The sequence below is a fragment of the Toxotes jaculatrix genome, chromosome 7, assembly GCF_017976425.1.
Source record: "Toxotes jaculatrix isolate fToxJac2 chromosome 7, fToxJac2.pri, whole genome shotgun sequence".
NCBI lineage: Eukaryota > Metazoa > Chordata > Actinopteri > Toxotidae > Toxotes > Toxotes jaculatrix.
Window position 1 is genome coordinate 28,138,691 of NC_054400.1, and position 288,358 is coordinate 28,427,048.

A 288,358-nucleotide genomic window follows, 5' to 3' on the forward strand; every position below is an offset into this window, starting at 1 on the left:
TCATGCACTGACTGAAGACCCGGGCCTTAATCCTCCCTGCTGGAGAGTCCATCAGCAACAATGAATCCTGAGCCTGTCAACCTCAGCTTTGCTGCTCTGAAGAAAAAAAAAAAGATCAGATCATCATATTCTACATATTACATCCTTATCAGTGTATGCAGGTATTATTGTTTGGCTTTCTGCTTTTGTTTGGCCATACAATACCTAAGATTTCAACAACAGTGTCAAAAACAAACAAAACAAAACAAAAAAAAAACTGGATGGACGGACAGAAGGGGTGAGATTTTGATTTCCAGACTGTCACACCCTATTTCCATAATAAAGAATGTATTATTGTATGTGTTATGAAATGAAATGAAATAAAGTCGGTCTGTTTCTGTGTAAAATCATTTATTTACATGTGAATGAGTAAATTCTGCCACCTTTTAAAATACGGAAGCATCTTCCAATTCACTTTTTGACTTTTGTCTCTTTTTAACAGTAACTGCCTATATTGAAATCATGTGTCGCACATACAGATATGGTAAAGGAAATTCAGAGTTTGATAAATACACTGTCTCCAAAGCACAAAGCAGGGATCACTCACCCAGATCAATCAGATGTTCTATTTTATTCAGTTTAAATGGTCCAATATGAGCGCAGGGGGAAAAACACACAGTCCTCTCATCAATGTCTCCTTCAGTGTGGAAGTGAGATTTGTAGTGCATGCACCCTGAAGAAGGCATAGAAGAACCACCCCCACCCCCTAGTGCCCATATTTGTCTGGTTAAACTGAATGAAAGAAAACATGTAATTGATTTGGGTGTGCCAACCCTTTCCTGTGCTTTGGACTTTGGATAAATGGATCACAGCCCCCCCTTCCCTTTTCTTTTTCTTTCTTTTTCTTTTTTTTTTTTTTTTACAGTCTTTTAAACATATGAGGATTTGGAGATAGCTGAGGAAATTGTTTCATTCATTTTATTTGCTATTAAATGTTCATTTCTGATCAACAAAGCAATGTTGGACAATTATGAAAGTGTTTTTTTTAAACGCATTTTCTCCCTGTCCAGTTATTTACAGTATCAAACAGGAGGTTTGATCTACATCGATGTAAACTATGAAAAATACGGTGGCATGAATTTATAGCTGTTTCCCATGTCACACACACACACACACACACACACACACACGGTAACACCTTGCGGGGAGCTTAAGGGAAGTGGATGTGCATATTAATAAGCCACTATAAACTCATAAATCATTTTGACTGTGGACACGCCCCCCTCCTCTCCTATTGGCTGCTGCACGCTTCATGTCGGCTGCGTCCCCTCTCGGTAATTTAAATAACCCCTTGCGCAATTTGATGAATAGTGTCGCTGTCAAAAGCGGTAGAGAAGCAGAAGAAGGTGTGTTGATAGACAGACAGCTGTGACAGAGAGGAGAGGAGGAGGAGGAGAAGCTGCGTCATGTCTCCTCTCCGCGGCTCCTTGTAGTTACCCCTGAGCGGAGCTGGATGTCGGGGAGAGTTTGCTCAACTGTTACCGTCTCCGTGTCCGTCCCGGGCTTCATGTTGTGTTGCTTTGCCTTCTTCTTCTCTTTTTTTTATTTTTGGATTTTTTTTTCTGGAGAGCCATGGAAAGCAGACCATGTCAAGTCTAAGAGCTGTTTCATAACTCTATTCGTGTCGAGGTTCTCGTGAATATTCTTCCATCTTATCAAACTTCAGCGCAGGAGGAAAACCTTTGGCTCGACAAGGTAACATGTCTCTTCTCTTTCCTCTTTTTCTTTTCCCTCCGCGCGCGCCTTTCTGAATAAAGCTTTTCCTTTAGCTTAGCATCACCTGGTGGTAAACAGCGTGTTAGTTAAGCTAAAAGAACGTATTGAGCTAAACATAGCAAATGCAGCGTATAAATACTTTTATTATGCTTCTTGTATTACATTTAGTATCATTACTGGCACTCTTCCAAAAGTCCCATTTGGTGACTTTGTAGCCCCCCTACCCCCCCCCCCACCCCCACATGCACGCGCTGGCGCATACACACACACGCGCACACACACACACACACACCAAAATACAGTAGTGACATAATGAATGTTAATGCTTGTTAGTCCATTCCCCCCATTATTTGTCAAACCAACAAGATTTCTTATGATGGAGGTAGAGAGAAGAAGATTCTTCTTTTTCCTGTACTTAGACATAGAGACATATTTTTGGAAATATTTCAGTTATTCTTTCTTGTATTGATCGTCCTGTGAGTGTGTAGGTCATCCTATCACAGATCTTAAAGTAAACATGTTTTCAATCAGTTGCAGTCATGCTGAAGCCCTGTTTGTTAGAGCAAGTCCAAAAAGGGCTGATGTGTGTGTGTGTGGTCGTTTTTTTTTTTTTTTTTTACAATTTATATGTGTCTGTACACACACCAGCTGTACTATAAATAAATAAATACCCAGCAATAGATTCAAATGAATATATTCTACCCAGAAATGATTCTTTTAAGGCTCATATATCGGGGGAGGAATGGTTGTTTGAGAAGTACACGAGTAGTTCTGCGATCTTGAAAAGGTGGTAAAGAGAATAGCTGGGTCTAGCCCTTACACCTCAGTCTCTATTCTGTATGTCCAGGAGCCTCTAAGGGCCCACATCACAACATGGTGAACAGCCAAGCGTCAGGCGTACCGCCGGCCCCCAGGTCATGTGCAGGATGTGGAGGGAAGATCGCCGACCGCTTCCTGCTCTTCTCCATGGAGCGCTACTGGCACACTCGCTGCCTCAAGTGCTCTTGCTGCCAAGCCCAGCTGGGGGACATTGGCACCACCTGCTACAGCAAAGGGGGCATGATTCTGTGTCGGAGCGACTACATCAGGTGAGAGGAAGGAAAAGGTGGTGCTGGAGGTGGAGGACGGAGAGAGGAAGCTGCTGGTTTTAGATTTTGGAGGCTGTACAGACTGAGCAGTCTGTGTTTTTGTGTTCGCAGACTGTTCGGGCACAGCGGGGCGTGCAGCGCCTGCGGCCAGTCGATTCCAGCCAACGAAATGGTAATGAGGGCACAGGGAAATGTTTACCACCTCAAGGTAAATCCCAAGCTCTCACATCAACGTGCTTTGTCTCCTGCTGCTTGTTTGACAGAAACATCTGAGATTTGGAGGGGGGAGACAGCGAGAGGGGAAATCTGTTCCCTTAGTACCAGCAGAGAAAGAAATTGTGCCCTCCATCTTTTTTTTTGTCTCACGCAGTCACTTTTAAACTTTGTCAGACACATATTTAAAGAGCTTTAAAGTGTTTTACAATACATTAGTGTGCAGTGTTTCATATTTTATTTAATATTTATCCACCCAGTTTCAGTTTCTCGTGGCACTCGCTAAATTTAGTTTCAGTTTTGGAGAAAAGAATGAGGTTGATTTAAGCTGATACGATGCCTGTATTGCATGAATTTGATCTCCTTTCATTTCTGCTCCTCTGCAGTGTTTCAGCTGTGCCACCTGTAGAAACAGACTGATGCCTGGCGATCGCTTCCATTACATCAACGGTACAATCTTCTGTGAGCACGACAGACCTGGCGCTGCCTTGCTCAACAGCCACCTGCCTCCACTTCAGAGCAACTCTGTGCTGACAGACCAGAAGGTAAATAAAAGGCTTGCTGACGTGACATTACAGAGCCATCTGTATTTACAGCAGAGTGTAAATTCACCTTACATGACTATCACTGTGCTCTAATGTGAATAATAAAAATCTGTTGATTCCCCTTGGGGAAAATGGCTGCCACAGCAGGACATGCTATTAATATGAAGAAAACGACAATGCGGGTAAAAGCAATGTGGGTAACAATGAGACTACAGAAAAATCAGAGGTGCTATTTTTAAAACATACAACCAACAGTGTTTACACCACAGCGTGTTAGTGCAGGAATGGAAAAAAATATATAGTAAGTGTTGGAAAAATAACAGTAGAAAGAAGAATAGAAAATACTCAAGACAGAAAAGGTACTTCACTTCAGAAGTGTAACAAGTCATTTACAGCACTGTAGCATCGTGTAATTTTACTGGTGTATTTACTGCACTACATTTATCTGAAGGCTGAGTCAGTAGTTGCTCTAGTATATATATATTTTTTTCTTAAAACCAAATCGTCAGCCTATAAAATACATTGTTCCAGACTGAACTACTGGACAGGAGGATGTCAGATAGTTTTAAATGAGCTCCATTTCACCCAGATACAACATTAAAATATGGCATACATGTTAATGCCTCAGTAATGCAGTATTTTGACATATTATAACATAAGCTGACAGACACTATTCTGCTGCATAATGAGCGCATTCACTTTGTTGTTAATTCTTGTTTACTTTTAGGTTAGTACCATTTTGAATGAAGGCTTTTTCATTGTAGTGGATTGTTTTTTTTTTTTAAATTCATTTCATGTGTTACTGAAACACTTCATCCACTACTGAAAAGTACAAGATTTTTGAAGAACTGAAATGCTGTTGACCTGAAAATATCTTTCATATTTGCTTTCATAAGCTGCTGACATTACACTGCTTTATAATTGAAAATTGTTTTCTGTCATGTTGTATTCTGTTTTTAGAGTTATTAATCCTTAAATAGCTTTTCACCAAATAGATTCCATTTGATTAGGTTACGAGGTTGACTCTGTAAGCTAAAATTAATTTGAATTTAAAATTCAAGAGAGCACTTCACTAAGAAGGAAACAGACAAACAAAAAAAAAAAAAACAGCCGTGGAGTTTTGTAGTCACACAGCCAGAGGGCCATACAGATGAATGTGTGTTGAGGGCAGCAACCCTAACCCTTGTCGTCCTCTCTGGTCTGCAGGTTTGCTGAGAGGCTGGAGCGCCGCGCGCTGCCCTCGCCTTTTTCTCCCGAGCTTCACGTCTCCTCGTTGCACCCTTCTTCTCCTGCTACTGTCACCGTTGTTGTGGATTCTCATCACCGCCTCGCCTCTCTTCCCCAGAGAGGACGCAGTTCTTCACCCGTCCGTCGCTGTATCAGAGACTTGATATACCGCATACAAAAAGTCACGTTTATGTTGTGTTCAATGTTAAAGTGGTCTGTGCGTCATGCAGAGACTTACAGTCTGTGTGGACTGCACTGGCTTTCAGGACTTAGAGAGAAAGCTCGAGGAAAAAAAAAAATTGACGATGAAAGCCAGCGCCAACTGGAAGAGGGAACAAAAGATGCTTGAATGAATGTTTGATGGACTGCTGTAAAATGGCTGTCAGAGCTTTGCTTATGCCATGTGGCATTATTTCCCCTGAGCGTCAGTGTTTTTAATGAACTCTTGATCTCTCTCTCTCTTGTATATGTTAATCTGAGATCTTACACGCTGAGGATTGAATGTAAAAATTGTGGGGTGTCAGACAAAATCCAGAGAATCTGAAAAAAAAAAAAAGTCCAGTCATAGGGAAACCTTCAGCCACAAACTTTTTTCAAGCACTCAAGGAAAACAGAAATCTAATATTCCTGTTATCTGTGACTGCTGAGATTTCAGAGGCCCTGCACAAAGAACAACTCAAATGATCCAGTGAACGTTTTGCTTTTTTTTTTTTTTTTTTTTTTCTGTGGAGTTTTATTTCTTTATCAGATTCCTGTTCAGTGTGTGGAGTTAACAAAAATCCTATTAAAATGATTTTCCTGTAACATGTCGCAGAGTGAGCTGAGGTCATTTTGAAGCCCCTTAGCAGCATTAGAGTGACACTGTATTCCATGGTACCTAGCATGGTGGATGTGGCTAACTCTCTCACTCTCCTTTGCCCTGTATGGCGAAAACATGCCTGATTACCCCGAGGAATGGAATTAGGAGGCTTGAGCTCTGACCATTTACAGAAGCAATTAAACATGAGCCCTGTATCTGTGCTCCTGGAGCTCCTGGGGGGCTGAACTTGGGGCATATCCCGTGGCTGACTGGCTCAGTGGCTGCCTGCCTGCCTGTCTCTAATAAAGCCTAATCTGAAAGCAGGCTAATTAAAGGGGAGTGGCCCCCTCTACATCCAGGGCATTTGAAACAATCTGATGTATTTACTGTTTACCATGTTCCAATTAAAGCTCCCACACAGCCTGGTTTGTTTCCCATCACAGCTCTTTGTTCTCTGCCACTCTGCGTGGCTTCTGAAAATTATTTTCCTGAGCTGCATCTAATTCGCTCTTACTCCGTGTGCCTTTTTAATGCTACGTAAAAGTCTCAACATACCATCAGAGCTTGGGAGTTAATCTTAGTGTGATAGCAGTGGTGGAGTATGCAGCGTGCAGGAAGCAGAAGATAGCATCTGCTCTACTTTCACACCTTGCCTGGGAGCATGGCAGCCATCAAACTTGCACCTTAATGCGCTTAGCTATTTCAAAACGTCCCACTTGTCATGGTAGGTGCTGATACTGCATCAATTATTTATTCCACGTCTGATCAAGAAGCGTCACGCAAATTCATTAACGTATGCAAATGATCACAATTACAATTATCTTTGTATCGTGATGGTGAAGAAATAAAACCTCGGCACATTCCGAGTCCCACTGCACCACAAGTTACACTTTGCATTCAAACTAATCAAGCCTCATCTGCCTTTTCCTAATTAGCCGGAACGTTTTCAGATGCCAATTAGCAGGTCTCATGAAAAGGCTCTTTGCCATGAGGCGATGTCTTTTATCAGAGCTTCTGCAGGTGTGTGGCTCACCATGTAGCCTGTGTCATAGGAAAGTGTTTATTCCTGCTAATTAATCATATTAACACATGCAGATGAGTGTAATTGCCTGAGCTCCTCCACCTCACACTGCGTGAAGACACAAGATGATGCCAGGATATTTTTACATGTTCATGATGAAGAGGAAGAGGACCGCCGAAGCCTCCCTCTTGCCCAGACGCTTCTGTGATATAGATCCAAGATGGCTGCCTTCCTTTAGCCCAGTTCCATTCTGATGCTGATCCGGTGGACTGTCTGCCAGAAGCTCTTCCTAACAACGGGGCCTCTCTGTGTGTGGAGATGCCAGACCAAGTGTTTGGAACCGGACAATGTGCTGGCGTCAGCTTACAAATCTCCACGACGGTCCAGTCTGCTTTGTGACGCCAGATGTGAACTAAAGTCTGAACTGCAGGAGAACACAGAGGCTCAGGTCCCATTTTGGTTGACGACCATTGTTAGGGATGTTTTAAAGATTGTCACTGTCACGTTATTGTGACTCCATCTTTAATGCTAAATGATCATGACTTTTTTTGAGCTGCACGTCCATGAAATTACTTGTCCACTGATACAAGCAACATACACTTACATCTTAGCTTGTACAGGCTAATCCAGCATCAGCAGTCATTTCACACTATAATCAAGCCTTTATTCTTGTTTTCTATATAATGTGGGATTCAGGAAACCACTCATAGCTCATGTATGTAATGTGCAAACTGTAAACTGTTCACCACAAATACCACACAATTAGCAAGCATTTGCCGCTTGGCCTCATCGCCGTCGTGAGAAATGTCACTGCTGCTGCCTCGTCCAAGTTCTCTGTTACATTTTTTTTCATTATGTCGCGCTGATACACGACGAGTAAATCAGAGCACATGAGGAAGTATTTTGGAGGACTCTGACGTGGGACATTAGGTATGTGACGCCCTCGCAGTTTGTGGCAGTGTACAATTAAAACCTTACAAATCTAAAATAGTTCTGTGTGCATTACATGGTCTGTTTAGACAAATGACAATCTCATTGCTTTTGAAATTTAACTTTAAATGTCATTTTTAAAATCTATTAGCAACAAAATTCCATCCACCTACTCCGTATGAGGGTAGAACCATAAAGAATAGAGCCATAGATCTAGACACAGATGTCTCAAAACCTAGGTAACTAAAAGTGGTAAATTTGGGTAAACTGATCCTTTAAGTAACTTTTGATGTGCAGTTTTCTGCACTCATCAGTTCAGCTGTGCTCTGTGCAGAGATTTGTGACCAGAGCAATCATCCTTATGGACTAAATTTGTCCGGGCTCTGTAGAACGCTGATGAAGTTTGACTTTCTGCCTGTCCAGCGTGATACATTTTATTGCTTGTGCTCTGTATATTCTAAACAATCTGGAAATGTAAAGTACATTACTTCCTGTATGAGGATTTTTCCATAAAAAGGCTCACACTGGGTGGTTAGAACAGCAGTGTAAACACTTTCTTGTACTCCATGCTGTACATTGTTTGCATCCATCATCAAATAAAGAATGTAAAAACAGATGTGCGCTCATATGAATATGTCACGGATCATTACTTTGAGTCAAGACTTTTGTATTTTAACTTGGATCCAATCACTTCAAAATGAGGTCCTAGTTTTTAAATAGATTTAAACACAGTCAACTGAAAACGTAGGCAGATGAGTTGAGAATGAAGGATGCCAGTGAGTTTGTACTACAGATGAATGCTGATAGACAGGTCTTGTCCACCCTTAGGCACTAAGCTCAGCGTAAGTACGTTTGCTGTAAAACCGCCATCTGGTTGTCAACATTTTCAAAATCCAAGCATGTAAACGCAATGGTGGTGTGTTGAAAGATGTCTGTGCTGACAATCCTTCTGAAAGCTGCCTGGGCTGCGAAAGCTATTTATGGTAGCCTCCAATCCCTGAGCACCAGATGATTGTCAAGAAGTAGCTACTACAGCTACCAACACGCACCTAATTTGTCATAACCATATTGTGTTAAATGTTCCGATGATTCCTGAGTCCTCTTTGAACTCGCTGAGGTCTCCGGTGCTGTGCTGCGTTCCCTGCATTGTATGGAGGGTGGGGGTTGAAACATGAGACACTGCTGGAACATGTAGGAAGTGAGGCATGTTGCAGCCATAACTCACTGCCTTCAGCATGGGAGTAGAGGAGCATAATGACAAAGAGAGTGACTTTACAACTCCAAGCCTCATGCAGGAATGTCAGGGAGGGGAGATGGAGAAAAGTTCTCCTGGCCAATCGGAACGCTTTGAATAATTAAAGTGATCGGCTTAATTAGCTCAATTACGTTAATTTGACCACGGAACACGGCCATATGGTGAAAGGAAACAAAAGAGGGGGGAACTAATTAAAAGTAAAATAATGAGGATTTTAATTAACTGGCTCCCCAGACAGCGGAGCGCAGGGATCAGGAGCCTGCTACCATAATTAAAGTGCTGTAACGCTGGCAACATCTCTCCTCTCTTTCTTATATCTGTGAGGGCTCTATCCATCTAATTAAATCTGTAAATAAATTAGCAACATTGAGGGTTCCTGCTTGACTTAACACCACCTGCAATCCACCCCACCCCCCCACCTTCCCAATAACACGCTCACCTTACTTTCAGCACACTGCGCCACCCATATGTAGGCAAAGGTTGAGCTAAGGTCTGTCATTAACAGAGGGATGTGAGTAGACGATTGTGTGTGTGTGTGTCTGTGTGTGTGCCTCTGTGCGTGTCTGTGTGTTTCACTCTATCATGTTTGTGCAGGCTGATGTTTGCTCCCTTTCATAACCCCAGATTCTGTTTTCAGGCTCTATCTGCTGGGAACACTGGCTGACACAGATCACAGGAGGCCAAAGCGGAGGTGACAGAGGCATCACCTCCATGTGTTGCACATGTTCAGGCTTCAACCAGCCGCCATGCATGTTCAATACGTGCCATCTGGGCTTCTGCGCTCCGTCCCCGATTCATTGTACCTCTCTGCTTTCTTCAGCCACACCTCTCGTGTGCTCTTTTCCCCTGGCCTTTTCCTCTCTCCCCCCCCCTCCCCCCCGTCACATACACAGCCACAGTCAACCTGCACAACCCCCCCCCACACACACCCCCCGCCCTGTGGAAGCAGGAGCTTTTTCATTAAAATGCACTCAGATTGACAAGAGACTTATTTGCATATTAAATTAACAAGCACTTAAGAGTTCTGAGCGAACTGTTACACTGCCAGCTCTGAGTAAATGAGGAGCGAGCAAGCGTTCGACTGTCATTACCCACGGCTGTCACTGTTGGACACGGTTGAGGAATGGTGTGTTCAGAGATAGAGAGACACGCAGAGACAGATAAATGTGACAGAGTCAACAAATGTATCGCCTCTTCCACCTCTGCTGTCCCAACTATAGTTAGAATGATGCATTGGTTTGATGATAATAAATGGTTTTTCATTACAATCAGTCACTTTAATCCATATGATGGAGTTATTACAGAACTGATCAGTTATACACTGGTAGTCTTTGGAAAAGACCCTAACCTGATAATAATGAGCCATTTAGATCAAACTTCACACATGTATGGAGCAGTGGGAGTGATGGCAGTATTGTCACGGCAGTAGCAGCAGTACTTTAAGTAAATCAATGAGTAAAAAAACCAGTCCTCTATGATTTCATCTATAACTAGGTCACAAAAGCTTTGATGCTGCTGTTCTAAACACCTGAGCCCCGATCTGCAAAGACAGTTTCACGTGTTCATGTTCAAGTCCAAGAAATTTTGGATTAAATAAAAGTATTGCTTCATGCACAAATGTTGTAAATGAAAAAAAAAAGTGCCACACCTGCATTACCTGAATTTTTTGACCACTTGGGGGGGGAGCACAAAAAGCTTGTTTACACAACACTGACACTATAAAGTTTTCATGGCGTTAGCAAACAGTTGCTTATTACACATCCAGCAGGCACGGAGCAACATTAGCACTCATTTGATGTTGCGTTTCTAACCAGCTAATCGATGTATGGCCAGTGTTCCTTCTCTTTTTGCTCTGTGTTTGGTCTCCACCAACTGATAAAATGACAATCAGAGAGATCATAGCAATCAATCAAACTCAAAAACAACAGTGCTGCTGGAAATAACACTGATGAGAGTGGAGTTCCCCTCAGCAACTCCTTTCACATTACATGTAGTTATTTGATCAACCGACACAAAAGTGTTTAATGCAGCTTTAAATACTATTTTACTTTAAATCAGAAGTACCTTCAAATAACTCACTGTTGTACAAATCCTGTTCCTGTGTTTTAGAATTTATGAAGGCATTTTATAATCCTTCCAGGCAGCCAGCGATTTCCATCCATTTCGATTTGGGATGAAAATCAATTAGCAGACTCTTCAAACTTGCTGGAGCTGTGGAATCAGTAAACATCAGATCATTCATATGGCATTAATATTTGTCAGTGTTACTCAATCACTGCACGATAGCACAGTGCAGACCTTTCAAATCAATCTATGATTAAACTGCATTATCACATCATAATAATGTGTCACTGACGAGCTAATGTGGACTCCATGTTCACGTTGATGGATTACGCAACTGAAGCCAACCTTCAACAGTCTTACTGATGCTATTGATTTTCATACCACATGGAAATGGAAACAGAAGGATTTCTGAAACAGTGGGAAATATGCGTATGAAGAAGTATAGAGGGCTTGTAGTTAAGGAGATAAAACCTGCAGACACAATGGAAATACTCCCAGTACAGACCCTAAGAACCCAAAGCAAAACCTTTTTCAGAAGCAGAGATGAATCAAAATCTGCCTTTTTGAACTTTTCAGGCAGTGTTGATCGATGTTGATCGAGCAGCAATCTCAACATTTTACCACTTAACCAACACTCGCTCCACTTATCAGCTATCAGTAGCATCAAAATATAAATCTTCATCTGTCCTCACAAAGCACTGTCACTCTTTAATCTGAGCACATTAAAAAGGTTGCACCTCCACTCTGTGTGATAGCGATGACAACGTTTCCCAACAGTGCTCTTTGTCGGGCGAGCACACAGGGGTGTTGTATCAATACCAACCTTAGCAAGCTGTGGGAGAAACTCGAGGGAGGGCTTCTCACCGCAGAGACTCGCAGACAGCTGCAGAGCAACAGCATAAGGCTGTTTGTAAAGTGATTCAAGCACCAGCTTACACCCCTTTTCCCTAAAGTGTTGGGGGGGGGGGGGGCGGGGGGGGACACAGCGCCACCTCAATATCAGACTGCAAAACATAAGGAGGGTTGATTGTGAGACTGTGAGTTTGCAGTGCTGGTACTGAACCGTTCAGACAGGAGTTTAACCTATCTCATGGAATATGGTAATGGTTTTCAGTGCAATGTCATCTGTTTTAAGAAACTTGGTTTACGATGGAAACAAGTGCTTAACAGAGCGGGCCCTCCTCAGCAGGGCTCCGGCTCTGTGAGAGAAGCTGCCAAACATCTTCAGTCACTTCCTGCAAATCACTAAGAAACTTTCACAAACTTGTCTCCGCTTTGTTTTTGAGTTTGATTGATTGCTATGATCTCTCTGACTGTCATTTTATTATGTGTCCATTTTATTACTGTTCTTTATCACTAGATCATTTTATCATTGCACTTTTATCACTCTTTCATTTTGGTTTATTGCTTTTACTTGTATGGAATTCAGCAACTTTGTCTCAAAATAAAGTTTTATAAATAAAGATATTTTCAGTATAATGTGGTGGAAAACAAGGGGAATTATCTGAAGCTGCAGAACATATTTCCACTGTAATTCACTGTTTATTGCCATATACTGATGGTTTGAATTGCATTTGTAGCCTTAATGAAAGTTATTTGTTCTCATGTATATAGTGTCTCTTGATGCAATAGAGAAATCTAACCTTTATTTAGAGTTGTGAACGATCAAGGTAAAAGGGGAGAAATGAAATGCAGGACTTGTTTATACTCTTCATTTTTATTTGATTCATTATTCTTCAGGAGGAAGGAGACAGGAAGTGCACTGATTTATCAGACTGATACTGAAACATGCTATGAGATTACAATCAAATGAGGTTAGGAGACCAATGTCAGACCTATAAGAGAACTCTGGGTAGCATTTAGGGTCACTACCTCACACCATAAAAAACAAAACAAACAAAAAAAACCCTGATGGCATCTGTTAGTTCAAACTTCATATTAAGGTTGTATTGGTGCAGAGGGGGCATCAACAAAGAGTGTGACTTTGACACGTGAGGCTGCTGTTTGATGCCCATTTCATTTCCACAGTCACTGTTCGTTTCTCTCAACCATGTCCGTGACTATCGCCTGCTGAAATGACACTCCCAGGACAGTGTGTTTTCTTCGTTTAAAGGGTTAGTTTAGAGCTCATGAGGGTGGATATAATTTTTTTGTGTGTGTTGTTCAAAGCACTGAAAAACACACATTTAAAATATTTATTGGGGAAATGTCTTTCCAGAAACAGTGTTCCAGTTACTCCCATACTGTTTCAGATACTCCACAGGACTCGCTGTCAACAGCTTTCGTGGGAGAGTCAGTTTCTTCCAGCGTGAGAACAGTTTGAGAGCAACAAGCCCCATTGTTCTGTGGTGGAGCCAGAAATTTCAAAGAATTTCAAAGTAATTTGCAGGAACTGACCCTTTAAAAATCAGACGCTTCAGTAGAAGATGCATCGTGGCTCAGGCCTTCTGAGCCTCAGAGGAATCCGTTTAACTGAGGACTGAATCACAGATCCTGAACTCATTTGTAAACTGGCACATTCTGTCCAAAATCATTAGTATCAGTGCTCAAATGCTCATATTCTAGTAGAAGCCTGATAGAAACTGCAAAGTGTAATTCCCGTAGACATTTCCCTGACTCTTCTCAGGTCCTCCTCTGTAATAGGAGTTCTTTTTTTTTTTTTTTTCCAGGTGGAGTCACAGTCTTGCCCAGCAGTGCCGCCGCTGAGCATCACCTTCATCATTAGAGGAGGAACCGCCAAACTGTTGTCAGATGAGCGTCTGGGGATCAAGCTCCCCTGCTTGTCTTGAGACAGTTTTTACGATAGGAGAGCTGGGAAAGGCCAGGCCCTCATCAACCCCCCACTCCACCAAACCAGGTGGAACACACGTGCGTTCATTAGCGCCCTTTAATGAGGAGCAGATGCAACAATGCCGCCTCTCACTCTCTTGCTCTCACACACACAAAGAGCTGCGCGTGAAGGCAGATACACACACACACACATTCTGAAAATACACAGATACTCCTGCTAATGTTATGGAAGGTCATGGATGTAATGTTAATGTGTATTTATATTCATGTACACACACACACACACACACACACACACACACACACACAAACTGGCAGGCATTCACACAGACAGACGTTCTGACTTTAAAATAAATAGATCCTCACACATGAAAATATGCACTGAATGTGTGTGTGTGTGCATGTACTCCTACACACACCCCTTCCCACACATTGGCCTATTCATTCAGTCCTATTGAGGGACGGGGGACGGGGGGGGGGTCGTTCACAGCTCAGACGTGTGGGCCTCATTTGTCCAATTTAGATGAATGACTGAGATCATATATCATTCCCCTTATGTCAGACTATTTTTATCTTGGAGGAAGTCAATGCGAGCGAGCCGAAGCCAGAAAAATGTCCCATCTGTGGATTTTGGGTTGAGCTGTTACTGGTGTAAAAGCCTGAACTTCTAATCTTTGACAACAAAAGCAGAAAGGAGGTTCAGTGTCTTGCTGGAGGGAACATGCACAAACTGCTGATGGGCATATTGCCCGTTCCTGTTATCACTTAATGTCAGAGCAGCCTCTTTAAGCCTGGGGTTAAATTCACTTAATCCCATTCTGGAAAAGTCCATGCTTTGAATATTTGCTAAAGCCAATAAAGCTAAAATTTTTGAGACGAAAAAGCATTAGCTGCAAAGTATTAGCTGTACATACACAATCTGATCAGCTATTATATGGCTCACTTAAATTTACTTAGTTTAATGAAATAGTTTAATATTTTCAGATTTCAGAGAGTGCTGGCCTTTAAGGGTCAAAGCTGGGGTCCAGCTGGGAGTACATCACCGTTGGTGTTAACCAGTGGCGAAGTCTGTTAGAGGGCGGAGTACATATGAAATAGAAATAGTAATTACTGGACATAACTCCAGTTCTATGAGTACCCAGCTGGCCTTTTTTTTTATTCTAGCTGCTGAGTTCCAAAGGGAGACGAGCAGCATATGTGTTGGGGTTTTATAGGGGACCACAGTGTGTGGTCAATACCCCCTGATTGAGCAGTGAGTGCAAAGATCTGTCTCCGAGGCGAAGCCCCGAAGGGGTGAACCAATAACCTGTTAGAGGGCAACGAACGCACTCATAGAACTGGGGTTATGTATAGTAACTATTGTGTTCTACGTGAACAACATCCAGGCCCAGTGACTGTCCTGTTGTCACAGTGAGGTTGTTAGGTTTGGTACCATGTTTGCTGCACAGAGACCAAAGCCTATGCTCACCAAGCTCCGCTAAAGCTGGAGACGCTTGGAGGTACTACAGAGGCAGTTCCAGCAACTCAGCAACATATTTTCAATTTTACTGTTCTGTTTGCTTTAAACAAATGAGATGCATGTTAATTAGTGAGGTTTTAGAGAGAGCCAGGCTGTTTCCAGTGTTTACACTAAGCTAGGCTAACCATGTCCTGACTCCAGCTCTGTGCTTAACACACAGCCATTAGATTGATAATGATCTTCTCATTTCACTCTTGGAAAGAAAGCAAATAATCACATTTCCCAAAATGCTGAAATATGTCTTTAAAGGTAACACTGCTCCTGAGTTTTAGATTTGTCTTCTGAAGACAAACAACTACAAGGTGACATCTCATTAGCTACATTTCGTTATTTCGATATTCAACCAGCATTTGAAAGAGTTTCATGTCAGACAGTTATCTCATCCTATAGACCAGCTTGCATCTGGAACATGGAAATCATTATTAATACACAGCAAATGCAGTGACCACACTGTTACAGGCATAAGCCTTCTCTTAACACATCTGCCTTCTAAACAAGTTGGTTGTTTTGTCTAGAATTCCTCGCCACGTGAGTTTTCCAACCCCGACTGCTTTCTACTAGAGGGCCAGGCTTTAAAGCCACTATCCCCTTATTGCCCATTAAAGTTAACTCACAACATCCCAGCCTTCTTCACTAATTGAGGCCTCTGAACTGGGGGAGCAGGTGGGGTTTCCAACTGCCACGTTGAGTTTAGACTCAGCATGGGGCTGCAGACACCCTGGACTAAGCTAGCTGAAGAATTCGTAAAATGTTGTAGGAGAAGTAATATATAAGACGCATACATTAGAGATGTTAATACATGCAGAGCCAATGTTAGCAGACCCCGTTGTGACATCAGCAGAAATAATGTGTCAGAGGTTTTAGTGTCTGCATTGCTTGTTCAAGCAAATGTGTTCCAGGGTAGGTCATTTCAAATAAAATGACCTTCTGCTGCAAACAGAATGGATCTTGATAACATATTACAGACATCCTTGTCCGCCTAAAAGCATTCCTAGCTAGAAATTACTTCCTTGTTATGTTTACATTGCCATCATTTTGATATCTGGCCACAAATTCTCAAACACCAGGCACGTTAATGAAGGTATAACCTTAGCAGCTTTCAAGTTCACAGTGAATTTCATAACTTAACACCATTTTGTCAACTGGGGACCAGTTAGTAAGCTGACACTCACTTGGTGTTTTATGATTGCCAAGCAGGAAATCACATTTAGAAATGTGTTTCATTATATAACAAAGCAGTGTGATAGTGTATAGGCTGAAAATAGAAGCGTGATGAGGGGAATCAGCAGACAGTGTTGAGCAGCAGTGATAGCCCAAAGCCAACGTACTGTAAGTGGGTTTTTGACGCCTGTGTTGCCTGTTACAGTCACCGTCTTAGTCTAGACAGTTTGTATCAACATTTTTGAAGCCAAGTATAAGTCAGCACATCTTTCCTGAACCGCCAGTGGCGGAGGGAACTCTCAAAGATGGCGAGCGGCAACGGGGATTCTGGTGGAAGAACTAAGAAACATATGGATGGACACTGGATCTGCTCTGACTGAAATCAACAATATAAAAAAAACCCAAAAGAAAACAAAAAACAAAAGCAAATAAAAAAGAAAGGGCATACTGAGGATGTTGTGGTGGTGGAGGCAGTGTCAGGTTATGACGGCCATGCTGTACACCTGTATGAGTATGATTGGACATTACTCGTCAGATGATCGCCACACAGCTGTGAAGGAGCCTGTAATGCATGAACGAGCAGCTGCTAATACAAGAGTGATTTCAGTGCTATGCCTGAGCTAACACTCGACTTTCTTCTGTTGTTTTCTCCCACTTTCTCTTTCCTCTGTCTGTTCATGAAGCACAGATATGTGAACATTATCTACTGATGTTGAAACATTTTCAACTCGCTCGCACACATCTTTGCCTCACTTGTTGCCACCTCGGGCAAATTTGCATCTACATGTAATTGCGGCCACTCAGGTCTTTCAGTTGAAATTGTATGAGGTTGCACCACCTTTAAAAATCCCCTCTGTGTTATATGAACACAGTCGGATGTAGTTCATTTCACTAATCAACACACACCTTACATATGACAGAAGCAGACCACTTATCAGACACACTGATGGCGGGTCGAGTGCCACAGGCATTTTGCCCTTTGTAAAATAAATATCACTTAAAAGTGTCCTTTGGTTGATGAGTCTGACCTCATTCGTTTGATTACACATCTGATGCAGGATAACTTAGCGCTCTACCTACAACCTAAAACCCCTCAACCACAATCTATACAGTACTGAAGAGCCAAGTGCAAGCAGAGGAATATGCTGATCAGAAGAGGTGCAGCAGAAATGTCAGTGTGTGGTCTGTCCGTGTGTGTGTGAGGTTTGGCATTTCAGACAGAAATATCATTGCAGAGCAGGGTGAGAGGTGTGCAGCACTGATTCAGAGACGGTGGTTGTGTGTGTGTGTGTGTGTGTGTGTGTGTTTTCATTCTCACCCTGACAGTGGTGGACTGTGGCTTTCCAGACTCAAGCAGGGCCCTGCTGCCAGACAATAATGGGTGAGATGCTGGGATGCAGGCTAGGGGTTCAAGTCCCCGTGGCTCTGTTGGGTGCCTGGTTCTCGGTCCCCGGCTTGATAAGCGGCGTCGCTTCTGCCCTTCTCGGTAGAACCTCCCCTGGTTGGAAATGCCAGCGCAGGGCCGAGGGCACCGCTCGCCCAACGCAGCCTCACCTCGATGAACCACAGGGCACCTATGCTTCTTATCAGCACCCATACACCTGCACAGCCTCTACAATAGGAGGCCACGGATGTGTGTCTGTGTGGTGGTAGTTGGGGTGGGGGAGGGGCAAACAGATGGACAGACAGAAGAAGGGCTGGTAGACTAGGTGGCCCCTCTCTGGTTTGGTGAACCTGGGTGCATGAAGGAGCGCATCATTTGTGCAAAAAGAAAAAAAAGAACTAAAAAACCAAACAGAGCTGACAGTTTGAGGTTTGTCGAGTCAGTGTGCCTCTGACTGTATCTGCTGTTGAACTGAACTTTTCTATTCACAGTGGAGGTTAGCAAAGGTGCTGCTAGATAAGAGATCAGGCCAACAGCCCTCCACCAATCTCTGGCTCCATCTTTTGCTCTGTTTGCTTATTCTGCTGGTCGTGACCTCAGAAATAGGAGGGAGCTGAAACAGAGCACCGTTTCTGGGATGGTGGGTGAAAGCTATGATGGATTTTTGTAATAAAGCAAGCGTGTAGTTGTCGCTGTCTGTTAGGCCTGGAAGATTTACACTGTAATGGTCTGTGCAACCACTCTGTTGCCTCGAGGAGGTTAAGTTGATCTATTTTGGATTTAAGTGGGCAGCTAAATGCCTCTTTGCATCTGTGTGTATGTATGCACACAAGCATGGCTTTGAGTGTATACTGGGCTACACAATTTTGTGTGTGTTTTATATAATTGCGTAAGCCAATGAGGAACTGATAAGCTGAGTGGAGCCAGACAGCAGACACTTAAAGATGTCTGCATTGATAATAAAGGCAGAGTTTAGTATAGCAACCTTTCCTCCAATCCTCCAAACACACACACACACGAAACACTCATTGTACTACAGTGTCTCCTACAGTGAACTGTATACACAGTTGCATGTTTCTGAATAAACATTCCTTCAAGGCAGCAGGTAAACAGTTTAATCTCATCACTGCTGGGATGGCAGGTAAAGCTCAGGTTGAGTCCCGGTGCGTGTGATATTATCAGGACACCATTTTGTTGTCATAACCATCCGAGAGCCGGTGCTGCATTCTTGCGCTCTGGCGACCACAGACTGAAGAGGAAAATTTATCTCTTCCTTCCAGTTTAATGTAAATCTCCATATTGGGAGAGGAAATCTAAACACATGAATGTCTGTGGAGCCTCTGCTCTGGTTGTGGGAGATCAAAGCGCAGGACAGACAGTGTGGAAGAGGGCTTATCTAACCACCGGGGCAAGAGGTCAGTAAGCTTAAAACAGCTATGATCTCAGTGCTCGTTGAAATGAATCCTCCATGGCCGCGCTCTGTGCGACTACGGCCTTGAAAGAAACTGGCTTCAGAGAGGAGGTTAAAAGCTAATTGATTTCATGTTGTCATGAATGCACGAATCGTGTCTCCGTCTGTGCATGCGAACGTGTGTATCTGAGCACAAGGACGTTACTAGTGCCTGTGAGTGTGCGTGCAGCGCGTCTCTCGTCTCTCGCCCCCCCACCCCATCCCTCCTGTCTGTGTTTTTGAACTTGGAGATGAAGCCATCTGCACTGCTCTCTGGAGACACCGGGCTCCCTCGTCTCCTCATCTCTCCTCCATTTTCTGCTCCCGCTGTAATGGGAAAATTGCTCTGTCTTTCCGCTCTAGTTGGGATTGGCAGCCTTGATAAGCATTGCAGGGACAATTAGAGGTAGGAGTTTTCATTGAGAGGCTTTCAAACGACGCTGGGCTGTCATTGGTTGCTGATACCCCTTGGGACATACCATTGCGCTGAACATGACTCCCTCCTCAGTGAGAAAACACCCCGCTCAGAGGTAAAGTCCAGCCAGTGTTTGGGTGCAGCAACATCTTCCCCTAAGAAACACAGTTTTTCCATAGTTGTAATTGCATTGATCTGAACAGCCTTCACTTTCAGCATGTGCTCAGACAATAGATGTGTGCTGCAGCTGGTCTTATTCCTTTTTGTGGCTTTTCATGTAGTCGTGTTGTAATGCCAGTTGCACACAATACAGACAACAAAAAGACTTTTTTTTTTTCACTGAGTCTTGGCTTTGTTTGGATGTATATGATGAGCCTGTCGTTATCTCAGCAGGCTCCAACCAACACAGCTTTACCTTACCTTTCCCTTCTCCCAGAGATGTGGATGAATTAGGGAAATATCTCGCTGTGCTGCAGTCCCTCAACTAATTACTGTTAAAAGGTCTGATATGACTTGGAGGCAGGCAGGCAGTGAGAAGCTGAAGCTCATGGGCAGGCAGAAATATGAAGGTGTGGAAGGGGCTGGGGGCATTGTTTATGAGCTAAGTGAAGTGGACCATCACAGAGGGAGTCAAGCAAAGGCCAAGTAAGTGATGGAGGGAACGATTAGAGGAGAGTGAGGGTGGGATGAAAGAGGGGGGAGGCAAGAGCAACATTCCTGCGTAGGACTCAACCCCCCCCTTTCAGTAACAGGACACTCTCAGTGAGGGCGTCACATGACAAAAGCCCAGAGCCTGTTAGAAACAGCCCTGCTACCATTGCTTTTTGTGTTTTCCTTCCTGTTCGGTGTTAAAGCTGGAAGTGCCAAGTATTCACATCTGCTACTAGTGTGCGTAGTTTTCAGCCCTTTTCCAAATCTGAGCAATGATTCAGTCACACAGCGCAGCACAGATAATCGTCAGCATTCCCAAGAGCTATTCATCACGCTCTGCCACCGTTCCAGTTCTCAGGACCGGGTCTCCAATTTCCTCACGCATCTGGGGTCAAACAAACATCAAAACCCCAACTTAGTAGCCGCCAGGTTTCTCTTGAGCTCAGATAAAAGCTGTAATAATAACAACGCTAGGTGAGTCAGTGGTGCTCCATTCACAGCACACTGCTAATTGGCCATAAATGAGCCCATCTGGTTTGATTTGCTGTTCGGTGAGGCAGCAGGATAGCAGCTCCCTCCCAGCTAAGCTCCCTTAGCTGCCTGCTCAGCCCACGGCCCTGCTATCACCCAGGACCACCTAAGCTGAACTCATAACATGAAACCTAAACTACACCTCTCTACTCCAGCACATAAAAAAAAAAAACTGTAAGTGCAGCTTATTCCTAAGCCAGCCCTTAATGGCTGCATTATAAATAAACCCTTGGCTAAGGCCTTCATTTGAGCAGCTGCATGCAACATTCATGCCTATGATTAGGAAAATTAAATGCTGAAGTGAAACTTCAGACGCAACCTGAGGACAGATAGAGTGCTGCAGTCAGGAAGGTGCAACGTGATGGAGCAGGGATGACAGTGTTGCTGAATGGAAGCATGACTGTTCAGCCAGGTGCTGATATTTGTCTTCTAGCTGAATGTTGTGGGTGGAGGCGGCTGGTGTGTGTGTGGGGTGAGAAGGCATGGGCTGAGTCAGAGACTTCACCCAAATTAAAAAAAGAAGAAAAAAAAAACCCATCCTTGCACAGGGGTGCTGATTCTAAGATCTGTGATTGATAAGGGGCCCTAAAAAATTATTTCAACATTAGGTTTATTTTTTTTTAAATATACAATTAATTTGTCAGCCTTGAATGTTTTCTGTATAATATACTAATAAAGCTAATGGTATCTTTTCTTGTTTTTGTCAAAAAGTAAACATCCAGAGAGCCTCTGTGCACACTGGACTATGTTTCATACAGAGCTTCTTATGGAGGGTATCAGTCTTGGATTAAATAGTGAATTCCACTGTTTACACAAAGCTGCATGCATGTCTGCACAATCTTATATTTTTCGGGCAGCATGGCCTATCTATGGTGTGTTGGGGCCTGATGTGATATCTTTTCATGGGGCCCAAAATCCCAGGCAGCACCCCTGGCCTGTTTTTGTGATATGATAGTAAGATGAATCTAAGTCCAAACTTCGGTTGCTTTTTAACTTTGGTTTGAGCTTCACTAAAGGGAAATATCTGGTTCTTTAGCTGCTAAATGCTCCACTTTTTTCACTAGGTGTGCAGAAAACAGCTGCAGCTGTTGGAATTCCTGTGTGTAGTGTGAAATATATATATATGTTGAGAGATTTTGATGTGTCACAGCAGGAAACGTTCAGGTGTAAATATTAAAGGGAACAATGAGTGCTTCAGGTTCAGGTTCAGTATGTTTGCTGGGGGGTGGGGGGAGCCTATGGAATAAAGCGTTCCCTGGCATGTACATGAGCATGACTTTTCACTAACAATCCCACAATACACAGACAACAACGCACAACATTGGCACTGCATGTGTCAGTGATGATGCAAAGTGGATGATTCACTCACTACTGTGGAAACTATTGTCTCTACACTGCCTTATAGGGTGAGTCTGGACACAGTTTAGGACTAATAATAAAATAAAACAGTACATGTTGTCTCAGACTTTTCTTCAGAAAGAGACTCTCATTGTATGACTGGTGATATTTGCAAATGCTGAAGTGGACTAACTTAGTTGGTGGTTTTGTAATAAATGACTTGCTGTATGTCATATGGGATTATAAGACTGTGCATAGTGAATGCAACAACAACAACAACAACAACAACAGGCAAAACATAAAGCCATGTCTTAACAACAGCTGCAGTATGGACAAAGAACAGCAGTTTCTTTTGAAAAGTGTATTTCCACCAATACATTCTCCCTTCAGCATCTAACATCACAGCAATAAAGTTACATTCCCAAAGTCACAAACTCCATTAACCTTTGCTTAGTTTAAACTCAAATAATGGCAAATTTGACTGGTTCCACTCTGTGGGGTCCAGGCCTATTGGCACCACTTCCCCACCTTTAGCCTCAGATCAATCCCGGCACATCCTGTCGGCTGTGTTTGCACAGCTTGCCGGCCAACATACTAATACAGTACATTACCTCAAAGCAGAACAAACGATCACAACCTGTCATAATGTGAAGTGGCTGCCGCTGGATCATCAAATAGGTGAACCTGCCAGCTCTGTGGTGCTCAGGAAGAGGATTTCAAGTCGGCTTTAAAGTCTGGATCAGTTAGTCTCTGATTTGTAAAGTGGCTGGATGGCAGGACACCTACAGTACAGTAGTGTCTCCGATATCATCATATTATCAGCACTTCAAAGATTTATATGGTTTCTATTGATAACGGTCTGTTGAGCATGGCCAAATTGCCTTTCTAGTGATAGCCCTGGGGCAAACACAACCCCCATTAACCTCTTGTTGCTCCCAGTCTCTGTGCAGTGTGTACAGTTTTCCTGTGTTGGAATACTATGGACACACGGTCGTGTGTGATAAATATTACTGAAGACAAAATTCATTTAGGAAGATTGTAAATGTTAGCACAAAACAGTCATGTAAACATTAAACTGGTTCTCATCCCAGTTAATGTAAGTGATTACATTACAGTTAGTGATCCAGTAACACTGGTCTGGAATGTGTTAGCTTGGTGCAGTCTTTGGATGAGTCCAGGGTTGTCTTATTTACATGTAGTGTCTTTTCAGACAGCCCGCTGACAACTGGTACATCAGGAATCAGTTTTGTTTAGTTCAGACTAAACAAAACTCTAACTACATTTAACTACTTTTTCAATGACACTGCTGTTTAGTTACATGAATACAGTTACATGAATACAGTTACATGAATACAGGATACTTTAAATGAATGAAATCCTTATATTATTAAGCCCCTTATCAGAAATTAAATGAGAGACTTTCAAAGTAAAGGTCCCCACACCACACTGGAATGAAATGGCTTAATGTGAATAAAACACATTCACTGGCTGTAGTCGTGTTAACCTTCATTATATCCGTTGCAGACGACTGTGACTCACTGATGGCTGATTTTGCTACAATAGGTCACTTTGTAAGTTGTTCAGTTCCCAAACAAACAAAAATCATACATGTCATACATGAGCTGGATCACTGTGACTGACTGATCCAGACTGTGCGTCCCCAGTCACAGTCAGTACAGATGTTCTCACCATGTTTTGGTTGAAAGCTGTGTGTCGTGTGAGGTTTGCTTGTATACCTGGACACTGTTTTCAAATATGCAGCACGGTGTGGACTTTGCTTCATTTCATGTACTTTGCTTTAGTTTTGCTACGTGAAAACACTGCATCACAAATGGTGCAGGGCGTTATTTCTAAGTATAAAATATGAAACTGGAGCACACATCGTGAATCAGTTGAGCTCGGGTTATGGACTGAATTAGGTGCTTGGTGGTAAAAGATCTGATCTGTTTGCACCATCACAAACCACTCAGCCCACAGTTTATGTGTTAAAATGCTACCTTAATAATTGCACTTCTGATTTGGGAACAGTTCCAAATCATGAACATGTCACCAGCAGCTCATTGGAAAGATCTTCTAGGACTGTTTGTATGGACATCTCTGGACTGATGAGGTGAAATGTTTTCTTTGAATGATTCAATTGAATCTTTTTTAAATAGTTTAAATTGTATATGAGGCATTTGGTGGTCTAGTGGTGAAGACACATACCATATACCTGTCTTTATCTCTACTGTGACCAGATGACTCTGTAAGTTTTGTTCTTCAGCTCTATTTTTGATGTCCCTGTGTGCTGGACCCCTTTTATGCATGTGCGTGACGTAATAAATAACATAACCGGAGATATCTGAGAAATACAGTCTGTATATCATTAAGATATACTGTCACGTTGCCTGTTGCGGTTATGTAAACACAGATTTTCAGCCCAGCTAATGTTGTGTTTGAAGAATAAAAGATGGTCAGATTTGGTTCAGTAACAATCTTTTAAATATTTTGGATGCATTTCTGTAAGGATCAGACCAGTGTGTACCTCAGCGCAGTGTGTTTTTCCCCACCCACTCCACCCTCTTTATTTCTAAATATGCACTTACATGAATTTTGCAATGTTGTAGTGTTACAGCGCTTCTAAATTATGTAATTGCAGCCGTGAGTGACACATCGCTGCCCTCAGAGTCGCTGAGGTTGAGGCTCGCGCTGCAATAATGTAAAAACAAATAAGGCCAGGTAAGTGAGATAAGCCTCTGCTAACAACTCTGTGAGTGTGACAGCTGTTAAAGTGGGAAAATAGGAAAAGCAATTTCATTCCCATTCATTTTCGGTAATAACCGTAGTGTTGCAGAATGTTTCCACTAATGCATCACTTGCAGGTAACGGACAAAAATAGATTTTTAATCTCATTATCTCTAAAACAGCTATGCAGGAGGAGAGAGAGAGAGAAAGAGTGTGTGAGAAACAGAACCAGAGAGAGAGAGAGAGTGCGTGTGTGTGTGTTCCTGTGTATGTGTGACTCTTCATAAATGAGTGTGTTTCAGAGGGAGAGAAGAGAGAAAAGGGAGGGAGAGGGAGCAGGAGGGGGTATGGGTGTACAGATATGCACTCTCGCTTTCCACCCACCCCCGGGTGCTCTAATTGAGAGGAGGCTTTTGTTATATAAACAAGAGGTACACCTCAAGTTGAAAATTAAATATTTGGAGAGCAGGTTTTGAAAGTGATATATATTCCAGTGGGTGAACGCTGGTGTCAAAGGGGTGCCGATGAAGAGGTGGTTATTGGCATGGAGAGCCTGCTCTCTGCACCGGAGAGTCAATTCTCACCTCGCCTCTCCTTCACAACAATGAACACAACAGCCTCTAAAGCTCTATTTCTGTACGCTCCAATTGGATCACGCTGCTGCCGATTGTTCCACATCTCAATAGGCTGTTAAAGTGGTAATCTGCAAGTTCCTTGTTATTTTCCTTTTTTTTTTTCTTTTACTTTGTCTCCATGTTTGGTGCTAAGCGCTCATTACTGCGGTTTTTGCTCTGCACATCCCAGAGATCAGTCGGTGTGTCTGGTACCCTGACGTCTTTTTCCTTGACTTTTTGAAGTCTGACTTTCTGTAAGTGGCAAGCTTTTGTGTTTTCAGCTGTGTGGCTATTGCTGCTCATGCTAATTTTTGTTTCAAGAAAGTTGGAAAGTCTGACTTCCTGCGAGGAAAAATGTAAAGGAGCAGAAAGTCAGGATTCAAAGTAGTGAGGACAGATGATGTTTCCTCAGTGGTTAAATTCCACCCAGAAAAATCTAATTAAACAGATGTTGCATAGATACAGTGATAAGATCTCGCAGATATGATGCTGAAAACTTTAGGCATTTAAGCAATTTAAAAAATAATCAATCGTTACAGTACCACACCATGAGATTTGAGCATGAAGGTTCACGTTACACCAAAGCAGCAGATTGTGCTGCAACAAAACCTCAGCTCAGAGGTCCACCTGCCCGCTTTCTCCGAGTTTTCAACCTCACCTCAGGTCTTATAATTATACCTGAGCCTGTTCAATTAGGTGATGAAGAGCGGACCTTGTTGACTGCCTGCAGAAATGGCTTTGCCAGGTCATTTCACCTGTAAGTGATACTGGTTGTTGAAGCTTCAACAGCCAAAAGCTGCATTAGTGTTAACTTTGGTTGTAAGAAAAACCAGTCCAAGCTCAGAGTGCACACAGCAGAGCATGGCTCTGGCTGTTTGCACTGTGTAACATGAAGTAATGCACACTGCTCGACCTTACACTGTAAAGTGCTACGGATGACGCCGGTTGTCGATGTGTTTCCTCCTATGTTTACCTCATGACACCACAGTCTGACGCGCCTCGAAAATTAATATCGTACAGTCTGACACAGAATGTGACCAAGATTTTACTGCTTTGAAGTGTGACATCCAGCAAACCTGCCAGTTCGCTGTTATTGCACAACATGTAAAGGGTCTTTAGGACAGACTGAAATCTCATCTGCCAGTGAGATGAAAGAGAAGTGTCTGCCATTGATCAGCAACACTTACAAGCCCATCTGATTTGTATTATGATCAATATGAGAAAAAAACAAAAAGTGTTTTTCAGTTTTATTTTTAGTGTCCACCACAGAATTTCTGCGGGGGACATAAAAACTCAAAATATACAAACAGATCGGTGAATTAATTTAATGAAATCAACATTTTACATTTTCTAGCTGGATTTCAGAGACAGAATTACAAAGTGTTCATCATTGCCGTTGTTTTCTTGGTGTCCCTTAAAATGTCCCTGTAGGCTAACTGCTGAAAGTGTTACAGAGAAAGATGGAGGTTGTTTATTTCTTGTTATAACAGACGCTGCGGTTAATGGGAAGCATTTGAAAGTTGAGCAGCTTTAGCTCGAGATGCAGAAACATCGCATTTCCCTCTGTCTGCATTGATCAGCCACACATGAGAAAAAAAAAAAAAAAGCTGTGCTTATGCATCGGTAGAACAGAATAATACCACTTAACAATAGCTGCCTCTGCAGATACGGCTTCTATCTAAAAAGCTTGTACGGCGTAGCAGAGGGTAAATGGGAGCTCGAGAGTTTGGTTGGAATCGATAAAAGCCATCAAACACCTGAGGGGTCCCCCAATTTTCCCACAAACCACTCCACCCCCTGGGCAGGGGGGAAACAATGGCGGGGCATCAATACCTGCAATTGGGGGAAGGTGGGGCAGGAGACAGTGAGCAAACCACACAAGTGGGTCACCTCTCCTCCAGACAGCAAATGGGCGCACAATCGTTTGCATCAATTCAGTGCAGTGGGAGATGGAGGACAGGATGGGGAAGGGGTGCCATTAGGAGTGTATTGGTATAGAAGGTGGGCGCCGGGGAAGAAGAAGGGGTGTGGAGGTTTTTAAAGCAGGTAGTGATGGAGACACAGGGGGATATAGGTGTTTTCAATTACCCACAAATTCAGAGCAATTTCCTCCTCTTTCTGACCACACCTCCCACTGTGAGGCTGATGGGAGTCCTGAACAAAGAGGCGTGGAGATTGCGATTGTTTGACTGCAGGTTGGTGGGGAGGAGCAGGAGGAGGTCGGTTTTCATCTGTCTGCCTCGTTCAACCTTTCTCTGTCACCTTGCAGCTTTTTATTGGAGCCTCCGTTTTTTTTTTTTTTTTTTTTTTTTTGGAGGCTTTTTTTTTTTGCAATGGGTAGGAACTTCAAAGTGCATTTCAACTTCTGTGTAGATGTTGATAAGCTACTTCCTGAGAGCGAAAGATACTCTTATGCTGCTTAAAGATAACAGGCAAACACACACGCGCGCCCACACACACACACACAGGCTGCATTGTTCCATTCAGCAGAACAAGACTGCGCTGTTTCTGCTTTGCAAAGTGGTTAAATTTTGCTCTGTGGCAATGCACGCTTCATCTCACTGATCACTGTCACCTTCAGTTAAAAACTCCTCTTCCATTTGCATTGTGTTCCTCTATTAGCAGAGAGGGAAGGTTCGTGATGCTGTGGATTAAATTGTAGCAGATATTTTGTGTGTGAGATGTGTTGTGTCATGGAGCAGATATGCAGCGACAAAAACACCTCAGCAGGGATGCAAAAAGACAGAAATGGAACTATTGTGTTCATTAGAGGAGGGTTGTGTGATCCATGATAGCAGTATCCAGCCATTCAGGGGCCTTTCTGGACCTTATCAACACATTTCTTTTTTTTTTTTTTTTTGTTGGGAGAAACTCTCTTATCCCCTGATCCAAGGTTAGAACTGTGCAGCTGAATTACTGTTGATAATACACTGATTAATGAACTTTTCCTCTGGTTTATTTAAATGAAGCAACAGGAGGAGAGGATTAACAGCTGAAACTAAAAACAAAGCAAGCAAGTACATAACCTACAACACCTGTCAGGTGAGCTGGATGACCAACCAGCTCACAAGAGGACCCTAGACCTGCACAGATCCCAGTAACCCCCAGTTCACTCAATTTGAGTTTTTGATTAATTGTAGAAGGGTTCAGCAATTTGCTGAGACCAGCTCATGTTGTTCCAGCATGGCAGTACTGCAGGGGCTGCATCTAATGATGATATTCATTACAGATTCATCTGCTGGTTATTTTCCTTATTAATTGATTAATCATTTAGTATATTAAATGTCAGATATAAAAATAGTGCTCATCAAAATTCCACAAAGCCCAATTTTACATATTCAAACAGCTTGTTTTCTCAGTCCAAAGATACTGAATTTAGTAGAAGATGAATAAAAATTTCATATTTTAAAAGATTGAAACTGAGAATTTTCACTTCAAAAGTTTTTAAGCAATTAATTATCATAATTGTTACTGCTTCATTTTCTGTCACTCAGCTATCTGTTGTCCTTAGAAATGATGAAGTTGCTATGCACTGTGGGGGTAAATAAGGGGCATGACGATAAATGATTGCCCTCAGGTCCCCCAGAAGGTTAATATGTCTGTAATGTCGGGGCCAGTGATGGTGACATGAGTGGGTCAGTGGGTCCAACACTTTGGTCTAGACTGAAAAGTGTCAACAACCATTGGATGGATTGGTTGATATTTGGTACACACACACACACAAACATACACGCCCCCCTGATCTTGCACCAGTGACATTCCCATCAGCCTCACCTGTGCTGTGTGTTTAGTGCTTTATATAAACTTGGTAAACATTATAACCTCTAAACATCAGCATGTTAGCACTGTGAGCTCACATTAGCCTCACAACGCCTCGAGAAAAATGTTCCATGGAGCCAAGCAGCAACAGTGAGTTACAGCATGTTTCCTGTTCATCTCGCACCTTCCTTACCAATGCAACTGTGTACACATGAAAATCCTCTCCACAGGAGACAGGAAGTTTCCCCTGCTTGCAGATGTTGCCACATGAACATATGAGAGGCCTGATAGCAGCCTTTATCAACCATGTCACTTCCCCTTGCTCGGTGGCTCAGCAATGGGGAACAACTAGGTAGCCATTTTACACACTCGCCCTAATAGTACATCTGAAGCAGTGTGTATGTGTGTATGTGTGTGTGTGTGTCTTTGTGAAGGGGGTAGGTTAGGGTTCTTTCTGGATGGTTAGCCTTATCTTCCCTCCCATGCACATTCACAATGTACGCAGCGCCAGATGGCCAGAGAACACAGAGCCACTAATGGTACCACTTGATCATGTCTTTGCTCTGCTATAAATCAGTATATTAACAACGAATATAAATGCAATACACAGAGCATCCGATTGATCCCCATGTGACACATAAGCCTTATCATAAAAGGAGTGGTATCTCTTAAAGGACAGTGTAGATTTAGACTTGTGCCTGAGTGTTGGTCCATGGGAGAGCTCTTATAGGCATTATCCATAATTTGAATACATTTGCTTGAATGGAATTAGAGTGGCTCTTCACACCTGCATTTACATATATTCTTAGTTTATAGATAGAGATAAGATTAAATTACTGGTGAACATGTGGGAAGATTTAATTTGCCATATATGACTAAATGCGTACCACTCAATCCCTCCCTCCCCAAAATATTCACACACACACACACACCCACACACACAATGGTAAATGAGAGCTGAGAGACAGTGTGTATCTAGTAATACATTACTGCTCCCATGTGGTGAAACCCAAGTCTGACTGCACTCACTAACTCGTGGTGGTATTTCTCCACGCAGATAGTTTGGGTTTTATTTGTGCAGGTTTCGAAATATTTGTCTCCAGACAGACAGATCGAGAGATAGATATTACTGATCCCATGAGGTAAACTGGGGGTAACAATAGAATTAAAAATTAAAAACCACATCGGCAGGATTGCAATACCTGCAGAGTCAGATATTGAATACAATGGACACGTCAAAAAACAGCAATCAATAAAAATAAAAATATAAGAACATATAAAAATATAAGAGCAATAAGAACTGTGTAAAATGGCAGTGTATAGTCGAAGCAGTATGATACAGACAGTTTGTACAGATGGTAGTGCAGCAGTGTGTTCAGCTGTCACACAGGGGTGAGCTGTTGTACAGTATCATGGCGAATGGTAGGAAGGATTATCTGAAACATTCTTTGTGACAGCAGAGGTGAATGAGAAAACAAGCTCCTCTGTCTCTGCAGTGTGTCATGGAGGGGATGGGATGGACTGTCCATGACGAAAAGCAGCGACCTCCTGCTGCTCATCGACTCATGCGTCCCCAGGTTTCCGACCAACGGACCGACTGATTGGTCCCGGCCTTGTGGGTGAGCGGCACAGATGCTGCCCCACGGCCAAGTAGATGACACGCTCTGCCACAGACTGGTAGAAGATCTCCAGCATGCTACTCTGACTCCTGCTTTTCACTAATACACCCCACCACTGGGGTGATCCCTGATTCAGGGTTCTGCTTGAGATTCTGATCGAGATATGTGTCATTGAAGGATCTGCACCAATCAGTGGAGTGGAAAAAGGCAGAATGTACCTAAAATAAAGGCATGTTGTACTTTAACACTGGCTCTGTTGACAGTGGGTCAGCCTGTATTAAACCAGGACCATTAAAATGAAGCAGCTACATGGAACTCAGTCATTATCCATCTGATTATTTACACCTGTGCTCTTCCTGCTGTGACGTGTCAAAATGGCTTCAGTGAAAAAGGCCTTTAGCCTTGTTAGCAACTTCTTAGCCTCACTGGCTAATATCCCATGTACAGTGGTCCTGCATTCAAAATCTTACTCATGTACAGAAGAATCATCCACAAACGTGTTGAAACGTGTGAGTAGAGTTCTACTGTTGGTCAAGGTAGAGCTAATTTTAACTACTTCAATATACTGTTAGGTTGTTCAGTCTATAGCATCTTTTATTTTATATAATTATATTATCAGAGGCTTTTTTATGTAATTAATTATTGTCAAATAATTGATTTTCCCTCTCAAATGCAGAGTAGCAGATGTATAGAGCATAAAAACAGTGAAGCACAAGTTGAAGTACAAGTACCTCTAAACTGTTCTTATGCAGTACTTGAGTAAAATGTTTAAAGTTACTTTCCACTGCTGGTCATTGTGATAAAATGATCATTTCATATAAATGCAAAGCAAGAATAAATAAAATAGTCACCACAGTGGTCACAGTATGTCAAGTGAAAAAAGGTTTCACATTCTCCTGTAAGACGTTCTGATTATATGCACACTGTTAAACCTCCCTCCGTCCCTCTGTCCCTCCTGCCTCATCTCCACTCATCTGCTGTAACTCACCCAAACGCTCTTCCACTGTAAAGCTATAACCTGGTCCTCCTCAGGCTTGCAGGTCCTCTGTGCTCTTTATTTAGCTCCACTGCTTGTGTTGGAATGGGGATGTGTGTCAGGAACAGCTATGATTGTGCACATGAGGTTGGAGATCAGTGTCAGTTTCCAACAAGGGCTCTATATTTAGCCAGTAAGGGGACTGGGTGACCCAGTCTGACTGCAACACATACAGACAGACTCCTCTGGACCCCGACACTCGTTCACCTGCTGGCTGTTCCCTTAGAGCTGCCGTGTGTTTGTCTTAAAGAAGAGAAGGTGAGTTGTACATACTGTGTTTCCTTATCAGACATGGCAGTGCAGTGTGCATGTTTATTCCCCTCTTCACTAATGTCATTTTTTACATTTCACATTAACAGAGTTCCTGCACCACCATGGCAGACTGGTGTGACTTAAAGAATGGCTGTGCTGCTTGGAAATGAGCTGTCAGCTATCGCCTAATGAGAGTACAGCTTGGTGATTAGTGAAGTGGCAGTTAGAGGCAATCATGTGTCAGTCGGAGGAACCAGAGGCCAGACTGGGCCTGAACAGTCCTGATCCGCTGGTGAGAGAGGCTTTTCTGATGGCCCATGACTACATAGACTATGTAACCACAGGGGGGGCAGATGGGACCATGGGTCCTGCCCCGACAGCCTGCACCGCAGCCCTGCGCCACGCCGGTGACGAGCTCCTCACCCGTTTCCCCATCTTCTTCAGGCGCTGGCCTCGTGTCTTCCAGGATGTGACGGAGAACACGGCCTGCCCTATGCTCATGAGCATCCTTGATGAGCACTTCTTTCCCCCTGCCCCTGGTGGGCGCCGCAGGGACCTGGCCTGGAGCGCAGTGCTGTCGGTGTATGTGCTGGCTGGCCAGATGGCCCTGCACTGCCATGAGAGGGGCATGACTGGGGTCCTGCCCCAGCTGAAGGAGTGTGTGGGGGCTTACGTAGAGAGGGTCATCTGCCCTGAGATACAAGGCAAGGGAGGATGGGTAAGTGTTGACAAGTGAAAATCTACATGTACAGAGAAGATGAGAGAAGCTGATTCTCATTAACATAGCATCCACGTACTTTAAAAATATGCAACATGGCCCTAATTTTTAACTCAGACTACAAATTTATATTTTCCACATTGAAGCAGAGTGCTGGCCCAGGTGATGCCACTTTAGTAAATAATTAAATTTTAGCTGTGTTTGTATCTTTTGTAAGGGACATCCTATTATCACTACATATTGTACTGAAACTCTCATCTATTTACTTGTTCCTCACAGAGTGGCTTTGTGTCTCGCTTTGGAGAGAAGCAGGACTTGGAGGGCCAGGTGAAGAGGGTGTGCTGTTGGACACTGCTGGCATTGGCCGTGAGCATCCTCGCCTACGTGTTGTGGAAAAGAATAGCTTAGCCAGCACTGCCACCTAGTGACCACAACCAGAAACTCTCCAAGAACATACTACCACACTGGAGTCTGCAGAGGCATTTTATGGTTTTAATTCTATGGAAACTTGTAAGTCAGTTAAGAACTCATACATATAGTCACAGTAATTCACATGTCATTTACTGCACATATAATGTTGTGATAACAATGTACAAACCTGTGATGTAAGGAACATTTAAGCCATTCCAAGTATCACGTGGCAAAAACTGTGAGCTAACAATGTTTGCACAGGAGCATATGGACTTTGATCTGGTATTATAAATATATCCGCTCTGAGCTTCATGTCAGCTGTGCACAAAGTCTACATGTAGTCAGTCAGGATTACAGAGCAGACTGACCAGGCTCATGGACTGGATTTATGGTTCAGTTATGCTGCAAGAGCCTTGAAAACTCATCAGCTGCATTCGTATTTTCACCATATGGCTAATTAAGTTTTGTCTAACTACTCAAAGGAAATAAACATCAAGCTGTTAAACTGCTGAGTAAATTCAAAACTTATATGAGGACAGCACAATACAAGCTACTGTTCTGTGAACATCAACTCAGACTTATTAGCAATTATTCAAATAGTTGCTAAGCCACCAACTTTATTAAACTTTTGCTCAAATAAAAAGCTCCTGATCTACCATTACCTTAAACCTGTACATGATGTCAATTAAGGATTTTATAATAAACCAAGTCATTAAAAACCAGGAAGGCAAATATGCAGGAGAACTTTTTATTAACATGAACAGCAGACAGAACACTGAAGACTGGAAAAGACTTGGAACGTTACATTTCACTGAAAAGATACAACAGCAGAGCTTTGTAAAAATCTTAGATTTAGGCCAGCTCCTCCTCACCCTCCTCCTCAAACTCTCCCTCCTCCTCAGCAGTGGCATCCTGGTACTGTTGGTACTCAGAGACCAGGTCGTTCATGTTGCTCTCTGCCTCGGTGAACTCCATCTCATCCATACCCTCACCTGTGTACCAATGGAGGAAAGCTTTGCGCCTGAACATAGCTGTGAACTGCTCAGAAATGCGCTTGAACAGCTCCTGGATGGCTGTGCTGTTGCCAATGAAGGTGGCAGCCATCTTGAGGCCACGGGGAGGAATGTCGCAGACGGCGGTCTTCACGTTGTTGGGGATCCATTCGACGAAGTAGCTGCTGTTCTTGTTCTGCACATTCAGCATCTGCTCATCCACCTCCTTCATGGACATGCGGCCACGGAAGATGGCAGCCACTGTCAGGTAGCGGCCGTGACGTGGGTCGCAGGCAGCCATCATGTTCTTGGCGTCGAACATCTGCTGGGTGAGCTCTGGCACAGTGAGTGATCTGTACTGCTGGCTGCCTCTGCTTGTGAGGGGAGCAAAACCGGGCATGAAGAAGTGCAGACGGGGGAATGGCACCATGTTTACAGCCAACTTGCGCAGGTCAGCGTTGAGCTGTCCAGGGAACCTGAGGCAGGTGGTGACACCGCTCATGGTGGCGGAGACCAAGTGGTTGAGGTCACCGTATGAAGGGGTTGTGAGTTTGAGGGTGCGGAAACAGATGTCGTATAGGGCCTCATTGTCGATGCAGTAGGTCTCATCTGTGTTTTCTACAAGCTGGTGGACTGATAGTGTGGCATTGTAGGGCTCAACAACTGTGTCTGATACTTTTGGAGAAGGCACCACACTGAAGGTGTTCATGATACGGTCAGGGTACTCTTCACGGATCTTGCTGATGAGCAGGGTTCCCATACCGGAGCCTGTACCACCACCCAGGGAGTGTGTGAGCTGGAAGCCCTGCAGGCAGTCACAGCTTTCTGCCTCCTTCCTCACCACATCCAGGACAGAGTCCACCAGCTCTGCACCCTCAGTGTAGTGACCCTTAGCCCAGTTGTTGCCAGCACCACTCTGGCCTGTAAAGCAAGAAGTAAAATTAGGATTCACAGAGCTCAGGGTGCATCATGAGATGTGGATGAAAAACTCCAAATTCACTATACATATTATTTATATATCCACACACACACAAAAAAAACTTACCAAAAACAAAGTTGTCTGGTCTGAAGACCTGGCCAAAAGGTCCAGACCTCACAGAGTCCATGGTGCCTGGCTCCAAGTCCACCAGGACAGCACGGGGGACATATTTACCACCTGCAAAAATCAGAAGAGGTTAGAGACAATGTAAAGTTTAAGTGAAACATGCAATTAAAAACTAAAATTAAGGCTGCACTTGACTAACCTGAGGCCTCATTGTAGTAAACATTGATCCTGTCAAGCTGCAGGTCACTGTCACCATGGTATGTTCCTGTTGGGTCAATACCATGCTCATCACTGATGACCTCCCAAAACTGTAAAGAAACAAAGTTTACAAAGCTTTATTAGCACCAGAGAAAAAACAACAACGAAAAAAATTCGTTTGACAAGACAACATACATCCATTAAGCATCAGTCTGACACATGTACTATTTAATGGTTTATTTTATAGTATGTTTTAATTAATATTTACAGATTAAATTAATTTTTAAAATTAATTTCCCGCCATGCCGATTTCGGCGCGCGCGGCCTGACCCCCTATTGGCTGCGACTCATGGTGGTTATGAATTTGAAAATTCCTTGCTGCTACGTCACTAACCGCCAACACCGCCTACTCCAGGCAAAAGCCGGGCGCAGTTCAAAAGGCACTGCCAAGTAGGCCTCAATCAGCCGGGAACTGCTCTATCATACAAAGACAACTTACAAATACATTGACAAAAGGGTGAAAATATACTTTATTAACATACATAGTACCATACCGATCAGGCGACGTTATAGGATAAAGCGCTTTGATTTTTTTTAATCGATAATTCTCACTTCCTTTTTTTCGCACTGCACCCAGGGTTGCTTAAGAACAATGGTTTTGTCAAGCCAAAATACTTCAATATAAATACCGTCAGAAACGTTGGATCCGATTTCTAATGGCTTCTAAAATGCTCATTATCTTTCTAAACTATATCGATTGAAATTTTACAACATGTCAAAATTAATTTTAATGTTTTTTTTAAGTCTATACTTCGACGCATTCCGGTCCTAACGACATCCCCAAAACGGATTAAGATTAGATTTAACGTTAAAGGGAATATTTGATAAGTAGGACACATTGATATTCCCAGGGTGTGGTTTCTGGGACGCGTATGGGCACAAAGCACCGGCTCCTAGAGCAAAGAATACAGCGTTTCTACGTAAAATAACTCAATTTAGTGGTCAAAATATAAATATAATTTTCAAACCTTGGCACCAATCTGGTTTCCGCACTGGCCGGCCTGCAGATGCACGATTTCCCTCATTTTTCTTTCCGGAGGTAGACTAGACCTTCACACAAACGACTTTAGCTTTCTTAATGTGCGTGCACAGTGACTCAACTGTCTCTTTTATACGAAAATCTAACCCACCCTTTATGCCTCAGCTCGAATGTCTATTGGCTGATACGCACCAGCACTATTTACAGACACAAATTTCGGCCAGTCAAATGTTCAAATACTCAACCGCCATTGGTCCAATTCGACTGTCAGTCACATTCATCTAAAACGTGTGTCTAAGGTCTAATCTGTAGACGTTGGCCTACTTCCCTCATGATGGCGGAGGAGATATGCGACACTGATGTCAGACTTTATTCTGCATTTCACTGCCGTACCTTAACTTGTATTGAAGACAGTGATTCTTTTTTTTTTTTTTACGGCACTCAACAGGAAATACGTTTATGTGATCAATTATAAGACAGCAAACTTAGCTGACTGCTAATTAGCCACAGGCTACGTGGCTGCCTAAGAGAATACAGTGAACCAGTTTCACTAGCGGAAACTGTAGCAATAAGACTGACCATGACTCAGTTTTAGCTACAACAGTGATTTTCAGTCATGTGCCTTTTGGGCCTAGTAGTCTACAGTTTTTCATCCCAGCTTAGCACAACAGAAGCTTATTTCACAGATTAGTTCCCCTCTCTATGGTTCACTTTGTGGTCATGTGTGAGTTGGTGTGCGGTTTTTTAAACTTGCTTTCTTTTCCCAGTCTGAATGTAGGCTTTTAACTCAGCTTTTTTTCCCATGTCAGACAGAGAATCTTACAGATTCACGGTTGATCCTGAAGATAAAGTATGAATATACTTATCAGAATGAAACAGAAGCTGCTCAGACACAATCTATGGACAAAATAGAAGTATGTGCATGTCTGTGAATTTAGTTATAGATGCCAGAGCTCCTCCATCGTGCAGTTGCCAGGAAGCTCATCATTCCCAGGTAGCTGTCGCCATGACGATTAGGATTTCCCAGTCGGCATTGCAGATTTTTGTGCATTAGCACAGGGCTTTATATAAGCTTTCCATGGAGCTACCGAGCCTTTAGGACAGTATTTGTACATACCGTACATTTTTATGTAGATTAGTTCTTGTGCTGACAAGTAAAGGCTTTCTGGGGGTGTATGAATAGAAATGGATGGATATGAATTATGAATTCATGTTCTCTCAGCCTGGGCTTGGGTGTTTTTACATGATCACCACTCCTGTCATATCGTACAGAATGTAGGTCATGCTCGTAGTCTCTGTGTGCATTGTAACCTGACACACAAAGGCCTTCTCTGTTTGCTCCATGAGATACATGTCACAGACAGGATGAGTCAGGATACAAGCAAATATGACCAGTTAACTTGTATTGCAGCACTATTCCCTTCTCTTCATTGGGCCTTGTTGCTTTTCAGTGTGCTTGCTGAAATTGTTGGCCAAAATTTGACAAGTTGACATGGAGACATTTGGGCTGACTGACCCACAGTGTTTAGCTCAGGTACATTGCACTGTAAACTCATGACTTAAGGCTATTTAGCAAAAGTATTCTGCAATGGGAAGGTGACGTGTAACTACCATTATTGCTGTCTGTAGCTGGGAGACATAGCAGGTCTGAGGATCCTCCAGTAAAGGACCAGGGTTCACAGTAACACTGAATTCCCACCAGCTCTTGAGGTGGTGCTGCTGTTGTTGGAGCCAGAGAATGGATGTGCTCTATTCTTCCGTATGTCCACATATCTCAGCAGCTATTGAATAGATTGTCATGGCATGTTTGTACATGTTTGTGGTGCTCAGAGGATGATTCCTAATGATTCGGGCTGACTTTTCCTGGTGTGTATTTTGAGGATGACATTTGTGTTTTTTAGTTAAATGTCTCAACAACTCTAGGATGCATTTCCATAACTTTGGGTACACACATTCATGTCTTCCTTAGGATGAATTGTAATCACTGTGGTGATCCAGTGATGCTCCAAACTAACAACACACTAAACTGAAAATGTAGAGCGTTATACCTGCTAAAGGGTGGCACGGTGCAAGTGCCTCACAGCAAGAGGGTTCCAGGTTCGAACCCCGGTCTGGGCTCTTCTGTGTGGCGTTTGCTCCAGGTACTCCAGCTTCCTCCCACAATCCTCTCTACTCCACATTGCCCCTAGGTGTGAGTGTGTGTGGTGGTCTGTGTTGTGATCTGTGTGTCAGCCCTGCGCTTGACTGGCGAACAGTGCAGGGTGTACCCCGCCTCTCGCCCGTAGTCAGCTGGGATAGGCTCCAGCTCCCACGCTGTATAGAGAATGGATGGATTATACCCGCTAAATATTAGGTCTGGCTACCAGATCATCATGTGTGAAAATAAAAATGACAGACAAACATAATTAAACAGTTAAATGTATAAATGAAAGAATTTTGTGACTTGAGATTTTACAGAATTCAATTGGTTGCTAGTCAAAACATTTTTTGGATGGGTGGGGTTCTGCTGTGGGAATCTGAACCTACAAGCTCAGTATTTCTAAAGTCCTGGTTACAGCCCCGCTAACACCGACTAGATTCATTGCACTGTCTAACATATGAGTATATTCCAGTAGGCTACGTGAGTGGGACAGTACTGCAGGCAGCCTGAGGACTCAGTGGATATTCTCTTTGATCTAAATCAGTTTTGTTTCTCTGCAGTCTGCTGCCTTTGTGCTATAACTGATCAATTATTCATTGACCTCTTTCTTTGGGAGGATGAAGAGTGTGCATTGAGTGGTTTGTGGTGACAGCTTGAGCCAGCCAGGAAAAGCTTTCAGTGCACTGGGAGGAGATTTTGCTGTTTGATGCTTTTTTTATGAGCAGGTACAGTACATCAGGACGAGGCACTTCCCACAGTGTGCTTACAGCACAGTAACACGCAGTGTGTCTCTGTGAAGCCCCGCTGAACCAGTGCTGCTTCCCATGACTCAGCATTTTTCAAGACACTGCAGCACTCAGCCTCCAGCAGCAGCCCGATCAATACTACAAAAAGGAAACAGATGCTGCTGGGAAAGACATACTCACATCAGTCCTGCTCAGAGATTATGATGCTTTAACAAGATTTCCTGTGATGTCATTGATGTAATTTGATCATAAAAACATCCGCTTAGGAAAACTATAACTTACACTGTCTGTCTAACAGGGAGGGAATCTGGGAGAAAAGAACATAGTCATAGAATCTGAATATTTCCATCATGTAATTTCTGAAATGTAAAGATTTTTTTTTTTTTAGAGACAAATGACTCAAGCATCACCTGCTGGATAGTAACAAAGAAGAGAAAGATGCTTTTTCATATTTTGAATCTGACTGATGTGTTTACTTGTTGTTTGCTATCTGTACAATTCGAATTGGTTTTTGTTCCTAAATGAGTTGTTTTGTACCATATTAAATGTGATATTCTCACTGCAGCTTGTACAGAATCATTATGCAGGCACAGACAAACATCTCCAGTTTAAATTGAGACTTAAATACATTTTGAGGACAATAATGCCCCAGCTGGGGTGGGGGGGGGGCTGTTCCTCTGCTGTGTGAGTGGTCCTGGTATAGATATTGTGGGGAACTGGTTATTGGGATGGACAGGTGTTAGACAGGAACAGCTGGGCTCGTGTACAGTATGTCTGCCGAGAGAACCAGTGATTTACTCTAATATCAGGTTACTCACTTCCCACTGCAGCAGCATTCAGCCAGTGTCACTGGTTCTGCTGCAAACCGCAGCCCTTTCAGCCGACACAAACACATCAGACAAGATCAAAGTGTGTCAGGACAAACTGTGTTTGTTTGACAGCAGGTTACGCCCTGAGGTGGCTTTGTAAAAGATGCTCGAAAATACAATGGCTGAGCTGGGAAAGAAGCAGAATGAATAGGCTTTTTACAGAGCTGTATGGTTGTAGCCTGACACTGATGCTCTTGGATTTAGGCCACTGATAGATGGTTTTTGAAATACTATTAAGATGCATGTGAAATACTCATACACTCCATAATAACCAGTACTGCCCACCAGCTCCAACAAAAGACATGCCTGTTTGGTCAGACCTGAAGTAATACTACAATTGAATGAATTAGGTTAGCATAATGCAGTAAGAGCCATCTCAGCTCTGAGACTGTGTCTGAAATCACCCCCTCACCTCCTCACTCTCTCACTCACTCCTCCCTGTATAATAGAAAGTCAGTTTGTACCTATGTACTCAGTTTGCTCAGTACATAGGTACATGTTTATGACCATCAGTTTGAACTGTTTTAACTTTGTTTCAGAGAAGTCGTGATTTCTTTCATTCAGCACTTTGGCATGGGTCTAAATACCACAATACCCAGGAGCCTTGGACGCTGTTGCTATGGAGAAGTAGCCAGATGTGAAGAAGTGCTACAGAACTGATCTGAAGCTGTCACTGTTGTTAACAAATCATGGCGCCATTTGCTGCTGAATAAATGACACAGGATTGAACTGATGATGGCTGAACTGATTCCAGGTTCCAGTTTTGTCATCACTGTAATCTCTAGCTCTAGCTCTAGCTCTCGCCATCAGCGGCTCGTGGGACAGAATTTCAAGGGAGTCTTATATCTCCTACCTCTTATATCTCCCCTGAAAATTTTATGTACACATGCTTGTACCGTTCCCTTTTCATATAGCTGAGTCATAGGTTAGTTGAGTTCATTGAGTGTCAACAGAGTTAATGATCCAGTTAAACATAAGAGGCCTTATGTAAGCCTTCACCATTAATCAGTTCTGGATCATCGTAGACCAAAATAGGACGTTTGTTTGAGTTAATGTCTGTGTACCTAAATGAGAAGACATACAATTAATGTTGTTTCTACCCCAAATCTAAACTCCCACATGCATGTATGTGGGGGAGATTTTAATACCGCAATATCTCGAGTCCTCGATAGATCCTCTAATTAACCAGATACACCACTCCCCCCACCCATCCACCACAAATCATCTGTTCTACTTCAGTCCTTCCTGAATGATTATGCTCTCTGCAATGCATGGCACTTCCTTCCTCCTTGTGATAGGCCTCTCTCTCTCTCTCTCTCTCTCTCTCTCTCTGTCTCTCTCTCTCTCTGTGTGTCTATATATATATAGATATAGATATAGATGTGTGTGTGTGTGTCTAAACAATATGGATATATAGGGAGAGGGAGAAATACATCCCTCCACTTATTTTTCCCTATCATTTAGATTTAGTATGCATTATGTGCATACATCAGAGTGTGTGTTTGGCTGCTCTCCAGAGATTGGAGTGAAGACCATTTGATGCTAACATAGCCAGACAGTCACCAACGGGCTATGCACAGCCACAGCCCCACAGTATAACAGACATAATGGTCAGCATGGTCCAGGGGAAGTCCAGGATGCATCGGCCCACCCTGCTGCCACAGGATATCATGTTACAGAAATACACCAACTGTGCTGTAATGTCGGGGCGTTGCTGCAGGGCCAGCTGGATGCACCGGGGGAGGGTCTAGTTCTGCTGTACCATCTACGTTAGTCTTCATCTCTGTGGATTCTGTGAGCTTTGGTACCAGCTGAGTGTATTAACATTCATTTCATTTGCTTATGTAGCATTGTATTCATCACCAAACTGCTCTCAGCAAAAAGACTGGCTGCCTCTAATGGCTTCAGGACCACACTGCAGAGTTCCTGGCAACATGAGGCTCACAGGAAAATCACTTCCACAAGACGCCAGCAAAGGGGAGGGATCAGGAAGCAACAGGGTTTATGGGAAATGTGGTTTTGATCAGTCAGGAAATTCAAAGACAGGAAATGTATTCATTCATATTCGAGTTACTGTCTCTACATAATAACAATACTGTGAGTGTCAGATTTGAACTTTGAACTCTGAACTCTTAAAGTCACATCAGCAACGTAGAGCAGGTTTTAATGGCTTGAAAAAAAAGTATCTGGATCAAACAAATTTTGATCAGTTGTGATCTGTCATGTCCACGTTTAAAGCAAACTAAAAGGCTTGTCACTATGTTTGTCTGTGTGTGTCTGTATGTTTGTGTTTGTGGTTTGCGTTTGTATGGGAAATGTGGGATTTGTCTGTGTTTTTTGGTTGTTAGTCATGCTAATGGTGTGGTTCTAAGGACGGCAACGTTGATCCAACTTTTCTTTATTTTGTTTTATCAAAACCCTTTTACCATGTTCTTTTGTACTTGTAGAAAATATGCACATTTTCTATGCTTCATTTAGGAAACACAAGTTACACATGATACAGCTGGTGTGTGATGTAGTACAGGTCGGCCTTTATCTCAGCCTTCCAACCATTTGTTTAACCAAATGGTGACTGAGCTTTTTCTGTCCTGCTGTCAGGTCAGTTAACTCTGTTCAGTGCTTCAAACATTATCCACCTTTTCTCAGATGCATTTAATTGATGCTTCTTGCCCTGATTGATTTGTTTCTCCATGTTTTTGTTATTTGACTTGATAACGTTTTTTTTACTGAATCCATAGGCTTTTGTCACTGTGTTTTCATTTGTATGTTATGAAGCACTTTGTTATCTGGGATCTGAAAAAAAAAAAGTTCAGTTCAGTCAGTGGCATACATGTGCACAGAGACATACAGTAATGACTTATTGTTGTGTGCAAAAAAAATCAAAGAGTGCTCTACACAGTTAGGACTCACTGAACTTAATAATGCTGCCAGGAAGAATGAATGCACATCCAGAATCCTGAGCAGGTGCTGATTGAAAAGGCAAAACCACAACACAGAGGAATGAGGCCTGCACATTGTTAATTCACTCAACTCACTTCATTCTTTTAGTGCTTTGTTCACTAACAGACAATTGGACTGCGGAACAACACGACACAAAGGAAGCAAGAAACAATCAGGTTTCCTCATAGTTTGGATTTATGACAGTGTTGTTAGTGAGAGCTTTCTGAGAACCTACAGCCACAAGGGGGCACTCTGTGTCAGACAGAGACACGGTTGATGGGGGATCAGGCAGATGTTTTTATTCCTTGCAGTTTATTTCATGGTCATATACACATTTAGGACTGATGATCCCATCCATACGTGACTATAAACTCACAAGGTTGCATGTTCATTGTCAGGACTTTAATCCCAACAGGACATCTGTTTGATGTATACTGTCCTCCTCCTCCTCGTAGCTGGACAGAGGACATTAGGCAAAGCAGACAGACACAGAGTACACACACATTCTTATTTTAGCTTGTACAACTTCCTCCTGATACACTGGACCTTTGGTTTCCATCATACAGTAGATCCAGTTATCCCTCATAATAGATTGGAGATTTAGTGATGATGATGATGGGCTCTGTTTTCTGTCTGATAGCATCAGCAACAATAATAATGATGGTACTGCTACTACTACTACTACTACTACTACTACTAATAATAATAATATTGATACATTAGCTGAAGCTGAATAATCAAGAATAGAAAAGATTTTATATGTTCACTAAGTCAATGCTTACACACCAGAGCTCTGTTCATTTAAGCTGTGACATAATTCTAAACATGAGTACAGTATTTAATAATGAAAATAAAACACATAATTTATTCATATTCCAATATGAAATCAATCACTAATCCTGAAAAGTGTACAGCATCAGGTGTAAGGTCACTGTTCCCTTGGTTATGAATCCTAAGTTGGTGCCGTTTCCAATGCTGTAAAGAGACAGTGCTAACCACTGTACCACAGTGCCGCCCATCTTCATGTAACCTTGTGAGAGAAGTGTTTTTGGGGAAATGTAGTCACTGAGCTACAGTTAATAACACTTACAGTCATACTGAACAATAGTTAGTGAGAGAATCTCAAAATTTTCTGAAAGCAGCAGCAGATTTCCTGTTTCTGTGCACTTTTCTGTGTGTTGCTGCCACCTAGTTGTACCTTCTAGAACATCACATGGACTGGTAACATCTAGGACTTCTTTTTTTTTTAAATAAAGTTTATGGGCTTGTTTATGTAGGTATTACAATTATTCATTGCAGACTCATTGTGAATCAGTGTCTTAACCTAAAATGCCACACTGTAAAAGCAGTGCAGAGTGCAAAGTATCATTCTTGATAAATGATGATCGATTGATCAATTGATGATAAATGATTAATTAAAACAAAGTCAGTCATTATCACACTTTGCCATATTCTGTATTAAGTGTGTGATATAATGATGGAAACACTTTCTTCAGAAATTCAGCAGAAATCCTATATTGTTATTATAATCATAGACATATTATGAGTAGTATTTTTTCGTATTCGATTTGCATTTACATTGTTTATTATTCCCAGAGATTTAAAAAATCTGAAAATCACGTGATCCCTGGAGAGCTGCTCTTAAAAGTTGTGCACTTCACTGTAAGTCACCTTATACGTGCCTCATTGCTACTTCTCCTAAGCTGGTAAAGAAACTGTAAAAAGCAGAAAGTACAGATGATATTCAGCTCTAGTTATGCTGATCTGTACATTATCAAGTTTGCTTCCAGTTGTGTGAGTGTGTGTATTTGAACAGAACTTGTGTCATAACATATTGCCAAAATACGGAAATTGTGAAGCTGCTGCTTCTGCTGATTGCTCGTACCTGACTGAGGAGAACTTTGGAACCCTGAGACCAAAACTTAGCACTTAGAAACATTTATCAGTGACATTTGTTCTTGGTTCTGGGAATAAAATCAAAATGATTCACATCATGATCATCAAACTAATCAGTGAGTCCTCATGCATCTCACTTATTTCTTTTTTTCAAGTGAATTTATGAGCCATGGTAACATCAGAGTTTTGACATATTTTATAATATATACTGCATAAAAACTGGAAGCACCAATTCCGTATTGATTTATAGAAACAAGCATTCTGAACCAAAACTGTTTTATAAGATTGGCTGTTTTATTCGATTTTTTTAAACTTATACATCATGAAGTATTAAGAGGTGGTGCGCTGAGCATTGCAGGGATGGTCCAGGTCATCAGCAGAGTGCAGGTTTTCCTTGGCCTCACTCCAGCTCCCCCACTGGAGGTTTTGTCTGTACCTCCCACCCCACTGCCAGCTGTAAAATTCACAGCCTTTATGCTGGAAAGTGACAGTAAATATCAGTGAGGCATGCAAGAAGAAAGATGAAGCTAAAGCCTGAGAAACACACAGGAAAAATGTCCATTTTCTTTAAGATGAGAATAAGTTAAATATGCCAGAGGACTGAAAAGTGGCTGCATGAGAAGAAACATCCGCCCCAATGACTCTGTCCCCACTGACTGAGACAACTGCATCTATATATAGACTCTACTTTACATACAGTGAGCTGAAGATGTTCATATAATTCAGCGGTTCTCAAACTGAGGGATGGGTACCTATGAGGGGACACAGATCTGCGGAGGACCAGGGTGTGGAAGACCAGGGGAAAACTATGGAGTGAAACTAAAAACCTTTATAAATCCAGCAGCATTCTTCTTGCTGAAACATTCTTCTTTCCAAAACAACCAAAGACTGTGATCTACGGGTGCAGACTGTGTCAGTAGCCTGTTATATTGTGGTCAGCTGTTACCTGTTGGAAGCACGTTTTTCTCAAAGCATCCCGGCATGTCCATGTTGCCAGCTGGCCGGTACTGTCCCACCACAAAGGCCGTTTTGCCATTGGTGGCAAAGCCCACGCCCAGTTCAGTGCTCTCTTTCCACACCACCTGAGTGAAATGACCTGCAGGAAGAGACACAGCATGTCAGAGTTTGGGGCTGTTTGATCTTTCAGTTTTATGTTAAATGCATTATATTACATCTAAAACGAATTCAAACTAAATTCTTAGAGAGGGTTAGAAAGATAATGACAAATTAGCAACTTCATTCATTCTTATGGTTTAATCTTTAAGTTATTTTAGGTACACATTCTTTATTGGTGGACTTTCTATGGAGGTCATCAGATGGGATGTGTTTTACCAGTACTTTCGCTGTCTCCAGGGTTGTTCCAGTCGTAATCCTCGATCTCACTGTACCACGAATCAACAGCTTCTTTCCCTTATACATGAAAGAGAAAAAAGGGAAAAGAAAAAAAAGGGAATTCTTGTTAAAAAAACAAAAATCATAGAAATGGAAAAACATTTTCTTTGAAGCAAACCAACAAAGTGCTGAAACATGGTGTAAGACTGGAGTAAGCAGAGAAGAGTCATAAAGTTTGCTAACATCAGCCACGATAGGCTGCTGGTCATACTGGAACATGTAAGGCTGTAGCAGCAAAACCCCTGAGTGTGCTGAATAAACCCAGAGTATGTCTGATGACTTATTGATTTGGAATTTCAAATGTTTCACTTTAATCAATCACCATGATCATGTGTAAATGAATTACCAAACAGCTTGAAATAAAGAAATGATTTGGAAAATTTGAATGAATTAAAAAAGGACTTGATAAAAGGATGATAAAGAGTGAGGGTTGTGTGTGTAATCCACCTGTTAGCTTGAAATCTGCTGAGCTGGACATAGTGAAGACATTCTCTCCATCCTTTGTGTCGCTGTGGTCCAGGGAGTCGATTTCCAGCAAGTGATCGGCCCATTCCTGACATGCAGCACTCAGCTCACTGTTGAGTTTCAGTGGTGGTGTGCTGTGCTTTGCCCTGTAGGAGTTGTGGGTTGCCAGGAACTCCTGCTGAAAGCTTGAATCTGCAGATGGAAAAAAAAAACTTTATCAGTTGATGAGCTTTTAGTGCTGAGACAAAACATACCCTTTACACAAAAGGCTGGCTGTTCACACACAGAAGAGTCTGAATCGTGGCCTGTGTTAATACAGATTTCCTCAGTCATGATGCCCTTTGTGTTCTTGATAATAATTTGAGAGCAAACAGTGCACTGACCTGCCATTGTACAGTGTGGTGATGAAGGCTGGAATGGAATAAACACAGTTAAAAATAAAACTGATATCAATGATATAATAAATGACAACAAATTCACATATAACAAATAAACATTCACCAGGTGCTCAGGCACAGTACAGTGATGGTGAAAAGGAACAATATCACACAGTCAGAGGCTACAGTCACTACCCTCCCTATGGCAGGATGCTGAGGGAGATACTCTGCGGCACTCACCTGAGTCAGGGTGCTCTCGTAAGGTCCTGTCCTGTAAAGACACAGTTCCTTCTGCTGTCTTGAAGCTGGTATTTATTTACATGAGCCTTCCCTTTCCTTCCTCATCTCTAGACGTAGGAGGAGACATACACCCAGCCCCTGCTTGTGGTTACTTCACTGTGCTCATAGTGGGACATCCCACATTCTGCACATGCAGACTTAAATTCAGATTTTGATGAAGAGTGGATTCTGCAGATGATCTTTGTCTCTCTAATCAAAACCTCCACAGACACATTAAGGCAAATCAGGCTGCTTGTTAACATGTTGTGGAAGGAATTGTACTTAAGTGCTGATCTGGGGTCAGGCTCTGGGTCTCTGTAAAGCACTTTGAGACAATTTTGATTGTGGAAGGAGCTATATAAATAAAACTGAATTGAACTGAATTGAATTAATAATAGTCCTTAATGCATGCCTGTGTTTGCCATAAATACAGCAAATACTGTTGATGTGAATTGCTCGCCCCAGAGCTTCACAGTCAACTGTGAACTCTGAATATTCACAACGGTTTAAGGCTCACAAAAATAAAGTTGTTCCATACTTGTGATTTTATATTGTAGGTGGACATTGACCAGCCTGTGGGTCCACCATCTGCAGGGACAGGAATCATGTTAGGCTGGGTGGCAGGGAACGGGACATGGGATGTCACCTCTCTGGTTGGGAAGGAGCTGGAGTTGGTACGGGAGGTGGAGAGGCACCAGCTAGATATAGTGGAGCTCACCTCCATGCACAGTAGTAACTTTGGCACCACAAGAGGGACACCTCTGCTGCAAGAAACTGCACCTGTGCTCCTGCACCAAATAGCAGGTTTGCCTGGTTGCTGCAGGTTGTATTTAATTCAATTCAATTCAATTCAATTTTATTTATATTGCTCCTTCCACAATCAAAATGATCTCAAAGCGCTTTACAGAGACCCAGAGCCAGAGCCCTTAAGGAGACAGTGACGAGAAAAAACTCCCTTTTAACAGGAAGAAACCTTGAGCAGAACCTGGCTCAGATGGGGGACCCTCCTGCTGATGGCCAGGCTGGGTGAAAGGAGGAAAAGGAGGAAGATAGGACAGCTAGGAATGGAGGAGAGGAGGAGAAGGAATGTCCAGAATTTAAAACATTATACAAACAGGGTTGGCAGTGAACAATGTTAGAGGGCCAGCATTCAGATTACAGAACAGTTAGTGGATATTGTGTGCTCAGCAGATTATAGTTATGATAGAAAACAGAAGCAAAAAGCTGTCATGATTGGTAATTATTTATATTACAGTTGGTATAGAACATTAATTCAAAATCTATCTGTAGCAGAGTTGAACATTAAGCACATAATGTGTTAGAAAGGGATAATTGTAGACAATAAACAGCAGCAGGTCAGTGGAGCCAGGACCACAGACAGAGAACATGCAGCTCCGGAGCCAGAGATACCTGCAGAAATGTACAGAGACAGAGAGACGAGAGAGAGACAAGCACAGGACTACGGGAGAGAGAGGACACAGAGTTAATGACATGTAATAAAGGTTAATAAATGTGAGAGTGGGTCTGAGGAGAGAAGGAGAGAAGAGGAGAGGATCATGGGAAGTCCCCCAGCAGCCTAGGCCTAGGTGTCTGCTTCCTGAACCCAAACCGGCAGTTAGTTCCCCAGGAGAGGGGCCTGATAGCTAAAGGCTCGGCCTCCCATTCTACTTTTAGAGATTCTGGGAACCATAAGCAAACCTGCATTCTGGTAACGAAGAAATCTGTTGGGATAATATGGTACTATCAGCTCTTTGAGATATGAAGGAGCCTGGCCATTGAGGGCTTTGTATGTCTGATATGCCTTATATGTCTAACTTGATGTTCAGCAGTCTTATCTTATTTAATCCAGGAGGCAGAGGCAGAAAACCAGAACAGTCCTGGAATTAATGAGAAGCCATGTTATGAATCATTCATTAATCTTTATTCTCTGTAGTATCCAGCCTTCTTGGAGTCTTTGGGTGGGGTCCTGGAAAGGCTATCACATAGGGACTCTGTAGTCCTCTTGGGGGAGTTCAGTGCTCATGTGGGTAATGATGGAGAAACCTGGAAAGTGGTGGCTGGGAGGAATGACCTGCCTGATATGAACCCAAGTGGATTGTCATTGGACTTCTGTTCTCATCATGGATTGGCCATAACAAACACCATGTTCGAGGATATGGTGGTTCGTTTAGTGAGGGTGAACTGGGAACACCTGGCTGAGGCCTCTGTCAGCAAGGTCTTCAACTCTCACTTATGTAAGAAGTTCTCATGTATCTCAGGCTGAGGACATAAAATCCGACTGAGCACCATTGTGACGGTGGATACTTGGTTTAGAAGGTTTTAGGTGCCAAAAACCTGCAAGGGAAAAGCAGGGCTCAGCCCAGGCTGCTCCCATCTTCTCAATAGGAGTGAAGGTGGGGAATCTGATTTGCATGTTGACTGAGACTGACAGAAACCTGTTTTGACGGGTCTCAGAGCCACTGCTTTAAATGCCACATATAATTATACAATGCACACATTTCTCTGTTTTGTGCAAAGATGTACCTTGTCACTATGAACAACAATGAAGGGATGTAAAGATCTGTCAGCTTTAAGGCAGCTTTAAACTTCGCAGTCCACTCCTGGTCTGTCTGTAAAGTGACAAGACACACAAGGGCCATTCATTTCAAAATAAAACAGGAACTACCAACTGAACTTAATAAACTAAACAAGAATCCGAAAAGGTCCAAATGTCCACAAAAGAGTTCATAACAAAACAAAAGGGTTCAGAAAACAGATAAAACACAGATAAAACACAGGCTGATTTTCTGAAAGATACACACATAAGAACGCACAAACACACGCACATATATTCATTATTTATAACTGATCAAACAAAATGTGTCATTTGTGTTGTTTGTGTTTTGTGCGGGAGGCGGGGGCAGCAAACCGAAACAGTCCTGGAATGAATAAGAAGCCATGTTCTGAATCACTCATTAATCTTTATTCTGTCTCATTAGCAGCAATGCTGTTATCAGAATAAAGCTCTTTTATACCTTGTGTGATCATGCCAGCTGGTTGAAATACACACATCAAAAGTGGAAAGATGAACACAATGGGACACAAAGTTAGAGCCCTAATAGTCCACAGCCATGTGACTGGCTCTGGGAGGCTATAAGGACATCAGTGCTTTGAGCCATTTGCTAGCAGCAGCATGCTAACATTTTCACAATGATCTCACTAACATGCTGATGTTGACCAGGTATGATGCTCATACCATGTTCATCATCTTAGTGTATAATGTGAGCCTGTTAGCATTTTCTGACTAAATACAAAGTACAGCTGAGGCTGATGGGAACGTCATTAGTTTGACAAGTATTTGGTCATAAACCAAAGTATGAGACCAACTGGAAATGTTGATGGTGACAGATGAAGAGTCATTGGATCACCAGAGTTTAATGAATGTAAACAACATAAATGTTTGCAGAAATCTGCATGTGCAACAGTTGTTGAGTTATTTCAGTCAGCACCAAAGCGATGAACCCAGCCGACCGTACATTTTTATTTGTGACACTTTGAGGTAGGTGAATATTTTTTCTGGAAAAGACTGACCAGAGGAAAAAAAAACTACAGCAGACCACAGACTGTGGTGAAATCTGACACGTGGAGTCTGAAATTCAGACAGAATATTGTAAAATTAACAGATACCAATAATTTTTAGAGTGATATTGGGGTGATGCACACCTAAATGTATCCATATACAGTTAAAAGGAGACCACTCTTGGACGCTGTATAGCTCACTCAATAGAGCAGGCACCCCATGAACTGAGACTATAGTCCTCCCTGCTGCAGCCTGGGGTTTGATTCTACCCTCCAGCCCTTTGCTGCATGTCATTCCCCCCTTTCTCTCTCTCTCTCTCTCTCTCTCTCTCTCTCTCTCTCTCCCCATTTCCTGTCTCTCTCCAACTGTCCTAACAGAATAAAAGCAAAAAAAAAAGAAGAGAGACCACTCATTCACCAGAAAACTGTTAATTCAACTTAGAATCAAACTACATCCTATTTATGACTTCATACAGATCAGTGTGTAGCAGAATGAGATGTGCCATCTTTCCTCCCAGTGCGAGTGTGCGCAGTCTTGTTCACCTCAGTCCTTGTTAGCCTATCACCACATGAGGGCACTCTATAAAAGGGTGCTGTGGCCAACTTGACCCTCTCTTGCTCCTGGCTCCGAGGCCCTCCACTTCCTGGTCGCCTGCTTCCTTGCTCTGGTGCTGGGGCAGAGCAAGGGGGGAGTTGTAGGGTTTCAGCAGTGAGGATCACTTCCGCGTTCAAAAAGCTGCAGTTCCTCGCCTGCCGCTGGGGGCTGGCTCCAGAAGTGAGCAATTCTCCATTGACCCCCATGTTAAAATAGCCAAATTTACAGCCTAAAAAAAACACATTTACAGTCTGTTGATTTTTTTTCTACCACAACCGTTTTAGTGTTATTTAGGCCCTATGATTTCCACGATCACCGAATCACGGAATCGGCCGACCAAAACGGAATCACTCTTTAACGCAGGACATTGCGGAATTTGACATAATTTGTCAAGTTGTGTCAGGTTCCGCGATGTTCCGCGTTCAAGAGTGGATTCCGTTTTGGTACCATGGCTCTATTCCGTTGTATAACAAACCTGAGTGTCTTGGAGTTGGCACGGTTGCTTATAACGATTTCCTTGGGCGAAATTCCCAAGGTGGCGTTCTCTGGCTTCTTAGGTTGTTCTTAGTTGGGTGTTGTAGTGCCACACACCATCCGCTATCCGCTACCACCCCCCAATCTCGCCACAAGTGAAATACAGAAACCACAAGTTTGTTTTGGTAACTGACTCAGAAAAAATCTGCCATTAAATTGATGAATGCTGACTTTATGCAAATCTCAAATCTCTGCTGTACCTGGCTGAGTATGAAAGGTATTAGCAATCATACCTGTTGTTTGTGCTAGATTTTTGGCTGCTGAGGTTGGACGCAGCTTTACAGAGCAATGCTCTGGGCAATCAAATACGCAAAGTGGTCTTATTCTGAAGAAATATCGATATGTACTTTATTTTCCACAGTGTTTACCTCGAGGGAGGGAGGTGAAGCTTGAGGTTGCAGATGACACTCCTAAAACAAACAGTGAAAATATGTGTTTTTATTGCCTCTGAAGAGATTTACATCCTGATAGCACGCAGATCATTCCAAGGATGAAGAAATAAATCATACAATACCACATGTGAGGAACAACACCTCACTATCATCACATTGCTTTGTGAATTAACTGATTGAACAGGTAGATAAAACTAAGTTTAATGTGGCTTCACAATCTTGTATTAAATTCAGAATATAATTCAACAGTTTATTGCTGTTTAAGCATAGCACCACCGCTTGTGTCACCTCAGCCTGTCACCTACAGGCTGTGGATTTGGTCATTACTTCCCTTCTCTACAGGGAGTATGCTTTAGTTCACAGACAGCATGTTTTTTGACCTGTGCTTTGCTTGTCTCACAGATCCACACCTGTCCCATTTGTGTCATTGAATGTCTACAAAGTGTCACGCAAGTCGCAACCGAGGCAACCAGGAACACGAGAGAACAGAGGACCCAAATGCAAAACATCCCCCAAGACAGGCAGATGAATTAACTAAAAGTCTTTTAATAAACCAAAATCACTGGAAGAGTCCAGGGCCAGGAAACAAAACTTAAACAACTAAAAATCATCCACAAAGGAGAAAAAAAAAGCTGGAAACAGGAAACACAAAAATAAACTCCAGAGGTCCTTACTTGACAACAAAGGAAACCAAGGTCCAAGTCCATGAGGGGGAAAACACATGAAAAGCACAAGAGAAAAACATGGGGACTTGACGTGGCACACACACACTGGCAGACTTAGGTATGAACAAACACACAGACTAACTGACAAGGACACAGGAAAACAAGTCTTTAATACACAAGGCAATGGGCAACAATTGAAATCAATTAGGGCGGGGCAGAAAATCACAAATGGCAAAAAAATAGACAAAGACAGGAAGTAAACTATGACAAGAAACACAAGGGTTGTGATTTCAAAATAAAACAGGAACTATTAACAAAACTTAAGAAACTGAACAAGAGTCCGAAAAGGTCCAAATGTCCACAAAAGAGTTCAAAACATAACGAAAGGGTTGAGAAAACAGCCCCCTTAGGGCCTAGTCATGACACAGAGTTAATGATTCAGTTAAACATAAGAGGATCCTGAGGTGCTGCCATTTCAATAAGCCTTCACCATTAATCAGTTCTGGATTATCATAGACCAAAATAGGATGTTTGTTTGATCTTAGTAAATGTACCCACAGTCACTGACTGAACTCCTCAGTTCAGTCAGTGGCATTGAGACATACAGTAATGACTTATTGTTGTGTGCAAATAAAATCAAAGAGTGCTCTACGCAGTTAGGACTCACTGAACTTAATAATGCTGCCAGGAAGAATGAATGCACATCCAGAATCCTGAGCAGGTGCTGATTGAAAAGGCAAAACCACAACACAGAGGAATGGTGCCTGCACATTGTTAATTCGCTCAACTCACTTCATTCTTTTAGTGCTTTGTTCACTAACAGACAATTGGACTGCGGAACAACACGACACAAAGGAAGCATGAAACAATCAGGTTTCCTCATCTGGATTTATGACAGTGTTGTTAGTGAGAGCTTTCTGAGAACCTACAGCCACAAGGGGGCACTCTGTGTCAGACAGAGACATTTTTTTGTTTTTTGTTTTTATTCCTTGCAGTTTATTTCATGGTCATATACACATTTAGGACTGATGATCCCATCCATACATGACTATAAACTCACAAGGTTGGATGTTGATTGTCAGGACTTTAATCCCAACAGGACATCTGTTGGAAAGGTTGCAAGTATACTGTCCTTCTCCTCCTCCTCGTAGCTGGACAGAGGACATTAGGCAAAGCAGACAGACACAGAGTACACACACATTCTTATTTTAGCTTGTACAACTTCCTCCTGATACACTGGACCTTTGGTTTCCATCATACAGTAGATCCAGTTATCCCTCATAATAGATCAGAGATTTAGTGATGATGATGATGGGCTCTGTTTTCTGTCTGATAGCATCAGCAACAATAATAATGATGGTAATACTACTACTACTACTACTACTACTACTACTAATAATAATAATAATAATAACAATAATATTAATATTAATATTATTGATACATTATCTGAAGCTGAATACACACCAGAGCTCTGTTCTTTTAAGCTGTGACATAATTCTAAACATGAGTACAGTATTTAATAACGAAAATAAAACACATAATTTATTCATATTCCAATGTGAAATCAATCACTAATCCTGAAAAGTGGTGTAAGGTCACCGTTCCCTTTGTTTTGAATCCTAAGTTGGTGCCGTTTCCAATGCTGTAAGGAGACAGTGCTAACCACTGTACCACAGTGCCGCCCATCTTCATGTAGCCTTGTGAGAGAAGTGTTTTTGAGGAAATGTAGTCACTGAGTTACAGTTAATAACACTTACAATCATACTGAACAATAGTTAGTGAGAGAATCTCAAAATTTTCTGAAAGCAGCAGCAGATTTCCTGTTTCTGTGCACTTTTCTGTGTGTTGCTGCCACCTAGTACCTTCTGGAAGGTCACATGGACTGGTAATGTGGATGGTAGCTTTGCTCAATCTGGAGATAAAGAGATATATATTTTTTACACATTGTTGAAAATACTTTTTTAACCCATCCAAGACGTTTTTATTTTTTTAAATAAAGTTTATTGTGCTTGTTTATGTCGGTATTAAATTAATTATTCATTGCAGACTCATTGTGAATCAGTGTCTTAACCTAAAATGCCACACTGTAAAAGAAGTGCAGAGTGCAAAGTATCATTCTTGATAAATGATGATTGATTGAGCAATTGGTGATAAATAATTAATTAAAACAAATTCAGTGTTCAGTTCAGTTCAGTGAGGACCACCTGTGAAGGTCCTCAGATGCATGTTTTATTATTTCAGTTTTTTCCAGCTCAGGTGTTGATCTGAACCATAAGTTTATATATAACATTAATACATTTCCATAATGTGTAGATATTTAAAATCAGTTTATTTTGTCATTTCTGTGTCGTTATTCATTGTCTTTCATGGCAGAACATATTTTTGAATATTCATACAGATGTGGTTGATGTAAACCAGAAGAAGAATCACAGTAACATGAACATTTGATTGTATTCATGTTGAATCCATCACTTCATGGTTTCATGTTCCCAGTTGTGTGAGAGTGAGTACCGGTATTTGAATAGACCTTGTGTCATAATATATTGCCAACATATTCCACATTGATTTATAATCACAAGCATTCTGAATCAAAAGAGTTTTATAAGATTGGCTGGCTTATTAGATTAAAAAAAAAAAAAACGTATTTACAACATGAAGTATTAAGAGGTGGTGCGCTGAGCGTTGCAGGGATGGTCCAGGTCATCTACAGCAGAGTGCAGGTTTTCCTTGGCCTCACTCCAGCTCCCCCACTGGAGGTTTTGTCTGTACCTCCCACCCCACTGCCAGCTGTAAAATTCACAGCCTTTATGCTGGAAAGTGACAGTAAATATCAGTGAGGCATGCAAGAAGAAAGATGAAGCTAAAGCCTGAGAAACACACAGGAAAAATGTCCATTTTCTTTAAGATGAGAATAAGTTAAATATGCCAGAGGACTGAAAAGTGGCTGCATGAGAAGAAACATCCGCCCCAATGACTCATTCCCCACTGACTGAGACAACTGCATCTATATATAGACTCTACTTTACATACAGTGAGCAGAAGATGTTCATATAATTCAGCGGTTCTCAAACTGAGGGATGGGTACCTATGTGGGGACATAGGGCTGCTGCGGTGGACCAGGGTGTGGAAGACCGGGGTAAAACTATGGAGTGAAACTTAGTTGAATGACTTTGATTTACAGCATGTAGTGAAAATAAACAAACCAGAGTTTGCTGATGCTGACCACAGTGATCTTTCTTTATTAGTTTCTTCCCCTGTCATAGTTAATGAGTGATAAAAAAAAAAAAAAACATTGTGGGGTGGTGATGGGGTTACTGAAGGGAGGGTGTGACAGGATGAAGTTTGAGAACCACTGATCTAACTGCACCAACATCAAGTTCATTAAAAAAAAAAAAAAAAGCTAAGAGTTTCCCCTCAGCAGTCACTGCATGCACCCCATAGGATAAAGTCAAAGTTTAGATCCCACACAAACTGGTTAGTTATGACATTAACCACATTTTTTTTTAATAAATCCAACAGCATTCTTCTTGCTGCAACATTCTTCTTTCCAAAACAACCAAAGACTGTGATCTACGGGTGCAGACTGTGTCAGTAGCCTGTCAGTAGCAAGTTACTGCATTTAAAGCCTTATTAAAAGATTCAAAAGTTTCTGCACACAGTGTTGTGCTGACGCTGTAGCTGTATTTTAATATTGGGCAGAGCTTACTTGAACTGTTTCGGATATTATTGAGATTGAGAGAAATGTAGTGAAGTAAAAGTAAAATGGAAGTAATAAAGTACAAGTACCTCAAAACTGTACTCGACCACAGTAGATGAGTAAATATGCTTTACAGTTGCATCTTACAGAGTTGCTAAGAACAGAACTTCTCATTTCCCTTTGGAGCTACGAACGTGTAAAGTTGCGTTCTGCAGCATTAATCTGCAACTTCAACAACAAAATATGTTAAATTGTGGTCAGCTGTTACCTTTTGGCAGCACGTTTTTCTCAAAGTATCCCGGCATGGCCATGTTGCCAGCTGGCCGGTACTGTCCCACCACAAAGGCCCTTTTGCCATTGGTGGCCAAGCCCACGCCCAGTTCAGTGCTCTCTTTCCACACCACCTGAGTGAAATGACCTGCAGGAAGAGACACAGCATGTCAGAGTTTGGGGCTGTTTGATCTTTCAGTGTTATGTTAAATGCATTATATTGTATACCTACATCTAAAACGAATTCAAACTGAATTCTTAGAGAGGGTTAGAAAGATAATGACCAATTAGCAACTTCATTCATTCTTATGGTTTAATCTTTAAGTTATTTTAGGTACACATTCTTTATTGACAGACTTTCTATAGAGACCGTCAGATGGGATGTGTTTTACCAGTAGTGCCGGTGAATCCAGGGTTCTTCCAGTCGTAATCCTTGATCTCACTGTACCACGCATCAACAGCTTCTTTTCCTAATACATAAAAGAGGAAAAAAGGAAAAGAAAAATGAGTTTTTGTTAAAACAAACAAACAAAAATCATAGAAATGGCAAAACATTTGTGCTGAAACATAGTGTAGCACTGGAGTAAGTAGAGAAGAGTCATAAAGTTACAGAACTGGCTCAGGAATGTCTTGAAGTTTGCTAACATCAGCCACGATAGGCTGCTGGTCATACTGGAACATGTAAGGCTGTAGCAGCAAAACCCCTGAGTGTGCTGAGTAAACCCAGAGTATATCTGATGACTTATTGATTTGGAATTTCAAATGTTACTTTAATCAATCACCATGATCATGTGTAAATGAATTACCAAACAGCTTGAAATAAAGAAATGATTTGGAAAATCTGAATGAATTAAAAAAGAAGGACTTGATAAAAGGATGATAAAGTGTGAGGGTTGTGTGCGTAATCCACCTGTTAGCTTGAGACCTGCTGAGCTGGACATAGTGAAGACATTCTCTCCATCCTTTGTGTCGCTGTGGCCCAGGGAGTTTCTTTCCAGCAAGTGATCGGCCCATTTCTGACATGCAGCACTCAGCTCACTGTTGAATTTCAGTGGTGGTGTGCTGTGCTTTGCCCTGTAGGAGTTGTGGGTTGCCAGGAACTCCTGCTGAAAGCTTGAATCTGCAGATGGAAAAAAAAACTTTATCAATTGATGAGCTTTTAGTGCTGAGACAAAACATACCCTTTACACAAAAGACTGGCTGTTAATACAGATTTCCTCAGTCATGATGCCTTTTGTGTTCTTCATAATAATTTGAGAGCAAACAGTGCACTGACCTGCCATTGTACAGTGTGGTGATGAAGGCTGGAATGGAATAAACACAGTTAAAAATAAAAATGATATCAATGATATAATAAATGACAACAAATTCACATGTAACAAATAAATAAACATTCACCAGGTGCTCAGGCACAGTACAGTGATGGTGAAAAGGAACAATATCACACAGTCAGTGGCTACAGTCACTACCCTCCCTATGGCAGGATGCTGAAGGAGATTACTGCAGTATTACTGCAGTACTCTGCGGCACTCACCTGAGTCAGGGTGCTCTCGTAAGGTCCTGTCCTGTAAAGACACAGTTACTTCTGCTGTCTTGAAGCTGGTATTTATTTACATGAGCCTTCCCTTTCCTTCCTCATCTCTATACGTAGGAGGAGACATACACCCAGCCCCTGCTTGTGGTTATTTCACTGTGCCACTTATGCTTCTTCATGACTCATAGTGGGACATCCCACATTCTGCACATGCAGACTTAAATTCAGATTTTGATGAAGAGTGGATTCTGCAGTGGATCTTTGTCTCTCTAATCAAAACCTCCACAGACACATTAAGGCAAATCAGGCTGCTTGTTAACATGTTGTGGAAGGTAATTGAACATGTGATAATAAGTTTACATTGGCTGGTTCCTTGATACTTTCTTCATGCAGGGTTTGGTGATACGACTGTTACTTCACAGATAATAGTGCTCAGTCTGGGTTACCGCCCTGGCTCTGGGGAAGCACCTCTCAAGTACAAGTGATTAATAAAGTAATTAAGCAGCTGCAGACATACTCTTTTGACAAAGGAAAGATGTAAACACTGAACAGATGAGTGAAGGCATGTTGAGGTGCCACCAAACAGGTTGTGTTAAACCCTCCTCCAGTACGGTTCAGATTCCTTCCTGCCATCTGGCAGCAATCGTCTGCAGTTGCTGGTGGTTTTAACAAGCCGAGGCCTGAATTAAACATGAACAGAAAACTTCAAAAGCACATGGAGCCCATCAGCTCACTGTACTCCTTAGTCCTTAATGCATGCCTGTGTTTACCACAAATCCAGCAAATGTTGTTGGTGTGAATTGCTCGCCCCAGAGCTTCACAGTCAACTGTGAACTCTGAATATTCACAACTGTCTAAGGCTCACAAAAATAAAGTTGTTCCATACTTGTGATTTTATATTGTAGGTGGACATTGACCAGCCTGTGGGTCCACCATCTGCAGGGACAGGAATCATGTTAGGCTGGGTGGCAGGGGACGGGACATGGGATGTCACCTCTCTGGTTGGGAAGGAGCTGGAGTTGGTACGGGAGGTGGAGAGGCACCAGCGAGATATAGTGGAGCTCACCTCCATGCACAGTAGTGGCTCTGGGACCACAAGAGGGTCATCTCTGCTGCAAGCAACTGCACCTGTGCTCCTGCACCAAATAGAAGGTTTGCCTGGTTACTCTAGGTTGTAGTATCCAGCCTTCTTGGAGTCTGTGGGTGGGGTCCTGGAAAGGCTATCACCCAGGGACTCTGTAGTCCTCCTGGGGGAGTTCAGTGCTCATGTGGGTAATATGAAGCCAAGTGGATTGTCATCGGACTTCTGTTCTCATCATGGATTGGCCATAACAAACACCATGTTCGAGGATATGGTGGTTCGTTTAGTGAGGGTGAACTGGGAACACCTACCATTGTGATGGCAGTTGCCTGAAGTTGTGGTTAGAAGGTTTTAGGTGCCAAAAACCTGCAAGGGAAAAGCAGGGCTCAGCCCAGGCTGCTCCCATCTTCTCAATAGGAGTGAAGGTGGGGAATCTGATTTGCATGTTGACTGAGACTGACAGAAACCTGTTTTGACGGGTCTCAGAGCCACTGCTTTAAATGTCACATATAATTATACAATGCACACATTTCTCTGTTTTGTGCAAAGATGTACCTTGTCATTATGAACAACAAGGGGACGTAAAGATGGGATGTAAAGATCTGTCAGCTGGTGAAGGTAGCTTTAAACTCAGACAGAGACCTCGGGGGAACTCACTCCTGGTCTGTCTGCAAAGTGATGGTTGTGTGAGTGGTATTGCGCAATACTGTCCTCACTGTCTGTAATTTGACAGAGCTTTTTTTTTTTTAACAGATTTTTCTCCTTCAAATGCCTTTAACCTTTTTCATTTATCATTCATTCTCTGTCATTTAGCCTTTAACCCTTACCTGTCCTGAACTGCAGTCGTGAACAACAGTACTCCTCCGTGTAAAGGTAAAACACAGGCTGATTCTCTGAAAGATACACACATCTACACACATAAGACCGCACAAACACACACATACTTATTTTTATAACTGACCAAACAAAATGTCTCATTTGTGTGGTTTGCGTTTTGTGTGCAGATTCAAATTTTATGGATATTAAATGGCATGTGAAGTAAATCAGACAAACAACTTGACGTTCAGCAGTTTTATCTTATCTAATCCAGGAAGCAGGGGCAGCAAACCAAAACAGTCCTGGAATGAATAAGAAGCCATGTTCTGAATCACTCATTAATCTTTATTCTGTCTCATTAGCAGTAATGTTGTTAAGAGAATAAAACTTTTTTTATTCCTTGTGTGATCATGCCAGCTGCTTGAAAAACACGCTTCAAAATGGAAAGATCAACAAATCATGAATAGGGGGTTTGTGTGGTTTGAATGTGCCCTCACCAAACGTAAAAAAAAAAAAAAACACACCCATTCTTTGCATCAAGATTATAATGCTCTGCAGTTCATACTGCCTGGTCACAAAGTTAGAGCCCTAATAGTCCACAGCCATGTGACTGGCTCTGTGAGGCTATAAGGACATCAGCGCTTTCAACCATTTGCTAGCAGCTGCATGCTGAGATTTTTAATACAATATATTTAATACAGATTTTAAATACAAAGTACAGCTGAGGCTGATGGGAACGTCATTAGTTTGACAAGTTTTTGGTCATAAAAAAAAGCATGGGACAAACTGTAAATGACCTGATGATGCTGACAGATGAAAAGTCATTGGATCACCAAAGTTTAATCAGTGTAAACAACATGAATATTTTGTAGAAGTTCAAACTTTCGTTATATCTGCTTTAACTAAAGTGTTTTCACTGCCTAAACATAAGCACCTCAACCTCAATCACTGTGCAAACAAAGAGTATTATGTGAGCAGAATTTCTTGGGAACAGGGCTGTTCCTGGTGGGTTGTATGGGAGTGAAAGGAGACTCTCTGTTGCCAGAAGTCTCCACAGTTCAGCAGGAATGTTGTTGTGGAAGCTCAAGCACTGATATGCCTCAGGAAGTGCATTTTGACTGTAACCTGAAATGACAACATGGAACAGTTTCTTTGGGGTTATCGCAGAATCACAGTGTGTGTTTCTACAGAACACTTGACGATTTTTCATGATTTTTCAGCACAGCTCCTATACGCTTCTGTACATAATCAAACTCTATAATCACAGTGTTTACAATGCATTTAAATTTTTATCTATGTTTCCATCAAGCAGGCATCCACTGCCACCATGGGAGAACAAACACATCCAAATGACGTTACCCCCACCACCACCACCACCACCACACGGAATCAAAGAAAACCAGTTTGGTCCTCATTCCATGGAAAATGTATTTTCCTATTGTGAACCAGTCGACATTTGATCTACACCGAAAACTGTCCTAGCCACTACACCCACGAATATCCCGTTTCTAAGACCGTACATTTTTATTTGTGATGCTTTGAGGTAGGGGAATATTTTTTCTGGAAAAGACTGACCAGAGGAAAAAAAAAAAAAAAAACTACAGCAGACCACAGACCATGGTGAAATCTGGCACATATGGAGTCTGAAATTCAGATTCTGAATATTATACAATTACTATACCAATATTTTGTAGAGTGATATTGGGGTGATGCACACCTAAATGTATCCATATACAGTTAAAAGGAGACCACTCTTTGGGTGTTGTATTGCTCACTCAATAGAGCAGGCACCCCATGAACTGAGACTATAGTCCTCCCTGCTGCAGCCTGGGGTTTGATTCTACCCTCCAGCCCTTTGCTGCATGTCATTCCCCCCTCTCTCTCTCTCTTTCTCTCTCTCTCTCTCTCTCTCTCCATTTCCTGTCTCTCTCCAACTGTCCTAACAGAATAAAAGCAAAAAAAAAAACAACTAAAAAATACCTGCCCGGTTAGCTCAGTTGGTAGAGCATGAGACTTAATTTCTTAAGGTCGTGGGTTTGAACCCCACACCGGGTGGCACCACCTCCCATGCGCTCACCACCTGTGGGAGGTGCCATAGGACTTTTATGGCACCTTTTATGCAGGGCTCATAAATTAAGTGATTAATGAACTCTCTGGTGTACCTGGCTGAGTGTGAAATGTATCAGTTATCGCACCTGTTGTTAGGTTTGTTGTTATGCTTAGGTTTGGAGGGGGAGGGAGTGGTCTAATTCTGAGGAAATGTGGATACGTGCTTTGTGTGTTTTCCACAGAAGACAAATGAAACTTGTGAGCAGCGTTGTTTACCTCTGAAGGAGATGATGGTTGCGGTTGCAGACGAAATTGTGAAAACGATACTGAAAATGCATGTTTTTATTGCTCCTAAAGTGACTGACGTTCTGATAGCAGGCCGATCATTCCAAGGATAAAGAAATAAATGATGCAATTCCACACGTGAGGAACAAGACCTCACTATCATCACATCGCTTTGTGAATTAAACGATTGAACAGATAGATAAAACAAACATCAACGTGACTTCACAATCTTGTGTGACATAAAAAAAAGGAAAAAAAAGAGAAATTCAGAATATAATTCAACATTTCATTACTTTTTAGGCATAGTACAACCACTGACCTTGTGTCCTACTATATTTCCTATAGGTGAGGACTGAACTTTACACTTTATGTGTAAAAAATGTATTTCAGTGTAACTCAGGGTGAGGCTATTCTGGCTTTGAAAGGCGGATTTGAAAAAAGGATGCCGCAGCCAATGAACTGTGATCTTGTCTCAGTTTCAGTTAAGCCTGCCAGTTAGTTTTAATTGAGCTGTAAAACAGGATAGAGATTCCATGCCGGAGAGCATGAAGGTACAACAGTCCAGTGACAACAACCAGGTCAGAATGAAATTATACTAATGATGAGGCCGTTTGATTATCTCGAACTGGCCAAAGCAGGGAACCGCTCAGGAGTTTCTACAGTGGTATAGCACAAAGAATCTGGACCCTGTACTTATGGAACCTATGTCACATGTCCACCATTTTTACCCATCGTTGAGGCTGGTACTGGCAGAAGGGCCCTACTGTTAGAATCTAGTTTAAGCATCTTTGTGTTGTAATATGGTTGATTTTGCAACACCTGTGATTACTGGTGGTAACAGCAAGTGCAGCTGTAAGACCACAGCAAACAGTCCTGGAGCTGTAGCTTTGTCAGAAACACAACAGAAGAGCAACCAAAAAAAACTTGTGTTGTTTTAATACAGAAGCCAGTGATTTTCCAGTTGGAGACGCTGCTGAGGAGTTGGCGGTGAGCAGCCTGTCACCTACAGGTCTTCATCTAACAGCCTCACTGAGGCTGCTCCTGACTGATCCACTACTCCCTGCAGTGTTCAAACCGGATCCCCACATGACTCAAGTCTTGTTTTTAACACTTAAAGATGAAGCTGAGGAGCAAAAGACCTGTGTGTCGGCTCTTTCTAATTTAGTAAGCACTGGAGATGATGGCCCCTTGGTTACAAAGGGTAACCTTTCCTGAGCCACACAGGCTGACTTGGTTTGCCTCTGTGCAGCACTCTAAACTGAAGACTCCAGTTAAACCTGCTGCTACAGCCACATTAAAGACTCTGGCAGGGTTTCGGGGTATACCACATGCTGGTGTTTGGGGGCCACTTTCCATCTCAACAACTCACAAGACTTTTGTGAGACCTCTGGGCAAAATGTGGGATTCACACTGTATGAGACAGGGTTTAGCCTTCTTTATTTTTTATGAATTCAATCTCTAATTAACCTGAAAGAATTTACAGAATTCTTAAAGTACGCTAACAGCTGATGAGCAGCTCATAAATGTGTTTTATTGCAAAAGTACAAACCATAGGCCCTCAGCAATTATGCTCATTATGATTCCTTTTTTCCCAGCCAGGGCCTCAAATTAATGGTGCAGCAACTATAGAAAGCAAGAATAATAGATCCTGTATCATTAAAGGAGGAAGCTGCCTTCATTAAAATTTTGTTATGTAATTAGCACACATTTGGAGATTTGGCAATTAAAGCTCTTACAACAATTAAGACTGATGAAAGTCAAAAGAAAAACAAAAACTATTTTCTGTCCAACAATGTGTTAGTGCATCCACATTTTGGTTGTTTGTCCAATTTTCAGTCTTAAATATGAGACACAAGTCCCTGCGTCTCATTATAGGGACTGTTTAGGTGTCAGTAAAACTCTTTCCGTTGCCCTGGAGGAAAGCAGTGGCCTCATATCTGGAGTTGGTTTGTGCACACTTCACTGTCACACTTTATATATGTGTGCTTAAATGGGTCACAGGCAGATTCATTTTCCTATTGACCTTAATATAATATAATATAACTTACCTGATAATGCATCTGCATTAGACACAGTAGAAAGCAGCCTGACCTGGACTTGTTGCATGTCACCTGCTTTACATGTGAGGAAAACGCCTTCAGCACAAACTACTAGTTTGCAGCTTTTGGCAGTTAAAGTGCCTGAGCTCTAGGCTGAAGCACTTAAAAATTTCAAAAGCATTTTCAGGCTGCAGTAAAAAAAAACACCCCGCTATTTACAACATATACTGTATAATTTAGTTGTTTGTCATGTTTAGGCGGTGCTTCAAATTTTCTATAGTATCAACACACACATATGGTTCAGCTGGTACTCTTTATCTTCTGCTTTCAGTCATTCAGCTGGGTTGAAAACTGACTTCTGACTTCTGATGCTGGTATTTATCATCAGTAAGTCTAAATAAGCTAATAAGCTAAATAAGCTGGGGAGTGATAAACAGACTACATGAAACTAAGCTTACAAATATTCACAAATATTTGAGGGCCTTTGCACCAGGTAAAGCTCGGTCATGGGGCCCTTGTTCCATTGTCTATGTGATAGTGAAAGAGTGAGGAGCAGCCAACATCTGGATGGATTCAGATGAAACTGGAGTTGCAGTGGTGGAAGATGACCACAATGGTCTTAAACTAATGTAACTGCCAATAGCATCAAGCGTTCAGTGAACAGGTGTAAAGGTTCACTACAAACTGCAATCCCTGGCAGTTCATGGTATGATAGCATACTGTAGATGGCATACAGTTGGCAGTTTCTCGGCCACCCTGTCACCTAAAAATGACTTAATTGCAACAGCAAATATGTTTCGTGGGAAACCTTCTTGCGACTGGCAAATGAATGTAAAGAGGAAGTGTTACTGTTTTGGCAGGTCACACAAATCATATCTTATCTTATCATATCATATCTGGAAAATGTTTACAGCCAACATCTTTGTTTTTTTTTCTTTCTTTTTTCAACATCCACTTGTAGTGACTCCAGCATTATTAAGTAATAGTTTTATGGTTTCTTGGTTCTGTTCCGACTTGGTTCAGGTTAGAGACAGTTGCCAATAAACATGATCCAGCCAGCAGTTATGATATACTGAGATATTGTCAATCTGAAACCTGTCACAGTGTGTGATCACAGAGAAGAGACTATCTACCATATACATGAATATATATAGAAAACATGTTTGATGCTAAATTTAAGCAGGTTTGAATTAGTAAAAGCTTTGATCACTGCAGGTAAACACACGTCAGTTCTAAAGCTTGAAAGCAGAACTACCTGCTGCTTGTATCCACTATATTTCTGGTTGACAACTAACTAGATATTACTTGTTAAATCTTATAAATTAAAGCCAAGCTAAAAAAAAAAAAAAAAAAATCTGCAGAAAGGCTGGTCCAACCAGGCTGAGGCTTCATGATCTCAGTCTGTCTACACACACGTCTAACTTCACCACGTTAAATCTCACCACGTTCTCTGGATCTGAGCCTGAACTAACAAAGAGGCTGAACTCTTCCTGCTAAATGTGTTTCTTCTTTCTCATCACAAACGTCTCTAAAACCCACAAGTCAAACGATTGTTTACTCTGTTGATAGCATCAGTCATACCTTCTTCACATGTTAACAAGTGAGATAAGCAATAATAGGCCTTTGATCATCAGCTTGCACATCCACATTTTAATGTATGAAAATGAAAACAGTAAAATCTATTGTATTGATCTACTGTATTGTTTTTTTTTTTTTTGTATGTGCGTTAGATTTTGTTTGCCAATGTGAAACAAAATGCAACAAAATTTGTTTGAACTTTGAAAAAAAAAAAGATGTTGCTGAGGTCAGCGAGGATGAGGTAACGCTGCACTTTTACACAATTACACTTTTACCCGTATTTATTTATTTATACAGACATTTACAGTAAAATCCAGCTGCGTGCATGTGTGTATGTGTGTGCATGTGACATGAGGCTCTGTTCAGGTCAGTGACCACTGTCTCCAAAAATCTATACATTTTCTCTGAGTCAGCCAAAGTAAACCAATCACCAAAGACAGACCTGCAAATCAATCTGTGCTCAAGCTCATCTACCTCATCTACTGACAGCCAAGCTGATCCAGGACCAGCAGAGACAAACTCATGATGGATTATGAGGTAAGAAGTTTGTGAATACTTTACTCACTTTTTTTTTTGACAAGAAATGCAAAATTATTATTCATTGTGAAAAAGTGTTCAGTTTCTTTAATGAAATGATGAACTTGTCGGTGGCGGCCCTCTGTCTCTATCAGTGTGTCTCTTCTCTGGCGGCGTGCTTTATGCTTTATGAGGCTGTTTAACTGGCAGAAATCTTGTGCAAACAGCCGCCCCACAGAGCAAAAAAAAAAAAAAAAACAGGCATAAACCTGATCACACCAGTCTGATATTTCTCATGCTCAGTCCACGAGAGTTTGTTACTGACTCTTTCATGCATAAAGTTTATTTACTTGTGTGTAAATGAACATTTCTGTAGTTTTCAGAAGCTTTCATGGTTGTTATGTAGTAGCGAAAGGCTGTTTATTTACTGATAAGGCTTTACTAGCATGGTGGGTCAAACTACTGTCGTGAACAGGACCAAAACCTTTCAAGTGAGTACTATTAACCTGTGTATTTACATATAAATTTCTTTCTTTATATGTCCATTGATAGGTGAGATGTGAATGAACAGGTTACTTTTCTTTCTTTACTTTTCTAAGCTTTGATTGTGGCTGAATTGTAGTGTGAATGTATCCACTGTGTGTGTGTCTATGTGACTGTGTGTGTGTGTGTGTTATCAGGGAGCTGTGTGTGTCCTGAACAGCCTGCATAGTAGTGTTTCAGTGTTGGACAGGCTGGATGGACGTAGGGATAATCCAGGCCAGCAGCTCCAGGCCATGCACGGATTCCTCCATCGCACTGGCATCACTGTACGTACCAACGTGACAATGGCAATTATTCCATCATTCAGCAGTGTCTGAATTGTTTCCATTGTTTTAATTGTGTGACAGACACTGGAGACAGACGTGGACACACCCTGTTTTCTATCATTATTGTTTCTAGAGTGGGAATCTTGCTTGTTTAGGCAAACCTTGGTATGCAGAGCCAGCCACATTATCTGAGTGACTCTATCCTTAATGGCTCACTGTGAAGATTACAAAAGAGCTCAGTTAATGCAAATTAAAAGTTAATCACTTGTTTTAGCGAGTCTGAATCTTGAAGATTAGCTGACAGCTTGCCATTCCAGTTTAGTTCTTCCCATAAATACTCTGCTCCATAACAGTGATGGAAGAAGTTTTCAGAGCTGTGAGAGTGATGAAACAAAAAGAACAGCATTTCAATCTGAAAAGCAGAAAATGGAAACGTGTCAGTGAAGCACAAGTCACATGTAAATGTTCTTTTCTTTCCATCACTGCTTCACGGTCACAGCTTCTGTTCTTGCCTCTTGGCCTCAGAGTAAAGGAGACTGTGAGGTGATGGAGTTATGTTGTCAGAGCAGCTCTGTGTGTGTGATGTTAACCTTCAGGTGTCCAACAGAGAGTCCCACACAGAAAACATCATGTACATTTACATTTCCAAAGATACAATTTTATTGTATTTTGTCATTAACCAGCAGTCACCTAAATGTATAGTTTGGGACAGAACTTAAAGGATGCTTTACAACACATCTAAACTACATACTCATAGTCAGGACCTGTGTTCACCACTGTGTCTGGACCTGTAACCTCCCTAACTGTTAGAAGTTTCTTTAGGTGGGTGAACTGGACAAACTCAACATCATCCACGTCAGTGGGACTAAAGGAAAGGTATGAAACTGTCCATCCAGTCTGCTGCTGAACTCAGATATAACAGTCTAACTCAACTGTGATTGATAAAAAGCTGATTTCTATTTTCCAGGGATCAACATGTGCTTTTACTGAAAGAATACTCAGGAATTATGGCTTTCGGACGGGATTCTACAGGTATGATAATGTTTTGTTTTGTTTTTAAAAATTGTTAAGAAATTCTTTCAGAATGAAATTGGAACGGTTTGAGGTATCCGAGCGAAAATGCCATGAGTTAATGCAAATACCAGTACACATATTATAGAATTGCTGCATTAAAATAACTGTAGTTGGAAGCAAATATAAAATAATATATTGTCATGAGTTCTCACTGATGTACTTTAAGCCTCCAAATAACTTTCCTGAAGCATTAAGACTGACACCATTTCAACAGATCTGGATGTTGTTGAGCAGTCTGGAGTCTGGACTTTGGCTGGTTTACTCTCCAACTAATCAATGGTTAACAGACACAGAGGAGATAGTAAGAGTTTACCTCAAGTTTGTTTTGGGTGGGAACACTAATGTCCATAGTGTTTCAACTTCTTCAAAGACTCCACATGTAATCGGTTGTGGAAAATGGTATTTGTGTGTGACTGAATCATGATTCAGAGGAGGGACTCAAACCAGGGAGGAGAATCGTTTGAGCGTATTTGTTCGTAGATTCACACAAATCGGCCTCATCCTGTACAGTCTTAGGACAACAGCTGGCAATGATGTTGTTCTAGTTGTTCACTGTAAGATACTACCAGGATTTCACAACATTTAACTGTGATGTTTCACAATAAATTACTGTATTTTCACATTACAAGATTTTATTGTAATATTTGCAATATATTACTGTAATTTAGTATTGTACTATGAAATTGATGTTTGCGCAGTAAATTGCTGTGAACATCGTTTTTCCCCGAATTTCACAAAATATTACTGTATGTTTGCACAGTAAAATACTGTATTGTCACCATCATTTGTGATAACACATCACATTACGGTAAAATTTGACTCGCGCTTGAGCCGCCTTGCATTGTGGGACCAAGGCAGAGTAGCAGTGAACCAGATGCACTTGGCGTACACACGCGAAGAAGAGAGCGAAAATGTAAGGTGAGCATCATTTAAAATATTACACAGTTTATTATGACTTGCTAGTATGTGTGTGAGTTAGTACGTGAACGAATGAATTCATTTTTTATGGTCTCCGCATGGTGACAGGAGGGATAGAGTTATTCGGCTGAGAAACTGCGGTGAATTAGCCGCGAATTAGCTTAAACGCTAAGTAGCCCATATTAGCAGCAGCAGCAGCAACCAGACAACATTTCAAAACCGTTTTTCTCAGCGAAGCTTTGCCACACAGGCAAGTAACTCATACCATCGGAAAGCTTAAATTTTGCTCTTTAATATTAGGGTTCCTAGGTGTCGCTGGTTTGTGAATTATTTGACTGCGGAGATGTAGTTAACTAGCCGCGAATTAGCGCGAACGTTTAAGTTAAACTCAGTAGCCCAGTCATTTGCAGCATTCCACTTCTTTACAATAGTGCAAGATGGTATCTGTTCGTTTCAGTTCGCCCAGTTCTTGGATGCTGTCCATTGAAGGAGAGGTGATGATGGGGCCACAGGAGGGTTTCATCAATGGGATAGCCGCGGTTTTTGCAAGCTACTACAACAGAGGTGTCAAACCTGTTCCACAAAGGGCCGTGTGGCCGCAGGTTTTTGTTCCAACCAATCAAGAGCACACAGTTTGACCAATCAACTGTCTGAAGACTGAGATCAGTTGATTAAATGAGTCAAGTCTGGTGTGCTGCTGCTTGGTTGGAACAAAAACCTGCAGCCACACGGCCTTTTGTGGAACAGGTTTGACACATATGTACTACAACCTCAATCTGCAGTGTCCTGAGGATAGTTCACGCACTTTGGAGTGTATCCAAAGGTATTGTAATACTTAAATTACCATTGTATCGGACTGCTTGCTTGACCCTCTTGCTTGATAACCCACCTAGCTCTCTTATCTTCTTAGCATTTGTTGTTTATTTGACACTTTTTCCTGCCTCCAGTGCTTTATTAATTTTTTTCATTTAATCAGTGCTACATTCTTATTGCTTTCAGTCAGTGTCTGATATTTCCAAACTGAAAAAATCCTTCATGTGATTCTCTTGGAACAGAAATCTAAATACAGTGGGAGTGAGTGCTATGATTAAGTATTCTCTCAATTGAGTTGAATCAACTTCAGCAGCCTAACACACCCCAACTTTCTCCTTTTTGATAGCATGGCAAAGAGTACACAACCTGTGAGCAGCTGACATGTGCTCCTTTTTGGTAAATTGATTTGGTATCATACATTTTAGTGTATTATTGTCTTTCTTAACTAAACATAACGCACATGCTTGCTTAGGTCACAGGTTTGTTGTTCAATGTTTGCATGTCTGTCTCCATCTCTACGCACCTGATATGCTTGCCTGTAATCAATCTTACATGGCTTTCAGTACTAATTTCTTTCTTTGGTGTTGGATTTGCTTACAGGGAAAGGGGCTCTACAGCATGTGCTTTGGATAAACAATGCAATAATACATTTGTGTAAAACTGAAAGTTGTTGTCTTTGCTTATTGTTTACAGATATTTCCTGGGCATTAACCCTGAACCTGCGTCAAAGTCCAGGAAAAAGCGCATCAACCCACATGTGAGCACACTGGTGTGAAAACTTATCGACTTTGACTGGATGGTAATGTAGACATGTATAACCCTTGTCCCCTCCTTGGACATTTTTGTCTTTTTTTCCCATGTCTATGCCCTAAAAACTGCTATGAAATTATTTTTATGAAATATTTTTTTGAAATATGAAAACTGAGTTTGATTGGATGGCAAAGATTATTGTTGCAATTTTCTACTTGTTCTACTCATCTACTTGTATTAAAAGATAAAACGAGTATGGGCTTTGTTTTCTTTGTTTATTGTGGAGCAAATTCAAAGCACGTTTGTGTAGTTGTGTTAAAACCACAGTGGAAAAGTCAAATGTACAATATTTTAAATTGTAAATTTATAGAAAATTACTGGCTAATGAGTTGCATTACTTTTACAGTAACAGTGTAAACGTACTGCAACCTACAGCTAGCTGTGAAGTTACTCAACAAAATATATAGCTGTAATTTTAGTGGAAATTACTGTGAAATATTCACAATAACTTACTGTGAAATATTTACAGTAAAATACTGATATATTGCCTGTACAATTACTGTGAAGTTACTGTGATGACGGTGAAATGTAACACTGTAGTAGATTGACTGGTCCTGTACACCGTGCGCTGGGCCACATTTTGTGGCAAATTGTTTATAGTGAAACTTGATGCAAATTAACAGTGAGTCAGAATATGATGGGGGATGAGGACATGTCAGTAAAATAACAGAACAATCTTAGTCATGTCTTTATTATTGTTACCATGACAACAAAGGCCTTGTCCACCTGCCAACAATAGATCTTTTTCACAGTAGTAGGGAATGCACAGGTGGAATTAATAATTACTGCTGGATTCATCATGTGATTAATCACCTGCCTTTTTCCTGCTATGACAGGTAAACATGTTAAACACCATTTTAAAGCAAACACAGTAACCACTGCAAATTCATTCATTTGTAAATAATGAATCTAATTAAAGAAATCGGCATGAACCTGCTGTGCTGGGCTCAAACCCGCCGTTCAGGTAGTTCCAGTTTTCTCCTCATCATTTGATCCTCTGTGATTTTCATGTGTCAGTGTCAGTGTGATCCACATGATGTGGGGTTTTGGTGCTTAAACTTTCCAAAGTCCATGTGCATGAACTGAAGAGTGTTGTTGGAGGTTCACTGTCTCAGCAGTAAAAAATAACCACAGTCTTTCTGCCCGTAGCTCTCCACACTTGGTGCACGTCAGAGAGAGAATACGCATCAATGGATGGCCAATCAGCAAGCAGCTTTTCACTAAGTACTTTTGGGAGGCATATGAGCGACTAGAGGACACAAAGGTAGGCTCTGTGGAACTCTGAAAGGTGGATGCAGGATGGGTTTGTTTGCAGTCTTCTCTGGTTTTGATGCCAAATAAAAACACATCAAGAAATAATATAATAATATGAGCATCAGTCAAGGTTCGATACCATCCATTGTCATTTCCTGTACACAGTAGGGTTTTTGGAGTGTTATCGTCCTGATAATTCACGCTGCATTTTCTCTGGGAAAAGCATTAAGGGTTACTGCAGACCCAGGTCACAGATCAGAGTTCACAGTTCGTTTGGTTAGTGTGGACACTGCGTATCTTACCAGGCGGTGGTATAACCCAGTGAGCTCCTCCAACACATAACAGTTTGACTTCCTTGGGTCCACAGGAAGACCATGGAGGCACCATGCCCTTCTATTTCCAGTTCCTGACTCTTCTGGCTTTCCATGTCTTCTTGCAGGAGAGGGTAAGATATACATACGCACAAAGAGTGCCAGACACACACATACACACACACACACACATCCACAAACTAAAGTCCTGAAACTGTTCTCTGTGTCATTTCTGTGAACACAGGTGGATTTAGCAGTGATTGAAGTTGGGATTGGAGGGCAGTATGACTGCACCAACATCATCAGGTGATATGCTGGATTATGTAATCATCACATATTTTTGGATGCAGTACCGATATTAATCATCTGTCTCGATTAATAAAATACACATTTTTAAAAGTTCAGGCTGCAGTCGTGGAACATTGTGTTTGGTCCACAGGAAGCCGTGGGTGTGTGGCATCACATCTCTTGGCTTTGATCACTGCAGTTTGCTTGGTGACACCATAGAGAAGATTGCTTGGCAGAAGGCTGGAATATTCAAGGTTAAACAAAGTCCCTTCACCAGGCGTTCCAAAGAAATCATCTGGCTATCAGACAAAATAACAGTGTTATACAACCTTTGTTTCATTAGCTAATCTCAGTGAGCTCAAGATCTCCTCTGAGGGTAAAGGATATCTCCACTGTCAAACACGGACTCGGATGGTTTTCAGTAAAGATCAGTGTTGTCACGCAAATGCACCGATAAGCCACCACCTTAAAACCATCTCATCTAACATACAGATTTTGTCACAATTCTAAAATGATTTGTTTTATAGTTTAATTTTCCCAACAGTCTGTTAAAAAAAACATGCAGATTAGCTCCACACTGACCAGCTGCAACTTTTAATTGCTGCTTACTTGTTGATGCATCAGTCATTAAAAATCAAATCAGTGAGAAAGAATTTAAATTTACTGCTGTAACCATGTCGACACACTGACGGACTCTTGTGTGTTGTTGTGTGATGTATGTGTTCTGATGGCCGCTTCTGTCCTCCAGCCAGGTGTTCCAGCGTTCACCGTCGGACAAGCACCCAGCCCTCTGAGAGTCCTGCAGCACAGGGCTGAAGACATCGGAGTGAGAAGACAGAGACTCAGTGTGGTCTTTAGCTCTTACTCAGCCCCACAGTCCCTAAATATGTGACTTAAATAACTCAGTAATGTGGAAACACATTTCGGGGACCAATAGTTAAACATGAATATTAAACATTTTGTTGTTGTTGTGTAGCTGCAGGTTAATAGTGATTCACTGTGATTCTCATTTTCAAAGCTGAGATGCTTAAATTCTAACATTCTTAGCAGCAGGCTAATCAGTAAAGGCAGCTTGGTCTAAATAAATAAATGAATCTTTACTGTTTATCATGCTGTGTCCTTCAGCTGGAGGATTGATTTGATATTCATTTGAATTATCTCTGTGACAGCCTCTGAATATATTCTGTGTCTGGTTTACCTCTGTCCTCTGCAGTGTCCTCTGTGGGTCTCACCCGAGCTGGATCAGTATGAAGCTGTGGTCGGGCCTGTGAGTCTGGGACTGGAGGGGAAACACCAGCGCTCGAACGCATCACTCGCCCTGCAGCTCAGTCACGGCTGGCTGCAACGCCACAAAGCTGAGCAGAGAAGAGGTAGGTACATTTCCTGAGCACACCCGCTGGATTCAGGCAAGTTGGACAATACAGAAATGCTACATTGAATTTTTCATGCAAACACAAGGCAAGATTTTTTAATTTACCATGATGTGCATCTCACACACATCCGCACAGAATCAACAGTGAAGAACTTGTCAAGTGCAGAACGTGACCAAATGTGGGCCGTGCTCCAGGTGTGACAGGACAAGTCAGAACAGCATCAGTCATTTGAAAAGCTTGAACACAGAGACGTCCATTTTTGATTGGCAGCTCTGGCATCAAACATGACACATAGTCCAGTAAAGATGGGCCGGCTGTGGCTCGCCCAGCAATCAGAAGGTTGGCGGTTCGATCCTCGGCTCCTTCGGTCTGCATGTCGAAGTGAACCTTGATTTGCCCATCGGTGTGTGAATTTATGTATGTGTTAGTCAGAAAGCGCTGTATGAATTTGTGTATTACAAAAAATAATCTATGGGATGAAACCAGAAAACACACACACACACACACACATTCATCCATATCAAAATTACACCCATGACAAAACTATCATCTTAATCTAATCACTTAACCTGATCAGAATTCAAATACTCCTGTTAACTGGCTTTTATTCTGTAGAAAGGAAGCTGTAGAGTCATACTCTGATACTGATAGTTGTTGATGTGTGGCCTTCTCCCTCTTCCTTGATGTGTCCCTGTGAGGTGTGGAGTTTCGTGCAAACATTGCTGGAGCACTGATAAAGATAGCGTGGACTGAAACCTCACACGTGTCACTCGTTGCAGACTCGAGCCTCGGTTTAGCGCCAGCAGTCGGTGGACTGAGCTCCCGAGCTGTTGCTTTCCAGCCCAGCACGGCCATGCTGAAAGGCAAGTGTAAACCAAAAAACAAAACAGAAAAAAAAAAAAAATTGAGATGCATCAGTAAAAACAATAAATTTGCCACAGTATGATTAAAGTTAATTCCCTCCTCCACATCATCATAATCTATGAAATGTCTTCAGATATATTGTTTCTTCTTCTGGTTCATCTTATGTTGATCTTCTATTTTTTTTTGACACTTTTCAAACATCCTGGTTACATCTATGTTTTTCTGCCTTGTGTTTCCTGTTGTGTTTCCTGTTGTTTCCTGTCTTAATGTCTTTATCTCCAGGTCTACAGGAAACGGAGTGGTTAGGCCGAAACCAGAAGCTCAAGTGTGGTTCTGTCACATATTACCTCGATGGAGCTCACACCACAGAGAGCATGCAGGCCTGTGTCTGCTGGTTCAGGCAGGAGATGCTGCAGAGAGACCAGACCCAGTATGAAAACACTAACAACACAGCACCCGCCAGGGTTTAAACATGGAAACCCCATCACACAAGTGTATGAAGCACAAATACAAGCTCTCTGTGGACCTTTAAGGTTCAGGCACTAACCCTAAAATCCAAACTCAAGGCTCAACAGACAAAATATGACCGTCTGGGTGTGTATTGATCTGGGTTGTAACCAGGATTTTAGTCTTGTGTTGAAAAACCTCCTTCATGTTGCATTTACTGTATTATACAGTGTTATACATTTCCTGACATGACCGTGGAGTCCTCAGTGTAGCTGCTGTTCTCACTGAGACCATGTCTTTACCCTCTGAAGCAATGGTTTAGCTCAGCGTGTTCACTTTAAAGGAAGTTTGAAGAGTTAATGAATGAGACATCCTTTAAAAGACATCCCTCATTTACACTGTAAAACATGGGGAAGATGATTTAATTGCTGGATCTATCTTATCTACCTAATTCTAAAAAGGCTTTTTAGGGAACGTGTGTGTTTTGACACAACACTTAAACATTTAGTTCAACCAACTGTAAAATACGTAAGGGTGCAGCCACATGTGTATTTTTGGTTTCATGTGTCCAGTCACTAAAGCAAGAGTCCTTCAGATGTCCTTCTGTCTCACAGGGGCCCTGCACTGACAATCCTGCTCTTTAACACAACAGGAGAGAGGGACTCTACAGCTTTACTCAGACTGCTGCAGGTGAGTAAAACAGAAACTACACTGCTCCAACAAAAACAAACAAAATCAACGGCCTTACGTGTGTATGTGCCATCAAACTATGTAACTGTGTGTGACTTGCAGCCCTGCCAGTTTGACTACGTACTGTTCTGCCCCAACATTACTGTAACCCCTATCAACAATACAGGTGAGATGATATGGCAGTAATGATGTGTTGACAGAGCAGATGTTGATGTCTGATTTCATGCTGCTATCATTTTGAATGAATGCAACCGACAGCGTTTTCAGTGATGTGCCAGAGATTCGGTGCTGCTCAGGGACACTCAGGTAGACTCAATGATCTGATGGATGCTGAAACCTAAACTTCAGCTTGGAAAGAAAATGTACGGGAAAATGAAATTTGGGAAATTTGCAACTCCAGACTGACATTTTGATGTGCAATCTGGCACGGTCTCTGTGTTTTACCCAGAGATTTGTTGTCTGATTTAGAACTCGTGCACTTGATTGTGGCTGGTTTATCCTGTATCACCTCTTTACAGAACACTAACTCTTACGTCTGTGACAAATTCAGTTTAGCACATTTCCTTTTTCCCCAGGAAGTTGTTTTTGTCACTACACCCTGTGATCTGTAATTTTGAACAGTACAGTTACATGTCCTACATGTTTGAAAACAGATTCTAATTCTCCTATTATGCAACATAAGAGGAAAGTCTTTCATGTGTGTGCTTTCCCTGTGCTGTGGTCCTTTGCAGCTCACCACAGTGTCAGTGTGTGTGTGCAGCACCTGATGGCTCGCTGCACAGAAAACCACAGCAGTTGGCAGCGCCTAAACGCAACACAATCAATATATCCCCGCCTGGTGGCCAGATCTGCGAGTCACAGCCTGTTGTTCCCCTGCATCCTGAACGCCCTCCAGTGGATCAGCGAGGTAGAACAGCCGGTACTGACCCCTGCTGGATCAGGGGGCGTCACTCAGCTCCCTGTCGGGCTGAAAGAGGTGGGTCACGTCTGTGTGCTGGTGACTGGCAGTCTGCACCTGGTGGGAGGAGTGCTGAAACATCTGGAACCTTCACTGGATTCATAGAAGGTCAGAAATGATTGATCTGAACTGACACTGTAACTGATCACTGTAATTGTTACTGTTACTACTCCTCTCATAGTGATGATATTTCATACTTGATATTGTGGGTGTGGTTTTCCTTTTGTCATGGTGTCAGTATGACATTAATGATCTAATGATTATTGCATCATATAACCCAAAGTAAATGGACCCACTCATCTGTCTTCAGGCTTTCCACCAGTCTCTGGAGCCTGGCTGCAGGGATTTGCTCCCATTCAGACAAAAGAGCATCAGTGAGGTCAGACAGTGATGTTGGGTGATCAGGCCTGCTTTGCAGTTAATGTTCTACTTAATCCCAAAGCTGCTGCGTGGAGCTGAGGTCGGGGCTCTATAAAGGCCAGTCGAGTTCTTCCACACAACTAAGAAATGTATTTCTTCATGGAACAATTTTTCTTCACTGTATAGTTGACTCAATAAAATGCAGCCTGGACACTCGTCCGGTTACTATTGGCCATGGATGTGCTTATAATGTCGCTTACTAACAGCAGTATATCAGACCATTAAATTACCGACTACCTTTATAATATTTTTTGGTGGGTTTCATTGGTCTCAGTAGTGAATATACATTGAATGCACTGTATACTGTATATTTTATTTTCTTTCTCAAGCTTTGCACATGTAATTCCAAACATGATTTAGGTTGATTTATGAATGTATGAGAATTTGCAAAAAGATTCTTCCTACTCATTTGAGCTGCAGTGCAGGATGTTGTACTGTCAGTCCACAAGTGTGTATCCAACTCTGTTCTGTTTAGTTCTACAGAAATGTACATGGATTATGTTCAGGGGCATGGTATTTTCTGAATGAATGAAGTGCTACAGTTGGCCCAAGCACTGTCAACAAACAACAAAAGATATGTTCATATCTTTTATTGTTGTCAACAACAATAAAAGATATGAACATATATATATGTTTCTAATGTAAATAAACAGGTCACTGTGTGAACAGTTTCTGTATTAAACCAGACCAGGATCCTTCTCTAACCTTAACTGAGTGGTGAGAGAGTCTAAACAGAACCATACAACAGTGTAATAATGCTGGACTTATTTATTTCTGTGTTCAGTATCAGTGTATTTGTGACGTATCAAATTCATCATTAATATCATATCCTCACTGTTCACAGAAAACATTAAGGCAATTTCTAGCTGTCAGAGTTTGTATGTGAACGTTGTCTCATGATTACATCATGTACATAACATGTCCACTAACAGTTTTACAAGCCAAAACTTCTTAATACCAAGGGGGGAGTTGTAGGGTTTTCAGCAGTGAGGATCACTTCCGCGTTCAAAAAGCTGCAGTTCCTCGCCTGCCGCTGGGGGCTGGCTCCAGAAGTGAGCAATTCTCCATTGACCCCCATGTTAAAATAGCCAAATTTACAGCCTTAAAAAAACACATTTACAGCCTGGTACATTTTTTGTTTTTGGTCTCTATTGATAGTTTCCACCTCCGTAAAATTCTTAAATAAATTAGAGCGTGGTTACGTTGAGTGACAGCCCCATAGACAGGCACTGGCAGTTAGCTCTTTGCTAAAGCATTGGCTGGGCTAGGCGGCTACATCCAGAGGCCTCCGGCTCCCTCCAGCGGTTGACAGGGGCTGCAGTGTCCGTGTTTGTTTGCGAATGTTCGGCTATAATATGTATATAATATGGCTTGTTGTAGTGTGGACTGTACTAACCCGTGGACTATACTAACCGACCGTCGAAGGAGTCTGTGTTGCAGTTTTTTCGGTAAGTAAATTTCTCACTATTTTACCTGGATGTTTGCACTAATTAGCATGTATTAGCATATTTTGCCTCTGGCTTATGACTTAATTGCCGATTTATGGTCGCTGCTGATACAGATAGAGGACCGAATGACAACAACAACAATAATACTGGACTGGCATGTGGTGGATGTAGCTGCGTGTAGCTGCCGCTTAGCTTGTTAGCCTAGCTGATTAGCCTTAGGCTAGCTGGGTTGCTCCGAGCTAAGTGGCCGGCTTCTCGGCCGGCTGACCCCGGCTAACTCGTAGAGTAACCGCCTCTTCGCCAAATGTGGAAAGTACACTCCCACTAAAATCCAAGATGGCGCAGCTCAAATGCCCATGGTTTGGTCACAAAACCGACCCCCCCGAAACCAATGGGTGACGTTACGGGTGCTACGTCCATGTCTTATACAGTCTATGCTGATGACCAATGCTAAGCCTGGATTACCAGTCCGGCTAAGCTAACAACTGCTCCGGGGCTACTAACCATCAGGAGCTCTTCAGTATCTCAGCTCAGTGTGAATCAACTAGCATGTGGTGACTGGATTAATGAGAAATATGTTTGGGGCAGGTCCTGCACTTTTATCTCATCTTCAGGCACCGCCTTTTAGAGGGGCAAAGTAAACCAGCCTTTATGTTGAAAATCAGCTCCTTTAAGCTAAGCTTTACAAACCTTGTGTTTCTAAATGTATGTGATTGTGTAACACTGCACAGAACAGAAATCCATGTCTGTCTGGCCCATCCTGTCTCCCCTGCTGTGAATTCCTGGTAGTAATGTCAGAGCTAAGCTGACAGACAGACACAATCTTAAAAGCTATATGGAATGCAGTGTTTTACTATTATATTTACTTTCCAAATATTACTGGAGGAAGTTTGCTTTGATCCCTCCTGGCTTTGTACAAATCCCTTTCATTACTTGAGCATTTGCCTGGGCATACTTCAGACCAGGTTTGGGTGCTGAAGGGTTAATGGGGGGATGTTTTTGGAAGGTAGTGGGGCCCACTGGGGGGGCCTCTACTGGGAGCCGCAGTCTCTTTTGCTTATTAGCCCCTCATCAAGATTACTGCAGACAGGAGGCCAGTGGACAGGACAACAGATTGAGGCCTGACAATCTGTTTATACCATACAGAGAAAATATCATTAGAGCGGAGGTCAGCTGCTTTTCTGAGCTGCAGACATTCTCATGTCGAGCTTGGAGATTTACCCATACATCCGCTTGGTTTATTGGAAATAAGATATATTGTAGAGTATGTTGTGGACTCCAGGTGATCATGGATGACATCTTAATAAGATCCAGAGGAGAACACAGACCCTCACACAGACAGGTAGTGAGAACGGCCCCAGTTGGCATTTAAACCACTTTATTGTGCTAATCAGGTATTAGAGACAATGGGAGCAATTAGTGAAGCCACAACAGAGATTTGTTTTTGGTGAGCCACTTCTCCCTCAGTGAGAAACCTTGGGGATTTGGTATATTGGTGTATCCAGTGCCGCTGCTCTCTAAGATGCTTGAACGGACCAGAATCCTCTTACTGGGAACTCCCACTATCCGCACTAATTCTCCTGAGGAGGAGGTGAACCACAGTGTTGTAGTTATCACAGGCTCTTGTTGTGGCTTCAGCTGTCAAGCTGCTGCAGTAAAACTCGTTAGGAACTCAGAGGACGGGTCCTAATGACTCTGGTGAACCTCTGGCTTTTCCTGTGGTGCCATGCTTACATCAGAAATTTCCCTTGATCAACACTTTTCCATGACACAGTGTTCCCAAATCCTACCGTCACATTTCAGTTTCATTTGCAGCAGGCATTCCTTGTCCAAAGTGGATGAATTCTTATGTTTCTGTGATCCCAGGACCTTTATTCTAGTTACAGCAGGTTTTGTTTATTTTATGTAATTCATTTAAAAGATAAAATGATTATGAAACTGTTTTGGAATCAGCAAATATAATATATGGCAGCAAATATAATTCCCATTGGTAAGTGAGGGCTGACAGCGTCACAGCTGATTGTGTTATTTCTCACATGGCAAGGAATCATTGTGAAAGATGAGATTAGACTAGAGATGTGAACTGTGATTCACTCACAGCTGAGTCACATCTGAGGGACTTCAACTTTTGTTAACCAACCTCATAGTCATGCTATTTCTCATAGGGAAATAGGCAGTTGAAAGTCAACATTGAAGCAGCAGAGATTAGGATTATTGGTCCACTGTATGGATCAAGTTACAAAAATGGGGGATCCTGCATTTCCCATAATGCAATACAGTAGGATCTTTTTTAATACTCCCTGCTTAGTAAATATTCTTGTCTTTCAGTTCCACATGTCTCATAATCATTTGCGTCTCCAAGCTCAAGCCAAAATGTCCCTGATGATATCACCAGGGTTATTTTCTCAGACATGAAAAGGCTCCTCCAGAGCCACAGAAGACATTAAACAACTGTTTTCCCAGAATTCATATTGTTAAGCACAAAGAGTAAACTAATGGTTAGATGGAAAAGTGCACCTTTCATTTCCTGAACTTCAGCCAGTTGCCATCCTGTATTGAAGAAATAAATTTCAGCCTCTAGGGGCTGCCATCAGACATTTTAGAGTTTGAGTCTTGGTATAGTCATCCTTAATACTATGTGCTGTTGCCTAAGTTTTCCTGTTTTTGTCTGCTTTGTGTTAAATGGAGTTTGAATGCCTCCCCATCGGAGCTCTGGCAGCTTTCTTTGTTGCCAGAGTTTTTTTTTTAAAAGAGCGTGGGGGGGAGAGGGGGTGAAGTTAAGGGTCACAAGGCAATTGGAGCCCTTTTGAGATGCCATTGTTGTGGAGGGTCAGACAGGAATGGATGTTCAGATGTAGAGGGGAGGGAATGTGTGCGGGGGAGAGACACACACACACACACGTACCCACAGCAAATCTCCTGTCTGGGACTTTTTAAGGAGACATATAAATTATAAACAGCTCTGTCCCTCCTCTATCAGGAGAAGGTGGGAATTTTTCCGGAGGACTGTTACTCACTTGCTCCAAAAACCACTGCTTGCTGTTTGAACCAGTTGAAACATGCAGGACACTGATCATCTTTCATTCCAGGTGCTTTAATCTTGTCCATGTCTGACATTACATAAAAACTCCATAAATTAAGTTTGCCAGAATTTGTTGTTCTGACTGTTGTGGTCAGCGTGTTAATAGATGCACCTCAGCGGCCAGTTATTGACAGCTGTAAACCTCACTTACTATTCAATAGCAGACATAGTGTTGGCTGCCCATTAGCGGCCAGCTGCTGCTCTTCCCACAGCTTGTAAAATGCCACCAACAGTGTTTCTTCTTCTGCTGCTTTTTACCAGTGGAAACTTGAGCAGACGTACACACACAGCAGCAAGTGAATTGTGCATTTGAGTGATTAGAAGCAGTTTAATAGAATGTGATCATCTTTTATTATTATAATTCAAAACACACACGACCTGTTCTGTACTCTGACGTAATTGAGTCAAAGAACATTGTGTATGTCTTTAAAAAAAAACACAATTTGTGCACTATGCCACATGCAAGGTTATTTCAGTCAAGTTTTGAGTGAGTATTTGGGATGGCAGGACAGTTTGTGTGGGACTGAGACAAACTGTACCACAGTGTGTGTGTGTTTATGGTAATGAAAGAACATGTCACCCAGTGCAACAGTGTGGCTCAATGAAATGTTGTTAATATTGTTAATGACAATGGAGCTCTACGGCCAAGAGGAATAATACATATCAAACTTTGGATACTGTCCTACTATACCATACAATAATTAGGTTGTAATTCATCTTTTCATGGGATTTGTAGACAAAACTGAAAAATATAGAATGTTTGCAGACTTAAGACCTGTTGAATGTGATGCTGCTCTCACATGCTCTATATCATTTATCAGCATTTTCCAAAATATACACAGCAGTCACAAAGACGGTCATTGGAGTGTTTTCTGATCGGTCTCCTCTGTCTTCAAAGTTTGGTTTCTTCACAAAAACTGGTTGGTTGTTTGTGTCCATGGCTCATAGAAAACTGCTGACTGCTGCTGACACCCTGACCTCCTCCTTAGGGGAGGTTTTATGATGTTGTGTTTCATTCTCCCCCATGTGGGTTGAGGAAACTTATATTTAATAAGGTAACTACTATCCTGATGGAAAGTAATGATTTAAAGAATCAATCAGAGTAGTTCTTCCTTTAACAGCCAGAATGTATCAGTTCACGTTCCTGTTCTTCAACACAGTAATACCACACAGTGAAGGTTTAAAGGAGGGTCAGGGTCCTGTTCATAGCTGTTCATAGCTGAAAAGTCTAAAATTGCTTGTGAGTGTATTGTGTATTGTGTGTTGTAAGCATGTTGTGTATACCACAGATCACTGCCCCATATGGGACCGTGTCTAAGCTGCAAAGACTGACTCAGAGGGACAGATTGTCTTGTTGTCCGTTAATCTGGACAGTATCTGTTTTATAGGGACGACGACCCCCCGTCATGGTTTGTCTGTGCCCTGGATGAGACTGGATTGAAGGAATACACTGAAGTTTGCAGGGTTGTGCGACGGGTCGAGTGATGAGAACACACACACGTAGACACCTAATTTATCCTCATGTCACCTGTAGATCAGTGACTTATCAAAATGAGTGTGGTTCCTCACAATAAATCACCTCTGCCAAACAGAGAGCTGGGCCAGTTTTCACCTCCATAAACTGTACAGCAATGTTGGTCTGCAGGATGAAAGGCGAGGAAGACCTAAACGGCCATTTCTTTATGCATGCAGTCTGACATCATGGTCATAGAGGTAACTAACATTTAAAGGGCTGTTATTTCTGTTAGTCACTAACAGCTTTTTGTGGTCGTGCTTCTCTCACGTTTTAAATTTTGTAGTGAAATGGCCGTACAGGACGATGGCCACATTCTTAATACCCTCAACTATAACTGTTCACTTGTTTATCCTGCAGGAGTCATGACACCAGACCTATTTAAACAGCTGAACTGAACTGTCTCTCCAGCTAATTTTCTCTAGCTGTGATAGGCTCTCTTCTTGTGCTGTAAGAAGAAGCAGTCTCAATACAGAATTTCCCCTCTGATTCTTTTTTTTTTTTTTTTTTTTTTTTAGTTCAGAAGGATAAGAAACTTGATTTTGAAATATTCATTCCTACTGAAATATGTCTGTTGTAAAATAAATATCATGCAAGTAACATCGTCTTGTCCACGGCCAGTACTGGCAGATTAGCAGTGCTAACAGTAGTGCTACATTGACTACACCTGTCGGTCACATGACCCTCACCTTGCTGATGACAGTGGTCTGGTCCAGGCCACCCCCTCAGTTTACTATGAACAGTGTCACTTACGGCTGATTAGTGGGAGTCACAAATCTAACACTACAGTGTATATTAAACAAATCTGAGCATCCATATTCCCGGACAGAGAGACTGTGGGCATTAAGCTCTTTGTGTGGCCGACCTGGCTGAGATTCCATGTGGGCCTGCTGTCTATTTCTCCATTGTGTGGCAGCTTTAATGAAAGCAGCAGCCAGTCACTGAGGAATGTGAAGCTGTGGAGCTGCTGTGAATCACCACTTTACACATTTGCATGTCGCTTGTTCAAGGCGCTGAAGGCCTGCCTCTCCTGAACACCGCCCCCCCCTCCCTCCGTCCTCCCCACCAAGTGTTTGATTAAACTTTTTTTGTTGTTGTGATCGCAGCAGGTTGGAGTTAAGCCTTATGCTGGGCTCAGGACATGGGGTTTGGGGTTTGGGCTGGAGTTTGGGGTTGGGGGTGGGGAGCAGGAGGGGAGTTGGGGGGGGAGTAAGGCATTAGTCTAGCTGCCACAGAGGCCTCCGCCAACCAGATAGGGCTGGATAAGCTCCCACCATCTCTGCTCCCAAAGGTGGGGGTGGAAGTTGAAGAGACTGGGGAGCAACAATCCATTGATCCAAGACCTGCACTCGTACTAATCCTAGACTGGATTCCGGGACTGGGTCACACATTTTCAACTGAACGTGAACGTTCTTCACATAAATGTAATAAACATGTAAATTAATTAGTCTGTATTAAGTTAATAAATCAGAAGTCTGATTCTGGTCCTAGTTAATTTAATTTAATCTGATTTTAGTCTAAACATATATAAGTCACTATATAAATACAGGTCCCTGATTTGGTGACCTATATTATAAACTCATAACATTTTTTGTACTTCTGTTTTTTAGCAGACATACAGTACATCCATCGATACAGCTATTAAAAAACGAACCTGCCACAGTGTTTTGATTTTTTGAAATAGAGAGCCTTAGGGTTAGGGTTGAGTAAGATTGAATCCCAGCATCACTGTGATTGACTGGAGTCACTCTAGATTAAAGTGCATATGCAGAGAAATTCCTGAAAAACCTGTAAATATAGAAATCATGGCTGTGAACAGCGAGTCCAGTTCTGGTTCAGAGTGAGACAAAGATGCTATCAATGAACCAGTGGCTGAATGAGTCAAATCCAGTTATCCATCCCATGTTTTCCTCCCCTCACTCTCTGCTGGGGTGATTACTCTGCTTTACTCCAGCTCAGCTTGGTCCCCAGAGAGGCTCACTCACACTCCAAAACACACTTCCCACCACTCACACACGGAGTCCCAGTGGTGTGGCATGGAGGTGCAGCCGATCCTTCTCGGCAGCTAACTGGGAGCAGCGTGGATGGAGCGCTGCAGTGTACCGGATGGAGAACCTGTGGACTGACCTCTGATCGTTCTGCACTGACTGGAGACCTCAGCAGACCGCTTCGCCATGGAGTTTGGAAGAGTTTGGTCCAGATATCAGAGGACGGTGCTGATCACCATGATGATGTTCAAACTGGGTAAGTCATCAGCTTCAGTTGAGCACTTTACTGCTACTGTCAGGATGTAAGAGTGGGAACTTTAGACTGTTTCAAAGGAAAAAAAAAACAACAATTCACTATTTCATCCACCTGTTGCTGTAACCTTTGCTTGTGTGTGTGTGTGTGTGTGTGTGTGTGTGTGCTGTACGAATAAATGATAGACTGGTAATAATTAATTTTACAAGCCCATACTTAATATAATAATAATTTACTGTTCATTTCCAAGAAGCTGAAGTACTGTAGTCAATTGATAGATTTCCAATCAATATACTCCACGTAATTGTCATGATCAGTGCACAGCAGGTTAGAAATCTGTCTACAGACAACCACACAGATACACAAATGGAGAATAATGCATAAATAAATCAAGTAACCAGTCGTAAATAAACATCAATGTAAATATTTCCCCCGGTAATCAGTGCTGAATTACAAAGTTCTTTCCATGAAAAATCCCAGGGACTGATCAGAAATTTTAGACCCACAACAGGTTTGTTTGGTTTTGTTTTTTTTGTTTTTTTTGTTGTTTTTTTAATTTACTAGCATCAAAGGTTGCTGTTAATTGCAAAGTAAGAAATCCATCTTTAAACAGCAGCTCCATCCAGCAGCATCATTGTTTCATGAGTACATGGATCATTTGTCCAGATGTATAGAGCACGTTTCTAAATTTGTCTTCAGTGTTTACAAGTCTAATACTGTAACAGACAAAGAACTAATTTAAGAGGATTTAACTAGATGAGTTTCCTCATGTGATGAATGTGCAGCTGGTGCAGCACAGTCTTGGGGTGTGTCTGATTTGGGGTGGGGGTGTGGTGTGGGGGGTCGACCCCAGCACCTTATGAAACTCTGTTGACCCATTTTTCCCGCGACCTTCATTTACGTAAAGCGTCTGAAGCTCATTTAAAAGGTGGCGGGCCGGCAGCAGGGATTGGCTGTGGGTGGCATTGTTAAAGATCACCATGGTAACGAGCTGAGTGCCCGGCTGCACTGCTGCACAGCTTTTTTTTTTTTTTTTTGTCTCATCTTTGAAAGGAGGGAGTGATTAAGGAGCGTGGCAAGAGACCTGGCACTCTGAGCTCTTCAGGATTTAAAGAAAAACACAGCAGCAAAAAAAAAAAACACAGGGAGCAGAAAACATGTGATGATGAAGATGAAAATGACAGGGAATCTAAGCTCTAATACTGTTAAGTCACAAATACAAATAAATCACAAATACAGCTTTTTTTTTTTTTTTTTAGCTTTAATGAAATCAGCAGAAGTTTTATGAAAGAGTAAAGAAAAAAAACAGAAGAACCATCCTCCCTCTCCTTCATGAGACTCTGAAGTGCTGCCACCTCCAGATGATACACACAGAGGAGACAAGTGCATTTAAGGCTTTCAGTGTAAAACTGTGACTAATTCAAGGAGAATTTGTTCTAATAGGTGCTGGATAATGACCCATAAGCTGAGAAATGTGGAGTTGAAATGGTCGACAGTGAGTCACAACACAGTGACGTGGAGCTCACTGTAACTGTAAAAGCTGGTCTTATAATTCTAATATGTACAAAAAAGTGGCTTTACCTTAAAAACACATTTGTCATTTGTTTGCCCCAAACTAAACATTGTGTTAGAGGTGACGCAGCCTTTGCAGCAGCTCAACCAGGAGACAAAAGGATGTGTGTCTCAGACTCAGTGTGTAACTGTGACTGATTCAAGGAGCACTTTTTTTTTTCTTGTATAAAGCAAAGCAGCCAACTGCTGTGGAGCCTTTGGCGCACAAAGCTGAAACCAGGCAGAGCTGCCAGTCTCTTGTGGTGAATCAATAAAATTCCTCTGAGCTCAACTTGTGCATTAGCCAGGGGCTTCCCTTTCTCTGTGATTCACAGTGTTGCTGCTTCCTCTGCCCTGCAGCGTGACTCTCTGCTTACTTTGTGTTACCGTTGCCGTGACTCGGGGTAAACAATTTCTCCCCCCTCCATTCGAATGGCTGTAAAAAAGATCACAAATATATATTTTAATTTTTCAGTAATTTTCAGCCGCTGATTCATTCACATTTGTTGCTTTAGTGACAATTTGGGGCAGCATGTAAGAATGAAGGGCGTGTGAGTCAAAGTAAACTACAGTGAGTGAGTTCATGCTAAAAGAAAATTACTGGATTAGGAATGAGCAGCTCTGATTGATGTACAGTATATACAGACTGTACTTTATTCCATAATGTTTGATGTTTTGCCAACAAAGTGCCTTCTTCACTAAACCATGAGGAGTAAACAAACATGTTGGATGCTCAGGTGAAGCCTGTTAATGATGAGCTTGTCATACTGTGATTCTGCTCCATGTTGACATGATTCATCACATTATTCAAGCTGCCAGTCTCCTGTTCTACCACATCCCAAAGGTGGTCTGCTGGAGACTGGAGACTGCGAAGCTCGCTGAACTCACTGTCATGTTCATGAAACCAGTCTGAGACGACTTTATCTTTGTGACATGGAGCATTATCCTGCTGGAAGTAGCCATTAGAAGATGGTGAACTGTGGCCATGAAGGGATGAACATGGTCAGCAACAATACTCAGACACACTGTGACATTCAGACCATGACTGATTGGTATTAAGGCCCAAAGTGAACCAAGAAAACTTTCCCCACACCATCACACCACCACCACCACCACCACCAGCAGCCTGGACTGTTGACACAAGGCAGGTTGGCTCCATGGATTCATGCTGTTGACTCCAAACTCTGACCCTACCATCTGCAGCCTCAGCAGAAATCCAGATCCATCGGACCAGGCTACATTTTTCAGTTTTGGTGAGCCTGTGTCCACTGCAGCCTCAGGTCTCTGTTCTTGGCTGACAGGACTGGAACCTGATGTGGTCTCTGCTGTTGTAGACCATCCACCTCATGGTTGGACGTGTTGTTCATTCTGAGAAGCTTCTCCGTTCACCACAGTTGTGCAGACTGGTTATCTGAGTTAGCGTAGCCTTTCTGTCAGCTCCAACCAGTCTGACCTCTGACCTCTCTCATCAACAAACTGTTTCTGTTCACTGTTGGCTCCATTCTGGAGTTCTGAGAACGAGCAGGTGTTCCTAATAAAGGAACATGTTCATCTACACTGGGTGTAGATGAACGGTTTTCATTTTGGAAGGTTTTCCTGTTTCACATTTTTATTGTCTTTAAACTTGGTCTAAAGATTGATGTTAGTTTTTGGAAATCAGACTTCTCATCAGAGGAAGTGGTCCCCCCTTGAAGACACGTGCTGAGGTCTCTGGACAGCATCAGTGGTTAGATCACTCAGCAGTTCTGCTCTTTGTTATTGTTGGTTTGAGATACTGGTACCAGTCAGTGCCAGGGATCAGCTCTGTCTGGCAATAACCATGATCTATGAAGTGCTCTGAGAGGTGTGTGTGTGTGTGGTGGGGGTGGGAGGGAGTGAGCTGTGTGTAGGAGGAGCAGTTATCTCCCTGGAATGTGCAAGGGGTTGATGGGGTTTGAATGGAGGGGTGAAGAGTGAGGAGACCCCCGCTGTCCCTGTCAGGCCTCAGGATTGAGATGAGATTACAGGTAGTGGAGGTCAAAGTGCATGATTCTGATGGAGTTCAGCTTTATAGGTCAGTCCTGAGGGGGGCGGGGGGGGGGGGGGGGGGGGGGGGGGGGTCTTGGCTGTCTTTGACAAGGGAGGTGTAAGAAAAGAAGAATGAAAAGGAAAAAAAAAAAAGTAAAACTGATTTCAATACAATTGAGAGCCAGCAGAGGGGGGTAAAAGAAGGAGATGATGCAAGACAGAGGCAATGACACCTCTGAAACAGACATCACAGCTTGGGTTAAGATAAGGAGGAAGACACATGCAAAGCACACCACCTTCCCCATCAAACTAACACATTCTGTAGCATTTGGTTTACCTGGGAAACAAGGCAAGCTGACGGACCGACTGCATTTACATCCCTCACAGAAAAAATCTTCCTACCCTTATATCAAATTCATGGATCTTCATTATCAGGTCACAATTTCAGTTTGTCCAATATTTTGGTTTATGATCAGAAACCTGCAAAATTAATGAGATTCTCATCAGCCTCAAATGTACTCTGTGTTTTAGTGCTGATTACAAAATGTTAGCATGCTAACACACTAAACTGAGATGGTGAACATGATGAAATTTGATGATTGAATTCATTCTTCTCTTGAAATAATATATTATTTTGTTCAATTAATTTATTAACAGATTTTAATTCACTTAAAAACTCGCCTTCATTACGAAACAAATCCCACAAGAATTCACACAAAGGCTAAAAAGCAGAAGTACTTCTTTCTTCCCCCTCTTAGTACTTCTTTCTTCCTTCTCTTATTTTAGTATTAAAAACTTTTTTTTTTTTTCTTGTTCAACTTTGTGTGTTATGGGACTTGTCAGTCCAATTCATCTGTCTGTTTTTGCACCAACAACACCACGTCAAATTCCTTGTATGTGTAACATACCTGGCAATAAAAGTTTTCTGATTCTGATTTTCTCTGAAAATATTTCCCGTCATTGTAAATTCATTCACCTGGGTCTGGTTGCACTTCACTGCACCTCATTCTAACAGTGTAAATATCAGCTTAGGTTATAAACACTATTCTGGTGCCTGTTATCAGTATTCAAATTAAAGCAGAGGAAGCGCAAAGAACACAAACAACTTGACAGGATTTATCAGGTATGGAAAGTAAGGTGGTGGAGGGAGGAGAAGTGAGACACTGATGTGAAGAGGAAGGCACAGCATTGGAGCAGATAAAGGGAGTGACAGCAGATGCATGTGAAAGGAAGTGGGAATGTTAAAGTGGATGCAGCAGGAAATGAGGAATGTAGGTGTTGCGGGGAAAATATAAACACATTGTTACAGAAGTGTTGTTGTTGATGAGCAGAGGAGCAGATTGTCTGCCCTTCCGTTGGAGCCAAATCACCCTACAGTTCAGTGATGCCAGACAGAGTGTTGGTGTTTGTGGTAAAAGTCAAGCACCTTGTTTGGAGACACAGGAGGGAAAAAAAGAGTCAAATATCTTGTTTGGCAACAACAGTTTGGCAGCTCAGGAAGAACATTCACAGAGTTTCCAGGAAGAAGAATGGTTGAAGAGGGTCATCAAAATTAGGAATCATCCTCCTTTAAGCATGAAGAGCCACAACAATTGTATAGTCATTAGGTCTAGAGCTGTTAAGCTTTATTTCTCCTCGGACTGAGTGTCAGAGCAATGGACTTTCTTTAAGCTCTGCTCCAGCTCTGCCACAGCACAGAAAGCATAGCATTGCTTAGCATAAAAAGACAACTGCATTCATGAAGTGTTTGATGCTATTACCACTCTACTTGTTACAGCCTTTACAACAGTAGTGAGTGAAACGTTCATAGACAACACTGACAGCTGCTAGCTCAGTCATGTGATAAGTTTACTTGTAACATCATCTGGCAAGTCCAGAGGAAAGAGGGGCCTGTTACTCTTCATCATCTGACTGGTTTCTAAGCACCTATTAAGTGTTACAGTCATAGGCAGCCCACTGCATAGATAAATCTTTGTCATTGCACAGTCATACTTGTGTGTCTGTGTGCATCTGTCTGTGTCTGTGTGTCTGTGTCAGTAGTGTGCGATGCGGTAGCTCTTCCCCATTCTCCATTTCTTGTGCACACATGCACACTGACACACACACTCTAGGACACACATGTACATACAACAACAGTGACATAAGAAAACAATGCTAGACAGGGCATGGCTATAAACAGAGCACTGGTAGACAGCAGTTATGGTTGTTTATTAAAAAGTATATATTTGATATATTAGCAGCAAGAAAAAGTGCAGAGTGCTAGTTTGCATTATACGTTGCCAAAAAAGTTAATATTACAGGTTTATTATATTGCACTATAGGTTGTTTAACAGTCTGACTGCCTGGGGAAAGAAGCTCTTCCCCATTCTGGAGGTGGGGGCAGTGATACTGCAGAACCTTCTGCCTGATGGTAGTAAGGTGAAGAGTCCATGGGAGGGATGGGTAATGCCCTTGGCAATGTTCTTGGCTTTGCGCAGGCAGCGGTGTTGTAGATGTCTGAGAGGGGGGCAGAGAGGCTCCCGTGATCTTTTCAGCAGTCCTCACAATCTGCTGCAGGGCCTTACAGTCTGCAGCAGTGCAATTACCAAACCATGCTGTGATGGTCTGTAGAATGTTGTCAGGATGGAGGTTGGGAAGTGGGCTTCTCGCAGCCTCCTCAGAAAGTACAGATGCTGCTGGGCTTTCTTTGCAATGTGTTTGGTGTTTTGTGTCCATGTGAGGTCGTCTGTTACGTGCACGTCCAGAAACTTTGTACTCTGGACAATCTCCACTGGCAGGTTGTTGATGCACAGTGGACTGTGTCTGTGTGGGGTCCGTCTGAAGTCAATGACCAGTTCTTTAGTTTTGCCCATGTTGAGGGACAGGTTGTTGTCGCTGAGCGGTGTCACCTCCTCTCTGTACAGGGCCTCGTTGCCTCCGCTGATCAAATCCACCATGCTTGTGTCATCAGCAAACTTGATGATGAGGTTTGAGCTGTGCGTTGCCACACAGTCATGTGTGAGGAGAGTGAACAGCAGCGGACCGGCTGTTTAACTACCAAGTTATTTAACTTTACCTTTTACCTCTCTGTTTAGACTGGGACCAAATGTTATCTTTTTTTTTTTTCAGAGTAAAATTTTCCAGTCACCTCTCTCATCACCTGTACCTTACCACCCGGCTTCTGTACCTGAGCCTTAATGTCCCCTGGGTTCACTGGCATGATAACAAACCATTACTGCCACCCTGTGGTCTAATGTGTAATACCACCTGATCATTGCAGCGCTCACTTCTTTAAAGTAAAAACTGCAAAACTGAATCAAGGATGTGAGTTATCTTAACTATTTCACTCTGTTCAGCATGATGCTGTAACACATGCATTTTCAAAATATGCCTTGTATGAACTAACCAGTAGATCTGCTAAAAAAAAAGAAAATAACAACTCATCCAAACAAACTGGTGCACACAAAGTCTGTGTGTGCACTAATTGTACCCAGTCTCTTAATGACAGATCGAGCCTGTCAGGTTTTCTAATCTTACGTGTAGATCTTGATCACCTGATCATTACAGTCCTCACAAGGACTGTCAGTCCATTGTAATTCCTGAGCGTCCTGAGTGAATAAAAGATGTTTGGCTCGTTGATGTTGACCTGACAGCCCTGGCTGTCACGTTTGATCTAATCTGTCCAAGACTTGTACACATTCGCGCGCACAGGCACAGGCGCGCGAATGTGCACACTGTACACATTCGGGCGCACAGGCACAGGCGCGCGAATGTGTACAGTGTGCGCATGTCCCTTCTTACGTCACAACGTAAGAAGGGACATCAAAGCCCTTCTTACGTTGTGACGTCAAAATGTGGCATCAAAGGTTGTGGGAAGTTACAAATAGACCTTAAAACCTGCATTTAGCCACTCAGAGCGACATCAAGACAAAAGAAAAGTAAAAGACAGAAGCAAAAGCAGAATCGTTAAAGGCTAGACGACCGCACTGAAAACCACAATCATAGCCACAATGTCAGAATCTACGCAAACTCAATCCCGACTTACCAGGGCGGTGATCACACTAGAGGATCTTCAGCCGCTGGTAAAGAAATATATTCAGCAATTTTATAACAGTGAGCGCAAATTTACAGCCATTGGGCTAACACAAGAGCACTCACTAGCTGTCATGACTGAAATGCTAACCAATCTGGTGCAAAGCTGTTGCAAATCTTTATTGACAAAACTAGTGGCTTTGTCTAATGAAGGGTTTGCCACACTTACTCCAGATTGTGTTGGAAACGCGTTGAAAAACTCACATCTTGCAGACTCCCTCGCTGTGAGTTTTGCTGAGGCTTTCCAAATCCCACATACACTTTGTGAGAAGCCTGAAATTCTAGCAGAACTTATTGAGTCAGAAGTGTCAAAGACATTGAGCTATCTTGTAGACATTATTTCCAAAACCCAGAATTTACCACCAGATCCTGGGATTTTTGTGAGCGGCAGTATACCCTCTCCACACCTACATGAAATGGTTACTGAAGCCTTCCGATATCTGAAACAATGTTTTGTTTCGTCTCAATGTTTTGCTCTGCAAAAATGCTGGGACTCTGTGCAGTCTGCCAGAAAAACACACTCTGTTTCCCCTGAAGCTGTGGCTGCTATTCTTATGAACTGGTCCTATGGAATGTCAGACATGGCAGAGGCCCGTGATGCTGCTTTTAGCATCACAAACCTCATTCAGGAGTTACAAATTTCGTTGCCTGAAAGAGAGAGACTTCCAAGACTTTCTTTTAATGCAATGTTAATTGTTAACCACTTGGAAAAGTATTTCTCTCAATTTTCCATGTCTACAAAAACCCTCACCACTGCCCAAAAGAAAGAACATTTTATCAAGTTTGTCACAGAACAATTTGATGAAATGATGGCAAAGCTGGAGAGTGAGTTTTCAAAAAAAGACCCAGAGTTCCTGGTGAGTCTGACACAGGATTCAGGGTCAAATATACGTGCACCTGACACTGCCACTTCAACAGCGATTACAACAAGGAACACTCCGGTGAGGTCGGTTACTACCAACATCACAACTGAGTTTGATTACTTGTTTAAATTATTGCTCAATCAGTTGGAGAATCCTCTGGAATACAGTAGAATAGCGTACAGAATGTATTCACAGGGGCTCGTCAGAAGCATATACGATCATATGATGGTTGCTTTCAAATATCCGATGCCCCATATTCCATTCAACAAATGTCTATTACACGCTGTCATCTCGGCACACACGGGGAAGGTGGATGGCACTGACCAACACTTTTCTCATGAAGTACTGTATGCCATGATAGGGGATGCAGTAGCAAAGTTCATGAATCAGGGGAGAATCTGGATGGAAGCAGAGCTATCATTAACAGCAAGACAAAGTGAGCAAGTCTTTGGTGCACTAGTTGACATCACAAACTTGATCATGGAGACGCTGACCAGACCAGAGAAAAAAACCACAAGGTCTTCTGATGCCAGCTGCAGTCAGCAAAGTCAGCAAAATGAATCTGTGCCACTTAATCCGTCCTCTTCTCCATCAGAGGACAGGGCCGACACCCTCATCACTACTCTTATCATGAAGATTTTCCTCAAATCCCTGGAGAATAGCAAAGGGTTTTTTCACAAAATACATTTCAATAACATCAATCAACTGTCAAAGGATGTACTGGACGAGATTAACATCTGTGACTTTAAGATCAGAAAAATCAAGAAGAACATGAAGAAAATTACCAAGGCTGTGATGAAAGACCTTGACAAGGAGTTTCGCTCTCTAGAGAAACCACTAGAGGGTGCAATGGCATCAAAAGACACAGCTTTAGAAGATGCTGTTGTGAAGTATCTAAAAATCCATCTGAGTGCCCTTCTTGACCCAAAGAAGAAGTCCGCCGCTGCCAGGTTTTTCTTAGCTTTAACAAAACCCTTCCGGTGCTGCATCGAGAACTGCTGTGAAGAATAATTACCCCTCCATTAGCCCCAACCCTAAAACCATGTCTCGGGCTTCAAATTGACATTTAAAGACATGAACCACCCTGCCCCAAACACACCCCATACCCCAAACACACCCCATACCCCATACCCCACCCTAACACTCCCTCCCCCATCACCATGGGTTCACTCCGGTTTCCCCACACCCCCCCCCCAAAAAAAAACACACCCCATACCCCACCCCAACACTCCCTTCCCCATTACTGTGGGTTTACTCCGGGTGCTCCGGTTCCCCCCCCCCAAAAAAAAAAAAAAAACACACCCCATACCCCACCCCAACACTCCCTTCCCCATTACTGTGGGTTTACTCCGGGTGCTCCGGTTTCCCCACATTTCCCCTTCAATAAAAATTTCAAAATATATATATATATTTTAGTTATGTTTTTTTCCTCTAAACTCAGGTTGATTGTGATTATAAGAAGTGCATGTTTAATTTTCAACATAGTACAAGATGATGGACAACACACACTGTGTTCCAATAAAGCTTCTGAAAAACTGTTGAGAAAGTGTTAATGGATAAAATCACCAGGCAAATATGTGTTTTTGGTTAATCTTGTGAGTTACACATGACAATGATAAATAACATAATTAGAACTGAGAGATGGGCTGTGAACTGCAGCACAGAGGCCTAATTGTCATGAGATGACCTCCCACAACTGTGCACAGTGTGGAGTGGAGACCACCTTCTACTCTGAGTCTGTCAATCAGCAGTAAAACGCCACTAAATGAACACAGTGAGGTTTACAATGCAAGCAATCACTCATTCAGTCAGTGAGTTCATCCCGACTTCATAATCTGATGACATTAAGGTTGAAGAAACACGGTTGATGCTTCATCTCCCCTGATAGGATTAATATACTGATTCCTTTAGAACAATTATTTATTTCATTTCAGATCTGAGCACTTTAGGAAATGTGTTCTTCACTATTTGTTGCTTTTTATTTGTCCATTGCAGCTAACACCCGACATCTGTGACGACTGTACTTAATGCTTGTGTGAGTCTGTGTGAAACACAAGCAGTTTTAATAATATTCTCCAGAGGATAGTCTGTAAAAGAATATGATTTGACCCAAAGGCTGTCTCAGGATGGTGTGTGGTGTCTATGGTCTTTTCCTTCACACTGAGGTGTGAAGTTCTATTGCAGGGAATCATGCTGAGGTGAAGGCTGATTAGCTTTTAGCATAACGTTAGCCCACCAGTCCTCTTTCTCCTCCTCTGGCTCTAGACGCTCAGCAGACTGCAGCAATGGGGAGAATGTGTGCAGAGGTGGGTAGAGTAGCCAAAAATTGTACTCAAGTAAAAGTACTGTTACTTCAGAATAATATTACCTGAATAATATTACCTGAGTAAGAGTACAAAAGTACTTGGTGAAAAAACTACTCAAGTACTCAAGTAGATGTTACTATTGAGTAACATCTGATTTATTTATTGAGCATTCAATCAGACAAAATGACAGAGAGTAGAGAGAGTTTATCTCATCAATAAAATAAGAAAATAAATTAATTAAATTCATAAATAATAAAATAATACCTTAAAATAAAATAATCTTTAGGTAAATGCAAGTACCTCAATAAAAATAAAATCAATGAAATAATAAGAGTACATAAAAAAAATTTACAAAAATATTTACAAAATAACTTAAATTACAGCACAAGTAACACAAATTTCCAAACCTAAATCTACTTTTTCACCGGGCTCAGCAGGCAGAACTAGAACAAGACAGCCCATAAACTCTGTGCATGTGGCTCAGCATAAGGCAGAACAAGGCCATAAACTCTCAGAAACTGTGCGTTTGTGACAAAAAATGCAGAAAGAAACATTTTCACCAAAGAATCACTCAGTGATGTGACTATTAAGCTTCAACAGCAGTTGGCTCTCAGGGTTCCTGCCGTGAAGCTGTGATCGTTTAGCCGTGAACAGGAGTCCTGCATGACTGAAAAGTCTCTCACAGGCTGCAGATGCAGGAAGACCCGTGTTGACTTTGAGCGACAGCTTCTTGATGTGAGGAAAGGTGTGGAGTAGATCCATACCTGCAGTGGACAGACATGAAAGGTACCTCTCCAGCTCTCCTACTTGAGATTTTCCTGACTCCATGGATGCAAAGAAGTCATCTTCATCAGACTGGTTGCTGTTTGTACTGGTGACATCACCCAAGTCGGTGTCGAGGGGATTTCTGATGTAGTCGAGGCCTGTGGCAAGATAAATCATTTTCAAAATAATTACAGTGGGTCTGCACATTATTCTTTCTACTGTATAGGCTGTCAAATTGCTGATGCTTGACATTAAAAGCTACCTGAGCTATTGCCACCCTGTGGTTTGTCACTGACACACTAGTCCTAAATGACAGTAACATTATACAGATTTATATGTTAATTACACAAGTATATTTACCAGCATTTAAGATGTACTCCTCTGTGGTCCAGGATGTTCTGAATCTTGGTAGGAGTATTGCTGCTGCAATCAGCTCAGGGTCTTTCATGATGTCTCCAAAACGTTTCTGGATCCCTCTCTGCAGGGCGTGAACAAGAGGTGTACACATTTTGCAAGATGACTCTAGCCTCTTCAGCTTGTCCCGCAACTGGTACAGTGTTGGCAGCAGGAGGCCCACATGCACAGATGATTCCCCTTGGAGGATATTAAGGGCCATGGCAACAGGCTTCATCACAGCAGCATACTCGACCAAAAATCCCATTTCAGCTGGATTGAACCTATAAAAGATGTAATGACAAAAAATGACTTAAAGATATTTCTGGTGCAATGTATTTATTGTGCATTGTCAATGTTAAATACACAAATAAATAAAAATAAAATAAATTTGTTAAACTATTTCATTCAAATAATCCACAATTATTACATTATCATGCAAAGAAAACTAAGTTACTTGAGACAGTTAGATTCACCCATTAATCAGCAGGGCTCATTTATTTTTATTATTCTTTAGAAATAAAATAGAAGTTTTGTCAACTTACATCTTTATCTTTAATGCTGTGCAGACATTGCGAGTTGCTTGTTCTCCTTGCTCTCGGTGAATGCGCACAATCCTTTCAACAGAGAGGAACAGGGAGCTCCAACGTGTCTGATTGGGTCGGAGAAGCTGCAGCTTGCATTCACGTTCCATTGTTTCATGAGCCATGGTGGACCTGCCAGTTTTATTCCAAAGAGCGTGACATTTTGCAAAAGCAGACCTGGACAGCTTCTTGTACGTTTCGTTGGCAGCTCCTCCTGCAGCAGTGGCATCAACTGTGGATATAAGATTGAGGAGATGGCATGCACACTTTTGTTGCCTTGGAAGTTGGTACTCAAGGCCTGTGTTGTCATCCAGAATAGCAGACACATCTTGATACTCCACCTCTGCTACAAGCCAATGCAGCAAAGTGCCTCTCCAGTGAGGTATTGTCTATCCAGTGATAGGTGACACCTAAGTAGCTACGTTGTCTGGCAGACCAGCAGTCTGTTGTGGTTGCACCATAGTTCACAGCACTCAGCTTTTTGATGATTATACTCTTCTTGTGTTTTGCAGCTTCCTGTATTCTTTTGCATAACGTTTTCCTTGTCATTACTGTAAGAGGTTGCAAGGTTTCTATCATAGTCTTGAACGATGGCGTCTCAACCACAGAAAATGGTTGGTTAGCCTCACACACAAAATTTAGCACTAGCTTGTCAAGCGTTGCTTGTGTTACCCGCCGTGGGGCAGTGAAGGCTGTTAGTTTTGCATTTTTCACAGGAGTATCACTGAAAGAGGAGGACTTGCGTTTTCTGTGGGCCTCTAGTAATTCTGTGTACTTGGAGAGTTTGTTGGGGTGAATCCTCTGTGGATAAAAACATATCTCTGAGGCTACAGGCAGATCAAGCTCAGCACAGAGTAGACTCATGTAACCTAACAAGACCGAATTTAGGTCAAACTTACCGCAACATGTTTCCTCAATTTAGACGTTGAGTTTTTGAATGCTGAAATATCAGTTTGTTTTGGGAGACACAGAAGACAACGCATAATGTAACTGCAGTTTCTCACTGTTCGTAAACTAAACATACTTTCAATATGAGGCCAGGGGTGTTTCTCCTTGTCCTCGTCTGCATTGCCGACTGTTGATTGTGCCATTTTTTAGCTATCAAAAACACTCGACCGCAGTAGCCGCAAAACTAACCCGTTCCGCCGCTGAGATTGACTACGGTCACGTGACGAGGCTGCACAATGGCCTAGGGTTACGTTTCATTGGTTAAACACAGTCACGCGGTAGATCCTTGGGCGGAAGTCTCTCTCTGACAAAATAAAAGTAGAGATAGCTTAAAGCTTTATCCAGTACCTTTGATAAAAGTAACGAGCTCAGTGTAGCCTAATGTAGCGGAGTAAGAGTACTGTTTCTTCTTTATAGATCTACGCAAGTAAAAGTAAAAACTACATTGTTTTAAAACTACTCCTAGAAGTATTTTATTTTCAAAAACTTACTCAAGTAAATGTAACGGAGTAAATGTAACTCGTTACTACCCACCTCTGAATGTGTGTTATGGTTTTCAATTCAATACAATTCAATTCAGTTTCGATTTTTTCAGTTTATTTCGGTTACATACATCTTGTAAAATAAACAAAACTCATTTCACACAAATGTCACAGTCAATAACCGAAAAAGGAATAGGCTGACGCACAAAGCCTATTATTGCCTATCCTATACCATCCAAAGAATAACCCAGAATATCAACAGCAAAACAAAGAAAAAAAATAAGAAAAAAAAATACAAGAATTACATTACACCTACCACATTACACCTAAATTCTCCTTAACTGTTTTGCATTTTATTGACTCTCATTATAGGAATTAATTACTTTGCATTTTAAAGTTTTCTTAAACCTCAACAGGGAACTACATCATTTCAATTCATCTTTAAGTCCATTCCACAATTTGACACCCAAAACTGAAACACATCTATATTTTATTTTTAAACAGTCCTCTTAAATGATAATTTCCTTCTCTCAATTTAAATAAAGTCTGAATGGAAATAGGAACACTATTTTTCACCACCCGAAAAAGCACTTCAAGTGTCTGTAAATACACTAAATCCATAATTTTCAAAATAGAGGATCCTATAAACAATTGATTAGTTGGTTGTCGGTATCCAACTTTGTTTATTATTCTAATGGCTCTTTTCTGGAGTTTAATAATTGGGTCTATATTTGTTTTATACCAATTTCCCCATACTAAAGCACAATATGACATGTAAAGCAGAACAAGTGAAGAATACAGTACATGCAGACATTTCTTATTTAACAAATCTCTTACTTTATAAAGAACAGCAACTGATTTAGATAATTTATGTTTGATATAATCTATATGTGGCTTCCAACAGTTTATGATCTGTAATCACTCCCAGAAACTTAGTTTCATTTACCCTTTCAATTTCAACACCACAGGTTACTCCTTTCATCTGTGATTCAATATCATTAATTTTTACATGTTGAAATCTGTTGCTTAAATAACTTTTTAACCAACATTGTGCAACACCTCTTATACCATATTGTTCACATTTCTGCAGAAGTAGGGAGTGATCGATAGTATCAAATGCTTTACTTAAATCAATAAACACACCCACAGCATGCTCTTTCTTATCTACTGCTGTAGATATATGTTCTACAAATTCCATCAATGCTAGAGATGTAGATCGATTACTCCTAAAACCGTACTGATGGTCATTTAGTAGCTGATATTTGTCAATAAATAAGAGTTTTTCCAGTATTTTAGAAAATTGAGGTAGCAATGAAACAGGTCTGTAATTTGATACAGTGTGCTTATCACCATTTTTATAAATTGGAATCACTTTAGCTATTTTCATTTTATCGGGAAAAGTACCTGTTAAAAAGGATTTGTTACATATGAAGGTAAATGGTTCAATGACACAATTAATTATTTCTTTTATGAGTGGCATATCAATCGTATTACAATCAGTAGATGTTTTATTCTTAAACTTTTGAACTATTTCTAACACGTCACTTGAACAAACCCCTCCAAGAAACATAGAGTTATAATTATTAATTACTAACAAATTACTCTTTGTTAGCCATGGTTTCCCCTTTTTCATGTCATAGTTTCATGGATTGTCCTATTTCTTTAAGGGGACAGTGTCGATCATAGAATGTCAAAAATGTATCTAAAAATGCATTATATGAGTCATTTATGTCCTCTACATAAACTTCCTTCCAATGATGATTTATAAGTTCTTCTTTCAAAGCTTTAATTGCTTCTGGCGATTTTAATCCAACTAAATTACAAATCTGCCTTTTCGTTCTTGTCTTTAGCTTATTCATTTCTAATACTGCGAAAACTGGTAAATGATCACTTACATCAGTCACAAAGAGTCCACTTTTTATCTTCCCATTAGTTATATTTACAAAAATATTATCAATTAATGTTGCACTGTCCGTGGTTATTCTGCTAGGCTTTAAAATGAATGGATAGAAACTCAAACTGAACATAGTATAAACAAATTCTGCAGTTTTCATATGATCACTTGATTTCAACAAGTCAATATTAAAGTCAGCACAAACCAACATCACCTTGTTATTATGTTTTTCGTATAACTCAGAAATCTTCTCATTAAAAATTGATCAGTACAGGATCCAGCAGTTCTATAAATACAACTAATTAATATTTTCTTAAATCTTTCCACCTTAATTTCAATGGTTAGACATTCCATCAAATACCAGCTGTCATATTACCAATAACCTTACATTTAAAATCAGACATCACAAACAGGGCAACAACCCCTCCCCTTTTGTTGGCCCTGTTCTGTACAAACATTTCATAGCCCTCTAATCCATTCTGCAATTCTTTATCATCACTCAGCCAAGTCTCTGAAACTGCTACTACACACAATTTTTGCTGAAGCTGCTGAAGATAATCTTTTATTTTGAAGAAGTTACTATAAAGACTCCTACTATTAAAGTGGATCAGTGAAAAACACTTAAATTCAAAACTAAACTTATCTTCAGAATAATACTCACAGTTCATATTTATATTCTGGTAGAAGTGGGTTTCTGGATCAATGTCATTTTCTAACTCATATGATTTGTGCTCTTGAAAATCAAAAGCAGAAAATTCTGTGTATTCACACATTCGCTTATAACAAAATTATCACCTACTGAAAATATTTGTTCTCATTTATCTCAACAACAAAAACAAAACAACAAAAGAAAAACCCAACAATAACAACATTATGTTTTCTACTCACAAAGCGAATGACAATGTTTGTTCTTTTGCTTTGGTTTTTTGATATGGTGTAACAACCAGCTATATTTTTACTTGCTAAAGAGATGTTTTTGTTTTTAAAAATCTTCTTGTCTTTTTCTTTGATCACAGCGTTCCGTTGTCACACTTCCTCAATTAAATCCAGTAGACCCATCTGTTGTTACACCACCTTGCTTAGTTCCTCTGACATAAAGCTCAGAGACTTTTTCACTTCCTCCATATCTTCTGCCAGTTTCTTAGTTGCCATTTCTTTAAATAATTATAGAAAAATGAGGGAAAAAAGAAGAAGAAGAAAAAAAGATCTTGCTGAGATTCCAGGTAATCCAGTAATGCTGGTTGCCAAGCACATGTCATGAAAAGTGCTCAATACTTCAAAATAGCGGAAAATGCTGCTTCAAGTTTAAACTTCACTTTCTTGTTAAAAAACTTCACAGAGAGCTTAGATGTCAGACTCTTTTCATGATAATTGAGGGATTGTTCAAGCTGACTAGCACAGTGTGTCTAACCAGCAGTCATCTTGATTCCCATGGTAGAGAATAGTGTGTGTTTGTGTGGAAGCCACGTGAGAAACTCTTCAACTCACGACTACTAACGTTACTGTGAGGCCCAATACGTTAGCGGCAGCTGTCTGTTCCTGTGATAAACATTGGTTATTAAAGTGAAGATGCTATAGCCTGTTTAGTGTTTTTAACGGTTTAATAACTTGAAACAAGGTCGCTGATAATATTGATGGGGAACTAGTCAGTGATAATAGTGTGAAAAGTGTGTGTGTGTGTGTGAGAGTGAGAGAGAGAGAGAGAGTAAAATTCTGGGGGTAAAATTCTGTAGAGTAAAATTCTTGAGGGGATGGCTAGAGAATAGGGTGTGTGTAGGCCACATGAGAAGCTGCAGAAAATGACAGCAAAGCACCGTCTGAGAGAAAACTGTTTGGGCAGTAATGGTCAAGTCAAGTAGGTTTATTGTTTCAGCCATATACAGTGAGACGAAACAGTGTTTCACCAGGAATAATTGGTGAGATACACAACTGTTAAAACACATTAGAGACAAGACAGATACAGTATAGTGCACACACACTATTTCGAACCACATACACACACATTGCGCACACACACACAATCATTGGGATCACACATTTCTTGCGCACACATGCACACTGACACACACACACACACACACTCTAGGACACACATGTACATACACATTTACATAATGTGCAGAAACAACCGTGACATAAAGCAAACAACAACAGTGACATAAGAAAACAATGCTAGACACAGAGCACTGGCAGACAGCAGTTATGGTTGTTTATTAAAAAGTATATATTTGATATATTAGCAGCAAGAAAAAGTGCAGAGTGCTAGTTTGCATTATACGTTGCCAAAAAAGTTAATATTACAGGTTTATTATATTGCACTATAGGTTGTTTAACAGTCTGACTGCCTGGGGAAAGAAGCTCTTCACCATTCTGGAGGTGGGGGCAGTGATACTGCAGAACCTTCTGCCTGATGGTAGTAAGGTGAAGAGTCCATGGGAGGGATGGGTAATGCCCTTGACATTGTTCTTGGCTTTGTGCAGGCAGCGGTGTTGTAGATGTCTGAGAGGGGGGCAGAGAGGCTCCCGTGATCTTTTCGGCCGTCCTCACAATCTGCTGCAGGGCCTTACAGTCTGCAGCAGTGCAATTACCAAACCATGCTGTGATGGTCTGTAGAATGTTGTCAGGATGGAGGTTGGGAAGTGGGCTTCTCGCAGCCTCCTCAGAAAGTACAGACGCTGCTGGGCTTTCTTTGCAATGTGTTTGGTGTTTTGTGTCCATGTGAGGTCGTCTGTTACGTGCACGTCCAGAAACTTTGTACTCTGGACAATCTCCACTGGCAGGTTGTTGATGCACAGTGGACCGTGTCTGTGTGGGGTCCGTCCGTCTGAAGTCAATGACCAGTTCTTTAGTTTTGCCCATGTTGAGGGACAGGTTGTTGTCGCTGAGCGGTGTCACCTCCTCTCTGTACAGGGCCTCATTGCCTCCGCTGATCAAACCCACCATGCTTGTGTCATCAGCAAACTTGATGATGAGGTTGGAGCTGTGCGTTGCCACACAGTCATGTGTGAGGAGAGTGAACAGCAGCGGACCAGCTGTTTAACTACCAAGTTATTTAACTTTACCTTTTACCTCTCTGTTTAGACTGGGACCAAATGTTATCTTTTTTTTTTTCAGAGTAAAATTTTCCAGTCACCTCTCTCATCACCTGTACCTTACCACCCGGCTTCTGTACCTAAGCCTTAATGTCCCCTGGCATGATAACAAACCATTACTGCCACCCTGTGGTCTAATGTGTAATACCACCTGATCATTGCAGCGCTCACAAAGACTGTCAGTCCATTATAATTCCTGAGCGTCCTGAGCGCGCAGACTGTGCGGGCTATTTCACTCTCTGTTCAGCATGATGCTGCAACACATGCATTTAAACTCATCCGAACAAACTGGTGCACACAAAGTCTGTGTGTGCACTCATTGTACCCAGTCTCTTAATGACAGATCGAGCCTGTCAGGTTTTCTAATCTTACGTGTAGATCTTCTCAATACAGATTCACTTGGAGTGTGTGTCTCTGGACCTGTGGGAGGTGTTTAGTCTTGTCTTGCCTTATGCTGCGTCCCGCAGTGTTTGCAGCTGAACATTCCTCCGTCCGTCCGCTGCACCGTCCTCATCTGTGCGCCGGCCGCGATCTGGCTGAACGTCCTCACACCCATCTGGAACAGATCACTCGCCTGGCAAATCTTAATAGCACCTTCCAGAGTCAACTCCGTTTCTCTCAGTAGTGTTTCTCTGACCTTTTTAATCCTCCACGCCTATAAGTACATCATTAACTTGCAATTTTAATTCTTTCAGGTTCGTACCACCAATCTCATTGCCCGTACCCCACCAACCCGGCTTCCGTACCTGAACCTTAATGTCCACTGGCATGATAACAAGCCATTACTGCCACCCTGTAGTCTAATGTGTAATACCACCTTATCATTACAGTCCATTGTAATTCCTGAGCGTCCTGAGCGCGCAGACTGTGCGGGCTTCCATTAAGCTCCGGACATGAATAAAAGATGTTTGGCTCGTTGATGTTGACCTGACAACCCTGGCTGTCACGTTCGATCTAATCTGTCCAAGACTTGTACACATTGTAATGTTTCTAATACACTGAAGAAACTGGGTCTCCATTAACATCCATATTTATTATTGACTGCAGCAGAGGTAGGTAAAACATTAACATACAGCGGCAGTTATCTTCTGCTTCTACCCGTGAACCCGACTGTGTAACCAAAACAATAAGTGCAGCTTACAGGCAGTAACACTACTCACCACTGCCCTCTTGTGGGTGGGAGTATTAACAGCTCTTATCACAACACACGTGTGTCGTTGTGACGTCACAAAGTTTAATTTATTGCCTTTGATGTCCCTTCTTAGGTTGTGACGTCACAACGTTATGACGGCATCGTGTGGCATCAAAGGTTGTTGTAAATCGTTACAAATACACCTTAAAACCTGCATTTAGCCACTTAGAGTGACATCAAGACAACAGAAAAGCAAGCCAGAAGAATCGACTAGCAGAATCGTTAAACGCTAGACTACCGTACTCAAAACCACAATCAGAGCCACAATGTCACAATCTATACAAACTCAATCCGAACTTATCAGGGCGGTGATCACACTAGAGGATCTTCAGCCTCTGGTAAAGAAATATATTCAGCAATTTGGTAACAGTGAGCGCGACATGATAGCCATTGGGTTAATACAAGAGCACTCACTAGCTGTCATGGCTGAAATGCTAACTAATCTGGTGCACAGCTGTGTCAAATGTTTATTGACAAAACTCATGGCTTTGTCTAAAGAAGAGTTTTTCACACTTACTCCAGATTGTGTTAGAAACGCATTGGTAAACTCACATCTTGCAGACTCCCTCTCTGTAAGTTTTGCTGGTGCTTTTAAAATCTCACATAGACATTTTGAGAAGCCTGAAAATCTAGCAAAACTTATTGAGTCAGAAGTGTCAAGGAAACTGAGCTGTCTTCTATACATTGTTTCCACAACCCAGGATTTACCACCAGATCCTGTGATTTTTGTGAGCGGCAGTATATCCACTCCACACCTCCGTGAAATGGTTACTGAAGCTTTCAGATATCTGAAACAATTTTTTGGTTGGAATAATTTTTTTTATCTGCAAACGTGCTTAACCTCTGTGCAGTCTGCCAGAAAAACACACTCTGTTTCCCCTGAAGCTGTGGCTGCTGTTCTCATGAAATGGTCCCATGGAACATCAGACATGGCAGAGGCCCATGCTGCTGCATTTAACATCACAGGCCTCATTCAGGAGTTACAAATTTCGTTGCCTGAAAGAGAGAGACTTCCAAGACTTTCTTTTAATGCAATGTTATTTGTTAACCACTTGGAAAAGTATTTCTCTCAATTTTCCATGTCTACAAAAACCCTCACCACTGCCCAAAAGAAAGAACATTTTATCAGGTTTGTCACAGAAAAATTTGATGAAATGATGGCAAAGCTGGAGAGTGAGTTTTCAAAAAAAGACTCAGAGTTCCTGGTGAGTCTGGCACAGGATTCAGGGTCAAATATACGTGCACCTGACACTGCCACTCCGAAAACGTTTATAACAAAGATCACTCAGAAAGTACTGGTGAGGTCGTTTACTACCAACATCACAACTGAGTTCAATTCCTTTATTAATATATTGCTTGAACAGTTGGAGAATCCTCTGGAATACACTGGTATAGATCACAAGCTCAAACAGTATTCACAGAGACTTGTCAGAAGCATATACGATCATATGAGGGCTACTTCCAAATATCAGATGCCCCAGGTTCCATTGTACACATGTCTCTCTGACTCTATCATCTCGGCACACGTGAGGATGGTGGATGGCACTGACCAACACTTTTCTCATGAAGTACTGTATGTCATGATAGAGGATGCAGTGGCAAAGTTCATGACACTGGGGAGTCTGTGGATGAAAGAAAAGCTATCATTAACAGCAGGTCAAAGTGAGCAAGTCTTTGGTGCACTAGTTGACATCACAGACTTGATCATAGAGACGCTGACCGGACCAGAGAAAAACCCCACAGTGGTGGGTGCTTCAGGTGACAAAACTTCCAACAATCCGTCCTCTTCTCCATCAGAGGACGGGGCCGACAACCTCATCACTACTCTTATCATGAAGATTTTCCTCAAATCCCTGGAGAATAGCAAAGGGTTTTTTCACAAAATACATCTCAGTAGAATCAATCAACTGTCAAAGGATGTACTGGACGAGATTAACATCTATGACTTTAAGGTCAGAAAAATCAAGAAGAACATGAAGAAAATTATCAAGGCTGTGATGAAAGACCTTGACAAGGAGTTTGGCTCTCTAGAGAAACCACTAGAGGGTGCAATGGCATCAAAATACACAGCTTTAGAAGATGCTGTTGTGAAGTATCTAAAAATCCATCTGAGTGCCCTTCTTGCCCCAAAGAAGAAGTCCCCCGCTGCCAGGTTTTTCTTAGCTTTAACAAAACCCTTCCGGTGCTGCATCGAGAGCTGCTGTGAAGAATAATTACCCCTCCATTAGCTCCAACCCTTAAACCATGTCTCGGGCTTCAAATTGGCATTTAAAGACATGAACCACCCTGCCCCAAACACACCCCATACCCCATACCCCACCCTAACACTCCCTCCCCCATCACCATGGGTTTACTCCGGGTGCTCCGGCCCCCCCCCCAAAAAAAGACACACCCCATACCCCACCCCAACACTCCCTTCCCCATTACTGTGGGTTTACTCCGGGTGCTCCGGTTTCCCCACATTTCCCCTTCAATAAAAACTTAAAAATATATATATATATTTTAGTTATGTTTTTTTCCTCTAAACTCAGGTTGATTGTGATTAAAAGAAGTGCATGTTTAATTTTCAACATAGTACAAGATGATGGACAACACACACTGTGTTCCAATAAAGCTTCTGAAAAACTGTTGAGAAAGTGTTAATGGATAAAATCACCAGGCAAATATGTGTTTTTGGTTAATCTTGTGAGTTACACATGACAATGATAAATAACATAATTAGAACTGAGAGATGGGCTGTGAACTGCAGCACAGAGGCCTAATTGTCATGAGACGACCTCCCACAACTGTGCACAGTGTGGAGTGGAGACCACCTTCTACTCTGAGTCTGTCAATCAGCAGTAAAACGCCACTAAATGAACACAGTGAGGTTTACAATGCAAGCAATCACTCATTCAGTCAGTGAGTTCATCCCGACTTCATAATCTGATGACATTAAGGTTGAAGAAACACGGTTGATGCTTCATCTCCCCTGATAGGATTAATATACTGATTCCTTTAGAACAATTATTTATTTCATTTCAGATCTGAGCACTTTAGGAAATGTGTTCTTCACTATTTGTTGCTTTTTATTTGTCCATTGCAGCTAACACCCAACATCTGTGACGACTGTACTTAATGCTTGTGTGAGTCTGTGTGAAACACAAGCAGTTTTAATAATATTCTCCAGAGGATAGTCTGTAAAAGAATATGATTTGACCCAAAGGCTGTCTCAGGATGGTGTGTGGTGTCTATGGTCTTTTCCTTCACACTGAGGTGTGAAGTTCTATTGCAGGGAATCATGCTGAGGTGAAGGCTGATTAGCTTTTAGCATAACGTTAGCCCACCAGTCCTCTTTCTCCTCCTCTGGCTCTAGACGCTCAGCAGACTGCAGCAATGGGGAGAATGTGTGCAGAGGTGGGTAGAGTAGCCAAAAATTGTACTCAAGTAAAAGTACTGTTACTTCAGAATAATATTACCTGAATAATATTACCTGAGTAAGAGTACAAAAGTACTTGGTGAAAAAACTACTCAAGTACTCAAGTAGATGTTACTATTGAGTAACATCTGATTTATTTATTGAGCATTCAATCAGACAAAATGACAGAGAGTAGAGAGAGTTTATCTCATCAATAAAATAAGAAAATAAATTAATTAAATTCATAAATAATAAAATAATACCTTAAAATAAAATAATCTTTAGGTAAATGCAAGTACCTCAATAAAAATAAAATCAATGAAATAATAAGAGTACATAAAAAAAATTTACAAAAACATTTACAAAATAACTTAAATTACAGCACAAGTAACACAAATTTCCAAACCTAAATCTACTTTTTCACCGGGCTCAGCAGGCAGAACTAGAACAAGACAGCCCATAAACTCTGTGCATGTGGCTCAGCATAAGGCAGAACAAGGCCATAAACTCTCAGAAACTGTGCGTTTGTGACAAAAAATGCAGAAAGAAACATTTTCACCAAAGAATCACTCAGTGATGTGACTATTAAGCTTCAACAGCAGTTGGCTCTCAGGGTTCCTGCCATGAAGCTGTGATCGTTTAGCCGTGAACAGGAGTCCTTGCATGACTGAAAAGTCTCTCACAGGCTGCAGATGCAGGAAGACCCGTGTTGACTTTGAGTGACAGCTTCTTGATGTGAGGAAAGGTGTGGAGTAGATCCATACCTGCAGTGGACAGACATGAAAGGTACCTCTCCAGCTCTCCTACTTGAGATTTTCCTGACTCCATGGATGCAAAGAAGTCATCTTCATCAGACTGGTTGCTGTTTGTACTGGTGACATCACCCAAGTCGGTGTCGAGGGGATTTCTGATGTAGTCGAGGCCTGTGGCAAGATAAATCATTTTCAAAATAATTACAGTGGGTCTGCACATTATTCTTTCTACTGTATAGGCTGTCAAATTGCTGATGCTTGACATTAAAAGCTACCTGAGTTATTGCCACCCTGTGGTTTGTCACTGACACACTAGTCCTAAATGACAGTAACATTATACAGATTTATATGTTAATTACACAAGTATATTTACCAGCATTTAAGATGTACTCCTCTGTGGTCCAGGATGTTCTGAATCTTGGTAGGAGTATTGCTGCTGCAATCAGCTCAGGGTCTTTCATGATGTCTCCAAAACGTTTCAGGATCCCTCTCTGCAGGGCGTGAACAAGAGGTGTACACATTTTGCAAGATGACTCTAGCCTCTTCAGCTTGTCCTGCAACTGGTACAGTGTTGGCAGCAGGAGGCCCACATGCACAGATGATTCCCCTTGGAGGATATTAAGGGCCATGGCAACAGGCTTCATCACAGCAGCATACTCGACCAAAAATCCCATTTCAGCTGGATTGAACCTATAAAAGATGTAATGACAAAAAATGACTTAAAGATATTTCTGGTGCAATGTATTTATTGTGCATTGTCAATGTTAAATACACAAATAAATAAAAATAAAATAAATTTGTTAAACTATTTCATTCAAATAATCCACAATTATTACATTATCATGCAAAGAAAACTAAGTTACTTGAGACAGTTAGATTCACCCATTAATCAGCAGGGCTCATTTATTTTTATTATTCTTTAGAAATAAAATAGAAGTTTTGTCAACTTACATCTTTATCTTTAATGCTGTGCAGACATTGCGAGTTGCTTGTTCTCCTTGCTCTCGGTGAATGCGCACAATCCTTTCAACAGAGAGGAACAGGGAGCTCCAACGTGTCTGATTGGGTCGGAGAAGCTGCAGCTTGCATTCACGTTCCATTGTTTCATGAGCCATGGTGGACCTGCCAGTTTTATTCCAAAGAGCGTGACATTTTGCAAAAGCAGACCTGGACAGCTTCTTGTACGTTTCGTTGGCAGCTCCTCCTGCAGCAGTGGCATCAACTGTGGATATAAGATTGAGGAGATGGCATGCACACTTTTGTTGCCTTGGAAGTTGGTACTCAAGGCCTGTGTTGTCATCCAGAATAGCAGACACATCTTGATACTCCACCTCTGCTACAAGCCAATGCAGCAAAGTGCCTCTCAAGTGAGGTATTGTCTATCCAGTGATAGGTGACACCTAAGTAGCTACGTTGTCTGGCAGACCAGCAGTCTGTTGTGGTTGCACCATAGTTCACAGCACTCAGCTTTTTGATGATTATACTCTTCTTGTGTTTTGCAGCTTCCTGTATTCTTTTGCATAACGTTTTCCTTGTCATTACTGTAAGAGGTTGCAAGGTTTCTATCATAGTCTTGAACGATGGCGTCTCAACCACAGAAAATGGTTGGTTAGCCTCACACACAAAATTTAGCACTAGCTTGTCAAGCGTTGCTTGTGTTACCCGCCGTGGGGCAGTGATGGCTGTTAGTTTTGCATTTTTCACAGGAGTATCACTGAAAGAGGAGGACTTGCGTTTTCTGTGGGCCTCTAGTAATTCTGTGTACTTGGAGAGTTTGTTGGGGTGAATCCTCTGTGGATAAAAACATATCTCTGAGGCTACAGGCAGATCAAGCTCAGCACAGAGTAGACTCATGTAACCTAACAAGACCGAATTTAGGTCAAACTTACCGCAACATGTTTCCTCAATTTAGACGTTGAGTTTTTGAACGCTGAAATATCAGTTTGTTTTGGGAGACACAGAAGACAACGCATAATGTAACTGCAGTTTCTCACTGTTCGTAAACTAAACATACTTTCAATATGAGGCCAGGGGTGTTTCTCCTTGTCCTCGTCTGCATTGCCGACTGTTGATTGTGCCATTTTTTAGCTATCAAAAACACTCGACCGCAGTAGCCGCAAAACTAACCCGTTCCGCCGCTGAGATTGACTACGGTCACGTGACGAGGCTGCACAATGGCCTAGGGTTACGTTTCATTGGTTAAACACAGTCACGCGGTAGATCCTTGGGCGGAAGTCTCTCTCTGACAAAATAAAAGTAGAGATAGCTTAAAGCTTTATCCAGTACCTTTGATAAAAGTAACGAGCTCAGTGTAGCCTAATGTAGCGGAGTAAGAGTACTGTTTCTTCTTTATAGATCTACGCAAGTAAAAGTAAAAACTACATTGTTTTAAAACTACTCCTAGAAGTATTTTATTTTCAAAAACTTACTCAAGTAAATGTAACGGAGTAAATGTAACTCGTTACTACCCACCTCTGAATGTGTGTTATGGTTTTCAATTCAATACAATTCAATTCAGTTTCGATTTTTTCAGTTTATTTCGGTTACATACATCTTGTAAAATAAACAAAACTCATTTCACACAAATGTCACAGTCAATAACCGAAAAAGGAATAGGCTGACGCACAAAGCCTATTATTGCCTATCCTATACCATCCAAAGAATAACCCAGAATATCAACAGCAAAACAAAGAAAAAAAATAAGAAAAAAAAAATACAAGAATTACATTACACCTACCACATTACACCTAAATTCTCCTTAACTGTTTTGCATTTTATTGACTCTCATTATAGGAATTAATTACTTTGCATTTTAAAGTTTTCTTAAACCTCAACAGGGAACTACATCATTTCAATTCATCTTTAAGTCCATTCCACAATTTGACACCCAAAACTGAAACACATCTATATTTTATTTTTAAACAGTCCTCTTAAATGATAATTTCCTACTCTCAATTTAAATAAAGTCTGAATGGAAATAGGAACACTATTTTTCACCACCCGAAAAAGCACTTCAAGTGTCTGTAAATACACTAAATCCATAATTTTCAAAATAGAGGATCCTATAAACAATTGATTAGTTGGTTGTCGGTATCCAACTTTGTTTATTATTCTAATGGCTCTTTTCTGGAGTTTAATAATTGGGTCTATATTTGTTTTATACCAATTTCCCCATACTAAAGCACAATATGACATGTAAAGCAGAACAAGTGAAGAATACAGTACATGCAGACATTTCTTATTTAACAAATCTCTTACTTTATAAAGAACAGCAACTGATTTAGATAATTTATGTTTGATATAATCTATATGTGGCTTCCAACAGTTTATGATCTATAATCACTCCCAGAAACTTAGTTTCATTTACCCTTTCAATTTCAACACCACAGGTTACTCCTTTCATCTGTGATTCAATATCATTAATTTTTACATGTTGAAATCTGTTGCTTAAATAACTTTTTAACCAACATTGTGCAACACCTCTTATACCATATTGTTCACATTTCTGCAGAAGTAGGGAGTGATCGATAGTATCAAATGCTTTACTTAAATCAATAAACACACCCACAGCATGCTCTTTCTTATCTACTGCTGTAGATATATGTTCTACAAATTCCATCAATGCTAGAGATGTAGATCGATTACTCCTAAAACCGTACTGATGGTCATTTAGTAGCTGATATTTGTCAATAAATAAGAGTTTTTCCAGTATTTTAGAAAATTGAGGTAGCAATGAAACAGGTCTGTAATTTGATACAGTGTGCTTATCACCATTTTTATAAATTGGAATCACTTTAGCTATTTTCATTTTATCGGGAAAAGTACCTGTTAAAAAGGATTTGTTACATATGAAGGTAAATGGTTCAATGACACAATTAATTATTTCTTTTATGAGTGGCATATCAATCGTATTACAATCAGTAGATGTTTTATTCTTAAACTTTTGAACTATTTCTAACACGTCACTTGAACAAACCCCTCCAAGAAACATAGAGTTATAATTATTAATTACTAACAAATTACTCTTTGTTAGCCATGGTTTCCCCTTTTTCATGTCATAGTTTCATGGATTGTCCTATTTCTTTAAGGGGACAGTGTCGATCATAGAATGTCAAAAATGTATCTAAAAATGCATTATATGAGTCATTTATGTCCTCTACATAAACTTCCTTCCAATGATGATTTATAAGTTCTTCTTTCAAAGCTTTAATTGCTTCTGGCGATTTTAATCCAACTAAATTACAAATCTGCCTTTTCGTTCTTGTCTTTAGCTTATTCATTTCTAATACTGCGAAAACTGGTAAATGATCACTTACATCAGTCACAAAGAGTCCACTTTTTATCTTCCCATTAGTTATATTTACAAAAATATTATCAATTAATGTTGCACTGTCCGTGGTTATTCTGCTAGGCTTTAAAATGAATGGATAGAAACTCAAACTGAACATAGTATAAACAAATTCTGCAGTTTTCATATGATCACTTGATTTCAACAAGTCAATATTAAAGTCAGCACAAACCAACATCACCTTGTTATTATGTTTTTCGTATAACTCAGAAATCTTCTCATTAAAAATTGATCAGTACAGGATCCAGCAGTTCTATAAATACAACTAATTAATATTTTCTTAAATCTTTCCACCTTAATTTCAATGGTTAGACATTCCATCAAATACCAGCTGTCATATTACCAATAACCTTACATTTAAAATCAGACATCACAAACAGGGCAACAACCCCTCCCCTTTTGTTGGCCCTGTTCTGTACAAACATTTCATAGCCCTCTAATCCATTCTGCAATTCTTTATCATCACTCAGCCAAGTCTCTGAAACTGCTACTACACACAATTTTTGCTGAAGCTGCTGAAGATAATCTTTTATTTTGAAGAAGTTACTATAAAGACTCCTACTATTAAAGTGGATCAGTGAAAAACACTTAAATTCAAAACTAAACTTATCTTCAGAATAATACTCACAGTTCATATTTATATTCTGGTAGAAGTGGGTTTCTGGATCAATGTCATTTTCTAACTCATATGATTTGTGCTCTTGAAAATCAAAAGCAGAAAATTCTGTGTATTCACACATTCGCTTATAACAAAATTATCACCTACTGAAAATATTTGTTCTCATTTATCTCAACAACAAAAACAAAACAACAAAAGAAAAACCCAACAATAACAACATTATGTTTTCTACTCACAAAGCGAATGACAATGTTTGTTCTTTTGCTTTGGTTTTTTGATATGGTGTAACAACCAGCTATATTTTTACTTGCTAAAGAGATGTTTTTGTTTTTAAAAATCTTCTTGTCTTTTTCTTTGATCACAGCGTTCCGTTGTCACACTTCCTCAATTAAATCCAGTAGGCCCATCTGTTGTTACACCACCTTGCTTAGTTCCTCTGACATAAAGCTCAGAGACTTTTTCACTTCCTCCATATCTTCTGCCAGTTCCTTAGTTGCCATTTCTTTAAATAATTATAGAAAAATGAGGGAAAAAAGAAGAAGAAGAAAAAAAGATCTTGCTGAGATTCCAGGTAATCCAGTAATGCTGGTTGCCAAGCACATGTCATGAAAAGTGCTCAATACTTCAAAATAGCGGAAAATGCTGCTTCAAGTTTAAACTTCACTTTCTTGTAAAGTTAAAAAACTTCACAGAGAGCTTAGATGTCAGACTCTTTTCATGATAATTGAGGGATTGTTCAAGCTGACTAGCACAGTGTGTCTAACCAGCAGTCATCTTGATTCCCATGGTAGAGAATAGTGTGTGTTTGTGTGGAAGCCACGTGAGAAACTCTTCAACTCACGACTACTAACGTTACTGTGAGGCCCAATACGTTAGCGGCAGCTGTCTGTTCCTGTGATAAACATTGGTTATTAAAGTGAAGATGCTATAGCCTGTTTAGTGTTTTTAACGGTTTAATAACTTGAAACAAGGTCGCTGATAATATTGATGGGGAACTAGTCAGTGATAATAGTGTGAAAAGTGTGTGTGTGTGTGTGAGAGTGAGAGAGAGAGAGAGAGTAAAATTCTGGGGGTAAAATTCTGTAGAGTAAAATTCTTGAGGGGATGGCTAGAGAATAGGGTGTGTGTAGGCCACATGAGAAGCTGCAGAAAATGACAGCAAAGCACCGTCTGAGAGAAAACTGTTTGGGCAGTAATGGTCAAGTCAAGTAGGTTTATTGTTTTAGCCATATACAGTGAGACGAAACAATGTTTGACCTTGAACAATTGGTGAGATACACAACTGTTAAAACACATTAGAGACAAGACAGATACAGTATAGTGCACACACACTATTTCGAACCACATACACACACATTGCGCACACACACACAATCATTGGGATCACACATTTCTTGCGCACACATGCACACTGACACACACACACACACTCTAGGACACACATGTACATACACATTTACATAATGTGCAGAAACAACCGTGACATAAAGCAAACAACAACAGTGACATAAGAAAACAATGCTAGACACAGAGCACTGGCAGACAGCAGTTATGGTTGTTTATTAAAAAGTATATATTTGATATATTAGCAGCAAGAAAAAGTGCAGAGTGCTAGTTTGCATTATACGTTGCCAAAAAAGTTAATATTACAGGTTTATTATATTGCACTTTAGGTTGTTTAACAGTCTGACTGCCTGGGGAAAGAAGCTCTTCACCATTCTGGAGGTGGGGGCAGTGATACTGCAGAACCTCCTGCCTGATGGTAGTAAGGTGAAGAGTCCATGGGAGGGAGGGGTAATGCCCTTGACATTGTTCTTGGCTTTGCACAGGCAGCTGTGTTGTAGATGTCTGAGAGGGGGGCAGAGAGGCTCCCGTGATCTTTTCGGCCGTCCTCACAATCTGCTGCAGGGCCTTACAGTCTGCAGCAGTGCAATTACCAAACCATGCTGTGATGGTCTGTAGAATGTTGTCAGGATGGAGGTTGGGAAGTGGGCTTCTCGCAGCCTCCTCAGAAAGTACAGACGCTGCTGGGCTTTCTTTGCAATGTGTTTGGTGTTTTGTGTCCATGTGAGGTCGTCTGTTACGTGCACGTCCAGAAACTTTGTACTCTGGACAATCTCCACTGGCAGGTTGTTGATGCACAGTGGACTGTGTCTGTGTGGGGTCCGTCTGAAGTCAATGACCAGTTCTTTAGTTTTGCCCATGTTGAGGGACAGGTTGTTGTCGCTGAGCGATGTCACCTCCTCTCTGTACAGGGCCTCATTGCCTCCGCTGATCAAACCCACCATGCTTGTGTCATCAGCAAACTTGATGATGAGGTTGGAGCTGTGCGTTGCCACACAGTCATGTGTGAGGAGAGTGAACAGCAGCGGACCGGCTGTTTAACTACCAAGTTATTTAACTTTACCTTTTACCTCTCTGTTTAGACTGGGACCAAATGTTATCTTTTTTTTTTTTCAGAGTAAAATTTTCCAGTCACCTCTCTCATCGCCTGTACCTTATCACCCGGCTTCTGTACCTAAGCCTTAATGTCCCCTGGGTTCACTGGCATGATAACAAACCATTACTGCCACCCTGTGGTCTAATGTGTAATACCACCTGATCATTGCAGCGCTCACTTCTTTAAAGTAAAAACTGCAAAACTGAATCAAGGATGTGAGTTATCTTAACTATTTCACTCTCTGTTCAGCATGATGCTGTAACACATGCATTTTCAAAATATGCCTTGTATGAACTAACCAGTAGATCTGCTAAAAAAAAAGAAAATAACAACTCATCCAAACAAACTGGTGCACACAAAGTCTGTGTGTGCACTCACCCAGTCTCTTAATGACAGATCGAGCCTGTCAGGTTTTCTAATCTTACGTGTAGATCTTGATCACCTGATCATTACAGTCCTCACAAGGACTGTCAGTCCATTTTAATTCCTGAGCGTCCTGAGTGAATAAAAGATGTTTGGCTCGTTGATGTTGACCTGACAGCCCTGGCTGTCACGTTTGATCTAATCTGTCCAAGACTTGTACACATTCGCGCGCACAGGCACAGGCGCGCGAATGTGCACACTGTACACATTCGCGCGCACAGGCACAGGCGCGCGAATGTGTACAGTGTGCGCATGTCTCTGATGATGGCTTTGATGTCCCTCATCAGAGACATGTGTACAGTGTGCGCATGTCCCTTCTTACGTCACAACGTAAGAAGGGCTTTGATGTCCCTTCTTACGTCACAACGTAAGAAGGGCTTTGATGTCCCTTCTTACGTTGTGACGTCAAAATGTGGCATCAAAGGTTGTGGGAAGTTACAAATAGACCTTAAAACCTGCATTTAGCCACTCAGAGCGACATCAAGACAAAAGAAAAGTAAAAGACAGAAGCAAAAGCAGAATCGTTAAAGGCTAGACGACCGCACTGAAAACCACAATCATAGCCACAATGTCACAATCTACGCAAACTCAATCCCGATTTACCAGGGCGGTGATCACACTAGAGGATCTTCAGCCTCTGGTAAAGAAATATATTCCGAAATTTGATATGGACGAATGCAGCATGATCGCCATTGGGCTAATACAAGAGCACTCACTAGCTGTCATGACTGAAATGCTAACCAATCTGGTGCAAAGCTGTTGCAAACTTTTATTGACAAAACTCATGGCTTTGTCTAATGAAGGGTTTGCCACACTAACTCCAGATTGTGTTAGAAACGCGTTGAAAAACTCACATCTTGCGGACTCCCTCTCTGTGAGTTTTGCTGAGGCTTTCCAAATCCCACATACACTTTGTGAGAAGCCTGAAATTCTAGCAGAACGTATTGAGTCAGAAGTGTCAAAGAAATTGAGCTGCCTTGTAGACATTATTTCCAAAACCCAGAATTTACCACCAGATCCTGGGATTTTTTTGAGCGGCAGTATACCCTCTCCACACCTACATGAAATGGTTACTGAAGCGTTCAGATATCTGAAACAATTTTTTGGTTCGTATAAATGTTTTTGTCTGCAGACGTGCTGGGGCTCAACCTCTGTGCAGTCTGCCAGAAAAACACACTCTGTTTCCCCTGAAGCTGTGGCTGCTATTCTTATGAACTGGTCCTATGGAATGTCAGACATGGCAGAGGCCCGTGATGCTGCTTTTAGCATCACAAACCTCATTCAGGAGTTACAAATTTCGTTGCCTGAAAGAGAGAGACTTCCAAGACTTTCTTTTAATGCAATGTTAATTGTTAACCACTTGGAAAAGTATTTCTCTCAATTTTCCATGTCTACAAAAACCCTCACCACTGCCCAAAAGAAAGAACATTTTATCAAGTTTGTCACAGAACAATTTGATGAAATGATGGCAAAGCTGGAGAGTGAGTTTTCAAAAAAAGACCCAGAGTTCCTGGTGAGTCTGACACAGGATTCAGGGTCAAATATGCATGCACCTGACACTGCCACTCCAACAGCGAGTGGCAGTGTTCAAACCAGGTCGGTTACTACCACCATCAAAACAGAGTTTGATTACTTGTATACTATATTGCTCGACCAGTTGGAGAATCCTCTGAAATACACTGAAATAGAGCACAAACAGTATTCACGGAGGCTCGTCAGAAGCATATACGAGCATATAATAGTTACTTCCGAATATCCGATGCCCCAGGTTCCATGTTTCTCTGACCGTGTCATCTCGGCACACGTGGGGATGGTGGATGGCTCTGACCAACACGTTTCTCATGAAGTGCTGTATGCCATGATCAGGGATGCGGTGGCAAAGTTCATGTCACTGGGGAGTCTGTGGATGAAAGAAAAGCTATCATTAACAGCAAGTCAAAGTGAGCAAGTCTTTGGTGCACTAAATGACATCACAAACTTGATCATAGAGACGCTGACCGGACCAGAGAAAAACACCACAAGGTCTTCTGATGCCAGCTGCAGTGAGACTTCATCATGCTCAGTTTGTTCATCACTTGATGCTGCACAAACAGACATGCACAGACAGACCAGACCAAAGGAAAAAACCACCAAGACAAAGACCTCTGAAGCCAGCTGCAGTCAGGCTGCATCACCTAATGATGCTGCTCAAATACCCAAGGCAGCTAATGATTGTGATATAGACTTAGAATGCCGCTTTGTCTTAGTTGACACCTATTTACGTCTGCGTGCAACTTTCAGGAGGCTCTACTCAGCTTTAAGATCACTACTGTGCAGCTGTACAGGATCAGATTGCGTTATTGACCCCGAACCCTAAAACCATGTCTTATGCTTCAAATTAACATTTAAAAACATGAACCCCCCCCCCCCCCCCCCCCCCCCCCAACACTCCCTCCCCCATCACTATGGGTTTACTCCGGGTGCTCCGGTTCCCACCCCCCCCCCCCCACCCCCCCAAAAAAAACACACCCCATACCCCACCCCAACACTCCCTTCCCCATTACTGTGGGTTTACTCCGGGTGCTCCGGTTTCCCCACATCCCCCCCACAAAAAACACACCCCATACCCCACCCCAACACTCCCTTCCCCTTTACTGTGGGTTTACTCCGGGTGCTCCGGTTTCCCCACATTTCCCCTTCAATAAAAATTTCAAAATATATATATATATTTTAGTTATGTTTTTTTCCTCTAGACTCAGGTTGATTGTGATTAAAAGAAGTGCATGTTTAATTTTCAACATAGTACAAGATGATGGACAACACACACTGTGTTCCAATAAAGCTTCTGAAAAACTGTTGAGAAAGTGTTAATGGATAAAATCACCAGGCAAATATGTGTTTTTGGTTAATCTTGTGAGTTACACATGACAATGATAAATAACATAATTAGAACTGAGAGATGGGCTGTGAACTGCAGCACAGAGGCCTAATTGTCATGAGACGACCTCCCACAACTGTGCGCAGTGTGGAGTGGAGACCACCTTCTACTCTGAGTCTGTCAATCAGCAGTAAAACGCCACTAAATGAACACAGTGAGGTTTACAATGCAAGCAATCACTCATTCAGTCAGTGAGTTCATCCCGACTTCATAATCTGATGACATTAAGGTTGAAGAAACACGGTTGATGCTTCATCTCCCCTGATAGGATTAATATACTGATTCCTTTAGAACAATTATTTATTTCATTTCAGATCTGAGCACTTTAGGAAATGTGTTCTTCACTATTTGTTGCTTTTTATTTGTCCATTGCAGCTAACACCCGACATCTGTGACGACTGTACTTAATGCTTGTGTGAGTCTGTGTGAAACACAAGCAGTTTTAATAATATTCTCCAGAGGATAGTCTGTAAAAGAATATGATTTGACCCATCTCTAAAATCAGTGCATCTTGTACCTGGCAGTCCTGTCTGGCTCTTCATGCCTTCTGCCCTTCATTCCCCTGCCCACTGCTTTCACTTCTTGTGTCAATGGATTGTTCTCATTGTTGAAGCAGTGTGTTTGGGACTGTAATAAGTCCCTCTCTTTATTGAATTTAGGAAAATTTACATTCAAGCAGCCCCAGCAAATTCAAAGACATCAGTTAGTTCTCATCCTAAAAGCCATATACATAGTATAAAGTGAGATGAAATGTTTCACCAGGAACTGTATCTTTCCTCTCGCAGATCTGAACACTTTAGGAAACGTTCACTAAACCTTTGAAATTTAGCCTAATCTGTCTTTTCAATTAACACACAATAAAAATGTAGGTAAAATCTTCTGAGTATAATGATTACAGTCTGTCCTTTTTATAGATCAGTGCTGTTTTGTCTATCAAAACTTTAATTTTCTGTTTGTAGTTTGCCATGTAGTGCAGAAAATCTGACTCCTACTCCAGGATGATCTTCCTTTGTTTTTTCATCTGGCTCTTGAATTCATCAGGAAGATGTCACCAGTGGACACTTGGACCACTTATCATGGTGGAGAAGATTTCCAGGGCATTCGAACCAAAATCCATTTATTGACAACTTATTAACATTTACAGCTCTTGACGTAAATGCTCAGCAGCTGTAAGGACTGTGGGAAATAGAATACAGTATAAATTTGCTAATGTGGCTCAGTCTTTCACGTCTATGAATTAAAGAACAATTCCACAATTTATTGCTTCTTCCCTGGTTTACTGCTTTACATCACCAGGTAATAGGGGTGTGCCCCCCTACACTAAAACAGAATCTATTTTTAACGCGGAATATCGCGGAATTTGACATAATTTGAGTGCAATGTTGTTTTCGTGTGGAATAGGAACGTGTGTCTGGGGAAAACTGCACAGAGGGAAGCAAATCTGGGTGGCACAACAAGCCCCTTCCACAGACTAAGCCCCTTCAAAACAATGTAAACATGGCGAAGCGGCTGCCTACGGCTCTGTGTTCGTCGGCGAAAAAACTGCGAAACTCGACGCGAACTGCTCGGCTCTGTACTGAGGGGTTAGCGCCGAGTGTTGCATATTCTGTCAACACTCCGTTGACTGGAAACGGAAGAATACGCGCAGTGACCATATAGTGTCCAAAATCCATATGAGAAACAATCTGGCTGACATGCACATACAGTAAGATTTAAAAGGATTACTTTCTGGACATGTAAATAAAGATATCAGATTGTAATAGAAGTGGAAATATTGTCAATTTCCTTTCCCTATTTTTTCTTTTCTTTTTTAACATGTTTTTTTCATGTACATGTTCATAATAAAATAAATCTGAATCATGTCAGTACAGCCACACAATATATATTTTTAGTATTATTATTGTTTTTAATCTACATCAATTAATGAAACAGGCATTACATGTGCGAGCTAATGCATTTTTCTTCTTTTATCAGAGGAGTTAGAAAAGAAAAGAGATAAACGTGTTTTACTTCAATGAATGGATATGTAAAAATATACATTATTTTACAAGTAACTGAGAAAAGAAACATTCTATGTGGGGAAAAAAAGATTAATCGAGATGCATCGATAATCGGGGAATAATCGAATCGTAGCACTGTGAATCGTAATCGAATCGAATCGTGAGGTAACTTAGATGGCACACCCCTACCAGGTAACATTTGTGCTTTTAAAGCACCAGTTCAACAGAGAAATGCAGTATTAGTCCTTATTCTCTTTATTTCTGAGAGTGTTGGTTGGTTTAACACTTCAGTTTTCAAACAGATTAACACACACACACACACACATATGTATATACTAATTTCACAACTTCATATTTCAGACAACTTATAAACGTAGTCAGACCCACATCACTCCCCCAGAGTTTTGCCTTTTTCAGTTGAGAACAGCTGTTTGCTTTGACTGGAAATCACATAAAATAATAATGAATGAATCGATGACAGCAGTGACAGTGAACCAAACAGTAAATGGTCTGAAAGAAGCCAGTCATCAAAAAATGGTCTTCTTTGGTCAAACTCAACCATCATGTGACTGTTGGAGCTCAAGCTGCTACACATTACAGAATGAGGTTTTAAATGTAACATTCAACAACAGTTTCAGCATTAGATTTTTTTTTTTAATGCATGTAAACAAAACCACATGCAAATATTAGACACAAGATCTTTTAAATGGTCAGTATGCTGTACGTAGATACTTGAAGTTTTACTTGCGTACTTGCACTTTTTTGGTCATAAGGAAAAAACACATAGTAGAACTTAATCACCTAGAAATCCTCTGAGGTAACATCAACAAACCAAACTTCTGGAAGGCGATGAATATCACAGGTACCAAAGAAACAAGAGGATGCAACATTAGTCAGACCAGAGACTTTGTTCTCTGGACAAGCTCACTTTAAGATGTTTAAGAGACATAATTTGTATTTAAATACATTAGCTTGTCACCTCCCGAGGGGCAGATAAGTGTACAGTATATGTGTACCTTTGACAAAGAATTTTATATGTAAAAACAACCGGAATTTACAGTGTCTGAGTTAGTGGTGATGAACTATATGCTTTCCATCCTGGTTTTGGGATTTAGGCTTTTAAGAAAGACAGTTTTATAGACACATGTTGCTTATTGTATCTTTAATAGCATTTTACCCTCCCATTCCAGGTGTTCTGTGCACAGTGGCAGCAGACAAGTGTCTCTCATCTCCCTGCAACAATGGTGGCACATGTCTTGACCACCTGGGCGACTACGTGTGCTTGTGCCCCAAAGGACCAGTGTGGTACATGGGCAAAAACTGCGATGAGCTGTATGATGCCTGTATCACGGCAACTTGTGCCAACTGTACCAGTGAACCTGGGACTAATGAGTTCACCTGCCACTGCCCAGACGGCTTCACAGGACTCAACTGTACCCAGGATGTAGATGAATGTCACAGCAACCCCTGCAATGATGTCAAGTCCTACTGTGTCAACGGGATCAATGGATATTCCTGCCACTGTCCCATTGGATTAGGAGGGGGCGACTGCCAGGAGAATGTGACCACTTGTTCAGAGGAAACATGCCAGAATGGCGGCACCTGTATGGACATCCCGGACTCTGGGCACCAGTGCCAGTGTGCTGCTGGGTACCAGGGGACGAACTGTGAGGAGAACATCGATGAGTGCCGGTCTGAGCCCTGTCAGAATGGAGCCATCTGTAAAGACGGGGTCAACGCCTACCAGTGTTTCTGTGTGCCTGGATTTCAAGGCTACCACTGTGATTTGGATATCAATGAGTGTGCGTCCCGACCCTGTCAAAACAACGGCACATGTCTGGACGAAGTGGATCATTATAAATGTGAATGTGCGCCAGGCTTCAAAGGTAAGACGCTGTGGAGAGTATGTCAGGGTTACAACTGGATGGGTTTTTGATGGAGAAATTTATGGGAATTTATCACATATTCTTTGCTAATAAGCTGACATTTGATATGAACACATTTGTCCATTTTCAGTTTCAAGTACCATGAACTTCCCCTATTTTGTTCATTTCAAGGTGAAAAAACAACTAAAACAGTAAGGAAAATACTAATTCTAACTGACTAATTACCTCCACTAAGAGGGTTTCATTTTCCTTTGTGTCTGATTGTTTATTGGTAAGATTATGCAAAAACTAATGAGCCGATTAGCACCAAACCCATTCAGTTCTGGGGCAAATCTTTATTTGCCCCAGAACTGATTATTAGCCATGATTTTTAAAATTTCTTGTGCCTGAGCTCTGGTGTTTTCCAGGCAGTTCTAGTTTTGTTAATTTGATCTAGTTTTAAAACCTCTATTTGGTGCATTCTCCTTGATAAATGTATCTTAAGTATGATTAAATAAGGGTGTGGGAGTCAAGGTGGTGGATAAGTGTGTGGTGCATTGGACTTTCATGCTGGAGACCAGAGTCTGTGTCCTGTTGCAGATCTGATTTTATATTAGGATCCTGTAACATCTCTTGACCCCCCAGAATAACCTTATGACCTCTTGCAATTTCCTGGGAACTAGGAGTGTAGTTACCACTTACTGATATTGTAGAAAAAATTGCAGAAAAGATTTTGAAATGCTAATAGCAGATGTAAAAAGAAAGCAAAGCAAAACAAACAACAAACAAACAACAAACAAAATTAGTTCAAGAGTCAATCTGGTTCCTGTGTAAAACTTAATTTTCTTTGTGGTGTGTTTGGAGTAAGATTTGATTAATATGGTCAGATCACTTTATGCTATTATCTGGTATATTTGTGATTCTGGAATGAGAATCTACATTTGGTGGATTATAGATTAGCACAGCCAGTACAGACTTAGATCATTTCCGTCAGTAGTCCCTAGAACCATTCAATGTCTCTCAATGTCTTTGTCTGCTGACGAGGTTGGCCCACAGCTCAGTTTTGCTCCAAGGCCCACTAGAGCAAAGGTTTTCAAACTGTGAGGCTCCCCTCCACACACATGGCAAGAGACTGAATGGCTCAGTTTTAGCAGCATCGGTATTGCTGTTGTCTGTCTTCAGCTGAGCTCTTGGCAGCTACAGTGTTACTGTGCTGTATCTGTCCGTGTGCTAAGATAATTAAGTGTGTTGCCAATCTCATGCCTTGGCCCACTGCCATCCCTCCTCTGTTCCCACCAGGGATTAACTGCGAGGTGGAGATCGATGAGTGCGAGGCACAGCCCTGCCAGAACGGCGCCACCTGCCGAGATTACGTTACCGCATACAGGTGTGAGTGCATGGCCGGCTTCCAGGGCCGAGACTGCGAGGTCAACATTGATGAATGTGCCAGCGTGCCCTGTCTGAATGAGGGCAAGTGCATAGATGGGGTCAACAGGTAGGATTACACATCTGCATGTTCATACTGTCAGCATTTACACACAGACAACTTTAGTATCGTTAGAATGATTTGAGTGTTTGAAAGACAGTGCAGCCTCATGAATGAACAGTTACACGTGCCGATACATACAGTGGGTGAATGTAGTACATCTGAAATACGATGATTATGTACATATAAACGAGGTCTGACAAACAGACCATGGGTATTTGAGTTTTAGAAGTAACAACATGTAGACCTGCACCACTGAGGCTGACAGATTTGTCAGCTGATGAGATGTTGATCACCTGAAACTTAATATTAGTAAGACAGAAGAGATGCTGAACTCTGAAAAAATAAATCAGCTGATTTCTATATCCTTTTTTTTAATCTTAAAAACTTATGGATATTAGTTCTTTTCGGAGTTATACATTTGTGTAATATATGAGATATTTTTAAAAAATCTCTTCATATGCATTACCTGTTTTGTTCATCTTGTTTTTAGGTGCTTTAGGTAGCCTCAGTTAGTTATCACATGTATAACATAGAATAGGTGCTAACTGCTCTATGCTTGTCTGTAATTCTGGCAGTGTTTACACTTCCCTCTCACGTTGAGCCTTGTAAAGCCGATGTGTCATCCAGCAGTGTGTTGTGTCAGCGTGAGGCTGCATGGCAGACATTAAAGTTGACCAGGGATTAGAATTAATCCACTTACTGTCAGTCATTGTTATGAGTCATTAAATGGCTGGAGTTGCTGGGAATACCTGGTACAGCTGTGGAATCGATTGGAACAGCAGGGTGTGAGGGGCATGGAGGAATGAAGGATGTTATTTTTTATCATGCTTCGAGGCAAACAACAGATGAAAAATGGTCCAGGTGACAGCAGATAGATAGATACATAGAGTAAGTCTGGACAGGAAGATTAAGATGTTAGATGCCCCTCAGATCAGCTCCTCATCAGCTGGCCTCTTCATAAAATATGTTTCTAAACATTATATCATCATTGAATATTTAAAATGAGACCATGTACCTTCTGAAAGAAGACAATACACATTACTTTTCTTACAAATGAAAAGATGAATTGACAGACAGTAAAATACACTTGTTTAATTCGGTACTCTCAGGGGGTTTGTTCCTGATTGGTCTGATATGACCCGTAGCTTATGGTTCATAATGTTTGCTAAGTTTAGGTAGATGCTGTTTTGTAACTGATACTATGTTATGGGTCTTCACTCCTTGTGCTACTGTTACAGTATATTTTAGGATGTCACAGATAAACAGTTTACAAGATTAAAACCACTAAACACTGGCCGTCCTGTCTCTGTCTGTCTAACTCTGGGTTTTCCTCTCTCATCTGATTGGTCAGCAGTTGGGCTGTGGTCAGGTTTTGATCTGACCATCTGAAGTTAACCCGCTCTGTAGCAGGTTAGCCCTGCATCATAAGTTACCATGGCGATGTAACCCTGAAAACCCAGAGTTAAACATGAAGTTACCTCACAAACCACAAGTCCTGCTTCGTAGTACAGGCCTCTGGTTACCAAATGAATTTTTTTAAAAACAACTAACTTCAGAACATCTTGAATCATGAAGACGATGTGTCATTATTCTGTAATTGCCATTTATTGCCACCGTGGCCACTGAGAAAGTTACACACTGTAAGTTTGCTTTCAATCTTAACTATACATGATTTTTCTTTCTTCTTCTTTCCTTGAATTTAATTCAGCTTGAATTTAAAATGTGCCCTTTGCCTTAAAATATCGCTCTCGTTTGACAGTTTGTTGATAATCACAGCAGGCTCATGTGCATCTCTGCTTTTTCCCCAGCTATGAATGTGACTGTGAGGGGACAGGCTTCGTAGGCGACCACTGTGAAGATGATATTCCTGAATGTGCTTCTGACCCCTGTCAGCATGGGGCTACGTGCTTGGAGGGAGTCAACCAGTACACGTGTGTTTGCTGGCCAGGTACGCTGTGGTTCAACACTAAACCTGATACAAAGCAACTCTTAAACACTGCAGCAGTCACACATAAACCCACCTACCATCATAAAATGTTGAAGACAGATTTCAATGAATTCCTGGAGAGTCATTAGATGAGAGTCACCCTGGCTCAAGGATTCTGCTTGATCACTGAAGTGAAATGCGTGTTCAGATGTTTAAAGAATACAACCTGCAAGAAGACCTTGTATTTGTGGCGAGAGATAGATGATAAGGGGGGTGGTAGCGGATAGCGGATGGTGTAGGTCACTACAACACCTAACTAAGAGCAACCTAAGAAGACAGACAACGGCACCTTGGGAAGTTCACCCAAGGAAATAGTTATGACCAACTGTACCAACTCCAAGGCACCCAGGTTTGGCTTACAACGGGCAGAGACGCGGTCCCAAAGCAATAATCAACATATACTTTATTTCAAAATTGCATTAGAACACTATAAAACATCATTCATACACAGGGGACGTGAGGGAAAAGGGGGCCTTATCAGGGCTGAGGCTTACCGGGGGACCAGCTCGAGAACGGGGGTGAGGGATCCCAAATAATATACAATAAAAAATATCACCCCAGCCACACGTGACAGCCACACACCCACGCGCACATAGTGAAAGGAACCCAGGACCAGGGGAGGCACAGCACACAGGAAGGAGGGGGATACCACCACCCAGCACCACGACCGCCACCACCTTCGGCTCTCAGCCACTGAAAAGGGGACAAGGAAATAAAATTAGGAGGGTCACTCCCAACACAGGAAAATAAATAACCAATACTAAAAAACAAAACAAAAAAACCCCCAATAAACCAATGCTTAAAAATTAACCAACACAACTAAGAATATCAATAACTAAACATAACGTAGAATTGTTGTCACAGTCAAAAGAAACAAAGTCATGGAACCAAAAAAAAAAAAAAAAAAAAGAATGCCGGGGCTAATTGAATAACAGAATATCAAAAAAATTAAACAAGAAAAGAAAAGAAAAAATAAATAAATAAATAAAATAATAAATAAACCAGCACATAACCTGGTTAAACAGAATATTTAATAAATCAAATAACCTAATCGAATAGAAACAAAAGCTTTAAAGAAAACAAAATAATCAAAAGAACAACCCAAAACTAAATGCAACTAAATGCAACAAGGGAAATTGGGGTATTAAATAAAGTGCAAGGTAAAGCAGCAGTATTTCTTGCTCCATACTGGACAGAGCAACCAGAAAATAGTCGTCTGTATTTAACAAGAAAAAAGAAACAAAATTAACCAAGCTCTATGTACATGGCGCATGCCGGTTACATGCATCAAACGCACTGAGGTGTACATACCAATCAGGCTACGTGTGATCACCTGAGGAAGAGAAACAGCAAGCGCGTGTCCACTCGGCAGCAGTGGAGGCCAGCAGCAACCTGCGACTAACTTGAACCCACGAGCCGCGCACGTCGGTGGAGGGCCTGCAGTTCGGCGTCTGCACCAGTGACGACAGGGCAGAAGGAAGCGGGCGACCAGGAAGTGGGCCTCGGAGCCAGGAGCAAGAGAGGGTCAAGATGGCCACATCAAACTCCACAAAAGAGTTCGTCTGAGCCTTGAGTATAGAGGACAAGTGGGGGGCCACAGAACAAGGCTCTGCCCCATCCGTCATTTACGCCAGAGCTAAGCAGAAGCAGCAGTGTGGCGCTCTTTAAATCCTCCAGGGGTGTGATGAATTATGAAAAGTGATGCATTGCAGTCCTCCGGTGATTTTTGCTGCCATAATTATGTTGTGTTATGACGTGTGTATGTCCTAAAAGAACCCTGTTCAAATTTCACAGGTGGATTTAAAGACTTAAAGGATGGGTTCAGAGTTTTTTTCAAGTACAATATATCTTAATACAACAGTCATTTATCACATGTGTTTGTGTGCTGGAGGAGATGTTAGTCACTCGTCGTCGTCAAACACCTGCCAATCGAGCTTCAGTGGTCGGAGTTCTCCAAATCAAGTGGCCAAATTCCCAAGTTACATCCTTTTTGCTATGAAATTCCCTCTGTGTGTGTGTCTGCCAACAGATGTGTCTGGGTGGTCACGTGTAGACAGAACCAGCTTACTGATGATAGTTACTGAAAATGGGAATTTTCAGCTTGCTTTCCTGAGACACATTTGACAGCTGAAGTAGTTTTGCAGTCTATGAATATTTGATACCTACTGACAATTCTGTCAACAGTACAGACGTTAGCTCTAGCTAGTCAACGATACTGTGTGTGAGTGTGTGTGTGTGTGGCATGCGTTGGTGTATCTGTGTGAAGTCAGCAATGTATCACAGCCTCTGCAGACAGAAGGAGTGATTGCAGTGACTGATAACTCTTTTAGCATACTTACTGCCATGTGAGTGTTGTATTAAGACAGACTCACAATAAAACACTATCTTTTTATTTGTGTGTGTGTGTGTGTGTCCAGGTTACGTGGGTGACAACTGCCAGGTGGATATAAACGAGTGTGATCAGCATCCCTGTGAGAATGGTGGCGAGTGTTTCCAGCGATCAGATTCCAAGAACTACGGGACACTGCCTGAACTCAGCACGGCCAATTTCACATATGAAGGGGCAGCAGGCTTCATCTGCCACTGTCTGCCAGGGTTCACCGGTAAGCCACTTCACAGCAGAGGCCCTTCAGTGTCTTGGTATGTTGCTTCATCAACTTACCACAGAGTGATGAGGACATAGATGTGAATCTGATCAGTTTCTTGCTCTTGCAGGAGACAACTGCTCAGTCAACGTGGACGAGTGTGAGTCTGCTCCGTGTCAGAATGAAGGACGTTGCCAGGATCTGGTCAACTCTTATCAATGTGTGTGTCCTGACGGCTTCACAGGTAGGAATGACCTCTTATCTGCTCTGCCACTCTTATCTCCAAACAAAACACCTCTGCTGAGCCGCTCTTCCTCCACTGCCAGCCCACAGGAAAAAAAAAAAAAAAAAAACTAAATGAAGTTGATTTGCTCTCACTTGGTTCTCACTCCCATTGTGTAGTGGAAAGTGGACCATGGTATATTGATGAGACATTGTGCCTCAAATACTGAGGCACAATGTCATGTAAGAAACAGCAACAAAGTCTAGACCAGGGATGTCCAAACTGTTCCACAAAGGGCCGTGTGGCTGCAGGTTTTTGTTCCAACCAAGCAGCAGCACACCAGACTTGACAAATTTAATCAACTGATCTCAGTCCTCAGACAGTTGATTGGTCAAACTGTGTGCTCTTCAGCCGCCACATGGCCCTTTGTGGATCAGTTTGGACACCCCTGGTCTAGAAAGTATGTATTCACTGTTAACTCTGAGTTTGTTCAAGAGTTAGTCTGATTTTCTTATTGATTTGCTGGTACAGCACTGACCGGGTAACATGGCAACAGCTGGCTATAAACTGATTGATGGGATTGTTGTTTAGAATGTAAGATACATGAAGGCTTTACCTTTGCTTTATCATGTTAAATCTGGTACAAGTTAAATCTTTTGCACATACACAGAAAAAACCCTACAGAAATAATAATAATAAATGCTATATTAATATTTGGACTCAACCGTTAGCTTTTGTTGTGTTTGGTGTTATATTTTCCTTTCTGCAAAAAGATCTTCCCTCTGTGGGATGATGAAGATCTGAGCTGAACTGAACTGAGTGTCCTCAGTGTAGACAGATAACCTTCACCCCACGTCTCAGAATCTCCTTGGCCAAACAATAAAGGGTTAATCTTCCTCCTGTTGATCGTTCCTCACGGCCAGCCACGGTATTAATTCCTCATTAAAAGAGATTTATTTGTGCATCACCCAAAACAGGAAGAACTCTTCCAAAGGCTGACCTTGAAATGCAAGATCTGGAACTCAACCAAAAGCCAACAAAACTAGAGGAGAATTTGCTAATGGTATTATGGCCACGCTTTGTTTAGGCCACAGCAGAGCATAGGATGAGAGGGGATGAGAGGGCATATGGTATGGAAGAGCATAGCAGAAAACAACAAAGCCAATAAAAGGTGCCATATGTCAGGCGTCCATCTTGGGCATTAAACGGGGGGTCTCTTAGGAAATTTTTGTCAAGGGGAGGGGAGATTACAGCAAAGCTGCTTAGGAGACTAATTAAAGCCCTATGAACAAAGACAATACAAAACACTGTGAGCAACACAAGGTCCTTTTTTCCAAATGATCTGCATTTCATTCCTCTGGTATTGTACACTATAAACACATCACTGTCAGCAACAGCGAGCAAAAACAGAGGAAATCTCCATATGGCTGAAAAATAGGATCCTATTTACTTTGTCAGACACTTGTGCAACAGGTTGACTGCCCTCATGTATGAGGTGGTCGACACTGGTAATCCACTGGAGATGAAGCCCTCCTGTGCCCTTTTCATTGCACTCGGAGCTAGAAAGTGATTGAGCTGCAGGACATTTTGCATTAAAAATGTCAGGGTCAGGGTGACAGTTATATATCATCTACAGATCTATAAGCAAACAACATATTCCTCACCTTAGCTTCCTGAGGTTTGCTAATCTCATCATCAGCAATAGGTGCGTGCATTCAAAGCTCATTGTAGTAGCTGATTTAGTCAATTACAGATCACGTGATGAAAATATTTGCATTATTCATATACTGTATGTCCTTATTTTTTGTTTCTTAACCCTTTTTTTTCTCTGTAATTGCTGATGCATTTGCTCGGCATTATATTTGAAAAATATTCTCTCAAAACTCAAGTGACAAAATCTAGAAACAACACTGATGCCACCAGATACTGTGAGGGAATATTGTATAAAGTATTGTCTTTATGGAAGAAGGATGTCTGAGATGAATCTCTCATTATGCGAATAATATGAGCATGTAACAAAACAGATTTTTGATGATAATGTTGGATTTCATAAAAATGTAAACAATACTTAAAGTCAGAAATCTGATGGCAAGGTCAAAATGAAAAAGCAGGAATTCCATTAGACTTTAATGTCACAATATCCTAAAATAGCCCTTTATGATTAAATCTGAATTTTAGTGACTTTAGTAACTGAGAAGTCTGTGAAAAAGTTAGGATTGCGAGGTTAAAATCATGATTCTGAGAACATTTGAAGTCAGAATTTAAACACTGACTATTTTGATTCAAATTCAAACATAGAATCTTTGACTCAGTGAACCAAGGTCAACTAAGGTTGTCAGAAGTCAGAATTCTGTCTCCCCCCCCTCATTATTTCAAGAGTAATTTTAAAACTCAAATTTCAGACTATGATCGTCTTTCTTTGTCTCTACTAGTAACACTTTATCTAGTAGAGACAAAGCATTTAATCCAGGACAGTAGTCCTGGATTTCATTAAATTGTCTTACAATCAGTTCAGTCTTGCTATAGGCAATAAATCAAATGTGCTGTAATCAAACACAGTGCTGGATGAGACTGTCTTGCAGATATTCAAACATTAATCAAAGATCAATATTGACTCCATGTATCAGGCCAGCCGTGCTTAGGCCCGGCCCACCTGCAGCACCTCCTCTTTCCAGCAGCTCCTGCCGCTAGTGGGCATCCACAGGCCAGCACATGGAGCACAGAGGGGACTGCAGCACTGCATTCCTCTTGTCAAACGCTGACAGGAGCCAGCTGGAGGCTGGAAGCTTACCACTCTGCTTGGGCTGGGCTGCAGACAGGAGAGGAGAAGTGGGTGGGGGGGGTATGGGGGAGGGAGGGATTCAAGGAGGGATGGAGGAGGGAGAAAGAGAGGGAGGAAAAGAAAAACTGGGTAGGGCTGTCTTTTAATCACTCCTGCCTGTCTGCCTGGTACAGAGTGGAGGAGTGACAGCACTCAGCTTAGAAGCACTGCTTTGTAAGAGGAGAGAGAGAGAGAGAGAGAGAGAGAGAGAGAGAGAGAGGACCGGATTGTGTCATTTCTGCCATCCAGCAGTGTGAAGAGTGTGTTGGCTGTTGAGTCAGTGGATTATGTGTGAAAGGAGGTTGATGTTGCTGCTGCTGCTGCTGTGCTGCTGCTGCTGCGGGCCCTGGTGGCTGACAGGTACAGTATGGTACAGCACTTTTTTTTTTTATACTACATTAACAAAGAAGAAAGTTGCGTGCTTGTGCATTTAGGGTGGAGTCTTGGCACAGAGAGGACGAACAGCTTTAGGGCTGCTTGGGTGTGGAGTATTTTAAAGGACTATGTTAATGCAAGTTGACTGCTGCTGCCAGGGCTTAATGTTGAATGCGGTTTGATGAGGCGGCTCTGACCACAGAAACCACGCAAGACAGACTGTGTTTCTGTGTGGCAAGCTGACAACCATGTGTCATTTTTTTTCTTTTTTTTTTCTTTATCTAGCTGATACAGTCAGTTTGACATGTACGGGTTTAATTGTATTAAGGAAGATTGCAAATCCAATTCACCTCTAATTGTTCAAATTAAAGGCTATTTCCTCCAGTCATTTCCTCATTTGTAAATGACACTGATGGAAGGTTCATGTCTTGCCTCAACCAAATCCATTTGTCTGTACGTGTGCACGCCTGGCTCTGTATCGAATTAAGTGATTTACTTTGGTTTGACTTTCCAGGCTCCCGGTGCCGTCTCCTTGTTGTTTGATTGATTTGCTAGATTTATGTGACTAAATAATTATATTAAATATGACTTCCTAACCGATGTGAAGGGTGTGTTGTGGCTGATAGGGAAAAGGAAAAGGTGAACTACTGTTGTTGAAATACACTGTAGAGCTAAATGTGAGCGTCTCCCCATGCAGGTGTACACTGTGAGGTGGACATCAACGAGTGTGACAGCTATCCCTGTCAGAATGGCGCCACGTGCGAAGATGCTGCCAACTCCTATAGGTGTCACTGTCCAGTGCCAGAGCCTGGCCAGGAGCCATGGGGTGGGCGAGACTGTGACGTCCGCCTGGTCGGCTGCCAACAGCACCGGTGTCAACATGAAGCAGACTGCGTCCCCATGCTGACTGGTGATGGAGAGCACAGCTACACCTGCCTGTGTCCACCTGGCTGGACCGGAGAGCGCTGCAACACCTCAACCACCTTTTCCTTTAACTCCGAGGGCTACATCCGCATGCAGCTTCCTATTTACAAAAACAGGACTAGGCGAGAGAGTGATGCCCATAACCACGGGCTCCACATGCAGCTCCGATTCAAGAGCACCCTGTCTGACATGATGCTGTACTACCGGGGAACCATGGAGCGCTTTGTCACCTTGGAGCTTGTCGGTGGCTACCTCCAGGCCAGGGTGGATTCAGGGAAGGTGCTGCAGGTCATTTACCCTCACCTGGTTAATGATGGAGAATGGCACCAGGTGACTGTGACCATGGATGAGTGGCTGGTTCTGACTGTAAAAGGACTTGGCTGTAAAGAAGGCTGCCAGGTGAAGAATGAGGTTCACAACCATCTGATTTTCCTCCAGGCCAGCTCCTTTCAACAGCTGTATGTAGGAGGGGCGCCGAAGGAATATTTAAACAATACATCCAGCGGTAAAGGGTTCATTGGCTGTATGGAAGACCTTCATGTTGACCATAAGCTGCTTCTGCCTCAGGACCTCATGAGAGAAGAAAACCAGGGCTTGATCCAGGGATGCATCAAAGAGGAGTGGTGTCAGGAGGACCCGTGCATGCAACGCGGACAGTGTGTGGACATGTGGGTTCGTGCCAGTTGTCAGTGTCACCGGCCCTACTATGGAGAAAGCTGTGAGAAAGGTGAGAGTACTTACAGTAAACACAACACTGACATAATCACCTTAGAACGCTGTTGAAGCTAATGTGTTATATTTACACATACAGCAGACACAGAGCAATGTTGAGATTAATTTGGATCTGCGCTTCTGTCTACCTGATGAAAAGAAGTTCAATTTTCTATCTTCTTTTGTCTCTGGTTCTCCATCAACTCCTGAGAAAAATATTTGTCTCTTTAGCTGCTAAATACACCACTATATTCTCCAGCTAGTTGCTAGTTCTGTATTTGTCTGCCATTTGGTGCTGTGCAGGTAGTGTACATCAGGGTATATCAGAGCTTTTTCCAGCTCAACACTAATAAAATATTGCTGATTCATGTGTAGCATATACCAGTGAGTTGCGATAAGATACTAACAACTCTGTGCTTCCCACTCCCTCTTTAGAGTACCCATCTTGGACCTTCGGCCATGAGAACACCACCAGCTACTCTGCCTTCAGTATCTCGGAAACCCACGGAGACAAGTTCACCATTTCTTTTTTAATGCGCTCCCTCAAACACAACGGCCTGCTTCTGCAGCTCAGTCGAGAAGAACAGCCCTACCTGACAATCTATCTGAAGGAAGGCACTGTAGCTATTTACAGCCCTCACACCACACTGCTGTCAGAGGCTAAGTTTGTCACTGATGGCAATAATAATTTGGTGACTATTAAGTTGCACTATGGCCATGTGGTCTTCCCTAAAGCGGGTAACCATCGTGCCTTAGGGAATGTGAGTGTAGAGGCAGGGGATGTGGTGTATGTTGGAGGGCTCCCTGTAGGCAAGAGCATGAGCGCCTGGGGTGGGAACTTCAAGGGCTGCCTGCAGGACATTCGACTGGACCACAAGCATCTGACCAATGAGGATCATCCAGAGCAGGTGGAGGTTTACCAGGCAAGCACAGAGGAGAACGTGCTGCCAGGATGCCAAAGTGACGACACATGCAAGGTAAAAGCGAAATATATAGTCTGCTGTATGATCATCTCTTTAACCACAGAATAGACAATGAAATGCATTCCTAACTCTTTGGTGGATTTTGTAGTGTTAGTGAGTTCCATTTTTACCACAAGTAGGAAGTAGGAAATACTGTACAGTAAGGTCTGGTGCCCCTCCATTTTTTTGCCATGTTGTCATTTGATCAACTTTCCCCAGTTAGAGCTACGTATCTCCAGCCTCAGCTGAACTCTCTTGATCTTTGAAATAACATAAAATGGTCAGCAATTTAATGTACAACTACTGGACTTTAACATGCTGTTAGTGCAAAAGCACGGCTCAGGCTAATAGGAATTTGATCCTTAGTTTTCCTGTTATAAACTGATTATAGCTGTTGGTGGCGCTAAATGTAAATGTAGGGGATTACCGTTAGAATTCATCCCCTGGGGTCCACGCCAAACTTCATAACAATCCATCAAACAGCTTTTGAGAAATTTAAGTCTTGTTCTGAAGAAGTGGACTGACACACAAACCAAGCAATATTACTATCGCCAGAGCCACTGTGGCATGGCTACGTTATGTTATGCAGACATAACATCCACTCTCTCAGAAACTGACAAAACTGTCTGGCTAATACTCAGTCTTAACTCAAAGCCCCATGTTTAGCCAGTGTGTGGCTCTAACACTGAACTCAGGCTAATTGTGTTAGCATTTGCAGTGCTGTCTGATAGCTGGACTGGACTGTATTGCCTCAAGCCTATTAAAATTGATCTGGTTTTGAATCCCTTTGATCTGCAAGTTACCACTCAGTCCTCTCTGAAGCTTTTACCCCTGCGGTCGCATCAGGTGACAGATTTTACAAGCGACCATGTAATCCATCCATCTGTGTTTGTCTGTGCACAGGATGAGCCCTGTTTCAATGGGGGACAGTGTCAGGTCACCTGGAATGACTTCAAGTGTGACTGCTCCAGTAACTACTCAGGCCGGCTGTGTGAGACACGTCTGTGGTGCGTCGACAGCCCTTGTTTTGATGGAGTGCGCTGTGTGGACCTACAGGATGGCTATGAGTGTGAGTAATCCTTTGGTACCAAGGCAGGGCAAGTCAGCTCAGGTCAGGTCAAGTTTATTTGTTTAGCTCTTAATTTCTTAATTAGACTAATAGTCTTGAAAGGTTTCTGAAAGGCCAAATAACATTAAATGGTACAGACAACCTGTCAACCGTAGACCCTCACTTACATCAAAGGAAAGACTTCTTAGTACAAGAGACGTACCAAACTCCATGACCTCGAGAGTCCTGGAAGGAGAGCTGAGAAGAAAGACTGTAGGAAGATAGAGTCAATGCTGAGAAGCTACAACCGTGAATTGGATTTGAGCAGTTGTTTGAGTTTGATTTGATGGATTTTAAATTCTTGGAAAGTGTGAGAGAGAAATCAACTGTACAACACCAAGGCAGTAGTTCAGGAAGACATTTTTTTCAAGGCAGCAGCTCTGTGTGTGGCTCTCCAATCAATGCACTGATCATGTAACATCCAGTCTACCTGTCACTCATTAATGTAGCTACATTTGAACAGGCATGTAACACTCAATGGTTAGTTTCAACTTTCTAAAACTGCTCACATGATCTTCTCCTCCCACAGGTTTAACTGAAGCCATTTTTCAGGACAACTCTCTCCAATACGTTGCTAACAGCTCTCTACTGAGCCCAGTAACCAACATCTCCATGGACATACGGACGCGAGACGAGAATGGAGTCTTGTTGCGGGCCGAAAGCAGAGCCGAAGTCTTCTGCCTGGGTCTGCTCAACTCCTCCCTGCTGGTCAAGCTGAACAGCGGTGCGAGTACACAGCTACTGGCCTTCACAAGTGACAGGACCATCGCAGACGGAGTGTGGCACCACGTCCAGCTGACTATGGTCGACCCCACAGAGTCAGTGTCCCGCTGGCGCCTTACAGTGGATGGACAGAGAGTGGGTAGCAGCTTAGGTGTTGGGGGCAACCTCAACTTCCTCAATGAGACTAAAATCTGGCTGGCTGAGAAATACACTGGATGTTTAGGGGAGGTGAGAGTGGGTGGAGTCTACCTGCCACTCATTAATGTACCAGATGCCCCCCAGGTGAGCCGGTTCTCCAGACTGGGTGGGCACGAGCCAATCATAGGATGCCAAGGTGCACCAATTTGTGATTCCCAGCCCTGCCTCAACCAGGGTGTGTGTCAGGACCAGTTTTATGAGTTTAACTGCAGCTGCAGCTCAGGATGGGAGGGAAAGCTGTGTGACATAGAGATAAACGAGTGTTCTTCAGCTCCCTGTGTCTACGGTACGTGTAAAGACCTCCTGGCAGACTATCAGTGTGACTGTGAGCCTGGATACACAGGGAGGAGCTGTCAGGAGGAGCTGGATAACTGTCTGGAGTTCAGCTGTGTGAATGGAGGGACTTGCATGGAAACGGTGGGAACGCACACATGTTCGTGTCCTCCAGGCTACATCGGCAAGCGCTGCCAGTAAGTACAGACCTGTCCACCTCTCTGCAGCACCTGGGTTGGGTTTGGCAAAAAGCTGATTTTCTAGTATTTTCCATTGAATTTTCTAATGAATCATCTTTTTCTTTCATGAGTGAACGTTACATCGTTTTCTTCTAGTTAATTCATTTGCAAGATTTATTCTCCAGCCACAGAAGAAGAGTTCAAACAAAACTACAATTTACAACTGGTAGCATGCTTTTGTTAGGCTGCTAACAACACTAGCTCCTGAAATATCTGCATAAAACTCGTAAAACTACTGAGCTTCAGAATGTAATAAATTCTGCCTCATAAAGGTTATAGTGTTCCGTTTGTGCTGAAACTATTTTAGAGAGGTGCTGATTCAACTGTGTAATCATTTTGGAGGCTGTAGTTGTGCTGTTGAGCAGTACTGCATTATACAGAGAGGTTTATTATTCAGCCTACTCTCATAGATATAAATGGGGTACAATACAATTCAACAGCATCAGAGACTACGTCTGTCGAAATGATCATGAAGGAGGATTTGTTGCAGGATTGTTGTGTCAGACTGCATTAGCTAGGTGTTCCTAATAAACTGACAACTGAGTAACAGAGAGTATGTTTGTGTGTCCAATAGGTGGCGTTACCCTCCAGTGGCATGCGATGCAAAAACAGAGTGTCTAAATGGAGGGGTTTGTATCGGAGGAGACGCTGGAGGAAACTGCACCTGTAAGCCTGGATACACTGGTGCCAGGTGAGAGCAGCACACTGCACACTCTTAACCGCACACCTGCGGCTGAGGAGAAAGTGTGTCTGAACCACATCCAAGTGTAAAGGTCAGGAGAGAGAGTGTGTGTGTGTGTGTGTGTGAGCTGCTGCTCTTGTCAGTCAGCGTTGTGTTAAAACCCTGCTGATGTGTTTCAGGTGCGAGACAGAAATAGACGAGTGTGAGTCCAGCCCTTGTCTCAACGGTGCCACCTGTCTGGACAGACTCAACCACTTCCAGTGTGTGTGTGTGCCGGGCTTCAGCGGCACACAGTGTGAGAGAAACGTAAGTGACAGACAGATCTTTTCACTGACACTGGCTCTGAGTTAATTCACTTTCACAGCCCATGTGCTCTATTAGAACCCGAGCCTGAGAAAGGGGTTTAAATCTCACGGCTTAGACTCAGGTTCCGTGAAGCTGCCACAGAAGTCATGATGCAGATCTAATCAACAGCACAGACATACATGAAAAAAAAAAAGTGGTTTAAAACACAAGGGACAACATTAATATATGTTATTTTTACCTTAATTTACTGAGACAAAGATAAAACAAATAAACTTACAGTGTCCATGGTATACAAGCAAAAAATATTTCTTACATTCAGTATGATTTATGTGAAAAATCTAAACAATCACAGACAAGATATAATGAAGAAAATGAAACTGAAATGCTTTGAATTTACAGCTGGCTGTATGTCCTTGAGGTGTAGTGTGCTGAGCTGAATAAAGTTGGTATTTACTTTATATTTATATACTTTATATTGGCTCTTTTTTTCCCCTTCTTAAATACTAAGACTATATTTTATAAATGTCCAGGAAACAACTGAATACCACTTTCTGAGAAGGGACCCTTTATAACAGGTTAACAAGTTGTAACTAATGGCTTTGTTAATGTTAGTAAACATTGTTTAAAGATTCCTAGATCACTTATAAAACATTAGAAAGAATAATGCAACTAAAAGCTAGAAAATGTTTGTGGATTTTATATTTTATATATGTAATTAAAATCAAAATATTAACAACTTTGATTGATTGTTTTCTTGCAGAGAGAGGAGCATAAGGAGGGAGTTCCCTGGCTCGCAGTGACCATCCCTCTGACCACCCTGTGCGTGCTGCTGGCCATCCTGGTGGTGTTTTTCCTCATCATGACGGCCCGGAAGAAGCGTCAGTCGGAGGGCACGTACAGCCCCAGCTCACAGGAGGTAGCTGGCGCCAGGCTGGAGATGGGCAGCGTCCTCAAAGTGCCCCCAGAGGAGAGGCTGATCTGAGTCCTGCAGCCCCTTCTCACAGCCTCACATCCAGGGGATGTATCTATAGGGCCTAGAGAACATATGCTCTGCAGTGTCGCACTGCTGGGCTCTCCTGCCCCACAGTGAAATAATGGAGGGTAAGTCAATGACTGATCCTCCGCCTGGGAAAACTACTGACGTTGAAGCCTCAGAGGTGAACAGGTAAAGACCAGAGCCCTGACAGGGGCAGTCTCCTGACTACTCAAGCTGTCCTATTAGGGTGGAGTGTGGTCAAAGGATGCTCTGATCCTGGACGTCCCTTTGTAAGGTTAAGTGTTGAGGACAATCTTGAGCTCGATTCGTATGGGACCAAAATTCAATGAGGAGCACATGTATTATAGAAAAGCCCCAAACCTGTGGATACTAAGAAACATACTGACACAGCTTGAAAATCACTGAAACTGAATTTCTCTCATTCCCTCCATACAGTCACGTGAGGGCGAGTAATTCATCATTTATGGTTTAGCAAAGCAAAACCGGATTTGAACTCAAAACCGTCCTCTGCAGATTCCACATCTGAGTCTGTTTTAGAGTCAGATGTGGGGAGAGGAATGTGTAGAGAGATGAATACCTTTGAAACCAATTCTGTCAAACTGCATTTTAATTTTCATCTGAATAAAGTACATGATATTATCAGGGGAGCCTTTTCTTCACCAGCATAGTCCTTGTAGTAGCGTTACTTACAGCTACAAAGGTTGTCTGGTTAAGTGTAATATATTTTGCTGAAACTACTTTCAGTTCTGGTTTTATCTTGTCTGAGGTCCCTTGGTAAAGCTAATCCTGTAGCTCCTCTGACATAATGGGTTTTGCCTCCTGATTTTTATCTCCTTCCATCTCAAATCTGCGATTTTAAGTATTTTGTCTGAAGGAATGTACTTTTGATCAAAACATAATTTCATGCTGAATCCGAATTTAGCATGAATACTGTGTCAAGCACTGGTTCCAATTAACAATACTTAGTCTGAGGAAGAGAGCAGTCTTGCGTTGAAGGCAGCACTGTTCCATCAGGTGCCTGCAGGTTTTCATTCATCCAAAGACTCCACCAGCTTCTGTCTCCGAGCAGACGCTCCTTATCTGAGCTGCTGCAGTCTTCGCTGTGAATGAAAACCTAGCAAACAGTCCAGGTGATGGAACAGATCTGTCCAGAACCCTCCTGAGCAAGCAGGACATCGCTCCACATTCTGCAGACATCAAAAACTGTTGAGAATTGTTGTATTATATTGTCATTGTGCACTGTATGGCTCACAGGCTAACTATTTTACCCATGTTTTTGTTACTGTGAAAGTATGTCACGCTATGAGTGTTTTATCCATGTCTTTGTGTTGTGTATAATGTGCTGCAAATGTTCAAGTCACTGGATTTGTGTTTTTGTATTATCTTTAAGGGAAACAGTATTTAACTGTAGTTGTGGTCAAATGTGGTCACATCAGTATTTGTGGATCAGAAATATAAGACAGCATCATTTTACTAACACTGCTTGAATTGTAGCTAATCTAAAGTAATCATTCAACATGAGATAAGATGATTCAAACCCATCTGTGTGTGTGTGTGTGTTAAATACAGAGCTGAAGGCAGATGTAGTTAGCCTTGCTTAGCACAAATAGAAATGTAAAAATGACTATTTGTGTTTATATGGGGATTTTTTTTTTTTTTTTTTTTTTTGGCAGAGCAGCTGGCTGCAGTGACTGTGCACGGTACACAGCGAGGTTGCCAGGTTTGGTACAATCATGCCAGTACAGAGACTGAAACTAAAACCTGTCTTCACAGAAGACAAGTTCCTGGCAACCCCCACGATAGGCCTAAACATTAGTCATACAGATAAAGTGTTTGTGAGTCTCCCTAAAACCACAAGTTGTCATTTTTACATTTCCCTTACAGCCCTGTACTTAAACACGCACACAAGACTGATATCCATGTCCTCAACCAAGTGTTGGAAAACAAATGTTTCACAAATACTTATCAGACTAAGGGCTGATACTTAAACTGAGAATCAGCCCTTAAAGTCTTATGCAGCTGTGCTCACATCTGTACTCCAGGAAGTCCCACCGCTCACTTGCCTTTCACTCTGTACTCACCAGAGCTGCGAACTTTACTAAACCCAGTTAACCAGGATGCTTTCACAGTGAACTCACAGTGCTGCTGTGATATAAATTCAGACGGACACACTGCACTAGTTTCCTGTTAATGGAAAAAAAGAAAAAAAGAATAGGCACAGCTGAATATGAATGAGTAAAACACTGGTCGATACTGTTGAATGTAGTATAACATGATTTTAAAGGGGTGAAAAGTGGGATTTTTGATCATGATCTGTTGTTTAATCTGACCCAGTGCAACTGATCCAGTGTTGCTCTCATGTGGCACAGATCACGTATGCTGTATGGCCAAAAGCATGTGGACACCACTACCTACATACACCACTACATATTTAAGTGTATTTTCAGGCGCTGCTTATTTTGCTAAGCCTCTTAGTTCTTCTGAGGTGAAATCTCAGCGCTACAACATTTCATTTGTCCTTTTCATTTTTCAGTATGGCAGTGTGCGCAAAGCCAGATACAGAAAGAACTGGTCTTCTCATTTTGTTGTAGAGGAAGTTGAGTGGCCTGCACAGAGTCCTGACCTCTTGTGGCTAAACGAGAGAAAATCCCTGCAGCCAGGCTCAACATTTGGTACAAAGCCTGACACCAGAAGAGTCGGGGCTGTTACAATCGCACGTAATTGTCCATGGTTTTGGAATGAGATATTAAGGAGTTAGATATGGGTGCAATGTTTGTCTGCATACTTCTGGCCATAAAGTTTCTCTTTTATGAACATGTAAAGAGTTTAAAAACTTAAAAAAAAAAAATTATATATTTCATCTTTTTGGGCCACATTTGGGAGACAACACTACAACACTACAACACATCTATGGATTCACTCCCAGACCCAGCTTCGTTTCTGTCTGTTGCTGGAAGACAGTATCCATCAAAGCATGTAGTGTAAATGTACCCTTGTAAAAAACTGGCTTCTTTATCATTCACTGATAATTGTCAAATAGTGCATGTGAACTTTATTGACATTGGTGGCAGAGAGAACCAGGCCTTCATTTGGGACAAGTTTATATTAGCAATAGGCTAATTCCCCCTGCATAACGTCCATTTCCACAGCACTAACTCCATCAGTCATATCAGGCGTTCCACTTTGCCTTTTTCTCTGAAAGCTGTTCAGCTTCCGTGAATGAAACTCAACACATTCTCCATAATTTCAAAATAAAAGTAGCCTTCTTTTACAAGATGGCATCTCAACATCAATTAGGAGGACAACAAATAAACAACTGGAATTAGTATGAGTATGAAAATCCAGATTCAGTCTGACAAGACTTGTACTGTAGGAATTAGTGCTATAGAAATGAACATTTTACTATAGTTTGCCACATGAGCTGATGTAGTAAGTTACCGGTAATTCTTTTCTTTTTTTTTTTGCCAGGACTGGCCTTTATTTGTTCATTTGTTCAGGGCTCTGTTGGGTTACATAAAGAAATCACTTAATGCTCCTTTAAAATGACTGCAGGGAATGTACAGGTATGTGCATGTGGAGAGAGTAGGTGCCTTCATGTTCTCCTGCGTCCACGAAAAACCCAAGCATCCTGTCACTGTTTGACTGTCAGACAGACTGAAGCCTACTCTGTAGACTGTACTTCAGTCAAAGCAGATGTCTCTGACAGGAAGTGCATCTCTGCTGAAGTATTCAAATGTTGTTCAGCACATTATGGTATTACACCGAACATACAGTGTTATATAACTTATAGAACAGATCATACATGCGGGACAGATACATATCATAGCTATGTACAGAATGATAGTGATTTTACACTGGAGTTGTTTTTACTAAAGCTGTACCATGTACAGCCCACAGTAGATCAGTACATGATGAGTTCTATTCCAAAACATTCCACTGGGTCAATACAGGACTTGTACTGTAATTCACTCACTAACACTCACATTGTAAAACAAAACATCTTAGAATTTGCTACTATTTTGAGCTGTAAATCATTTGGATGTCCATATTTCTAATTTTGGAATATAACTCTTCATTTGTACTGGGACGTCTTGTGAGGATTTTATGATTTGTCTATAAAGTAAGATGTATACTTTCAATCAAAGTGGGTAGTTACACTGTAATTATGTGTATATAGTGGGAGATGGCGCTTTAATTGGTAGATATGAAATGTGTCTTAAGGAAAAATAAAACACAAAGGAGATAAATAACCAGGATGGATGTTTTCACTTTGTAAAAACTCACTGTTTTATAAAATATGTATTGTAGTTTGAGTTTCACGATTTCAAACGGTAAAATAAAAAGAACATGTACGCAATTAAAAGAGGTTAAAACAAAGGGGGTAAAGTAATGTAATAAAACAATAATAAAGTTATTAAATGGATGAAATTTAATTGACACAAATATCTTAAAATGAGTTCAGTCAGGGTTAGTTGCTCAAACATCCCTGACCCTTCAGCTTATTCACACCTCTGATACAGGTAGATAGATTTTACTTGTTTCACTTTGATCATGCAAAACACTATACCCTCATAATGAGGGGGTGCTATATTAAACATAATGTCCAGTATGCAAATAACAAGAATGTGACTGACAAAGATTATATTTGGTTTTAAGTTGATTGAATTGATTGAAAAAGAAGAAATTTTGATTTAAATAAAGATCAAAGATTGTCCACTCTCAAGAAAACCTCCACACAGGGAGGAAGGAGGAAATGAAAAGCGCTGTTTAGGGTTTAGCGGAACATATAACTGAAATATATTGTTTCACCAATGAAAAAAAGAGAAAAAAGAAAGAAAAAATATGATATAAAAAGAAAGTAAAGAAAAAAACAAAACAAAACAAAACAGATCAGTTGAACTGTTGATCCCCCCCCACACCGACCCCCTCTCCGCCCCTCCTTCCTTCCGTCCTCCCTCTCTTTGAAGTTATAATGGTGCATTCCTTTGTGTCTCTGAGCGACTCCGACCCACGGAGGCTGCCGGCTTGGTCAGTGCTTTTTTTCCTAATGATGGCAGGCAAAACAGGACAAGCATCCTCCTCCTCCTTCTCCTCCTCCTCCTCCTCCCTGGGGGTGGAGAAGCCAGGAATGCTGGCATGAAAACGCTGAGATTGTTGCTACTACAAGGCACGTTAGAAAAGGACTTGTTTTTAAAAAACCAAAGAAACACATGCAGTCACCTCAGACAGACTCAACAGGAACTGGACAAGTTCTGCTATCATGACAATCACAATGTGAAAGCTGTTTCTGAAAAGACACAATGCTGAATTGATTTAAATGCAATTTTCCAGTGCACCACAAGCTAATTTACATTCACCTCCATATGGACAAAACCAAACCATTTGGTCCAGACCAAGCTATCTGTATGGCTGGACACCATTAGAGGTATGTGAGAATCAATCTGTCAGTGCTCCACCTTCACCATCATACTGAATTATAATGAAAGAAGCCAGAAGTCTCCTGTAGAGCAGTAGAGAGCTCCACCTAGTTGTCCTTTCCTTTTTGTTATAAGCTGAGTTAAATGGCTTTGAACCTCAGCTCTCTGAACTCTTTATGTTAAATGTGATGCAAACCTTCAGAGCACTGATGGACACAGACAGTCTGTGACAAAGACTGACAGCAGTAACAGACTGTGGTCAACATTATCAAATGCTTTTTATAAATCTCTTAAATTCATTCCATACTTTCCCTGCATCCATCTCTCCTCTTAGTGCTACTCTGTTAGGCAGAGTAGGTTTGTATCTGTCATATAAGATATAAGACATATAAGACTTTTTGTCCTCAGCGCTTTCGAAGTAACACTTGAGACAGATATATGTCTATAATGACCAGAACCTGCCCTATATTTATCCATATATATACATATATATATACCCCTGGCAAATTTTGACTTAAAGTTACTTTTAAATGTAAATAAAAGCTGAGAAATTTTTTTTTCACAATGATGCCTCTTGTACATCGTCTTATTATCTTCTGGGAGACGCCTGTGCCTGTTTCCGATAAAGAAAACACTTGCTTGTTGAATAAAAGTAACTTTGAGTCAAAATTTGGTATGAATAATTTGACTGTGTGTGTGTGGGTGGGTGTGTATATATATATATATATATTATATTTATATATTTTCGTCTCTTAGTTTTATCCCTTATTGTTGTATTCAAATGTATTTTTTGCTGTTTTACTTCTCATCCTTTACATCTACATTTTAAATTTGGGATCTTTCTTGTGACATTTTTGTTTTTGATTACCTCTGATTGTGAATGCACAGTGTAACCAGGTTTTTAAAATCAGGTTTAAAATCATTACTAGAACAACTTACAATTTGCTGTCACCGCACTAAAATGTCAACCCTGGGCCACATGTCCCTCAGACACTGTGACATGTATTGACATTGTGCTATACAAATAAACTTCATTATAGTCTCTCCCTCCCTGGCCCTCAGAGTAGGGTGCATGGTGCACCCTCCCACCCACCCTTTGCGCATCTCCTCCTCCTCCACCCATCTGCCCCTCGCTCTCCCTGACTGGATGGCTGGCTGGCAAGTGACAGGACTGACAGACGAGGCCTGTTCCCGGGTTAGTATCATGTCGGTGGGGAGCGAAGCCTCCCAGCGTTGTCAGCCATCATGGTGCCAGCTCCAGGTCTAATGAGGGGGACTGCCGCCTCGGCATTGCCTCCCCAGTGTCAGGAATCGGCCGACAAATCAGCAGTGCATCACGGGCCCACCACAAATGATATGTTGACAAATGCAGATATTTCACTTTTAATTGACACTAAGAGACGGAGATGATCCGGCTGCCAGGGCTTCTGAGGAGACAAGGACAAGACAAGATGGGAGAGAGATATGGAGAGAAAGGGAGAAAGCAGGGAAGGGGGAGGGGGGTAAAACAGTGTTAGAGAAAAGAAGATGTTGGAATAGCCTTGGAAGATGTTTAATATTTGCGCAGGGTGTCATTTTTTTCTGTGCGTTATGGTTGAGGGGGAGCAGAGAGGGGGGGTTGAGATTAGAGGTGTGTGTTTCTGAGACTTGTCAGCGCTGACAGACGCTGTATTATACGGCAGCCTCACAGCCGACTGACTCCTCTAAACCCTGACAACATTGCCTATTCATTTAGCCAGGTGGGCTTTCTCTGTAAAGTCCCCTGTCTCAACTCTGCCTGACAAAGGCTGAATTAGGGAACACTTGATATTCTGCTGGCTGTTATTGCTCTTATTGTCTGTTTGCTTATTCATTTTTTTGGGGGGGGGGGCTGGAAAGACCTTTCTTTACTGCTGCAGATATGTGAGTAAAGAAAATAAATAAAAAAGACAATCAGAGGCACAAAGTTATGTTTAGTGTTAATGAGATTCAAGATAGCTCAAATAGCTTGCTGTGTGTGGCAGCAGCTGTTTCTGAGTTAACTGTATAATGATTCTAACTAATAAGCTATTAACAGTATTTACATTTTTTCTTAAACTATCACTAAACATGGAAACGTGGAAAACTGAACTGTGTAACTAAATATAAATGAGTTTCTGCTGTGCCTCTGTGTCTTTGATGAAGAAATATTACATTAACACATTTTGAATGTCCACAATCAGCCAACTCATTCTGTCATGACATCATTTTGTAATAAACACAATAATAAAACACAAATACCAACAAAATGACCAGTCACCATGACTACTTTAACAGTAATGACAGTAAGATGACCAGCTGATCCCTGATCTAGTCAATGTTTTTCAGGCTACTGTTGAATAAAGTCTCATTGTCTCCCAGCTCTGTCAGTACTTGGGGTGATCACAAGCAGCAGATGTCATTGACACAACGCAACACATCCCCACTTCTGGTGTAGACAGGAAGCTAAAAGATAAAATAACTGTTGGCACCTTCTGTGCTGGAATGTATAAGGTCAATAGAGGTGAAACCTCCAGCCCCTGAACCAAGACCAGTCTCTGCTCCTCTGATTACAACCCACCATCAAACTCCCAGTAATACAGCTAACATACCAACACTCACATCATCAACATTTTATCCCCAAGCCATGCATTATGTGAACACATTAAGATACAGATGTTAACTGTGTGTTCCTGGTTAGAAAACAGCACGGACATTAAAAGGATTTCTTCAAACTGCGGCTTGTTTTCATAGCACTGTTCATCATTCATGGCTTCTGATTACACTGCACTTACCACAAAGCTCCAGTCTGTTGAAATGACCAGGATAAGGCTCACATTCATGACTCTGATGATGTGTTTGAGTACCTGTAGGTAGAATCTCTGCAGCAAAGCAGCAGAGTAACAACCAATGATAAACAACGGCATGAAAACAAGACCCAGGCTGATAATCAATAAAATAAAATTCTAGTAATAATTAATAAAATTAACCCACGGACAAGCACCTTCTGTGTTTGTGAACAATCCTTAAAATGCCATACTCAAAATAAAATGGTGTCTTTTCTCAAGGTGAGTCTTTGCAGTGGCCTGTCAGAAAGCCAATGCAATCAAATTCAAAGAGGCACAAACACTGTTCCTGTTTTCTGATCACGAAATAAGCAAACGCAGCTGTGGGACCTTAAAATCTTTTACACAGCTGGAAACTCATATTTAGGCCGCTGTTTGTTCATTTGGTGAGTTAGAATTGCACTTCTGTGAAGGTGGGGGACTCACAAGTGACAAATAATAATAATAATAATAATGATAATTAAAAAAAAGATTGTCCCATATCATTTCCTATGACATGGGACTATTCTGGGGGTTATGATACCTTTATGGAATATTTAGTTGCTGTTCAGCTGAATTCTTCACTTGTTCAGTATGTGCCTTTCAACAGTGAAAGCTGGTGAGCTAAAACCAGATATGGTTACAGATATAAAATAAACTGATCTCTGTCTGCTGTTTCTTCCTGACAGAAAGCACCTATATCAGTTCTGAGAAAAAGAGCAGTGCTTTTGGGCTTCAGCTCACAACTTCCTGTCCCCTGTGTTGCAGTTCCGTATTTTGACCACCAGAGGGCAGACACAAGCTGCAGCTCTGGTGGTGGCTGAAGCAGACTGACAAGCAGAGGGAGCCCATCCAAGTTTCAGCGTGTTTATTTCACATCCTTGGGCTTTGCTCATCAGATCAGTTTAAAATACTAACCCTCCCATCTTACACTCCTCTCTCATGAATAAAGCTCTGGCCCTTAGTGGTGCCTGCACTGTCTCTTGGCAACGCTAGACTGCTCTCTGAAGCTTAATACACAGTCACTCACGCAGACACACACATGAAAACCCACGGAGACACACAGGTAATAGTTGCGGGTCACAACAGAAACATCATTAGATATCCAGCTGTCAGCCACTTTCTTGGATTCTAAATTGGATTGGAGCGGGTGAGAGTGATACAGCACAGCTGAATAATGACTCAATTGCATATTGTCTGATCTGTTAAAAAAAAAAAAAAAAAAAAAACCCTGGCGTCTTCTCACCTTTAAGCGTCTACTGGAAACGAAGGCAGACAGACTCCAGGAATCAAGTCGAGCGCCTGGGCTGAATCGCTAGAGTGGAGGTGGGTGGGGGGCAAGGAGAGGGCCTGCTTTCTCACGGAAGTGAGAGTTTAAGAGAGGAGTAAGTTTCACACGGAGGCAAGAAAGAGTATTTACTCTGCTGATGAATTTGTGGTTAATTGTGAGTGTTGGTATGTATGACTATGTGGGGGGAATGTTAATGTGCACCCTTGGGTAGGGCTGATAGAGAGGGAGACATCCCTCATTAAAGTAATTAGACCTGCAGGAGAGGATCCCCTGGCCCAGGAATAGATATGCACACCACACACACACACACACACACACACACACACACACACACACACACACACACACACACACACACACACACAACCTAATCCTTCTAAATTTAAGCATTTAGCTTTGCTTCACACTCTTACACATTCGCCCTCTGATGTGCCTGAAAACAATACAACCAGGTTTTTTGGATGGATCGTTCAGGACATTGTATGAATACTGTATGTGTTAAGCCCAGTCTCCCAGAACAGCTGGGCTTACTGGGTCTGAGCGTCTGACTGCTTGAGTTTCTTGACTCATTGGACTTTGTGTTGTGTTGATGTTGACATGTTGTCAGACTTCAGTAATTCATTTGGTGAATGCATCAGTAATGTAACTCACGGAAATGATAGAAACGGAAATGATGAAAAAAGAAGAAACAGACAGTAACAAAACAGTAACAAAAGAGTTGGCACACAGGCCCTTTTTTATAATATGAATCATATTAAGAAAAAAAAAAGATGCTGCCTGTCTATTTATATCTGTGCTTTTCTGACTATGGAAGAAAAGAATTAGCACAGAGATGGAGATATTGCTTTATTTACGGATTTGAAGCAGCTGAGGGGAAATATTTCTATCCTAAGGCTCACAGTTGTAAAATTACATTCATCACTTTTAGCTAAAAAACATCTGCAAGTGTATCTTATTGTAGCATCGCAATGCTACCAGATAGTAAATACAGCCATCTGGCCATGAATTCACACAAGAGAAATGCCTGTAATATATATCTCTATCTATCTATCTATCTATCTATCTATCTATCTATCTATCTATCTATCTATCTATCTACAAATGACTATTCATAAAAAATGTGGTGGTTGTGTGATTACTATTCATGATATATACTGTTAAGCATTCAACCCTCAAACTGAACCTTTGGTTTTTCTGTATATTAGTTCAGACAGTGTGACAGATACAGACAGAAACTCTCCCAACCATGGCCAGTGTTACAATATGACATAATGTCCCTAAAAACTTCTCCCTTAAACGTAAAAAAAAATAATAATAAAAATGTCATTTTGCCATCAATGTACACTCAGTAACCCATAATGACAAAGGGAAAACACAGTTTTATAAATTTTACCAAATTTATTGAGAATTAAAAACTGAAATTTCTCATTGTTGGGGGTTTTCCGGTAAACTCAGTACAGTTTCATTACAGTCAAAATCAGAATCAGATTACAACCCTGATTCTTCGTGGTAAAGTCTCTACACCAAACATAACTGTGGCAGGCACGCAGGAAACACCAAGGAACAGAAACGAGGACATGAACAGGAACAAAAACAAACTGACAAAGGACTAGTTACACAGGCAGGAATTTATACAGACTGGGTGATGAGAAAACTGAGTAAAGTCCATTTAATGTCCAGTCCAACTGACTGGGACGTTTGTGTTCACACACAGCTCAGCAGAGTAATTTTGAATGATTTTAACAAATAATTCCAGAGGTTGTCGTTCTTAATTAACCACCTGGATTAATTAAGACAACAGGATAGAAAATGAGAAAAAGAAGTGTTTTTGTAAACATCTGTCTACAGATACAAAACTCAGTGTTCAAAGTTCCCACTGTGTTTGATGCTGAAGTTACTGGTATGAATTTTGACCAGGTCTTCACACCAGTCCAATCAAAGGGCAGTTGTTTCCGTTACCTTCATCTCCAGTGTTGTACATTTTCAAGATGGATGACGGTGGGTTGAGTCTGTGTCCTCATATGTGATGATGCTGTAGAAAATAATGGTAAACATTTAATGTGCTGTGTGTGTGTCCAAATCCACCTGGGTCGACCCTGTTGACAGGTTATCTGTAACTTCAGTCACACACAGTTTTGAGTGCTGAGTTTAACGGCAATTCTAGGGGCACAGATTATTCTAACTATCAAATCATGAAAAAGCAGGATTCAGTGGTTTGAAATAAACGATTTACGACAAGTGGGGGCAGTAGTTTGGTGAATGCAACACTAGTACGAACAAGCCTCACAGAAAAAAACTCCAGACAATTCGAAAATGTTTTTGCATGAGTCTCAGTGACCTCAAAAATGTCTCCTTTACAGGAGGATTTATTTTGATAGAATATGTAGATAATTTACTTTTGGCCTCTGCCCCTGCCTCTGCTTGTGAGCTTGACAACACCCTAACCCTAATTACTTGAGAGGCACACAAGCATGTGACAAGGACTAGAGGCAAAACACACATAACACTCAGACGATGCTCCGTTCCAAACTCACAGAGGACGATCGTGAATCCCAACGACTGCATGAAAGTCAGCTCATGTTCGTCTTAAACAGGAAACTCCTCTCTCTGACTGTCCTTCTTTTGTACATTGAGGAACCTGCCTATGGAGAAAATGCAGTGTTATAATATGCAACTTGTAACAACTTTTCAATTACTGACAGTGTCGCACAAGTAGCTGAAAATACAGTATTCAGTGCTGAAAAACTGCCAACTAACATAAGGCAAAAACGGTTACAGGTTGGTTACTCTATGGGCAAACCAAGGATTTATCACGTCCTTGGTGACACCCATTAAACATGCTATTTAGATTAATTAACTGTTAGATGCATATCAACTACACACATTTACTTCTGTTTGTTGAATGTAAAACCCTGATGATACAGTTTCTGAGGCAATGCTTGGACTGATGATGGAGCCAAACATTAGCGCTCGTGTCCATGGAAACCTCTGTTCTTCCATACCTGCTAACCACCATGTGAGCACAGGCTATGGCTTTATCGTGGATGTAAATATATAAATGATGGTCAGCGGTTCCAGAGTGACCCTAAGTACCCGTGGTGAACTCTTAAGTCTCTTGATCTGTACCTGTAAGCTAAGCTCAGCTGATCAGCTAACCCCTTAGCCATCCTGTCTCCTCTAAGTGACAAACCATAACACACAAAATCCAACCAGAAGACCAGGTCTGCATAAGAACTCTGCCAGAAAGCAACTTGAGCTGATTATATCCCAAACCATAAAATCTGTTACGGTTTGTGTGGCTTCATCTACACAGTTCAAAGGAAGGACTATCACTGATGGTTTTGCCTATAACACCCCGTGACACATGCTGCCCACTACATTTCAGCTCTACGTGTGAGCACTGTGACAATCCGGATTGCTCCACCTGATTCTCTTTTAAGTGTTTGTGTACAATGCTGTCATTTTTTTTTTTTTTTTGCGAGGACAGTCTCTATCTTGTGAAAAAATTATATCTGTTCAACAACAGTTTCGCGTACACAATTTGTCAAATGTAAAAATTTGCAAAACTGTTTTCCGTTTCAGCATTTCCAGGGAAGGGAGAGTCAGTGTAAAACAGTAAGAAGTGAGAAATGAAAGCTTGTTTAATGAAGCTGAAGATGAAAGAGTCACTGTAGGCCTGCCTGTCAAATCAACGTGCCTTTCACTGTCTCACACTCTTCCAGTTATTATACATAGCAGCTCTGGCTAAAGCCAGAACGGCTTTATGTTAACAGGATCATCATGTTGTGTGTGATATTTCAGTCTGGACCAAAGTGGCATTTAGCACTCAGTTACACTGTCTCAAGCCAACAAGGTCATTACAGCAAAGTCTTTGATAGTTCAAGATTAGATCCGTCCATCCGTCCAACCATTTGCTACCACTTATCTGGGATTGAGACGAGGTGGCAGCAGGTTAAGCAAGGCAGCCCAGAAGTCCCTCTGTCCAGCAGCATTTTCCAGTGCCTCCTGGGGGGACCCCAAGGAGTTCCCAGGCCAGATGAGATATATAATCTCTCCAGTATGTTCTGGAACTACCCAGGATACTCCTACCAGCTCAACATGCCTGGAAGATCTCTAATGGAGAGCACCCAGGAGTCAACCTGATTAGATGTGCAAACCACCCCAACTGGTTCCTTTCAGTGTGAAGAAGCAGCGGCTCTTAGACTTTCATATTTGGAGGAACTTGTTACTGCTAACTCTGTTTGATAGATAGATAGATAGATAGATAGATATTAGACATTCTCTGCTGGCATGGGCAGGGTGTAGACAGCCATGTGTTTCCTCTGATGCTCTACACATTGGGTCGCCAGCCACTTGTTTTCACCTGTCAACAAGGGGCTTTGCTTGCAGGGTGTAACACATGCAGAGTATGATGCTGTGCCCCTGGTCCCACAGGTGCCGTGACCAACCATATGAGCTGCAGTGACAAGGGCATGATCCCTCATAGGCAAAAACTGTATTTAATGAAGCACCTAGCTAAGCCAGACGCACCGATACTGGAAATTAAACCCAAGTGTTTGTGATGGTTTGCTGAGTGCTTTGCTTTCACATGGCATCACATTTGCCAACAGACAACACTGAGCATCAACTCTATTTTGTCAGCTGGACATTACAGAGAGATCTTGATGCTGATTTCAGAAGAAACAGAGGATAGATGCCAACTGTGGTGTATAAGAAAACGAATTTTATGCCTGATTATATAGTGGTGAGCTACAGAAATGTCAACTAAAAACATGACTTCTCAAATGAGTAAGAGTAATAAAGAATATATTATATTTTTTCAGCCCAGCACAGGGCCAAAAATCCTAGCCCATGTGGTTGCTTTTCACCAGTGTCAGAAGTGCTGCCTGATCCTCACCTGCTGTGGCAGATAAAGGAGTGGGGTTGGTGCATATGAAAAGATTCATACATATTGAAACCACAGCAGGTCTGATCCTGCCCTCATTCATAATCCATATTCCTTAAGAGCCCCAAGAACAAAATACCTCTTAGTGCTCAGCTTTGGCATTCATTACAATACATTCTCCCACTGCCGCTTAGACTGGACCTCAGTGAATGTAGAATAGGGTTCGAGAAATAAAGCTATGTGGCCCAGATGTGATTAGACACGCAAGGCATAATGCATTTGGTACCAGGGAGGCTTTTTTTCCAGTGGACAAATAGATAAGGTGAGATGACAAAGGAAAGGGATTGCAGATTGTGAACAGAGGCACCGCAGGATACCCGGCTCTGTTATAACATGCAAAACATGGCTAATGTTCAGGAAGCGGGAAAGGGGTTGTCCCACTTGGTGTTAATGGAATGATATTTCATTAAGACCAATAAATATGTCCATGTTTTACATTTCATCCCACAAAAAAACATGATGTACAGCAAGCGAGAACGTTTGTAACTACTGAAAAATGCTGTTGTGAAATCATAAAGGCGCAATGATTCAAACTCAGCAATAGTACAAATAATTCACATTTCACTGAGTGACTGATTTACTGTGTTAGTTATTTGACTCAGCACAAAACACAACACAAAATATAGATGTAAACATAGGCAACATAAATATAAAAATATAAGCCTTAATAAAAATGTAGAAACTGTATCAATTAATCACCCAACATACACCTAACTTACTACACAGCAACAAAAAAACCTCACACCCCGCACAGTAATTAACTCTATGCCTTGGAGAACAGGAACGTTTTGAGTTTGCTTGTGAAAGTAGAAACAGTTGTGACAGACCTCAGATCAGCAGGTAGTTTGTCTCAGTAAACAGGACCACAGTAACTAAAGGCAGCCTCACCACACTTGGATCCTATTCTGCTTACAGCTAGAAGACCTCTGTCTGACGACCTGAGACGGCTGATTGGTTTATAATTAGTGAGCATGTCAGGGATGTACTGAGGAGCCAAACTATTAAGTGCTTTATCAACTGTTCGAAGGATTGTGAAGGTGATTCTGTACTGTAGCCACTGAACTGACTTCAGAACCTGAGTAATATTATTCAAAAGACTTGTACAGGTGAATGAGCTGCAGCCGTCCTACAGACCGTTTGGATAATCCTGCACATCGAGCATTACCGTAGTCTAACCTCCATGTGACGAATGCATGAACAGTTTCTGAGAGTCTGTTTTTCAGTTGAAGACAACAGGAATGAGGCATCATTACGATTAAATGTAGGACTGTCTGGCAGATGACATTTCTTTGTTATAACAGTGGAGTGGATTAATTAGTGATCTGAGACATGAGACATGAGAGAAATTGTCCACCATGGTATCAGACGATGACAAGATGGGTAACACATTCAAAAATACAAAATTACCATTGAACGAATGAATAACTTTATCAGTGATCTGTTTTCAGATGAGGCATGGTGAGCTATTATGGTACAGCCCAGACTGGCTCCTGCTGATGGAGGGGACTATTTAAGCAGTTACTTTGGCCTGTCAGTGGCTACGGAGCTAAGTTAACTGTTGTTTGTTTGTATATATATTTTTTTGGTTTCACGTGTAGCAAGGTGCCATTCTTGTAAATAAACCACCTTTTGTAATATTTGGACACAGAAAGAATAACTAGGTGTAAATATTCAAAACTCAGGTAACAATTAGGTCCTTATTACCTGTTTGATCAAACCAGGTTTCTGTTGGTAGAATATAGTCCAATTTGTGAGCAGCAGTGGTGTTATTAACAATGAAAGTCTTAGCAAGAGATCTAACATTAAGGAAAGGTATTAGCAGGGTCAGACAGAGAAGGCGTGATATGTGCAAGACAGCTGGTAAATCTCTGAGATTTTCGTACGTGCTTGTTACTAGAGTTTAGTCTATTGTTAATTAGTATTTTTATATTGCTATTTAAAATGAACCAAATTTGAATTGCTGTAACTCTTCTCCTCTTTCCACTGACCGAAGGCTTTTGTGGCCATTCAGAGCTGCTGTAAAGCACTGTTTTTTGACCACAAGGGGCCTGAGGAAGTCCAAAATAAGCAGGTAGAAACGCAGCTCTGAAACATCCCTCTGGTACACGTAAGCCCTGTCTGTCAGACCAGCAGAAAGCTGAAAGGGACTGACGTGGTTGTAGTGCACTACATAGACCACCTGCAGAGATTGGATGTAATTAGCAGCAAAGTTTTCCTCTGTGTCTCGGTATTCACTCACTTGTTGAGTGGACTACAACAACGGAGGTGTTGCTGTAGAAGGTGGAGGCCTCTGATACAGATTTGGACCAACAGGCACATTCAGAGGCTTCTCTGAAAACAGTCCTAATAAAAGCAGCTGATTCTGGTTGCATGTCTGTCCATCCGCCATTTTTAAACATCTCAACAGCTATTTAATGGATTCAGTTTTACATTCATGTTCCCCAGAGGATGAATCCCACTGACTTTGTAATCCTCGAGCTTTTCACCTGGCGACTCCATCAGCTCAAAAGGTCTCTTTGTCTAATTGTTTGTTTTGTACGTGAAAAACTAATGACATTCCCCTCAGCCCCAGCTATAGTATGTGTTTATTGATAATTAGCAGAGTAAACTAAGATGGTAAACGTAATACCTGCCAAACATGTTAGCATTGTTACTGTGAGCATGCTGACATGGCTGTAGACTCTTAGAATTAGAATTAAATAGGGACAGAATCAGTTTTCTGTATATTATCTAAATGTTCCAGTCTGTATCTTCTCCTTCAACTGTCTCTTTTTCTTCAAGTTACTCTCAGGATGGGGAGTAACGGCTATCCCAACAGTTGCCTTAAGCTGTATGTACAGTATTTGAGTGTGTGTGTGCGTGTGCTTGTGAGCATTTCCTCACGTGAGTGATGGAGAGCTGATTAACAGAGTGGTGAGCAGCCGGGAAAAAAAAAAAAAAGAAAGCACATTCTGAAAAACTCACCGCATGCAAATGTGTTTGTCACTCTGACAGAATGTCTCAATTAAGGCCCGAAAAGCCGAGCAGAGCTGGTCTGAGCTGCCAGCTTCACTGACCCCCCCCCCCCACCCCCCCTAACACATACACACACACACACACACACACATTATGTACACACACTTCCTTAAAGCATAGCAAAGAACTGAAAAGAACAAAGAAAAAAGAGGGAAAACTGAAGGGGGGGGGGGGGGGCCTTCAGCAGCCTGACAGCGGGGGAAATTCTTGAGAGGAGCCTGTACGGTAAATTGACAACCGCAGAACTACGGTGAGGCGGGATGGTAATGATAAGACCGGCTGGAGCGCACACACGCCACTGATGCCAACGCTAGCCGTAATGACAACAATAATGGCAAACAATAAACACTCAGATCCGACATCCCACCGCAGCCACCCCCCACCTTCCCACCCCCACCTGCCACATAACCACCCCACAATCATCACCGACGCTGCCAGGTTTGACGGCTACTGTGGCACAACTCTCTACTGGAGCGTGGTTTATCCAGCACAGAACACACACACACACACACACACACACAGAAAACACACCAAAATACATGCACCATGTACACATACAGTATGTGGGCAAACAGTGGACACACGTATTTACACCAACAGCTGAGCACATAGTCACACGTACTGTACAGCTGCACACACACACACACACACACACAATTAATTTCCTGCTCACAAACACATACCCGCGTACACATGTGCTCTCAGTTACACAGACAGAACATGCATTGATGAACACACTTGAAGAATGTCGCTGCATGCAGCTTTGTACAGCTCACACATTAAAATACACACCAAATAGGACACACACACACACACACAAAACACAGATAAACAGATAAATTTATCTGTGGAGTATGTGTGGCTGCACGTGCACGAACGGACGTGCATGCGCTCCGGGTCCTGGAGAGCGTGCAGAGAGCTGATGGCGAGGAGAGGCTGATGATGGCTGATGTGGCGCTGGCTGGCTGGGTAGCCGTTTAATTAATCTCCAGACAGACAGTGGCATCAGAGAGAGAGGGAGAGACTGAGAGAGAGAGAGTTAGTGGAAGGGAGAGAGTGCAGAAGGGAAATAAAGATAGAGACAGAAGCAGCGACAGCCACAAAGAGGCTCTGTCTGTCTTTCTGTCAGCCCTCAGGACACATGAGAAGACACACGGCAGGAGTCTCCAAAAATTTATGACACGCTGAATCTCAGAGGCTCGTCTCTGGCTCAGTGGAACCATCCCAAGTCTCGGTTTATAAAATACGGAGATACTGAGGGATGGGTTGAAGTTTGAAGGGTGGCTGGATGACTGTACACTTTAAGTTGGGGAGGAGTGGGGGGGTGGGGGGGGGGTTGCTCAAGAAGAGACACAATTTCAACAACTTAGTTTTTTTATTAGTTTGTTTTTCAGTCTGTCAAATGTGATGCAAATCTAGGGCTGGAAATCAATATCATGATTATTTGCTACATATAGCGGTTGATCATGATAACATCTTGTGTAATGCACATCATGTTTTGTACTGAACTATAAACAGAAAAGCATAAATTACTTCAGCCATCAGACTGTTATCAGGAACAACATGGGAGATTCCCTTGATGGTCCATGTTCTGTGTTGCTAACTTCAACGCTGACCTCCGTCATTCCACTCAGCTGCTGGTAAACAAAACTGGAGAACCCTGTTTGCTTCTCGAGGAGCTGCAGAATTTATCTTTCTGTCAAATGAGAAACTCATAATGCACGTTCACTGTTATATTCCCAGCTTGCTAACCTGATAACCTAGCACTGCCGCACCATCTCTCTCCTCAGCACATGTAGCACACATGCCTTGACCTGGAGAACTGGAGCACTCAGAATTTTATGATGTTGATTTCAGTAGATTTTTGATTAATTACGCAGCCTATTAATCAAAACAATTTCATAGCTGAATAAAAATCTGCACTATAATGCTGAAACAGTGTCTCCATGTACCTAAATACACTGTCTATAATGATCTCACCTCCATATTAGCTCTGCTCAGTTTTAGCAGCCAAAATGTTTCCATTGATGATGAAGGCTGTAAGTGATGAAATGTCTCAGTCACATGGAGGAAGGAGGATGGAGGAAGTGTTAATTAATTCCCCCAGATGCAACCACAAATGATTTCTCCAGTCCTCCCTGTGCTGTAACAATAGTAACAGATGACGAGATGAGAGAAGATCTGAGGTGATGAAAATATAGATATACTCACCTGAGTCTTTCGGTTTTTACTGTGGCTTGAAAAACAATAAGCTGAGGTACACCGGCAGGTGATGCAGGAAGTGCTCTTCCTGCTTTTTGATGCCCTTGGTTTTTGCTTTCCAGGCTACAAGCCTTAGAGGTGAAGGTTGGTGGGGCTGTATGCAGCCTGAGAATAATACCTGCAGACGCTGCTCAGACTGAAAAAACTGCTACTGCCAGCTACATTTATCAGGTTAATATTCTCCTAATTCTCCTGAACATCAGTTAAGACAAGACATACAGAGGTCTTTGTAGTAGAGGCGTAAATAAAATATGATTTATCAGAATGTTTTAAGCTCTCAGGTTTTTATTCTTATTAATTCTTCTTATTCTTATTCTTATTATTTATTTATTATTGTAAGTTAAGCTACTATTATTATGGAAAGCACAATAACTTCTTAGCTGTATGGGATTTTTTTCTTCTGCTTCCTCAGAAACAGTCTTTACACCACCGTGGGACAATTAAATTGCTGAGTGAAACTATAAGAACAATGATGATGAACTTGCAGGTTTGATGTTTTCCTTATCAGAATCCTTTCAGATTAAATACACAGCCAGTGTAGTATTGGTCAGTTTATACTGTGTGTCAATCAAACTTCTTCACATCCATCATATCAGAGTTTGACCTCACTGACTGGTTCTACAGAAATATAGGTGTAGTTTCAATTACATGTGACCTGTTTGTGATTGTACTGTACACTCTGTGTGTGTGTGTGTGTGTGTGTGTGTGTGTGTGTATTATGTTACATGTACAGGCCTGCACATGAGTGAGGTTGTGCTTACCTGTACACGGTGGGTGTGTCTGTGGTCCCCTGGCATGAAGGGCCTGGTAACAGGGCTAATTGGGTGTAAAGGGAGGGGTGGGTATATAGTATGTGGTGGGGTTGGGCATATGTGTGTGTGTGTGTGTGTTGCGACTCTACAGCATCAGCTGCACCTGATCTGGCTGCCTGATTAAGCTGTGTAATCTCCTGCATGAAACAACAGCTGACCAGATCCCTGGGGTGGTGGCCACACACGTACACACTCACACACACTGGTGGCTGGTGGCTATGACAGCAGGCACCTTGCACTCCCAGAGGAGGGTACTTTCTACCACACACCTGGTAGCTACAGCTCCCCTGACTCAAAGGTGAAATCTCACAACACAAAAACAGTTGAACAGACCAGCAGTGTGTGTGTGTGTGTGTGCTTGTGTGTGTGTGTTTCATGTAAAGGTTTTGGAATCACAGCTGTGATGGTGGGAAAATGAAAACTGATCCTTAAATTGTTCTGGAGACATTTGATCTATTTATTTGAGTTAACATTTTTGCAGCATCTGCTAATCTTTACATTAATCCCCAGAAATAATACAATAATCTATCTATACAATAATCTATCTATCAATCAATCAATCTATGAATCTATCTATATCTATATACATGTATATATATATCTAGAAAATGACTATTGTTCTGTATTGAAGTGTGAAATACATCAATGCTTATAACTGAGGTCAATAAAAAATGAACTATTGGGCAAAGTTAACATTCATATGAATAATCTATAATCATATCAAAGTATTTCTCTCTGACCTAAACATGACTATCTCCAATAAGCTCCACTGTAATTTACTGTACAACATTTTATAAGCTCTTTGTTCTGTGATGGAAAGGAATGAAGTACATTTACTCAATAACCAAATACATTCGAAAATGCTTGTTCGTTAACTATTTCTATTTCCTGTGTTGTACTTCTACACTAACACATTTCAGAAGGTAGTTTCAGAATACACAGTAATTAAAATTCATAACAGTAAAATGCTGCTCAGAAGTGAATCCTGACAGTATCTCACACACACACACACACACACACTGAGTTCATGTCTGTTGAGGCTGAAGTTTTGCCTTTAAATAAGTGTCATTTATTAACCAATTATTAAATCATTGTTTACTCATTAATCTCTTTAGAAGGGACCATTTAAAATCTAATTACATCGCAGATTTATTTTAGATGTTTTCTGCTGCACAGCAAGAATTTTTTTTTTACAGTTCTTTTAAATTATTTTGAACACCACTTGATGCACAATATGTTGGTGAATTTTTTTTTGCTACTTGGCATCTTAGATTTAATGACTTTTCACGTCAGGGTTAAAAGTGTAGGTTTATTGCCACCCTTTACCTCTAGGGACCTTCATCCAGCTGATATGTGTGATGTACATCACATTAGTTGTTTCTGCTTAAAGTTTTGGGGTTTTTTTTCCTACACTACAGCCCCTCAGTGTCCCTAACAAACTGAACTGCTGGATTTTATCATTATGCTGGTTTCTTCATGGTAAAATTTTTTAAAGCATATTTAGCAAAACTAACTCACCTTAAAGTGAAGAGTTACATCAAATTGTAATGAATAACTCAAGTGAAATTATGAACTGATTTCGATGAATTTACATCCATATATTAGAAATAGGGCTCCTAAAAAATAATGATTAGCTCTGCTGGTATTTTTTGTATAATAAGGATGTTTACATTCATCAAAATAAATGTAAGCAAAATACATGTTTTATTTTATTGTCTGAAGCTTTAGCTTTCTGCAGATTATTTGCAGATTATGCAAACATCACTGCACGTACAACCCCACTGGAGGTATCTGATGCAGACACACACACACACACCCACACACACACACGACTCCAATAACTTCCCTCCTCCGGCAGCGTGCTGTGGGAGCTGGTCAGCGGCGTCAGTCAATTGATTGAGTGCAGAGGAGGAGCTGGAGAAGGAGGAAGGAGCCGCAGGCCATGAGCAGCAGAGGTGGTGAAGACCTATCGGAAATCAGTGCACCATGAGCATTTCTGCCCCATATGGGCAAAACACGCGCTCAGACAGCTGCCACAGCCCTCTGCAGCCGGGCCCACTGCACACCGAGGAGAGAGAGAATGTTAACCTTGCAGCGTCCACGCTGTCAGGAGCCTATTTCTGTTCACTTCCATCAATTAGGCTGCTTCAGATGAAGACCATTCTGCAGGGAAAACAAAACGATACTTTCATAAAGATGACACAGGAAATACACTGTGATTCAAGTCAGGATGAAGAGAACATCATAATCCATACCATTGCCTTTACCACAGACAATTTTCCAAACCATAGCATGTTATATCAGATTTTTGAATGCAGTGATTGTGGACTGAAATCTGTGCCATTCAAAAGTTAAATAGGAGAGCAATGTGGAAAAAGATGAAGTCATGATAGAAAATCAGACCTGACATTGGAGTCATGTGCAGAAAAAAATAAAAATAAATTTAAAACTGAGGCATTTCAGACAAACTGTAAATGTAATCAGTATGAATGTATATGTGTGATCTGTAGGATGTAATATATTAAAAATGCAAAAACAGAATCATGGACCTTTAAGAGAAATCAGTCCCTTTTGCTGGTGCCATGATCTGACGATTGAAGAGTAGAATTGTACCAAACAGGATTATTATTATAATTCTATGAGAAAATTAGTCTCAATAAATAAATACAGATATTTTTGGAGTAAAATCAGATGATTGCTGATGTTTAAATGTAACAGTTAAACCGTTTCCCCATTAAATATGTTCTTCTCAGGGAGGATTTGCTTGCGTTGTTGGTGTGTTTTATATTATGTTAGTTGGTTTTAATGTTCCTTCAATCAGGCAGGTTACACTGCAGGGTTTAAAAACTGACGAGTAAAATCTTCCAACACTGGCACAGGAATCTGGCCTTAAAAGATGAAAAAACAATTCTCGTGGCCTGAAAGGAACTTCCATCACACCAGAGGTGTTTTCATTTCAAGTCCAAAATCAGAATCATGCATGAGTCTGACCCTGGTTCGTCCATGGCTTCACTTATGCAGCTTCAGCTTCATGTCATTTTCACATGCTGGCTGAACACCAGTTTACAATCTTGTGAGACCTTCAGTCTTCCTCCAGTCCCAGAGAGGAGCGACTTCTATAGATACAAGACAACAAACACACTCTCCCACTCCAAACAACATCTCCAAAGGTGCAGTACTGTGGTTAATTAGAGCCTATTTATAGACTCAGTGGTGGTGGGGTTGTGTGTGTGTGTGTGTGGGGGGGGGGGGGGGGGGAGTAACACCGTGAGAGGCTGCAGTACCCGACAGGGCCTCTGGATGCCAGTGTGGTGTCAGTAACAATGTGCCCGGACAAGAGAGGAGAGACAGAGGGAATGGGTGATGAAAGCGATGGACGAGCTGGTTGAAGGCGAGGAGGAGCTGATGTTCAGAAGCAAGAAAGCAACTGGAATCTCTTCTTTTCTTCATTTCTCTGTTGTCGGGGTCCAGTGGCACCTCCCAGTTTCGTCGAATTGTGCGGCGTGTGTGTTGAATCGTGCTTTTCGTTCTCTCTGCCTGTTTTCCAGCATGTGATGGAGGTAGACCGTGGTGTGGCAGACTCGTAGGTTGCCTAATTAATGCTCCAGAGCCTGGGAGGTGTGTATGTGAGTGTGCGTATTTGCACTTCCAGTCGTATGTACTCTGTGTGTGCACAAGCAGGGGTGAGTGTATGTGTTTATGTGTATCTGTGTGTGTGTGTTACCGCCCCACACTCCACCCCCCTAGGGCGTGAAGCAGACTGCAGGGGCTGGTGCAGGAACAGAGCTGGGATCATGGAGGCAGCACTGCAGGCATCTGCCCCCAGGAAGCAGCACCAGTCCCGCGCAGCTGGCACTGAGGCCTTCATGAGCCAGGAAATGGCACACCTCCCCGACAACACCCCCACCCCCCCAACCACCCCCACTACAACCTCCCTCCCTTCACAAACACACACACACCCACACACACATACATACACCCTCTTCACACTGTTCATCAAACAAGCAAACATCATTGATTCCTTTTGGAAAAAAATAAAAAATAATAATAATGGTGGGAGGAAACCAGTACACTGATGAGTGGGAGGGGTTTCTTTGCTGTTTGTCTGTCACGTGTTGGATATTCATGGAGACAGCTTACATGACAAAAGTTTGTGTTACGAGAGGAATTTTGATTCTTGTGACATTAATTCGTGCTCATTTATCATATACAAGAGCCGCGAAACAAAACATAGGAATTGTTTAAGAATTGCGTTCAACATATTTACATACATAAGTTCTTTGGGGAATTCAAAGATGGACAATTTGACAATTACAACCTACCCCCTCCCCCATTCCCCCCTTACACTGAAAGCCTTGGATTCCCTAAAGAATACAGCATGCATGACATAAATGCATGTGTATCTATCCACCTCTCCCTGGATTTCATGTAAATGTAGTTTGATTTATTGTTTGCATGTGTTGTGACTGGGTGTTGGTGTATGTTATTTGCACGTGTATGCTTGTTGTGCGTGGCACCATGTGCAGACGGCGGGCTCAGAATACATATCGGCGTGTGCAGGGCGGCATGTCCATCATCCTCTGCAGCTGCTAGACAACCAGCTGACAGAGCGACAGGCCCTCACCTTGGATTACTCCCATGCTGAGGAGGCTGCTCTGGGCCTGGCCGCCAGGGCAAGCAGGGCGCTAACAGGCCCGGGCCTCAGCCATCCTCTCTGCACCCACACACAGGCAGGACTGCGGGGTACAATTAGGCGGACAGGACGCCATACCACCGCTCACCTGTCAGCTAGACTGGCGACGTGCGTGGGGTGCAAATTGACACGAGTGCCACAACCAGGCCGACAGGAGATCCGCAGCAGGGACAAATCTCCCTAACAAACCCTTGTGTCCTGTCAGTCAGCACAGGGGCCACCTCATATTGACCCCCCGGACCAGGCGTTGGGATCTGCCTGTTCCTCCATGCTCCCCTGGCAGACGCTGGCCACCGCAGGCCCTGTCACTGAGCTGAGATGACATGGTCACATGCAGGCACAGCCAGCACCACCATCAGCCTCTCAGTCATTACCTTCCATCAGCCGACCAGAAAATAGACTGGTAGAATCTGTAGGGGAAAATGACCTAAAGGCCTGACCTGAAAATGGCACAAAAAGCTGAGAGATGGTGCTGTTCACTCCCAAAATAATAGTCTGTGTCAGCGCACCTGGCCACTAGCCACTGGCCATATCAGTGCCTCCCAAACAAGACAGAGGAGCACAAAATGGACAGAGATCCTGTCCGAAATTGCCTCTGCCCTCAGTACTGTGGCTTAAAAGACAGAACACAGAAAATCCCCAATAGTTTTGTTTGGCTTTACAAACAAAGTTGATCATTAGAGACGGAAATAAAAGAAAACTTATTTGCGTGGTCAGAGGAAGAACAGAGAGAGAGAGAGAGAAAACATGATTCCTGACAAAAGATTACGGCGGGCAGGGAGCAGGAACTCAGCTAATCCAGTTGTCTGACTGCGATCTGCCATTTGGAATGTTGCAAGGGTAATGCACCGCTAAATTTACTGACGTTTGCACTAATCCATTTAATTCTCTTTTAAGGGGGAAAGTGTTCACATGAGTGAACGGCATGTTTTAATGTTGATGATTTAAAGATGGACGGAGTTATGGAAGCGGACAGATCCATGCACGCAGCCGGCCGGCTGGCCTGGGCAAGGGGATGGAGGATGCTGTGGGTTGGAGGGTAGCAATGGGGATGGGTGGGGAGGGGTGCTGTAGGTGGAGAGGCGTGTGTGGGGAGGGGTGGGGAGGGGGGGCACTTCAGGTTGCCAGGAAGGCCATTTTTCCTATCTCTCTCTAATTCTTTCTGTTTCTGTCTCAAAATAGAGTTGGGAGCTGAGGAGGAAGGTAGCACTCAATTAGGCCTTCCATATCCTTTAACACAAGTAATGGTTCTCCATACTGGGGACTATATGGGAGCCAAATACTGGGGCTGTATGCAGGGCCGGTCCCCCTGGCGAGGCGGGCTCATCCCAGCCCATTGTTCTCTATCAGTGGACAAGGCTGATTCCTGTAATTAGCTGTCAGCGCAGAGCCCTCAGCAGCTTAGTGCTGTCCGCTCAAATCAAACTAATGAAATGCAATCCGCTCAAATGTCCTGGATGCATATCTGTAACAGGCCTGCGCACACGAGAGGGGAGGCAGGGGGAGCCTGCGCCACGGCAGGGAAACATCGCCCCTTTGCCAAACTTAGGATTCAAATCCACGCTCATTAATCCGTTAATTCAGCACATTTTTGACAGCCAATTAATGCGGATGAGGAGTGGGTGATCTGGGCAGGACAGGAGGTGCCTGAGCACGGTAAGAGGACCAGGCGTGAGGGGGTGAAGGGCTAGCAGACCCCAGCATCACTCAACCATTTCTTTCTCCATAGTGATCCTGGCAACCACCAAGCCTCGGTGTAGTAATAATTCCCTGCACAACGGTAGCACACATATTTATTCTCTTAATCCGTGTACGAGACAGCAGCAAGATATTTTGGATTTTTCTTCAAGAGAGTGCTGAGATAAAGCAGACAGCAGCGAAGCCAAGATCTTTCATGCTAAATTTGACAATTTAACGTTAGACTTGTCTTACGGTTAAAAACCTCCAGAAAACAGGGAGGTAATGTCTGTCTGTTCTGTGTAAATTCTCACACCAGATGAACAGCTTTTCCACCTCTCTGGCTGTATTTGCTGTGTTTGCTTGCACACAACAATGCAATTATTGGTGAAGGTCTAAGATACTGGAAAGGGAATGCTTCTCCCAGTGAGAAACTTGGTATCGCAAGTGATTAAAATGACATACCCCCCTCCCAAAAAAAAAAAAACAAAAAAAAAAAAAACAGCATGAGCACTTTTACATAAATATAATACTTACAATACGTGCAAAGAGACAAATCATATAATTCACTGCCAATAAAAAAATAGACATAAAAACTCAAGTCAAGCCAGCATCAAGCACCAGTGAACATTCATAGACTACATTTAGTTGTCTATTGTTCCTTTATGTTCCTTTAATGTTCTGTTTTATGCTTTTTAAAAATTGTAAATTTCAGTTATCATGTTTTTCCAGTTAAAGACAGACTTCTGTTGCATATTTATCTGAAAACTGTTGGACTGTGGATATTTTGTTTAACGGTTTCAATCATGTGCTGACAGAACTGTATTATATTAGGCCTCTCTAACAGCATTTGAACCTGAAGTTTTGATTCTTTCTTTTTTCCCTTAGTTTTATTTTCTATTTTTGCAAGGACATCATTTTGGCTGGAGGTGGGGGTGGGGGTTGGGTTTGAACAGGTTTTCTTCTTGTTTCAATCTTTCCCAGTTTTTTTCCCCTCTGGACTTTTACAGTCTCTCTAACTAATGTCCTCCTACTGCCCAACCGTCATAATCAGGACGAGAGACGAGAGGAGCTGATAAAAATGCCTTCAAGTGTTACTGTTTTCCTGTCTTATTATTACATTGCTGTTGCATTCAAAGCAATATTAAACTCTGAGAGCAGTGGGAAGCACTCTTCCCTGTGGTTGGCCTCAGAGGCCGTGCCAGTTGCCCAGAACCTCTGACGGGGGGGAGGGGAGGAGTTTGTTGGGGCCGTGCGCAGTCTGACAGGAAGATTTGCAGACACTCCTCTGGACCAACAGCACCATTTCAAAGTCCTCCGCAAAAGAAAAAAAAAAAATATATATATATATATATATTTTGATTTACAGACCACAATGTGTAATATTATTCTAATAAAAAGGCCCTACAGCAAAGCACCATGCTCCTGGGATGAATAACTGAGTTTGGTCTTTGTGTTTTTAAATGTTATACTTACTCTGTTATTTTTTGTGATTTTTTGGGGTTAAAGATATAAGTAAAGTCCAAGTCTCATGTCTACACTTTATCATTAAACTAAATGTCAGTAAGGGGATGCATTAATAATCATAAAAATAGGCAGCAATTCTAATTCTTCTGTCAGACCATAACTCTTTTGTCATTAAAGGCCCAATGGTCAATGTCACTATTCTGTGTTATTATCTAGATTCATTTAAATATAAATGTATAACACACCCTTGTATTATTGATTTATTTGTAACTTCATCGTTTGACATGCTTGACTCTAATGTACTTGTGCTGATTCATGTTCATGAATGCCAGTGAAATGAGTGTACTCTGCATGTTACTGCTGTTACACTCTGTACGCTGACTGAAGCAAAATCCCTCTTAGCATATTCAGTTTGTGTTTACATCTCACTGACATTGTTGAAATCCCATTTGTTGTGCATGTTAATGTGTTTGCTGTTTCAAATTATGCTGTCACTCACTTCATTCATCTCTTCCCTCCACCTCTCTTATGTCTTCTCTCCTTCTGTCCTCCCTTATTCTTCCCTTCTCTCCCTTCCCCTCCTGTGCCGTGTGGGCCTGTGTGTGTGTGTGTCTGTGTGTGTGTGAGTGTGCAGTGTGATGTGGATGTGATGGAAGCCTGGGGGCATTAAAAGAAGCCAGGGTTTTGCCGTAGTGTTGGTGGGCTCGTGGTCTCCACTGAGCCATGATCAGATGGGTCTGGGCCGCTTGGGGACTCGGCCTCAGGCGCTCGACAACACCGCCAGCCCCGCCATGTGTGAACACTTGTTCTCTTCAATTAAAACAGTCATCTGAATATTCAAATCACATTGCTTAATGACAGCTCTCCACCACGCATGCATGAAATTGAAGTAGAGGTCAATCAGCCCCGACGACGAGCCTGGATGGGTGGAAGGGCTGACCCAGACGCGAGGCCCGCGTTCAAAACTGCTCTCAAACATCTAATTCGTTTTCAACCAGGGTAGAGAAGCATTGAAATCTACTGTAATATTCATATGGTAGTTAGGGCTAAGTGTAGAACCACGTTACGTCACAGAACATACTAATCATGGTTAGAGAGTCGTACAGCCAACACTGACACAGTGCAGTGGCACTTATGGATGAGTCGAACTGGATTTGACTCCAGCTTGTGTTGTAGTCTGTTTTGAAGGAGATAAAAACATACCTGATTGGAAATTATGACATATTTTAAATTTATATTAATTTTGTTAATAATACAGCAGTAATACATAAGTCTACTATGACTCCAGCTGTATATCGTTTTCTTTTGCTTTTTTCTTATATCTCAGATTTGAATCCAGATTTAATTGTTTTTGTTCAAACAAACAAACAAACAAACAGTAGCACATGCAGGAATGAAATGAACAGACAGAGAGAGAGAGAGAGAGAGATCAGGTAGATGCATGTGTTTAAAAAAAACATACAGCTGAATGAATGAATACAAATGGCTCAAGCTCTAGAATAAGTGTAATATCATAAGTATCAATACATGAGTCGTGTCAAAAGTAACATCTGAGTGTTGAGTGAGACATGTTCTGGACTCACTGGGGTCTGGTTGTGGGTCTGTATTACTCCTGTTGGGGGGACAACTTGAATAAGTTTACACAGTCACGTTGTGGGGACTCAACAAAAACACAAGTCATTAAATTTTAAGGTTGCAGTTAGACATGTTATGGTTATGGTTAGTGTAAGTCTCCAGGAAGTGAGTGTAAGTCAGTGTAATTTCCTCTGAAGTGATGGAAACACAACTGCGTGTGTGTGTGTGTGTGTCTGTATGTGTCTGTGGTAAATGAATATGATGTGACATGGCAGGCTTCATCTATTCACCCCACACTGTCACACACACTGATTAAAGTGTGATCAGCCGTCACTGGCCACCACTCACTGCAGGATCATTGTGCGTGCATGTGTGTGTGTGTGCATTTCTGATTGAGTATGTACACACTAAAGCAGTGGGTACTCACTGAGCATAATGTCTGTATGAGTTTGTGGATGCTCACCAGTGTTAGATACCAGCTAACTCTCTTGTGGCAACTCTCCAGTTTTTCTGTCCCTGTGATCTTTGTAATTACTCTTGACTTTTAACTTAGATATATTTTATTTTTGTGTTCCTGTTCATGATATTGTGTACGACAGTTACATTTCCCCACACAGTTAGTTAATTGATGAGGTGGACTACTGCTGGGTGGGAAACCACGGAAAATATAAATGAATAACTAATATTTCAAACAAAAACTTACATTAAATACACACGTTTACCCTTTACATTAAAAACACACACACATGCTTTTATTAGCATTTTGCTAACAACATGCTAACCATGTATTCTGACAGAATTTAAGGTTAAACAATGTTTAACAATTAGTGAATTAATTTTAAAGCCATTACTTTAAAAGTACCATACCCCTGACGGCACGTGTTTGTGTTCTTATGGAAATGTGCACACACTTTTTCAGTTTCTGCTAAATTCAGTCAAAAAATACTTTTATAGTTTCAGTGGAACATTGATTAGTTTCAGCTTTTGCGCTCATGTGTTCAAGTTACTGTGTTCCTGTCTTCATGAAGACACTGCTCCCCACAGTTTACAGTAAACAAGCACAGCTTCCCTCACAGAAAGTACAGAGGCAAAATAAGGACAGATGAGCAGCTGATAATGTGCTTGAATTTCTCAAAGTAAAAGGGAAAAAAAATGCAGTGAATGGCTCATTACAAATGATTCTTTAATCTGATTTTCTCTCACTTTTTAAAGAAATTCTTTATTTATTTTCCTGTTTATTTGAATTTTATTTGAATTTTCAAACTCAAACTGAAAATAATGAACCTTACAATAATATATACATCTAGAAAATAAGCTGCACTGGTCTTAAATTTGATGCTTTTTTTTCTCTGCATAATAACAAATGCAGGTTTAACTGGGTGACCTTTTCTGTACACCTCATAATACTATTTCAGAGTCTTGTTAACTCAAGAGCTAAGAGTTTCTTGTAGAGAACATGAACATGGGCATGACACAAAATCTAGGGCATGAGAAACAGAAAGTAGAATTATAGGATTAAAATGAATTTAATATGTTCGACACAGTTTTGCTCAGGTCACTTTAATGCAAAAGTTTCAACAACAATCTTACATGGTTTGACCTGTAACAAATGTATTTCAAACGGGTGACAACTTCACAGAGTCACAGTGTGCTGGCTTAGTGGCATCACATTGACTCAGGGATAGCGGAAATGTTTGCACTTGCACTCCACTGGAAAGCACAAGGCAGGAACTCTCAGAAACCTTCATTAAAGGGCAGACGCACAATTTTAGTGTCTTTTAGTGTAAAATTCCCAGTTTCAGTTTCTGTCCCTCGACCACAGCTCAGCATAGAAACACTGTCCAGGTAAACTTCATCTGTTTTCATTTCCTTTATTGAATAATAACTAAAAAGTCTAAAATGCAGGATGTTCACACACTCCTGACTGGAGGTGTGAGTATGGGATTGTGTATTTTAGCTCAGGTGTTTCTTAGCATGTGTGTGTGTGTGTGTGTGTGTAGCGACACTGTGCACAGTGTAGGCTGAGCTCATCTGAGCATCTGGGGAATTGAAATAGCAGTCAAGTTGTTCATTTGAACCTGGCCATATTGAGGCCTGGCCAAGCGGGCACAGGTATGGCAGCTTTTAAATACAGCTCATTACTCATTACTGCCGAGCCCGGGCCCTTTAATATGTGGAGCTTGGCAGCTGGACCACCTGGCCACACATTAAACACTAAAGGCTGTTCTCCCTAATGGCCGCAGATTAGATCATTACCTTAACAAATCAGAGAGGAGTCTGCCTGGGCCGACCTGGCAGCCAGGAGGAACGCTGAGAGAGGAAGTGGAAGAGACCACCACAGTTTCCATGAAGGGACACACATGGAAACTGGTTGGATGAATGTACCTGACCAGACTCATTCACTGAGTGAGAAACCGGATTAAAGGAGCGGCCAGGTTTATTACAGCATTCCTTTCAGGAAGAGTGAGACAGAAGTTAAAGTGAACGGGGATTATTCTTGATGATTTCTGGCTTATTCCATTTTATAAACATTACTGTAGAACGTGAGCATCCATGTTCTCACTGTGTGTTTCTGCATGTCCTACACTTGCAAAGCATTATTGGTACATTTCGATGACACCGTGATAGGAGGTCTGACTGACACCCCAAAACCAACAAACTGATGTGAGGGTTTAAGGTTTCAGGAAACTCACATGGTCTGTGTCTAACATCTGCTCACTGACCACTGGAAAAATACAAAATCAATAAGGATGTTGAACTTTCTGTAGTTTATCCTCAGTCTAAAAGCTTTTGCATTTTTTTTTTTGTATGATGTTCACCTCTCACTCGTCAGTTATATAAAAAACAGTGCTGATACATAAAAGTCACATGGACTTTTGCAAAATTTTAATCCCTCAAGGTTTGATGTTCTGATCAAAACAAATCTGACTCCGGGCCCTCGAGAGGGTCCACCCTTCAACATGTTCACCTAGATTTATATAAAGGTTGTCATTCAAGACACAGCCTGTCTTTCAGGAAGCACCTGAACTGAAAACTTCTGAGTTGAGATAGACGTGGATGGTGAAAACAGAATATGGGACAACAGAGGGACAGATCCAGAGATGTACAAATGGAAGTGATGCTCCACGTGCAAGCCAGCCCTAGAGTGTATGTGTGTCAGCGTGAGGTTTCATACTCGTGTATGTATATGCGTGTGTGTGTGTGTGTGTCCATCTGAATCTCCTGTGAATGGAGCGATGCCCATCCCTGATCTACAGACTATTCCTTCTGGGTCAAAACTAATTGGTGCGGCAACGTTGAGACTTTGCTCTGATAATGACCACAAGCACTCCGGCTAATCTCGCATGACCGACCTAGCGCTGCTGACCCACTCCCTTCTGCCATTCACTCATCCACCCCCCCCCCCCAAGAGGGGGGTTGTTGAGTGGGGCAGATGGGAGGAAACGCAGGAATGCTAAGAAAGTATGGTTATCCTTTGTACCTGAAACCCACAGCAGGATTCTAAAATCACAGGAGCTAATAAGATGATTTGTGTTGGTAAATAATATGTTTGCATTTGATCATGGGACACATCAGCAAGACACTATGACCAGTTGCCGAGGGGATAAAAAAAAATATGCAGAAAACTAGTAGGTGCATGTGATAAAAAAAATTAACATACAACTGTCACATTTTTGGATTGTGGACTGTTTGTTGCAAAGTTAGCTACAGTCAGACACTTGCAAAAAAAAAAAACACTTGGTTACAAATTTTACACCTTGAGTGAATTTGTGTCTGCATGCATCTTATTTAAATGTTCTCAGAATAATAATACAGCTGTTCTTTACACTGTGGTGTAAACAATGGTTGTGTAATATAAGCAGTGCATCAATGCTGCAGCAGCAGCTCCGTCCTCTGTGTCTGTGACTGCACAGGATGTGTTTGTTCAGGCACAGTCGGTCACACTTGTGTTTCAGCCGTGCTGAGAAAATAGATTTGAAGTGGAGAAATATGCTTCAGGTCATGTAAGGTGAAAGTGAAACACACTCGATGGTGTGTGTGGACAGGATCTGCTTCGACTAAAAGGACAAACCATGATACTACAAATCTGCTTTCACACAGGCGCTGCAGCCCTGAACTTTTCTAGAAATCACCCAGAGGAGCTGCATGTGTGAACGCAAATATTCAGACATCAAATGGACTTTCCTCTGCCAGCTCAGTGAAACACTGAATCTGAATATGTTTTTCTTTTGGATTACATCTTGCATTCAGGTTGGACCGTGTGTTTCGAATGCACACCTGATTTTGTGAAAATAAACCCGACCTTGTACATGTTTTCTCTCATACTCAAGCTGGAATTATAATTATACGACCCCTGTGTATCATCTATGAAGAACCCCCCCCCCCCCACCACTGATATAGTTATCCCATAGATCAGCTGCTACCCCCACCCCACCGCTGCACTTGCCTGACATTAAGTCCTCTCCCCTCCCAGTGCCCAGTGCCGCCTGGCTCACTGCTGTTTAACACGAAAACAGCCCAGTAAGTAAACAGGGACATTATTCCACACCACTACACAGCGCACAGTCCCTCTTTAGCCCAGCAGCCTCCTCCTCCTCCTCTCCCTCTTCTTGCCCCTCCTCCTCCTCTCCCCCCTTGTTGTTTTCTCCATCTTCTTTCACTCATGCATGTACTGTGGCTAAAACGTGCAAGCAGGGCTCAGGGTGTAATCCAGTCAGATCCCACGAATGCCTGCCAGGGGGGAGATCACAGTAACTGTGCTCCCATGAGGAAGGGGAGCAAATACAAATATGCACGCATATACATTCTCTCTCACTCTTTCACCACATGCCCTCTTTTCCTCAAGACCAGTCAGGCAACACTGGCTAAGTGTGTGCACCTGGCAGAGAATGTATTTCTCAACCTGCTGATTTACATGGGAGTTAAGCTGCTGTGAGGCATGGGGCTGAAATGTATGGGAGCGAGGAGGCATGTGAGACATGCTGGAGTTCAAAGCTGCTCAGCAAAGATAGGAGGAGGAGGGTTTTAGGGCCCAGAGAGGAAGCTGGGAATGGTGCGTCTGCAGGAAGTGGGGATCTGCTTTAAGATGGGGGGGGTAGATGGATGGACTGAATCCAATAGTTTGGAAGTCCCTGACCTGGAGGAATCGTGGACTTCACAGGCGCGTAGCTGTAAGGTCCAGAGTGCCTCACGTTACTGAAATACACAAGCCTGCAAGGAGTCTCATCAAGACTTCCTGTGGACTTTCTAGGAGCTTCAAGACTGAAGTCTGCAAGAAGTCTGACCTCTGGAAGTGTGGCAGGAGTGTGGACCTGACTCTTAAATTGCCCCCTGGGAACAAAAAAGTTTTCTGAATTTGGATCTGGGCTGAAGTCAGACTCAGGCCATTAATCTGGTCTCTTTAGACTCAACTTTATGAAAACAAAAGACTTGCAGCACAACTTTGAGGCAACAGCAGCCACAACACATCACTGGCAGACAGAGAGAATGGTGTAAATGGTTGAGGCATCAGCAGACAGACAAACACTGACTTGTTTAACTTTAAACATTACATTTAGGGCTCAGACTTGGGACTAACCTGTCTTGACTCGGGACTTCACAACACTTGTTCAGCCTCTGTAAACTGCCAGTCTTGGCCCAGAGCCCACAAAGACTGGACAGGACTATGCTGACGTCACACACTTCACTGTCTGTAGGACCAAAGTCCATGAGGATTCACCCTGCAGGTCTAGCTGAGGAACATTTGGACTCAGCAATGGACTAAACTGGTGGAAGCAGAACGGCAGAGATAGTGTGTCGAGACTGTCTATGTGGCAACTTTACACCAGCAGGCCTCTGAAGTGTCAGTCTCACAGTTGACCACAGGAACGGTTTCTTTATCAGTTCCATATGTGGCTGGTGCTTCTCCACACTTCCATATGCTGGGCTCCATCACAGCTATCACATTCACTTCTCTTATCAAATGACTCTGACTGCGGTTCCTCCAGGGAACATCTCACACTTCATCTGCCTAATAATAACTTACTGCTCCCATCCTGCGTCACCTCAGCCAAGTGAAGGAGACACCTCAGCAGCCACCTGAAAACACGACAACAAATGAAAACCAATCAATCAGCGGACGGGACAGTGGAGTTAAAGGGGAAGCGGAAGTGAATAATGAAAGGGAAGGGGTGGTGGTGGTGGGGGTGGACTCTTTTAAAGCTTTATGACATTCCTGTGTAGATGGAGGTGGGGGTCTGGTGGGTCGGAGTGGCTTCTGATGTTCCACAGTGGTCCCAGAACCCCACTTTCATTAGTGGACTGCCCCATAAAAAGGCACCCAGAGCACCTGACTGCCGGCCCAGCCAGCGCTGGCCCCCCTCTGCCTCCTTGCTTACTGCCTGCCTCCGCCATGCGGCCTGCCCTATAAAACATCTGGTGACACAAGACCTCGACTGTTTCAACTAAGTCTGCCCGCCGCACTCGTAAACAGTCTCTGCTCTAATGCAAGACAGAGGTGGCATGACACTCCAGGGCAAGGCCAGACCAGATCCAGCACTCACGTACAGGAGACAGTGTTCAGTGTCTGCAGCCCAGGAAGCCTGAGGTCTGGTGTTTACTCTAACATCAGATAAATCAGCACGCAAATAATACATCAAACAGACCGGGTGAAATACATTCACCACAGTCTTATTATAGGCGACACTGAACAGCCCCCTTGATTGGTCCAGAGAGAGTCGAGACCTTACCCGGTAACTCAGCAGGAGGCTCTGGTCCTCGATTAGCCAGCCACTCCTTCTTAAGCACACTGCCGTCCATTGTCAGGCTAAGCAGTCACTCACATCAAACAGAATGCAATGGACAAAAAAATGCAACAGCTTATGAGGGAAAAGGGGCTGAGAGATGTCTGTCCATATTTAATTTAAGTCAGCTTGCTGTCAGGGAGGCTGGGCCAGAGCGGATCAAAGGCCAGTAGCGTGCTGCTGCAGCTCCTAACCACTTAGCACCTTTTCACTGCCTTTGATCTGATAATTAAGAGGCTACTCCAAGAGCAGGTGGCACTGATAAGTGTACAGCTAAACCAACAGCAGAGTGCATACACTGCCAAAGTCCTGTTGTATAACCGCAGATACACAACAGCACTCAGATAAATAAAGAGTCCAGCTCTTCCATTCGAAGTAAACCTAAAACACTAGCTAGCTATGTGTAAATAGCACAAGCCACTCCAGTAAATGACAAGGCAAAGATGAAAGTCATAATAGTCTGAGCCTGATGGAGGATGTTGACTGCTGAGAGCATGGAGAGGAAACAGAAAATAGGGTGAGACAGAGGGGATGGTGGAAGAATGGGAGGGCGGGGGGGATCTGGGGCACACTGAGGTGCCTTGTCCATTACTGGATCTACTGGACAATGAGGGCTCCAGAGACGGATGTGAAAAGAAAGATCGGTGTTGGTTAGCTGGCCATGGAAGATCAGGAAACAGAGGTGTGCACACCGTGTCATTACACCGGCTTTAAAGATGTCCCCGATCGAGAGAAGAGGCTCCACATTAAACCACAGCTCAGCAGAGCGTTCCAGACTTCCTACAGTATGGACACACACAAAGGAACGTACAGCATGCTGTGAATGAATCTGTAACACAACCTGTTTATTAGACCATCCACGGATTATGTCCAGTGCCAGCGGTTTTAAAATTTTACCTTTGCACGGTAACTATACAGTATAGAAGAGGTTAGTGCAGGTGGCAGGTTAGGAAACGGTTGAGCTTATGGCAAATGAGCTCTGTGTGAGTTATGGTTAGAGTTAGGCAACTAAGTCACTTGGTGATGGTTATGTTAATATCACTAAAGAGCTGAATGCTGTTTGCAGGTGATTGATGAGACAGGAGCACCGGTCTTCTGCATGAAGGACAGAGGCACAACATTTCCTTCACCGCTCCGACCTCAACACATTCTGGCTCACTACATAAAGTGCACACTACTTCCTGTAATGGCCCTAAAAAAGTAAACATGGTATTGGACCTAAATAGTGAAGTGTGAAATTGGACAGTATGGATGCAATCTTTGCGATTCTGGGCTGAAAAAAAAAAAAAAAAAAAAAATTAAAATACAATCACATCTCCACTTAGATGAGTAAAAACTGAAATAGTATTTTATGTCACAGCGATTATAATTTTGTGTAAAAAAAAAGCTATTTAAAAAGAGCTGCAGCCAATGATTATTTTCATTATCAGTTAATCTGTTGATTATTTTCAGATGATGTCTTTAAATGTCTTCTTTTGTCAGACCAACACCCAAAGACATTCAGTTTAATATGATGTGAAACAGAGAAAAGCAGGAGATCTCCATGTTTGACAGGCTGAAAACAGCATTTCCTGTCATTTTTATTATTTTTATATTATTTGATTACTGCCAAATAACTTCTGGCTTAAACTGGTCACATGTCCTGTGTTTACTCAGAGGAATACATGATGAAACATTTTGTTTAAACAATAACAGTAAGTAAAACAAAGAGCTAAACCTTTTTTTTTTTTTAAATCTACATATTAAATATCCTGACAATAATCATCATTATTTTTTTTTTTACATTGTGAAGATCTAATTAAATGGAGTCTAAATTACAGTGAAATCATAATGTGTGTATGTTTGTGGGTATGTGTGTGCGTGTGTGTCACAAAGGATTGCACCCCCACCACATGGAACGAACCCCTTCATGGATGAATTATGAAAACCCAAGTCAAGATTTTCTACCTCTGCCATGCAGACCATGTTGGTTTGTTTGTTTATTTGTTAGCAGGGTTACACCAAAAGTACACCAAATGTGGTGGAGAGATGGTCCATGAAAATAAAATAATCAAAAAATAATGAAATAATTAAATAGATAGCTAGATAAATAGCTAGCTAGCCAGATAGATAGATTGCAGTTTCTCAGATGTGACAATGATGATACTTATCTTCATTGTGTCTGATAGTAAACTGAATATCTCAGAGTGGTGTTTCAGTAAAAACTGGCCACCTTCACCTGAGAAAAGATATTATCAGCATTTTGAGCTAATTTCTGATCATTAATAGATTAATTATCAAACTTATTTGCAGATTAATTGACAGTGGAATGAATTGTTGATTGCAGTCGGTGATCTGAATCACCTGCTTGGAAGTATTTAAAGCAACACGAGTCACATAACCTGCATGTTTCTGACCCCTCGCTACCTCTCTCGCTCTCTCAAAGGGCTCTGACTTCACCTACAGTTTATTACTAGTGTGTTAATTTAGAAGGGGACGAACCTTCCAACCAATCAGAATCCACTATTTTCAGCGGCCAAGGAAATGAATGTAAATATCAGACTATGATATTACTTGGACGCCTCTGCCGAAGCAAAAACCCTCTTTTAAAGTCAACACACACTTTCTTTATTAAGTTATCCTTCTGGTAATGCTTTACTGTGTTGACTTTTACAACCAAAATACATGGTCCTGTGTCTACAGTGAGCCAGTCCTGTGGAGATCAATGGCTCAGTGTCATTGGGATTATGGCTGCTGTCTGAGTCCATCACAGGAAAGCAGAGGGAGGAACTCGATCCGCCTAGCACCCTTTTGAAGTGAGTTTATGGGGGACGGTGTTGCGATGCGTCACGCCATGACAAATGAGGTAACGAGAGGCGAGATAGAGGAGAAGATATCAGCCACAGGTAGTGGACCTGCATCCTCAGATGGCTTCCATAAATCACTGCTGTGGCCTTTCCCCTCTCAACAGGAAAGCACCCAAACTGGGGAGAGGTGCCAAAGCTCTCTCTTCTCTGTGGTCAACAAAACTGTCCCAGGAAATATGAGACAGACAGTAGCATGCAGCCTAGAAACATCCTCCTCCTCCTGTAAGAAAAGAGTCACTGTGAACATTAAAGCTGCAGCAGCGTTTCCACAGACATGCTGATAAATACAAAGGGGGGATTTGCTCAACGGCAATGAATAAAGACGGATTTCACACACTCTGCTTTAAAAAAAAAAACCCAAAAAAAACAACCAAACAAAAAAAAAAAACAAACAAAAAAAACCAAACAGTTACCAATCGATAATCTGGTAACAGATTTGGCTAAATACTACAGGTCCCACAATTCTGGAGGTACCAATCACTCTTGAACAGCTTATTTTTCAGAAATACAACAGAAAAGCTTGTTTTCAACACAACAGCAGGACAGAGTTCAGTTTGTTAGCTTGCTAAGGATTTGCTGCTCCTTGTTGTTCCATTACTCCCTGCAATCAATATAAAACTGGTATGCTGTCAAAAATGCCCAAAACGACAAGCATCATGTTTTGTAGATACAGTTTTGACGTACGGTTGTGGTAAGTGATGACCATGAGAGTACAATGAAACTGCTTCACAATAAAAGCCACCCTTTGCTTTGCCAGTACAATGCTTTTAATGTGAAGCACCAGGAGTAGGATATGTTGGGTTAGGATTAGCAATAACTTCATTCAGCTCTAACACAGACTAAGAGAACAGAGATAAAACCACACTGGGTTACATGTTGCATTGTTTGAATCCCTTGAATCTGGTGCCAGAAAGATAGTGGTGAAAACTATTGTGTAAAGAATTACTGAATCCAAAACTGCATAAAAACTATGCTGACTATGAATAGTATCAAAAATTAGGTTTGATTTTATGAAAATATGAAGGATCATAATCTCACACTGTCTGGAGCTGTGAAACTACTCCCATCTACCATCAGGTTTCATGTGTCTGAAGAGAGACTGTCCTAAACTGTGCTCATTTGCACATTCATTGTGTCAAGACTACAAAGACACAGAAAAAAACCCAGAATTCTTAGAGAGAGCAAGGAGGCAGTGGAATCCAACCCGGGAGGAGGCAATGACAGCGGGGTTTTACCCTGCCACTGATGCCACTGAGAGTGGTTATTCAGATCAGGTGCACTTTAGCCTTTAGAGGTGGTCAGCTTGCTTTGTGAAGCACACTGAGGTATTAAGTTCACCGAGATGTCATTGCTGAAAGATTTCAGAGGGATAGTCTTCAAAATTCAAACAGTAAACCACCACCACCACCTCCCTGGAAACATTAAAAATTATAAACTGCAATTATCTCTTCTCAGTCTATGAAGGCTACCCGCACCTCCACCGAGAAAATCAAATGTGGAACAAAAGGAATATGGAAAAAAATATTTTCTAAACAAGGAAGAATTTGCTTCAATTATCCCTCAAATCATCTAAAAAAAAAAAAAACATATATATGCAGAAATAGATCAGAATTTGTGTTTATGACAAGCTGAACGGTGATTTCCTCTTTCTCTGCAAATCAAGATCCACAAAGACAGAAATCCACATCCTTGCCACAACAGCTACCAGCACACGGGTGAATAAAGGTTTGGGGCAAAAGAGAGAAGGAGAGAAAAATAATTGGACTCCCCCCCGCCCCCCCTCACAATCTTTGGCCACAGACATAATTAACACCGGCCCAGTCAGGGGGCCTGGAGATAAAATCTGCTGTTTGGACAAAAAAATGACCAGTAACATATTGTCTCCTTTATATACATGCATGCAAATAGCGCTGGTGGCTCTGTCCAATGTAATGAAGCCCTGTAACAAAAGCTGGCAAAGTCATTCATTCATAAAATCCCAATGTGTGACTATTACTCTAATTACAGAGCACGTCGGCCCCAATTAGCCCACTGCTTTTCTTCTGTTTCATTCTTGATTAACGGAGCCCTGGTAATTACAGGTTTCATGAGAGGGGGGTTTTAAGGCATTAGCCAGCCCACACAGCAAGCTGTTAACTCCATCCGTGTCCTTCCACGCTGCAGAACCTTCCTGTACACCGCCAATCCATCCTTGCATTACCAAGTGCTTGGCTTTCTTCGTCAACGTTGTCTTTGTCTTCTGCACCCACTTTCGCCACAGCGTGAGTTGGCCCAGGAGCCATTATGCTTCATAATGAAGAGGAAGAGGAAAAGGTGGAGAAATTGAGAAAAAGAAAGAGAAAGAAAGTCATGGTGACAGGAGCAGGGCTAAGGCTATGGCCGGCGCAGGCAGCAGTGCCATGTGTTAATTACACATGTAAAGCCTATTATATCCAGAGAGGACACCTGCTGGCAGGGGAAATGAGGCCAGCGCCAACGCCTGCCGCATAGAGTCAAGCGAGTCCTCTCTCTGCCGGGGAGATGATAGCGCTCTGATTACATTTTCATACGGCGCCTGGATTGGAGGGCACACTTAACATTCAAATCATTCTCCGGGGAGCCATCACAGGTTGAAATTGAAATGTTCCAGGTTGAAGGGTCATCACTTAGAGCGCTCAGCAGTCGCCGCCACGTCAGGTCAGTGTGGCGGTATAAGGTGTTGCAGATGAAGAGAGACTGAGATCAAGTGGTGTACTATGAAGTGTGCTCACACACATATACACACAAATCTGGCATGCACACACACATGTATTTGTATTATACGTGATAATATTCACTTAACTTTTACATTTATTCACCTAAGTTGTAATGTAACCTAAACCTCATTCAGATCCTAACCATAGCCTAACCTGAGCCATAACCCAAGACCAAACAGAAGTCTCAGTCTTAACCTGGTCCTGATACAAAACAAGAGAGGTGAGGGGGCAAAGAACGACTTCAGTCTGGAAAGCATATTCAAACACAGTCATGTACACACACACACACACACACACACACTACGCTACTGTAATTTTTGTCTTTAAACATGATTTGAAACACATTATCTGCTACAGTGATTTCCCTGTCTGTACCTAATAGCTAAACAATATCAAGACAGAGATGCAAAACTGAACTGTGGATTCACATTATCCAGTGTAACAGTTACCATTTTAATTCTTTTTATTTTTTAGATTAAATGACTGAGAGAAAACTCTTGATTTCAAGCAGCAAAAGCAGAAAGAAATCAAATGCACTTCCTCCCGTCATGCCACAGCTCTTCCTTCTGCTCCACTTTTTACTAAGCTGTGCCATGTTACAATGAGCCCTGGATTAAACTCTGTACCAAATGAGGATTGCTCTTTGGAAGGAAATGATATGATCAACTTCACACCCATCAGGGGAGCTTGTGTACATCTTGCCTAGGGTCTCGCATCCTCATACATATTCAAACGCCTTTCACAGTTCATTATAAACTCACAAAATCTCTGCTCCTTCTTATCCTAGATAGCCATGTTACATTCATTAAAAGGGAGGAATACAAAGCTTCCCCAAATTATAACGATACAAATTCCTCACGCAATTAGAATTTAACTAATTTCACCATCTCACATCTAGGTCTCGCATCAAAAAACATCAAACGCAAGCCTGCCTAATGGATGTCTCTCTACGTTGCACAATTAACACTCAAGGACAAACAATAAAGGAGTGGGAATCATAGCTGTCTGATGTTTAGTTTTTTTTTTTTAAGGGTTTTTTTGTCCTTCAAGGCCATTTGATATGCAGGTCTAAAAAGTAAACACCTTTGTTTCCCTCTATCAATAGTCGTCCCCTGAGAGAGGATAACTGGGATACAATCATACAGACCTGCTGGAGTGTTTGCTGAAAATACGCTGTGACTGAACCAGTGCAGCAGAGGGGACAAATTAGAATCACCAAATCTCACACACATTCAAAATGACAGATACAAAACATGCTGTAAGAAGAGGTGAACTTTTTCACGCAGTGCGTAAGTCAAAAGCCGTTCTTACATATAACGATGACTAATATGAGTCAACTATGAAAATGAGGCAGTGAACACAGATTAACAAGGTGATGACAGAGCGGAAGCAATATTTGCCAAGCAGCAGCAGCCTTGCTTTTATCCTCACCATTCATTAAGTCACTTCTTTAATTCTGTTGGATTTGTGATAAAAACTCATGCATATGAAGTAACTGAAAGGAAAGTGCACTGAACTTTGGAAAAAAGGGGGGTGGGGGGGATTTTGCACATCCATGTGTGCGTACATGTATCAGCTGGAGTCTGGGTGTGGGAATCAGTGTATGTGTGGATGTTAGATCAAGCCAGATGATGATCTGGTTGACTGGTGTTAGCAGAGCTGATCTCACAGTTCCCGGGTTGGGGAGAGCTGAACGCCAATCGCCTCTCCTGCTGCTTCCCAGACCAAGCTGGCTGTTTCTAATGAGACAGGCGGACAGGGAGCTGTCACACTGACGGGGGCGCCTGACACATGAAAATGAGACCCCCAGTCCGCATGCTGGGATAGAGAACGAAGACTGGGAGGGACCAGGAGGGTGAAGGAGTGAAAAGGGGGAAGGATGGGGAGGAGGAGGAGGAGGGCAGCCTACCAGCTGTCAGAGGACTGAGTGACAGGTCAAGGAAGGTGGCTGAGCAGCAAAACTCTTCCAAGGGCCTTTGAGTGACAAGAGACGAAAGGCACATCTCTGCATACACAGCAGTGGCTGCAAACGCTCCTGTCTGGCTCGTCTCTGTCATCTGACAGGCCTACAAGGACCAATCCTGTTCTACTCAGGGACTATTCCCCAGCCAAGAGACTCAACCGAACACTGCTTATTGATCTACATTTAGAACTTCTGAATCTCTCATTACTTCAACCAAAACTCAAAGTGCTAGTTTTTCTTATCCAAATTCCTCCCACTACCACTCTGTTTTTGATTTCCACTTGAGATAAATACAACGGCTTCTGTGACGTTTACTACCTAAATGTTGCAAAACATATCTGGCTATTCCTTCAAGATGCCCTGCAGACATGCCTTTCTGAGTGATGACTGTGGGATTATCTCTCCATTACAGTGATTCTATCTGACAAGGCGTTCTGTCACATCTCAAACGGCTGCTTCCCTTGAAGAGCCAGGTGCTCTCTCCGCGTCGCTCACATCCGCAGATTGCTGGAGATTTGAGACAGCCCCGTGTTACGTTTCATCTGCAGGGGAGAAAGCGAGCACTCGAGCTCGGCGACACTCCCATCCTTCAAGGTGTTCTTGTTCCATCTGCTGGAGGGTCCGGCGGGAATAATTCTCTCTGAGCTCCTTCCTCAGTCCCAGCGAGCAGCCTTTCATGTCAGACAGGATACCAGACAGGAATCCCAGCTACCACTCAGCTTCACTTAAGGCTTGCATGTTGACAGAGAGAAAGAGGAGTGTTCTCTTATCTTTGAATGGTCTCGTTTTTTTTTTTTTTTTTTTTTCCTTAGACAGCCCAGACTCAGATGCCAAACTCAAAACATATGCAGCATAGTAGAGGGTGGATCAAGAAGTATGTACTGTAGTTACAGCAGTGGGAAAAGAGCTGTCCTATTGGTCTATTGTACAGCTCTGTACTGTTAGTATAGGCAAGGCACAGTTATGCTTTGTGTGCAGTTCACTTTTCTGGCCAATGTGTGGATGTAAAATAGAAACTCAGTTGCCCATGCCCATTTCAGTCATGCTTATGCCAGCTGTGAGTTTATTGTGGACAAAATAAGGTAAATAATTGCCTTAAAGATGATCCTGTGGAAGCCAATTCCCAGCCCTAAATAATGAACCTTGACACTTACAGATGAAAGAAGGTTAAAAAAAACTTTAAAAAAAACTTTTGGCCATGATTTTTTACTATGGTCACCATGATGGTCCAGGTGGAAATATCTCAACAGCTACTGAATGTTTGAGACTAAAATTTCTTCCACTCATTTATGTTCTCCAGACGATGAATCCTGATGACTTTGATGATTCCCTGATATTTTCCTCCAGTGTCATCTGCAGGTTGACATTTATGGTTCAGGGTGAAATTGCCTAACAGCTGTTGGACAGTTTACCTGGTGCAAACATTCATGGTCTTTGTGATCTAACTGACTGACTTAGTGTCAGCCTTGGCTTTTCTTCATGCTTTGTGCTAATTGGCAAAAAATAGCATGATAATATGTCAGACTGAGATGGTAACAGTGGTACAATAATCATTAATGACTCTTAGAGTCAGAAATGGATTTATCTGATTGCATTTGAAATTTGAGTGTGAAAATTTAGATTTCCGGTAGCACCCAAAGGAAGAAAGAATAATTTGAAGATTAAAAAAACTCTTTTGTGTGTGTGTGTGTGTGTGTGTGTGTTTTTATAAATATTCAGTATTTCATCATATCATACTGCGAAGCCTCCTTATTTTTTCATCCCATTTACTGTGATAGTTTGTTGTTGCTTGTTGTTGTTGTCTGTTATCATCTGTTAGTTTTACATTTAGAGTTATACAACAACTGAGAGATGAACAAAACAAAGAACACAAAACTAAACTGAACTAAAAAAAAAGTTATTAGGTGTATTTTATCATAACTAGCTTATGAATTCTTGAGGTAGGGTCAAAGTGTCAAAGTGTCACAGTGACCTTGACCTTTGACCCGTGACCGCCATGTCTGTCGCTGGTACAGAGGCATAGGTTTTTAACACTTTTCATTCTGTAGAGAAAACAACAAGAATTAATTAGAATGTAACAAATCTGAACCCAGTGTAACACAAATGCATGGATTCTCATATTGCTTGTTTAAGTGTAGCAGACACGAGTGTGTGTTTTGACTGGTGTCTCAACAGTAGGTCCTATTGTTGGATTAGAGGACACACGTTGTTATATCCAGTAAGCATCTAAGAGCACAGATCAATACACATTAGCTGGTTAAAAGAGACTACAGGCTATGTTTTATGCACTATATGACAATATTAAAAAAAAAAGGTGTGGGAGGGGGGGGGGGCTGCTAATGTTTTTCTGCTGGACCATGTGAAACTGTACATGTTAGCAAGACGTGTTTTATTTATTGATAGGTGAGTGAGTCTTGAAAGTCGGACGGAACATTCTACCCAGGTGTCTTTTATATGCGGAGATGTCTGACAACACACAAAGCTGCTGCAAATGACAACAACAAAGTGAATGGCATGGATTTTCCATCATGGTATAACCAAAATGGACAAAATGTGAAAAGTGTTAGAGCAGAGGTGGGGAGGGAGGGGAGCAGGAGGGGGAGAGACAGAGCGGTGTCTCTGGTGAGTGGAGGAAATGGGTGCCGATGACAAAAATAGCTGAGAAAAAAAAAATGAACATGTTAGAGAAACATGAACAAAGACAGGCAGTTACAGGAGCCCATGAAAGGCTGAGAGGCTGAATTGGCTGGAGCAGGAATCAATACAGGTGCTTCAGCTGACGCTTGGCTAAAGAGATGGCTGGACTGCAGAGAAAGCACATTGATGTTCAAGGTTTGTTAAAACACTGTAGAGAGGGTGAGTAGTATGGGCTATCTGTCAATGAAGTGTGTGTGTGTGTGTGTGTGTGTGGTGGGCAGGGAGAGGTGGCCTATAAGGCCTCACCTCTCCAGTGGAGTGGTAAATCAGCCATCAGCCATGTGACAGGCTCAGTGCACCCCTGCTCTGCCCAATGAGACATGACCCTCTCAGCCACCCCCCACCCCCTTCTGCCCCCCTCCTTGACAGAGCTTTGATATCCCTCCTCGCTTCACTGACCAACCAATGGGAGGGGGCGCACCCGCAGCATTCCTCCAAACCAGCCAAATGGAGCAGCTGAATATATCCCATCATGCAACAAAAGCCCAGAGGAGCTGCACTGGCCTTTGGAAGGGAAGGGATGGGGGGGTGGTGTAGGGAGGTGTGATGTTCTCTCCGCCCCCTCGGCCTCTCGGCCTGATAGAGCTGGGTCATCAGCCGAAACCACTGCTGACCCGGCGGGAGCAAACAACTGCTTCCTGTCTGCTGGGATTAGCGTAGCCAGCAGTGAGGATAAGCTGATTGCACTTTGGGGCCACGGCACACTGACCTGGCTACAGCCCCGCTACCTGCCTCAGTGTCCGACTGGAACCACCTCAGACACAACAACAGCAGCAGTTCAGAGCAAGATGTTCAGTCAGAAAAGTTCTCCACGACTTGTATAAACAGTTATATAATGTCTTCTGTTGCTCTGGAGCAGCTTTGTCAAGTCTGAGAGAATAAGCTCTGAGGATGCTTGGATACAACAAATATTTCTAGGAAAGCATGAGTTATAATAATGGAGACACAGGTTCAGAAAATTATGTATGGCAGGGTTGAATGAAATGATTCTCTGGTGCTGGTTTCACAGAGATATTTTAAACTGGAATGTGGTGTTAAGCCAGTCTGAATTTTGCTCTTAGACTAGTGTAATGCAACATAGACAGTTTCACAAAACTGAAAGTTGACTGAGTAGAGAGCGTGCTGCGTACGTGTTCTGGGACTGGGCTCGTTGGCCAACAATCAGCTGTTGTAAAGGGAAAAGGCTTTAAACCAATGGGACAAACCAATTTAAAAGAAACACGACACCAACATGTTCGTAGCTTGCTTCTTTTGAGAAGGATAACAGATGTAGTCTGTAATCTTTAATCTCTGAATATGACTGTTTAGAAAGTATGACTGCGGAAAAGTGAATAATCTTCTATGGGCATTTTGATATTTTCTTTTCTTCACCATGAGTCTGGGTCATGTTTATAGCCACAGTGAAGTTAAGGTAACTACGGCTAACCCAGATTATGTAAAACGCAGTTCATTAATGCCTCAGTATAACTTTTCTGAATCTTGTTGTATCAAAGTAAAATTTTCCTGCGTTTTATTTGACCTGTGCTCCCCGTATTATTAACAAAACTACACAAATGTTTGGGCGAACCTCAGCTGAGATAACAGCGGGATTTTGCAGTTTGCAGTTGGACATGTGAGCTGAAGATACATGGAAAAAATTAAAAACTGACTGTGAAAGTTAGTGAGCTCTGAATGATTACTGATACAGTCAGATATGATAGTGAGATCTAAATGATTTGGCAAATTTTAGAAGGCAGCGTTAGTTAGGATGGCACCTGCAATGTCAGCAATGTCAGTTCCATGTGACAGAGCTGACTGAGCTGGCAGTGCAGACGGTGTTGGTGTTTGCAGTATCTATGGCATCAGCATCAGAGTGAAGCCACCTGGGTCTAACTCTCCGGAGGCTCGGGAGCAGGCTGCATATGTACTGTCTCCGACACCTAATGCCACCGGGTGCACAGAGAGCAAACACTGCCTCCGCCTCGGCACGGTCCTCTGGGACAGCAACTCACTGTTGCACTCACATGCACTCAGCTTGCATCACTTCAGAACAGAAGTAAACCAAAACCCAGCGTCAGAGAGAGACAGGGATTAAGGAATTTACTTCTCTCAGCCAGGTGGAAATGAGACTTTTTAGAGGATTAAAAGCTCGAATTAAGAGTGCGGAGCGAGATCAAGATCTGCCTCTGTGTGAATTGGACCTGATCTCACACAAGTTACATTGCATAAGTAGTAATAATTTCATGGACAGTCAGGCTGCTTAATCCCTATGGATGAAACAAGCATGTGTGTTCTATTGTCTGGAACTTCAGGATGAATCTGAGCTTAGAGAATAAAAGCCCCTCAACAAATAATACTGAGTGCTCTTGAGCAAGGCACTGAATCTTCAGTTGCTGCTTATAGAAAGTTGTGAATATGCTGGTTCTGAGGTTTGTATTTGAAACGTATTAATATTTTATATCAACACTGAATCAACTGACTGTGTGTGATGAGTGTGCTGCTTAAACTGATGAACCCACAGAGAATTATCAACCAACTCTGCAGTTATATAATATATATTAGGAGCTGATGGATCAAAACATGGCTGAAGGGAGAGTGAATATTGGACACAGATTAGGTGGACACAGATGCTAATGCTGCTTTTTGTGTGTAAATAGATAAGAACATAAGATTATATGGTTTCATTGCATTCACAGTACAGTAAAGTTTAAATTTAAACAATTCAACAACAACAATTTAAAACAATTCTTTCAACCCTCTTCAGCACAACTTGGTCAGATGTCATCACATGATCTTAGGTTTATCATGTATTAAATAAACAGTGAAGTGGGACATTCACATGTGGTGTCAAAGATCATCTTTGAACAGAGACAGAGGTTAAGTGCTGTACTTAATCCATGTTATGGCACCTGAACCAGTTCCATTTGAAACTGGATACGATTGAAATCTGCAGGAAAGGCCTGTTTTCAGAAAGTTATCACTAATCAAAGTTTGATAAATTGTTTCTGAAATGCAACAACAGCAAATCTCTAGGTGCCCACAGGCATAAATGTATCATTGTTCTGTCTATAAAGTAATAGATGATAATGTCCGCTGATCCAATGCATGTCAATAGTACCCACTTAAATGGTGGTAATTGGATGAATTTCTGTGTCAGTGCAAATAAAGGCTAATTGCCACTTCCACTCCAGGCCACCGAGAAATCACCACCAACTGGAAATGGAGAGAATGGCCCGAGTCGGCACCGTGAGGCTGCGCTGCATCATATAACCGCCTTCATTCCTATTCATAGTGCGCTCGCATATCTTAAACAGCTCATTTGAATTGGTTCGCTGCCAGGCGAGTCTCTCTCCCTCTTAACAAACAAACATGATGACAATATTGCGAGTCAAGCTGTTGTTTGTTACTGGGCAGCAAGATGACGGCGGCTCTGTGACTCCCGCATCACAAACCAGTGTGTAGTGACCTGACCCGCCGCTAAAGGAGTGTGTGAGGATGCTGAGGATGAGGAAGGAGACATCAAACCCAGGCAGATGGGATGAAACAATGGCAAAATGCAGCACGTCTGTGACAGGCTGCACCAGCTGATCAAGGCAACAGCAATTTACTGGCGATGAGAGGAGATCTTGCAAACACCAAATGTTACCAAATAGCAGAGCTTTGCTTTTAAAATTACTATAATTTGTCCTCTGACAGGATCTATACGAGCAGTTTCTTTGTCTTATTATCTGCTCCATGGATGTACCAACAGTGACTGTCTTTTATTTCCCCATGTATTGTTCTTTATTAAGTGGAACACAGAACATTACTCAGTGACATGTCAACTCCTGCAATTTACTATGTAGGATATGTTGTCTACATCCACTTAGCTAATTAAGACAGTCACAGCAGTGTAGATTTCAGGGCAGATCAAACACTACTGTGTTGATATGGGAAACAGAGGAAGACTAGTCTCCACCAACTCTGTTATATCATAATCCCTGTTCCTTCAGCCTGATTAAAACATTTCAACAAGAGCCTGAGCTGCCTACTGTGGTAGCGCCTTAGAGAGACTCGGTGTAGAAATATCACAGCTCCCTCATTAGTGAGAGGGGATTTCACTCGGAATATCTCACCGAGCACTTTGAGAGAAGCGGCTGTATTTACATTTAAAAGATCCAAAGTGGCTGTCTGAAGCTAGCTACCTCTTTCCTTAATTGCTGGCTTCAGTTGTCCATGAATACATCCACTTTATTACTGGTTCTCATTACTGGACAGCACCGAGGAAAGTCTCTTTCTCCTGTGTCTCCATTTCCATCCTTCCCTCTCTCTCTCTCTCTCTCTCTCTCTCTCTCCCTCTCCAGCAGGGCAGGACCACATCAGAGGTCTCCCAGTGGCCAAAAGACACAAACAATTGAGAGGGATTAGCCTGTAATCCTGTTTTTACTTTCATCTGCCACATATTCAAAGGAGAAGCTCTGTGAAGCATGGAATTCGTGAAGGATGTGCTTCATGGAAAAATAAGGGGAAGCACTGTAAACAATGCAGTGGGATGGGGATTACAAGTTTTAAATGACAAGAAGAAAATGAGCTTGACAACAGATTTAGACTTGGTCCGTACTGAATAAATCTTTTCTTGCCAATGGATTTAGACACTGAAAGATACTGTGGAGCGTGAACAATGAGAGGTCACTTTGTTGCATCTGTTTTTATTGAAGGTATGCATTGTCAAGTTCAACATTTACCCTTTTGAATCCTAGGCTTTTCACTCGCTTTGATTATGGGGTTTTCACATTGTTGCTACACGTCTTAGCAAAACGTGCCACATGTTGTACAGCACATATTCTTTTCCTGCAGCACTGCTAACTTTGGGTAGTGTAAACGGAAAGTAGACTTCGCACTGAGTTTGAACTTGCATTCTTGGGAGTATAAAAGTAAGTTGAACTCCAGAGTCCGAACTTTTAAGAACAGGATGCAGCACACTCAGTGCAACTGTGACATCTCATTATGAGCTTTTTCACACCTTTCAAGCACATCGACCATGAGATACAGACAGGAGCAGACCGGGATGACAAAGGAGGCCGTGAATCTGACATCAGTTCAGGCCAATCTACACACATTCACAATCAACTATTTTATCAAATTACTGAAATGTATTAAATATACATATATGTACTGAGACCACTGGCAAAGGGACAGCAGATCTGTACTTCTACATCTGTTAGTTTATTTAAACAGAATCAGCTCGGGAGGGGTGGTTATGATATTATTATTATTATTATTATTATTGTTGTTGTTGTTGTTGCTATTGTTATTATTATTATATATCAAATGAAAATGTTAACAGAACAAATGAAGTACAGAGAAGAAGAACCAGAAGAAGACTGAAATTAAACCCAGATTTAATGGATCTGGTGTTATTTTGTGAACACACAGTGTTTTAATCCTCACACTGTAATCACACAACTGTCTCAATGACATGAACGCTTGCAAGTATTCAACATCTTTCCCATCTACACCATCCATCCCATATGAGCACAGTCTTAATTACTCAGCTGTGGGCTACATCTGTTTTTAGCCTGTATTTGGTGAACCTGCAACATTAAAAGTGGTGTTGAATTTGCCACAAGCAGTTCCTGTTTGCACTGTAACCATTGATATATAGACAACAGTAACTGGATAACCATTTATTTCATGATTAAAGGTAAAGAAGTATTTATTTCTCTAAGGACGCTTTTTATCCTTTTAAAAAAAAAAACTGCGATCACTGGATCACGGGAAGAGTAGGTCACACTGATTCCATCAGCATGTATTTGCTGGATTCGACTGAGTTATGATTCTGAGACTGAGACATTTGATTTGAAATCATGATATTTCAAAGGGTTAAATATGCTCATTTTCCTTTCCAGGAAAGACTTAGAAGATCACATCAAATTTGGAGCTTTTCTGCAAAATGTAGCAGCCGTGGCAGCGTCTAACAACTGCCAAAATGTAACTGAGCAGTTGGTATGATTCTTGTGGGGCCTGAAGAGTCAAGCGCAGAGTAACCCAAGCCGGTGTGTATCACTGCTCCACTGGCTGCAGGTCCCAGAGGGGAGATTGAGCCTGCTATATCAACACAGGAATGACCTTGTTTCCCTCAGCCCCCCCCCCTCATCACACAAACACATTACAGCCTGGATAGCCCACACCTGACCTGTATCACTCAACACGAGCAACACATGCACACACATTGGCCTAAACCAGTGCAAGCAGAGAAACAAACCAGAGAAGTGTTTGCATTGTGAATTTTCCTGATGTTCAGGAGGAAGTGTGACGACAACACACCAAAGATGAGGAACCAAATGATAGAACAGAAATTCTGGCCACTTTAAGCATAAAGTACACCCTCATCAGTTCTGATCTGTAAGAAATGTGCAGCCCATTCATGTTCTAAAACATCACCTAAACCACCGTGAAAGTGAGGAAAGCTTGTATTAAAATAAAATGTGAAAGGTTGAGTTACATCTGGCGAATTCGTGCAGAAATTACATCTATATCATTTATCACATTCTTTAGAGCGTGGTGCAGGCTGTGTTGTCTGGCTGTCAACACTTCCATCGGCCTGAAGCCCTGAGATTACACAGGAGCTTCTGACTGTCTGTCAGAATAGAATGGATGTTTTCACTTCTATTCTGTGACACTTTGACAGGATGTATGGCTGTGTAAGCAGCTGTTTTTGTAGAGTTGTTTAATTTGTTAGCTATCTGGTTAACGCGGTTTTTACTAACTACTAGGACCCTGCACCTATGTTCTTTGTTTCTGTGGGTTGGAGCAGACCTGACAGGAGACCTTGGAAACTCAGAGACCTTCTTCAAGCCATATCCTGGCCCTGCTCAGGAGGTGATACTACAATCCAAGTTCTAGGGTTAATGTCAGCACTTTCAAGTGGCACTATTTCCTCTGTTGTCTGTTCATAGAGCTTCCTGTTGCCTTTTTGATAAACTGTTTTGATAAAAATACAGTGGAACCTCACGCAAAAGCCTCACACCATCCTTACAAAGTCAGATTATGGGAAACTGCAAATTACAGGCACAGTCTTGCAATAAAATAAAAGGTCTATTTGATACCAAACCATCTATATCATGTTTTCCTCTCCTCTGCACTGCAAGCTTTCCAAAACATATGCTATTCCCTTCACATCATCTTTGCTGTCTGTCCCTCCAAACTTCTCTTCTTCTCTTTGCTCTTCTACTCCTTTCCTTTCCCTTATTCCCTTTCCTTTCCTTTCCTTTCCTTTCCTTTCCTTTCTTGACAAATGGGATCCATCTTGCCTTTGGTCCAGCCATCATCCAGATCCCCTTTGAAAAGCACAGATGGAAGCGAGACCTTAAAACTTTATGATGAGAGCCTTGGTACCACATGCCATTTCAGTAGCAGCGCTGCTAGCAGGCCCGCTGACATGCATATATTTAATTTGTAACCAAACACTTCCTGCTCCCCTCAGTTCCCTCAGAACTCTGGGACGTGTCTTGTTTTCTCAGGTCAGAGGTTAAACAAAGGAAACACAGTGCCGGGTAGTTGAAGGGCCGGTGCCAGGAGGGCATCAGGGTCACCTCCACCTCCAAAGCCAGGCTAAAGCAGGCTGTAGGGCACATCAAGGTTAAAGGTTTAGCAGTGATATCTGGCAGTAGACCTTAAAGTGGACATTGAGTTGGTATCAGAGCGTTTTGCATTTTATATAATGGAATCTGAGCATCAATGGCTGGACTCTCTTATACCTCCCTCTCTGTAAGAAACCCTCCAGGTTGTTGGCCGTGACATCTTTACTGCCCCTTTGGCCATAACCCCCTGAGGGGCGGGCCTAAACACAGTTACACGCCCCACTAGCTCTCCACCTCTGTGTGGTGGTGTATAAACATATAAGTTTATTTAGTGTGAATGTCCTGCTGCTCTTCCCCTTCATAAAGCCCAGACAGATCCTCATGAGTAAAGCAGCCGATGCTGATCAAAACTGGATTTACTGACTGTTAAAAACAACAGCAAAAAAAAAAACAGAAAAAAAAAAACTATTCCACAGTTCAATAACATGGGGGATTTCATCCAGAGCTTCAGTGCCTTGGAGTTACTGCAACACTCATCTACATTTGATCAGAATTCTACTTAAATATTCTGGGATGTAGTCTACACCTACAATATAATAAATAGAAGTATCAGTAAGGAGATCTGTCTGTCTTTAAAACTAACTGTCTAGTTAAGAGGCACTTTCTGGAAAGACCCATTGCTGCTGATTTATTTATTTATTTGTTTTCATTTTAATGCTTGCCACAGAAGAAAATATGTTTTTGGTCATTTGGGTTAACTGACCCTTTACACATCTACACAAGGCTTTTGCAACAATGAGCGGATTACTGAACTGGCAAAATAAGTCTGTTAAACACTGATGGATTTTGTCTAGACACAAAGAAGTGGAAGCAGCTATGAGAGAAAGCATATCTTTATATCACACAAAGAGCTGCAGCCAGAATCCCTCTCCACTCCATCTGCTCAGCACAGAGACCTGCCAACTACAGCTCAGCAAAACCACACACACATCCTCTCATCACATGGAAATCCATGCTAACACTAACTTCCAGCACCACATATACATGTATGTTATCTAGTGACTTGTCTGAGCGACACATCAGTAGCAACAAACAGGTGTTAAAGTTTGTTAGATGTTCGTCTAAATCACATGATCTGCCTGCGTTCAGAGCAGTGTGCAGTCCAAACACTGAAGCCAGCAGAGTCGGGCTCTGTGCAATAAACAGAGGTCTGGGCTGCCTTTATAACTCCTGTCTCATTTAGAGGTGTCTTTATGGGTCATTGTTCGCCATATGGGGCGCGTTAAAGCCAGGGACAGCAGGTAAATCACAGGCCTGGGCCAAGCACACGCTACAACCAGCAGGCCAGAGGAGGATGTGGCCACAAGCCTGTGCGTGTGGGTGTGTGTGTGAGAGAGAGAGAGAAAGAGAGGAAGAGAGAGAGTAAAGATCGGCTTTAAGTGTAAGACTGCATTTGCTGTTTGGGACAAGGCATTACTCAGGTTTTAATACTGAGGCTGGTCGGGGAATTAGTATTTATGAATTCATTAATTTAATTATATTTTTCTTACATTTTGAAAGGATAAGGTTGGACCTTATAGAGTCTTGTATTCCAAATGGACATTCTAGTTCTATAGCTCTATATGGATCCATACTGAGGAAATTAATAAAAGTGATTAATAAATAAATAATCTTAAGCATGTAGAAAAATATGAGTTTTGAAAGTCGCTTGGTGGTGTTTCTTGCTACCATGAAATAAACATCATTTTTGATAAAGATCATTCTGAAAACTAGAATATGTTGGACTCAAAATAACCCACCATGGGCTGTTCTGGGTCAAATGTGTTGAGTTGTAAAACCAAGCCAATGATACGAGTTCATTATTAAATGTGGGTATTGTTCATTTTCTGCTGGGTTAAAATAACCATATGCACAGGTAATGTGTGCCTGTGTCTTTAGCCTGCAGATAGTCTGCTTTTTAAATAAAGTTTTATTGTTTTCATTTAAGTCAATGTGTAATTCTATATTCACTTGGCAGTGGATGAGTGGTTCACCTTGAAATGACTCAAACACAGTGTTAAAGCATTCATCCCAGGTCAGATGTAGGAAGTTGTAGCTCTTGTGCACACCTCCCCTCCGTCTGTGCTCCCTTCCCTCCCTCCCTCCTTCCCCGTTGCCGGGCTGCTCACCAGCAGGGGGGCCTGTAATCCCAGCAGCACCATTGTGTGGACTGGCAGGTATTTCCCCCGCCGCTGAGCAGCGGACTCAGCTGACTGGCAGTGCTGTGGGAGTAGGAGCCTAACTTCCTTGCTTCCTGTCTGTCAGACTGACTCTTCTTGAAACACAGGATAATAAAGACAAAGCCATTTGTCGCAGTGATCCGGTACCATGCTATGCCAAGGATTCACGTTTCAGAGTCACAGTGTATGAGGAGTCTCTGTGTATGTGAGCTCAGATGTTTGGCTGTTGAATTCCCAACCTTCTATCAGCCTCGGAGATTACCACTTAGTCTCCAGCAGCTTTCCATTCAGACCAGTGGAGGGGTACACTTATTTAATCTTGACTGATCTGGCCTAACCAGTGAGTGGTTAATGTCCTGTATATGAGTATGTGTGTTTACTGGAGGCCTCCTCTGATCCCCACAGCTGCACCCTTTTGAGGAGAGGTTTCCAAAGTGTGTGTGTGGGGGTGCGGTGGGGTGGGTGGGTGTTGGTGGGGAGCCGGTGGGGGGAGGGGGCTCCTAAGTAATTTCGGTGAATTTTATTTTTGGATTCTCCTCATAGAGGTCATAGGTCCATAGGTCATTTGTTGCAAAGTCTGTGTTTATATTTTTGTCTGACCAGAAACTTCTTGCCACTTTGAGAGTAATCGTACTTTGACTTTGACGTAGTAATTGCTGAGATCTTGGTACATTGTGACATTGTAAAAAAAAAAAAAAGAAAAATTTAAAAAAAGCTGTCAGATTAGACCAGGAGTTTTAACGAGTAGTGTTGCATCAGTTGTCATGTCAGCTGATGCCTGGTGGCACACACTGAATGTGCCATAGAGACAGAAGCAGTCAAAGTACTGTAGCTGAGATGGATGAATTCAGGGAGCAAATCTGGGTAACGTTGGTGACCATTATATAACACTGGCGTGTGTTTACCAGTGCCGGAGCTCAGGGTGGACAGCTGGGTCAACACAGAGTGTAACTTTGACACTGTAAATTCCTGTTCACATCTCATCTCTGATCAACAGTTAGTTCCTTGAACTTATCCAAGTATTGACCATGGAGGGCTGTTGATGGTAATCTGAGTGCATACATGAGACATGTTTGAAGTGATCATGAGTCATCTTGGGAGACACTGAAAGAAAGGGGTTTTGTTGGTATGATGCATTATAGTTTCATTTACTAAACTGTTATAATAGCAGAATGAACCAAAAAGAGCATTACATTACAATATGTACAGATTGTGCCTGTGCTGTATTTGTGCATCCAAACATCTAAACTAAGGCAGATTCTTAGTGTGACTACAGTAAATGCAGTGAGTGTAGGAGACTTTCCAAACAGTGGCACACCACTGCAGTGGCCTGTTAGAAGCTCTGTCCTGCTGCCTGTGGCCTTTGCAGCCCTGGTGGGGCACATTTGTCTCCCCTGCACCACTGCCCTGCCAGTTGGCAAGCCTAAGCCAGGAAACTGTCAGTGTCGATTGAGCTGAGTGGAGGAGGTCCTGCTAAAGGAGCCTTGCTAGTTCCAGGGCCCACCTCTGTTTCCAAAGCATGGGAATAAAGAGCTCTGCATTCCACAGGTCTGAGCTGCCAGCTTTCCCCCTGCTCACAGTTCACAGGGAGCCCTGAATAAGATTAACAAAAGCGTTCTGTTGGACCCCTCTTGGCCGGCTTCCACGTCAACAGCTCGCGGGGTCAGGGGTCACACTAACTACATTCATTCCCAGCAGACCCCTTGCTCCAAACACAGGCTGCCAGTCGCACAAACTCTCAGCTTTTCCTCTAATCCCCCGAGATATGTCTGATCTCTCCACATGTTTCTGCTCAATTAAAGCAATATCACACCTTGCAAATGGAACGGAGAGAAAGAGAGGGAAGCAGGAGAGAGTGCAGCTGCAAAGATGAACAGAGGAGAGAAAGTGAGAAAAGCGAATGAATGGAACACAGAGAGTGAAAGAGAGAGAGGATAATGGAATTATTAATCTGCTCGTGTAAGGTACTAACACATGAGTCTGCGCACTTGATTAAACACCAGAGGCAAAAGCTCAATAGTTGATGAAGGACGCATGACTGGCATGGCAGTAAAGCCAGTACACACATGCAGCAGCGTACACTCTGTGTACTGTGTACGATTACACACACACACACGCACGCACACCTGCTCATTTATTGGCTGAACTAGAGGTGGGAGGTGAGAAATGTATTTCTTCTTTATTTCTGTGACAAAGACAAGGATCACTGCAGCATCTCTGACTTAAACACTCAGATATTCAAGAAGATCTGATTGGCTGAATGTTATTTTAAAGGATCATATCCATGTGTTTGTATATATTATATAATGTACCACACATGTGCTTCACATCACAACAAACCATTTTATCTTTCCAGTTTATTTTTTTTCCTACAGTTCCAGACAGCCACTGGCTTTTATTCATTTCTGTATAATATTAGATGAAGTTGCAGATGCTTGAAGCTTGTCAGAGTTGTGGAGTCTATCACAGTGAACATCATTTGCATTTTTTTTTTTTTTTACCTGTGTTACAACATAATTATGGTCATTTACTGCAGATTAAACCTGAAATACCAGGGAACAACACCAAGCATCTTCAATGGGTCAAAGAACTGCACGTTCTGCAAGAAGTGTCACCCATAGTGATGGACCCACAGCCGCTCCGTGCTATCGTCGCAGATAGCGTTTCAGCATCTTTCAGCTTACAGTTTTGGTTTTATGGCCCACAATTTTACTGTTCCAGTTCTGTCACACTGCTCTCATCAACTTCATTTCCATCTGCAGCAGCAAGCTGTTTCCGGGGGGGGCTCTGATAAGCTCACAGCTCACTATACATGAGTGTGCCTTCCTGGCATCAAACAGCAGACAAAGTTATCAATTAGCTGGTGAACATAGTGGAGCATTTGGCAGCTGAAGATGCTTTTCTTAGGAGTTGGAGGACAACAAAACAGAGCAAATAGGGACTTACATTCTTCAGGAGGCCAGAAACACGACTCAGAGCAAGTTTATTTTCATTGAAGTCAGCAAGAATTTGTTTTCGAAGAGCTAAAACATGCTGATATGGTTCTTTAACATTATATTTTAGTTAAAGTGCACCTGATGGTAGTCTTCCAAGAATGACTCTGTCATTTCATGTTATGCTTTTTTTTTTTGAACAAATAAAAAAAAGTCACATTTTAATGCTTAGAACCTCATCGAGCTCCAGAAATGATGCTACCACTTTCTAATACGACTAATGAGATTGTGAGTTGTAACTAATGGCTCAATTAATGGCTTTCTTAATGATTCATGAATCATTTACTGTATGTAATAAATAATACATATAAACCAGTAAAAAAAACAACATCTGAGTTTGTGTTTGAGGCTGTGAAAATTCCCTATTCTTTAGCCCTTTAATTACTTATTTGGAGTAGTCAAAGTTGATCTGGACACTAATCCATTTGATAACAACATGTACAACTACATACTTAATGCAACAAATCTTTATTAATGACTTCTTAATGTGTTTAACTGCAGACAATGCCTAAAGCCGTCCTTATAAATGGTTTATAACAGATCTATAAGGCATTAGTAAGTGATTTGCTGAGCATTACTACCAAGTTATTGTAAGGACAGCATGATTAAAAAGACAGGCAGACGTACACCGATGACCCTGAAGGAAACAACTTCAGTCCTGTCTGCTAGAATTTGAGTTCCTACACAACTAAACTGCAACAGCAAACACATTTTATAGGACACTCAGTTGTGGCAAAATTATGTTTTCTAACAACATAATAAAAATTAATATAGTAAGGAAATGTTGATTTACGTATTTGGCGAATCACATTCAGTAAAATATTCACATACAACAGATTTGTTTTCTTCGTCAACATCTAATCTTGAAGTACAACATCCACTTGTAGTGACTGCACCATTATTAAGCCATTTAACGGTTCTTTCCCAAACCTCAGCTGAAGTGCTATTATTGCCTAAACCACAGACGGGACTCTAGATGTGAGCGTTGGGCTCTGGTGTGAGAGATGTGCAGTTTATCTACCCACCATCCAGCCCAGCCACCTCTTACTATAGCTGCCGCTGTCAATAAATGTGTGCTTTCATTCATTCATTCATTTATTCATGAAAAAAAATCCTATGAATGTGAGCCAGCCAGTGAATATGTTTCCTACAAAACACATCATTTGTAGGAGACAGGGTTGTTCATTGCTGTCAGATCATTTCTAATAGTATTTAATAATTCATATCTTTTTCTGACACTCCCACACGTTTCCCATGGTCAAAGGAACAGTATTACAATAGGCCTTAACCTTTGACCTTCTTGTCCTTTGCTCACGATGTTTTGGTGACTCAGTAAAGGAAGTTTTTTTCTAATCTGAGTCTGTCACTGGATCAGAGCGTCAGCTTAACACCTAAAGGCCAAACTGACATGACTCTGTCCATTCGTCCTCTGTCCATACTCTGCCCTCACTAAACATGAGTCTCTGTCTACAACATGAAAAAGTCACTTTCTATTTCTGCTCTCAGAGGACGGGCGTCTGCTTTGTCCTGCATCTGAAACCAGTTAGCCAAAACGGCAGCGGTAAACCAAACTGGACAGGGGGAAACTCTGAGGGGGGACAGAAGGAGTGAGAGAAAAGAGATATATAGAAACAGGGATGAGGGCGAGGCTGGTGAGGAGGTGGAGATGGTTGGTGGGGGTTGTTCACAGAGAAGATCATACATTACTTTTTTCTCCCCCAGTATTTCTTGTCCTTGATCTGCCTGCTTTTCTTTAAGCTGGATCCAGAGCCCTGCCCCCCTGCCGAGTCTTTAGCCCAGAGGAGGGGAGGCCTCGGCCAGCTGCAGGCTTCGCTGGAGCCCTGTGCACAGAAGGGGTGGGTGGAGGGGTAGATGGAAGCAGAGACACAGAGAGAGAAAGAAGCCGATAGAGGTAGCCGATGACAGCGTGAGTGCAGCAGAGGATATTGCACTCAAAGACACAACACGGGGACTCGGAGAGATTGAGTTTCAAAAGAGAAAAAGAGTGGAGAGTTTCCCGGCCGATTCACTTCCGCAGCTTAGGCCGTCCGAATGCGGTCAGCAGAGGTCGAGTCTGAATGTGACTCGCCAAATTTACCCACTGCACACTGTGCAGCACACTGTAGGACAAGCCTCAACATAGTGTATCACAATATCACTCTCTATTAAGACACCATTCATTGTAAAAAAAACAAAAAAACAAAAAAAACAAAAACGAAATTAAACTAGCTAATAAATTATCTATTGATGCTTCAGATCAGGTATAAGCAATTAATAAGAGCAGTTCAGCCAAAGGTTATGAAACCATATTAATCCATGTAGAGGAGGAATTACAACACATGCAATCATAAAAGTATGTGTGTATAGATAGAAAAAAACCCCCCCAAAAAACCATTTTATTATTAATACTCTTTCACTGTCAATCTGTGAGGATTAAGTGTGAAGCTTTTTCTTGCATTTTCCCTTTGTTTTCTAACCTGAATAGTTGTTGCACCCTCTCTGAGCTCTTGCATTCCCAAATATTAACCTGAATACATTATTTTGCAGTTATAGACTTGGTCCAGGTTATACTTCACATCCACATGCACAGTTGGCCTGTTCGTTCTTCAGGGGGCCCAGGGGAGGCATGATGTGTTCTGTCAGGACACTGTCCCCCTGTCATCAACAGAGGGCGCTAGGACTCAATGTGTGGATTCACTCTAATTGAGCCAGAAAAGCCTGTTTTTAGTAGATTAATATTTGATGTGAAAAGGTTTATTAGAGACAGCATAGTGGGTGACAAAATTACACAACAAAATCCATGTTAAATCCAACGGTATGAAATCAGTTCAAAAATATGGATTAGAATATTTCCACATATGTGGCATCTAACATCATGTCTTCATGGGTTCACTTGAGGTGGATCAGTCATGTGCTGGTGTGAGGGAGATCCAGTTGCTCATATGCAGCCATCAAATTACACTCCAAAAAAAAAAAAAAAAAAACAAGATCACAGACATCCTCTCTCTGGTGGAAACACTCAGTGAACCAGCAGCATTACCATAAGGCGCAGCTCCAACATGTGTAACCAAACAGTCAAATCCCAGAGATGGTGTTTTATGATCTGTTTGATAACTTATGTGAAACAGCACTCCCTGTTCATTTATAAATCCCTACTAATCCCCGAGAGGTAGTGACAGCTGATTTAGAGACGCTTGGGGCTCCATCAGTGAAGATAAACTGAGGTACTTTCTAGCAGCGAGGTCTGCTGAGGGCCCAGAGAGTCTAAATCACTCTTTAAAGAGACAGGGAGCCTCTGTGTCACCAGGGGCCATGGGTGATGCGGGGTCAGTGGCCGGCCTGTGCCGCTTTAGCTTAATATAGAGTTGGCCATGCCACGGTGTAGGCATTGGGTGGACAGAGAGTTTCTCCAAAAAGTTTCCAGCAGGAAAGAAAGGGAGATAATTCATACATCTAATGGGAGCCATAAATCCCCATATTAACTTCACCGCACAGCATAGGAGGGCACGGCCCAGAGAAATAAGAGACAGATGAGGGCAGGGAAGAAAAGGAACATCAATTAAAAGGTAGAGGAAGAGAAGAAGGAGAGGGGGAGGTGAGTGTGTTTAACAGAAGACAACAAAACACCAAGGAAAGATCTGGGTTCATATCGAGACATGATCCAGACAATCAAAAGAAGAGCAGGGGGGGGCACCACAAAGGGAGAGAGGGTCGAGGGGACTAAGGGGTGACGGCAGGCCCTGGTACAGGGGTGAGACAGGAGGCGAGAGGGGCCTAGTGGCAGGGCCCAGGCCTGGGTGGTGTGGCGCTAACAGGCCCCTGGGGACCCAGCGCTGCAGGACCATATGGGGAGCAGTGAAAGGGAGAGGAGCAGCGGGAGCCCGAGGCTGACAAGCCACCGCTGCCCCTGCTTCAGCTGTTCCCCGGGAGCCCTGGGGACCTGGGGATTAGAGGCACACAACAAAGACAACAAATACAGGACACCATACACACACACATAGCACACACACATACAAGACGGACGTTTTTGGAAGGAGTCCTTTTACTTACAGTGCAACAAAGACAGGTACACACTGACACACACACACAACACACACGCTCATATATACTCTGCACTGCCAAAAGAAAGCAGAAAGCCCAGAATCCATCCACTTATGGTCTGCAACAAAGACAGCACGGAACAAAACACACACATACACACACACACAACGGACACAGTACCAGCAGAAAGTGGCAAGGCCAAATTCATTCCACTTAATGTCTAAATGAGTGGTACCACAGAAAGGGTACACAAAACACACAACCAGCAGGTACAGCCAGTCTTATTTGCAGGCGCACACACACACACTCACACACCACCATATATTTCACACACACACTCACAAATTCATATATCACATGACACTCTGCATACACACATCTACACACGTGTAAGGACTTTAAAAGACTATTCTGATTTTGAACACACACACACACACACATATATATATGTTAACTGTAGCCATTTTACAGTTTGCATATGATGTTTTTTTTTTTGTTTCTTTTTCTTTTTTCAAATCATTTTGGGCTTTTTTCAAACTTTGTCTCACCTCACTACTCTCAGCAATATTACCACATTGGCAAATTCAGGCTACTAACTGGATGCAGTAGTAGTTGTTTGATTGTTATTATTATGTTACCAATTCAAAGAATGGCCACTGATGTGTAAATAAAAAAATCTAACTGTAATAAATCAGAATGATCCTGACATAAGTCTCAGTGAATCAGAATACACAGGCAGGGCATCATTTCCAGAGGGATTTGATCATTTCAAATTCAATGTGTCAAATTGAAGTCACTCGTACTGATAAGCCTACAGAAAATTATCATTTGAATATGAGTTCATATATCTCACACTTCATTTGTCTGCCGTCCAAGTTTACTGTTTTGACTCACGCTCTCTGTGTCTCACAGCATCGTTTTAAGCTGCAGAAGGCAGCTGTTTTCAGAGAAAAGGCCCTGAAAAGCCACTGCTTAGCACAAAACAGCAGACAGACACAGTTAGTAGCTGGTAAATGTAGTGGAGCATTTAGCCGCTAAAAAGCCAGATATTTTTCTCAGGAGTTGGTAAAGGCCGTAAAAACAGTTGTAAAGGAGAGTAACTGCAGGAGTTACATTCATCAGGTGAACACAAACACGATTCCAACTGAAACTGCACCTTACCTGTCGGATGCGTAAATAAGCTAACGTTTGCTAACAAGGTTTACCGTGTCAAGTTAAAAGATGATAATATGTCAATGCTGGGGTCACAACTTGTTTCAGATGCCACCAAGTGGCCAAGAAATCAGTTATTGCAGGTTTAAAGCAAAGTTTCTTCTGCTGTCTCTTGTCAGTCTCTTGTTTACTGCGAACAACAAGTCAACAAAGTCAGGTTGGGTTTCATTTCATGACAGAGGTTAGCTAGTAGCTATATGAGATTAGAAGATTCTTTTCTTTCTGTCACTTTACTTTTATGTAATAGTAGTAGAAAAAATAAATGAAGGGAAAAAGACAGGGGACAATGGGGGCATGTGGTATTTGTTTTAACCCCACTGGATCCCAACCCCCACAGAAAAATGTTATTTGACATGTCTCTCATAGCAAGATGCTGCAGAACTGTACCGTAATTTATCATGTGGCTGCATTCACGGTTCTGTTGTCTCTGTATCTTTCAGGCATGTGAAATAAAGCTACTTTGTATATTAATTTATTTAAATCTCACTCTTTGCTCCACCTGTAAAGCATTAATAGGTCTCATCTTGTGTGTAAGTCTAACAGTCCAGAAGCGTCTGGCACAGGCTACACACTGTGAAATAAATGAATGGACAGAGCTCATTCCTTTATTTCATAAAGGATAAACTGTAGCTTCCTATGGTGTGAAACAACCATAGAAAAACTACTTTTTAAGCCACCTGCTCTGGAGAGCTGCCAAGTCTCTGTCAAGCCAACAACTAAACTTTCAACTTAATCTGCTCTTCCCTAAAACTCTACCCTGTGATCGGGCAGTGTGATGGTGAAAGTTACCTGCCTCAATCAAAAAACGGAGTGGTATGGTGTGTGTGTGTGTGTGTGTGTGTGAGACTGTGTGTGTATTAGTGTATGTGTGTGTGTGTGGGACCAAATCGGAAGCTTCACACCACTGCTAAATCTACCCCATGGCAGCGAGTACCTGCTGCCTGCTATCTCAGTCCCTCCTGTAGCCCGAGGCCATGAAAGCAGCCTTGGCTAACATTAGGCTGCATTTCCTAGGGCTCAGTGAAACAGAGTACCACCTGTCCTCCTCTAATAACACAAAAAGTAGCTTTTCCCTCCTCTCTGTCTTCCATCTTCTCAAAGACAATGAACCGCTGCCTCTTTTACAGAATGCATTGAGGTTGGGCTGATGGGCAAACCCTCCTTCAGGCTCAGGAAGAGGAGGAGGAGGAGGAAGGGGGTGGGGTGGAGGAGGAAGAAGTCAGCTGTAGCACCTGCAGTGTCACAGCCTGGCCTGCCTGTCAACCAAGCAACCAACCAGCCTCCAGTCCATTTCGGTCGTTGCGTTGCCTGTCTGCTGTTGAATCCCAAGTCTTCTCCTAATTCCCGCAGTTCGGCTCGGGATGACAAACAGCTAATTAATTTCCCTGATGCCGGGAGAAGCAAGACTGAAGCTGGGGAGGAAGACTGCCTTTAGCAAAAAAAAAAAAAAAAAAAAAGAGGAGAGATTAATTCATGAAGCTGTTTTTTTTTTCTCCTGATACTATCTGGATGAAGAGTTCTGTGGACTTCAGTATAGTATGCTGTCCTCTCCTCTCTCTCTTCCTTTGCACACACACACACACACACACACCTCTAATTCGCATGCATTCACCACCTCCTTGTCTGTATTTTCCTCAACTTTAGCCTTTGGCACTCTCCCTCTCCAATGACCTCATACATCAATATAAACCAAAATGCATACATTACACTCATTAAAATTCATGTTAAATCCACCCTATTCATAAGAATTAAGAAGTAAAATAACACGGGGATGAATCAGGAATGCAGCTTTAGCCTTCATTAGCCACAGACTGAGCTCTGCTTTACCTGTCCAATCAGTGTTTGGGAGACTATTTCTGCAGAATGAAAAATAACAGCTTAGCCCTGTGGACGCAGACAGAGAGAGTTGTCAGTATTTATATTCACTTTTTAAAATATGATCCTTATCATTTAACAGAGAAAAACAACTCGAGCACTTCCTGTTTTTCCTTAAACTAAGGGAAGAGACAGATTCAGCGAGGCAATTGATCTCATTATGCCACCGCTGAATGGCTTTATGGTCATTACATCACAGCGCCGCTTGCTCCACTGCTTTACTCGTATTATGATGTATTGAATTCAATTCCTCCTCGCTGTGGATATTGAGAGTATGTCTCTGTTTCCAGTCTGTCATGTGAAACAGGCCCATTATTAGTTTCATACTAAAAATGAAGCACAGAAAGGTTACTTTAGCGAAACGATCGGCCCTTTACTTTTAACGAGTGCATATATCATAAAGCAATCTGAGGACAATAATCGTTCATCATTATTGAGACGATGATGCTGCTTTGGGGACCTGGCAGCAGAACGGAAAACAAATTTCCTTCAGGTTGGAGCAGAGGTTTTGGAGGTGGCAGCAGAAAGAAGATGAAATCTGATTGTTAGACTCACAGGTGAAACAGGTTTCATATTTTCTAATCAGAGTGAAGAGGCACTTAATTTTTATTCCAGTGTGAACCATGTGGGTATGTACAAAACCACATCTAGAAGCGATCCGAACGCTCACTAGACAAAGCCAGCATTCCTATGACAAAGTAGATCTCTAAAACTGTCTCTTCTGTGTTTTTGGTGTGGGCCATAGCTCCCACTGAGGACGCTGAGGCCACTACAGCTGTCTCCAACAACATAGAGTTTTCATATTACAATTAAACATTTGGTTAACAGTTTACAGGGCTGTTCCACTGCACATTTACTTATATTTTTGACAAATTTTAGGGAAACAAACAACAACAAAAAAATCTACAAAAATACAATGTACATTTGGTCATTAGCTACGTAAAACAATTGTGAAAAATTAAAAAAAAAATCTTAAAAAAAAAAATATATATACATACAAATATTATATATAAATACAAATAATGGATTTTGTTACCTTTAGTCAGAGCCAGGTTGACTCTTTCCCCACTCCCTGCCTTTGTGGTAAGTTAAGCTAGCTGGTCTTCCGGCTGTAGTTTCATATTTACCATGCAGATCTGAGAGTGGTATCAATCTCCTCATCTAACTCTCAGCAAGAAAATGAAGAAGTGTGTTTCCCAAAATGTAAACCGCTACCTTAAACAAATGCCCCCTAATCTTAACCATAGCTTAATCATATTTTATTTGCCACAGCCATGATCTTCCCCTGATCTGAGCTATTCTGTAGTTGTTGTATGTGCAGACGCTGGAAAACAAGAATTTTAAAAATCTGGGCAATGAACAAACACAAAAACTTATCACTGAACGCAAACCAGATGTTCTGCAGAACTGTCCAATACTGGATCCTTATTGCCTGATCAGGCAATAAGGATGATGGATACAGTTCACATCCCAGATTAGATCTGAACAATCATACAAAACAATAAGGCATACAAAGTAATTCAGAGGGAGAGGTCCCAAAAAAGCAGAGAAAGCCCTCATTAAATTTCAGTAATATGAAAATGTCAATCTGAGCAGAAGATATTATGTTTCTGAGAATCGAGTGAGAGGAGAAGAAAAGTGTCCCAGCTTGTGCGTGTGCATGTGTGTGTATATGTGTCCCAGTCCCTGAGCGTAAGGTGAGAGGGTTGTTGTGCTCTGTGTTTTATTGCGCTCCAGCCTGCAACTGAGCCAGACTTTTAATTGCGGTAGCGGCGGTGGGAGGGGCTGTTGGGGGCGGCTCGTCACCCTGCTGCCGTGAGCTGGGAGGCTGGGAGTCAGGGCAGGTCCTGATCCCCTCCCCGGGGGCCCCGGGCCCCAGCAAACTGTCACCTCTTCCTTCTGACGCCGCACACCTGAGGCTCCCGGCATTGCCGCCACACCCCCCACCACCCTCCCACCCCAGCCCCCCACCCCCGCCTCCTTCCACCCTCCCCTTCTCGACCCCACCTCCCATCCAACCCTCTTCCCCTCCAGCCTCGCACCCACCAGCCCCGCTGACATTATACAGCTCAAAACGTCTGTCTCTACGCGTCTGCTGATCAATAGGCTTGACTCGGAGCATATCGACGCTGGCATCGGGCTCATTGATCACATCCAGCCTCCATGGTTGGGTTTTCAAAGATAATTGGGCCCGGGAACCTGCCTCCTTATGAGTGACAGTGGGCTGAAATGATAATCAACTGGATCCAGTCCAAGTACAATCCCAGCAGGACTGGCTGGACTCGAGGCAGACAGCAGGGTTTCCTATTTTTAAAAGGATCTTTTAGTTAAGTTGTAGCCTCCAACAGCCATTCAGGAGTCATAAATACTGTATTTGTGGCAACTGAAAAGCTGCTAATATCACATCAAATGACAATATATGCAAGAATCATTACCAACACCTTAATGATAAATTCCAATCAATCTGTGACTATAAATAACAAAATAATAATAATATCTCTGAGAGCCAAGGTATAATTTAATACTTAAGGCAGAAGTGCTACAACGACCGCACACCAAAAATAACCTCCCCATGGACGCTCGGTCCCCTCTCAAATTGAGTGTCTGAGAGATGATGTAAGGCTTTAATAAAAGGCCAGGCTGCTGATATTGATATTCATTATTACGTGGCCTGAGCTAACCCCATTATGTTCCCATTAGGCCTAATAACATACACAGTTAACTCATTTGTTTCATTTAGCCATTCTGCATATACAAAATAATTTGACACTGAATGGTGACAGAAGGAGATAGAATGGTTTCACTTGCTTTGTGCATATGTTCAACTCCTGATGCCATTTCAAAGATTTTAAGAGAAAAGAGGCTCATCTGAATATCAAAGGACATCTATGGAGGATAATGAGCATGCTAAATCAATATTTCATATTGTAAGAGTGAGATTTATAGTGTATTGTGTGTCAAGCAGTTCTTTTTTTTTTTTTTTCCTGACACAAATTCTTAGCTGCTTTCCAGCAGGTAGCCACAACAGAGGATCAGCAGCACCAGAATAGCTTTGCTAGGTAGTGATGTAGCTGGTGAACTGGGTGAACGATGGCGAGCCCAGGGCATAGGCCTACATATTCAGAGAGAAGAGGACTCAACCTGCTTTTGGAGGATGAAGGCTGCTAAAAATAAGCCAGAGGAGCAGAAATCACTGAGACAGAGAGAAGGAAAGAGGAGGAGCTGCCATCAGCAGGCTGGGCTGGGTTTTGCCCCTCGCTGATTTAAGCCAGAAAGCTCCCACATCTCCACTGCTGCCCCCTCTGCCCCTGCTGCCCCGTCTCTGAGCGCAAACCCCCTGTGAGATGCTGTGCCCCTGTGCTCAGGCTGTCAGGCCAGCACACCAGCTCGCTACCGAGAGGCATTATGCTAATGGGAGGGCCTCCTTCCCTCTCTCCCTCTCTCTGCGGCCCTTCACCACTCGGTGGATAGGCTTGCCTTAGGGCCCTGCTGCTTGTTTTGACAGAGCATCCCCTGATAGTTGGGATTAGTCCAGCTTGTTTGGCTAAACTAGGAGAGGGGGATCTTAGGCTACTTTGAGTTTTTGGAGCTCCGCTGGAGCCAGATGCCTCCTGCTTTTATCCCCACCAGGAGAGGGCCTGCACCCCCCAAGGCCTGCCTACAGCCATGGGCAGCCATAACCATCCAGGCAGTGTCAGGACCCATACTGCACACACACACACACACACAAACAGACACAGGCAGCACAGAGAAACACAATAACACTTTTACACACACACACACACACGCACAATCCTCGTACCATATCCAGAAGACAAAATATTCACAGCACATAAATAGTCAAACAAAACCCTGAGAAGAGAAGGCAGATCCAACCCTCAACCCTGAACCATCACAAGCCTCCTGCAATGAAACCTGGAAATACAGCAAGAGCCGTTCCATGTTCCAAGTCAGGATCCAAAAATCCAAAACAAACAAGAAACCGTTTGACTCACAATGAAAAGAGGTAAAGAATTATAATGATTGTGTTGGTTCTGTCATCCTGGCTTCAGCCTTCCTGGCAGGAGAGAGGATAAAACACCAGGGTCCCGGCACTACCCAGGGAAACCTTACATGAGGAAGTGCTGTTTTATGGCTACATTCCTGCTCTACATTAATGGAGGCGTCGGGCTGCTATCCCTTTGAGAGCGGCTTGAACCTCTCTATTAAAGTGGCTGACCTGTGGTCGGTGGTTCAAACAGCCGGTATGCACATTAACGTCACATTCCCAGCGTTAGCGTCTGAAGAAGGAGACAAAGAGAATAAATAAGAGGAGGTGGAGTGATCTCCCTTTCAGCAGCCATCCCCAACAGGAGGCCCACGCTATATTTTATTCACTAATGTCAGGTGGGTTCAGGCAGACTCAGGGTCGTCCTCAGACCGGCCTGCTCCCCTGTTTTCATCAAGGTCAGCCGGATGAAAAATAGAGCTATCCCCTGTTAGATTGACTACAAAACACTGCTGCTGAGGCAAAATGCACAGAGAGGAAGATTTAAGAGGAGGATGAGAGAAGATAAGCCAGTAAAGTGAAGGAAAAGAGAAGACAAAAGACAAAAATGAAAGGAGGGGAAAAGAAAGGGTGGCGAAAATGTAAGGGACATAAAAAGGAGAGATGGTGGTGAGAGCAAAGAAGAATAAAAACAGAAAATCATAAATGGCATGAGAGGAAATGGAAGATGAAAGCAAACTGGAAGTGGAATTAGAGAGGAAAAAAGAGATGACGGAAGACAAGGAGAGCAGCGATGGGAAAAAGCAAAAGACAAAAAGGAAAACAAAAGGAAAATGGGAAAAACAAGAGATGTTAGGAGAGGAAGAATGAAGATGAGAAAATCGATAACAGGAAAAAAGAGAAGAGCAGAGGAAAGCAGAGGCGATGGAGGAGAGGAAAGAGGAAGAAGAAAGTGAGAGAAAAAGAAGAGAGGAATCAGAGAGGAGAGGAGGGTCTCAGGAGGGCTGGGTCACGGAGGCCCAGGGGTGATGTCAGCCTATTAAACTGATTTCACAGGTTCCCTTAACGAAGCCTCTGGCATGTTAAAGGGCAGGAAGCATCCTATTTCAGCCTTTTCTTCCCCTCCCCTTTAAAGCGGAGCGAGTGTGGGACTTATCGACAGCTCCTGACAAACAGGCGTGAAGGAGGGCAGCTGCTGGGGCGCTCCTCTCAGGACCCGAAACACAAGGTGGTATTCAACGGCAGACCTGCCGATCTTCAAAACCCAGCCGAGCTCCATCTCGTTGCTCCACGCTGCCCTGACAGAAACCTGATGCTGAATGTTGAGCTGTGGGCTTCGACTGATGAAGGGTTATTCCAGGCAGCTGATATTTTTGGAGGGAAGCTGCAAGTGAAGGAGAGTTTGCACTTCACTGTTTCTGAGACTAAAAAGAGTTAAACTGATTGAAACTCTGCAGAAACAGAACCTGCAACTTTTATGCTCACTTTGTATAAATCCATTGACCTGTCACATTGTGGAGAGATGACCGCATCCTCAAAAATGCGACAAAGAGAAAGAGAAAAGGACAAATTGGAGCTGCAGATGTCTGGAAGATGAAGACAAAATGGTCTGTTCTGTAGCCAAATACAGTTTTATATCACAGAAGTCACAACATGAAAAAATACTACTTCAATTATATCAAAAGAAGGTCCCAACAGTACATAAAGAATCCTTTAACAGCAACCATGATGGAAATCAGAGAGTGGAACTGCAAAAACTGCAGACATGTCAGAAATCCAACTGACTACAGTCACATATATATAGTCAACACTATCACTAAGTGCAATACTTTTCTTTGCACTACCACCACCTCCTACTTGCACATGCGTATTTATGCACATGTTAATTTCGGCTTCCTTATCTTATTTTTATTTAATTGTTTATATGTTTATATTTGCCCTTATGTTTATATTTATATTTTTCGCTCTTACATCTTGCCCTTGATGGCTTAAACTGGGTACTGAGTACTAATTTCGTGTCATAACATGTAAATGTACTGGTATGACATTAAAAGTTCCTTGATCCTTGATCCTTGACTGATCCAGGGCCTGATTACTGGTTGAAAAACATCATAACTGTATTAAAACTTTTTTTTAATTTCAGAATTAGTATTTGGGTGCACATCCACATGAGTTTGACATCAGAGAGTGAAATCCTGTGCCCCACATATTTTTAAGTGTAGTCTACTAGTCTACTTTAGCACTACCTGTAGTATAAGTTCAGGACTGAGTGTGACTTTGGTTAAATACCGCCAATCACTTCAGCAATATTGGGCAGATTGAGGAATTATTTTGTGAGAGGCTGCTGCACTTGTCGCATTATGATCCTTATGTTGATCACAAGTGATTTTCTTGCTCACCAACATGTGCAGCGTATTTGCAGTTTAGGCAATAAAACCACTGCATCATTACATTTTTGTACAAAAGACTTTCATAATGACCTGGTTTGCAACATCACATCTTCATCACATCTTTGTGATGTTATGTAAGTGAAACACTGTAATGTAAAAACAGCATAGTTAGAAAGAAATCAAGATAACCACACTGACAGCACAGAGACATCATTCATGTCCAAACCACTCCTACAGGTCTACCGACAAATTCCAATAGGACACTATACAGGGATCAATAAAGTAATTAAAATTAAAAATTAAATTAAAAATGAAAAATTATACAAAACACAGGAAGCCAATGAGAAAACCCAGGCTGCTCACTTTAATAAAAAGAGGACAGGTGACGGGGTGATTGACTATTCTCACTATTACACTCACTATTGATAATAAAAATAATGATAATATAAAAATGTCATGTTTTCTACTCAACATATATATTTTGTGATTTAAATCATTTGTAAACCAGCATAATTTTTAGACTAAATGTCACAGAGCTGCCTTGAAATAAAGTTGTTTGCATGAAATGTGACTCACTTCACTTGTACGAGTATTTCATATATATATGTGTGTGTGTGTGTGTGTGTGTGTTTGTGTGTGTGTGTGTGTGTGTGTGTGTGTGTGTGTGTGTGTGTGTGGGTGTGTGTGTCCTCTCCCTCCCAAACATATACACAATCTGCTGAATCGTCCTGTCTGTTATCTGCACCTGGCACTCTGCTGCCTTGCTATCAGTCCCTGCAGCATATGCTACCAGGTGTTCTCTCCCTCCAAACGCAATCTTTCATCAAGGTAACCCAACTGCAGACAAATTAATTAGGAGAATATCAAGTCAACAGAGCCGGGCCCAGAAGTTGAAGGTGGTGTATCAAAGCAAAGAGCCAGATTTCTTGGCTTCTGTTCCTTTCTTTACTTGTCTCCCAATGAAATTTCTTCTACTCCTCCCTCCAAACCCTGGGCAGCAGATTTTCTGATCGTGAAATGTTGGAAACCTATCAGTTTTCTTCATGTCAACATATTTGTAACTGTGAATAGGAAAACTAACATAACATATACAGTTTGGGGCGCCAAAAGTCCCCCGAGTTATATAAGCTGACTCAAAAGACAAACTGAGTATTAAAAAGAGGAGGATTTTATCAGAGACGTGGGCGTGTTTTAGTTTCAGTTAACAATGTCTTGGAATAAAACAAGTAAAATGTGTAACTGTTACATGAAATGTATTAGAGATAAACACCACAGAAAGAGGCTGCTCAGAGCAACTTAGTGAGTCCTTTCAGGTGTCATGGTGTCCAGGTTTGTAAAATGTGAATGTCAGACTGCAAAGACCTTTGAGTGTAGAGTGAAATACAAGATTTTGATGTATATGGATTATTATGGATTATAGTATCACCTGCATATAGCTAAACATGACAGTCAGAAAATACTGATGGTAGATAATTTACAAGGAAACAGGAAAGGAGACAGTCATGTGCTTTGTACATCCTCCATCCTCCATCCATTCCTGGTGACTCTGCTGCCATTAATAAATGTAGTCCATCAGTCTTAATCTTTTGGATGGAATCCCATAAAGTTTGCAGGGAATGTGAACGTCCTCCTTTCTTTTTCAGTGTTCACTAATCAGGAATGATCTCTTTGTTTTAAACATATTAACCATCAGTTTCTTCGGGACTACTTCTCTGTCAGTTCAAGACAGCAAGATGTGTGTATAACTATTGAATTCACCTTAAACAAACTTCAGCTCATTCTATATTCAGTTACACCTGGAGGCCATAGTCCATATTTGCATCAGTGTTTGAAATGCAACCATGTTGAATGAATCATGTCAAGATAGAGTTGTGTTTTGAAATAAGATACCAACAGTTTGATGTGTATGATGATGTATGACATGTATGACAAGTTTGATGAGAGTGGATCAGAACATTACAGGTGTGGACAGTAAAACCAAAACAATCAGCTCATCATAGAAACGCAATACGAAGCTGAAAGAGAACTTGAGAGTTGGTGTAAATTACCCTGTTCACACAGTCCACACAGTCCTTTAAACTATTGTTGAAATCAAAATGTTGATTAGTGCATTTTTCTTGCTGAAAGATTTTAATAAATGAAGCTGGACCCGCCTCAGTAGAGAGCTAAGGGAAAAGATAGGTCTTTTTTTTGGAAGAAGCTAAGCTTGAATTGAACGGTTAATAGGAAGCATGAAGTTAAACCAGCTTTTCTGCTGGCCTTGCCTCTTGTTTGGTCAGCTAGCTCCTTGAACGATTCATGCAGCTCAACAGGATTTGTTTATCCGGGAAAAAACTCTCACAGGCCACAGAAGCATTCAAAGTCCCGATGTCATGCTACATCTGAACTCAAACTTTTTGGAAGAGTGAGAATAAATGAAGGATCAAGCGGCTGCAATAAACCTGACAAGGTGCAATTCTGTATCTCAGACTTCAGGAGCTGGCATGATAGGACCACAACAACTCGCTGAGCAGCTTGCTAACAGTGCTAGCTAGCTAATTGATACAGTGCTAGCAGAAAATCTAGCTAAATCAGCTGCTACATTTCTGGGTATACCAGCACTCATTCATTCTGGTTTGTGAAAGCAAAGTAACTATGATAATAAATACCCTGAGGAAAGTGTACCACTATGTGTTGGTGTGTTTTTATAATGAATTGGTTCATTTTTATTAATGGCTTCTTCCTCTTAACCTTGAGTCCCTAGAATTGGATTTTTTTGCACCACCCTGTTTTGTTCTTTAGCCATGAATGAAGGCATATTATTTCCAAAAGCACAACATTCCGCTTCTACAAATTATACTTTTCCGGAAGAGATGAATTTATTAGCAGAGATAAGCTACTAAACACAGCCTGGCCAGAAAAAAACAAATAAAAAAAGACTAAAATATTCATATGTGCATTTGCTTTATTTAGAAAATGTAAATTGACAGCAGCATATATGGTTTGGAGATCTAGATGAACAAAACAATTGAAACAAACAATTGAAACAATTTACATTAAATTGAAAAAAATCTTACAAATCCAATCGACCCTCTCACGACACAGCTAACATGCAGTATTGCATACATACCATTTATCCACAACATCTCTGGTTTGTCTCCAAACAGGGACCTTTGGTTGTCTCACTCCCAATGTTTTGGGCATGTTTCTATAGTATCAAATGTCCAATAAAGGTCAAGTTGTTGTGAAAAAATATAAAGTAATATCTTAACTGAACTCTAAAGTGAATCTTAGACAATGTGTAGCAGCATATCTGCCAGTCTAAATATCAGGCTAGCTTTATATAGCAAGGAAGGTGTAAATGGTCAAACACAGTAGTGCAACAAAGCTTGCTATTATAAGTGCTTTGTTTTTGATAAGTCCCACTCCCCTTCAGCTAAATGTGCCATTTGTCAGCCAGGATTGAAATCATCCTCTTCTTTATTATTTGTAAGGTGAATATATCTCCATATGGATTTGAAGACTCACTAGCAATATGTTCATCCCCATTCACACACACACACACACACACACCTCACCGGGAGGATTGGCTCTGTGCACTCACTCGTAGTCTTTTCACTGTTCAGCTCTTAGCTAAATGGATCTCAGCGCCATCCCAGAGACACCAGTGACCTTCAGTCATTTAGCAGGCAGTATGATAGGAACATAATATCAACACCTGAACAAAGCGCAGCGTAAAGCGCCACATCAAGCTGCTGTTTATTCATAGCGCAGTTGGCTGAGTCTGTCATCTAGAGGTCAGTCATTTGAATACTCCCCCATTACAGGCTACTGCCGTCCCTTTGCCTTCCAGTTAAAACAACCTCACATCAGCCACTTCAAAAGAGCCTGGCTTCAAACATTGCGTTTCCAATATGACAAACGTACTTCACAGCAACAGCTCTGACAAAATATGCAGCAGCTGCCTAACGTAAAGGATGAAACGTGTAAAAATCAAGACTGCGCTGCACTCGTGTCAAAGAGACACAGAGAAGCAGGGAACAAGAGAGTTAGAGAAGAGGAAAGGAAGGCAGAAAGACGAGGAAGAGACAGACAGAAACGACAGGAGATGGAAGAGAAAAGCCCAAACAGGCTTTGTTTTAATTACCAGTGCAGGAAAGGCGGAGAAAAGCAGAGATTTTTGCTCGTTAGACTATCGCTTTGGATCAAACGCTATATTTACATATCAGATTAAACCGCTCCCACAAACGGTGAGATCTGAGCAGTGAAGGCACGGCTAACGAGAGGAAGCCATCTTCCTGCTCACATTTAACGGGGGGAATAACACTGGCAAAACAACTCAGCTATACTTATTAGAAAGCGCGGCACACAAAGACCTGATGAAGGCAGAACTCGGGGCAGAAGAGCTAGTTAGTGCAACATGTACCGTACAACAAACACCAATCGCACATCACATCACAAGGCGGACGATGTAGGAAAATTGGAAGACAGAGGACTGGACTAAAACTTCAACATTTTGTGACTGCTCAGCGAGCCAGCCAATTAGAGGCCCCCGGCAGGTCAAAGTGCATTATGGGAGGTGATAGGAGTTTAGTAGCAGCACAAATACACTGTCAGAAACGACTCCCCCTCCTTTCATCCTGCCTTTCTTCTGCGGTCTTTCTTCTCCCCTTCTGTAGTGCGAGAAGAGCTAGCTTTGTGGCTCAAGGGATCCAAATGACGGTCCATCATTATTCCCTCTCAGATGCTAGTCTCCCCTCCACCCCTGCCCCAAACACCACCACCACCACCACTACCGGGCCCCCCTGACACCCACCCTCGACCCCCCACACCTCCTGCACAGACAGCTATATAAGCTAAGAGAGGCAGAGGCTACAGCAGAGAGTCTTTACTGTGTGAAGTAAAGACTTCTGAGGGGGAAAACTCCATTACCACAGAGCCGCCGCTTCTCTCAGCCATCAAATGAGTGAGAGAGAAAGTAAAGGACAAAAACAGTCAGTGACAAACAGCGATGAGTGATTACTGACGTGTGTGTGTGTGTGTCTGTAGGTGTGTGGGCTTATGTATTAGTCAACTGAGCTACCACTTGCAAGGCCACCTCCAAGAGAGAAAATGCGTGCCAAAAGCAAATTCGGTGTCTATTGGAATAACAATGGAAGTGATTGGAGCTAACAACCCAAATCACTAGGCGCGGGGATTTGAAACATATGTCATGTTGTTGCGCATCACTGATAAAAACTAATAACAGTATTCCCTGACTGCAATGTATGAGTGAGAGTCAGACACAAAGCCCGAGCAGAGCGCAGGCCCCCCCACCCCCCCCGAGCCCCACCACCCCCCCATCCCACAATGTCAGATATATCAGCAATGCTAATGCCCAGGCAGCATCCTGCACTGCTCGCCCTGAAACACTGAAAAGACAACCATTTAGGCTTTAAAAGACACACATAAACAAAAAAGGAAGGAGGAGATGAAAAGAGAAGGAAAAAAATGAAAGAAAATGCAAGAGGGGGAAAGGAAGAAAGAATGAAGGGAGGCCAGGGTGTGCGTGTGTGTGTGTGTGTGTATGTGGGGGGGGGGGGGGGGGGCAAAGAGGAAGTCAATTACGTATTCTGAACCTGGTCGATATAGTCCTCGGGGATCTGCCTCCGCACCTCAGGATCTGTAAATAATTGACAGATAATATTAATTGGCTTTGGATTAGTGAGCAAGCTCAGTATCACACATTAATATTTGATCAGAGGATGATAGGGACCCTGGCAGGGGATCCGAAGGGGCAGCTGAGGCTGTTTTGTTGATTAGGCCAGAGAAGGGAGGAGACGGAGGCAAGTGGTAGCAGCCGCAACAGCCACACAGCAGCTCTAGACACACACACACTGGAAATACACAGCCGTGGTTTGATGCTCCCGTTAGCTCCAGGCTGCTAAACCTCCTACTGCCAGCAAACTGCCTGCTCCTTGTTTCGCCACAAAGAATAAGGAAAGAAAAAAACAAAAAAAAACAAAACAGAGGAGGACTTCCAGATCTGCTTTGATTGCTTGTTTTTATTAGGATGTGTGAGTGTGGTCTGGTCGACAGCTAGGAGCATTATGGTGTTTTACCCTCGTGTGTATGCTGGGCCATGATTGGCCACAGTAAAAATAGCATATGTTCAATCTTCATTCAGATTTTCAGTAAAGAGTTTTAATGTCCCTGTGATGGCTCAAATGCTGAGTCACAAGAGTTACCAGACAACCGAGAACAAAAAAAAAAAAAAAGAGAGACAAATACTTACAGGAATATTTTTGAGCCATTAAGAATTTAATTTTGCATCTTGTTGTTTATTTTACTGTACAATTTGCTCATAAATCAGTAAACTTACTTTTTCCAGATGTGGGGCTTTACAGTCTGTATGACACCCTCAGCCTATCACACTCTAACACATCATATTACTCTACAGTATCACGTCATAATTCATTTATTTATTTTATTTTTTTTAGAAATATAAACATAAACGTAAAATATGATCAGAAAAAAGCCCCACTTAAGTTTAAATGGGTGAAGCTAAAAGATCAAATGATACTATAACGACAGCTTAATTCATTATTGTAACTCTTTTTCATGACTATCTGTTGATGGTGTAAGATGATTGGAGATTTTCAGAAGTCAGAATGATGACGTGCTGAATTTTCCCCCCAAAAAACCCCATGAAAATCACTCCTTTAAATTTGGCCAAAGGTTATTATATAGGAAGTATAATCGTATCCTGAGACAACCTCCACTTACTGTATAATGTTCAAACCTTATTTGGGTAAAAAAAAAAAAAAAGAGGACTAAAGTTGAAGGTGCACTGTGTTTCCTGCAGCAGAGGCAGCAGCAGTGATACTCAGAGTGGGGGGAAAAAAACAAACAAGACAGATTTACGCAGCAAAACAAGCTGGCAGACATACATGCACAATTAAACTCATGGAGGCTAATTAAAGTGTTACTGGAAGCACGCAGCTAGAGTGTGACAACATAATGAAAGATTGAAGAGGGGAGGAGAGACACGGGACCCCCACTCACTACATCCCCCCTTCCTTTCTCTCTGAAAACAATGCCACCTCTCCCTTTCTCCACTTGCCTCCTCGCTCTTATCTACCATATGCTGCCATTTGTTTAGTCAAATCCCCTTTAAGCAGTGCAGATCTATGGCTCTGAGGCAGTGCTTTGCTACAACTTGGATCACTCTCCATAGACACATCGGCAGCTCGTATTCCTCATGGCCCGTGTCACTCGGCCAGCTAGAAGAGTCTCTCGGGAGTGGCTTTTTATTGCTTTTCCACATCATTTGTCTGGCGATTACAGCTAGCCTCCCCTGAACCAGGGGAATAATCACAATATTTCAATTTAAAGATCACAGCTGAGAGAGAGAAGGGCTAGTTTGGCTTGGAGATTGTTTCTGCACCATGCTGTGAACAGGGCACTGATAGGATGAGATATAGATCACTTCCTGACACAAATGACTGCTTAATATTAGCAGAAGACCTAGGTCAAAACTGTACTGCCTGTCCCTGCACATGCTCAAAGTGGGCTTGATTTACCTGCCAGCAAAGGGGAAGTTTCAATGATGCTTCCTAAAATAAGGTTCATCTCTGTTAGAATATAAAGACAACATAAAGAAAATTCTATGCACTGATAAGGACTGTGAGATGCGGTTGAAAGAGACTGTTCTCCCATAAAAAATGACCTATAGGTCGTTTGTGCAAGCAGCTCATTACAACCCATAGTTACGTTTTATTGTCAAGTGACATCTAGCAGTCTTGTGAAATAGCCTCAATCGTTTGAGCAAATGCCCCAGAATGACATGTTTACGTTCAAGTGACAAAAGCCCTCTAGTGGCCGGGGTAATTACGATGGGAGCAAAAGAGGAAGTCAGGTGATGCAGCACGTGAAGTTGGTGTTAGGAGAAGGTTACGGTGGATGGATGGTTGACAGTTAACACAAGAGACATTGAATACACCTGGAAAAAAGCTAGTCAGTGGAGTTATTTGCGAAGCTGCTTCAGTTCTTTATTGTGTTCCTGTACAACAACAACAACACCAAAGTCAAACATCGAGCAGTTCTACTTTGCATGCTGGTCATGTGGCTATTTTCCCAGCCTGACAGAGGCTCAAAACACAGACAAGATGCATTTGTGAAATATGAACTGGCTCCAAAATTCCATACTGCACATTAAAGATATGCAGTATACTGTATACTATAATTGGGCTGTGAGGCATATTTGTTATAGATTGTATTGAATTGCAGGTCACGTGATGCATATTGGCTCCAAAAAAAAAATGCTTTTCCACAACCAAACTGTTACAAAAGAATCTGGAAAATGGGGAGGATAAAAAGATTTTTCTCAGCTTTACAAACACTCAGAGATGAGTCTGCGTCACAGCACAACGATATGTGTTGTATCGGTCAGCCCTGTACAGGTGAGCCATTCTGCCTGTAGACCACCACTTGTCATCAGTATTGGAGATTCGATTATCAAGCAACAGTCTAAACTAATTGATTTAGAAATAAAATAACAGAACACAAAGAGATGAAAAGCAGACGTGAATAAGGGGCGAATCCATTTCAGAGAGGATTGCTTGAGACTTGTGCATGGACCCCATAATCCCATTGCTCCATTTCATGGAGCTTTACCCAGAAGAGCTTATCCCCAGCATCTAACCCCTCACATACTCCATTTGGTAAGATGGGAACCAGACTGAGAAAAAGCTAGGGACTGATGGGAAAGTTCCTGAAGGAGGACTGTTGAGTCCCATGAAGTTCTCTAATTAAAAGATTTAAAAGTCTCCAGATTTAAATTTAATTAAGCCTCCAAATGAAAGTATCAGATTGGATGTGTTTTGAATGGCCAGTCGATCTGCTCGCCTTATCCTTTAGCTTATACTATGCTAACTTACAGTTGGCCTGCATATCTCAAGAGATGTTTATGAATGTTTGTGCACATGGAAAACATTTTTAGTTAACATATTTTAGTTAAATTACTGTTAAATAGTGAGGACGTACTCATTAATGGCCAAGTCATCCATTGAATGATCATCTGTCAAAAATCATATTGAGTGATATTAAGTCTTATTTCAAATCTAAGTCAATGAGAACTTATAGCAGCCCTGAAACTAAATAACAATTAATCCTAATGGACCACAAAAATGTTTCTTTTTTTTTTTTCTTCATTATTGGCCTAGTAGTGAGAATTTACAACTGGATGAAATTTTAGTAACATGCTGACCACATATTGACCTCTTTCATTTGTGGCATCGTTCCTTGCATTGGCACAGAAGAAGTGCTGCTGCAGAAGGCCAGAAAATGCAGGACCGTTCAGTTAAACGTCTCCTGCAGGACAGTTTAATATTATCCAGCCATGCATTGTGTTGGCCAATAAGATGTGTGCATGCGCAAATTTTCCAGTTTGCTCCACCGTCACATTTCTGCACAGTGGAGCAAATTATTGCATCTATGAAACTTTCCAGAGTTGTAAAATCCTGCCTCATAGTCACATAGTAAAACATGGTCAGAGTAAACAGTATCTTTGAGTTTTAAACTGTCAAACTGCACTTCCTGGTTCATTTCAACTTTTTTAACAATGTTAAAAAAAACAATTTAGGATATAAAAAAAGAACAACTAAAGCATCCAATAAGTTTTTCACTATATATTATCATTGCCTTTCCTCTTTTATCCTCTTTTTAAGTTGTGCTGACGTTAATGTTTCCTGGAAGTTTCTGTTTTACTTTCACTTTTAAAGCAGACAGTGATGGGTTTCCTACCTCATAAGTCCTCAGGTTGGTTTTTATAATACAGTACAATATAATTTAATAGTGAAATGAATGCAAATCAAATGCTTTGGAAAATAGAGGTTATATGTCAGGTACAGTTGATGGTCTAAAACATGAACTTCAAATGATGTCAAATGTAGAGTCTGGTACTTATGTAACACTTAATCTTACATTAAATGTTCTGTTTATGGTCACTAGAATTACACAGCTTGATCGCATTGTACCTTTAACACAAGTTAAATCAGTTACCATAAAATGTAATTAAATACAAAGTTAGCTCTGTTTCTGCTGAGGTAAGGGTTAAGGTGAGGAGTCAGCCTTGAAAGGAGAAATCAGGTCCAGCTTTGCAGCAGCCAGATAATGTTCAGTCTCTGAGGAAAATTTGATGTGAAATCATCACCATAACATGAGCAACAAATCAGAATTGAAATGACAGAGAAATATCTTGCCCGTGGAAAAGAGTACAGGAGGGCATCCAATCAGAGAGAGGTGAATGAAGAAGCTGTCACACAGGAGAACATAACTTTCTATATGTCTTCCTCCAGAGAGGCGAGTGGGGGGGGGGGGGGGGGGGTATTATAAGTCCCTGGACCAGATGGAAAGATGCTGCTGTGATCCAGTCATAGCCTTTGATCCCTGGGATGACCTGAGCCACTGGCTGGACTCTGGAAATGAACACACCAGAGGCCTGTGGGACCCAATCCATCACCATTCAGTCCTGCACCTAGCTCTGTTGTAGAGTGTGTGTATACATGTGCATGCAGCAACACACTCACACATTCTAGTTTTACATTAGTTGTGAGGATTCACATAATGCATTCCCTAGCCCCTTAACCTAACCTAGACCTGAATCCAACCTGAAGTCTTAACCCTCAAACAGACCTTTGAAGCTGTGTCAGAAAGTGACGACCGGAAGTAACATCCTTACTTTCCTAAAATGGTCTCACTGCATAAGATCCACACTGGTCCTCACAAAGATAGGAGTGCAGAACACACATACATACATACACACACACAGAAATGCAGACACACACTCTTTGGTGTTCAAGCAAATTAATGGCACAATTTACAGGCCTAGCCACGCACTAATATGTCGTTAAGTGCTACAGCATAATGACTTTAAGTCTTTGTAATATACTGTATTTAAGCACATACAGTAATGAGCCCGTCACACTCGTACCCGCTGTACAGTGTGAAAAATCAAAATAATATTAGAGAGACAAATCTAAAAATATATGTACACACAGGGCACATATTCATAAATACACACTTCACCAGTATGTTAGCTACACACACACACACACACACACACACACACACTGCATCAGGAAGCCAAAACTGATATCATAAGGAAAATCAAGTCTGATACAGGAATGAGGAGGAAAAAAATCCATGATATGACAAATTAAAAGACATGCAGCATTATAAATGAACAGAGGAAATTATGTCTCCCTTTCCAAAAGATGAGTGTTTGAGCGGTGCAGTTGGGAGCACATGCTAAATCTCATTAGACAGAGTAATACCCAGAGCAAATTAAACCATTACCCTCCGACATGTTTAAAGGAACACTTTAAGATCACTTCCTATTAAGGCTTGCCAGTAAACAGGCCTTTGAAATGGAGCCCTCAACTCAGAGCGGAGCACTGTTGCAGACATCTGCCATACCCAGCCAAGCCCACAGTAAACTGCAGGGGAATGCTTTCTGTGCTGCACATCGCTCTGCATAACACTCCACATGCTTGTACGAGAGGGTAAACAAACCCTGGGGAATCATGGCCTCATAGAGTGGAAGGCAGAAAAACAAGACTTAGTAGTTCGATATTGATGTCTGCTGTGGGTTTCATGTAGTGAATTAATTGATATGTATTGCATCTGCTTTCATTTGTAGCATGGGTAGCCCACTTACAATGTAACCCATAACCTTGGCAGTGTTAAGTGCCTCGTTGCCCCCTTTTAACAAATAGCAAAACTACTGTTTATAATATCAAACTCGAGAATATGAATCTGTGGTCCAGTTGGATAGTCTCACAAAGGATCAGATAATAAGCTAACGCTGTTTTCTCCTCTGTCACTAAGTGATGAACTTACAGCCTTCTCATTAAAGCTTTAGAGGATTTGTGCATGCAGCTCTACTTGTGGCAGTTTAAACAAAAAATACCAATACAGTGTTAGCTCTGCCTTTAACACAAAGAGTAGCTTTCTGTAAATTACTACCATATGCTAACGTTAGCGTAATTCACAACGGAAATGGAGACACACCCCCTGAAGTTTACTGAGAGGAACCCAGGGGGAGTAAACCCCTTAACCACTGTGTAAAAAACACCACATTTTAGATGAAGGGCCAGTTTAAAATTGTTAGAATTTCTTCAGAGCCATTTCAATACATTGCCTGTGTTTGTGTGAGATTCCTTATGTTTATGGAAAGGAAATGCTTTTGTTTTATTTGTACTTTTTTCTTTTTGTTAAAATTTAAAACATAAATCATGTACAAACCTATTTACAAAACAACTGTTAAAAAAGCTACAGTAAAACGTCATCCTTACCCGTTTATATCATCAAAAAGATCACGTGAAAGACTGACGAACAAAAATCCAATGATGCCTTGTGAACAAATGCTGGTGGAATTGGTTCTTCATTCAAATTGATTGTTTTAGTACTGATAAACACACCATCTGACATCATTTCTGAGGAAATACTGAACCTTGGTTCAGGTTTACCACTGATTTCCATCTTGGGCAAGTTGTGGCACTGAGGTGGGACAAGCTAGCAGGATATACCATATTTCCGTATGAGCCTTAACATTCTCTTAATGAAGCATTTAAAAATCACCTCCAACACAATTTAAACAGAGTGAATTAGCTACTAAGGGCTGACTTGCATGGAAATATGTTTATCAGAAGAGGGGGTGATTTTTCTACAGATTTTAATGACTCTGCTAGAGAAAAAGTGCAGCTAACGATATTACTGACCTAAGATTTCACCCATGATGGTAAGTCATATGATATCACTGAAAAGTAACAAACTACACCATAGTTAATCATTTTTTCCTTATTTACCAGCTTTAACTAGTAGTATTGTTGCAATCATAAATGCAACTTATATATATATTTAAAATGTACAGATTTATTTAGACATTTATGTGCATGTGCTTCGAGAGATGTATTTACGTATTGCTGAAAATTCAAACTGTGTAATGAACAAGTGTTTACACTACATATATTTATACTAATGTTTCAACAGGGTGTCACAAGCATCTTAGAAATCTTTGGACTGACACATTTTCTTTAAGTTTCCTTCTTGGATTTCTGACTCACCAGAATTCTCCTCTTCCAAAGTTTGAATTTGACTGTCCAACATCTGTAGAAAGCTGAGTTAATCTTTCAGTGTAATGCTTGTGTACTCTGAGGTCTTGTGTGGTTTGGATTCAAGCGTCAGTGGTTAGGCTCTAGGGAGTTGCTTGTCTACCATGGTCGAAGCCAGTTCCATGTGTTGAGAGCAGTTTTAATAGGGTGCTGGGGAGAAATAACACTGCTGAGAGGAGCGACCATAGGCTCTCTGCAGGAGGAGTGAGAGACAGTTGTGCCAGTCCCTGGTCAGAATCACACACATTCACATTCCAGTCTAACTGGATATTGCCCCAAAGTCCCCCTGAGGAGATTAACCACAGCTGAGTGTTAACTCCTTCAATTCTGTTCAGCTACCTGCCTTTCACCAGCAGATCCCTGTTCCAACACTTCTGTCAAGGCTCCCTCTGCCTCTATCACCTTATTTTTTGTGCTCAAATTGAAATGTTCCACCCCTAGCACTCTGTGACTGCACACTCCCAAAGATACCAGTAACTTTGGAATGAAATAGCTGGTATATGTTAGCTACTTTTTGCTTGTGCACAGTACTGTGCAAAGGTTTCAGGCATCTTAGATGTTTAGATTCATACACTTCATACTACCTATCACTGAAAGGTCCCTATGGTGCAGCATGACCACAAGACCAAACATACAGTGTCACAACCAGACAAACCAGAGTCATAAAGAACCCCAAGAGGGACAAGGAGTCTCAATCAGTCCTCTCTGAAATCCATGTCTCCTTTTAATCTCTTTGTCTTCTGTTATTTTTCTCCTAAATCCATTAGTTTAGATTGTAGCGTGTTAAAAGAGGCTCTGGTACTGACAAGCAGTGGTGGTCTATAGGCAGACAGTCTGGCCCCAATAGAACCCTGATCTCGCCATCATGGAGTCAGTCTGGGATTAACATGAAGAGACAGAAGATAGTGAGACAGCCTAAATCCACAGAGGAACTGTGGCAGGTTCTCCTGCCTGAAATGTACCTTGAAAAACTGTGCGCCTGAGTTCACCTGAGGAGAACTGGTGGTGTTTTCAAGGCAAATTGATGATTGAACACAAAACGTTAAGTATGTTTGTGCCCCATGGAATCCTTCTTGCTGCAAATAAATAATTTGTTTTACATGTTTTGTATTTTGTATTTGATGATGTATTTCTTTATTTTTAAGTTACCAAAGTCTACATAGCAAATGCATCATCACAATGTTGTTTCTGTGGGTGGGGTGAAATGAAAGTGGCATCCTCTTTCATGCCATCATTTCAAACATCTAAATTTGACTTTATAAAAAGAAAAGTTACATTTCTTAGAAATATTTCTGCCATTTTGAAAACTTTTGATGAGTGATATAGTAGAATTGTCCTGGAGGTCAATATCAGCCAATTTTAAAATAAATAAACAGTAAACAGTGTTTACTCAGACTGTATCTTGTCTGTATCATGTCAGGGAAGACTAACAGTAACCAGCCAGTAGCTGGACTTTACTGGCCCCACATGTTAGCGTGAGCCTTTAAACAACTTTGATGTTGGCTTTGCTCGTTCTCTTTCCTCTCTATCATATTATTCCCTTTTCTTCCTCAGCTCTGTCGAGGCAGACAGTGATAGACTGGGTGTCATTGTGCTCTGACCTGCTGTATCTACACTGCTTTGCTCTGCCCAAGTCTCTGCTATAAATCTCTGTGTATTTCCTTTACTCTGTTCTTCAAGCCTGTATTATGTTGTATAAGCTCTTGGTATAATGACAGTTGAATTTTTTATTTCAAAATGTTACATATACATAGTTATAGATTCACTAATCTGTCTGATAATGGAAAACTAGTGGCCCATAATCAAAAGAATGGTCCAGCCCTAACCCACACTAGTCCTATTTCCTGTGTAATATTTTAGTATAGGCAAGCCCCCAGGAAACATTCACATACACATACTTAAACATACGTGTTGTCTTGGTCCTGCAGGCTTGGACCCTGTGGGGTCTCAGAATTAACCACTTCCTCTGTGGTGGCAATAAAAAAAAAAAAAAAACACACACAGCCATGAGTGCATCAAGCACTGGATGCTTCACTAAGCCTGCCTCCCATCTGAGTACGCTGAAAGTTCTGCGTCCTTGAGATCCAACTTTTAAGCATCAAACACTCAGAAAAGTCATACTAATTGATGGTGCATCTGATTAAAATGAGTGGCTAATGAGAATGGAGCCAGGAAGAATGTAAGAGAATCAGTGTTCAAGCTCAACTTTTAACCTTTCTATCGGAGGGCAAACCACTTTGATGTTCCTTGGTCTTTTCATCAGGCTCGTTTTTGGTTATGAAAAAGCTATTTTCAAAGTACAAAGGCGAAACTCACATTTGTAATTTGTCTCCTCTGCAGGAACAAATGGTCATCAGAAACACCGTTTTTTTTTTTTTTTTTCCCTATGAACTATGCAGACGGGGACTATAAATAAAGCTGCAAAATGAGAGGTGAGGGGGCTGAGGGCTGTGCTATCAATCCATGGAGTAGATTGGGAGGTTCGGCTCCACAGCCGTTCTGCCTGGAGTCTTACACCCAGAGCAACTATACTGTGATCACACCCTCTACAGACTTAGAGGCTCTCGCCTAGTTAGAGGGAGAGGGAGCGGGAATTGGCGAGGGGTGGTAGGGATTGTACATGTGGGTATGTGTGTGCGTGTGTCACTGGGGGTGTGAAGGGGAGTGCAGGCGGTGCTTGGATGGAAATAAAGGTCGAAATCCTTGACTGCGAAAACTGTCATAGCGGGGGACATGTGCAGAGCCTGTTTGCCTAATAACCTGGGTCTTGTAAAAATATGAATGTGGAGTCCTCTGGAGCATATAATTTAACACCCCTATGCCAGGGGAGATGAGTGAGAATTGAAGCGAGTACACCTTGACAAAGGCTATTCTCTTGGTTTCACACCAGCAGAGCAGTACCATGCAGGGTGCTGCTGCTGAGGCTAAGGGTGGCACAGCAACCAGCCTATATGAATCAAAGCTGCACAAAAAAAAAGTCACATTCAAGCAATGTCACTCAATTTATACACCCCTTACACTCATCCTCAACATCGCAAAACATGCTATAGAGCGCAACACATATCACTGGTATGTGTGTTTTTTCTTTAATATGGGATCACAAAATTTGGCAAAAAAGTAAGCTCAGTCTTGTAAAAACTGCATTCTTCAACCATGACTTCAACTTTGTGGCAGGACCTAAGGTAATAAACATACATTTGCCAGTGGTTTGGTAAGTAAAACAACTTCAGGGGACGTTTGAAGCTTGAACTTTAGTTTTATCTCACGTCAACTCTGACTTTTAGCTACATGTAAACAGCCTGTGTTGAGGTGAGGAGGCATGAACTGACATCAACCAGAATGTGAGTGGCTAAGATGACCGTCAATCAAGCAAGGTCCAAAACCTTCCTGTCTTTAAGACTAATGATACACCCAGTTTTATGCTCCAGCTCCAGAGTAAACCACAGTGGAGACTGCTATGTTTAGATCACTGCATTGAAAGTGGCAGCAGTGACAAACTCTAACCTATTCGTCGTTGTTGTTGTTTGCTCAGTAGCAATGAGGCTACGTGCTGCCCAAAATGTGCCCTCTCCACAGGCAACCCTGTCTCCCAGACATGACCTTTATATAGATGCAAAAAAAGCAAATACGCTTTGTAGGAAATGTAATTGTGAGTAGGTTACATCTTCTATTAATTTGACAAGTCGCAAATATATTGATACTGAACACGCTGGTAAGTTGTTCACATATTTGATTTCCACCAGTATATCCTGTCTTATAAATAATATCCATTTGTAGTTTCTCCAGCATCATTAAACTGTCTAAAGTTCTGTTCAGACTCTCTCAGCTCTTGGTTCAGGTTAGACAAAGATCCTGGTCTGGTTTCATACACAGAAAGTTCACAGTGACTTCAGACACAAGCTGTTTATTTACATTTAACCAAAAACCACCATCTTCCCTGAACCATGACCAAACTGCTTTTCGTTGCCCGAACCACAGATGGGACTCGGGATGCCAATGTGGTTTCTGGTGTGACAGTGGTGCTGTTTGTAGGCCTGCCATCCACTCCGACTAGTGCTGGCTCAAACTGAATGACCCGGCATTTTCTACTGGTATTTTTGTGAGTCTGATACAAAATTGAGTTTACACTGTGATGTACAGATGTACAGCCTCTAGGAAATAAACAACCCCCAAAAAAGCTTTCTACTTTTCTCGTCTACTCGCCTTTTTATCTGCTACCAAACTATCAGCCAACAAATGAAAGCATTACAGCATTGAGTCTGTACTATCAGTATACTCAAGTCTGCTGCTGCTGCTGCGACTCTCGTACAGACTCGCTGCCCTCTGCACTTCCCATTTATGCTATGTAGTTGTGTGTTATTGCCTGAAGGGGGCGTAAAGGTGTTTTCGTGTGCTTAGTGTAAGCAAGTCGCTGCTCAAGAGCAGACATGTTCTCCTGCCTTCTAATAAAGTAGCCAATATTTTCCCTACAATGTTCTGTGATACAGAGCAGACGTCTGCGATGAGGGTGGGATCTCCTCAGGGGAGAAAGGGGTTCTTTCACATAAAAACTCTGTCGACATGAGAAGAAGAATGGTGAGTATGCACTCTCTGTACTCAAAATCTGGTGTGAACATGGCTGCCTCTGCAGACATCCAGTGTAGTATGCATGTAGTGTGGCCTACTGCCTCTGTGGGAAGTATACAAGCCTTTTTTTAAGCATTAAAATCAGCTCAACTGAACAATCATTCTCAATTTCACTTAGCAAACATTTAAGGAAGTGGAATTCTTTAATGAAAACCAAATGCAATGCCTGAAATATGAACTGATTGTGTGCTGCAACAAAGAAGTTGAGGAGTTTTCTTGGAGCCACCATCTAATGTCTAGTAACTGCAGCACCTCCAAACTGGCTTTACCACATAAGTCGACTAACACTTTATAAACCACACATGATTCCCTGTTTCCAAATGTGTCATTTAGTTCATCTTACTTTTTTGATTTCATTTTCTTTTAAAGATATTGTGCTTATTTCACAGACTTTCACAGCATCAAACAGATTTTTGGTCATCATGCAGTCAGTGAGACCGCATTACTGTATGGACATTGCTGAAAAGTAAATACAGGCAGTGCTATAGAGCAGCATGACCTATTCTCATTCATAGGGTCCACTGGGCACACAGCTCTTGACTGGCTCAATCTCAAGTCATTCACTCAGTTCAGTCATGGGGTTTTTGGAGGACTTTTGCTGCTGGGATGGAATGAGAAACAAGAGCGCTGCTTTCTTTTGTCTCCTTTTACTCGTTCCTTGTACCAGCGCTGGCTCTGTCCTGCATCTGTGAGGCGGATTAGGCCGACAAGACGGAGGTTGCATTGTGTCCCGGGGGGGTGGGGGGTGGGGGTTTACTGTAAGGTTCGCCACCAGTTCTCTCTCCCCACTTAATGTACCGCTTCACTCAAAAGCGGCTAAATCTTTGTTAACAGGGAAACTATGAACTCACAGGGAGTTAATCAGAGTCAGTGCAAGGCTGGCTATTTGCATGTGAATTGGCTGTGGCTGTATACCAGGCCTCTTTATGTCATTCACTCCACAGTGCCTCGGGCTTCTGTCCTCTGAGACATCACACTGCCATAGGTGCACGTTGGGGAGAAATATCTGTAGGTCCACATATACTACAAGGAAATCTGTCATTAATACACCCAGGAAATTATTTTAGTTACCAGTCTGCACCAAGGAAATTCTAATCCTTCAGAGCCTCAAAACTGTATTTATGCAGGCAGGAACTGGTGATTCTGACATCAGCCTAAGATGGTTTCAACACCTCCTTTGCTGTGCTCTTTTTTGCAGCTCGGACACTTTTTGCAGCTGAAGTTTGTCTCGATTTTCGCTGTAAAATTTCACCAAAGAAGATTCAAATATTTCATATGTGATCTCATGAATTTCTTTATCAACATAAGACAACAAATGTTGTAAGAGCTGCGTTAACAAGCAGTGCCCCTCCTTCCTTCCTTCCTTCCTTCCTTCCTTCCTCCCTTCCTTCCTTAAAATGAAACTTCCTTCCTTCTTGTTTTTTATATAGTATGATTTGGAAAGGCTATTGAGGGGGGAAGAGAGAGGATGTTAAAGGAGATAGTAAATCTGATGTGGAAATGTAGACTTAGTAGGATTTATCCATTTGAGAAAAGACCTTTTCACTTGTTTTGTTGGTTTATCCCCTAAACCCCGTCTCACCCCCCTGCCTAAAAGCTTTTGACATCTTCATCTTGTTCACAGTAGGCAGGCTTTGTTTGCTCTGCTTGAAAAAGCGGATGGGGCTCGGCCCTCCCCTCTCCGTGGCACAAGTGTAGGACTTTGCCATGGCAAAGGGGGGATTTCTCTTTCCTCCTGCCCCCTCCTTTTCCACATAACTACAATATGGTCATTGTCTGCCAGTGAATAATGTGGCCACTCGGGCAGCATGGACTGCTCCTCGGGCTTTGACTGTGAACCAGCTCTTTTCTTCAGCGTGAAAGGCCTCTAATCCATGTAAATATAAGACTCCGAGTACAGCTTGTTCACGGTGGGGAGAGTGAGAGGGAGGAATGGAGGGGAGGGTCAGCAATTTAACCTTTGACCCAACAAATAAGAAGCATGTAAGTTTTAGAATTGCTCTCCAAAGAGGGGCTCCTGTGGCAGAATGAGCTTCTTTTGTAATCCTTCGCAGTCTGGGGCTGATTGACAGGGGCTGGGGTGGGAGCACGGCGCTACACAAAACCAGGAGAAAAACAGAACCACGACTCTGCGATGAGAAAGAAGACAAACGGACGATGCTAATTATTGATTATCTCCACCCAGGATACAACTGTTGTCAGGGGGAAAAAAAACAAAACAATTCCTAATCTTGTCAGTTTTAAAGATTCAAAAATCTTTGTACCTGACTAAAAAGATTGCATGACAATTTAACACACAAGGCTGTTTTTCTTAGTCCCTGACACTCTTTGAGTGATAAAGGTTTTTAAAGGAAATATGACTTAAAGTAACTCTTTGAACACCATGATGTACAGTACTGTTAAAACTGGGTCTAATGTACTGAATGCGCCTCCCTCCCTGTTTTTCCTCTCTTCTGTCCAGTTTTAATGCCAACCTGAGCTCTCTTGTCTTTGAAAACATTCTCCCTTATTTATCTGACTCCTTTCATTATTCACATAATTTCTGCAGAGGGTAAAATTAAAAAAAAAAACACATCCTAATTAGAATTAAAATCACTGTTATACTGTGGCTTCAAGTATTCTGACCCCTTCAGAGTTACAACGTGAACTGTGAGACCTTACACACACAGGTGTGAACCTTTTTAAATTACATCCAATCAGTCCAGTTTACCACAGGTGGATCAAGTTTTAGACATTTTTCAAAGACGATTCAAGCAAACAGGACACAACAGTTCGGAGTGTGACAGCAAAGGTTCTGAATGCTCTTGGAAATGAGAGATTTCAGTTTTTGATTTTTAACAAATCCAAAAATGTTTTCGCATTCTTATCACGGGTTCATGAGTGTAGATTAACGGGCACAAAATGGTAATTTTATCCATTTAGAGTTAAATGTACAGCACAAAGTGTGAAAAAGTGAAGAGGTCTGAATACTTTCTGATGGCACTGTACATATCATTTTCCATATCTGCTAAATAATAATAGCCTGAGATCTTTGTCAGTCATGAACCATGCCATATCAGGTAAAACAGAATGGGGTTTTATCTGTATGAAAGCTGTCCTGGTAGCTTAGTGGTTAACATGCAAAACATGTAACTGCAGCATCCTTGGTTTGATTCTGGTTAAGGACCTTTTCTGCATGCTCATGTTTCCTGTCTCTATTTCTATTGTCCGCCATCAAATAAAAACAATACCATGAAAAAAAGAAAAGACATGAAATACTGAATTAATATTTTTTTAAAAAAGGAATAAAATATGAATATATGCAAACACTGGCTGATGGAAAATGGATTTTTTTTGTCACTCAATGATTTGGACATTGACCAGCTAAAGTCAATCAGATTTTTTGCACTACCACGACCTACAAATATTAGTTGATTACCTCACAAAGTGGTTAATGAATGTAAAAAAAACAATCTGACTGAAAATTCATCAGTCATCAGCTGGGATCAGGATGCTGCTATTTAAAGTACCACCTTTCACGTTTTGACCTTTAACCCGTATATTTTATTTTTTGTCTTTTTTCATGCAGACTTGACTTGTCATCCTTATGATGGACATTTGATTGTACAGCAAACACAACATGAAGTAATGTTCTATATTTTCACAGCCTTTTACCCCACTTTTGTCCAAATTTGAGTAAAAACTCAGAGATCTACAAACAATCTTGGACATGTTTTTTTTTTTTTAAATCTAAATAACATTTCAGGCTCTTTCTAGTCACATACACTCTGATTCCTGTGTATACATCTAGTGTATATACGCACATAGAATCGTTTCCAGCATATTATCTCTGTGCCAGATCTGGAACGCTATGCCTTTTTCTGTTTTTTCCAACACCATGACAGTGTGAGCATATGCTGCCTCAGTGTAAGCAGTGACTCCTGGAGAATGTTGTGCTGAAAAGTGGAGAGTAAAGAAGCATCAGGGCGCTTTAACTCCGAGCGGCTGTGTTCTCCACCGCTTCCCTCCCACATTCACTGCACTCTCCTCCTGCCATTTATGTGACTACCTGTAATTTTGGACGGGTCATTACGGTGGTATTCCTGTTGTGGTGGTCTTCCTCTACATCACTGTCTGCTGTGTATTTTTGGAGCCTTTCAGTCATTGGTGTTTTTCCAGAGTGCTTCGTGGAAATCACGTCAATCACACAGTACGATACAGTGACATCTCTTCCCTTCGGTCCATGAAGTTTTGGGCTAACTTTAAAATGCTTCCCCCTTTTCCTCATTTTACTTCCCTAACCTTCCTCTTTCCTGTTTGAATCAGAAAAAAAAAAGATTTCAGTGCTGCCTTCTTACCAACCATCCTAAGCCTGTAGAAAATGTTCAAGACAAGTAAAAAAAAAATGTCATTCAAGTAATGTGGGTTGGCAATTTTACGGTCAACTTACAATTTATACCTGCTATGTGCTGTTTCTGTTTCTGTATCGTCCATCTGTCCTTTTAAATTAAAATATAAGAAAGATTTTTGATTTTTCCAGCCTTAGATTTGTTTCAGGATTTACAGTTGGGTTGATGGTTGCTGCAATATCAAGAGCAAGTGTTCCAATTCTCTCCTCTCTCTTTCACTTCCCTCCCTTCCTCTTCTCACATTCTCCAAGTTGCTTCCTGCAAGGCATCAGGAGATAGAATGGGTGGACAGAAAACTAACAATGAAACAAATCTGGATACAGTTTGGCTCATTATGGTATAGAGCAGTGTTTGTATAGAGCTTGTGTCCCCTGCTGGAAGGACCTGAGTGCTTACTCTCTTGCCACTGTCTGTATATGTCTATAAAACAAAGAGTGACTTCCTTCCTTCTTCTCCATCCTTCTCACATTTTTCAAGCTTTAATAATTTTAGAATTCCTCAGAGGTGAAACTGTTCAGGATTTCACAAGAAAAAAAGGGAAAAGACAAATGTTGGCCAGAGAAAACCGTGCTCTGTATCTCTAACTGATTTTTGATTTTTCAGATAAACTTAATGATTGAGTGTTCCTTCATATATAGAGGAAAATACTTCTTCGTGTAAAGGTGGAAAAAAAAAACATTTATAACCTATTTGACTGGCTAAAAAAATATATAGTTACAAACTAAAACAGGGCTAGTTATCTCTCTGCTCATGAAAAACTGGCATTTTTAAGACATTCTATGCATGTGTATACATATACTATTTATGCATTTATGTATGTATTTATATATAGACATACATTCACAGGACAGTGAAGAAACATTTTAGGAAACTGAAAAACCTCTATTCAAATTGTGATTATCTCAATAATAAGCTTTTTTAGGATGTGCAAGATTTTAACCTAAGGTTCACTGAACTCATGTGGAAGACCATGAGAAGTGATTGTATGCAAGAAAGTGAATAGAGTTATTATTATTATTATTATTATTATTATAATGGATAATTGATACAGTGTTTTCATGGTCAAGAGAGGCATAGAGAATCTGATGGTTCCATTCTAACTGATGGCAGCAGTCCTCACATGCTCTACATGGATGAGAGTGACTCCGGAGAGGCTCAGGTGTGCTGTCTGAAGCTCTGTGTTTATGCTCATGTGTGATTCTTCCTTGCATTAAAAGTCAGTGTATACATGCGGCGACGGCATGGATGGTGCACGTACAGTGATTAGGTGATCCGCTTCCTCCTTTTCATGTGTTTTTAGTCTCCTCTGCTTTGTTCCCTTTCTTAATTACAGCCGAGCTCTCCTCAGAGAGCATGTAACCCACTCCCCACTTCCACAGCAGCATCCCATTAAAGCCACGCACCCGACGCCTCCCCTCTACCTTTATGCTGAATACAATTAAAAAAGCGGGAGAGATCAAAAAGATGCCAGGAGCCTGACGAGGGTGATGTTTTTCTGAGAAATGCAGATTTGTGTTATTGATGGCTGCCCCGTTTTGGAAATCATTACGGGACAGGGAGTAATCAGTGGAGCTGCATCAGCATCTTAGTCGACAAGCATCAACACCACCCCCTGACACACACACACACTCACACACACACACACAAAAGGGCATATGCTTTCAACAAAGTGTTTAAGTTAGCTGCTCACACTGTTGGTTTATTAGTTCCATAGTGCTTATTAGGATTAGTGCACTCTAAACTTGTTGTTGCATTTACCCAATTAAAGTACAGCTTTAGAGTAACATGAGCCTGAGATCAGGTCACGTTTTACTTTTATTTTTGTCTCCGTTAAACACTGAGTTGTTCTGTCAGTAAATTCTGACCTGAGTTGTGTTTCATTCACACACAGAGCAGAACATGAAATCGAAAACTCTGTGGTCAGTCTCAGTTCTAGTGTCCTCACACAAATTTCACCTTGAGAGGAGAAATGTTTCGGAAGACGTTGTTAAAAATGAACTTTCATTGTCAGACACTGATATTTGAGAAATCCTGGTCACATCATTTGAACGGGGAGTGGCTGATATGGATAAAGTACCCCCTACTTTTATGGGCATGGTTCTATAATGACCACATTAACTATATCATTTAGAACTGAGATCATGTCCTTTGAATCTTTACTAAAAAAAACTGTGGGTTTTAATAACCTGAGGGGGGAGTTACTTTTTGTAATTTAAAAAATTAGATTTTAGTCATTTTAGACTTAATACATTTAGATGTGACTATTTTAGACCAGCAAACAAATACATAAAGATATCAATGTGGTATTTCCTCACCAGGATTGTGTTGACGACAGTGTGGAGAGGACTATGAAACAGGTGACCGTCATCTCAAACTAAACTTAGAGAAAATCTGCTTGAGTAGTGAAGTGAGTAAATCTGTGACATATCATTTAATGATTTTATGGTTGGTGTCTGGTCATTCTTGTCTTGGGTGGGCGGGGGTGGGGGGTTCAGGGGTGGTGAGGGGCAGGCATCGGGGGAGTAAGATTCATTACCTCTCCTCGTTACCTACCTCCAGCCCTGATCCTGATATCATCACACGCTGTATCGTTGTAATTTTTTTGAAACTGACAAATAGAAATGTTTATGGCAGCAAAATAAATAAAAAAAAAACTGACAAATTGAGATACTTCACCATATTTATGGAAAAAGCATATAAGAATCAAACGCTGACATAAAACAGTCGTGCTCACTGATGTGAGACACTGCCCACAGTGGCCTTTACAACCAGATATAATGAAGTGATAGTTACCACTGTAGAGAGAGGATGACAAAGTCTCTGACTGTGGGCAAATTTCTATTGTCTTATTAATGAAACCATTATGAAGACAACAACAAACAACAACAAAATAAAATACTGATATCAAGCAAAACTGGAGTTTTTCGGAAAGTGTCTCAACCAAATCTCACAGATAAAAGTTATAATTTTAGTTTGTGACAAAATGTAGTATTATAATAATTTGCTTATGAATGGACCCAAATTCTTGCTGCTAATTTCATCAGTAATATTTTGTTTTAAAAATGATGGAGACAGTATTTAGTGAAATGGAACCTGAGAGCAGTTGTTTCAGTCTGAAATCTGCTCAGCGCAGAACAGAGGAGGGTTTAACCTTTTTTTTATTTAGAGTTACCCAACTTTTTATGCAATGAGATTCTAATATATGGCTCAGTGAGGAGCAACAAACTGATGGAAGGTGTGTTCCTAAAGCATTAATAATACCTCCGTGACAACAGACTGGCCAGTGTGTCGGTGATAGTTTTAGCCTTTTGATTTCCCATCTCTTTATCTCCCAGTGCTGCTGCCCCTATTTCAAAAAAAAGAAAAAAAAAATGTTTGTGTGTGTCTGAGTGTGTGTGAGAGAGAGAGAGAGAGAGGGGGGAGCGAGTGAGAGAGAGAGAGAGAGAGAGAGGGGAGCAGGATGTGTTGGGCGATCTGTAATTAATTCAGTTTTACCTTTTTAAATAAATGTACCATAGATGAATTAAATATTGGACTATTTTAACCAGCGTAGCACTGCCTTAACACGCCTGATACTGTTGTTAATTATCATATTGTGACTTTTCTCCTCCTGTGCTGTGAATATGGTGAACACACATTACTGAGGATATTTCAGCATATAGCCTGCTCCAGACCTCGGCCTGCAATTTGTATGAATCTTCTGTAAATTCTGTGAAACCGCGTTTTCTTCCTTCTGACCAGCGACTCAAATCAAACCAGCGAAACAAGCCAGCATTTGATACAAGCAGATACAAACTGATATGTTTTCCTTAATCTTACATTACCGCCTGATATCATATTTCATACACGCCCGCAGACATGCCCGCTGTCGCTATGTTTAATGTATAAACCCAGCCTTATAGCAGCCAGAAAACGCAGATGATAAATATGCATGTATTCAATTAAGGGTATTACAGAGGGGGTGATTTGCATAAGGATTTAGGAGCTTAACATCATATTTGTGCAATAAAATTTCACAATAGCCTAAACGCGAACTGTTATGCGTGGGAGGGGGAGGACAGGTAATTTTTTTTTTTTTTTTTTTTTTTTTTTTTGAAAGAAGCGAGGAAAAAAAAATAAGAAAAGGAAACATCAAGGAATCAGAAAGATTTAAATTCTGATGTTGCTTCTGCGTGTAAATCTGCAGCTAAAATATTGTTGATAGATTTGTGTAAAAAAAGAGAGAGAGAGAGAGTGAGGGGGTTGAATGGTTGGCTGATTATCATTATTTTTTTTTAATCATTCCACTAACTGAACTGACTTCAGTTTCAAAACAAAAAAAAAAAAAAAAAAAAGCCAGAGCGGTGATGTGATAACATGTAATTTTCTCCCACACCGCTGTAACTACCGTCTTTTGTGAAAGATCAAACCTCTCCTTCGGTCCTCAAACACGTCCTCTGATGACGAAGTCCACTTTCCCCCTCCCAATTAAGAGCAGAGAGCTAATTAGAATGAGCGGATCCGGGATCAGTTCAGCTTCACTTTGCAGCCCCCGCTGCTGAAACCAAACTGCTTTCTGTGTCTGTGGTGGAAATACACGAGTGAAGCCGCTGCCTTCACTCGTGTATTAATGACATCAAATCACAGTCAGGCACAGAGTTCAGAGTATGAAGCTCTTTGGAGGAAATAAACATTTTTTTATAATGGGTCAAGGTGAAACGTGCAGATTACACCAAAATGTTTTTTTTTTTCATTAACACTAAGTTTAAAAAAAATGTTGTGTTAAAACACTCTCTCTCTTCTAATTTATAAAGTTCTATTCATTTTCTAGTTGTAGTTCCAATTCATTTTTGGAGCTTGATAATCTCGCGTTGTTTCCCTCGGTTTGGTTTTAGCATCTCTGGGGAGAGGCTGCACTCACCCATGACATTTAAGACATGTGTAATATTTGTAGAAAAATAAAGCATTTCATACGAGTTCTGGAGACTCAGCTCCCATTTACAGATTCCACAAACAATACAGGGCCAAATGTCCAAATGTGAAATGATAAGTCAGAGTTGGGGATAAAGTTATGGAGAAGCTAAGTTAACAAACAACAAAAAAAAAAAAAAAAAAGAAAAAAGAAAAGAAAAGGGAAGGGGTAGGGGGGTGTTTTGTTTGTTTCACACTTTTTTTTTTTTTTTTTTTTTTGTATACATAAAACAAAGCACTGGAACTAAGAGCTGTGTGATCCTTTATTTTTCTATTCTCTCTGGGAGACTTCATGCACCTCGGTCCGGCCCTGCAGGATCTGCACACTGAGCGTTTTGGTACCATGGAGAGACAGTGAGCAGCAACAGTGCGGTGCTGTGTGGAACCCGCTCTGTGCGTCACTTGAGGAAAGGTCCCAGCAGACCTCCCCGGTGCGAGCAGACATCTCCAACACCTGAGCAGACTGAACCCCCCCCCCCCCCCCCCCCCCCCCCCCCCTCTCTCTCTCTCTCTGCTTGGACTCTTCTTCTCCTTCTTTCAAACGGACCTTTCAAACTGCAGCCCCGGACATCAGGCATGAGGAGAGAGGGGGGGACGGCGGCCGGCGGTCCGTGCGTAACTGAGGAAGAGGAGCTGCTGCTTTTTCAGACCGGTCGGTGAAAGTATAACCAAACAGGTCGGTGACGGCGGAACAGCCAATGAACATAAATGGTGCGTCGTGACGCAACAGGGCCCCGTTGATAAGGAGCGGAGAGTCCAACCGGGACTTGAGAAGGAGGAACGGCGGTTTTGGGGGGCCAGCAAACACTCGCCTATCATCAGTCAAAGTAAAGCCAACTCCTCCTCTTCTGCTGTTACGGACATGTATGCGGCCTCCTTGACAAAAGACCAAACATTCAGTTAACAGACTACTGTAAAGGAAAACTGCTGCTCCCTGACGACCGGCCGGATTTTATTAAGCAAAGGCTGTGCGTTTTTGTTTTTTTGTTTTTTCCAATTTTTACATTTTTTTCTCTGCAAAGCAGAAAGTAGTTTGAGCGACATAAATCAGCTGCTGTAAGCATCAACTTGGACTGTTGAACCCGGAGGAGGGGAAGAAGCCTGTTCTCACAGTCTCTCCCTGTCAGCTTTTTTTTTTTTTTTTTTTGGAAATATAATTTTTATTCTTTCTGATGCAGTAGAAGGCTGCTGCCCAGCTTTGGCAGCGCCACTTACTAAAGACTTACTTTATTGTTCTACAGAAAAAAAGAAAAAAAAAAAAAAAAACCGGGAGAAACAGCCAGTGCCTTGCAGACTGCCGAAATATTACTCCCGGCGAGGAGGAGGCATCGGTGCTGAGACCCATGCAGCAGGGGCTTCCATAGTTGGTATGTTTATTCAACGTAAATGGAAAAGAAAATATAGAAAGAGCAGCTGGTGATAACAAAACAATAGAATCAAATCCTACCTGAGAGAAAACAGATTCCGGTCAGAGAAGCGAAATCTGTGCGGTTATTTATGAATTAATCATAGCTTATTAATAATGAGAGCTGCAGAGATTCGGATGACGGTTACCATTGGCAGATGAGACGTAGTGTGGAGAACACGTGTCCAATTTTTCCCTCATATTTTTTCCTCCCTGATCTGGATTTCTCACTTGTCACGGCAAGAAAGGAAAACCTAAAAAAACGAGAATTTTGAGTGGCGTCACTGCGCAGGGTTTTTGCCTCTGATGGACATCTTGGCTTGCAGATCCGAAGAGAACAGTTATAATATTCTCCCCTCGGCGGCAACGATGCTTTTCCATGGCCTCCCTGGAGGCGACGTGCACGGTGTGGTGGAAGAAATGGACCGGAGAGGAAAGAGCGAGTCAGCAGCCATCAGCTCAGCCATCGATATGGGGGAATCAGAGACGGTAGGAGAGAGATTCATTTGGCCCTCTCGGCTTGTTAGCGCAGGCAGCATGGCAGCCTGGAAACATGTGACAGTGGCTGCACTCACACAGATCCAAGCACTTAGTTTTAGCTTCTTTTTTTTTTTTTTACACCTAATCACACAGAAAAAAAAGTCTCCAAAGAGTGTCCCAACTTCTTATCTGAATGTTTTTAAACGTCTCTGACAGACTATTTTCCACCAGGAGGCCCAAACACTGTGATACCTCCAGACACTGTTTAATCCCAAACTTCTATTAGTCAAAGAAAAGCTTCAGGCAAACGGACCCAGAGCATGAACAAGCTACGGTTTTTAAAAGAAAGAAAAAGATTATATTTGTCCTTAAAAATCAATATTGTCCTTCATTTCAACGATGCAAGACACACTGTGACTGATCCATCAACAAAAAAACAAAGCTATTTTTTTTAATGCACAGACAAAGTAGCTCAAACCACAGCAGCAAAACCCTGCTGCAAGAATTTCTCCTGATTATTCTTATCAAAGAAGAGTAGCGTGACAGTCGGTTCTTATTCTCCATAACTACACTTCAGTAAGAGAGAGGTCACTAATTATTCCTAACGAGACACAATGGAAATAAAAGAAGAGAAGACGAGGTGGAGAAAAGCTTCCTTTGAATTTATCCTCCATCTTTATTTGCTAATTGTTATTAAACGTGCGTGTGTGCGTGCGTGCACCTGTGTTTATTTTGGAGGCCTCGCGAAAATAATATTGTATGACAGTCTTGTGTCATAAGCCCTTATTTATTTTGGTAACATTCCATTATTATTATTATTATTATTATTATTATTATTATTATTATTATTATTATTATTATAAATTAACTGAACAGACTCCACTTCTCCACCAAAAATATCAATATTTCTATCATTTGATTCATCCAATCCAAACTCGATTTAAATCGCTGTTAATTGTTAAAATATGTAAACCTGCTGCATGTAAAGCTTTATTTTCTTTCAATCTGCTGCAGCAGTGTGGCACATTTAGAAACATTATAATAATGGCCTGAGTATCTGATATAATTTCCAGTAATTGTATTGTATTGTAATTCATACTATTCATAGTGGACACTATGAATAATATGTGTGTTTTTCATATGTCATTTCCTTTTACGGTAACTAAAACATTCCTTTAACATTTCTAATGCCTCAGACTGTGGCAGTGGAACAGAGTTTTCAGTGACCTTTTCTTACTGAATTGATTTTATTTATTTATTTATTTATTTTTTGAACCCCCCATAGTGTTTTAAATTCACGCGTAGTATTATTAAGGCTGTTCGTACAAAAAATAATTCCCCATTTTAATGCAACATTTCTGGATAATATTTCTACAGTATGTGAGTGCTGGCTGTGGTCCTGAGCAGTGAGGTTGTGTGTGTGATGATATAATACAGGGAACACACAGCGAACAGACAGCGCTCTGACTTTAATGGGATTTCACTCTGTTCCACTTCCTCTCCCATGCTCTGCTGATATAACGCCAGGCTTTCAAGATGTCACGCTCTTTTAGTTGTTTATTTATTTGAATCACCGTGTCCTGACGCTGTGTCCTCGTGCCTCTCTCACTGTTGACCTGCAGTCCATGCCGTGTATGACCAGCGAGCGCGTGGCTCTGTGCGCGGGCTGCGGCAGGAAGATCGCGGACCGCTACTACCTGCTGGCCGTGGACAAACAGTGGCACATGCGCTGCCTCAAGTGCTGCGAGTGCAAACTCAACCTGGAGTCTGAGCTCACCTGCTTCAGCAAGGACGGCAGCATCTACTGCAAGGAGGACTACTACAGGTAGGAGGGCGCGCAGGGCCTGGACCTGCCACGGTCCACCCGGAAGTGTCCAGGATGAACCGTTTCTGATGGTTATGTCACAGTATTTGGTATTCACAGGGGTAAATATGAGCTTCAGATTCCGGTAACTGGAACTGGTGAATATTTATATTCTCTGACAGTTAAAGTGTCATCACACAAGAGCAGGGAGAGAATATTTTTTTAAAATAACCTTGCTCCAAAAAAAAAAAATAAATCGTCAAAATGAAATTTCCTTGATTTGGACTAAAAAATAATAATAATAAAAATCATAAAAGCCTGATTTGAACGCCATTTCTTTTCCAAAGCTTATGTCCTGATAGTGTGGGTTAGTGAAAACTACTGGTGATATTGACAGCTGATATTCTGTGGCATAATTCAACATCTATATTTGACTGTTCGTAGAGCCATAGTAAATACAGCGCTGTATAGGAAATATCATGTGGAGAGAAAGAAGCAGCTGTTTGTGGTGTTAAAACTCTCCACTGAAATCCAGATAATCAAAAAAGCTACAGGCAGCTCTCTAGGCGAGTAATCCCCCTCCCTCTCCATCCCCCATCCTCCTCTTCCTACCCCCCCCCCCCGACCAATTACTGACAGGGAAGCTTTGGGAAACACTGGCTCTTTGAATAAAGAATTATTGTGAAATTAGAAACGTGAAAGTATCGAAATTCCACGTCAAAGTGTAACTCATGCCCACATTTCATGAGAGTCTGAAACTGAATGAAGCTGACAGTCTAACTTTAAAGTTCGCTGTGAATTCTCCTCGTTAGCAGACAGGGAAACTTTACGCATTTGTTTCTGAGTGCATGAAAGTTGGGCTGTAAGCAGCTTCATCCAGCCTGCCCCACACTGACACACTGCAGGCCCCGCCGCGCTCCGTGTCCAGCCGCTGATGAGGTTTCTGTGTTGTCCGCAGAAGATTTTCGGTGCAGAGATGCGCTCGGTGCCACCTGGGGATCTCAGCCTCGGAGATGGTGATGCGGGCCCGGGACCTGGTCTACCACCTCAACTGCTTCACCTGCACCACGTGCAGCAAGATGCTCACCACCGGGGACCACTTTGGTATGAAGGACAGTCTGGTGTACTGTCGGCTGCACTTTGAGACTCTCATCCAGGGAGAATATCAGACACATTTTAACCACGCGGACGTTGTCCCGCACAAAGGCCTGGGCCCGGCCAACACGCTTGGACTATCCTACTTCAATGGCGTGGGGACAGTGCAGAAAGGCCGGCCCAGGAAGAGGAAAAGCCCCGGGCCGGGCACCGAGCTGGCTGCTTATAACGCAGGTAGGAAAGGCATTTCTCCAAATACGTTCAAACACAAGAGCACAAGGGTGTTCAGCATGCTGTTATTTAAAGTTGGACAGAGTTACCAAAAAAAAAAAAAAAAAAGAAAAAGAAAAAAGTGTATATGTGTTTTTTAAATACATTGAATTAAATTCATGTATAATTCGACCTGTTTCGATTCTGATTTCACCTAAAAAATAATGATTTTAAATCGAAAACGTCGCGAAGCAAAAGTTCAAAATCGAAAAGAAAAAAAAAATCCCTCTCTGACTATTGTAAACTAAATCTGGCTCCACAGTTCTAATTAAGAGCCACGCAGCGTGAATACAGGCTGATTAAGACTGACAGGCTTCATTAATGAAAAATCTCTTTAACATTCCTATAGGGGCTTTTATTGTGTCTGTCCTACCCTCGGTAATGACTTTGGCATCACTTTATCATAGGAAACGTATTTTTATCCCGTGCGTATTTATATTCCTATAATATTTCAATAGGTACTTAATAATAGGTTTATAATAATGTTATCCCAATGGCAGAACAGTAGGCCTGTTGTAAACCCATACCTGGTGTCACTATATTATTAACATCCCCATACACAAACATCGTGCTTAATATTAAATGTGCAGCAATGTACTTTAATTTTTGTTTAAAGTTCCTTTATTCATCACTTTTAGTTAGTTCTTTTAATTCCGTTAATTTTTCTTTTTTTTTTCTGTGGGGTGTGTGTGTGGGGGGGGTCCAGGGGAAGGTTTGTAAAATAAATAGATTTACTCAGACTGCAGGAATGTGTCAGATGTGGATTGAACTTTTCGCACAGCTCCATATATATTTCATCGGGTCAAAGAGCTGCATCAGTTTAAGAGTTCTCAGCAAAAAGTTGCGTCTAGTCCATTTTTTTTTTCCCTAAATGATCATGTTAAAAAAAAAAATCACTTTCAGTGTTGTTGTTTTTTTTTTTTCATGTTTCAGTTTAGTAGGTTATTTTAAAAACAGCATTTTGTGTCCTCTTTGGGGGGATTAAAAAGGAAAGTTGTTTGATGTTCTGGCTTTTGCTTTCACCCTTTTCCACTTGTCAGGCTCCATAGACATCTACAGACCCTAACACCCCACCACCATCACCCCCCACCCCCCCCAGCCCCCACCCACACACACACACACACACAAGCACCACCACATACACACACTGCTGGAGCCTTTTCGCATTGGGACTGGGCCAAACTGGGTGTGCACCAGAGGGATCAATGTGATTTGATGAGTTATTCACTGGAAGAGAGAGCAGGGGATACAAGAACTTTGTTACAGCAGCATTATCTGGTTGGAATCTCATGTTTTCATGCTTTGACTTTAGTTAATTAACCCTCCAATTGTTCACTTAAAAAAAATACGTTGATTATAAACTAAACGTTGGGTCACACTCTAAGACTAATCAGGAACAGCAGGCTGATAAAATTCTTTTTTCTTCTGTTTATTATTTGTTGGTTCTGTTGATTTGTCAGTTCACTCAGTTTAGTTTAAATAGCTGCAACAAGTGAAATAATTATATTCTCACTTGTTTCCAATGCAAATGAGCTTCTTTCCTTTTATTTACCTCCTGGATCAAAAAGTTCTTGGTTGAAAGAAGAAGCATCAGTTACTTTATTTTAAGATCCTGCTACTTTTTTTTTTTTTTTTTTTGTGGAATTCATAATCCAAGTGAAGCTGCTCTAAAAACAAGTCAAATGATTTCACCTATTAGTGATGGACTTTGCTTTAAGGAAATACACATTTTCTTGAAACATGAACACAGGATTTAATCTTGAAGATTAAAAAAAGGAAAGGAAGTCTAACTTCAGTGTAAAAAAAAAAAAAAAAAACCCATAGCCTTTTTTTTTTCCTTGTGGGTATTTAGTAAAAACTTTGTCTGAAGAAAACGATTTGAAGCAGAATGAGGAGGAGAGTGAAGCGGCAGTACGCCCTCTTCTGATAACAGCCAGAAACAACATCAAAGTTTCACCTGAACAATCACATGAGAACATGTGGCAGCCCCGAGCGGCACGCTGCTCTGAAATGTTGTTAACATTGTGAATAAGATGTTCAGTGTGAAGACGATGAGCAGGAAACAGGCTGCTTTTTGTTAAAAATGCTGCAGCATATGCTTTGGCCAGAAAGCAGCATTTGTTCTGCCTGGTGTGTATGGGCTAATTAAGTGAAGTGTTATTCTGATGGTTTTCACTCACTTCATATTCATCATTTGCAGCGTTCTGATATTGAACTGTTATGCATGCAGCAACACTTTGAATGTTGCCAAGAAATTTGCAGGCTGGGACAAATACATGTGTGTTGTTGTCGTTGTTGTGTGTGTGTGTGTGTGTCAGGCTAGTAGCCAGGCTAGCATTTCTTCCCAGGATAGAAAGACATGTAGACAGGAACAGACATTAGGCTGAGGTTCAGAGAGGAGGATGATCTGCAGCTGGAAGAAACAGCTGCCAGGTCACAGTGTCACTTTAGATCAGAGTGATTTTATGGATTGAAACAAAGAACAGGAGTCGAGATTGAAGTGAGAACATTTTTTGTTGAACAGGTTAAGAAACTGGACGTAAACAGTAGAAATGGTTTAATCATGATTTATTTTTCTTACTTTTAGCTCCACGTTCAACATATGACACCTAAAGGTTGATACTGTCAGGCCACGTCAGAGTCAAGGTCTCATGTGGGGTCATTTGAAATCCAAAGTTCTGGAGGATTTTTGAATTTTGTCAGTATATCATTTCTAAAAGATGAATTGTATCCATGCAATTAAAAATTTAACATGCTTTAAATATTGGGGTCATGAGAATTTCCAGACCTAAAAATGGGGTCAGAGAAAAATGTGAAACCCTGAAAGTCTGTGATGCAAACATCTAATCAGAGGTAAAGAACAATCAGACTGGAGATTAGTGATTGGATCGGAGTTCCTGTCTAATCAGTTCTCTCCTTTTCCCCGTTGGCCCCGCAGCGCTGAGCTGTAACGAGAACGATGGCGAGTCCATGGACCGGGACTCCCAGTACAGCTCCAGTCAGAAGACCAAGCGCATGCGAACATCCTTCAAGCACCATCAGCTGAGGACTATGAAGTCCTACTTCGCCATCAACCACAACCCAGACGCCAAGGACCTCAAGCAGCTCGCCCAGAAGACCGGCCTCACTAAGCGGGTCTTACAGGTAACCACAGCAGCCTCTCACTTCAGAGGAGACCCTGCTCTCCTTTACTCAGGGGGAGAGCAGGAGACAAATGCCAACAGGAGTGAAAGAATTTCTCTTGTTTCCAATGCAAATAAGCTTCCTTCCAAGCATGAAATATATGAAGTGAGTTTTTCCTGAAAGAAGCCAAATCAGCTGCTTTATTTTTAAGATGCTGCTGTTTTTCATTCCACTAAAATTCTTGGAAAATCTTCAGAAAGCTCCATACAAGCAGAAAAAAAAACAAAAATGGATTTTTTTGCTTTCTTTCCTGTACTTGAACTTTTTTTTCTAGTTTCAATAAAAACACTATTTAAAAAAAAAAGGAATTAATTGGAAAAAAAAAAGCTGCAGTAAAAAGAAGAGCTGTCTCAGTTAAAAGTATGTTCACGTTGTGAAGCAAAATTACCTGGAAACCTTAAAAAAATGTAATCTATTTCAGTGGACGATGTCATGTTATGCTGAGGAACGAGGGATGAAAAACAAAAAAGCTCTGCATTATACAAGAAGAAAGAGACAGCACAACAGAATGTTTGATTCCCAACAAAAGACGACAGCAAATTATCAGGGGGACTGAGAAGAAGAAAAATGAGACAAAAAGGTTTCTGAATCAAAATTTTTCTGAGAGGGGGGAAAAAAAAATAAAAAAATCATCCCGCTGCTTTAATTAACGCTCACAGAAAACAAAGCAGTCGTTTTGCTTTGATGCGTTGGAGTTTTCATGCCTGTTATTCCAGCTGAAGCGCTTCTCCCTCCGCCTGTTTCCCATGGCTCCATCATGATTCCATCGCGAACACGCTCCCAACACTCGACTCATCACAGACCGCTGCCTCAGTCACTCAGCATCTCTCAGACTACTTTTCATTATTGAAGAAGAGAGCAAAGATTGTAAGGGAAAAAAAAGCCAACAACATTAAATTCAAAGAATGAAAATAAATCAGGGAGACTGAGGAGCAGGATGCAGATTCTGAAACTGAGGAGCAGGGCCTCTGTGAGCGGGTTGCAGGGTCCTCAGCAAAATGAGGAATTAATCTATTAATTTACTGTTTCTAATACGAGAATAGTCCTAACCTCACACTGTATACAGACCCGTTATTATTTTTTCACAGTATCAGCGAAAACAGGAAGCCGAGGTTCTCTGTGTTCATATTCTGTGATAAAAGAAAAGGTTTTATATTTCTGTGGCTACCACTGCCTCTCTCTGTGTGACTGCCCATAAAAAGTAAAAGCTTTTATAACTTCTGTACACAGTAGAAGAGTACCCTGGCTTTGTGTTTTTAAGTGTCCTTTTATTCTTGAATCCAGTCTGAGCAATCTCTAAACACACTTTAAACAGACATGAGGAGATGCTCACTGGCGTGTGCTCTTAACTAATAGCAAATAGGGTGGGGAGGAGGGGGGGTTGGGGATTGGCGGGGGTTGATGCTGGAGATAATGTGGGTCTGTTTGTGGTTCTGCAACATCAAAATGTTTCAAGGATCATATCAGTATTTGGGGGGCATATTTCCGCCCTTTTGGTATAAAATTATTGAAGTCCAAAAAGCTAATGCTAAAACACATAGTTTCGCATCCTTTTAAAAAAATGTCCTATATGTTCTGTATCCTTTTGCTAATCTCTCGCCGGTTTCAGCAGGCTGACATTGTTTGTCCCAAAATTGTTCCTATGACTGGATCCTGTGACAGTTTCGTCCCCTCAGCTGTGTTCTCGGAGACTAAAATCATGTGTGTCTATGCAGGAGACGAGGGACAGAGCTTTTAAAAGTTTTAAAACATCTCTCTGCGTTCAGCTTCTACCTGAATCTCTTTGGTATGGAGTTGTAGTTTCACCGATGTGATGTTCTGTTTGCACCTTCAGATCCCAGCCTTATTTTTCCGTTAGCAGTGTTAAGTTACTGCTGATGCAAACTGCTGTTGCTGTTTCACATTAAAACGTCTCCGCTCGCGATGCTTTAATTGTGAAGAAGTTACAGGAAATGCACTGTGTTTATCACTGAGTTAGTGGAACTTAATTAGCGGCTCAGGTAAACAACTTTACCTTTCTGTGCAGTGCAGTGGAAAAAACAATCGCACCGTGTCAGCATGGCTCTATTGCTCGCGGCCATTAACTGCACAGCTAAACCCACCACTATGGAAGAACCCACAAATGTTCACCAGCTAGCGGCTAACTGAGTCTGTCTGGTGTTTGGTACGAAGCACGTAGTGAATAATAGGTTCATTTTGTTGAAAATGATCCTGATGACAGCCACAAACCTGAGCTAAAACACTGAAGTATCAGATCAGAAAACCAAAACAATGAGCTAGAAAACACTAAAACGTTTCATAAAGGTGAGGGGAACTGCACCTTTCATATCACACACAGAAGTTTGAGCCATTGTTCATATAAAAATATTGATCAGAGCAGCTTTAAGGTTGTGGATTGGAAACATCTACCCAACCATCCTTCGGTCAGGACAGTCTGACCTGACCGAACAGCTGATCATATTGCTTTCAGGCAGCCATACATCTCCATTCATGTTACAGAAGGATCAAAATGAATTTACAGAGAATTGAAACGTGCCTCAGATACAGTAGATGATCCATCAGAGTGACCATCATGTCTGCTTTTATTTGTGTCATTTTTATTAATGTTGTGTGGTGATGCAGTTGTGAGCGTGGAGTGATGTTTTCGGTGTTTCACTGTGGCAAATTAAATCTCAGTGAACAGCTTTTTAATCTTTATGGAAAGGGGCTGAAATCAGTGGTGGCCTGAAAGGAATGGTGGTGTGGTTTTTCTATAATTTGAAACCCTGGTGAATGCTGCTTTGACATGACTCTTTGCATTTAGTTTGTTGAGTTACAGTAAATGATTACAGCAGAAATGCCATGAATAACAGCTGATGTGGGATCTGTAGTGGCGTTACCATACCATGAAGCTTTACTTTGGTGGTTCACGTCTCCTGCAGTATCAAGAGTCCTTTCATTTAATAATGTTTTATTCCCACAGGTCTGGTTCCAAAACGCTCGGGCTAAGTTCAGGAGGAACCTGCTGCGGCAGGAAAGCACAGGGGTGGACAAAGCATCCGACGGCTCCACGCTGCAGGGCGGGACGCCGTCGGGCCCGGCCTCAGAGATCTCCAATGCCTCCATGAGCCCCTCCAGCACCCCCACCACCCTGACAGACTTGACCAACCCCACCATGCCCACTGTCACCTCTGTGCTCACCTCGGTGCCGGGCGGCATGGACGGCCACGAGTGCCGGAGCCCATCACAGACCACGCTGACCAGCCTCTTCTGATGGACAGAGCCCTTCACCACAGCCTCACCTCTCCCAACTCCCCTGCACCCCTGCTCCTCCCTCCTGGATCTAAAACTGAGCACTGTTGACTCCATCAAGCATTCAATGGATTAGAAAAGAGAAGGTAATGGAAACAAAAAAAAAAAAAAAGATTTCATTTTGCTCTGAGCCCATTAGAGACTATTTGCATAGTGAGGCGGCCAAGCCTTACAAATGGAACAGTTGTTGTTATTTTGATGTTGTTGTCTTGTCGAGAACTGAGACTTGATTTGCATTTTTCAATGTTTACAGAAAGAGACTGCGGGGAAAAAAAAAACTGCTTAATTTTTGGAAATTCATTTTTTCCAGCACAGTATTTATGTTGTTGTACAAGAGTCACTGTTAGAAGGATTGTAAAAAATTCTTTTTTTGAAAATCTGAGATTAAACACAGGTTACAATATCCTCTGCCTGCCACGTGCCTTACAGTCCATTTCATCTTTTTCCGCTGAGCTCAGAAGTCAGCTGTGATCAGGCGCGAATGATTTGACTGAGAAGAGAGTGGTTAAATGGTAAATGACCTCTGCCACTCGAGCGCATGAGTGTGTGCATGTGTATGTATGTGTTATGGTTAGTTGTTATTTGTTTGATTGTGTGAATTGTACATGCAGTGATACACATTCTGTAGTGCAAATGTTCCACATAGAGGTGATCTTGATGAGAGCTGTGGCAAACTAATTATTCTCCTGGAAATCGCAGAAGCTGCCGTCGTGTTCTCCAGCTTTACTTTTTACCTCATAGATTCCTCAACCTCACTGTGGATTGTGTGATTCTGTTTGAACAAAAACCTGCTGTACATGAAGAAAAATGTTTTCTTTTTTTTTTATTTTAGTTTGAGGCACTTAGCAGGACACAACAGGTCAGTCCACATTAAAAAACAAAAACAAAAAAACTCACATTTTCTACCCACATGGGGTTAACCACGTCAAGGCATTTCAGACATGATGCAAATTTTACACTTTAACATCTGCGTTTTTTGGGGGGGTTTTTTTTGGTTTTCTTTGAATGGTCATAAATAAATTCCAGCATTAAATTCCAGAGAATCAAAGGTGAAAAAAAAAACATGAAGTATGGTATTTGTATTTGGTATTTGTCACTGTGTATCAAAGCACATCACCTTAAAATTAGCCAAATTTCCAGTTTTTCAACTTTTCATTTTTTTCTGAAGCAAGTGAGAAATATCTACTGTGAGGATGTGATAATATTTATTTATGTCCCTCAAGTTAAGGCAGACCATTCCACTGCTATCAGCATTACCCCTGGAGGTGAAAATGAGTGGAATGATCTCACATTAATGGCAGATTTTCTTTCCTTTTTGCGCTGAAATGACTTGTCAAGGTAGATGTTTTTGTGTATGAGAGAAAATTGGTGCTGTGAATGAGAGGAGAGCTGCTGGTGAGGCACACTGATCAGTCCCATCCTCACCCAACTTCTCTTGCTGTGCTGCTCCTGCACTTTCTTGTACACGTCCCTGTTTACCTCAGTTCTGTGAGAAATATAAACACTACTAACTTCCTCCAAGCGCAAGTGTTCTTCATGGACTGATGTGTACATGCGAGACTGTCGAGCTCACAGGTCGTCTGTGGAAGCAGGTTATTACTACCAGTAAGCTCCGTTTTATTGTTAGGTGTCCTCTAATGGGCGTAGTAATTATGAAATGAGCGAAGGAGGAGGTCAGCTGTAGAGCGAAGAAGTCTGCATTAGGAGGAGGTTTGGATGGATGAGTTGACAAAACACAGGACACTGCTGCTGACCATTGCAGGAGGTTATTGTTTCACCCATCTGTGTGTTGGTTTGCCTGTCGTTAGTCCACTCAGCACGCCTGCTGATGGTACAATCCTGTAGCTTGTATCTGAGAGTAGGGTTGTTTAAGTTGGAGGAGTTGGTACATATTGTATATACACAGTGGTGTGTTCGTATGATTGGTCAAATGGATTTGTGCTACAATGATGCCTCTAAATGCCTCTAATACACCTCGGATTACAGTTAACCTCCAGCCACCAAGAGGCTGGTGTGGTCATTCATGAATTCATCCTGAAACATGTCACCACACTGCTCAACTCACCCTAACTCACCTGCTTAATGCACATATTGTTTGTTTAGTTATTTACTTTACAAAAATAGCTTCAGGCTTGTCCCGCTTGGCTGAGGTGGAGAAGTTGGTCTGTCAACACAGAAAAGGTCCAGCGAAGGATGAAACAGATTTTACAGAAAAAGTCGAGATCTGTTTCCATTTATCCTTCTTCACCCTGCTCCTCTTCTTCCTCTTCCTCTTTTATTCCTGGTATGGTGTAACATCTGTGTACTAATACCACACACTCTCAGCAAAACAAAAAAAAAAAGAAAAGAAAAGGGCAGCAGACACAAGCACCGCTAACACACATCATCACGATGGGCCCAAACACTGAAACACATTTTCTTTTTCCAGTTAACATGTCATCAAACACGTCATTCGTTTTCTATTTCACAACTTTGTGCAACATTTATATAGAAATATGCCGACACTGATACAAACCAGTAAAACTTTCCATTTCACCTACAGTATAGTCAGTTTTCAGTGAACAGCAGCACCTCACTCTTTGGGCTGGTGTGTGAGCGACCTTGGTAGTTATGGGGAGGGAGAAGCCTTTCACATATCTGTGCCCAGGGGGTGTCTAATAATCCATCCATGCTTTGGTGCAGAGAATTCTGGGAAATGTAGGAAATAATTATGTACTTAAAAATAAAGGCAAGTTTTGAGAATAACCTCTGAAATGCAAAGAAGATGCAAATTGTTGATATTGTAAAAGATGATTTCAATTCATGAATCTATCAAATTCACATATATATAACAGTGTAAGAAGATACACATACAGACGGAGGGACTGGACTCACCTCTGCATACAAGCCACACTTTAAACATGAAAGTGACTCATTATCATGCTAATTCCATACATTGAGAGGTTATCAAGGCACACATCACAGTAGGAAGTGTGTGTGTGTGGGCTGAACCTGCTGTCCACGCACATTACGTTTGATTATCCCACTTTATAAGGACCGTTACATTCAACCGCTTTCACCAAATGTGGCACTAAAAAAAAACAAAAAAACAAAAAAAAAAACTTCACTTTAAATAAGCATCTGTGCCAAAGCTGAGAGTGATAGTAGTTGGCAGACTTCCCAGAAGCGTAATCATAAAAAATCTGTTTTCATGAGCAGCTTTTCCTCACTCTGCTGGAGCAAAATGTGCTCAATCTTCTCATGGCTCCAGCAGCGGGGACTTGAGCTTATCATAAAGGTAGGAAGATTTTTCCACTTAAAAATATCAGTTTATAATCTGTTCCAACACGGAAGTTTGACAAGGAGGTGGTGGGTGGGTGGAAGGGGAGGTTGGGAGAATAGCAGCCTTAATACTTTGTAAGCAAAACATGAATTCTGAAAAACAGACTTTATCTTCCCCTGCAGTGCATAATTAGAAATGGGTGTACATAAAAAGAGAGAAGTCCCTCGCAACGTTCAGACGTGGTAATTATCTCTGCTTTGGTGTGAGGAGTCTGAGGACGTGATCATGGACAAAATGCTCCCAGTGACAAAAAATCTGCTTATCTTTCATCCAGAACACTGACCACATCTTTACAGGTCTGCCTGCATGTTCAGTAAACAAGAATATGAGCTGTGTGTTGCGTTGTGTGTGTGTGTGTGTGTATGTGTGTGCATGTGTATATGTCTGGAACCCTCGCTCCAGGAAATCAATCGGGTCAAATAAACATATGGATGTCTTGGCCGAGCCAGGCTGAAACTGCATCTCAGTGCAATATAAGGACAAAACATAGTTCAGGCTATAAATTCTCACTGGTGGAAAAAACATATTTGGCCACCTGCTTCACGTTAATGTGTGATGTGAATCTGATCCAGTAATTACAGGGAAAGGAAAAGCCTTGGCAAGCCACACAGAGAAATAACACAACAGGCTCATAACCAAAAATTTACTGCGTGTTAATGGATGCTTATGTTTTTATTTTCCCAGAAATTGTTATTCTAAGGACAATAAACCGTGTATTAAGGATTTTCCCGAGCGCTTGGGGAGGATTCAGTGGCTTCACAAAAAAAATCTTCTCGTTTTTTTTTTTTTTTTTTTTTTTTTTTTTTAAACCAGCTCTATCCACTTCAGTTTCTAAATTAGTGGAATGCGTTTACGGTTTCAAACGACTGTCTGCAGCCTGCCTGTCTGTCAGTTTAGTATGAGACAGAGCGGCAACCATCAATCTGCATTTGACCTTTACACTTCTTGTTAACAAACTGGAGAGTAAAAACGACACAGAGGATACGACTTTTAAAGGATCCTGCCAGCGCTTTTGCATGTTTCATTTCATACTTTACTGATGACCGTTGCCTCATGTTTTAGATATTTTTGTTTGTCTTTTTTCTACCTTCATGGAAGCCACTGATTTCCATTCATTTCTGTACATCATAACAGAATAACAGAGAGGACTGATGGGACAGGTAAAAACTTCACATACTTTATGTATGTTTTCACATCCATGTCCCAGTAGCCTCAGTGACCAGTGTGACCATGGTGGGGAGGCCTCTGAGTGTTACCTTTCTTGTTAGTTTAGCTACAAACAGAGGACACAAAGTCCCCTGGTGTGTCACTGAAGTTTAGTTTTTTTTTTTTAAACAACCTAAACTGCTAAACTACAGCTAACTCTTGCTAGTTTTTAATCCATTGTGTTTTGGATGTTGTATTTGTGTGCATGTCATCTGTCTGATGATATTATCTATTACAATGTTTGTTTGGCTTCAGCTATGAGAAGCCAAACAAGCAGAACGCTTCCACGCTGTATGAGATGCTCCGGATTCCTCCATATTTCTCTCTTGGTCAGGTGTTAGTGTCGTTGCCTTGGCAATGAATGTCCATGAATTTAGGGGGTGGAGCCTCTGAAGGAGCAGCACTGAAGGGAGGGGTGTATTTGTTTTGCTGTTAAGTTCATATATCCCTTCCTCCTCTTTAAGTAATTTTTCCAAGAAAAAAAAAATCATTCTCTCATTGCAGGTTATGAGACATTTAAACACTGGTCTTCAAGAAATTATACATTTGTGATTTGTTTTAAAAAATGTACATCTTCAGTAGGAACCAGCTGAGTGCTACTCAGCCCTGAAAGTCCATGAAAAGCCCTCTTTTCATGGACATTAAAGAAATAAATATGTTACTGTTGATTGCTTAAATCGCTTTACTTTTTCGTGGTACGTACTTTTACAAATACTTGCCACAAATTTTGCATTTCAATTCAAAAATATTTAAATATCACCATGGATCAATGATGTACATGTGATTAAATTAAAAGCAGCATGATCTTCACTGTAATACCTTAACAAACTGAAAATCTCTACAGACCAACTGTCATCAACTCTTGGTCAAATGAATGGAAACGATGGCTTCTCATAAAATTATCATTCAGAAATTGAATACATTATGATTTACTTTGGAAATTATATGCAGTCGTATATAAACACATCATAATTTATGCAAAAACACTAATATGGAGCCAAATAGATAATTCTGCATAAAATGACCCTCCTAAATACCTACCTTTTTTCTTAGCAGGCTGCTCTGCAGGATCTGTTGTCTTCACTATGAGCCACATTCACATTTGCATTTCAGGCATTTAGCTGGCACACTTCTGCAGAGTGACACACAACCACTTACAGCTACTTACAGAATAGTAGAAGAGGCTTAAATTCCTGGATCACCAACATTACAAGCAACCAACAGTAAGTAGAGCAAGGGTCAGTGTCTCTCAGACACACACACACACACACACACATAGCTCTCCAGCCTGTCCTTATTCGCGTCCTGTTCTTCCAGCCCAGCTTTCCCAGAGGAGCGGGTGCCAGGGAGGCTGGGTGCCGAGGGCTTTTACGTCCCATGTTAGGTGTCTGAGCCAGAATCTGCAGAGGATGCCAAATACGTTGGCCAGATGTACCCGAGCACTCGTATAAAGTGGTGTGATGAAGGCTTTAATAGAGAGAGGCCAGTCTTAACAACACATGACAGGCAATATAGAAACACTGGGCCCTGTAAAGTTTAATATGCAGGAACAGTGCCAAATTTCAGCATTAGAGCAGCTTTCTAAAGATTCTGAATTTTCTTCTTTGAACTCTCTCTCTCTCCCACCCTATCTGTGTGTGTGTATGTAGGTATGTGTTGACTCGTTGGAGTTAGCTCTGTCATGACTGACTTTCAAAAGCAGGAACATGAGTTTGTGCTGCTCTCTGCTGTGTTTACTGTTTGATACACAGAGCTGAGACGGATCAGTGATCAGCTCAAAGTGAGGCCTCCGTCTGAGTGACACTGGACGAAGCTCCACACATGATGTTTTACTTTGGTTCATACATTTGCTTAATAAAAGTGGCCAGCGGGAACAAAAGCACTAATATCGAATATATGGAATATTTTTATATCAAAACTAATTTAAGCATATAGAGTTTGTGAGTTACATTACGAAAACTAAATTCATCTTGGTGCCTGACATTTGATCGTGGCCATAACAATTAATTCAAAAAAAGAGTTTATTTTCTTATCAACTGAACTGAACTATGGTTAGAGATGACCCATTTTTTGTGTCTTATTCAGAATGTAATTTCATACAATTGAGGGAGGGTTTGGAAAGTGGAGGTTATTGTAAAAAAGAAAAAAAGTGTGCAGGTCATTTACTTCTTTTTCCTCATGTATTATATATTTATTGGATATGTATTTTATTTCAGCCTGCACTTTTGATATAGGTAAGATTTATATAAATTTAGTTATTTATACAAATTAACAGGTGTTACACCTTTCAGAGAACAGTCCTGTCTCTATATCTTGGCTTTATTACGCCAATCATAATCAACTTGTGTGTAACATAATAAGTTGGATTTAAGAAATACATGACGTGTATTTTTATAATGACTGTTGTCACTAATGTTCCTTCACCTTTTTTTTTTTCTCGCTCTACACCTGCTCACTCCTACCTGCATTTTATGTTGCTTCACAGCAGAGAACAGTGCTGCAGTTTGGTGAAATGTGTTAGATAAATCTATTATTGACAACAAGAACATTATTGATAACAAGAATATTCGCCATCTTTGTTTTGTGCCATTAACTCCTGTACACTCCCTTGGCTGAGGTTAAGGTTACAGTGACTTATCTTGGTTGAGGTTTAGTTACATTTTGGTCATGGCTGTACTTTACAGTGAATTAGAGTCCAGGGGGGAGTGAGGGGGAGTGGGGGGTGGGGGGTGGTGAACTTGAATGTAACATATAATGAAAATGAGCTGGGTTCTGACTCTCCTTCCCTTGGTCATTATGTGGTCATTTAGTCTGGCTTTAGCCCTTCGCCTCTCGCCCTGAGGGCCTCTCCATCTCAGGGCTAGCAGATAATTAGCTAACGCAGAGACGGCTCTCACTCTGATCATATTCGCTCAATGGCTGCAGACGCATGGAGAGATGAAATTAGAGTGATTAATTAGGCTTTGACACTCCGCCAAAGGTTCTCAATTTAGCACTGTCACATCAATAAAAAGGCATCTCCTCAGTTGCATGCCGGGGTAACCGAAAGGAAAACGACGTGGGGGTATTACCAACAATTAAGACCAATTAGTTAGAGCAACCCTCCAATGGGAAGACATACACATGACAGAGCACTTAAAAGGTTGTGCCAAAGTAACCTACTAAGACGACTGGATCTCTCTCTGACACTCGAACAAAACATTCAGTTATTGTTATAGTTAAATGTTAAAGGCTCCGTCACCTTTGTGAATACTTAAATTTCAGCTTAAACTTCTCATACAGATATTTTTCTTGACAAATCCAAATTCACTGTGAATGTGTTGCACTTTATTAGGAACACCATACTGCTACTGGAGATGGCCTCAATTCTTCTTGGATTCCACCAGATGTTGGAAACCTTCCTCTGAGGTTCTGCTCAAGGTTACATGATTCATCACATCCTTCAAGCTGCCAATCTCATGTTCTACCACATCTTGCTGTTGTCCTGGATTCAGGCAGGTTGGGTCCATGGATTAATGCTGTTGACTCCAAACTCTGACCATACCATCTGCAGCCTCAGCAGAAATCCAGATCCATCAGACCAGGCTACATTTTTCCAGTCTTCATCTGTCCAGTTTTGATGAACCTGTGTCCACTGCAGCCTCAGGTCTCTGTTCTTGGCTGACAGGACTGGAACCTGACGTGGTCTCTGCTGTTGTAGTCCATCCACCTCAAGGTTGGAAGTGTTGTTCAGCTTTTCTGTTCACCACAGTTGTACAGAGTGGTTATCTGAATTAGCGTACTCACTAAACTTCAGCTGTAACTGTTCTATTCTAACTATTCACAGACACCTAGCTACCGTCTATCCATAACCTGAATGTGAAGCATTTAGGGAATATGGGTAAATTATGGCTACAGAAAATAACAGGGGTTACACTCTCCCCCTCCAAACTGCATGAGTTTTCATGCCAACACAAGTAAATTCTTAACCTGTGGGAAACACTCTACTGTCTGTAAAATGGTCATTTCAAGTAAGAGTGCAAACACCAGCTCTATGCTGGTTTCTTCAGCCCATGTTCTACACAACATGGGCTTAAATTCCAGGAAAGCCATGTGTCTGATACTCTACACACTGCTTCCCAACTGAGCAGCACGTCTGTTACCAAGGGTAAATGTCATATGCTATAATAACATTAGTGCCACACAGGCAGGCTCAACAGATTTTTTTCTTTGACCAAGAAAACCTAAAAGCTGTACTCATTCATTTTAGATGATGCCAGACTGTTGCCTCTGCTAGCTCTCAGGCTACACCCTCTGTTCAGATGCAGAGATAATAAAGAAGTTGTGTGGACGATGTATCACATCCCTGGGTGTAAATAAATCCAAGTTACCAAGTACGACCCAAAATTCTGATCTTGATCTACCACTCAGTGCTGTACAAACAGTTAGCTGTATGAATTTAAAAGTAACTGAGGGCCAATATTTAACAAAGATCACACCATTTGATGTACTGTATGCATTTACAGTATTCAGATGGTGGCATGTGTACACAGTCATGTCCGTCGGGATTTAGGACATCACACCAAAAGGGGGCAAAGCCAACTTTACTGTCGACAAAATTCCACCAGACTTTGCCTGTTACGTGGTCCTCCAAGGATTTGCCTTGACAGTGGGATTGGCTATGACTAAAACTATCTATAGCCAGTGTCTTCAGTCAGACACCTCACTTTTTTTCATTTTGCACCTTAATCATATTCATTTAATACCCCTGCAGCTTAAAACAAAATCCGAGCGTTTCCACAGATCTCAGCCGTCCTCACCTTGACAGACAAGGAGGAGAGCTCATTTAATCCAATCCAGCCATTACCATGTCTACAGGAAAGGACTGCCTTGAACAACCAGAGAAGAAACACTGCTTCATTATCCTCCTTCCCAGGTGACAAATCCTCTCTGAATGGAGCAGAATGTAAAAGTTTCCCTGGGACACACCGGGCTCCTGCTCTATTTAGATATACAGTGAAGTGCTGTCAGGGTGGTGCGCGGCAGGTTTGGGGATCTGCACTTAGCATGGCGGTGCACGGAGCTGGGTGGGGAGCTGCCGGGCTCTCCCCGCGGGTGTCGGTGTGAGTGCAGCATAGGCAGCTGTCAGCAGAGAGGTGGCATTTCCTGGTCTGACGCTGACAGACTCTGTCTGCAGGCAGCAGGAGCACAGCCAGACTGACACCCTGTTTATTCAGAGATGACATCCGGGCTGGGGATGGGTGTCACTGGCATTTTGATTCACCTGGCAATGTGAAAACTTCCCTGAAACACCGTGTGATGAAGTCTTTGTAGAGTACACATAACCAGAATAATTGAGGAGCATGGAACTAACACACATGCACAGACACACACATACACACACACAGACATGCATAGCACAGAGAAAGAGAACACATTTTCTCGCATAGTTCCACCCACACATTCAGTGTAAAATCTGTCCCAGATTTGCCGCCCCAAAAAACACGAAGCGGAAACCAAAATTTTCTTTTACAAAAGCTGTATCATAAATGTACCATATCCTGGAAATAAAATACCCACCTACTCACATGGCCTGTCTAACACCTGTCAGTGTCAGACAAAATTATCACGGCAGCCAATGAGAATGTGCATGATTTAAGTTTCGGCAGATAAATATAGTGCAGGGTAAAACCATTTTGGTGTTCCTTGCTGTTTATGTGGAGAATATACAGTAGTTTTAATGTCACCTCACGGTTACCTTACCAGGGAGGTGTTCTATAACTCAATCCACCTCCTCCTTAGTAAATAGATGAATGCTTTAAAGGATAACTTTGGTTTATTACAACTTATTTTTGTATTTTTACCCATCATTTCTGTTCTTGATACTATTACTTTATTCAAATTTCCTATCAAGGTCTAGGAGCATTATAACATAGCTGCAGTTTATCCAGCCTACCTAAACTGGTTTATCTGGAGGTCAAAGTGGCAGTGAGCACATCTGAAAAGTGGTTGACAATCCTTCAATTGTGTGTACACAACTATGGTAAGAAAGTAAGTCAGTGTCTAACCAGGCGGTTTGTTTACAACATATTTGAGTGTCTGACTCTTTGACTGTTTGTGCTTTTTGCACTATTTTGTCAGATTTCTGACAAATGTGGGAACAGGTATGTTACTGATCAGCTCTGCCAGATATGACTCACACCAAATAGTCTGATCTAAAAACTAAAACTAAAAAATTAGTTCTCTTTTTAATTTCCATTTAGGATTGTGGTGGGGTTTTTTTTCCCTCACACACAGTAATTGATTTTTCTTATTTTATGGAAATGTATTTTTCCACAAAACGTGAAAACATCACAGCTTTGCCGGAACTAGGAAGTGTTGGGAAACAATCCTGCCCCTTAAGGCCTCACTTCCTCAAATTGTGTGATGGAATACGAGAGCAAGAAGAACGACGAAGCATTTGGTCCTAAGAGGTCCTAAGGTTTTCTGTTTCATCCGTTCAGACAAACCCAAACCTGCACTGCACAAATGATGGAAAATGATCCACCCCATGTCTTTATAATATATTCACTATAATTAACAGGTGTTACATATTTTACAAGGCATAACCAAATCATTTTTTCATAGGAAAAAAAATCAGATCAGTTGTAGCTGAAATGTCATTTGGAGTAATGGAATAATAAACTGGAAATTATCCTCCAGGGCATTTTAAGAAAACAATATATATATCACCATCTTCTGTATTTATTCATAATCTTTCTTCTAAATGTACTCAGTTGTTATTTATTTATTTATATGCCTGCTGACTGAGCAGGTCAATCAATAAATAAATAAGCATCAAACCAAATAAAATAAGAAAGTAAAAAAAAATAATAGTAAAAATAAAACAGAAGAATATCTCTATCAGCTCGAGTAGCCTTTCACGTTTTTATCATTGTGATACCTTCATTAACTGAAACAGATCATCTGAAGAATCATTGCTCAGAGTAGGAAACTGTCTCACTGTGACATTCCAGGAGATGTGAGTAAGTCTAGAAAGACATAGGTGATGAAAAGGTCAAAGGTCACCTTAAGGAGCTGAGCTCCATTTGCCTTCTGTTTCATCTCACAAGTATGTAAGTTAACTCCAGTGAAAGATGAGACATTTATCTTTGCAACGGCAGAAGCACTATTTTTAGATGAACTGAGACATCCCCCAAACGTGATGTAAGACGTCCAAGTCAAACGTTTTACATTGATTTGATGCAGTGCATCCACACAAACTGAATGCAGATCCAGTTTATCAAGGTCCTTGAACAGGTCTTAATCTGCACAGATCACACAAGGAGGAAAAAAAAAAAGCAGGTTTGATTTGATCACTGCTGAAGGACACCATGGAAACTATCAAGGCCAACTGGAGGTCCTGAAACCCTATTTTGAGAACCATAGTTAAAGAACCTGTTAATTTAATAGTAGCACACAACCAGGAATTTAGTTTTAATGAATCATCAGTGTGAGAATTTGGGACATTTTGACAGCATTCAGCTTCATTTTATACTTAAATTATGGAGTTTTCCAAGAGACTGAATTGCAACTTCCAGGACTCACACATGGGGTTACATCTTTCTGTCCTTATATATGTAGTATGTTCCTTTTGTCTCAACTTTGTGGACCAGAAAAAGCAGGAGGCAGTGCATTTTCATGAAGCACAAAAAATCGACAAAAATCTCAAATAATTAAATATCATTGAAAAGTAAGTAAGAAGCCATTTGAGCTGCTGGGAGATTTTTGTTACGAAATTTTTTTTAAAAAAATGCAATAAATAAATAAATAACCAAGAATATAACAGGTTGTGCATTTACCTTTACTTTGAAAGGTAACGAATCTAATCTTGAGCCTACACTGTGGAGACTGACAGCTGGTCATTTAAGTCACGTTACAACATTTAAAAACGGAAGGCTGAGATTAAATCACTGTTACTCATCTGAAATTCAATTCTACAAGTGCAGCTTTTGTGTGTAAGTTTTCGCTCCTGTTTGTTTGATCATTGCACTGACTTCGGCTGGATGAGTCTGCAAGTTTTTCCATTTAGATCCAAATATATCATTCTGTACATACAACTTTGGCAACAAAGCAAGAGGTGACAGTTTGAATTTCTTATGGGAATTTTCAAAACTTTCAAATCCTTCAAGGTGACATTTACAAACTGCTGCAGTGTCACTGAAGGGACCAGACGATGGAAGCTGATGAGTCCAGCTTTTTTTCTGGATGGAGCGCTCAACTCCAGACAATTCACGCTCGCTCTGATGTTTTAATATGTTACTCTCTGATGAAGATTTCCCCAAACACTGGAAGGTACAGTGTCTCAATTAATGCAGCGGAGATTCTTCTCTTGACGGTGATCATATAAAAATTAACTTAACTTGTGCAGCCCTTACTGTGAGAATCAATCCACTCGACAGAATTATCTAAATTAATTGTCTGGCAACATGTTCTGCACAGATAAGAAGATAAGAAGAAGGGAGAGCATATGCTGTGTACAGAGAGTAAAAAAAAAAGAAAAAAACAAAATTACGAATGAACTACTGTGTGTTCTTGCTAAATAATACCAACACAAAATTGCACAAAATGCACAAACGCACATGCAGAAGGAGCACGGCTATAAATAAAGTCAGCTCATGGAGCCAAGGAGCAGTGGCATATGATTGGAGGGAACGTGCACATGAGAAAGGTTACAACCAGCCGGTGGCCCATTTGTCTTGTTTGGATACAAACTACTTGATTCCCCAAATGAGTGGTGAGGAATCCCTTGACATCAGCACTTAATCACAGCCTGTTCACCATTATAAATCAGTTGAACTACTGACACCTGAACTTTATTCTGTGCACACTGTAAAGGCCACAAGCACAGGCTCACGCTATTAGCAGCCGGCTGATCCATTGTGTGTACATTCAGGTCAGAAAGCAGGGCACGGGATTACACGCCGCATGCATCACCTGAGCTTCGTGAGTGCAGAAACAATAATATGACACGAGAGAAAACAGCATAAGGGATGAATGATATCAGTGTGGAGGGGTTTTTTTTCCCCCCATCTTTTTACTTAAAAAAGGTTGAAAATTCAAAAGAAGGAGAAAAGAAAGAAAAAGAAGGTTGAAAGAAGGAAGCACAGCTATATCATGTGCAGCCAGCTCCGTATCACTTTTGTTGGGTCTGTACAGTTTGTCATCATCTCCACATATTAGGCTTTTAGTGTTTTATACGGGACTGAAATAAAACGGCTAATGAAAAGTATAAAAAAGAATAAAACAGTATCATCACTGCTGGTGATAAAAATATATTAGGTATTAGTAAAAAGAATGTTTAGTGAGTTCTGTGTAGTTTTCCATCGCTTAGCTATTATAACATTTAACACTGCAGAGCATTAAAACTTAATTGTGGTCTTCAGTTACTTATTCATGCTCTCTGGTGACTTAATGTCTGATCTCTTGTTACTCATTTTTATTCTTTACTAATTTGTTCTCTCAAGTAAATGTTATATTTTATGTTTATTCATGTTGATTTGTTCACAGTCGTTTGTTACAGTCTTCTACTGCACTGAATTCGTTGGTGCATTACTGTGTTTCTTTGTGTTCATGTGCTAAAAATCTGTTGATCACATGTGTGCGTGTATGTGGCTCCTTGTGTGTCTGCACAACACAAACTAAACAAGGACCCACACTTAACAACATTGCTCTGTAGCGCTACTAGTGGTCTAAAACTCCACAGGGTACCTTTGAATTATGCTCTTTAATTACTTAGTGCACAGAAATTTGCAGAAACTGTTGTGACAGTAATGCGGCTCTAATGTGAGATCAGCAATTTAAAAGACCCACATTAAAAGATAAGACTGATGTTACTGTATATTCTTCCTCTTGTCAACAAATACTATGAAAAGACCAAAATCTATGTGTGAGTCTGTCTCACAGTACTTTCTGTTTGTGACACTCAGCTCTAAACCACTGGTTCCTACTGAAAGTGTAAATCTTTAACAACAGCTGACAAATATACAGTTTTAAAAAGTAACAGATATTTTTTAAAGGTCTGGTTTCTGTAGTTTTTTTAATCAAACGTTACTCACACAGGTGGAAATAGTGTGGATATTTGTCGGGGACTGTTTTCACTGGAGGCTTAATCCACATTTGGTGCTCTAGTGAGTATTTGGGGCAGCAGGACAGTGTAAGTGGGACTGAGTCAAAATAAACTACAGTGTGTGTGTGTGTGTGTGTGTGTTCATGGTAATGAAGGAACATGTCATCCAGTGCAACAGTGTGGCTCATTGTTGTGTTTTAATCGTTTTTGGACAACAATGGAGTTCTGTGGCTCACAGGATTAATATACATAACACTTGCTGATATTACTAGAAATCTCTATCGTGTCGCAATTCCGCAATCCTTCAAAACATACATGTTGTTATAAAATAGTAGTATATGAAAATCATTTCTGTGTGGATTGGTGCACAGATTAAGTAATGTAAGAGCACAAATAACAAATTTATGTTCTCAAGTTGAGAAAACATTTACTTCCAACCCCTGCTGGGTCTCAGTAACGTTCCACTTTCCCTTTGTCTCTGTGTGCAGTGCTGCTAGGTTTTATTAGAGCTGAGACACACTTTCTCAACTCGTAGAGGGACAGAGTGTCACAGAACCGCACGTTTCATTTCATTCAGCTGTGTTCCCGCGAGGCTCAATAGTCATTTGTTTGGGACCCACATCATTACAACAAGACTCTTCAATAGATGACTGACAGTTCTCCCCTTTACTCTGAAATCAACACGAAGCCCACCTGATGCATTTGAAGCTGCTTGAAGAAGTAACATGATGTATCACTACTTCATTAATGGCCAGAGTTATACATAGCATTAATGATGTTGTGTACACGTGTTAATGTTTGTGCTTGTTTTGATTGAACATGTGGATATTGTGTGTGTGTGTGTGTCTTTGTCTCATTTACGTGAAGAGCATCACACCACGTCTCTTGATGCATCAATGACATGGTCAGTGAGTGTGTGTGCGCGCTGCAGCAGCTTGTTGGGCTGAGTTGTAAAGCCTTGTCCCCGGCTCGTCCCTGCCTTTATGTGTCCCAGACAATAGGCAGACCTCCCAGCAATGCAGCTGGGCCTGGCCCTCCATACAACAGCACTCGTCCATACACTGTAAAACTTCGCTTTGGTCAAATTTACTCTTCAGCTACTGCATGTGTGCTTTGGTCAGCAGCCATTCTCCATCTACTAACACAGCAGTAATGTTGTCCTGTGTTCCACGTTGTTTCAGTGGTGCTTCTGTTCCAGGGTCTCGTTTCCAACAAGACTAAAAGTTTAAAGCTCTTCTGTGGCACCTAGAGGCTGCAGTGCATTACACACCATAATCAAATACAACTGGACACAAACTAACAAACTAAGAATATTTTCATTTCAAGTTTGTCCTGAAGGTGGTGTCAGAGGAAAGGTTAGGGGGCACAGTTTGTTTGGGTTTTTTTTTCCCTTTTGGAGCATGAATGTGCTGAGAAAATTTCAGGCCAGTCTGTTATTGATATTTCTTGTGCATAAAGAGAGGTTTGGTGTGATTGTGGCACCAAACCAAAGGTCAAGTGAGCAGCAAAAATATTATTTACCCTCTGTTAACCATGAAAACTGCAGCAGATTTTTTTTTTTGAAATCCAGATTCCTTCTCTTGGACCTCTGAGTTGGTCAGAGGTAAACCTTGGCCTGAGGAAAGGTTGCCCAGCAATAAACACAATAAAAGCAAAGCACAATGATTTAATGATGCAAGTAGCGCACAAAAAAAAAAAAAAATCACAATGCTACTCCTCATGCTATGTTTATGTAACAAATAGTAAGAAGTGCCAATATGCTAATTGTGGTGTATGAGGTCACCTCATGGAAAAACATGGTGGTGCAGAACAGACTGGTCTGACAACGACACACCAGTTCTTTCTAATGTCGCCAGAAAATAAAAGAGAGCCACGTTATTCCTCTCTCACTAAAGCATGTCTGACAATAATAGATTTTTAAACAAGAACTGACACTTCACACTTAAATAAATCCCTCTGCACACACTTTCTTCTGCTACACCACAAGTGTTGTAGGACGTGAAGGGGAGTGATGTGCTGGATTTGGATAAAAGGCAGCCTTCCACAGACACTTACAAACAAACAAACAAACAAACAAAACCTAACCTGTTAACCAATTCTGATGTGTTTTCATGAGACAAAGCAGCCATTTAGCCTCATGCCTCCAGTTCATTCATTCCTACTGAGACAACAACACCTCTAACTTTTACTACATCTCTCAAACACGTCACTGAACACAACACTAGTTTAGTTTTCTAAAAGTCTTCTCAGCAATCGATATGTTTGAGTTTTGAAGACATATTTTTTTACAGTGTAGTCACAGCAGCTCCTGTACTTAGGAAAGGTTCTTGGTGATTCATCTGTCACTCATGGGCGGCCAAAAGCCCGGTGAAAGGCTCTGTGCCGGCTGAGTGGTGAGCATTTCTGAGGCCCAGGCGGGTGGGGAAGAAAGGCCTTTGTTCAGAGCTTCCCACTCCACTGGCCTGCTTTTGGGGTCTCTGGAAATGGGGCCACAGTAAACAAACAATACATCCCGATGAATGGATAATGATGCACATGTTTACTAAGTGAGATTTCTGCAGCACATTCTCTGTTCGCTCAGCAAAAAAGAAAAAGAAAAAAGAAGAGACACAGATAAAGAGGCGTTTCAATTCATATGATCACTCTTTTGTGATACACCAAAGGAAAGACAAACAAAAGGATTCTCACTCTCAATCATCAGCAGCCTCAGTTTAGTGAAAGTTTAACTCATGGTTGATCCTTTGGTCATTTGGCATCAATTACTAACGATTTCTGTAACAAAAAGGCCAAATTACCACCTTTGACTCAGTTCAAACTCTCAACGATAAAAACACAAACCACTGGTTTATATTTAATTCTGATGATTTCTCATTTCTCAAACAGCACATTAAGTTCATTTTGGATTCCTTCTAAATGAGGAATCTTGGAAAGACTTTTTTTGACCTTTGGGGCAAAGGCTTGACAACACCGACTGACTGATCAACTCCTAATGTAGTCCAGCCCACTTCATCGTCCAAAAATGTGTGTCAGTTGTGAATAAAGGCGTATCCCAGTTTATTGGGAGGGATTAAAACATCAGGCAGAAAACATCAACAGATTGGAACGGACTGCAGAACATCTTCTTTGTCCCAGACAAACTGGGAGAACCGGGTTCTATTGTTCTGTGTGCCTCACATTGGGAGGCTCAAGGTCTTTGGTGCACCGGAAGAGAAAATGCGAACAATAGGCCGCACACAAATCCTTCTCCTCACCTCACAAGGGCCTCTGCCTTCCATTCCCATGCCAGAGAAGCATCAGGCTCCGGGGGCAGCCCATCAAAGTCACTTGACTCAGGAGAGCTCCTCTCACAGAGGCAGGGGGCAATGTCCTCTCGGGGGCCATTAAACACAAGCACCACAGAGGGTACTTGTTCCAAGTCTGAAGGACTCCGTCTGCTTGTTAAATTATAGTTCCTCATGATTCTCCTCAAGTAATCAGCAGACATTTTCATAGATGAAGGTGTCTTTGCTTTACATTACATTACATTTGCTTCATGTTTGGTCCAAGAACAGTGAGTGTTTGACCAGTGGAGACACGCTGTTGTGTCCCATGAGGCTGACAAATTCATGTGCGTTTCATCTAAAGATGGACACAGAATCACCACCCTGCGTGAAGTACATCACTGGGAGACCATGAAACAGTTTAATGCTGAAACCACTGCAAGTGGCTGTTGCAGCTGCAAGACTATTCATATAGTCTATTCATTATGTAAACAGAAAAATGTTGCAGTCTAGTTATACAGAAACATGATTTTTAGGAGACAGGGTTGGATTGGTGCATTATCACATAGGAAAAAGTGTTTTTGGAGACTGATTTATGCCAAGGACTAAAGCTCAGGACGTCTCAGCCTCTGCTGCTGCAATTTTAACCATTCTTTTTTTTTTTAAATTTATCAGTCTCTGACACGTAACCCCAGCTTTATGAAACAATACTAAATTGCTGGAACGCTGCTTAAATTTAGATGTATATGTGTACATGTGCAGGTAACTGTGGACAGACTGGTGTGTGCATGTCTGCATGCACGCACAAGACCTCAGTCTTTGTTCGACCTTAAACAAGAGTTCTGAGTTGCTTCTACATAACCATAAAAAGAGACTGGTTTAGGAGTAATGCTTTACAGATAAGTTCAGTATAAACGTTTTGCACTGGCAGTGAACAGTTTGCAGATACTGTTTGTTCAATATAAGAATATTTTCTTGTTACACGGATCAGAAATGAAATCTGGTCAGAGTTATGTTTCATACAAAAGGCTTTTGCTATTGAAAATTAGCTATATATGAAACTGATTTTCAGAAGGCAGGGCTGTGGCTTTTCTTTGTACTGTATCGTGACAACTGACCACTCTTCATATAATCCCTGAGGCTAATCTGACTGATACATCCACAAGGTGGAGGAAAGCTAAAATATATTAGCTTACACAGTCACTGTATAACTGAACTTTATGTTTTAAAACAAAACAAGAAACTCTCAGACTTGTGTGAACCACAGACCTTGTGCATTCATTGAAAAGCCTGGGGGAGGGTGAAAAGCAGGCAAAGGGAGCCCAGGACTCAGAAATGCTGATTCATTTCTGTGTCAAAACTATAAACTGCGCTTCTGTACTGGAAGTAAATAAAGGACAAACCGGTAATTAGAATGAACAATGATGCTCACGATGAAATTTTATGACCCCCTTTGCCTTCGAACTTAAAATGCAGTCAGAAAGCAAGAAACAGTGCTGCTCTTCATTCCTGAAAAGCTGACAGTCTGGACGCAATGCTTTCAAGTACATAAAGAATAGCAAAGATACCTGAGAAGATACAAGAATATACTGAATTCATAATACAAGTGGACTTTTCTGTAAACATGTGATGTAGTAATAATCACCCATTCCTCTAAACTTAATTGTTATTAATGGACTGTTTCTTGTTATATTTTGTATTTCACTGTAATGTTGTATGTTTGCTCAGTGCATTTTGTTACACTGACAGACACCCAGGCAGATATCAAGAGAAAACACACAAACGCGTTCTCTCAGTCTTTCTCTTACTCTCTGCCTCTCTCTCTCTCTCTCACACACACACACACACACACAGACACACACACACTCACAAACATGCGCACACATATACACTCACACCATGAACCTCCTGTGCAAACTTCAAAAGGTGCTTTGATCAGAAATCTGGCACCCAGCTCTCTTGGATTCTCTTTTCTGAGGTGTATTATGTCTTTAACGACTTTCTCTTCTTTTGGCTTATGAGCATCAGATCCACAGAGCTGTGCAGGCCTTATGTTTGTATTGTTGTATTTTAAGGCTTTGCCATGTGCCAGTCACCCACCATCCTTAGGAGTACACCCAGGATCAAAATCATGTCAGAAGGCAGAGTAGGAAAGGTTTGAGCCGCAGGATTAATCACAGAGAACCTGATTCTATTTCAACATGCAGAGATGAAATAAACAAGTGAAGTGATTCATAAAGGAGAGGAAAAGATTTTTCCAGCAAATCGTGATGACTACATTTTATAAAAAAAAGACACAACCAGAAGGTAATTATTTTACCCCTACATGATAAGATGCACAGAGCTCCTCTAATACAACCAATTGCTTATATGAGGGGCTCTTACACCTATACACTTTATATACCCATGAGCCTAATCATCTGCAATATGTGTCCCTTTATTGTCCAATAATGTCCAGATCAAACTTTAAGCTACAGGAGGGGATTGCAGGAACAGAAGCGGGGTGGAGGACTGTGGATATATTATTCACTTGAAAACATTGTGTCACAGAAACGACTTAATCTACCTGAACTTCTGCCCAAAGGTATGAATTATGAAGGCATTTACGGTCACCCCATATATAGCTATGTTTATTCTCAATTTATGGCTGACAGAAGCGGGAGCAGGAAGGCCACTTTGAAACCCTTAAAAACCCCCGTGTTTTATTGCGCCACCGCAGCACCGCACAGTTACAGTAGGACCACAAACGACTCCCTGCGGACCTGCCTCCACAGCCATCCTAACATTCTTAATTTCGGAGGCATAATTCTTTTCAGAAACACTCAGCCTCTGCAGAAGAACACGTTTATAAAGGTGATGAATTACCCTCATAAAGGCAGTTTTGTGTTTTGTTTTTTTTTTATCATCAAAAGCAGAGGATGAAAATCCAGTCTGAGGATTCAAATAAAGAGGAAACCCCTGGGATGTAAGCCATGCAGGTGATAAGCTGCTGGAAAAGAGGAAAAATATTTTGGGATGGAGCAGAAAAGGATAGTAGATGATAGAAAATGCAAAGGGCGGCTGGACTAGAGTGTACGAATAAAGTGCATGAGAGACATGAAGGTAAAAGGTACAGTTTTTACATGTTATACAAAATGAATGTCTACTCACTACAAATACTGATTGCTTTGAAAACTATAGGCTGTTTTAGAGCAACAAAACTTCACAACACTTTGTGTAGTAGCTTATTACTGCTACACAGATTTACTTTCACCGTTTCACCAAATGAGACCCACTCTATCAATTCTTACAGAAAGTAAATAGCTGGATGCAGTTAAAGCTCTTTCAGTTAAATAAAATTGGCAGGAATCTTTGGAAGAATAAAAGTTACTGCTCTGCTTGATTCCACAACAACGAAGACATTAGAAAGAAGTTAAGAAAGAAGAAATCTTGGTCTTAATTGACTCAGATCTGAGCTTCAGCAATAACATCACGGCAATAACTACTTGAGGATTTTATCTCCTCAAACAATGGTTAGAGGTACAGGTCTCATGTCCAGATAAGATTCAGAGAAAGTCACAGAACATTAGAAACATTTCAGAACGCTATTACCAGAGCTCTAACAAGAACCAGGAGAACTGAGCACATCACTCCTGTTCTTAAATCTTTACACTGGCTACCAGTTTCCTGCAGAATAGATGTTGAAGTGCTGCTACTGGCTTCTAAATCACTGGGCACTGGGTGAGACTCATCAAAGTGTGTCAGCAGATCTTTCACACAAATGTTGGAGTCCTTAGATATGGTACATGCAGAGGATGAGACACTGATGATTCTTTGGATTTGAATTCATAGATAACATCTGTAGACATCGGTACATTGATTCATCATCCATCAATTAGTACATTGGTGATGATTTAAATAACGTGAGCCACCGAAATTTGTGAAATGAATTTGACAATGAAGCTTCCACAGGAATATGTCATTATCACATTATTACTGACTATATGTGACTTTGTGCATCAGGTAGAGTAGCTGCAGGTACTGTACATCACACAGTGATAAATTTTTCATTACCAGTGTTCCTCGGCAAAGCAGCAAAGTGACTGGTAAGAGTATCTGTTTCTGCACCCTGGGGAGCACTGTTTTGCTCTGCAATTCACTCACTTTCATACATGACTTGGCTCAGTCCTCCTGGGGAATAGGAGCACAGAGACACCCTTTGGAGAAAATCCCTGTTTCCTCTCTGTGATTTAAGGGAGTTGTGTGAAGATCAAAACCTTGGTCCCAGTCCCCATAGTCTCCACTGTTTAGGGGGGTGGGGGGGGGGGGGGGAAGTCAGGGGTGCTGGGAAATGGATGACCCCGGGGGATCTGCCAAACAAGTGAACTGAGGCTCTCAAAAACATACTATAAGGTAACTATATGCCTGTAGGACTGCTCTCTGTCATAGTCAGTCTGTGGGTGTGTTGTTACAGTACAAGTACAAGGCAACTTGTTACAGCTTCGTATGATATATCCTAGAAATATGTGTGTGTGTCTGTGTGTGTGAATGCATTGACTCCATTGTGTGTATGTGCTTGGGGCAAGGTGTAGAAAGGTCAGTGAAGGATAACAAGTATTAGGAAGCTTTGCTTTGTTTTTCAGTCCATATAGAAGTTGATCATTAGTTGAAAACTGGAATTCATCAACCTCCAGCATGTCCCCAGTGAGGAAGCCTGTGAAGTTCATCTTAATGAACCCCCCCCCAACACACACACACACACACACCCTGCCCCCTCCTCCTCTCCCCCTTCCTCAATCATGCTGTACAGCCTTTCACAGGGATGGAGAGTAGGAGGCGCACATCATGCATGGCAGGAAGCGATGCACTGTTGGTTATTGATTCCGTGTTGCTTAACAATTCCACAAGTAGCCCAGAGTGCTGATCCCTCTTACCTTGATAGGTGTGTTAATACCATCTGCATGCTGGGTAACCCCTACTGCCTGTGTGGAGTGCACACACAGCCCCCACACCCCCCTCCCTCCCCCTCCTCTCCCAGGGAGCGCTGAGGGGAAGGACCAGCCTTACTAATTAATAATTCACCCCAGGCCAGACTTCCTCCCTGGTGGCTCCACGTGATTACAGCAAGCAGCCAGGAGTCAAGGTTAGTGGTAATGATAGAACGGCGCACCAACAATAACTAGCCAAGGATTGGCCTTCCCACTGGTGGATAGGAAGGAGTCAGAGACAAGCGGAGAATGAAGCCTTCAGTGGAGCACACAGACAGGGAGGTTTAAGGGCGTGTGTGTGTGTAGTGGTGATTTTTGTGTATGTGTGTGTGTGTGGGGGGGCATTAGGAGTGCTGCATAAGGCCCTTTGCAGGGTTTTTTTTAGATAGGCCCTCTTAGAAGTGTAGTGTAAAATTAATGCAGAGGTCTTGGAGAGTAAATATTGAATAAGTGCAGCTCAGTGGGCTTGAAAATCAAAAGCACCTCCTCGGGAGCTGTTGGCCTCCGAAAACCGTGTGCTGGTTTGCTGACCTCTGCATTAGCATTATTTTAACAGAGGAGATGGGAGGTATGTTGGGAGAGCAGAGGGGGGAGATGGCGGGTGGGGTAGGGGTTTGCGGCAAGCACTAAGAGAAAGGAGCAAAGTCTGCAAGACCGGGGTCCTTTTACTCAGTCAGATCCTCGCCATGCACTTGCAAAGAACAGGAGGAGTAAGAGGAGGAGGAGGAGGGGTTACTAGCGGCCAGCAGCCATCAGGAGTACCAAGGCCTGAGGCCCTGACTAGCAGACTCACTGAGTAAAACCTTGACTCTGTGCACTAACACAGCCCACACTCTAGATGGGAGACCTGACCCAAGACAGATTTTTGGCAGAGCGCTGGGTTTAGACGAAGAGAGCTTGGCCAACTTTTAACCCTGGACACGTAGCTTTTAACTTTGGATGCCAGGCTGTTAAAGATCTCAAAGAGCATGTTGTTCTTGCTCACATTTCACAACGTCTGTCATGATCGATTATAAAACAAGTGCTAAACTACGTATGTCCAGGAGGCAAGTTCTGCCTCGAAATGATCACAGTCATTTCTAGGTTTTTAAATTTTCCATTTCTGTGTGGTCGTATTTGCTGCACAATAGAAGTGAAATTTCAAATGCAGAAGTTTTATTGGTTCTTTATAAACTATAAATGATCCTATCCTTTGCAAAAGTTGGTGTTCAAGTCTGCTTTTATCAGTTAATTCACTGAAGTTGTCATTGAATTGAGACCAGACGAGAGAATTGGATAAATAACCTTTTTTTTGTGTTACAGCATCCAAAGAAACTGACAAATCATGTTTGACTTGCTGTTCTAGATCATCATACTTAAATGTAGTTGCGTGGAAAGGTACTTCTACATCTGCACAATAATATTATATCATACAATAAACAAATATAAGAACATAAATACAGTAAAGACAGTATAAAACAGTTTAATGGCCTGTTAATCTGGTCCCAACAGAGATGGTTCTTTTGGTAAAATATGATCAACAGAATCAAATGCTTTAGATTCATAGACGGAGATGAAAATATCATCACCACCACACTACTCATCTTTCTTTGTCAGAAAGGCGGGTTGTTCATGGGTTAAAAAAAGGATGGATGGGTGGATCAGTGTCATCATGTCCATTTACCCCCCTCCCTGCTCCCTGGGCAGAGCTAGCCCAGAGGCTCATCTAACACCAGATTGGAGGGATGGCCTGACAGTGGCATGCTGGCTGATCTGAGACAGTTGGAATAGGGTAGAGCCATGATCATAGAGCCCGATTAGAGGGCTCTATGATCATGGATCTATGGCTCTATGATCACAACAACTTGAAAACAGCTCTCAATCAAAGTGTTGAATGAACAGAACAAACAACAAACACCCTCAGCCCCAACACCAGTACATATAGGCATTCACAGTGAAACTAAACCCTGATACCACTGCTTACAATTACACTTAAATAAAACTACATGCACTTCTACCAAACTTTTCCAGATGGAGTTTCTCTCTCTCTCTCTAGTGCTGCAGGAGCCATAAGGAGAATTTGCAGACTGGTTGTCCTATTAGTGGTCATGGGAAGTATACAGATCATGTCTCCACATTCTTTCTTCTAAAAGTGGAGAATGTCAAGCAAATCATTTCAATTATCAGAGCGCCTGTGGATTTGCACTATAAAGAGCAGCGTGTACACCGTGGATATGAGTTTCATCAACATGGAGGGTGGTCCTTAACCGATGCTGGTCGTTTAACTCGCGCTCAGTGGCAGCCATGTTTTAATCTACCAGCTAAGGGTAGTTCCTTTAACACAGATGAAAGACAAGATATGCAGGAGTGTTTAAAATTTCATGTCAGATTTATAGACTTAGGCCTTTTCTTTCATGTATTAATAAGCCCAGTGAAACATCTGAGCTGAGAGATTATGGACTGAAATCAGCCTAAATATGAATAAGTCAGCTTGTGTTAATGTGATTTGGATCTCTGCTTTTCATCTTCCTAAGTGTCAGAGCAGGAGAGAGGGAGTCATTATAGGAATCAGGTGACGAGGCCCTTGCTATTTCAAATGAACCTCCTCCCTGGATTCTGCTGTGGGGGCCCCAACTTTGAGATTCATGGTATTGGAAAGAATGAATCTGTTTGTTTGCAATTTGTTTTTCTGCATCAGCTCTGTTGATTACATGAGTTTGATCAGCACAGATGTTCTGTGAGAAAGTTCAGAGCAGAGGTTGTCAGAGAAGGACAGGTCAGAACTACAAGTCTAAATCTGTATTTGCTGAGAGAGGAAGTGGTTTTCTGAATATTCGAGAAACACTGGGAACTGCCCAGTAACACCTTCAGTCCTCTACTATTGGTAATAATAACAATAATATTAATAATGATGATAACAATAAGGCTGCATAGTGGTGCAGTAGAAGCGAGAGGTTCAGGGTTTCAGTGTGCGCCTTGCATCCCCTCCAGATACTCTGGCTTCATTCCACAGTCCAAAGACATGCAGATTAGGTTAACTGGGGACTGCATGGATTTCAACACCATAAATATGTCTGATTTTTTTTTTTTTTACATCAAGATACAAATATTATAATCTGCACTCTACTGATTGCTGTTTTAGTTTTTTATATAATTTGACCAACTTACCAGTATCTATTTTTCTATAACAAGCACCTCAGAGATGGAGCAGGAGACAACTGGTTCTTTTTTACTTCCCTGTACTTGTACTGTACTTATATGTTGTAACAGGTGAAATTGTCTGATAAGTCTGCATATTTAACAAACCAAGCATCAGTAACATAAAATGCTTATTTTTGTGTGTGTGTGTTTGGAGAAAGCTGAGTAGAAGTGGGATCAACAAAAGCACTGCAAACTTCAGTCAAAATGATTACAAGACACCAGAAAAGTGGAGCAGAGGCTTATCTCCTTCACTGTAGCATCAGCTATGGACCCTGATTTCCTAGATGATGGGTAATAGACTAATGTTGTCTCTAATTGGTGAGAATGGTGGATGGCAGGCTGTTGGGTGGTGTTCACACCGATCATCCACCGATCAGGCATAACATTAAAACCAGTTACTGGTTTTAATGTTATGCCTGATCGGTGATCGGTATGTGTGAGTTGGTTGGGAGTTGTCAGACTGCTTCAACAGTCTGACTGGAGCCTGGAGCGTCCTGGCCCAACCCCAGCTTACCCCATCTCTGCAATACCCCCACCAGGTCCCACAGGGAGGCTTCTGCTGGTGGAAATCTGCGGAGATGGAGCTTTCAGGGGACACAAAGTGAACTGCAGAACTCCTGTGGTTTTAAATAGAGGGAGTGCCCCCGGCTCAATTACTGTCTCATGGAAAGTGGAGGTGCCATAATTGAATGTGACACAAGCAAGCTGTGTGCACTTGGCTGTGGCAGTGCCTCTCTCAGTCAGAACTCAACTCTGACAGTGATCTGCCGCAATGTGCACACACCAACAACACGGATGTGCAACCAGGTTGGTGGAGACGTCATTAAAGTGGCACTAAGCAGGTTTTTCATGTGAAAACACACCTGTCCTATCAACCTGAAACAATGAGTAGAACAGCAGCAGAGAAGAGAAGCATCACATCCTCGCAGGTTCACTGTTTTCTCCCAAATTAAAATTGTGTCAAGACTCATCTGAGAGCAGGAAGTGATGAACCCAGAACTGGCTGAAATCCAGAAGTTGTTAAACATGAGCACACTATGTGGAGTTTACTCATGTCACGTCATGGGATTTCTGGGTAATGAAGTTCAAAATTGTTTTAGACGTGGCCATTTGGAACTGCCACAGTGCAAAATTGCAATTTAGTCACACGCCGATATAAAATGACTTTTTCACCTTGTTAGCCAATTCTTCATGTTATCATGCGAGTGGATTTAATGACAATCCAAATAAATGTAATGTATATTCTTGGTTCATTTCTATGAATTGAATTCATTGATTGCATTACTTTTTATTCTTGGATCTTTGAAAGACAGAAGAAGGTAGGTCACTTTTTTAATGAGTTTCCAGGCAGCGACAGACTTGGTCCTCCAAACCCAGAAACAACCAACACACATCTACAACTACATCTACAAAGGTCACAAGTGCAGTTTGACACAACTGAACAACACATAGTCTTAACCACATAATTTTACTTATTACTTCTTAAAAAAAAAAAAAACAATCAGTGATGCTTGGTTTAATTCCTGTGCATGAAAGTGGAGAATGTAGAAGCTACTACTACTATATATATAGGATATGTGTGTGTGTCCTTGGAATACCAACGCTCTGTTGATTAAGACAGAAATGATAGTTGTGTGTTGAAAACCTCTGGCGATACAGAAAAAAAAATCCAAATTGCAAAAAGGAGTGAAATACATCCCAAAATAACCTGAGATTCATTACTACACAAAGCCTTTTTGTTTAAAATTTTTAATACATCTTTCCCTCATTATCTTTTTCAATCAATCAATCAATAATCTTTTGAATTATGGAAATATGACATTATAGATACGGCGTGTCCTTGTGACTGAAAGTATCGTGGAACTCATGCTTGAGAAGAACTGCCAGCTGTAAGAATGGGTTAAAGAGTCTGCGTAAGGAGGCAGTGGTATGTGTAAGCCTGAGTGTGTGTGAGCGTGTGTGTGTGTGTGCATGTATGTGACTGCTCTCACCGCGGCAGGTGTCTGTCTGACAGGCGTGTGATGAGTTGAGCCCTGCACTGAGCCTGTCTAAGCCCAGTGACTGGGCTCCCTCTGTATCCCAATAAGCTGCCCTGGGTCTGCTGGGCTGATTTTGAGCACCCCCCCCCCCCACACCCTTCCCCCAACCACCGCCCCCAACCATCCACCTTTGACTGCATCAGTCACTAGAATACCAATGACTCAATGTCCCTCACTTCTCAACACTCCCAGCCATCTATGCATATTTGATGCTTGGTCCCCTGATCTGAATTGCGCTGGTGTTTTTTAAAATGGCCTCTGTAACCTGTATAGAATACAGCTTTCCTTCAGAGTTTAACCAGTATGTGGTCCTGAAGGCCAAAATGGATGCTAAGAGGAAAATCTGTTTTATACAGCCGGGGTCTTATTTTCATAGTTTTGGCCATCAATAATAATAATAATTACAAACAAAAACAAATAAGAAATGTTATTACATTACCCTCCAAATGTATTTGCTGTTGAAAATTAGTGATATATTATGTGCTGTAACTATTTTTTGGCAAACAGTGGATACAGTGACTTTGTACAGTTGCCTGAAGTCTTGGTGTTTCGGTAAGGTTGCCAGATCCATCATGCCTGTACAAAGACTAAAACTAAAACCTGCGCTGAATGGCAGTGTCTGGAAAACAGCGCTGTAGCAGGGAGATGCTGCACAATCTGGAGCCAGACTTTATTGGAGCCATACCTGGCTCCAGGAGGGGGGCCAGAGAGCAGGAGAGCTCACAAGTGAGCATCTGGAGGATGGGCCTTGACCCATAGGTTAGGTACAGCCCAAAAGAGAAACCAGAGGTTGTGCAGGAGGTGGAGTGGTACCAACTAGATATAGCTGGGTTTACCTCTACACAAAGGACTGGGTCTGGAACCAAACATGAGGAGAGGGACAGGACTCGCTCCTCTTCTAGAGCTGTCCAGGGTGAGGGGGTGGCAGGCTGCTGTGGGGATACTCACAAACCCAGGGTGGTGCTTTGTTATTTGACTTCTGTGTCAGTCATGGATCAGCCATAATGCAGTGCTTGAGTATAGGGTGATTCATAAGTGTATTTGGTGCCACAATACCGTAGGCTAAATATCAGTGATCAACTTTGTGGTTGTATCATCACATTAATGGCCATATGTCTTGGACACTCAGGTAAAGAGAGGAGCAGAGCTGTCAACTGATCACCTTCTGCTGGTGAATTGGATCAGATGGCAGGACAGGCTGCTAGGCAGATGTGGTCAGCCCAAATGTGTTGTGAGGGTGAACTGGCAAAGTCTGGCTGAGACCCCCGTCTGTGAGGTCTTGAATTCCGGGCCTCCAAAAAAAAATTTGAGCTTCAATATCCTCTCAAGTCACTTCCGGAAAGAAAGCAAACAAGCGAATTTCTATTCTTTAAATGTGAAAATAGTGTTCTACATCAATATCATGTCATCAGGAATAAAATGAAGCTGTGACAATATCTCCACCATCATTCTGTAAATCAAGTGTTTAAGCAGGCTTCCTTCATAGAGTATATTAACCCCCACCCCCCCCTTCCCCACCAGCACCCTGTGGTTTTGTAGCTAGCATGCACGGCACAGCATATCTGTTGGCGTGGTCTAACAATAAGAAAATGCTGCATTCACAACAATATGAACAATAGCAGGGAACAGTGAGCCCGTGAAATGTTTATTCAGCACATTAAAGAGTAATGAGTAGCCTCCTCCAATGACTGAAACCACATTACTAACATGCTCACAGTTAAAGGAGGCTCTCTCCCAGGTTTAATGGGTTACTTGGGTAAACATAAACAACACCATAATGAGCTAAGATCCATATTTTCCTCATTTTCTGTTGATAAGCAAAAATGGTTCTGGTAAGCAAAATTAGCCCCTCACATCTTTAGGCAAAAAAAGATGTACACACATACAGTGCAGAGCACCATCCCTGCACACACACTTATTCTGAGCTGTTTTTCTTAGCATACAATTATCACCTTTACAGAGCTCATTTGCACTGTAACACACACACACACAGACACACACACACACACACACACAGGTTGTCATTCCTTCTCCAGCTCCATTTCCACTTCAGCCCTGTTGTTCCTCCAGTGCTGGGAGCGGTGCAGAGGAGAGGTGGGGTGAAGGCGGCTGGAGCATTTGAATCCTTAACCACACAGCTGGCGAGGCTCTCGTAGTGGCTTGTTTTCACTGCTTCATCAAAAAAACAAGGATCACAACTTTGTCGGCAAAAGACAAGCTTGCAATGTCATCATATTTACTGCCATGCAAGTGGAGTTTTTGTTCACGCAATCTACATTTTGCTTAGGCAGCCAAAAAGCAGCCTTTTCTCCTGGGCAGTGGGTACATTAAGAGGATGGGAGGTGAAATCCCTCGCCTATTAAAAGTGAACGTGGTGTGGAATGTGGGGGAGAGGACTCCATGGCATCCGTTCAGAGCTCATTTCAAATGGTTTTTTTTTTTTTTTTTGTGACAAGCTGGATATTAGGTCAGATAGCTCCAAGTCATTATGCTATGTTCTCAGAATGAATTTATCTAGATTACATAATTGGACTCCCCCATGCGAGGCAGTGGCTGCATCTTTACCTGCGTGAAGTGGATGATTAGTTTTGCGCTGCACAAGGGACAGTCTGCATCTCAACTCACAGCCAGAGCCTGATTGAAGAGGCTCCGACCTGGAATCTGTAGCAGCGGGAGAAAGGGCCTTGAGCTAATAAAGCATCACTGGAGCCACTTCAGATGCTCAACCAATTTACCATATTAAGTCGCTTAGTCACATCCACTTCCCCGTAATCCATTCACTGCTAATGCCCGAATGCTGTTTGGGAATTAAGGTTAATCATCTCCTTATTCATCAAAGCCAAGAGGGCAATTACTGCATGGAGTGCAGGGGTGGCTGTGGCTGCAGAGCCACTGCTTAGTTTTTGTCATCACACACTGTAGATGTTGTAATTACATCATAATAAAGTGCAATTAGTTAATGAATGGGAGCATATGCTGCTAATGACAAGCAGTAATCTAGCCGCGTCTTTGCCCCTGTACATATACCCCCCCCCTCCTCTGCACCAGTGCAGCTCACACTCCAAGCTCACACACACATGTGCCTTTGTGCTCTCCAGCAGGCTCCAACGCTTTTAGCAGTGTGGGTACCACCCTGTGTATGAGTATGAAGTTGTTACAAAGGGGAAAAAAAAAAATCAGAAAAAGCTGATTGCTGTTTCTCAGTTGTGCTCTACTATAGATTTGACACCTGACCTGATTCCAGATTTTAGTTATTTACCACAATTTTAATTTAGAACTGCTTCCTCATTTGTTTTTTGTCAGTGGTGGAAGAAGTACATCAATCCTTTGCTTAAGTAAAGTAACTGAATGATATATATTATCACATTTTACACGATCAGATTGTTAAAATCATGGCATCAGTGCCCAAACAGCAGTTTACTGTTGTTTTCTGTGTCTTGAGGTGGAGTGAGTTTGTCAAGTTGTACCTGATCTGAGGATAGATCTGAGGGGTTGTGAGATGATTAATGGAAGAGGAAAGAAGAAAGACCTGTTACACACAAATCTGTTTTCGGTGTTTGAATTATTCCCTAATCTTTGCCTTTTTTTTTCTGTGAAACATTGGATCATTTTAGCTCCTTGGGCTTCAAACTGTTTAGAGTTTGACGTTTAGAGGGGAAATGTGTTTTTGGAGGAACTCTTAATAATTCTGTAACATGCCGCGCATGCCTTTTTTGCAAGAGGTCACTCTCCAAAAGATAATATTATGAGCATATTTCCTTCTGAATGAAACGGACTAGAAGTATGTAGTGGAAAATAGAAATACTTCCATAATACAGTACTGATCTCCACCAATTGTCTCAATACACTGTATAGTCATTCTTTATGTTTGGTGTACATAGTATTTAATACTGTTTTTATGTACTTTTTTCAAGCTTATCGTGTAAAGTAGATTTTTATTTTTATCCCATTTCTATGCTTGTTTTCCCTCCACAACATCTATTCATCCAGATATCCATAATAAAGAACGCAGTAAAATCAACATACGTTTACAGTACACATACCTTTACTACGCTGAGTCTCATTAAAATGTGTGTTTAATCAAATATATTCTTGGCACACTATTCCACCGGCTCTACACAGAACCTTGGTCTTTGGTAATGTAACTCCTCCGCACCTAGTTTGCTCACACTGGAATAACAAAATTGAAGGATATATACTAGGTATATATACATATACTGTATATATAGTGCCCAGCACAGTGCCCATTTGAAATGAAGGAGCTGCTCACAGCTACAAAACAGAACAGCAACCTTGGAAAAAAACAACTTCATGGGCTGCTTCTGAAGGTTTTGAAGATAAAGTGACATGATTTTCCATAGTAAGGTCTCCTGGTGCCTCACCAAGCACACAGAGTGTAGTGTCTTTAATGACTTGCCTTCGAGGGTCAGTTCACCCAATTCACAAATATATATGTTCCCGCTTCCCTCCAGTGGTTACCCTTCAGATAGTTTTAGTTTTATTTGTCCAGGTTTGGAGCCTCCACTCTTATACCATATAGGTGAATGGAATTAACATCATTGACTGGAAATTACATTCAAAACAACTCAACAGTAACAGAAAGAGAGCCCTGGTTTCTCAGTACAATCTGCAGAACCATTTTTTTTTTTATAGAGACAACAGTGTTCATTTTGACCCTTTAAGATCTTTCTCCAGCATCAATCATCTGTCTTCATTAATGAAAGTAATCTTAATCAAATGTTATGGTTTTGGAGAATGTAGTCTTTTAATTAATGCTCATTCAAACTTCACCTACTTCGCCGTCATTGTCGCGCCAGTGAGCAATCGCGTTGAGAGCAGCGTGCACTCTCACGTGCAGAGGTTGTTGTGGTCACAGGGACGTGCTGGACAAGCGTTCCTTTAACTGCGCTGCTCTAATCAGTGTTGATGGAGTGTGAGGAGGGATGCTAATCTGGGTCATTGCATATGTAAATGCACAGCTGGGATCTTCGCAGTGCCAAAACACATCAGCCAGGGTGTCAGAGTGTCACCCAACATTAGCTCCAACACGTCGAGTGAACAGGAGCGATGGACACACACCCCACAGCGGGGCGTCCTCTGACGGGAGGGGGGATTAGTGTGATCACCAGTGGTGTCAATATCAAACTTCCCATCAGTCTCAGTGGACTTTGGTCTCAGCATGCAATGCAGCCACACACACACACACACATGCCATCAAAATAAACTCCTCTCACTTAACTCCAGACGTCATGTGGATAGCTGTGGTTTCATCTGTCTTGGTTTTGAAGTCTCTGTCTGAGATTTCTGCATCTTCTGAACAATGGAGTGAAAAGCGCAGTTAAAGATGATATTTTAAGAAATGAACGTCATTTTGTCCAGAAACAGTATCCCAGCTCCTCTGGAGTAAAAGTTTAGCAGCTAGTCAGTCACAATCTCAAATTACTGAATGGCTTTGGTCAGTAAAACCACATATAATCTTATCACAGTGCTTTCAAGGAGACATTCTTTTCATTTCATGTGAGATTAGAAAAAGAATCATGCTCTACATCAACAACTGCAACTGTGACTTATTCTCAGAGAAAAAATACTATCTGTGTTCTATGTTTACAATTCTGCCACAAGTATGGATGCTGCCTGGATGTTTCTGTCACGACAGTCCAACCCTTTCCCCTGGAAATGACATTTATAGACAGCTAACAATACCAAAAGAATATCATTGTTTTCTTTTATGTATTTAACATTTGGGTTGATAATTACATTCATGTCAAGGAAATAAGCCACAGTTTACAGTACCAGTCAAACTTAAAGCTGCCTTTCTTGATTTTCGGCCTCTTGGGGGGCAGAGGAGCGAGCAGAAATAACAACACTGATATTATGCAGAGCTGAGTCGTTTGACATATTGTTAACATAACAACATTGATCGTGTAGCTTTGAAGACACTAAAGTTGTCACTTAAATGTTCAAATTAAATGTGCAAATGTCCAAATACTTATGGTCGGGACTGTATGGAAGCTGCGGGGATCAAACCTCCAACACTTCAGCTAAAGTACAATCTACTGGACCAGTCCTGTCATTGTGGCGTCTTGTGGTGAAAGTGAGAGAGAAAAATGTGCGGGTTAGCTGTCCCTCATCAGAGCCTCTTCTTGTGGCTGAAGTGCTGCCATCAGTGGGCACTCGAGCTGCAGAGGGCTGTGTCACTCTGTGCTCCCCTGCATTGTATGTAGAATCCCCTTTATTCCTGAGCAGCACTAATTACCTCAAGTGTTTTACCCTGCCCGGGCTCTACCACAGTGTCAGCAGTCTTAGAAGTATCCCACCCTGTTTTTGTCT

General features: G+C 41.8%; 10 protein-coding genes and 1 non-coding gene across 17 annotated transcripts; 6 read left to right on the forward strand and 5 right to left on the reverse strand.

The window, feature by feature from the left end:
- The first annotated feature begins 1,348 nt into the window (after positions 1-1,348).
- On the forward strand, positions 1,349-5,624 carry si:dkey-90l8.3 (LIM domain transcription factor LMO4-B). The gene is made up of 5 exons (XM_041043044.1): positions 1,349-1,734; positions 2,603-2,843; positions 2,955-3,051; positions 3,443-3,601; positions 4,808-5,624. Exons 2-5 carry the CDS (start codon positions 2,629-2,631, stop codon positions 4,814-4,816), a joined length of 480 nt encoding a protein of 159 aa, XP_040898978.1. The 5' UTR covers positions 1,349-1,734; positions 2,603-2,628; the 3' UTR covers positions 4,817-5,624.
- A 26,415-nt stretch (positions 5,625-32,039) lies between these two features.
- bcl2l16 (BCL2 like 16) lies at positions 32,040-33,981 on the forward strand. The gene is made up of 3 exons (XM_041043243.1): positions 32,040-32,146; positions 32,248-32,858; positions 33,138-33,981. Exons 2-3 carry the CDS (start codon positions 32,376-32,378, stop codon positions 33,264-33,266), a joined length of 612 nt encoding a protein of 203 aa, XP_040899177.1. The 5' UTR covers positions 32,040-32,146; positions 32,248-32,375; the 3' UTR covers positions 33,267-33,981.
- Positions 33,982-34,003: 22 nt separating this feature from the next.
- Positions 34,004-36,674, reverse strand: tubb2b (tubulin, beta 2b). The gene is made up of 4 exons (XM_041043242.1): positions 36,533-36,674; positions 35,506-35,614; positions 35,307-35,417; positions 34,004-35,182 (listed from the first exon to the last, which is right to left on the reverse strand). Exons 1-4 carry the CDS (start codon positions 36,587-36,589, stop codon positions 34,122-34,124), a joined length of 1,338 nt encoding a protein of 445 aa, XP_040899176.1. The 5' UTR covers positions 36,590-36,674; the 3' UTR covers positions 34,004-34,121.
- An 8,800-nt stretch (positions 36,675-45,474) lies between these two features.
- Positions 45,475-47,740, reverse strand: LOC121185200 (Golgi-associated plant pathogenesis-related protein 1-like). Of its 2 annotated transcripts, XM_041043247.1 has the most exons (6): positions 47,609-47,740; positions 47,375-47,402; positions 46,974-47,183; positions 46,467-46,544; positions 46,081-46,230; positions 45,475-45,611 (listed from the first exon to the last, which is right to left on the reverse strand). In XM_041043247.1, the coding sequence occupies exons 2-6, from the start codon at positions 47,379-47,381 to the stop codon at positions 45,607-45,609; spliced, it is 450 nt and encodes a 149-aa protein (XP_040899181.1). In that variant the 5' UTR covers positions 47,382-47,402; positions 47,609-47,740; the 3' UTR covers positions 45,475-45,606. The 2 variants fall into 2 exon arrangements, with proteins under 2 accessions (XP_040899181.1, XP_040899180.1); XM_041043246.1 differs by lacking the exon at positions 45,475-45,611 and having other exon boundaries at positions 46,070-46,230.
- A 7,962-nt stretch (positions 47,741-55,702) lies between these two features.
- On the reverse strand, positions 55,703-59,022 carry LOC121185199 (Golgi-associated plant pathogenesis-related protein 1-like). Of its 2 annotated transcripts, XM_041043245.1 has the most exons (6): positions 58,896-59,022; positions 58,638-58,665; positions 58,272-58,481; positions 57,754-57,831; positions 57,360-57,509; positions 55,703-56,204 (listed from the first exon to the last, which is right to left on the reverse strand). In XM_041043245.1, exons 2-6 carry the CDS (start codon positions 58,642-58,644, stop codon positions 56,200-56,202), a joined length of 450 nt encoding a protein of 149 aa, XP_040899179.1. In that variant the 5' UTR covers positions 58,645-58,665; positions 58,896-59,022; the 3' UTR covers positions 55,703-56,199. The 2 variants fall into 2 exon arrangements, with proteins under 2 accessions (XP_040899179.1, XP_040899178.1); XM_041043244.1 differs by lacking the exon at positions 55,703-56,204 and having other exon boundaries at positions 57,349-57,509.
- Positions 59,023-62,774: 3,752 nt separating this feature from the next.
- On the forward strand, positions 62,775-62,847 carry trnal-uaa. The gene has a single exon. It is a non-coding gene; the product is annotated as a tRNA-Leu (tRNA).
- A 4,702-nt stretch (positions 62,848-67,549) lies between these two features.
- On the forward strand, positions 67,550-78,848 carry LOC121185267 (folylpolyglutamate synthase, mitochondrial-like). The gene is made up of 16 exons (XM_041043351.1): positions 67,550-67,750; positions 67,940-68,068; positions 68,891-68,944; positions 69,036-69,100; positions 72,833-72,947; positions 73,305-73,382; positions 73,493-73,554; positions 73,688-73,790; positions 74,285-74,362; positions 74,750-74,910; positions 75,696-75,772; positions 76,056-76,203; positions 76,835-76,910; positions 77,013-77,076; positions 77,642-77,976; positions 78,179-78,848. The coding sequence occupies exons 1-15, from the start codon at positions 67,706-67,708 to the stop codon at positions 77,971-77,973; spliced, it is 1,587 nt and encodes a 528-aa protein (XP_040899285.1). The 5' UTR covers positions 67,550-67,705; the 3' UTR covers positions 77,974-77,976; positions 78,179-78,848.
- Positions 78,849-86,505: 7,657 nt separating this feature from the next.
- LOC121185099 (protein crumbs homolog 1-like) lies at positions 86,506-142,069 on the forward strand. The gene is made up of 13 exons (XM_041043085.1): positions 86,506-86,575; positions 124,807-125,502; positions 126,781-126,976; positions 128,779-128,918; positions 131,375-131,560; positions 131,673-131,786; positions 135,659-136,612; positions 137,032-137,573; positions 138,462-138,627; positions 139,196-140,057; positions 140,674-140,790; positions 140,961-141,087; positions 141,848-142,069. The coding sequence occupies exons 1-13, from the start codon at positions 86,506-86,508 to the stop codon at positions 142,067-142,069; spliced, it is 4,392 nt and encodes a 1,463-aa protein (XP_040899019.1).
- LOC121185100 lies at positions 97,493-100,247 on the reverse strand. 3 transcript variants are annotated; one of them, XM_041043088.1, is made up of 4 exons: positions 100,012-100,247; positions 99,074-99,344; positions 98,496-98,812; positions 97,493-98,293 (listed from the first exon to the last, which is right to left on the reverse strand). In XM_041043088.1, exons 2-4 carry the CDS (start codon positions 99,235-99,237, stop codon positions 97,938-97,940), a joined length of 837 nt encoding a protein of 278 aa, XP_040899022.1. In that variant the 5' UTR covers positions 99,238-99,344; positions 100,012-100,247; the 3' UTR covers positions 97,493-97,937. The 3 variants fall into 3 exon arrangements, with proteins under 3 accessions (XP_040899022.1, XP_040899021.1, XP_040899020.1); XM_041043087.1 differs by having other exon boundaries at positions 99,074-99,913; XM_041043086.1 differs by having other exon boundaries at positions 100,137-100,240.
- On the reverse strand, positions 110,239-112,994 carry LOC121185101. 2 transcript variants are annotated; one of them, XM_041043091.1, is made up of 4 exons: positions 112,759-112,994; positions 111,821-112,091; positions 111,243-111,559; positions 110,239-111,040 (listed from the first exon to the last, which is right to left on the reverse strand). In XM_041043091.1, the coding sequence occupies exons 2-4, from the start codon at positions 111,982-111,984 to the stop codon at positions 110,757-110,759; spliced, it is 765 nt and encodes a 254-aa protein (XP_040899025.1). In that variant the 5' UTR covers positions 111,985-112,091; positions 112,759-112,994; the 3' UTR covers positions 110,239-110,756. The 2 variants fall into 2 exon arrangements, with proteins under 2 accessions (XP_040899025.1, XP_040899024.1); XM_041043090.1 differs by having other exon boundaries at positions 111,821-112,994.
- A 102,081-nt stretch (positions 142,070-244,150) lies between the features above and the next one.
- Positions 244,151-253,929, forward strand: lhx2b (LIM homeobox 2b). 2 transcript variants are annotated; one of them, XM_041042562.1, is made up of 5 exons: positions 244,151-244,333; positions 245,947-246,149; positions 247,087-247,482; positions 250,439-250,637; positions 253,639-253,929. In XM_041042562.1, the coding sequence occupies exons 1-5, from the start codon at positions 244,151-244,153 to the stop codon at positions 253,927-253,929; spliced, it is 1,272 nt and encodes a 423-aa protein (XP_040898496.1). The 2 variants fall into 2 exon arrangements, with proteins under 2 accessions (XP_040898496.1, XP_040898497.1); XM_041042563.1 differs by having other exon boundaries at positions 247,087-247,457; positions 250,432-250,637.
- Positions 253,930-288,358: the final 34,429 nt, after the last annotated feature.

Excerpts from the sequence above, each read along its gene's own strand:
- si:dkey-90l8.3 (XM_041043044.1), top strand. The coding sequence starts at position 2,629 with ATGGTGAACAGCCAAGCGTCAGGCGTACCGCCGGCCCCCAGGTCATGT. Across the intron at positions 2,844-2,954 it reads TGTCGGAGCGACTACATCAG|ACTGTTCGGGCACAGCGGGG; the intron begins GTGAGAGGAAGG and ends TTGTGTTCGCAG. Across the intron at positions 3,052-3,442 it reads GAAATGTTTACCACCTCAAG|TGTTTCAGCTGTGCCACCTG; the intron begins GTAAATCCCAAG and ends GCTCCTCTGCAG.
- bcl2l16 (XM_041043243.1), top strand. The coding sequence starts at position 32,376 with ATGTGTCAGTCGGAGGAACCAGAGGCCAGACTGGGCCTGAACAGTCCT. Across the intron at positions 32,859-33,137 it reads TACAAGGCAAGGGAGGATGG|AGTGGCTTTGTGTCTCGCTT; the intron begins GTAAGTGTTGAC and ends TGTTCCTCACAG.
- tubb2b (XM_041043242.1), bottom strand. The coding sequence starts at position 36,589 with ATGAGGGAAATCGTGCATCTGCAGGCCGGCCAGTGCGGAAACCAGATT. Across the intron at positions 35,418-35,505 it reads TTACTACAATGAGGCCTCAG|GTGGTAAATATGTCCCCCGT; the intron begins GTTAGTCAAGTG and ends TGATTTTTGCAG. Across the intron at positions 35,183-35,306 it reads ACCAGACAACTTTGTTTTTG|GCCAGAGTGGTGCTGGCAAC; the intron begins GTAAGTTTTTTT and ends CTTGCTTTACAG.
- LOC121185200 (XM_041043246.1), bottom strand. Across the intron at positions 46,545-46,973 it reads AGCAGATTTCAAGCTAACAG|GGAAAGAAGCTGTTGATTCG; the intron begins GTGGATTACACA and ends TTCATGTATAAG. Across the intron at positions 46,231-46,466 it reads TGGAGACAGCGAAAGTACTG|GTCATTTCACTCAGGTGGTG; the intron begins GTAAAACACATC and ends CTCTTCCTGCAG.
- LOC121185199 (XM_041043244.1), bottom strand. Across the intron at positions 57,832-58,271 it reads AGCAGGTCTCAAGCTAACAG|GAAAAGAAGCTGTTGATGCG; the intron begins GTGGATTACGCA and ends TTTATGTATTAG. Across the intron at positions 57,510-57,753 it reads TGGATTCACCGGCACTACTG|GTCATTTCACTCAGGTGGTG; the intron begins GTAAAACACATC and ends CTCTTCCTGCAG.
- LOC121185267 (XM_041043351.1), top strand. The coding sequence starts at position 67,706 with ATGGTGGGTCAAACTACTGTCGTGAACAGGACCAAAACCTTTCAA. Across the intron at positions 72,948-73,304 it reads AGCGACTAGAGGACACAAAG|GAAGACCATGGAGGCACCAT; the intron begins GTAGGCTCTGTG and ends TTGGGTCCACAG. Across the intron at positions 77,077-77,641 it reads AACCCCTATCAACAATACAG|CTCACCACAGTGTCAGTGTG; the intron begins GTGAGATGATAT and ends GGTCCTTTGCAG.
- LOC121185099 (XM_041043085.1), top strand. The coding sequence starts at position 86,506 with ATGGAGTTTGGAAGAGTTTGGTCCAGATATCAGAGGACGGTGCTGATC. Across the intron at positions 126,977-128,778 it reads TGCATAGATGGGGTCAACAG|CTATGAATGTGACTGTGAGG; the intron begins GTAGGATTACAC and ends CTTTTTCCCCAG. Across the intron at positions 138,628-139,195 it reads CCTACAGGATGGCTATGAGT|GTTTAACTGAAGCCATTTTT; the intron begins GTGAGTAATCCT and ends CTCCTCCCACAG.
- LOC121185100 (XM_041043086.1), bottom strand. The coding sequence starts at position 100,203 with ATGGCACAATCAACAGTCGGCAATGCAGACGAGGACAAGGAGAAACAC. Across the intron at positions 99,345-100,136 it reads CCCCTGGCCTCATATTGAAA|TTGATGCCACTGCTGCAGGA; the intron begins GTATGTTTAGTT and ends TTATATCCACAG. Across the intron at positions 98,294-98,495 it reads GGAGTACATCTTAAATGCTG|GCCTCGACTACATCAGAAAT; the intron begins GTAAATATACTT and ends ATCTTGCCACAG.
- LOC121185101 (XM_041043091.1), bottom strand. The coding sequence starts at position 111,984 with ATGGCTCATGAAACAATGGAACGTGAATGCAAGCTGCAGCTTCTCCGA. Across the intron at positions 111,560-111,820 it reads ACAGCATTAAAGATAAAGAT|GTTCAATCCAGCTGAAATGG; the intron begins GTAAGTTGACAA and ends CATCTTTTATAG. Across the intron at positions 111,041-111,242 it reads GGAGTACATCTTAAATGCTG|GCCTCGACTACATCAGAAAT; the intron begins GTAAATATACTT and ends ATCTTGCCACAG.
- lhx2b (XM_041042562.1), top strand. The coding sequence starts at position 244,151 with ATGGACATCTTGGCTTGCAGATCCGAAGAGAACAGTTATAATATTCTC. Across the intron at positions 247,483-250,438 it reads AAAGGCATTTCTCCAAATAC|CTGTAACGAGAACGATGGCG; the intron begins GTTCAAACACAA and ends CGCAGCGCTGAG. Across the intron at positions 250,638-253,638 it reads TCACTAAGCGGGTCTTACAG|GTCTGGTTCCAAAACGCTCG; the intron begins GTAACCACAGCA and ends TTATTCCCACAG.